General features: G+C 49.8%; 1 protein-coding gene across 1 annotated transcript; it reads left to right on the forward strand.

Annotated features, from left to right (window-relative positions):
* Positions 1 to 21,178: 21,178 nt before the first annotated feature.
* On the forward strand, positions 21,179 to 226,141 carry GALNT17 (polypeptide N-acetylgalactosaminyltransferase 17). Its single transcript, XM_033078255.1, has 11 exons — positions 21,179 to 21,710; positions 76,655 to 76,838; positions 98,814 to 98,980; positions 108,002 to 108,176; positions 109,710 to 109,907; positions 156,441 to 156,558; positions 211,109 to 211,294; positions 214,405 to 214,542; positions 215,587 to 215,682; positions 222,768 to 222,935; positions 223,447 to 226,141. Exons 1-11 carry the CDS (start codon positions 21,473 to 21,475, stop codon positions 223,573 to 223,575), a joined length of 1,797 nt encoding a protein of 598 aa, XP_032934146.1. The 5' UTR covers positions 21,179 to 21,472; the 3' UTR covers positions 223,576 to 226,141.
* The last annotated feature ends 23,867 nt before the right edge of the window (positions 226,142 to 250,008 follow it).

Consider the following 250,008-nt stretch of genomic DNA (forward strand, 5'->3'; position numbering starts at 1 on the left):
TAAGTGCAGAATAAACACAGAAGTGAGCATTTCTTTGGATCAATGACTGAATTGAAATTGGATGAATCATTGATTTTTTTTTTGGTGTGGCAGAGTTGTACTAAATTGCATCAGGGAATGCCATAACTTGGAAATAATGGGTTTGTGTGTGTGCTTATGGAAAATGGGCTGTGTTAATCAGGATGAGAGTAATAAACACTGAAAGCCATACATCCTACCAGGAGAGATGACAACCTGTAAAAAGAAGAGGGGTAATTTGTAGGCCCTGCTACAGACCTGCTTTGGTGTCTGGTGGGACCACTGAGGTCAGGAGAGGTAGAGCAGAGTGCCTTTCAAAGGGGATCAGGTTCTCAAGGATTTGATGCAGATGTTGGCAGTGTCCGTGGGAATAAACCAGTGCAGAGATGCAATAAATAGCCTTTTATAAAGCAAGAGGAACCTTTCTAAAAGCAGTCACTTTATGAAATAGTTGTGTGGTTTGAGATATTGAGGGGCTGCAGCTTTATTTACTTATGTATTTATTTAAACATACAGGAGAAACTTAAAACTATCCTTGTGAGGAGGATGGGACAGTGATTATGGTTAATCTACACTTCAGTGTCTCTCCAGTCATTAACTTCAGCCTCAGGTACACTAACCTTGCAAGGAGAATAAATCAAAAATGCTTAAAAGGTTTAGCTACAACCCCCACCCAGCAACACCCACCTTCAGCACAGTTAAAACATCAAAAGGGAAAGAGGCCTTGATAATAATGAAGTTTGGGAACTCAAGAAATTACAGAGGTCACTTCAGATCCCTTGCCCCCTGAGCAAAACCATTTCAAGGCATTTTACTTTTCTGACCTTCTTTGTACATATTTGAAAGCTGCAGCTTTTTACCTAAAGTGCTCTAAAGAAGATTAAACAGCTCTTTAACATCTGCTGTGTTCAGTGTGTAGGAAGAGCTCTCAGTTGGCTGGCAAGATAGATGGGTTTTTATGTGATTTGGAAAAGGTGTTTAAACATACTTTGATTTATGTTTTTGCATTCTGTTACACTCTGGAAAGGGGTAAAGAAATACCTTGCTTTAATTTGGTGATTTTCATTCAGGAGAAAGAAATGCTTTAAAAACAAAGCACACCCACATCTAGAGGTCAGTTCTGTTGCAGGCGTAAAAAGCAGCATCTGTTTAACAGCAAGTGGTGACTGTGTGTAATGATGTGGTACAGAAATGCAGAGTACAAAGGGAACCTGGGAGAAGATGGAGGATAAAAATACAGACTGAGCTGAAAGAGCAACTAGTATTAAATTAGAGATTTGGCAAATGCGGTGTAAGAAATCTGCCTTTGTTATTTTATGTGATAAAATATCTCTGTGGTTTTATAGAGCCATATCTTGCCTGCTGTGGTTAATCAGAGGACAGAGCTACTCTGAGGATGTCAGGACTTGCAATGCCCACACCTGTCTCCGTGTTGGGGCTGACTGGAATTACTGAACTGGGAAAGGTGTTTGAACTGGAAAGGAGAGCGGGGCATGGACCAGACCTGAGAGAGGCCCCAGAGCTCTGGAGGGGGCTCGGGGGCTGAGGGAAAGGCTCCTGCAGGAGCTGGGGCTGCAGCTGACACACAGGAGTAGCCAGCACACCTCAGGGACAGACACTCATCTCAGTGACACTCACCTCTGCACAAGGGCATGCTTAAGTCACAAATACCCTGTCCTGAGATGCTGACTGCTTCCCAAGAGCTCCCAGCAGAGGCTCCTCTTGGAAAAGATCTCAATAAGACACAGCTGCACCTCAGACCTGGGGGAATTGTGAATACTCAGAGTCTGTGATTGTTAGCAGGATGTTCCTGGAGAAAATGCCACACACAGGGCAGGTAAAAAGGAGTGGGAAAAGTCCAGAACTGCAATTCTCAACCTCTTATTTTCATTTTTCTATGTTGTTGTCATTTTCCCTTAATTTTTTGTTCTTTATTTATTTGGTTTCATATTTGGTTCTTTATAATTTCAATTCTTTACTCAGTAGAAAGCACCTGGCTGCTCATAACATTTGGAGTCCTCCTGGAAGCTCCCTGCAGCTGCCAGGTGATCCTTAGCCTGGATATCTCCCCTTAAACAGAGCTCCCAGCACAGTGCTGACCTTTTGGGATGGCTTTGGCTCAGATCCAGCAGAGGAACGGGGCCAGCAGCAGTTTCCAGCCATAGGTGTTTGTTTTTTTCTCTCCAGGGACTCTCATTCCAAGCACACATCTGAATTCAGGGCTGTACTCTGCTCAGGCTGTGAGCTCCCCAGGGATCATCTCTTAGGACAGAACAGCAGTGTGAAATGGGAATGGTGTTTGCAGTCTGCTCTGGGGCTGCCAGCCGCAGCCAGCAATGCAGTGCTCTGCACTCAGCCATGCCTTGATGTTCCCTTAAATTCCCTCTTGGGCTTTACACCCCAGAAATCCAGGCTTTCTGCTTGGAACAGCTTCACAGTCAGATCTGGAGAAGCTCCTTTGGAGAAGTAACTGTAGATTTTTGAACTTCAGATGAAAAGCCAGGTGCTGAATCCCTTATTTATCAGAACTTGCCTTGACGTTAATAAGAGATGGAGCTGAGCAGAGCATGCAGAGATTCAGCCTCAGGTTTCTGGAATTCTCATTTGCTGTCACCTGATATACATTGCCTTGCATGAGTTAATTATCCTGTATAGAGGATCAATTTTTCTTCATTTTACATTTACATGCTTTGCTCAGAGCTCCTCTGCTGGGATGAAGGAATTTCACCTTGTCAGTTTATTCCAGCAATGAGTCTAAAACTGAAGTTGAGCAGAGCTCATTTGATGTCTGGGCTCTGATAAAAGCATCTTCCAGCTATGGCTCTCTGAGCTTCTGGTGAGGAGCAGAAGGTTCTGTCCAGATGCTTTTGTATCCCACAGAGCCTGGGCTGGGTTTAATGGATGGGATTGTGAGTGAAGGCCTGAACTTGGAACATTCTGGGCTGAATTACTGCGGCCTTTCAGTAGCTGAAGGAGCTTCCAAGAAAGATGGAGAGGGACTTCTACAAGGGTGTGAGGTGCCAGGACAGGAGGAATGGCTTCCACTGCCAGAGGGCAGGGATGGATGGGATATTGGGCAGGAATTGTTCCTGTGAGGGTGGCAGGCCCTGGCACAGGGTGCCCAGAGCAGCTGTGGCTGCCCCTGGATCCCTGGCAGTGCCCAAGGCCAGGCTGGACAGGGCTGGGAGCAGCCTGGGACAGTGGGAGGTGTCTCTGCCTATGGCAGGGGTGGCACTGGATGCGCTTTAAAGTTCTTCCATCCCATACCAGTCTGGGATTCTGTGATTGTGCTTCCCTCACCTCTGTCTAATGAATTTTTGTATCAGGGTTTGATGTGCTTTGTCCCAGGGACAAAAGCTTTTACAGCTCAGCATATTTGCTGAGATCTCCACTACTCTCTTAGTAAAGAGATTAGTTGAGGAAATAAGTTTTGCTCCCTTGGGAACCGTGGTGCATTGCCAGTTTGTAAATACACAGATGCCATCACAAGAAAAAAAATCCAAATATTGTATCAAGCTGTAATGTCTGAAACATTGTTTTATATTCTGAAAGACTCCTGCTTTGATATTGAAGACTTAGATGTCACAAAAGGGAACGGGTATGATTTAATTTTTCACAAGGCTACAGCTAAAAAGAGTGATAAAATTGTAATGGTGCTGCTCTTTTAGGGTATTTGCGGGGAAAACCAAACATCTTCCTGAAGTGAACTTCATGCTGTATTTTCAGGAGTAGGCAAGTCACAGTATAACCATCTTCACAAGAGGGGAAATAGGAAATACCAGCCCTCTGTAGCCTCAGCCTGCCCTCTCTAAGTGCACATCATCTCCTGGTGCTTTAGCTCTCAGCCCCAGTGTCCCAGGTGATTTCAGTTCTTATGTTGAGTTGCAGGAGAGTGAAGCTGCCAGATATTTTATTGTAGCTTTTTATTTGTCATGTGAAATGTTTGGCTCAGAGAAATCGATTCCAGACTTTTGTTTTAACTTGAAGAAGGAAAAAGGCGTGGCACCGGGAGTGCCAGGAATAGGCTCCAGTTCTTTCATACCTGTTTTTTTTTTCATGTTGCACTCTGCAGCTCTCCCCAAAACTCGGTGGGAGGTTGGGCTGTGGGAGCAGGAGATGTCCCCTGGCCCCATGGTCTGGGGCACCTTTTCCCCTCACCTCTGCTTGCCTCACAGAACTGGGTCACTGCTCCGTTGTTTCTGGCACTGCTCTATCAGGTTCCCTGGTTCACCTTGCTTTTCTCTGAACTCCAGGGGAAAAAGATAATTTGCATTAATTAGCAAGAATTTTTGCAAAACCCCGGTGCTGAGAGGTGAAAAAATGAAACTGTGAGCAGCAGTGGTGTGTGAACCTGCCCTTGATTGCAGAGCAGTGATGGATTTCACTGCCCCAGCCAGGGTAACCAGGTCCCTGCTGTCACCCTGCTTTGAGCTCCACTGCCTCTCTCTTCTCCCTGTGCAGAGGCAGCACTGCAAGGATCCTATGCTGCTGGCTGCCAGGCTGCTCCAGGCCATTGCATGCACCCAGTGTGTCCCCACTGCCACAAACTCTGCCAGTGCCACTGCCCCGTGTCCCCAGTGCTGCTGTTTGTCCCCAGCCCCAGGGCCAGCCCTCCTGCCCAGCTGCCCCTCAGTGGCACAGAAAGCCCAAACACACCAGGTCTGTGCCCTGCAGGGACCCTGCTGCTCCCTCCTGCTCCTCCCCACCCAGGGGCACAAGCCCAGAGTGCCCTCACAGCCACAATTTCATACTCTGTCTCAGGATGCTCATCAGTAAATGCAGCCTGGGGAGAGGAGAAAGCAGCTTTCTCTGTCTCACCTTTTCAGAAGCTGTAAATAGTACAATAAACTTAAACTTCCCTGGAAAGCACTTTGTGCTATCTGAGCATTTTTTCACCCTAATTTGTCCTCTCTGTAAAGTATCCTTTTTTTTCTTACAGATTTATTGTTTTTCTTTGCCCAGTGATTCCTGAAGCCTGTAAGTATCACTTTAAAATATATATAATTAGAAACTTGGCAATTAAACAAACAAAAGAAAATCACACAGAAAATACTTTAGAGTTTGGTTATTAAAATACTTACCTTGTCCCTGTGGAGTATCTTCAGTTGAGACAAATAAAATCCCTCAGGTTTGATTCCTTCTAATAACCAAAGGAACCGACAAGAAAGATGGCAAGAGACAATTTACAAAGGTCTGGAGAAAGGACAAGGGGGAATGGCTTCAAACTGGGAGATAATATATTCAGATGGGATATTGGGCAGGAATTGTTCCTGTGAGGGTGGCAGGCCCTGGCACAGGGGGCCCAGAGCAGCTGTGGCTGCCCCTGGACCCCTGGCAGTGCCCAAGGCCAGGTTGGACACTGGGGCTGGAGCAGCCTGGGACAGTGGGAGGTGTCCCTGCCATGGCAGGGGTGGCATTGGATGGGTTTTAAGGTCCCTCCCAACCCAAACCATTCCATGGTTCTCCATCACCTCCCTTCATATTGTTGCCAACACCATTTTCCTTGGGTACAGGCCATTTTTCTCCTGTGGTTGCAGGTCTCTGGTTTGAAGATGTGCTGTGAGCACTGGGATGTGCCAGGATACCCAGGGGAGCAGCTGAGCCTGCTGCATCCTCAGGGCACTGGCACACAAAGCTGCAGCCCCAGAACACGAGCTGTGCCTGGATGAGGAGCATGGGCTGAAATGGTGACCCTCGAGCTGTGTGGGTCCAGGGTTGGGAGGGGCTGAGCCTGCTGCTTGCTTAGCACCACAGTTCTAATTGATTCACCAGGGAATGCTGGTTTAATGCACAGCCAGGACCAGCCTTTGCTATGGTGGTCAGATACATGTTGACAGCTACTTGGAGATCCCTTCCAGGGATATAAATAGGCTTTAGCAGGTAAAGCACTACCTTGGAGTTGTAAATAAAGATGTCAAATGATAGTCCATAACCAAACTGCAGATACTGGGTGGAGGGTGATGGCTTTCACTGTCTTCATGGGTGTCTTATATCTAATACACCATAAAAGTGCTGGATTTTATAGCCATGGTTGTATTGAAGTGAGGGATGTTACATTCCCAGCCTCCAGCATTCCCTCTGAACATTCCCTGTTCCCAGCAACTGCAGAGCCCAAGAAGGTTTTCATTTAAGGTCCATATGAGAAGCATATGGAAAAATATCTCTTTGATCTGTCATTTAATAATGGCACCTTATGAAATACTTTGTTTGTTTGTTTTTCAGGGCTGTTCTTGCCTTCCGTTGAAACTCAACTCTCCTCCCCAGGCAAGCTGATATTGCTGTTTAGTTCTGGGGAAGTGAAAAAAGATCCCATTGCTGTAGTGGGGTGACCCTGGCTGGGCACCCTGTGCCCACCAAGCCCCTCTGTCACTGCCCTGCTCAGCTGGGCAGGGGAGGCAGGACACAGGGAAAGGCTCTGGCTGGGATAAGGGCAGGGAGGGATCCCTCACCAGGTGCTGCCATGGGCAAACACACTCACCTGGGGGAAATCAGTTTCATTTATGACCCATCAAATCAGAGCAGGAAACCGAGAAATAAACCCAAATCTTGAAACACCTTCTCCAAACCCCTCCCTTCTTCCCAGACTCAACTTCACTCCTGATTTGTTCGCCCACCTCCCCAGGGGCTCAGGGGGATGGGAATGGGGCTGGGGTCAGTTCATTGTCCCTGCTGCTCCTTCCTCCAGAGGGCTTGGACTCCTCACACTGCCCCTGCTCCAGCCTGGGTCCCTCCCAGGGGAGAGTTCTCCAGGAACTGCTCCAGTGTGGATCCCTTTATCCATGGGCTCAGTCCTTCAGGAACTGCTCCAGTGTGGATCCCTTTATCCATGGGCTCAGTCCTTCAGGAACTGCCCCAGTGTGGATCCCTTTATCCACTTTATCCATGGGCTCAGTCCTTCAGGAACTGCTCCAGTGTGGATCCCTTTATCCATGGGCTCAGTCCTTCAGGAACTGAGTCAGTGAGGTCCCTCCCATGGGGCCAAGTCCTTGTAGCAAACCTGCTTCAGTGTGGGCTCCACTCTCCATGGATCCACAGGTCCTGCCAGGAAGGGCCCTCCTCCAGCACAGGCTTCCCATGGGATCACAGCTCTCCCAGGCATCTCCTGCTCTGCCCTGGGCTCCTCCAGGTGCTGCAGGGAAAACTCAGCTCCCTGTATCCTCAGATGCCTCTCCAGGGGTTGTACCCTGGCATCTTTGGGGAACCTCAGCTCCCACCCCTGGAGCAGCTCCTGGCCCTTCTTCAGCCCTGCCCTTGGTCTCTGCAGAGTTCATTCTCCCAGACATTCTCATTCCTCTCTTGTCCAGCTGCAGTGGGGCAGTTTTGGTGTTTTTTTCCCCCTCTTATTACCTCAGTTACCCCAGAGGTGCTACCACAGTCCCTGCTGTGCTCAGCCTTGGCCAGCACTGGGTCTGTCCCGGAGCCAGCTGGAATTGGCTCCATCAGACACTGGTGCAGGCTCTCACAGAACCCATCCCTAGAGCCCCTCCATCTCCCAGTCAAACCCCAAACACAACTGAGGGTTAAACTTCAGCCCGGGGAGTAGGCAGCAGCAGAGATCCCTTAGAAGGCTCTTGCTTCTCTGAAAGTGCCCTTGATGATGCAGACTGAAGGTAGATCAGTATGGAAAACATGACCTAGATGTTCTTTCTAAGCAGAATACTTATATATACACACATAAATATATATATGTAATATAATCATCTTGCAAGCACTGGCAGCTCTTTAAAGGAGCAGCAAAATCTCTTTTTCTTCAGAAATACCACATCAACAGCCTCGGCACAGTCCCCAGTGATTAAAGCTACACCTACAAGAAAAGCTGGAAGCTCTGCCAGTAAACCTTCCTCCTGCTAATGCTGCTGAAAGGCCTTTCATTATCCCACCCAAGGCAGAGCTGAAAAACAGATCCTTTCCAGCATCCCTGCATCAAAAAGGAGAGATTCAGGCAGCAGCAGCAGAATCAAATGCACAGAAATATTTTACCCTTTCTGCAGTGATTTGCAGATGCCCCTGAGACCCCAATTCCATGTACATAGACTCTGTGCTTCCCATGAGTGGCCATTTCATTGCTCACTTGGAATTTTTCCAAAAAGCTGTTTTGCATTAGGAGTATGTTTTAATATGAAATCTAGTAGCTGGATAATTGATAAATTATGGCCATGAATAGCTTAAATATAATTAGTTATTATGAGGTAGAGAATTGTCATTTTTGTAAAGAGGACTATCAAGTCATTATTGTAGGATTTGAATAACCATTTATTAAACATTAACATAATTAAAATTAACCCTTTTTGGGTCATTGCACGTATCTGTCAAATTTTATTTTGTTCCCTGGTAGACTTGTAGTCCAAATTAATGTTGAGACCTTGTAGTTGTTGATCACAAATGATCTCCTAAGCCAAGATGGAACTCAATAAACAGCAAGGCAGCTCAAAGGTTTGTACTGGTCATTGATGTGATCCAGCTCAGGGAGCTACTGTAGGGAAATTAAAGATATTAAATTAAATGGGTTTGAGTCAGAGGGAGGTATTGCCCTGGCCATTTGCACATGGGTAACTGGCTCTAATGTGCCTCCAGGTTACCAGTGCACTACTGAGATTCTCCACACTAAAGAAATAAAATGTAAGACATGAATGTGAGAATTAAATTAATTAAATGATGTTTTATTCACTGAATTGCTCCATCTGAGTTGCCCCATCTCAAAACCCAGGTCTTGAGGTCACAGTTCTCCCAGCATTTCCTGGTGGAAATTTTGTCTAAATGAGCATCACTGACTTCCCCAAGGCTGTCTATGGCACTGCCCAGGCTCCCCAGGGAATGGGCACAGCCCCAAGGCTGCCAGAGCTGCCAGGGATGCCCAGGCTGGGATTGTTGGGGTGTCTGGGCAGGGACAGGGTTAGGACTGGGTGATCCCCTTGGGGTCCCTTTTCTCTCAGAATATTGTGATTTCACCTGGGAGCTGTCACTGGGAAGCTTCAGGCCTGAAGTCCTTAATTTCAATTATCTCAAGAGGTGCTCTAGTCAGACTGCACAATACTTTCGATGTGCCCCTGAGTAGCTGCTAATCGTGAGCAGTGAGAGCTCTGTGCTGAGTGCAGTCCTGGGCCTATTGAGGGGCTCCTTGTGATGCCAGCCCTGATTCCTCCTCCATCCACACTGAAACCACCACAGGCAGCTTAGTGGCTAAACTGAGCTCAGGGATTTTTTAATTTTTATTTTTTATTTTTAATGTATGTATATATATATCATTTCAAAGTGACCTATTCAGTTTTTACTTCATGCCGTTTAGGTAGAGGAAGAAAAGAATCCATCGGTGGAATTTTCCTGTGCAAGATGGGAAATGCTCAGTTGGAAAGGAGGCTTCTTCTCCCAGTGGGCTGAGTGTGAGTGCTCAGAGCTGTGCCGTGCTCACCTTGCTCTCCAGAGGCCTTTTCCTGCCTTCATGCACCTTCTCCCTGCCCAACTGCTGCAGCAGACTTGGAGATGGCCAAAATTATGCCAAAGAATCCTTGGTGCTGTCCTTTGTCAGGTCACTGAATACTGAGCAGGTAAAACAGACACCTCTGTGAGCTGTGCTGTGATTTACCCTGGAGGAGTTGTGAACAGCATCTCCAAACCCTGTGACTTTTCAGGGCGATTTCTGGAAGTGGGAGAAGGTTTCCCAGGGAGAGAAAAGCACTTTGGAAATCTGCTGGTGTCCAGCCTCTCAGACCTGGGGGGTTTGTGCCTCATTTCCTATCACCTCTGTGGGTCATAACAACCTTTCTTTTTTTTTTTTTCCTTTCTCCCCAGAACTTGTCTCCTATGCACCTCAAGAACTTCCTGTAGGAAATTTTTAGACTGCTGGTGACAGCCCCATGGAATGAGTCAGCTCTGTGCTGCTTTCAGTCTGATGAATGAAAGGATTCTGGAGGCATAATTTCCTTATTACTGAAGCCTGGGTTTGACGAAATTGTAGAATTCACTGCTTTCTCATAGATATGTGTGTCTAATTGACAAAAAGAAAACACCAAAATCTCATGTGAATCTGAATACCAGAATCATTAAGGTTGGAGAAAAAAACTCCAGGATCATCAAGTTTAACCTGTGACTGACCCAGCCCAGAGCACTGAGTGCCACGTCCATTCATTCCTGGGGCACCTCCACGGATGGGTACTTCAAACCTCCCTGGGCAGCCCCTGCCAATCCCTGAGCACCCTTTCCATGGGGAAATTCCTGCTGATGTCCACCCTGAGCCTCCCCTGGCCCAGCCTGAGGCCGTTCCCTCTCCTCCTGTCCCTGTTCCCTGGGAGCAGAGCCCGACCCCCCCGGCTGTCCCCTCCTGTCAGGGACTTGTGCAGAGCCACAAGGTCCCCCCTGAGCCTCCTTTTCTCCAGGCTGAGCCCCTTTCCCAGCTCCCTCAGCCCCTCCTGGGGCTCCAGACCCTTCCCAGCTCTGTTCCCTTCTCTCAGGCCTGAATTGATGCAAATTAGAGGCACCACTTTGCTGATAAGTTGTTGTGTGCCCCAGCTTTTTCTGAAGCAGGAACACAAGAGCAGCAACTCTCTGGTTAATTATTCTGATACCTCCCTTCCATAAGAGGCTCTGAGATGAGTGTATCTGTTAAGGGAAAAAAATAAAGTCTTTCATCCAGTAGGGTATTTCCCAGAGAAATACCAAAAATACCTTTCTGCTGAGAATTAGTCTTCCTGTAGTAATTTCTCTGTATAAAATGAAAATCCACTGTCCAGGCCTCAATAAATCCACACTGGAATAGCATCACTGCTGGTGCACAATCCTGTGCTGCTGGGATTCTTCAACCATTTCCAGTTCCAGCACACAGTCACAAATCTGAAACTCCTCACCTTAGTCCTGCTCATGTCATCCCTTTCTCTGAGGCTTTGAACAGCTTAAAGATCACCTCTCTCAAAGTACTTGACAAAAGTATCTCTGCTCAGTGAGAAGGTAAGTCCTGCACTCTTCATCTGAAGTGTATTTCTATCTGCCTGATCTTTTCATGTCTTTTTCTTTTTTCCTGGAAAATTCACCTTCATCCTCTATTTTGTTTCATGACCTGCATCCCTCTCATTTGTGGCCCACTCAGCCTGGGAGGCACCTCTGCAGTGCTGTGTCCAGCTCTGGATCCTCAGCACAGCAGGGACAGGGAGCTCCTGGAGCGGGGCCAGCACAGGCTGTGAGGATGAGGAGGGCCTGGAGCATCTCTGTGCCCAGGAAAGGCTGAGGGAGCTGGGGCTGTCCAGCCTGGAGAGGAGCCCCAGCTGAGAGGGACCCTCAGCCCTGGGTGTCCCTGTGTGCAGGGAGGGGCAGAGCAGGGCCCAGGCTCTGCTCCAGGGCCCAGCAGTGGCACCAGAGGAACGGGCAGGGACTGAGCCCAGCAATTGCCCCTGCACAGGAGGCAGAACTTCTGCCCTGGGCAGTGCCCAGCCCTGAACAGGCTGCCCAGGGAGGGGCTGGAGTGTCCCTCAGCAGGGATATTCCAGAGCCACATGGACACATCCTGTGCCCTGTGCTCTGGGATGGCCCTGCCTGAGCAGGGAGGTGGCACCAGTGACCCTCTGTGCTCCCTTCCAGCCTGGATTCTGTGATCCACCAGCAAGACAAAAGACAAGACCAGGTATTATGAAGACCAGGGAAAGGTTTGAAACACATTTAGGTTTGGACTTCCCATGTGGCAATCTCAAACTCTATTTCCCCACTGCATTCCCCAAATATTTTCTCCCTGTCCCACCATCCCTGGTCATCCTGGCCATCCCTGTCCCAAAGCCCTTCAAAACTGACCAGGACATTTAGGATTAATGGCTGAGCTTTAGTGTTTCCATCCACAAAATGGATATTGCTCATCTGAAGGTTATGTTGCTCTGAAGCTCCATAAAGATATGATGCTGTAAGAATTGTAAAGGCTATTGATGGTTTATTATCTTTTATGTAATATTTACTGCCTTTCACTCACTTCTTGCATAACCTAGCAAATGTTGTTGTGCTTCCAGAAAATGTGTGGTAACGTGTGTGGTAACAGTTGTAAATCAATTGATCCACTGTTGTTCTCAAGTATCCTTACTTAGTGTTAGTTTTCATGCACATGTTTTGAAATCTATGTAAAATATGCCTTAAATAGCTGAATAAAATAAATGCCAGGGCTCTTACAGCTTTTTCCACCTGCTTTCAATGCAGAGCTGCCAAACAATTTCAGTGGTTTATAGCCTGTTGCCCAAAATCAAATTCTGTGTTACTTTTGGTTTAAGGGCTAATAGCTTTTTGAAATATATTAGTGTTTTCTGGTGACAGATCCAAGATTAGCTGTTTATCCATTGTTCCAAGAGGTATTCTATAATCCTGTGGCACAGTCAACTTTATGAGAAATTTTACAACCTTTCATGAGTGCATTGTGTTTTAAAATGCTAAAAAAGCAGTTAAGGAGAGAGGAAAACAAAGCACTGCAGTGTGTCCCTCTGATGTTCCACTGGCCTTTGAAGTGCTGGGGAGTGAGGAGGGATGACTGCAGGAATGACTGCAGGAATGACTGCAGGAGGAATCACTTTTCCCAGACAGACTGAGGAGCCAGCCAGCCAAAGTTCTCAAGTGCTGCAGAACTGCTTTACTGGAGGAGTATTTGCCTTAAGACAATGAACAGCCAGAGTGGGGGAGCCCAAGTCACTGCCAGACCTTGAGCATGTCCTTGGGAGCAGCAGCACTGAGAGAATGACATCCATTGGATTCATGTCAGCCAATCCTGAATTTTTCATGTGATGAGATCAAAACCAGAGTGAGCAGCAGATTGAGGAGGGGGATTCTGCCCCTGTGCTCAGGTGAGACCCCAACTCCATAATTCTTTATTCCTCTTTTGCATGGAGAAAAAGGGAAACACCCAAGTGCTGTGATGAGATAGACCAGAGGAGGGAGAATTGGATGGGCTCAGTACAGCTTTTTTCCTTTAAAAGCTACTCTGTGAGACCTTCAACCCTAGATGCAAATTATATCCCTCCAGGAGAAGTATTTCCGAGGCAGGGTCTAGCACATCATTTTCTCTCCCTGCCTCCTTAAAGATGTCATATCCTTCCCCCACAACAAATGCTATTGTTGAAAAGAAAATGGAAAATCTTTCTAGCCATTCTTCTGAAATGAAAGCAGCAATCTTCAAAGCTAAGAACAATCCCTTCAGGGTAGCTGAGTAACTGCTCAGGCTATACAAAACCAGCCAGTTTGTTCTTGTGAGGTATGGATACTCAGCTGCTCAGTCGCGCTGGAGATGTTTGTAGCTGGCAGTGGCTGGAGTTGTCTGTCACTGGAACATGGTGGGCTGGTCACTGAATGGTGCTTGAAGCCTGTTTTTGTATTGGGGAAGAAATCACAGCCTATTTTGGGCACTAGTTTTCATTTGATGGAGGAAGTCACAGGTTTGACTGAGCCTTGGGCTCTGCTTTCCTTTGCAGCTCCACCATCCTGTGCCTGGTGGGAGCGCAGCAGGCTCAGCCTCCCCTGGCTTGTCCTCCCAGCCAAAACTCTGCTTTGTTTTGTCCAAAATCTCCTATCGCAGTTCCACCTCAACATTAAATGAGAGGAAGAGACAGGGTTCTCTGTGAATAACTCCCCAGCTGAGAGTATTGGCAGTAAAAAGGAGACTCCTACCTGAAAAGACATTTTTTGGGGGCTTCCCCAGTGGGATTGGCAGTTCTGGGGACACCACCACATAACCAACCACTCCCCTGTGGAAGGCACTGTTTCAGCACCAGTGCTGAGCTGAGGAGTTCAGGATGTTCAGCCACTCTGAAACTGCAGCCTTCAATTGAGTGTCTGAATATTTGACCCATGAGAAGATGGACAAGACGATCAGAGGGATGGAGGGTTTGAGCTCCTCTTGGAGGAAAGGCTGAAAGAACTGACAGGAAAGGTGAGGAGAGAGGATTTACAAGCCCATGGCACAGGGTGCCCAGAGCAGCTGTGGCTGCCCCTGGATCCCTGGCAGTGCCCAAGGCCAGGTTGGACAGGGCTGGGAGCAGCCTGGGACAGTGGGAGATGTCCCTGCCATGGCAGGGGTGGGATGAGAAGGGCTTTAAGGTCCTCGCCAATCCAAACCATGCTATGACTACTCTGAAAATTCAGTTCTGGGCATTTTGCCTGGAGATACCCAATGAAGCAACAGCAAATCTGAGATCAAATCCAGTTTGGTTTTGTTTTTCCCACTGTACCTTTCATTGAACTCCACAAGGATACACAGCACCTGTGAGGTTTTGCTGAGACAGCACTTGGTGTGTTTTGGGAACTGGGAATACAGTTTGTATACAGATTCCCAAAATAAAACAAAAGGCTGCCTGAGAGGAAAGCTCAGGTGTTTAGCTCAGAGTGTAAACACATATATGTCTGTTTCTTGACCTACTTGATTTTCTAAACATTAAAAACTGCTTTGAATTATTGTTTTTTCTGGGATGCAGACATCTTGAAATTTTTATGAGAAACATCTAAATTCTGTAGCAAGAATTTATTGATGTCAATGATGTTTAATCAGTGTGATGCAGTTCACAATGGCATTTGTCAAGCAGTTGTTGCCATCTGTGGTTCCTCTTTATTGGGAGGTTTACATTCTTTGGGTTAAAGCAGTGTATAATTTGCAGATCGCCAGCCCACCATTCAGAACCACAGCAGGACAAACACTGCCCTGGCATGGCTGGGACACAGTTTAAAAACAGTGCAAGAGATGTCCGAGTACAACAAAAGAAGAATTACATGAAAAGACATAGGCAGGCAAGTATTTGTGCACAGTGGCTTCTAAAAGTCACAGGATTTCTAAAAAAATTTGCTTTCTTTAATACAACATTGTCTGTATTTTGAGATTGATGCAGGGTTCTCATGGATAAGGAATGAAAGAAAGGTGTCAGTTTCCCATTGGCATCTCTGGCTGCACCATGGCCAAGGCTTGGGTTTGTACCTTCAGTGCAATCTCTGTGACTTTAGACTCTCATCCTGCCCAGCATGGTCCTGTTGAAGGGAGCAGGAGCATGGGCAGAACCATGGAGGGTTCAGAAAAGGCTCAAAGCCTTGACCCTAAGCTGAGCACTTGGTCTAAGTCAGGGGATAAGTCATCTCTCTAGAGCATGAGCTGTAGCATCCAGAAAGTCCTTAGAGCCAGGCTCAGCAGCAGCCAAGAAGGGATTCTCCATTTCTGGGCTCTCCTTTGGGGTGGGAGAGGCCAGATCACTATAGGAAGCAAGAGCAGGTTTTTGGGGAGACAGCTGAGCCCTGAGAGGATTCCTCCATGCAAGCAAACTGACTTCTGGTATTGAGTTCTGGGCTTAGTCTTGGTTGCAGTGTCAGAGCTGCACTTCTGACAGTGATGGGAAAGGCAGTCCCCATGTTAATGGGAACAGGGATGGTGCAGTTTGACTTTGGGATCTTTCAGCATTTCCCTGCTCCCTACAGGCATGGCTGTGCTGCAGTGCTGGGGCAGGGCCCAGCAGTTGAGTGTGTCAGCCTGGGGCTGAAGGTCTGGTACCAAACTGACCTCTTGTCCTTGAAGGCTCCTAAAGGCTTGGTCCTGGCCAGGTCCTTCGTGTCATCTCTTGGTTTCCTTGGAATTTAAACCCCAGGGAATGGCTCCCCACTGCCAGAGGGCAGGGATGGGTGGGATATTGGGAAGGAATTGTTCCCTGTGAGGGTACCCATGGCAGGGGTGGCACTGGATGGGCTTTAAGGTCCTTTGCAACCCAAATCATTCTGTGATTCTGTGTTTTTTTCAAAGCTCTTCAGGTATCTTTTTTTAGCTGGTGTAAACATGAAGAAACAATGGTGTTCCCTGGCTCAAGGACTATCAGGTGATGATTAGGTGCTGAAATAACTTAGGCCATTTAAGTATCTTCTGTAATAAAAAAGAAATAAGTGAGAATTTATTTTCTAGTCACACAAGGAGTCAATATTTAAAATGGATGATTTATTAAAATTTCAATGAATTTGCTCCTCTTTCTCTCCTCCCTTCCCCCATTTTTTCAAGAAATAAGCTGAAGATTTTCAAACCAGCTCTAATAAAATGATTTAAGAATTAGGTTCTGGTCATCAAGATGAATATTGATGTTCAAAGCAGCAAAACTGAAGAGTAGTTGACTTTAAGTTATGATTTTGTTTTTTGTGAATAAGGTCCTTAGTTTCTGAAGTCAGTCAAGAGCTGAAGTGATTCTAGAAGCTTTATAAATGCTGATCCTGAAAGATACTTATTGATAACCATAGCACAGATCTTTTTAATATCCTTGAGGGAGCCTTGCAGCAATCTCATATGCTAAAAGCACAATAAGTTGCTTGTTTTTTCACAGCATTTCCCTGAGGTATCAGTGATGAGCTGTCCATGCTCACAGGCTGAACTTAAAAATTCATGAAATATGAATGGAGTTATTGTAATGTGCAACTAAATATGTTCCCAACTTTGAAGATAACACTGAGGAAAGTTACTTTTGTGCATTAGCTGTTCCCATAGTGGAGAAAAACGTTAAGGCTGGGGATAAAGAGTTCACTCCTTGATATTCTTTATGCATCAGAAATGGCTCAGAGAGAGCAGAGTGAGCCATCAACTTCAGAATATTGGCTTCTGAAAATAATAAAACATCTTTCTATGCAAGTTTTACTCCTTTCACCAGCCCAGGCCTCACAGTGATGTTGGTGACCCTTGCAGGGAGCAGATTCCACATGGAGAAAACTCCAGTGGGAAAAACAAAGAATTCAAAAGCAACATGAAGGCTTAAATTCATCTGCCTGATGAATTTAATGGGGCTTTCTTAGAGGTAGTTTGGGTGGCAAAGCAACAAAATTGAGGCTGAATAATCAGGAATTCTTGTGAGCCTGAGAGAAAAAAGGGAAGATGCAACTCCTGACCACCACCGAAGCCTGAAAGCAAAGAAATAACCCAGCTGCACTCACAGCACTCCAGCCAGAACTCTCAGACTTAGCAAAAACACAATTGGCTTTAAATTGAACCTTTTCTGCAGGTTTTTGTTTGGCTGGTTTTTTGTTTTTTTTTTTCCCTTTGCAGATCACTGTTTTCATACAGGGATTTGGTTATGGAAAAGCTCATTTTTGCAATTGAAAGAAATTTAGCTAAAAGACCCAATTTTTTTTTTCCTTTGAGCTGGTTCTACAAGGCTGGAAATGTCACTGGGTGCACCCTGGGATCATCTGGGCAAGGACAGAGCTGGTGCCGAGGGAAGGCACCCTTGCCCTGGAGAACCCCCCACACTGGCAGAAGCTCCAGTGAGTAACAGAAACGATTTTTTCCTCCTGTTTTACATCTCCCAGATTGTGAAGACAGTCTGCCCCAGATCTGTCATGGTATCATGGTACCATCACACACTCCTGAAGTGATCAGGGGGTGATAGCTCCTGCAAATCAAGTTATTTTTGTATTTTTAATTCTTCTTCTAACTGGCGGCTCGTGTTGGCTGTATTTTAAGGAGCAAAGATTTCAGCTGAAGCATTACTATGTCATTAACCAATCATGATTTAGTGGATTTTTTTTCCTCCACAGAAGGAGAGAAGTGATTATTTTGGCTAGCACTTGAAAAGTATGTGTGTGCTGTTCACAGAACTCCACTGGAATGGGCAAAAATAGAATTTTTCTATTAGATGTGCAAATTGATCTCTTCTGCCTGATACTGACACATATCCTTTAGTTCTTCTTCTCTATTTAGTAACAGTGTTTCAAGCTATTTTTTTCATGGTAGGAATGTAATGAAAATTAAAAAAAAAAAAAAAAAAAAAAAAAGATCAAAAATAGAAGAAAAAACCTCCAAACTCTTTAGTGGAGGCTGATCTATGCCTTGGTTGAGCCCTGATTTAGAGTGGAGTCTTGACAAATCTTTTCAAGCAACCATTTTGTATTTGCTGTTGAAATTTAATTCAGTGTTCTGGAGGTGCAAAGCTCAAAGGAAATATGGGTGGGGAAGCTGTCTCAGACCTTGGAATGTCACAAAGCATAACTTACCCTGGTCTCCTACAGCCATTTCTTGTTGGTGTCCATCATCAGGGCAGGGTGACAGGAAAGAGCCCCCAGTCATGCCAGGAGAAGTTAAATTTGATATGAGGAAGGTTGAGGGTGGTCAGGGCCTGGCACAGGCTGCCCCACAGCAGGGTGGAGCCACCACCCCTGGAAGGGTTAAAAAAACACTTGGGGGCAAAGATTAGTGCTGATCAGGGTGGTGGGGCTGGGTTAATGTTTGGACTGGATGACTTCGGAGATCTTTCCCAACCTTGATGATTCTGTGATTCTCTGATTCAGTGGACTCTGGTGTTTGTTTTTGTTATCTGAAGCGTTCTGCTCTCTCGGGTCGCTGTACAGGGAGATGTGTTAATGGGTGTGTAAGTGGCTAATTCTGCAGCTCTGCTGACACAGGTGGCACTTGGCTCCTTGGCAGCCTCAGAGAGCTGATCCTTGTTCAGAACATGCTGAGCCAGGACACACTGAAGGGAATGGGATGCTTGGTGTGAATATTCTGGGGTTTGTTTGGTCTCCTCAGGCCAAAAGTGACTAGAGTACCACTGAACAAAACTGAAATAACTTCTCCCAAATGAAAGAAATGAAGGGGGAGTTGTTGCTGCTGCTGAGAGCAGCATGGCAGAAGGGGCCTGTGGAATATGGGATGCTGCAAACCAGTTCAGAAAGAGGGATCAGCTTTTCCTCAGGCTGGTTCCCTTAGCTATGCAAAGGGAAGCACTGCCCAGCTGCCCCCGAGGCCAGCAGCAGGGCCAGCTGTCCTGAGGCAGGTGCAGCTGGGCTGGAGACAGTCCCAGGAGATGGGATCCTTGTCAGCCAGCACAGCTTCAAAATCTGCTGCTTGCCTCCCCCCAGAAAAGAAGAACAGCAGCAACAGAAACTGGGGACCTTTTGGGAGTTAATCCCTCCAGACAGAGCGGGGGGCTCTTGGCACATATGTATTCTGACTTTTTAGCTCTCGTGTTATTTCCCACGCAGATTTTTTCATTGCATTTTTTGGACATCTTTATTCTCCTCCCAGGACCACACACTCATGGGTGCCAGGTGCCCAGCAGCCATCTGTCACCCTAAGGGGACTTGTGGCTTTCTCTCTCCCTCCTGTTTTTTGGGGACTTAATTCTGCTCCCTTTTTTGAGAAAGTGGGGGCAAAAGTGCTTGTCTTGTCCTTCAGCAAGGAACTGCTTCAAATTCTTGCATTCTTTTTTAAGATACTAAGCTTTTATTCTTTTTATTGGGATCATCTGTAACAGCCATGTGCCAAAAGCCTTTAAATCCATCTTTTTCCAAACTGGTTTATAATTAAAATAGATCTTGCTGCTTCTGTGTAATGCACCAGCCTGACTTCAGTGGGAGCAGTGGTAATGAAGGACAACAGGAATGGGTCTTTATCCTAGACTGCTTCAAATAAGCAGCAGGTACTTTTCTGTTTGCACAAATATTTCTGCTCCTGACAGTTAAGGCCATGTGGTTTCCCTTTTTGGTAAACTACTCTGCCAAGTTGGGGTGGTGTTTGTTTATTTGTTTAATAAAAAGTGCTTTTATTTATAGAGGAGAAAAATCTCAGTTGTCAGCTTTGGAAACAAACCTTCTGTTTCTCTGTGCCAAAACACCCCTATAGAACCCCCAAACCAGCTTCCCCTCAGCGCCTGCCAAAAGCTGGTTTTGTTTTCAGCAATTTGCGAAGTATTTCTAGCTTTGTGTCACACAAATCATTCACATTTTCACCCTCTTATAATGAACCTGAGTGTGGATGATGGACTGACCACAGTATTTCAGGGTATGGGTTATGTGCCTGTCTCTTCTCCAGGTTTGGAGCAGGATCCTGGGTCTGAACATACAAACCATAAAAGACTTCATGTGCAGCTAGGACTGAATTCAAACTCCAAATCCTCCCTGGCAATTTTAGGTTTGTTTCCATGGAATTGACTTTTTCCGTTGGTTTTTTTTTTTTTTTTTTTTTCCCTTTTAATTATGGATTGAAGGTGAGAGAGGTTATTCTTACCTTTTGAAAAGTTGCCTTGTAGGATACAATGACTCAAGGTTGTTTGAATTTGTAATGCATGTCGGTGCCATCTTTCTGAAAAGCAGGGTTAACTGTGGCACAAAGATAAAGCTCGGAACACGGGGGTTACTGAGGTTGTTCAGTAGTGGCTGTGCCCTCATGAGAAGATTCAGCATTCAGGCATTAAAAGCTTGGATGTGAATTGTAGTTTAGGATGTTTATCACTTTACCTCATGAGGTCTGAGGTACAGGCGATCCTTGCTAAGGACACCCGTGACAGCTCGGGAGTCATTTCCTCGCTCCGGCACGGAGGGTGTGGGAGCCTGGGGAAGCGGGATGCTTCCTTTGTCATTCCGTGCGGGGCAGGGAAAGCCTGGGTTCGGAGGGAGAGGACAAAGCTTCCATCCGGGAAAGCGGGGACCACAACCCAGGAGAGACCCACGCACCGGCCCGGGGGCTCAAACTTTCTGTGACACCGAGCAGCCCGAGCGCGTTACAGCGATCGGCGCCATCTCCACCCGCTACATCCCTGCGCTGCCCATCCCCTCACGGCCCCGCACTGCCCATCCCCGCACGGCCCCGCTACAGCCCCGCACTGCCCTTCCCCGCACAGCCCCGCGCTCCCCATCCTCTCATGACCCCGCTACATCCCCGCGCTGCCCATCCCCTCATGGCCACCGCGCTCCCCATCCCCGCACGGCCCCAGCACTCCGCACCCCACGCTCCGCATCCCCGCCCGGCCCGGCGCTCCCCATCCCTCAGGGCCGGTGTGGGCCGTGCCCGGCCGCGCTGCCCGCTCGGCCCCGCCGCAGCCCCCGCGCCGCGCTCGGGCCTCCCGCCGGGCCGTGGCGGCGGCCGGGCCGCTCTCCGCAGGCGCGGGCGCTGCGCGGGGGCTCTGCCGCAGCCGCCGGCCCTGCGCGGGGCGGGGGCTCCGCCGTGGCCGCCGTGCCGGCCCTGCCCGGGCTCCGTGAGGGGCGGGCGCCCCGCGCCCCCGCCCGCCCCCGGCCCCGCTCCGCCCGCGCAGGGGGCGCCGGCCCGGCCCGCGCCGCGCAGCAGCGGCCCCGCTCCCCCCGCGGCCGGCGGAGGCGGGAGGCGGGCGGGGGCCGGGCGTTGATGCCGGCGTTGATGCCGCCGCTGCCGCCGCTGCTGCCGCAGGGCTCCTCGGCCCCGCGGCCGCCCCGCAGCCCCGGCGCGGCCGCCCCGCGCGGGGCATGAAGTTGCGGCGGCGGCAGCGCGGCGGGCGGAGCGGGGCGGGCGGCCCCGACCGCGCCTCCTCTGCGGGGCCGTAGTCCGGGGCGGGCTCGCCGCGCCTGGCTGAACGGTGCCGCTGCTCGCCAGCCCTCCCGCTCCGCTCGCCGTCGCGGTCTGTGGCCAGCGCAGCCGGTCGGGGCGCTCCCCGCGATGTGCGCGCAGCGGCGGGCGGCCGCCGGCCCGCTCCCATAGCCCTGCCGGCAGCGCGGCGGCTGGCGGGGCCCATCGGGAAGTTTGATGGCTTCTTTGAGGAGAGTCAAAGTGCTGCTGGTATTAAACCTGATCGCCGTGGCTGGCTTCGTCCTCTTCCTGGCCAAGTGCAGACCCATCACGACCAAGAGCGGCGACTCCTTCCATGACATCCATCCCAGGGCAGAAGTGGCCAACTTGACAGCCCACGGCATCAGCTCCATCCAGGATGCAGTGCTGAAGAGGCTCTCGCTCCTAGAAGACATAGTCTACAGGCAGCTGAATGGTAGGAACAGTTCTCCTGCTCTTTAATGCCTTCGGGGTAGAGTGGGTGATGGAGAATCGAGCTCGGAGCAGGTGCCCGCCTTGCTTGAAGTTTGCATGACGGACCCCTGCTCTCCCCTCTGTTGTTGTGCAAACGGAGGCTCAATGGACTGAATCGATTTAGCATCTGACTTCCAAGTTCTGTGTGTGTCTAAAGCTCGGGGTACCTTGCACAGGATGGAATGAAATGGTAATAACAGAATGCTGCCTTTCAGATTTATAGCGGCGGTCAGAAAATGAGCGGCACGATTTCTGCATTGAACGAGCCGGGTGTGCAGTGAGTGAACACGGGCTGGAGCAGTACAGGGTGTATTGATCGAGGGAATGGCTTTTACTCCCACAGAGCTGGTTTTGGAAAGGAGTTTTCAAATGGCTCAAGTGTGTTGCATCATTTGAGTGCAGAAGGTCAGAAAGCAAAAGGCACTTTCTCTAAGAAGTTAAGCAAACTATTCAGTATTTCCTATGGCTCCGCACTGACAACTGCTAATTAAAATCTCAAGTAATGCTTCTCTTTATAGCACAGAAAAGGGATTTCTATTAAAATCTCACCAGGTTCAGTAGTTCAGAGATGTAGAAAGGGAGTTTTAAAGATGCTGTGCAGGATAGAGAAACACATTGTACAGATGTAAGAAATCTAGGTGAGGTATCTAATTAAAACACTCACTTTGGAAGCTGATTTTTTTAACGTTGTTCCCCACAGATTCACAACTGGGGGTGTAATTTCAATCAAGGGTCTTGCTTATTGCTCCCAGTCTCCGTAGCTTTAATCCCTGCAAGTTTCTGTGTGTTGGAATGAGCTGAGTTGGTGTCTTTGGCAGTGTCAGTGTGATTCCCTCTCCGAGTTTGGAATATGGAACTCATGCCCCATTCTCTGTTGTGCTGAACCAGGAGCTGGTGTGTGCTGAGTCTCTGTGCTGAGCCTGAGCTCTAGCTGGTGTCACTTTGCAGCCAGGAGGAGAGGCAGGGATGCAGTGTGGCTTTCCCGGAGCACTTGGCTCGGGCAGTGGCTTTGGGGACCGCACTCAGCTGAGGAGGAAAGTGTTACTGATATTCCTACTTTGTACACTTGCACGAGAAACTTGTCCTGCCTGTGCCTAGTACCACGAGATGCTGAAGTGGCACTGGTGAGCGATAAACAGAGGAGAAGTGTAAGAATAATGAGGAATAAGGTAGAAAGTTGAATGTTATTTGCAATCAAACTGTGAAATTGCCTGCTTCTGGATCCTGCAAGGGCAAAAGTTTCCAGGAAGATTTAGACAGTTACTTGGGCAATAACTGCAGCTCAAGATAAGAGCCCTTATTGCAGGATGCTGGGCTAGAATAGGACGAGTGATCATGCAGCAGTCCGCCCTCCCTGCAGACACAGGGTGAGCTGGGGTTATCACTCACCGCCCTTCTGTGGAGGTGAACGTGGGGCTCCCTGCTCTGCCCTGCCCCGGGGGCTGCTCTTGGCGGTGGCTGGGGCTGGTGAGAGGAGCTGCAGGGGCAGGGACAGCTCAGCGCTGTCCCCAGGCTGCTCTGGGCACGGGCAGCGCAGTCTGGAGTCTGCTCAGTGCCGAGCAGCAGTCATGCACCTACACACCAGGGGAGGCAGAGAGGGAATAGAAACGTTGGCATATCACAAGCGTTTTCTCGGGGCAGACAGAAAGCTGAGCACATAAATGTGACATCTTGTCTGGCCTCTGCATCCTGGGGTGATTTATAGCAGCACTGATCAGTCTGGCTGAAAAATAGCTCTGGCACAGCGCTTATGTAACTTTGGGTCAGGTGTGTATTTGGTACGTGTGGTTTTGAGAGAAGCTCAGTGCTCTGAGGGGTGGCTGTGGGCTGTGCTTCAGCAGGGCTGGGGTTTATAGCAACATGTGGGGGCCAGGTGAGCCCCATGCCCACCCACCAGCACTGAAAGGAAACAGCCAGGGGCACTGGGACAGCCCCTGGGACTGAGGATCAGGAGCAGCTGGATTGGCTTTCCTGCCAGGAATTTTCTGTGCCTGGATCAGCATTCATCCTGGGCACTTGAGGAACACCTAAAATCTCCTGCCTCCTGCAAACAGGAGCTCACCATTTCTCTTTGAGTTTTGTGCTGGTAGTTTTGTGCTGGTGCCTCACAAACTCCACCTTAGCTCTGGGCCAAGCTCCCTGCACAACGATCCACTGAGTTTGAGATTTCTCTTTTGGTTCTAAAAGGTTTCATTTGAAATCTGACTGGTGGTTTAGCAGCTACAAAATCATGGAATAAAGTATCCATGGGGTGGTAAGTGGAAAGCCTGCACCTCACAGAACATTGGGAAGTGTTTGACCAAAGAGAGAAGCTGCAACCCAGTCTCAGTGCAGCCAGCTATGGATTTCTGCATTACAGGACTTGGCTGGATTTCAGTGGGAGTTGAAGCCATCTTTAAAAACCTGAATGTCTTCAAAAGCTCCATTCTGTACAGATGAAATGAGCAATCTGATCATACCATTGCTGTGGGTTTGGTTTGTGAGTCATGTAGTGTAAAGCATATTGGAAATAACAGCTCTCAGTGGTACAGCAGCCCTCATGTTTTATATGTGTGTATTTATTTATTTCTGTAAAGGTTGGCCATAAAAAGCTAAACATCACTGCTTTGGCTCTAGGAAAGGAGGGATTTGACACAATCTATCTGTCTGAATGTGTTCTGGAAATAACGCACCAGGCTCCCTCTTACTCCTCTCTGGGCAAGAAGAGCTGTCCCAAAGGTGGCCCAATCTGTGCATTTGCTTTGTCCTTTCTAAAAGTTGATTATTGCTCTTTAACTCATTGCACAGGTTGTGTGGGGTTTGCTCTTTGCTGATCTCTAATTGATGCCTCCCACACACACAGAAGTCCGAGGGTGCCCTTTGGAACGGAGGGCTTTGTATGTGCAGGCGCTGATCTGGGCATTCAGAGGATTTTTAATTTCTGCAGTCTCTCATGGGTGGAATTTTCTGGTCCAGCAGATGTCCAGAGAAAACTAAGGATGTTAACTAAGTGGGTGTTAACTATAACTTGTCTTTTTGATCCAAGCCTGTTTCTTTTATGTGCTGACGTTTATATAAGTACAAATTGTGATCCAGATTATTTCCTACTTTATGGAGATTTGCACAAATGAACTTTGTAAACTTTGTGTTTACTTCCAACTTTATGGAGATTTGCACAAATGAACTTTGTGTTTACTTCCAACTTTATGGAGATTTGCACAAATGAACTTTGTAAACTTTGTGTTTATGAAGAGGGAGTTTCTGTGCTGTGTGACCAGGTGAGGAGCGGAGCGGAGCAGACAGACAAGGGAATCCTCTTCAGGATCTGTGTCCTGCTTCCTGGAAGATACTTAGCAAAGTCTTCCCATTAACCCATCCTATTCCTCTGGGGCTAACATAGGAACCCATTAATGATTATGAGGAATTTGAGAAATTGGGCATTTATAAGACCCAGAGACAGCAAAGGTGGGCCAAGCTTTCAACATCCCAGTGGCTGGAGGGTGAAGGTCATGGCTTGAGGAAAGCTGGTGTCTGTGTGCAGTGTCCAAAGGTACTGTGAGACCCTCTCAGTGGGATGGGTTGGTAAATGGTGCTGCCATTGGAAAATAGGGATTGCAGGAAGGAGAGAATTCTCAATAAACCCTGGGTTTGGGTGTGAGGAGCCATCCCCTGTTTCTGCCCTGTCTGAGCATCTGGAAAAGATGTGAGCAGGTCACCTGTGCTGCTCACTGGGGACCTGAGGAACCTTCCAGACTCTGTGTCCAGCTGAGGTCTGGCTCTTGGAGTGAAGCCTCCAAGCAGCATGAAGGCTGGAAACTCCCTCTCTGGTGCTTTGGATACTGGTGGATAGGGGCAGATTCACAGCAGCAGCAGCTGATTGCAGTAAGTGCTCTGCTGCCTGGAAGCCAATGTCACAGGAATGATGTGGCATCTCCTTGAGCAGTGTGGAAAAACTGTACAGAAAGTCTGAACTTCAAGCTAAATACTGGTAAGACAGAGAACAGAAGGACATTGCTGATTCATCCAGAGCTCTTCTGTTAAATTTTATTTTGTGGTCTCTCAACAGGTTATAGAATCACTCAATGGTTTGGGTTGGAAGGGACCCTAAAGACCACCCAGTTCCAACCCTCTGCCATGGGCAGGGACACCTTCCACTGTCCTAGGGTGGTCCAAGCCCCCTCCAACTTGATGTATAAAATCAGAGAGAACTAAAGCCATTTGCAAATTGTTGTAAAAGAGAGAGCAGTGATGAAGGAGTGCTGAAGTGTAGCTGGCCAGAAAAGGGGTGAACAGAGAGGGCTTCTTCCCCTGTGCTAAAGAAATGTACAGATTCAACTGCTGCTTTTAGCAAATGTTAATGTTGAAAAGGAACTTTACATTCCTTGGGGGTGAAATAAGCCTGCGTTCATTTTTAAAAGCAGCCTGCATCTGTGCTTTTGCACATGGAATAATGTGAACATGCTGAGGTATGGCCAAGTGCACGCTAGCAGCCTCCTGTGTTCTGGCTGTGCTCTCATCTGCTTATCCAATTAGGAAATTAACTTTGGGAGGGTTGCATATGGACATGGAGGCCGACACTGAACCACAGCCCTCAGCACGGTGTTGCTATCCTTGTAAAGTGGCACTTAATTAACTTAAAACATTTTGGAGATACGTGGATTTGCTTCCCATAAGGAGAAGATAATGCTTATCTTCTCTAACACTTATCATCCTCCAAACACATTACAAACTTAGCTAACCACTGAGTATAGAAATTATATATGTAAATAAGGCAGATTAAAAGTGGTTTTATCAGCGTTTGGGAGAATGTAATAGCACTACATCCTCAGACTGGTAACATTAAGGTTTTAATGGGTAGGTAATATATTAACTTAAATGCTCAGAAATTCCCTGATTAAGATAAATAACTAAGTGTAAATAACTGAGAACAGGGAAAAGCTGTTTGTAGGTAGAAGGGCCCAAACTTTAATGATGGTACTGAGCTAAAATAGTTCTTTAAACAAGCAGAGCCTTGGTGGGTGAAATCCTTTGATGTAAGAAATGATGATGTGGAGATAAGAGACGCACAATGGGGATGTGGCAGCTGTGTTAACTGATGGTTGTCACACAGCAGCTGGTATGCTGCTTCCCTGTCTATCCCACTGCCAGGATGTTTCTGAAGTAGAAAAGAACTTTATTATGTAGGACACCCTTTACATATTATATAGCAACTTGATGAAAATTGCCACTTTAACATTTAGGATATACCCAGCAGATTTGGTTGCCATATTCTTTAGTAGGAATCATGAAAATTATGCATTCAGTACCTGCTTTTAGAAGTTCTCGGCCTAGACTTCCTCACAGCAGGAGAGAGGTCTGCACAGGCTCAAGGCACCTGAGAGCTGCTGCCTGTAAATTATTCTTAGCAGGTTCCTGAGAATTGGGTTTGATACTGATCAAGGAATAAATACTTCTTAGAGAAATAATAGAGTTAAAAGGTGAAGCTTAAGATAGACATTCAGAAGCATCTGGAAGCTCAGACATTAATGTGACATTTAGTTTGCAACCCATCTGACAAGGAACTGATAGATAATTTTGGGGTTTGATGTTGTTTGGCATCATGATCCAAATATTCCCTGACACTCCCAATGAATGAGTCAGAAAGCAGTAACACATTTGTCGTGCAGAGACAACTCAGGATTCATGGGATGCAACAGCAGTGACCAGAATACAGTGACAACAGTGCTGTTTTAGTTTTGCATATTAATTCAGGCCTCCCTGAATGGAGAAACAGAACCTTTCCTGGGTGGTAGAATTACAGAGGTATGTTAGATTTACACTGCCTATTTAGTTGTGCAGCTGTGAGAAATATCTCCCCAGGGATATAAAACACCCAGGAAGGTGCTGTAATTCTGTGAATAACAGTCCAGCTTGTGAGCCTCAGTCTGGATCAGGAGTGTCCTATTGTGTCTCCAGGGAGAGACACTTGGAGTTGGATTTATTTGGAAAAACATGGGCATCTAGAGGTGTTTCAGTGCTTGGAGGCTTCCAGCTGCCCCTCCAGAGGGCAGGACTCTGCCCATGGTGTTCTCCCCAAAGCATCCTGGATACCCCAAGCCCTTTGGGATGGCAGCAGGAATTGCTGAGGACAGTCCTGTGCTTGCTGTCATGGAGATCTCCCTTCTTGACCAGGCAGGACAGCTGGATGACATTGGCCTTAGGCATGTGCTGTCCACGTGCTTGGATTTTGGGGGATCTTCTGGTCCATTCCAGGCCACCCTCCCTCCTTATCCTCCTCTGGCAGAGCATGAGTGTTGCTGATCAGAAAATGCAGCCTGTGAGAAACCCACCTGTTAACAGGGTACAACAAAGGGAAATTGAGCCTGCTCAGGTAACCAAGGAGGTTTTACTAATTTTGTGATTCATGCCACTAATCTTTGTCTAAAATGGAACATCTGCTCCAGATGTTGCTGGCAGGCTGCCAGTTCCCAGCTACTCAGACATGCCTGAGCTGTGGGGTGTAGATGAGGGCATTCTGCATGCTGACAGATTACATTTAAAAGGGAGGCTTATTTTTGGTAAGATGTCCTTCCCAAAGTCTGCAAAGGGCTGTTCAAGCTGAATACTCACAGTATTGACCCTCCTGTGAGTCAACAGCAGTGATTCAACTTCAGAAATGTGCCCGAGCAGCACAGAGATTATTTTTCCTAAACAGTTCTGGGACTACAAGCAAGTGTATTTTCCAGTCCCCAGTCCCCACGGTCAGATTTGTTCTAGAAATTGTTGAATGCTTTGCACCTTATAGCTACAAGCCTTGCTATTTCTGCCTATAAATCTAATAGCTATCGACCCACATTCTGACATCCCCTGACGGTTATCTAAAAATAATGCAGGAATGATGCAATGAGACATAAAACTGTGAGGAGAGGGCTGTGCTGAGCTCCGGGTGCAGCTCAGGGCTCTGCTGCTCAAGTCCTTGGGGGAATGCAAAGTTGCCTGGAAAAGGAAGAAAATTCCTGGTGAGTTGGACAAAAATCACAGTTTTCATTTTTCTTTTTAAAATCTGATACTCAGTGCTGGCATTACACTCGGTGTGTAATGAATTCCAGTTCCTGTGATCCTGCCCTCCCAGGGATTCCTCCCTGGGAGTCACTCTGATCCCTGATACCCCAGAGAGTGATACCAAGGGCTGTCTGCCATGTCCCAGCACTTGTTCTGCATTGGAACAGCAAACACCGACAGCATCACCAGGTCTCTACTGTGGGAGTAATCTGAGAACTCTGCTTTAATGGATTTGTTAAAAATAGGGATCTCCCTGGGCTCTGTGGCCCATGCTGGTGTGCAGGAGCACCATTCTTCCTGCTGACAGGGAAAATGAGAGATCTCTGGAGCTCTGGGGCTGTGTCACACACAGTCAATCAGTACATCTTCCCTCACAGCTGCTCTGCCTTGGTGAACATGGGGATTTCATTCTAGAGCAGTAAACCTACCAGTGTGATGTGTCAGCATGGGATGCTCAGGAAGGAAGAAGGGAAGGGGAATCCTTGGTCCCTCTCCCACTTAGTGTCTTACTATGTGCAAGTAGAAATTACAGTCATTTCACGATTATAAGCCGCACCATTTTGACTAAAATTTTGGTCCAAACCCGAAGTGCGGCTATAATCAGGTGCAGCTTATGTATGGACAAAGAATGAAAAGTTGCTGTTTTAGTTTGGAGGACAGGTGTCTACTGAGAAAGGCAGGAGCTTCTCTTTGAAATGGAGAATGTAAACCCCCTCCCTCCAAATTATTATAATTTTGAAATCAAAGGGCTTTCAGGCAAAGATATGGGAATTAGGAATAACAGTTCTTTTCTAGGGAAATTAAAATAGAAATACAGTACTACAAAGAAACAAACTCCAAACCCTGACAAAGTCAGAGTACAACCTGACACCCCGTCAGGCAGGGTGTTGGCAGCAGTCCCATTCCATGGTGGCTGCATCCTCCTGCAGTGACAGATGTGGCTCAGTTGGAGCAGTGCTCCTGTACAAGGTGCAGTTTCCTTCTGGAGGTCCAGTGGTGATGTGGAGAAATCCGGTTTTCCTCTGGAGTCCAGTGGAGAAAGGGGCTCCCTTGTGTCCCAAAACCTCTGTTTTTATCTTGGTAAGAAATGTTGGGCTCTTCCCCCTGGCTGGAGCAAATTCCAATGGGATGCAGTAATTTTATCAGTCCCACAGTGGGACTCAATGGCCATGAGCAGAAAATGACTGGCTGGAGGAAGGATGGGTTGTGAAAAGATAAAGAACACTGCCCTGCCTGGTATCAATGGATGGCCTATTAGCAGAATATCTCCCACAGAGATCAGGATCACTGCCCCCACCCTCAACAGATGGTGATAGAACAGATACCTTTTGTCGCACTCTGTATTGTAATCCAAGACAGTTGCCAACACCCGGATGTGTGGCTTATAATCGTGAAATTACAGAATCACAGACTGGGTTGAGTTGGAAAGGATCTTAAAGCCCATCCAGTGCCACCCCTGCCATGGGCAGGGACACCTTCCACTGTCCCAGGCTGCTCCAAGCCCTGTCCAATCTGGCCTTGGGCACTGCCAGGGATCCAGAGGCAACCACAGCTGCTCTGGGCAAGCTGTGCCACAGTGAAAGAAGAATTCCTTTGGTCTTGTGTTTCTTCCTGCGGTTTGAGGTGTGAGTACCCCCAGCACCTCCCTGGCTCTGGAAGGGGAAGGCTGAGGCTGGGAAGAGCTGAGCTCTGCCATATGCCGCCTCTGAGCATCCTTGATCACTCTTGACAGCTTTCCCCAGCACCCAAAAGGGATACAGGACTTCTTTCTCCCATCTCTCTATGGAACAGCAGAGCCTTTCTGTGTTGGTAGGCCCTGGAAATCCAGATTGCTGTTCCTTGGTGTCTGAGTGCTGACACAGAAAGCAGAAAGCCATTACAAGAGGCAAATCAGCAGTAGATTAGCAGACACCAGCAGAGCCCCAGCCAAATTATTCTGGGTTTTTCCTTGAGCTGCAGAGCCTCGGAGAGCCAAGCAAGGTTTCTTACCTGAAGGTTGTCAGAATTTACTTAACCTTAGTTTTAATCTTCATTAGCTCATGCAGTATTTTGGGTAATGGCCCACCATGGTTGTGCCTGTTCTCAGAGCATAAAGGTAAAGGGAGAAGGTTAATTCTAAAATAACAATTAGAATCTCTTTCTGGGTCTTTGCCTATATTACACTTTAAATGAAAGCATGAGGGCACTCATGTTTGCACCAAATTACTGCTAATTCTTCCAAAGTAGTTGCTTGATCACACTTTACAAACACGAAGCAGAGGAGGAGAATAAAAAAGTGAAAAGCCATTTAATGAATTTTAAAGCTTGCTAATATTTCATTACTGGATTTTAAATTTTTGTTGACCTTTGAGTGTTTTTAGTATTTGTTACCTTCAGAGAGGTGGGGTGGAACACTGAATGCTTTAAATAGCTGGGAACATAAACCCCCTGCTCTGCTGATTTTATTGCAGTATTTCCTCTTTCACTGACAAGACAATAACAGTAATAACCATTATCCTGGTGTAGACCACGTCGTGCCTTGCCCCTTGCTAAGTGTAGCCCAAACACAGTAATGTGGGATTTCAGTTTGCTGGAAGTTGTTGCTCTTGTCATCAGGAGGGACTGGTGTCACCACTGAGGGCAGCAGGATCAGCAGGAAAGGCTTGGGGCTCAGTTTTAACTCTGATGTTTTGTGTGATGCTCCACCAGTGACACAGAATAATATTAGAAAAAATATGTAAGTTAAGGATTTCTGTTTCCTTGTGTAGTACTGAAGGGATGTCTCAAGGACAAGAAGAGATGAGGTTTTTATGTGGGGAATGAGATGAGAACAAAGAAAACCTTCCAGACGAGTTTTGGTTATTTGAAGATACTTGGAACTGGCATCAAAGAGGTGGGAACAGAAAAAGTGAGGCAGGAGAGATGCTGGGCATGCTTCTTCCTCCTTAGGGAATCCCACAGAGTGGATCAGGCTGGAAGGGAGCACAGAGGGTCATTGGTGCCACCTCCCTGCTCAGGCAGGGCCATCCCAGAGCACAGGGCACAGGATGTGTCCATGTGGCTCTGGAATATCCCTGCTGAGGGACACTCCAGCCCCTCCCTGGGCAGCCTGTTCAGGGCTGGGCACTGCCCAGGGCAGAAATTCTGCCTCCTGTGCAGGGGCAGTTCCTGAGTTCCATTCCAAAGGGATGGATCCTGGATGAAGTGATTTCCTCTCCCTTGGGTTGTGACCTTACCCAGTCTGGTTCCTGTCCCTGATATTTGGTGCTATAAACGAGTGAGAAACAGGCTGTTCCCAAACCACTTAATATAAATCATGCAGAATGGGAAGAAGATTGTGAGGGGAGGAGAGAGAATTAATCCTAAAGTTGTATTAATTCCCTGTCACTTTTGGATTTCAAACTCCTCTTGGTTTAAATCCGTATTAATTGCATGATGATTACAGTGAAGGGAAGATATGTTAGGAAATGAAATAATAGAATCATAGAATATCCTGAGCTGGAAGGGGCCCACAAGGATGATCCAGCCCAAGCCTTGGCCCTGCACAGGACACCCCAACAATTAATAAAGCAGTTGTTAAAGGGGCACACAGAGGGACCCTGGGGGAAGCAGAAGTTTCATTTTGGAGGAGCAGCTGCTGCTGGTGGGACGGGGGCTCTTTGGATGAAGTGACAGGGTGGACCCTGTCAGTCTGCTTTTCAGGCTTCTCAGGTGGAGGTCAGGAACAGACCTTCAGTCCCTGGAGAAATAAATGATTGATTTATCCTGTGGGATGAGGGAGCTGCTCTCTCTGGCACGAAGAGGAATGGTTCACATGTGGGGCTGTTTGCTCAGTGCTGTGTTAGGAGGGGACAGTGATTGAGGTGCATCATGCAGGTGATTTATGGAGGTGCAGACACCCCTCAAACCTCCTGTCAGGAGTGTCTGGAGGTAGTTCCTGCCTTTTAGAGTGTCTAACATGGGAGGTGTTGTGGGGTCAGGTCATATTGACTGGAGTTGCCTTTGGATCAAGCACTGAATCAATACTGACTTTCTGGGGGAGTTTAATCCTTGCTCTGACAGCCATGGAAGGGTCTAGGCAGTAAAATGGGATTTTTCACTTTTATCAGTCTTTACCTAGTAAGTTGCTCAACTTCCAAGTACTAATTAATGCTGTGTTCCTTCCATGAATTTTCCTTCCTACTGATGCTGTCTGTTTGATCTGAGAGCAGCTCCAGACCTTGCAAATTAGAGCTGCCTGCCAGGCTGCAGTGGGGACAGAGAATGGGAAGGAGTAAAACTTAAACATCACATCCCCATTGGAGGCCTTCAGCATAATTTATCCTCTTTGTGCAGCTGTTTGGAAAATCCTGGAATTCCCTTGAATGTTCAGCTCTGCATATTTAGAAACACCCAGCTCCAATTCCAGAAATTCCAGTGGAATTTGATTTGGATATCCATGTTCATTCCAAAGCTACAGACCTGGGTGGAGACATCTCTGGTATCATTTTATTCTGAGGCTGCCCAGAACTTTTCCAGCACGAGAAACTGCTTTAATTTGTTTATACTTTTTCCAGTTAGGCTGAGATGGTCAGATACTGTCAATATCGTGTTTATCTTTAATACCATCAAATTGGTCCAAATGTTTGTGGGAAAGATGTGTGAGAAGAATCACAGAATGTCCTGAGCTGAAAGGGATCCTCAAGGACCATCCAGTCCAGCCCCTGGCTCTGCACAGACACTCCAACAATCCCACCCTGGGCATCACTGCAGCAGTGTCCAAAGGCTCCTGGAGCTCTGGCAGCCTCAGGGCCAGGACCATTCCCTGTTCCATGTACCAAGAACAGGCGCCATTGTCCCCATGGGGGGACAAAAGTGGCTATAAAGGGAAAATGAGTGGAGTGGTTGAAATGGCAGCTCAAAAAAATGTGGCTGAGCAGAGAAGGGGGGAGATGGGGAGGCTGAGATGGTGCGGGTGCCTTTGGAATTGAGAGGGAGGGATGGGGCATGGGATGGGACAGGGTGTCCAGGCAAGGAGCAGCAGTCCTAGGGGGATCTCTGGTTTGCTTCAGAAATATCTGAATGTTGTGCAGGTGCTTCTTTTGTTATGAGTCATGGAAAAAGGGCTCTCTACAAAAGTGTCTTTTCAACTCACTATATAAATGAAGTATAACTAAAAGGAGAGGTACTTCTAGAAGCCTTAATGGCAAGTGTAGTCCTTGGAAGTTTGTTCTGGTTTGGTGATTCCAGGGTGAGCCTCGCTCAGGAGATGAGTGGGTGCAGAGCAGGGCAGGTATTATTAGCTGTGCAAAGCAAAACAATACAGTTGCTGTGGAAAAATTACAGGGTTTGTGCTGAAGCAGATATTTAACCTTTGTTTTTACAACTCCAGAAATGAAGCAGTTTGTTTCTTAATGTAGGTTTAATGCTGCAAGTGTGTGCTGACTGGGCTTTCACATGGAATAGAAGAGATGCTGGGCTATTAAAGTCTGGTTTAATGATCCCTTTTCCCATAACTCCTAATATTTGCCATTTACTAATTATGATGTTCCAAAGCAGTTTGCATTTGCAGTAGATGTTTTAAATGCTGCAGCTGTTTTAGTTTGGGGCTAACTGCTGGTGACTTTTTTTTTTAAGAAGTATTGCATATTATTGGGGATTTTTGGAGGCTGGCAGGAAGAGCTCACCTCAGACTGTTCTTTATTAGGAGGTATTTAATATCCAGGCCTCCAGTGGAAACAGAAATAGATGAGGCAGAGAAGCATGCTGAAGAACACAGAAGCTTTCTATGAGCATTGTTTTGTGGTGTAAACTCCTGTGAGTCAGCGAGGGTGTGCCCAGGGGTGGCTGCTGTGGGGCCCTTTGTGATTCAGGATGTATTGCTCTGTTTGTTTGTTTTTTTAAGTACAGTAATTTCACGACTATAAGGCGCACCCTTTTGACTAAAATTTTCCCTGGAACCCGGAAGTGCGCCTTATAGTCCGGTGCGCCTTATCTGATCTACAAAGTTCAAAAAAATTGCCTACCCGGAAGTGCGAGCTGCGAGCCACGGGGGGAGCCGGCAGGGCCATGGCTGCCAGGTGGAGGTGGGGCGGAGCAGGGGCGGGCACGCCCCGGCCCTGTGGAGGCGGAGCCGCCCCTCCAGAGGCACGCCCCAGCCCCGTCCAGGCGGAGCCGTCCCTCCACAGGCACACCCCGGCCCCGTGCAGGTGGGATGGCCCCTCTAGAAGCACCCACCGGCCTCGTGGAGGCAGAGCCGCCCCTCCACAGGCACCCCTCGGCCCCGTGGAGGTGGAGCCGCCCCTCCACAGGCACCCCATGGCCCCGTGGAGGCAGAGCCGCCCCTCCACAGGCACCCACCGGCCCCGTGCAGGCAGCACGGAGGGGCGGCGGCCATAGCCCGGCCCCAGAGAGGCAGCGCGGAGGGGCGGCAGCCATAGCCCGGCCCCGGAGAGGCAGCGCGGAGGGGCGGCGGCCATAGCCCGGCCCCGGAGAGGCAGCGCGGAGGGGCGGCGGCCATAGCCCGGCCCCGGAGAGGCAGCACGGAGGGGTGGCGGCCATGCCCCGGCCCCGCCGGATGCAGGCGGGCCTGGGGCCCCGCGGCACCGCCCCTGCCAGGTACAGGCGGGCCCGGGGGCCAATGACTGCCGGGTTGAGGCGAGGCCTCGGCCAGCAACCGCGCAGAGGGAGCTGGGGGCGGAGCCTCGCTGCAAAAAAAAAGTGCGCCCTATAGTCCGGTGTGCCTTATCTGATCTACAAAGTTGCGAATTTTGCCAACTCCCGGCGGGTGCGCCTTATAGTCTGGTGCGCCTTATAGTTGTGAAATTACTGTACTTGGAATTTTCTGGAAGTTTTATAATAGAGGAGATGTGTCTGTTTGAGAGGTCACAGCCTGGGCAGCAGCTTCACAAGGAGACTGTGGGAATGAAAAGATCAGTGGTTTGTTCATGGCCCATTCTGCTGCTCCAAAGGACCTCAATTATGGCCCCACAGATGTTGTGAGGACACTGACCTTTGTGTGGGGCTTGCAGGGCAAGGTTTGGGTACCAGGGGTGGTTTCTGTGGGAGCTGCTGGAAGCTTTCCCATGTCCAAGGGAGCCAACAGCAGCCGGCTGCACGGCTGCCAGGGACATCCATGGGGAGCAGAGATCCCCCTGCAGCCCCAGGAGGAGCCCAGGGCAGAGGCTCTGAGCCCCTGGGAAGCCCCTGCTGGAGCAGGGTCCTGGCAGGAACTGTGGAGAGAGGAGCACACCTGGAACAGGTTTGTTGGGAGGACTTGAGACCCCATGGGAGGGACCTCACTGGAGCAGTTCCTGAAGGACTGAGCCCATGGATAAAGGGATCCACACTGGAGCAGTTCCTGAAGGACTGAGCCCATGGATAAAGGGATCCACACTGGAGCAGTTCCTGGAGAACTCTCCCCTGGGAGGGACCCAGGCTGGAGCAGGGGCAGTGTGAGGAGTCCAAGCCCTCTGGAGGAAGGAGCAGCAGGGACAATGAACTGACCCCAGCCCCATTCCCATCCCCCTGAGCCTCTGGGGAGGTGGGAGAACAAATCAGGAGTGAAGTTGAGTCTGGGAAAAAGGGAGGGGTTTGGAGAAGGTGTTTCAAGATTTGGGTTTATTTCCCGGTTTCCTGCTCTGATTTGATGGGTCATAAATGAAACTGATTTCCCCCAGGTGAGTGTGTTTGCCTATGGCAGCACCTGGTGAGGGATCCCTCCCTGCCCTTATCCCAGCCAGAGCCTTTCCCTGTGTCCTGCCTCCCCTGCCCAGCTGAGCAGGGCAGTGACAGAGGGGCTTGGTGGGTACAGGGTGCCCAGCCAGGGTCACCCCACCACAGCCTTATTGTGTGAGTGACCTCCCTGCACAGTAGAGCTCAGACTGCCAGAGAAGTGGTAAAAAAAACCCCACTTGCAAAGTGTGAGTTAGGCTGAGGCAGTACTTGCAGGAAAAAGGACATAAACTACTCAGAACTATTGGGCAGAGCATCCTGTTAGCTCAGCTGTCTGTTCCCTTTGTGTGTCATTTTACCTTATATTTTACTTGTGTTGTTTTTTTTCTTAATCCCATTTCTCAATCACCTTCGCCAGAGGCAACTCCAGCTGTGACTTGACAGCTGCTACTGTCTTCTCCAGCATGTGCTGCCAAAATCCCAGTTGATTCTGGAGCTTAAGGCACAGTGCTGTCTATTTTCTGTATTTCTGCCTACTATGAAATCATACATATTAATATTAATCATGGTCTTTCCAAATTCAGAAGCCTCCAGGTCTGTTGCAATTACGGGGTGGTTTTTTTGTTTAGCTTTTGGCAGGTGTGCCCAGGCAGCAACACAGCTCTGGAGCTTTGGGGTTGGGTGGACTCAAGTCTTAAACTAAAACCTTAAACTCTTAAGGAAGCTTGAGTGTGAGTGAAAACTTGGAATTCACTCTCTCCACTTGACATCCTGTGAAATAATTCCTTGACTTGGCAGAAGGGGCTGTGGTGCCAGGGGTGGGATGGGCTGCAGGACCCCGTGCTGAGCATTGGGTGTGATCCTGCACACACCTACTGGGGGTGCCTTAAACTGAGCTCATTTCCTGCTGCTTTTAGCTCCAGGCTCCCTCTCTGCAGTCTAGAGGGCAAAATGCTGCTGCTCTTGGAGGCAGAATCTGACCTCAAGCCCTTCCCCCTCTTCCCAAAAGTATTCAAACAGGAAAGACTTTACCTTTCTTGCCTCCTTCCTTGGCATTTCTCACACCTCCACCCTGAGCCTTGGCTTAAAGCCTTAGGAGTTGAAACTCAAGAAGTTGGGGAGGGGGAAAAAAAGCTGATCCAGGAATCTTCTGCCTGGATCAATGGAGCAAAAGAACAGGCTGAAGTTGCACAATTGGGAGTCAGGAGAAGTTTGCTCATGTGCTGTGTCAGGAGCTTGTACAGGCGATTATCTTCAGAGGTGCATAAGGCAAAAGCTTTTCCAGTCTAAGGAACTTCCTTTTTACTTGAGTTTTAAAATGCTGATTTTTAGTTTATTTTTTAAAACAAAATTGCTGATAGGGGCATTCAAGTAATAACGAAATTTTTGTGGTTCATTTTCTTTGACTCGTTTTTTAGATGTTGCTACATAAAACCTTTCCAGTGTTTGCCTCCTGTGAGCACTGGGATTCCTTTTCCTACCTTTGGTTGTGTTCCCTGCACTCTCACACTCAGTCCTGCCAGGTCCTCAGAGCTTCCCAAAAGGAGCAGGGCAGGAGCAGCCTGGGGTGCCCAGCCTTGGAGCACGGCTCAGCTCTCCAGGTGTCCCTTGTCACCTGTTCAGTGAGCAGGGCTGGAACTGGGAGCAGCAGGAGCCTGTTCTGTGACTGCATGGGCACAGCTCAGGAATTTCCTTTTTCCTTGAATATTGCCTGTTCTGTGGAGCCAGGCTGGGAGAGCTGGGGGTGCTCACCTGGAGAGGAGGGGGCTCCAGGGAGAGCTCAGAGCCCCTGTCAGGGCATAAAGGAGCTCCAGGAGAGCTGGAGAGGGACTGGGGACAAGGATGGAGGGACAGGACACAGGGAATGGCTTCCACTGCCAGAGGGCAGGGATGGATGGGATATTGGGCAGGAATTGTTCCTGTGAGTGTGGCAGCCCCTGGCACAGGGTGCCCAGAGCAGCTGTGGCTGCCCCTGGATCCCTGGCAGTGCCCAAGGCCAGGTTGGACACTGGGACAGTGGGAGGTGTCCCTGCCATGGCAGGGGGTGGAATGGTCCCTTTAAGCTTTAGAGTCCCTTCCAACCCAAACCATTCCAGGATTCTGTGAAACCACTGGTAGGGTTTAAAACCCTGCAGCCAAACCTGGATGATGTTCTGAGGAGTTGGCCCTGCCTGGATCCCAAGGAACTCTGGTTCCATCACTGCAGGTGTAAGCTCTGCTCTTTGCAGGGATTTTAGCAGGATTAGGATCAAGCTTTGCTCCTGAGCTTTATTAATTGCCAGTATGAATTGGAATGCTCTGTGCTAGGCTAACGTAATAAAAGGGTAGGGCCTAATTTTCAGGTTGAAATTGATGTAAGCTGGGCTTGTCTCGTGTGAGTCCCTTGAGCTTTTTCAGTCTCATTCAAGAGATGGTTTTTTTCTTCTTTCTTCCCCTTGCTAGGTCATGAAGAGCCTTTGTATTCCATTTGCATTGTGTTACCTGTCAGGGACATAGGCTTGTAGCTGTCGGCCACATTCAGAACTACCTGGAGGGCGGACACCATCCAGCTGTCCTTTGTTTCTGTGGCTCAAGTTGGTTTTTCTGACAACTACAGACATTTTTGTATTTATAATTGTGACAGGAATAAATCAACTTAGTCTGAAATCACCCTTTGCTCTGACAATGCTCTGCACTTTCCTTACTTTCAGGAGATAAGGAGACGAATAAACCTGCTTTGAAGATGAGCTGATTTCCATAGCAGGCAGAGTGACCTACTTAAAGGGAGAAGGGGAATGAGCAGGGCTGGGAATGGGCTCTTTATTTATTTATATAATCTCCAAGTGTCTGTGTGAGCTCCCCTGGCTGAGCCCTCTCCTGACACTCACCTGGCAGCGCCAGAGAACGCAAAGCTGAGCGAGCACCGTTCGTCCTGCAAGGATCTCCTGTGTCTGTCCAGCCTGGCCTTGGGGCTCTGGGGAGGTGCCATCATCTCCATGAGGCTTTTGGGAATGTTCATCTTGGCTGCACACTGGGGGAAATCTGCCAGGTTGCCTCACTTCAATGAGGGGGAGCAGACTCGCTTTGGGGTCTTGAGTGTCATGTTCAGAGCACAGGAACACCCCTGTGGGGAACTGCCAAAGGGCTCTGGAGATCTGGGGATGCCCCAGGGGGGATGGGGGAGCAGCAGGTGGGTGTTGAGGTGTGTTTGCTCCTGTTTTTGCACACTCCTGGTTTGGCAGCCAGGTGACACATGGAGTGGATACTGCTTTGTGGCCTGTTCTCTTTAAAATGTCTCTCTCAGTGATAACCTGTGTCTGATTGGGGTCAGGTGCCATCCTAGGGGGGACCTAACTCTGCAGAGCAGTGTCTACAAGGCCAGTGCTATCCCTGGTCATTGCCCTTGGGGTGAAGTCACTGTGTCACACAATCATCACAGCGGGGTTTGGGGCCAAAGGGACTGAGAGCCCCTCAGCCCTGGGGTCCCCCTGCCATGGGCAGGGACACCTTCCACTGGGCTGGGTTGGCTGATGTGCATCTGGATCAGTGACCATGGTCACACCAGCCATGGAGATGCATCCTTTGCACCCTAAGAGCTGATGTTCCTGTCCAGTGGGTTTGTGAGCACCCCTCACTCAGGTGCTGAGGGCTGCTGTGCCCTGCCAGTGCTGCTCCCTGGGCTTGTGTCTTAGCTCCACTTGCATCACCTGCAAAATAATTTCTAGATCTAAAGTTGAAGCAGCTCAGGCATTGCAAGAAACTGTGATGATCTGAGTTTTCACAGGCCCAGAATGGATGGATATTAGTGGTTTTGATTTTTAGATTAATTAGATGAACACTCCTGCATTTCCAGGGTGATGTCCTGAGTGTCTGGGCTGTTGTTTGGGGCTGCTGGCTGAGACAGGCTGGTCTGATTATGTTTATGTAGGCAGAGAAGGCACTTACAAGTTTTCTTTGCCTACCCTGCAAAGGGACAAGTATTTAGTAAGAACAACGCGTGTCTGGTTGTCTTTGCCTGAAAATCCCTGCCCTGTGGGTAGCTGGTTTTCACTGGAGCCATATGCTGAGTTAACAAAGCCCATCAGGAATTCGGCAGGATCTGGGAACGAAGTTAAAAATCAAGCACTGATGAACAGGTGAAAAAAGCCTGTTCACAGCCACCTCGGGGCATTAGTGCTCCTGTAACAACTTTGTTCTGTGCAATTACTATTCCCTGTTGCTTTTTAATAACATTTCTGTTTCTCTGAGTCAAAACTCGGCTCCTCTAAACTTCCATCCTTCACTAGGAACAGCAAATCTCTGAAGTCTGGAGGAAATCTGTGGCCTGCTTTAAGTAACATTTAAAAAATAAGTTTATTGACTCGATGCAGAGAGGAAACCTCAACAGGATGAAGAACTTCTTTCCATGGAGGATAGCAGAGCTCTGGAACAGCTGCCCAGGGAGGTTGTGGAGTCTTGGGAGACATTCCAAACCCACCTGGATGTGTCCCTATGTCACCTGCTCTGGGTGGTCTCCAGAGGTCCCTTCCAACCCCAGCTATTCTGGGATTCTGTGAAAATGTGTGAACTTCTGATGAGGTGCAGTGAGGAACTGGATCTTGGTGGGATTTTTTTTCTATTCAGCTTTGCAGAGTTCACCTGTCCTTGAGCTCACCTGCCTTTTTCCCAGGGTAGAGAGTCCCAGTTTATTTCCTCATCTATAAAAACACATTTTTAAAGTCTTTGCTATCCTTCTGCTTTGTGTTGCTACATTTTTTTTCTCTCTCTGTTTGTTTTTAACTGGAACTGCCCAAAGCTGCACGCAGTGGTCTGGGTGGGAAAGGTGCCTGAAATAAGGGGGGGATGTTTGGGCCAGACATTGGCAAAATGGCACCAGTAATTGCTGCACATTCAAAGCTATTCCTGTATCTGTAACTCCTGCTAGTGATGCAGGAATTACTGTTAATTCCTGCTCCTAAAGTGGTCCCGGGCTCAGATGGACAGGACGGTGTCTCACAGAAATGAATCTGAATGGCTCCAGTGCTTCCCAGTCCTCCTTGTCCCACCCTCTTTCCTGTCCAGAAGGAAAGGCTGGAAGATGTTCCAAGTCCTTCTGCTGCTTTACAGGGTCTGTAGAGCCTCAGTGTCTCAAAAAATCAAAGTAAGCTCTGAAACCCAAGCCCAGAATGACACAGACTTGAGCCACTTGTGGAACTCTAGGCCATTAATGTTGTCACCATCAGGATTTCTGGAGTTCTTAGGAGCTGGTGAGACTCTGCACCCCCAAGGATGGGTCTCACCTGTGGTCAGTGGGGTTGCAGAGGGATTTCCCCCCTTTTCTCTGAGTGTGCACCTTGTGCAAGTTTGGAAGCTCTCTCTGGGCAGGATTTTGAAGGTCTGCTTTTGTGCCAGTCTCCATCCTCAGCTCTTTCTCTTGCTCAGTGATCCTTGCAGCTTTTCCAGTCCCACGTGCTTGACTCTGTTGCTGATGCCAGACAGCAGCAAAGCTGGGATTTATTTTTGGGAGCAGTTGTATTTAATGTGTGTGTCGATAGGATGCACTTCAGAGCTGCGTGTCCTGACGCTGGAGAGTGTAAACAACCCAAACAGAAATGGAAAACCTTTTACAGCCTCCTTCTGTGGCATTAAAACAAGTGCTGTCTATGGGAGGAATTTAATGATTCCTTTCAGAAAGATTTATTTTGATATAATATTTTTAAAAGCTCACTTTAATCTGCTCAACTGTTGGAGAGCAAACAAGACAATGCCTTCCCCAGACATTTTGTCATTTGATTGAACAGTAAAACAAGTAAGTTCTATTAAAAATCTAATTTTTGCAGAGCACTTAGAGAATTATATAATTAAGAAATACCAATGAAGTCGTTCAGGCATAGCCCTGGGTGGTCTGTTGGAGGGGTGTAAAGTGCAGGGGAGTGTTTGATGTCCATGACTGGAGTTTCAGGGTGGGATTTAGCACTGGGGACTCTCTGCACTCAGTGCTGGCCCCAGTCCCTCTGCTGTCAGGTGATGGTCAGGGCCAGGTTGTCACCCTGAGCCCCTCTTAGGGCAGCAGAGCCTCTGCACGAGCCAGCCCCAGCCTGAGCTGCAGAGGATTGATGCTCCAGGATGCAGAGATAACCCCTGCTGCTCCCAGGGTGGAGCTTTTGTCTGCTCATCAGTCTGGTGTTAACCTGCCAGGGCTGTCAGAGCCTGCAGGAAGATGGAGTGGGAAGCAGTAATTCCTGCAGGGGTGCTCTGTAGCTCTGTGTATTCTGGAGTGTCCTGGTGGGATGCAATGAGCTTGCACTGGGTGAAAACATCTACAAGAAAATATTGTTACACTGGCAGTGTCTGTCCTGCCCAGAGAAGGGTCCAAAAAGCTGCTCAGGTTCACTGGCAGTGAGGGAAAGGAGAGGGTGGGAAAGGCAGGATATTGTCCAAATATCCAAAGTTTGCCAGTTCCTAAAACAGGATGTTTTCCACTCACCAGAAAGCCCCTTGAGAAGAGGGAGGGAAGAAGTGACTCTGGCCCATGTCAGGATTAACTCTGGGAAAGGCTGTCCTGAAAACAGGGCTTGGATTGGTACAGACTGGGGAATACCTACAAAGAGAATCAAAGCTGAAAGCTGGCTTATCCTGTGTTGTTATAGAGCTCTCTTCAAATAGGTGGTGAATGGGAGCTCAGATTTTAGGCTTGTAGCCTCCTGCCTGGAGCTGAAGGCAGCTTGCTGTGGACGATGGCTTTGGGTGGCTGGGAGCCCTTTTCCAAGTGTTTGTGACCCTCAGCCAGCAGTGCCAGCACAGCAATCTGGGACCAAAGGTACCCAGGTCTCTCTGGGACACTGGAGCTGCTCCATGCCACAGCTGAACTCTGAGGCACTGGTGAGGTCTCTCCTAGGGAGATACATGTGATCTGGATGAAGAATCCCCACATTGGAACCATTGCTAGGGGTCAGCAGATCCTTTGCTCTCAGTTCAGTTTTCTGCTCTGAGATTATAAAACACAAGGATTAAGCCTGGGCTTTGAAACCTGAAGCATTACTGTTATCAGTTGCTCCATGTGGATGGCACTGGACAAATGAAGCTGCTGCTGAATGCCCAGAGTTCCTGTCCTCAGGGCTGGGGAGCTGGCAGGGCTCCAGCCACAGGGAGGGAAATGCACAAACAGTTGAGCAGTGATGATGACAGTGTCCTTTTTGAGACATGCTCGTCTGTGCCATAGGATAAAGACATTCCCGTGGGGGTGGCAGTGCAAACCCAGCCAGTGGAGCTCTTGGATGCAGCTGTGGGAGATGGAACAGATGGGTCCTTGTGTGCAAACCGAGCGTGTTTCGCGCCCGTCTGTTGTGGGAGTGCAGCTCCGAGAGTGCCAGGCCCTGAAAAGCCCTGGAAATCATCTTTTCTTGAGGAAATTAATTAACTAGATGTTTTTCCTAATACGTGTGGGCTGACAATTTGTGCTGTTGCATATGGAGCTTCTGCATCACTGAACTTTTGGATTCCTCCCTCTTGCTCCTGTAAAGCTCCTGCAATTCCCCTGGGCTGGGAGCACTGCTGCCTGCAGCCCCTGCTGCCTGCCAGAGCACTCATCCCTGTCCTTGGGTACACATTAATGAGACTTCCCAACCTTCTGAGGCTGTGGAATAGAGACACAAAATGACGCAGACACCTTATCTTGATGAAGAGAAAGGTTGGATGCAGCCACTTCAAAGGGTCAGAGCCACTGGAATGTCCCTGAGCTCTGCAAGGTGAGGCTGCTGGGCAGGGTGTTTCACCTGGACCTCTGGAAGAAGGGAGGGCAGTTTTAAAGGCTTCCCTGTGGAAGAAACTGGAGTTAGAGAGAACATCTCTCTTAGGGGCAAGAGGAGGAGCAAGTCTGGATTTTGAGAAGAAATCCATGTGTGATGTTTCTGCCCTTTAAATGGTCTGAACTGCACTTGGTGCAGCTGGATGGGACCTTGCTGATGTGACCTGGGACTGGTGCTTCCAGGACATCCCAGAGCCAGCAGGGGGGACTGGCACCAACTGAGTGCAGGGAAAGGAGCAAAGGCAGCTGAGCCTTCCTGAAGTGTAAAAACTGAGAGGTGGAACATGCAGACCTCCAAGAGGAACTGCAGTGAAAGATTTGGGATGCGGCAAAACATTCTCTGGCTTTGGGGGTGAGGTGATAAGGAGCATGTTGATTATGTAGGGTGGAGTTTGATTGGTTTTGATTTTTGGCTGGTTTTGATGCCATGTAGCCTGATGTTCAGCAGTGGTGTTCAGCAGGGGTAGGATTTGACTTCCACATCTTGGAACCTCCTTGTTTAAAAAAATGCAATCTCTTTGTTTAAAAAACCTGGTAATTTATAATGGTAAGCAATGTACCCAGTTCTGTACAGAAGCAAATGGGGAAAGTTGTCAGATCTCCACTTAAGGGGCTGTAAAATCAGGCTTTTTAGATGTTCAAATATCATTAGTACCTGTTGTCCAAGAATGCCTTGGTAATTGCTGAGGTTTTTGTTGTCTACATGTGGCATTTCTGGGATCCTTCTGTACCAAGCCTGTGATAAGCAGCTTCCCTTTGGCAAGAGGTCTCTGCATCCCTCCTACTGCTTTCCCTTTATGGCTTAATTCCCTGGGTTTTGCCACACTTTGATTTTATTTCATGCCCTGCAGCACGAGGTCTCCAAATCGTTTACGTCTGTTAAGCAAACATCTCTTTCTGGGATTGATGTTTTAATTTAATAAACCACTTCCTAATGGGGGTCAGCTGCAGCTGTGAATTTGTAATGAGTTTGTTGGGAGCCCTTTGGAAGGGCAGAGCCTGGAGATGCTGGTTCAGAGCCTCTGCAGGGTGATGTGGCAGAGGGGTTCACACAGTGAGCTCCTTGTGTTGGATCAGCTGGTGCTGCCTGAGCCCCATGTTTGCCCTTCCATGGAATCCCAGGAATGCTACAGGATCAGAGGCTCAGTTGGATCCAGCTGCAGTCCCAGGTGCAGACAGCAAATATGTGTGGAAAGGTGTTGTGCACAAAGTACAAGGAGCTGTTTCTAAGAGCTTAACTAAGGGATGCTCTTTTGTAGCACACATGGGAGATTTTGCCCTCAAATGCTTTGGAATCCCAGAATTGTTCAGGTTGAAAAAAAAGCCTGAAGATGGTCAAGTCCAGCCATGGACACAGAGCACCTCCATGTTCCCTATGTACAGTGTCCTCAAGTGCCACATCGAAGTGGTTTTTTGAGCACTGCCAGGGAAGAAGACTCTGCTATTTCCTTGGGCAGCCCCTTTCAATGCTTTACAGCTCCTTCAGTGAAGGCATTTTTTTCTGGTGTCCACCCTGAGACCCCCCTGGCCCAGCCTGAGGCCGTTCCCTCTCCTCCTGTCCCTGTTCCCTGGGAGCAGAGCCCGACCCCCCCGGCTGTCCCCTCCTGTCAGGGACTTGTGCAGAGCCACAAGGTCCCCCCTGAGCCTCCTTTTCTCCAGGCTGAGCCCCTTTCCCAGCTCCCTCAGCTGCTCCTGGGGCTCCAGCCCCTTCCCAGCTCTGTTCCCTTCCCTGGACACGCTCCAGCCCCTCAGGGTCTGTCTTGTCCTGAGGGGCCCAGGACTGTCCCCAGGATTCAGGGTAAGCCACCAGTGCCAGCACAGGGGACAGGCTCTGCCCTGGTGCTGGCACAGCCTAGGTGCCATTGGCCCTTTTGGCCACCTGGGCACACCTGGGCTGCTGTTCAGCTGCTGTTCAGCACCTCCCACTGGATCCATTTCCAGCCACTCTGCCCGAGCCTGGAGCATTGGATGGGGAATGTTCAGGTCACACAGATGGAGCACCCAGGCAGGGCTGCTGCTGTTCACACAGCCACCAGGGACATTCCAGACCAATTACAGTAATTTCAAGATTATAAGCTGCACCATTTTGACTAAAATTTTGGTCCAAACCCGAAGTGCGGCTTATAATCAGGTGCGGTTTATATATGGACAAAGAATGAAAAGTTGCTGTTTTAGTTTGGAGGACAGGTGTCTGCTGAGAAAGGCAGGAGCTTCTCTTTGAAATGGAAAATGTAAACCCCCTCCCTCCAAATTATTATAATTTTGAAATCAAAAGGCTTTCAGGCAAAGATATGGGAATTAGGAATAACAGTTCTTTACTAGGGAAATTAAAATAGAAATACAGCACTACAAAGAAACAAACTCCAAACCCTGACAGAGTCAGAGTACAACCTGACACCCGTCAGGCAGGGTGTTGGCAGCAGTCCCATTCCATGGTGGCTGCATCCTCCTGCAGTGGCAGATGTGGCTCAGTTGGAGCAGTGCTCCTGTACAAGGTGCAGTTTCCCTGCGGAGCTCCAGTGGGGATGTGGAGAAATCCGGTTTTCCTCTGGAGTCCAGTGGAGAAAGGGGCTCCCTTGTGTCCCAAAACCTCTGTTTTTATTTTAGTAAGAAATGTTGGGCCCTTCCCCCTGGCTGAAGCAACTCCCAATGGGATGCAGTAATTTTATCAGTGCCACAGTGGGACTCAATGGCCATGAGCAGAAAATGACTGGCTGGAGGAAGGATGGGTTGTGAAAAGATAAAGAACAATGCCCTGCCTGGTTTCAATGGATGGCCCATTAGCAGAATATCTGCCTTTGAGATAAGGATCACTGCCCCCACCCTCAACAGATGGTGATAGAATAGATACCTTTGATCACACTCTGTGTGTGGCTTATAATCAGGTGCGGCTTATAAGCGTGAAATTACTTGGCCCATGGAAGCAAGTCCAGGGCAGGAAGTCAGAGATTCCCGAGGGCCCCTCACAGCCTTGGGATAATTCACCTGTTGCTGGACATCAAACATTTTCTCCTCATTTCTGAGGGTCAGAGAAACCTGCAGAGGTGGATTGCTGCTCTGTCTGTGTTTATCCAGCATGTGTGCAAGCCAAGGAGCAGGAGCTGTGTTGTGCTTTGTGTCTGGTGGAGTTAATTGGGGTCTTGTTTGTTTGCTGAAGCAGCACAGAAGGATCCCAGGCTCTCAGGACACAAGGCAGAGAGATTTTGTATAAATTATAGAAGATACATGTATTAGTCAGTGTATTCTTTCATATGTCCTTTCCCATCTTTGCTGATCTCTAATAAATCAGTGTTTTGGAGACCAAACAGAGGCATGAAAAATCTCACATTATTGGGTTTTTAATAAGTTCTCCCTCGAGCCTTTAATTTAATTTTTCACTTTAACATGCTCTGTCCTACTGCCGGTCCGTTCCCTTTGGTAACATTTTAGAGTGTACTTCCTTTGCCAGACTTTTCCAAATGGATTTGGGATGGAACATTAGGCATCTGATTAAAGTTTGTTTTCTTCCCCCCCACATCTTCCAAAGAAAATTCTGTCTTTTTTCAGAAGATGGACACAAATTTCTATTACAAGTCAGTGAACTTCATTTACCACTGCATTGAACTATTTTGCTTTGCTACCTTCCTGCCAGCTCTCACCAGGGCATCTCTAGTGAGACTTGCAGCAGAGGAGCCAGATCATTCCTTTGGCTGTGCTGCCTTCTGGGGTAAAATTCCCTGTAACCTCTGGTTTTATTTGTGATGGCTGTCCTGGACCCCTTTTTGTGTTGAATTTCCCCTGGGGGGCTTTACCTAGTGAGGTTTTACACCTTGCAATGGCCCTGGGACTCACTGCAGTCATTGTTGGGGTGGGTGAGGCATCGAACTGAGCTTGCCCCTTGTCTCTGCTGTTCCCCAGGAGCTCCAGCTCCAGTGGATTCCCAGCACAGGGCTCAGCCAGCCTGGCAGCTGTCCTGGTCACATCCTGCAGTTTTAAGCTTCAGTGTTGTCCTTGACATCTTCCCTCTTCATTCTTGGTGTCATCATCCTGTTCCTTCCTAGTTCTCTTGCTGTCCCTTTCTATTTTTTAAAATTTATTTTTTTAATTTGTCCCTGTTATTACAGTGCCTGTTGGAGTTGTGCTTTAGCTCAATATGGCTGAAACTTCAGCAAAGGGTCAGGAGTTCCCATCCTGCAGAGCTTCACTCTGCCTGCAGGGCTGGCAGGGAGCAGGGAGGGGAGCAATGGGATGGCAGACCAGTCAAAAACAGCTCAGTCCTTACTGGAGAACAATTACACCAAACCTGAGTTTGCAAATGTGTCATAACTCCTTTGATTGGTTTAACTGCTGCTGGTACCCCAGGTTATGGAAAGGGGTTCTGGATTCTCCATGTTACTACCTACTGACCCTCCCCAGACATCTCTCCTTCTCTGGAAACACTGATAGACTCCAGTGAGAATCAGGCTCCACTTAGTGCTGGAGCTGTGCACTGAATAACTTGTTCAGGGCTGAGGGAAAGCTCCTGTTGAAAGCAGGATCCTCTGACTGTGAGGGGTTGGTGCTTTCCTGGGTTGCCTTGTATTTCTCTATTAAGGACATGTGATTATCCTGGAGCTAGAGGCATTGCTGTGCTGAGAAATCTCTGCTCAGGATCTCCAACCTGAGCCATTATCATGAGTAGAATGGATTTCTCCCCTTCTGTGTATTAGGGACATGTTGTGACTTTGTGGAATCACTGCAGGAGTAAATGATGTATGAAATGAGAAATCTCTGCTCCGTGTGTGCAGGCACAGCCGGGGCTCTGAAACTTCAGCTTAGAGGCAGCCAAAAAAATCCCTGAAGTGTCCAACATGAGTCTTCTTGTAAAACATCTTCCACCAGATTTGGTTTAATGTTTTTCCTGGTGCACTCACAAACCTTGAGTGATCATTTCAGGGAGAGATGTCCATGCCCAGTGTGGAGAGCACTCTGTGTGCACATGAGGAGGTGTTTCCCTGGAAGTTTGTAGCCGAGAAGGGATACTCCTCAGCTTGGGAGGAAGTTTTTGTTCCTCTGGAGTCTCTTATTAAAGCCCTTATATAAAATTTCCTTCTGTAGACACCCTGCCTTGCTCCTTCCCCAGCCAGCCGAGCTGGACACCCTGAAGCTGGCAGGTGTTCCATGCAATCAGTGCTCAAGTGAGACTTGGGAAGTTGTGCAGCTTCCTGGCTTTTATTGCCACATGTGGATAAAGCCCAAGGCTGAGGTTCAGTCTGCTCACTGACATTCTGTCCTTCCTTGGGCCCCCCCACCCTCCCTCATTCCCACAGGAGAGCCTTGGGTAGCTGGATCAGCCAAAAGGCACGAACTCCTCACACTGGAAAACATCAGCAACAGTCCTCAGATTCTTACAAGGCAGGTTCAGGGAGCTAAAAATACAGGACTCTGTGTATTTTCTAAAATAACCTCACCTCCTTGCAGGTAATTCAGTTGGAGAACAATTTGGAATTGATAATAAAGGTCATTTTTCTTCCTACCTTTAACAAGGAGGCAGAATGACTGAGAGATAACTCCCTTGGATTCATACCAAGGAGCTGCATCAGTGTTCCTGGGAGAGTGCCTAGAACTCACAAAATACATCATTTATTTAGCCCAGGCTGGATGAGTTATCAGTTCAGCATTAACTGTGCCTCTCCTTGCTGCTCTCACTGGGCCCTTCTTCCCCCCATGGTATTTGAGATGAACCCTTTCCCCTGTTCAGAATTCTTATGTGACAGACTGGTGACATTAACACCTAGAGTGCCTCAGTCTGTATCAGGAGCCCTCTAAACAGCACTTCCTGCATCAGAACTTTAGATATGGATGAGTATGGCTGACCTCCTGCACTCCTGCAGACACCCTGACCTCTGTTTTTGGCCCTGGTTTCTTGTGAGGTGTGGGGAAATAAGATGTTATTCTGTGCCATCAGCTCCTCAAGTGTCACCCTCACTACGTCTCTGCCAGGGACAAATAAATCTAAGGTAGGGAGTGGGGACAGATGGAGAAAAAGTGATTTCAGCATGTTTGGTCACCTGGAAGAGCTCTGTCAGTGACTGCAGAACGTGGCTGCTCCCATGAGACAAAGGCAGCAGGGGTACCTGGAGTCCATGTGGGCAGTTCTACATTTTGAATCACAGTTCTATAGGATCTTTCTGATGAGAAATTTGTTGTACCAAGCATTTGTTTGGGGGCTTCCTGCAGCCTCTGAAAACTGTTTAACTTGGATCTTCCAGGCATCTGACCATGAACCAGGGACTGCTTCAGAGCTTCAAGAGTGGCTCTTATGTCTTAAAAACACTCGAATTGTGTCTGTTCATGCAAGTTCATCTGGAGGGGGTTTGCTGTGTGGGGGCAAGTGCTGCTCTTCAGATTTTTGTGCTGCCATTTCAGCCTTGTCATTTTAGTGGAAGGTGTCCCTGTCCATGGCAGAGTGTGGAATGAGATGATCTTTAAGGTCCTTTCTTACCCATTCTGTGGTTCTGTGATGATTTCTCTGCCTTTGCATGTTAAAAACTTGCTTCTCCTCCAGCTGCGTTTTCTGTGCTTGAATGCCTGTTTTGCTTCTCTTGAGTGAAACCCACTTTAAACCTTAATCAGTTGCCCCTGCAGAGCTTTCACCTGCACATCAGCATCTGCCTCTAGAAGGATGCTGGGGGTTAGCTTTCTTTTGTTTCTTCTTACCTATAGAATTTTTCCCATGAGTTGCTGGAAAATGCTGACTTGCAGGTACTTACAGGCACTTGAGAAAACAAAGGTTTGGCTGGGCTCAGGTGAAAGGAGGGCAGGGGCAGCTGCGAGCTCCCTGCAGCTTCAGGGGCCACACTGGGACCTGCTGCTGCTGCTTGGGGAAAGGAATTCAGCATAACCCAGCCCGGGGCTGCTGCTTCTTTTGTGGGATGAGCCTGTGCTGTGAGAGCAGCACTGACCAGGACCTCACTAAACCCTGCCTCAGTAAAAGGCACGTGCTCGTGTTCCTGGGAATCCTGAGCCACCATCCCTGCTCTGATCCCCCATCCCTGCTCTGAGCCCCTTCCCTGCCCTGAGCCCCATCCCTGTCCTGAGCCCCCATCCCTGCCCTGAGCCCCCATCCCTGTCCTGAGCCCCCATCCCTGTCCTGAGCCCCCATCCCTGCTCTGATCCCCCATCCCTGCCCTGAGCCCCCATCCCTGCCCTGAGCCCCAATTCCTGCCCTGAGCCCCATCCCTGCCATGCTCAGGCCGAGCGTGCTGCCCGTGTCCTGTCGCTCCTCCATCCTTCTCTGGGTCTCTCTGCCCTGGGATTTCTCTGCCCTGGGTCTCTCTGCCCTGGCTCTCTCTGTCCGGGGCTCTCTCTCTGCCCTGGGGTCTCTCTCTGCCCTGGGTCTCTCTGCTCTGGGCTCTCTCTGCCCTGGGGTCTCTCTCTACCCTGGGGTCTCTCTCTGCCCTGGGCTCTCTCTGCTCTGGGGTCTCTCTCTGCCCTGGGGTCTCTCTCTGCCCTGGGGTTTCTCAGCTCTGGGGTCTCTCTGCCCTGGGGTCTCTCTCTGCCCTGGGGTCTCTCTCTGCCCTGAGTTTCTCTGTGCTGCAGCCCCTGCCCTGCCGGGAGCCGCAGTTCAGGCACTGCCCCGAGTTTCTGATCCATCTCCTGCCCCAGCCCGGGATTTCTGCTCATTCCTGCCCTTCCAGCTCGGTGCTCCTGAGTCCTGCAGGGCAGCGGGACTGGCTACCCCAGAGCTGGGTGAGGCAAAGCCTCTCCTCCCTCCTGTCCCATCTGGGCTGGCAAGGGGTCCCTGGGGCTGTTTGTTATCAATTCCATTGTTGTTGTTGTTTGTTTGCCTTGTTACACATACTAGTAAAGAACTGCTATTCCTATCCTCATGTCTTTACCTAATATCCCCTTAGTTCCAAAATTACACTAATTCAGAAAGAAAGTGTTTGCATTCTTTGTTCGAAAGAAAAGATCCTGCCTTCCGTAGCAAACACCTGTCATTCAAACCAAGACTGAAGAGCATCTTCAGGAGCGCTGTGGTTTTCCCCAGGGCAGCAGAATTGTTCATGGAATCATGGAATCATTGAGGTTGGAAAAGCCCAAGATCAAGTTAAACCTGTGTCCCATCCCCACCCTGTCCCCAGCCCAGAGCACTGAGTGCCATGTCCAGCCCTTCCTTGGGCACTTCCAGGGATGGGCACTCCAAACCTCCCTGGGCAGTCCCTGTCAGGGCCTGAGCACCCTTTCCATGGGGAAATTCCTGCTGCTGTCCACCCTGAGCCTCCCCTGGCCCAGCCTGAGGCCGTTCCCTCTCCTCCTGTCCCTGTTCCCTGGGAGCAGAGCCCGACCCCCCCGGCTGTCCCCTCCTGTCAGGGACTTGTGCAGAGCCACAAGGTCCCCCCTGAGCCTCCTTTTCTCCAGGCTGAGCCCCTTTCCCAGCTCCCTCAGCCACTCCTGGGGCTCCAGACCCTTCCCAGCTCTGTTCCCTTCCCTGGACATGCTCCAGCCCTTCAATGTGTTATTTTTGTCATGAGGAGCCCAAAACAGAGCACTGCACTCAAGGTGTTCAGCAGTGCCAGCACAGGGGGATGGTCAGTGCCCTGGTCCAGCGGCCACACTTGGGCTGGCACAGCCCAGGTGCCATTGGCCTTGTCAGCCACCTGGGCACACCTGGGCTCATGTTCAGCCTCTGCCACCAGCACCCCCAGGTCCTTTCCCACTGGGCATTTTCCAGCTCCTCTGCCCCAGCCTGGAGTGTTCTGTGGGGTTGTTGTGACCCCAGTGCAGGACTCAGCTCTTACATGCTTATGTTCATGAAAATTGTTAAGCTGGGTCTTTGGTTGAGACTTTTTGTCACAGTCTAAAGGTTTTAGATGCATGTTTAATAGAAAAATTAATGATCTGCTTTAAAAATCCAACCACAGAACTTAACTGTGGTAATCCAGCAGTGTTCACAGAGAAATGCAATAATGTTGTGGTTGAAACCACCATGTCTGCGAACCTGCAGGGACTGGGAGCCTTTCTGTGTGGGTTTGAACTGAGGAGGGGACGTGGCTCTGCTGAGTTCTGCAGAATGATTCAGTAAACCTCATTTTGTGACACTGGGTAGGAACATCTCCATCAGGGCAGACTGATGGTGCTGGAGGCTTGCAGGCTCTTTAACTAATGCACAGGAGTGTTGTGTGGTCTGTAACTGCCCAGCCCTCCCAAAGAAATGGATGTCTTTCATAAGTGTAGCTCACAGACAGTCCTTTTTTGTGCATGTGCAGGTTTGATTCATCTAATAAACCCAGCCTTGTCTTGGGCTGTAATTGTAAATCCTGGAGATCAATGCATTTCCTTCACCTTTAACAGCTCGTGGATGAATGCAGTGCTGCACAAAGGGGATGGTTAATGAGCGTGGTTCACCAGGGTGTTCCAGGCAGGTGTGGTGGTGAGATGAGCCAGCAATCCCATAGGAGAGGCTCAGTCCTGATTTATATCACTCTCTGCCACTAGCTGAACCTTGGCTGACTCTATATTATATGCCCAGGACATTTGGGGCCTGCTAGGAATTGGTTTTGTCTCTGTTTTCAGGACGGAAATGTGCTGATCACCTGTGTTCCTGGAGCACAGCATCTGAACTGCCTTCCTCCTTGGCTGGCAGGGAGAGGAGGGGGCAGGAGGGGCCAGGAAGCTCCACATCCCACTCTTGGTGCTGGTGTGAGCTGGGACTGACTGGCCCAGGGGCTGCCCAAAGGCTCCTCCTGCTCACACTAACCTGCATGCTGACCTGCCCCAGAGCTCAGCCAGAGCTCAGCTCCCTGTGTGATGGCCTCACATCTTTATCCTGGGAAGGAGGTGAGGGTCTTTCTACCACAGAAGCTGTGGAATAATTGTTTTTATGTTAGATCCCAGCACTTTGGCTCCTGCTGATCACACCAGTGCACTTCTCAATGCCCCAGCCATGGGCATCCGTGCTCTGGTTCCTCGGTACCCTGGGAGCCCTTTCAGCTTTCTGGTGACCCTCTCTGCCTGCACAGGCCTTCAGCCAGGGGAAAGTGCTGGAGAGGCAATCCTAAGTAAGGACAGTGGGGGTGTAAACTCCTCTCTGAATTTCACAGAATCATCCAACCTCAGACTGTTTGGTGTTAGAAGGGACCTTAAAGCTCAGCTTGTTCCAGGCCCTGCCATGGGCAAAGACACTTTCTACTATCCCAGGTGGCTCCAAGCCCTGTCCTGCTTGGCCTTGGACACTTCCAGGGTACTGCATTAACACTTTTTAAAGCTTGGGGAGCAGAAGCTTGTGCTCTTCCAGATGAGGCTGGAGCTGAATTCAATTATTTGGCTCATAATTTAAATTCTGCCTGGGCTGCCTGATGTTCAGGAGTGCTGGACAAGGGATTGTTTATGGCCACACATGGATTGTGCTGCACACCCAGGGGTCATTTGGGACCCTCTGTGCCCAGGGAGTCAATTCATGCTTGACAACTTGGGCCACATAAAGCTTCTTCTGCCCCACAGGGCTGTGGCACCCCTCCTGATTTGTTGTGCCCTTGTCGAGGCTGATGTTCCGCTGTTTACATTAACATAATTACATTAACATAAACAAAATATTTATATTAGGGTCTCTGCAAGGGAAAAATCACTTTCCTTATCCTGTCTTGCATCTGCACGTTGATAATTTTTCATAACACACCTTTTAATCTTCACTGATACTCCTATTTAAAAAAACACAGAGATCTTGCAAGCATGGCTGATAAGTAATAACATAACATGCTGGAGGAAGAACAATGTCAGTCTTTCAGATACACAGAAAACAGGGTTTGGAAATGCTTGGTTTGGACAATGCAAGGAAGAGATTTTCAAGGACAGAACATCAAGAGGAATCAAAGGCTATGTTTCCCAAAGAATCTGTGTGGACTGAAGGTCAGATTTTATGAGAAATCAGTGAGACTTACTGTTTTACAGAAGTTGGCTTAGTTGCATTAGCTTAAATGAAGTTCATCAGTAGAGCTGCTTGGCAGTGTATTGAGATAAAAAGATCCCCAAGTTCCTGCAGAATTACAGTTCTAGCAACATTTGGAAAAATCAAAGCACGTAAAATTCACAGGTGTCTTTGGAAATCTCTGCTCTCACACCATAGCTCAGAGAGCCCAGTTTTAGGGATCCTCTGTGCCTGAGGCTTCCTTCTTCTGCAGAAAGCAAGACCACTTCACTGTACCCATGGGAGTGGTGCTCCCATGGGAGTCATGGAGTCCCAGGCTGGGCCAGGCTGGAAGGGAGCACAGAGGGTCACTGGTGCCACCTCCCTGCTCAGGCAGGGCCATCCCAGAGCACAGGGCACAGGATGTGTCCATGTGGCTCTGGAATATCCCTGCTGAGGGACACTCCAGCCCCTCCCTGGGCAGCCTGTTCAGGGCTGGGCACTGCCCAGGGCAGAAGTTCTGCCTCCTGTGCAGGGGCAATTGCTGGGCTCAGTCCCTGCCCGTTCCTCTGGTGCCACTGCTGGGCCCTGGAGCAGAGCCTGGGCCCTGCTCTGCCCCTCCCTGCACACAGGGACACCCAGGGCTGAGGGTCCCTCTCAGCTGGGGCTCCTCTCCAGGCTGGACAGCCCCAGCTCCCTCAGCCTTTCCTGAGCACAGAGATGCTCCAGGCCCTCCTCATCCTCACAGCCTGTGCTGGCCCTGCTCCAGGAGCTCCCTGTCCCTGCTGTGCTGAGGATCCAGAGCTGGGCACAGCACTCCAGGGCTGGGCACAGGGGCAGGATTTCTCCATGACCTGCTGGGAGTGCTCCTCCTGATGCACTCCAGGAAGCCTTTGCCCTCAGCTCACAGTTCACCATGAACTCCCAGCTCCTTCTCCTCAGAGCTGCTCCAGCAGAGCCCTGCCCCAGCCTGTGCCAGTGCCTGGGGTTGTTCCTCCCCAGGTGCACAACCTGCATTTGAACTTTGTTGAACTTCACACAGTTCTTCTCTGTCCTTCTCTCCCTCCCATCTAAAGGTTATAGTAATTATAATCAGTAATAAAAATAGTATCAGAGCTTTCTCTGCTATTACTCTTTCCTACCTCAGAAGGATCTTTAATAGAGTTGCTCCGAGGCAGAAGCTGGTGTGTCAGGCTTCCCCCAGAGCAGGTTCATGTGTTGAGCTGGCAGATGTGGATTTGAGCAGGGATCTGACAGCTCCCCCGGCAGCAGCGGATAACGCACGGCGCGCTGGATCCGCTGTGACGTTCATCTGAGCTAGGGGAGACAGAGAGTTGATAAGGCCAACTGCACCAGTCACGAGTGGTTTGGCCTCTTTCATGTCTTGAAGATGAATGTCAGGAAGTACCCAAGGCAGCCCATATTCTTTAGATTTTTGCCCTGAATTATTTAAGCATATTCATGTCTGCTTTTGTACCAAATTACAGCTGCGGCCCTGGGACAGATACTGTGGTTTGTACACAGCACTGAAGCAAAAAGGCAATTTTCCAGCAGTAGTCAGTGATGCTGGTGTCTTTTTGTCCTTCTGTTTTACCCATGGTACCTTGTTAAAGGCCACATTTTTTCATTTGCTGCCCTTCCCATTAAAGCAGCACTTGCTGTTCCATTTGACCCTGTTAAAGTTTGAGGTTTTTTTCTTGTTTCTTTGTTTGGTGTTAATCCTGCTCCTAGGGATGTGTTTGAGGTTAAACAAGTGCTTCATGCCTTTTGTACAAGGTATCTGTGTCACCTTGAACACACAGGTAGCTTTTAGGGTCTTTGATTCTTTGTTTGCACTTGAAGTCCAGGGGCAGATGCTGTATTGAATGCCATGGGAATACTCATGTTTTTGAAATGAAACAAAAATAAGTAGCCAAAAGCAGCTGTTGGACCAGTGCTTCTGGTTCTGGTCCTGCAGAGGATCTCTGGACACTTAACTTCAGCATCAGCACAGAAGTCTGGGGCACTTGTGGGATCCACCATGACTGCAGAGTGTGAGCAAAGGTAGTTTCAGTTAATTTAGAGGTGAAAAACAGGGAGAGAGAGTCAGTGGTGACACTTTGGGTCATGATGGAGCCCAGCGTGGCCTTGGCCCTGAAGCTCACATGGAATCTTGGCCTCCTTTTAGACTGCAAACATCAAAGAATTTACCACTGCTCCTGGGTTATATCTCCTTGCCTCTCCCTTTTTCCCATCTCCCTTTTCCCTCCCACTTTTCCCTTTTCCTCTTGTTTTCTATTTTCCTCTGCTTTTCCCTTTCTCACCCTTTGACCAGAGTAGGAGAAAGTGCAGATGCAGTGAAGCCCTTCCACACAAGTGGGCATTTTGTCTTTTGGGGTAAGCACATCCCAGCCCTCCTGTCCATTGCTTGGCTCCCCAATTCCTGAATTATCCAGCTGCCTTCTTCAAAGTGCAGGTTTCAGCCCTGACAGTCCCTGGCTCTTGGGACTATGCCTGTCAGGATTCAGGTTTCCAAGAGTATCATTGCTGTGCCTTCCCTCAGAGTTACAGTCACTTCAAAAACCCATTACAGGCTGGGATATCAAGGGGGCAGTTAAAGCCCTCCATCATCCATCTCTTCAGTACATGAATGGAGTGGATGAGCTATTTCCAGCCTGACACCATGGATCACAGAGCTGCAGGTATTTCCCTGCCAGCACTCAGATCCTGGCCTTGATTTGAGAGGATGCTGAGCACAGGAAGTTTCCCCCAATGCCAGGCAATGCTCTGTGTGCAGGTGCATTTGGTGTGGGCAGGAAGCAGGGCTGGAATGGATCGTGCTCTCCCATGGAAAAACAGTCAGCCCTTAATGAAAGGAAAGGTGGGGGCAGCAGGTACCAATCCAGGGGCCTCTCTTTTAGCCAGGTATTGGGTTCCCTTTGCCTGCACAGGTGTCCCACTGTTCCTTTCATTGGCCTATAGAAGTGGGTAAGACTCAGACCTATTTAAGCACATCTTCAGTGTTAAGTTCAGTAATGAGGGCAAGTCTCTAACGAGGAAAGGCTGAGGGAGCTGGGGCTGTCCAGCCTGGAGAGGAGCCCCAGCTGAGAGGGACCCTCAGCCCTGGGTGTCCCTGTGTGCAGGGAGGGGCAGAGCAGGGCCCAGGCTCTGCTCCAGGGCCCAGCAGTGGCACCAGAGGAACGGGCAGGGACTGAGCCCAGCAATTGCCCCTGCACAGGAGGCAGAACTTCTGCCCTGGGCAGTGCCCAGCCCTGAACAGGCTGCCCAGGGAGGGGCTGGAGTGTCCCTCAGCAGGGATATTCCAGAGCCACATGGACACATCCTGTGCTCTGGGATGGCCCTGCCTGAGCAGGGAGGTGGCACCAGTGACCCTCTGTGCTCCCTTCCAGCGTGGCCCAGCCTGGGATTCTGCTGCTTGGTACAGTGAAGTGGCCCCAGCCAGGCAATGACCAAAACAGGTTGGGCAGGATGGGCACAGCTCATATTAAAGACATTTTGGTGTTTAATGCCAGGTTGGACAGGGCACCTGAGATAGTGGAAGGTGTTGCTGCCATGGCAGGGGCAGGAATGGGATGGGCTTTGAAGTCCCTCCCATCCCAAACCAGTATGGGAAAGGCATCCAGTGCTGTGGGGGTCAGGTGCAGCTGGGATCCCCTTGCAATGGGACACAGGTGGTGTCTGAAACATTTCTTTTTGGGCCCCTCAAGGTCCCAGATGTACCAGGAGGAAAGACTTTCACCAGTTAAATTTGCTGTTTGACAAATTGGTGTTCTGCTCTTTCCAATTGTCTCCTGTGACCCCAGGCAAGAGATCCTCATAGATCACTTCTCTTTTCAATTATAGAACCAGAGAATCTCCTGAGCTGGAAAGGACCCACAAGGATCATCCAAGTCCAGCTCCTGGCCCTGCACAGACACCCCAAGCATCCCACACTGTGCCTGAGAGTGTTGTCCAAACACTTATTGAACTCTAGAGTACTTGTGATTTAAGTAAAATACGATTTAACTTATAGTGAAATTGGTGGAAATTGGACTCTAAATCCTGGCTGCAGGTTCCTGCCTGGAAACTCTCGCTCCATATGTAAATAGTGTGTAATGTGTCTAACCCAGAGCTCTCATTTGGCCCGAGGGTGGGAAGCATTTTTTAATGTGTTTCTTTATGAGAGCTGGAAACATGCAGACATGGTCAGTAAGAGAGAAGCCCTCAGCCCCAGCTGGCTCTGGCTCTGTGTTTTATATGCAGCCAGGCTCTTTGCTGTTTGCACTGAGCTCCAGTCAATGTAACAAACTCATTTGTGTTGCCTCAGTGGGAAGGAAAATCTGTTGCTTCGAGGACTTAAGCATCTGCAGGTTGCTGTGGCACGTGTGAGCATCATGCACAAGCATAAGATGGAGCAGAGATGAGTGAAGAACTCCCAGGATGACAAATGTGCTGCTGGAGAGACGTGGGGGCTGTGCTGGGAGTGTGTGACAGGCTGTGATGTGCTCCAGCAATCTGATGGGCGATGACATGGGAGATAGCTGGGCTGTGTGATGCTGCTGGATGTGCTCCAGCAAACATCCCTGTGGCTGCTTCTTCCCTGAATCCCTGGGCATTCTTCACCTTTCTTATCTTAATCATGTCTTGCTGCCTGTGAAAGGCACTGCTCTAATATTATTGGGCTTTTATTTAGTGCTTGTGATAGCATTGCTCTGGCTGCGTCTGTTGGATGGATGGATTTTTAAAAGGGTGGCACAGATGTATTGAGATGTTAGAAAATGACCAGGACTTCCAGGGGAAAACTTATCCTCTGAAATCACTGATTTCTCCATATTTCTGTAGCATGTGTGACACAGACAAAGGACTTGTAAAGGCCTCTAATTTTGGTGGTGGTGCAGGGGGGAATTCCTGCTCTACGTTTAGCTTAAACAATTGGGGGTTAAAAATAACCTCAGCCCATGGAATGAAGGATCCCAGGCTGTTGGGTGGGATTCAGGGTTATCCATCCAGAGGTATCATCCAGCCCTGATGGAAAGGAAGGGCCCACCAGACTCCTCAGCCATGTACTGAGGTAATACTGAGCTCAGAACTCTGAGAGTTTTAATCCATTTGATTCCAAAGAGCTCTGGGCTCTTCCAGCTCAGCTGGCTGCACCCAAATGTCAGCTTTTGCACCTAACCCTGGGCACAGCATCCTTAGGGATTGATTTCCCTCCTTCCTCTGGGGACAGGACATTGCAGCCATGTGCTGTTACTCCAGTGGGGCTTTGCAGAGCAGATGGCCTGGAAGAGTGGTGTGCTGGAAGGAGGGAAAAACTGGCTTTATGGAGCTGCTGCTGGTGGTTTGGGCCATGAGGTATTTGGTAGCTGCTGCCAACACATGGACTTTGTTTAAATTTCACAGAATAGGGAATCATGTGAATGAAAACATGATGTGCTTATTTTAGGCACAGCAGCAGTGGCCACATTACTCTGAGTAGGGGATCAAACCTGAGAAGAAAAGTCACTGATTTTTTTTTTCCTAGCTATTAATTGTGATTCCCTGAAAACTTTTACCAGTATCACTTTTTTTTTCTGTTATTAATAGCAGGAAATAGTACTTGATAACTAAGTCTAAAATATAGACTTATCCTTAAGATAGGATTAGACCTCATGTAATGATTTTCAGCTGTTTATTATTTCATTTGACTAATGCATAGCCTAACCCAGAATTCAAAACCAAGCTGAAGAAATGCCAGAAATATGCACAGCAGGGTTTTGGTGTTGTTTTTTTTTTTAACATAAAGAACAAGTAACTTTTTGCAGACAATTACAGGCATGCAACATATGGGGAATCATGGGATGAGGGCCACAATGGTCCTGTATTTATTTCAGGGTGCATATGGGAAGTATTTCTGCTGCTCTGTGGACAGACATTCCTGTGCAGCACGAACCGTGGTGCTGAGGGGCTGCCACAGCCCACACACAGCCCCAGTGTTTGGGATCTCACTGCCTCTGGAAGGTAAGAGGTTGATGGAAATGCTGGGGGTTGTAGGCATTAAGGTGAAGAATAGGAGGAAGTTTTATTTTCAGCACAAAGTCCAGTCAGGTCACACGGGGATGTTCCGTGAGCTCTCAGTGATATCAAGAAATGGGCATGTGCTGCCCCTCAGGTGCTCCTGACAGTGGTCTGCTGGTGATTCACAGAATTATCCAGGTTGGAAAAGGCTCCAAGATCAAGTGGAGCTTGGGCTGATCCCCAGCAGCCCCGAGCCCTGAGTGCCTGGTGCAGCAGATGGGATTTGCTCCTGGAGGAGGAGCAGCTCCTCTCCTCAGCCTGGGGGGGGAGGGATGTTCATTTTATAACATGCTGGCAAGTGTTTAAAAATAAGTCAGCAGAACAGCATCCAGCATTGGCTGCAGATCAGAGTTTTGACATTGCAAAAGATAAAAGCAGATTTGGTAAAATTCTGTTCAGTCCCTGCAGTCTCTGCCATGCAATAATCCCAGTCTGAAACACAGGGAGTTTGGGGCTCCTTTGCTTTGCTTTGGAAGGAGCACACAGAGCCCTCAGGCCAAGTTCACTTCCTCCTGAGGGTGATAAAGTTGTGCTGATTAACAGAGTCTTGTCCCAGAGTCTTGCAGTAACCTTAAATATATTCATTTATTGCTGTTGTCATTAGTTATTTGTACCTAGGTGATGTTTAGAAAGCCCAGTCATGTATCAAGATCTCATTGAGTACAAATGCACAATAAAATAACACGGTGCTTCACAGACCTTACAGTTAATGACTTAACTAATTACTCTAATTAATCTGTGCAAAATTGGGGAATTAGCCCTGGGACCTTTCGAAAAATTAGTAAACATACATTGTCCTTTTTTCTGTCAGATATTCTCATCCTGAAGATTTACCTCTGCTCTGGGTTACAGAAGAAAAGCCGTGCTGGGACATCAAAGCACAGCCAAAAATGTCCATTTATCCTTAATTTATGCAGAGTATTTTCCAGTGTCCACTCCCCTCCCAGGCCTTTCCTGGTGCTGGCAGGGTCTCTGCCTGTGCTGACAAATGGGGTGGGAGTTTTTGGGGGTTTGGGGTGTAGTACATGGGCTGTTTCACAAGCCTTGGCTGGAAACAATTGATCTTTGAGGCTGGTCTAGTTGAAATGAGCAGCACATCCCTTCCAAGTATGTATTGAAAATATGACAAATTATTTGGCCTAGAGGATATGATACTGTCCTTCTAAATGTATCCTCCTGAGAACCTGACCTTTAGAAAGGATGTTTTGTTGCTGTTTTTTTTAGCAAGATAATTTCTAGTACCACAAACTCCTGCCAGCCCTAGTTTGTAGCTGAAACCTTGAGCAGCACAAATACATTTATTATTTCTGTGCTGTATTTTTGTGTGTTCTATTTGTCCTGTCCTTCCCCCTACAAAACAGAGGGAAAAACCTGGTTGCAACTGCTTCTTATCTGCCTGGTACCAAAATTAGGGAAGTGATGATGGACACAAGTGGGTAATGGGGGTGATGTGCCACAGAGAAAACTTTTCCTGGGTCAGAAATGAGATTCAGTAAAAGCTCTCCTCCAAAAGCCCTGACCTGCAGTAAACTGGCCAGTTTTAGACCAAAGGGATCTGTCCTAAGGCTCACTGCAGTGAGGGGAAGGACTGCCAGAAGGTCAGACTGCTCCAAAGCCATTTTAGCACCTCGGCTTCGGGAGTTCAGTGCTTGTTTTAATCCCTAAAAGAAAGTGTGGAGGGCAATTGCCAAGGCTGCAATGCCTTCAGGTGCTGCCCCCACCACCCAGGGCCCCCAGCTGTCGGTTCTGAGGCTCAGAACTTACTTTTTTACTCATGCAAATTAATTAAATTGAACTAAACTCATGGCTCACTTTGAAGTTCCTGCAGTGCATAGCAGTGCATCAGGGTCACTGTTCTTCCTGCCTTTCCTCCAGGGAAGCCTCTCACAGATTTAGAAAGTGAAGCTCCAAATTTCAAATTTCATAGTGCTGCAGTCTTTGTGTCAAGCCTGAATTGTGGCTGATGATCAATCAGCACCAGCCCCCAAGCATGTTCAGCTTGGTAGTTTGGATTCTGGGTTTCTGATGGTAATGTTTCCATCAATAATTTGAAAACTGAGGACAAGTGTACCCAGAGAAATAAATCCAGAGCATCCTGGCATTCCACTTAACCATTCATACATAGAATTACAGGGTTTTGGTAGCCAGAGTTGTCTGCTGCTAGGCTGAAGTGAGAAGAGTCTGTTTTGAGGAAAAGGGGGATGAATGTTGCCATTAGTTGCTGTAATAGCCAGAAACACCAATATTCCCTCTCTGAGAGGTAAAAGGCACTCAAGTAGGTCGGTAACACTGGAGGATATTCCTGATGACCTCAAGCACGTAGAGGGGTGAGATGGCTCAGGGAGGAGGGGTGGATTGTGGTACAGAAAGTGTGGGGGAAGGGGAGGGAAGGAAAAGGAAGAAAAAGGAAGGAAAAGGAAGGGCGCTGGCTGGGGCACAGGGCAGGATTTGGGGATGGGGATGGGCTGGAAGCCTGTGGAGATGCAGAAGGGCTGGGAGCACAGCGTTATCATAGCAGGGACTGTGGGAAAGGGGAAGCAGGATGTGAATTTCTGGTGTGATGGAAACTTTACACTGGAAAAGCAGCACTGAAGAGCAAATGAAATCCTGCAGTCACATTCTGCTGTGAAAGTGTGTTCTGCAAACTCAAGATTTAAGTGCAAAAGTTGCCTTTCCTCACTCCCTGCTCAACATTTGTAATTGTCTTCGAATTACAGATCCAAGTTGCTTTCAGGTATTGTCCAAAGATGAGATATCCTTAATCCCTGAACATGGAGAAGTAGATGTGATGCTTGTGGTTTTTCTTTTGACCACCATCTGAAGCAGGAGCTGTTTTGCTCAGAAGTGAACAATTTCCCCAAGGACAATGCAGTCTCTGCAGACTGGGGGGTGTGGAAAGCTTGGCCATGGCAAGAGGGTGGAAAAAAGTGGAAGATCCTGGAAAGATGTCTTTGGAAAAGAGTGAGGGAAAAGAAATGATCCCCTTCAGGCCACGAGTGAGTCAGGGGACAGTGTGACCATGTGCCCAGAGAGGGTGTTCCCAGTTCAGGCCCTCAGCTCCTGTGTCTGTCCCAAGCTCCCAGTGAGGTCAGATTTTCATTCTCTGCCTGGATTTGTTCTCATCCTGGGGATTTTAAGCATGACCCTCCTCTTCTTAGATGATCTTTTCCACAGCAGCTCCAGGGTCTGCCTGAGCAGGGAGGGGTTGGGGCTCAGGGTTTGGCAGCTCCATGTCCAGAGAGCATTTTCCAGAGAGCAAGAGATTCCCTGCTAAACCTGTCCTGCAAAGGCAGGAAGCTGCTAAATGAGGTTGCTGACCCTGGGTTCTGTACAACAACACTTTTTGTTCCCCTCTTAACTTCTTCAATTTGCTGAAGGGTGAGGAGGGCCAGCTTTGGCAGGTGGGTGCTAATTGTGTTCCTCACCAACGTGGAAGAGGGAGGGAAGGATATAACTCACTGAGAGCTGTTGCAAGATACTTCCCAAGTCGTTTGAGCTCATCAGTTTGGGAATTAATTTAAATATGGCCTTAACAATTTGGATTTCTCCCTGCCTGCCTAGGACAAGCAATGGGAAGGCATTTGGAGGGGGTTTTTTAAGACAAAAAGAGCAGTCACTGCCTGTGAGCTGGGGAGCTGCAGGGTTACTCATTAACACAGTTTTTAGGGGGAAATTAATTAGTATTAATGGGAATCTGGGGGGAGTCTTGGGCCTGATCTTGGCTGCCCCAGGACAGGTCAGAGGATGGGCAATGCTGGGGGCAGGAGGGGACTGAGGGCAGCAAGGACTGAAGTGTTCAGGGAATGTGGTGTGGAAGGAGACTGGAACTCAAAGGGAAATCAGATGGAGGCAGGATGGAAGGACAGAAGTGTGTGTTGGAGAGCTGGGGGTGGGAAGGAGGATGGAGATGAAGATTGTGCTGGCCTGGGAAGTTGTCGTGCTGGCTGGCAAACACAGGGCAGCTCCTCCAGACCAGAGCTTTGGCAAAGGCCACATTTTGTGAGTCCTCTTTGCTTTCTGGTCCCCAAGGGAAAACTGCAGTGCAAGTGTGACTGTCCTGACACTGGTGGCACTGCCCAGGATGTGTGGGGATCTCTTCCACAGCACAGGAGGCTGAGGGAGGCCCTTGGGGACACCACACACCTGGGTGTGCATGATCTGCCTCGGGGGCTTCTTCTCATTGAACACCTCACTCTAAAAAAATGGCCCCAGACATTTCTCTGTGGTTAAAAATGGGATCCTGTGAAGTGCTGTACTGGCTGAGACCCTCTGGATATCCCTGGTCCTTCCAGATCAGCCATGGAGCTGGGGCTTGGCTCAAAGCACAGTGATCAGTGCTCAGGTGTCCCCTGTCACTTGGTGTGGTCATTCCAGAGGGAGGAAACCCCCCTGCCATGGCAGGTTCTCTAATTTCCTTTCTCTAATTTCCTAAGAAATCAGACTCTGTCTGCAAACACTAATCCTCAGCTAAGTCACCTTGGGTAAGTTTTTTCCTGTGTTTGACATCTAGATAAGGAGTGAGGTGTGTTTTCTCCTGAGTTCTCTGGGAGCCCCAAGCACAATGGGACTGAGACCCTATTGTACTGTGTACCCTGTTGTACCAAGTGTTCCACAAAAGGATCAAGGACAGTCCTACTCCAGGTAGTTGAAACTCCCAGTCCTATATTTAGCTGCCTCTCAGGAGTGCTTTGAGCATTGATTATGTTTTTAAAGCACTTAGTGCCTATCATCAGAAGCTCTCTATAGAAACACAGAGTTAAAGTCACAGATCTGGGACCTCTTAGGAACTGCTCCCATTGCTGAGCAGTGTAACCATTCACAGATGTGCATGGATGGTGCAGAGTGAGCTCCAGGCTCACTCCTTGAGGCAAAGCAGTTCAGCTCATGCTCTCCTTGAGCACTTGAGTGGTTTCAGCGAGCTGGGGTTGGTAGCAGAGTCCTTGAGAGCACACAAAGCTCCTCCTCCCCCACACAGAGACTGAGTCACACTGGGACAACCCCAGGTTTTTGTCCAAGAGGTGTCTGTTGTGCTCCTGTGCTCATTCCAACAATGCATCCATTACATAAAGCTCCCCAGATCCATGGCTGCTGTGTTTGTCAGGAGAATGCAGATGTGTGCAGGAATAAAGGCATTGCAGTGGAGAATATTTCTCTCTGATGACCAAATTAGCTCCTTTATTCCTGGCTTTGGCTGTGTCACCCCTATGGCCCATTGGCAGAGCACAAACAGATGGAAGGAGTTTGAAGAGCTCAAGCACTCTCTGGGGTGCTCTGTGTGTCTGACAGCACACCCCAAAACCAGCAGGAAACGGGCTTGGGCACTGAGCGAGGACAGTATCTGAGCACAGAAATTAAATGCACCAAGCAAACCTCTGCCAAATGGACTTTCTTGACCTTAAAAAGGAATTAGTGAGTTCACAGCTCAGTAAAATGCAGTTAGTTGGGATCAGGCTTGTACATACTTGCTAAGGATACACTTGTAAACCCAGAGTTTGTCTCTCTGCAGCCATTTTCACATCATAATCACATCCTTTTTGTGGGAAAGCCAGTTCTGGGCAATGTCATCCCTTCTCTAATCTGTCAGTCTTTACAGATTGAGCACATTGGAGGTAGCCCAGCTAGAGATTACTTGGATCAAGGGGCCCCTTTGGAATTTGGAAGGTTCTGAGGTCCCCTGTGCAGTGTGCTGCTTCTCTGGGTACAGTCCCACAGACCCTTTTTGTCCACAGGTGCCCAGCCTGTCCCAGGGACCCAGAACTCTGCTTGGGCCCTGGGCTACAAACACCACCCACGTGTTCCTCCCTTCCCCAGGCCTCAGGAGTGGGAAACAGGGAGGCCTCTGTAAGGTTTTATAGCCTGGCAGGTGTTTTGGTGACCACCTGCAGTTTCTGCCTCCCCCAGGGCTCTGTGAGGAGGTGCCCTGTGCACGGGGCTCACACAGTTGTGTAACCTCCCACAAACCCAAAAACTCAGCCAAAACCTGAGCAGCCACTTTTGTACTGATGATGTCTGCTCTTACACTGGGGTATTTCTTCATTTCTTATCTTGCCAAATGGCAGCGATTTCCCCCTTTCCAACAGGCCAATCTATACAGAGAGGAAATGTTTTCAGAAGGAAAACAGGATCCCGCATTAGAGGAAACCACAAACACTAACAGCTTGCTATAGAGACATGATCTGGAAATAACAGATTCCTTGTGAAAATAAAAATGCTAAATATTATTTATAACCTTTGAATGGGGTTCAAAAACTGTTCGTTTGTGTTTTTGTGAGTTCTGTTTTTTTCCTGCTTCCATACTTGTTCCTGTGGTTCTGCTCCTCTTGCTGGAGTAATCCCATCACACTGCAGGTGCTGCTCCAGTCACAGCTTCTCTGGGACAAGATGGATTTAAGAAATCCTTATTTTCACACCTTTGCTGTGTGGTTTTGGGCTGGCACTGATGTTTGACATCTCTGTGCTCCAGCAATAGCTCTGCCTGGAGGCAAAGTGGTTGTGATGGAGGTGGGAACGGACTGTGTTACCCAAAGAACTGAAATTTTGCACCGCAGGATAAAAACAGCAATGAAAACTCAACAAAAGGTTTGCCTGAGCCTGGAGTGGTGGTGGGAGTGACTACCTGGGATGAGCAGTTTGCAGTTTGGCCTCAGAAATCACTGGCTGAGCACAAATGTGAGGGCTGATGTTTTGCTGCTGAGGATGAAAGAGTTTGGGAATTTCTTAAAATGCCTGTACTACAGACATTTCCAGACTCTTCCATCCTCAGCAGGAAAATGGTTTGCGTTGAAAAGGATATGTGAAGATCATCTTGTTCCAATGGTCACTCAAAGCCTCATCCAGCCTGCCCTTGAAGACTCCCAGTAATGGGATAGATGTGATTTTTCTGAGCAAAGAGCTGCTCCTGCTATGGTCCCTGAGCAGCCTGGCACGTAGGAGTGTGTCCTGCCAGAGCGATGTCCTGGCAGCTCAGAGAGGAGAACAAGATAAGTTCTCTCTTGCTTGAATTGCAGCCTGTCTCCTAAAAATAAAGCTGCAGGTAATTGTTTAATTCATCACCCAAATGGGCCCTTGGCTGAGCAGTGTAAATATGCAAGGTTGTTTTGCCCTTGGCCTTGCTCCCCTGAGCTCCTGTGTCCTGAGCTGTCCCACAGGCACTGAGCCAGGCAGTGTTTGGGAGCAGTGAGGGGCTTCAGCAAAGCCCACCAAGTGCAGGGCTGGCACTGGCTGTGTGGACAATCAGTACCCCATTGGGAGCATGGAGCAGGGACCTTGTCTGTCTTGGGAATGGTGACAGGCCCTAAAATGATCTTTGAAGTTACTGGAAAGTGTCAGAGCTGTAACACCAGGTCCTGCTGTGGGTTATGCTCTATGGCCTTGGTAGTTGTAATGCAGACTGCTGTCATGACACTTCATCAGGCTTTGGCTGTCAGTGTGTTCCCTCCCAGCAGATGCATGGCTGGGCAAAGCTTCCAGTGTGGCTCTTCCCCCAGGCTGCTGTCAAGGTGAGGAGAGGCTCATCCATCCTCCTCTCATGGGGCAGCAGCAGCCACATGGCCAGAGCCCCTCTGCTCTGGAGCTCAGCGGGTGACTCCAGGCTCGTGGCTGGGCTGGAGCAGCCAGCCCTGCTCCCCTGGCAGGGGGACATGGCCCAGCAGGCCTGGAGGGAGCCTGGGAGCATTTCTGAGCATTTTGTCTGCAGAGTGATGGTGGTGGGGATGAAGGTCCTGGAATTAAAGTGAGCCCAGGCTGCTGATGGCAGTGCCTCACCAAGGGGTGTTTCAGCCATGCAGATGTGGTTGTGGTGCCTTGGATGAAACTGCTGTGCTGTGCTGTGCTGTGCTGTGCTGTGCTGTGCTGTGCTGTGCTGTGCTGGGGGACATGCTCTGCTCTGCTGGGCATCTTCTCTCCCTGCCTGAATCTCCTCACTGGTACCTGGCTGTGCTGGGGAGGCCCTGGCTCAGAGCAGCTGTAGCTGCCCCTGGATCCCTGGCAGTGCCCAGGGCTTGGAGTACCCTGGGACAGTGGAAGTTGTCCCTGCCCATGGCAGGGGTGGGGATGAGATGAATTTTAATGTACCTTCCAAACTAAACCAGTCTGGAATTCTATGCTGGGTGCTCTTCACAGTCCCCTCCCCTCTCTGAGGGTCTCCTGTGCTTTCTCACTGCTGCCTGGCTGTGCTGGTGCTTTGTGGAGGTCTGTGCCACTGGAACAGAGCAGCTCATGCAAACACTTTGCTGTGTGTTGTGCCTGAATCCCAGGAATATTGGATCCTTGAAAGCAGCCCTTAGGCAGAGCTTACTAAATCCAGTTCTCTGGAGTTCTCTGAAGTTCTCTGACATCCTGAACACAGGTGTGCTGTAACTGGAGTCAGCTCTCTCTCTAAATGATCTTAGTGATGGTTCTTACCCTGATTTTCCTTTTTGTTACACACTGTGATCTACTCCTTTTTACCTCTTTTTCTTCCCTTTTCTCCAGTATTTCCAGAATGTGACAGTCCTCGATGTTAGTCAGAGGTGTAAATCTGTATTTGTGTCATAACATGCAGGTGAGATTTCTGCAACAAACTCTTTTCTTTACCTTTGCTGCAAATCCCCTTCATCCTTTCCTGCTCCTGGATGTCAGGCTGTTATCCAGGATTCCCAGGCAGCTGCTGGTGCTGTGAATGAGAACAAACGTGAAGGGCAGTGTGTAACTGGTGATTTTGGGACAAACCTGTAACAGCTGTAAGGGATTGGCTTTTTGAGTGGAATTTTCCCTCTGAGAGGAGCAGTCCAGCAGCAGAAGAGCTCCTGGGGTGGGGATGGCTGTACCTACAGGGAAAGGCATTGCTCTCATTGTTAAATTGCCAGGAGTGCTTCACATGTGTCCAGGTTTTCCCTGGGATCTGAATCACCTTCAGTTCTTGTCTTTTGTGTCTGAACAAGGTCTCTGTGCCTGAGACTCCCCTGACAGCAGTGCCTGTTTTCCCTGCTGAGCTGCAAAGAGCTTTTTTATCCCATGGATTTCTGCTCTGCACCAGCTCTGCTGCCAAGTTCTGCCTTTCTCAACAAGTTATTTTATCAATGTGAGCAGAGTGGTAAGTGCCACTATTTTTGGACTTGTAGGGAGGACAGAGCGATGTCCAGGTTCTTTCACCAGTCCCAGGTGTTAGAAACAAATAAATCGTTCCTCAGAACGAAACAGCCTTGGCCTGGGGAAGGATTTCTGTTGTTTTGTGCCAGGGGCAAACTTGGATTGGGGAATTATCATCTGGAAGCAGAACTTGGTAGTGTAATGGGCTAAATAGGCTTTGACATTGTCTTGATGACTGTGTGCTGATCCTGCCTCTGTGTGCTGATCCTGTGGGTGCTGATCCTGCCTCTGGCTCTGAAAGTCATTTCCCTGTTTCCATTTCTATATTGATAAGAAAACTTCATTTTTGAATCCCTGTGTGTATGGATATGTAAATGTAGATTTGTGTTTAAACATTTCAAATGAGACTTCAGACCTGTGCAGTGACTGTGCTCCCTTCTCCATCCTTTCTTTCCAAGGAGTGCAAGCTGGAAAGAAAACTGGACATTGTCTGACTGTTCCCATGATGGGAGCAACAGTAAGCACAGCTGGGCTTAAAACATTCTTCTACAGGTCATCATCTAATCTAAGCTTAAATCAGAGAATCCCAGAGTGGTTGTGTCAGAAGAGACCTTAAAGCTCATCTCATTCCCCCTGCCATGGCCAGGGACACCTTCCACCAGACCAGGGTGCTCCAAGGCCCATCCAGCCTGGGATTAAAAACATTATTTTATTAAATAGATTTAAAAATGAGCTGTGCCCATCCTGGTTTTGATTCTTGCCTGTCTGGGCTGAAAGAAAATATGTTCAATTCCCTTACCCCTACCTGCCACAATTGTTTAAGTGAAATCTTAATGCTCTATTGGACAAATTCATTTCAGCCAGAATTATTCACATAATTTTTCATAGGCAGGAGCTTTTTCAGAGATGCAATATGTTGGAGTACAGGTGAAATATGCTCTATTTTCAGTTTGTATCTGCTAAAATCTCTGCTTGCCAAGCCTGGGCCCATTCATCTGCTGCTTTGTCTGAGTTCCCATTTGTCATTCAGTGTGAAGGCAGAGGGTGGGAGTTTTTGTGACCCCCCAGTTCTGAAAGTCACCATGCTCATGGTAATCTCTGCAGTAAACCAACACTTCATTTGCATGGTGAAGGACAGCAGGCACTCTGTGCATTCCTGCACTGGGGGAGATGTCCTGATATGCTAAAATCCAGCTCCTGGAAAAGGACTGTCCAATGGAGGGGAAGCCCTGACCCTTTAGCTGCAGCATCTGATTTGGGGGATAAACTTTTGATAAATGGTCAGCCCTGGGAGAAATAAATTTAGCATGTACAATGAATAGAATTGTATAGAGTTCAGGGGAACACTGTTTTTTCACTGGGCTCTAATATTTAAGCTCATTTTTAAACTTTAAATATTTTGTTTCTCCCAGGAGAAAGCAAACTCATATTCTGATCCATTTACAGCTACTTTTAGTTCCCCTGCAGGAGTATGAGAATGCTTTGGGGGGGCAGTGACAGCAAAGGGAGCTGACAGGGCCAGTTGTGTTTGGATCCCTGCACAGTTCCCACAGCACTGTGGCAGCACAGGGCTCCCCCTCACACAAGGGTAACCTACAGCCAGAGGAATGGGGGTTATTTACCCTGATAATAACAGGCCTGAGCAAGTCTGGCTAAAACTGTGTAAAAACTGCTGCAAGGAGAGAAAATCCCATGCCCCAGGTTCCACCAGGGCTGTAGAGGAAAACTGGTGCGTGTTCTTCTGCCAATGCCCCTTATTGTTAATGAACCTCCCTTTAACAGTCTGTGTTGGCAGTGATCAGCAGGACAGCACTAAAAACTTCAGCAGTTCCCATCATTTCCAGCATTCCTGGGACATGCTGCCCTGTGTAGCAGTTGTGGTTTCTCACACAACGCCCTGAGAGCCTCTGTGCTGTGTCCCCTCCCTGACTCCCCTGCAGGTCACACACTCCCACTTTGGGCCATTCACATCCTCAGTTTGGCTTTCTCTCTGTTCAGAGATTCCTTGTTGGCCTTCAGCTCTCTGACTTAGGCCATGAGAGCTCCCTGTGAGAGCTCTTGGGGCTGAAAAATCCACTGTTCTTCACTGAGTAAGAGCTGTGCTTTGCAGAGACATCTCCTTTAATTTCACTTTATGGTTCCCATGTTTTCCAGCACCATTTCAGTGTTACTTATTCCTTCTGGAGAAAAGGGGTTCAAGTTCCTCTTCCCTGTTGGAAAGTGGCTTCCACCCTGAGCTCTGTGTGTTCTGTACCTCATGCTGCAGGAGATACAGATATGGAAAAATGCAGCTAAAAAATTTGCTTTTCCAGAAATTTTTCTTGTATTAGAATCCCAGAATGGTTTAGGTTGGAAGGGACTTTGAATATCATCTTATCCCACCCCTGCCGTGGCAGGGACACCTTCCACTGTCCCAGGCTGCTCCAAGCCCTGTCCAGCCTGGCCTTGGGCTCTGCCAGGGATCCAGGGGCAGCCACAGCTGCTCTGGGCACCCTGTGACAGGGCCTGCCACACTCACAGGAACAATTCCTGCCCAATATCCCATCCATCCCTGCCCTCTGGCAGTGGAAGCCATTCCCTGTGTCCTGTTCCTCCATCCCTTGTCCCCAGTCCCTCTCCAGCCCCCTGTAACCCCTCAGGCATTGCCAGGTTGATGTTTTTCCTCCTCACCCCCAGTGTTAAGCTCAGCACCCCTTTCTCAGAAATGTTTTTTTCATTTCAGGGCTCTTCCTTCTTCCCCCGCCCCCCATCACAAATCTCCTCAGCTGAGTGTTGTATGGGAGGGTTAATTTTTTTCCTTCATCCAAGCTGACATGGAGCAATAAGCTTTCCCCCCCTCCAGCTCCCAATGAGACTTTGGAAATGAAGGCTGCGAGTCACATTTGATTGTATTTTACTGAAGGTTTTCTCTGGCCTAGAAAACTCCTGCCTCCTCCTGAAATACACTCAGCTTAAGAAGAGACTAATATATTTACTCTAACTGTGCTCTGTCTAGGAATAATTTTGCTGTAGAGATTAAATTTTTATATCATCTTGAAGAAAACCAACTCCTGCCAGTCCCCAGGGATCCCCTGTCTGGCTGCTCCAGCAGGAGAGGCTCAGATCTTGGCAGCTCCAAGTGGTGTCTTGCTTTTTCTTTTCCCTTCTGTTTCTGCAGTACAATAGCAATATATTCCATTTGTTCCAAAGTTCAGAATTTTTAGGGGGTTCTGAAAAAAATTCCTGTTTTAGCCTTGGGTGAGTGTGGCTTTGGGATGAGTGAAGCCTGTGGCTGCTCAGAGCTCTGCTCTGCACCTCATCTCCATGCAGCCCATTCCCATCTCCTGAGCTTGCAGAATTCCCTAGGGGCTGAATTCACTCCAAAGATGAAGATTTTTTGTGGGGATTATTGCTGTTTATCACTACAGGTAGGCTGGAGCAGGCACCAGGAGAGACTTTCTGGCAGAAGTTCAGCACTTCTGCTTTGTGCCTGCCTGGAATGATAAAGGGTTTGCTCTGTGACTTGGGAACAGTCCTGACTGCTTTCAGCCCTCTTCTTTGAGGAAACAAGCTGGTGACACCATGCTCTTGCCCTTTTTTGCTCATGCTCTGTGTGTCACTTCTGGCCCTTGCAGGCCAATTCCAAGCAGGTTCCATGGAACCCCAGAATATCCTGAGCAGCCACATGGGCTGGGCTCAGGGTAATTCCTGAAGCCACAGCAAAGGTACCTCAAGTTCACAGAAAGATGCCCAAAAATGTGGTGAATAATTGCCAATGAATGGATTCACTGGATGAGGATGTGCTGTCACCATTTGTTTTCAGTTCTGCTGCTCCTGAGACACCTTTTCAGCCAGCTGGAAACAAATTCCTTCCTCTTCTCTTTGGACATGAATTATCTTCCTTGCCAAAAGTTCTTGACTCTTGCTTTGAGTGCCATGCACCAAAGTGACATTGCTGAACCCTCCTGACTGCCTGGGCTGGAGAGGAAATGTTGAACCAGCCCAGAGACAGACAGGGGATCCTGCCTGGCACATCCCATCTGGGAATGTTCATCTCCATGACTCCCTGCTCCTGCTGCTCTCCTGCAAGGCAGGATGGTGGGCTCATGGTGGTGCCCTGCCCAACACAAATGGAGCCATTGGATTGATTTCTTTGGTTAAATTATGTTGGTTTATCAGCATTTACCAACTCAAAATAGTAGAAAGAAAGAATATGCAGAAATAAACTGAGTGAGCAGAGAGAAATGTGTGCTGGGATCTGTCCCCAGGCTGCAGTGGCCTCAGTGGTTGGGATGTTTTGAGTACTCAGGGAGATTCCTCACCTTGAATTCCAGGTCCTTCACTGAGGTGCTGTGCTTGGGAGCACAATTCCCTTACCTGAGCCAGGGATAAGAACCTCTGGAAGCTAGCTGGGGTCTTGTGGGGGATGGATTGACCTTGGAGGGGTCATCCTTCCCTGCTGGCTTCAAGTGTGGAGCTCCAGGACGGGCACTGCCTTGGTGGCTGAGTTAATTATCTGTTACTAGCTGTTGTGATTTTTAAAACTTGCTTCTACCAGAGCCAGGTGCTGGGATTTCCATGGCTCCCACATCCCACTGAGTGTCCTCTCTCCATGGAGCCCCTCAGAAAGTCCCCACTTCCCTCTGTACATGTGTATGGCTTCAAAGCACAAAAAGCAAAAGCACTGGGGCAGGGAGAAATGTGTTCAAATGAATCAAGAAAAGCAAAATTAAACTTTAAAAGCAAACTGGGAGATGCTGAGGGTTTTAGAGTGGAACAACTTGGGGCTGGGAATTTCAGAGAGTGACCTGCTGAGCTTCTGCAGGCCACAGAGTGCCACCTTTGCCAGGCTTCCTGGGTGACCCACCCTGGCTCCTGCTCAGCCTGGAGCTGGGAAAGGCAGCCTGGATGTGTGATCCCAGCCTGGGCTCCTGGCAGCTCATCTGTTATTGTCCTCAGATAAAATCTCCTCAAGCTGGTGTGGTCAGAGGGGCTCTGATGGAGCAGGGAAGGATGTTGCAAGCTTCCTTGTCAGAAGGAATAACAACAACAACAGTAATAGTAATAATAATAATGATAATAATAATAATAATAATGATAATAATAATAATAATAATAATAATCCTTCAAACTGTGCTTCCAACTGGTATTTACATTCCCAGTTTGTTTTTTCCTGTCTCTCAATGCTACTTTTTGAGGAAAAATATATTTAAATCTGTGGAGAGGCAGGAATGTTTTGTCCAGGACAGTGGAAGTCAGTAGGTTGGGAGCTGGGCCCACCTCAAGGTTATTATCCCTTCAGAAGCTTCAGAGGTGACAAAATCTGTCCTGTTCTCAATCAGGGCTCTGCCACTGAAGCAGTGGAAATATACCTTGGTGTCTTGCATTATAAAAAACCAAACAGACAAAAAAGCAAACCAAAATCCATCATTATTATTTTTATGTTTCTGACCAAAAGAGAGTGAATTCTGCTAATGAAAAATATTCAAATTCCAGGTGCTCTGTCTAATAAATAATAACATGAGCATGGACTTGGCTTCCCACAGCCACCACCAAATCATCCATGGAGCTCTTTATATGCAGCTCATTTTGAATTTTGCCTATTTCCTTCAGCTATGCAGATATAAATAAATAATTCCCCTTGATAAGGGTCTGGGAACGTTTTACTTTAAAAGATAAGAAAGCTTTGAGGGGAAATTGTTTTTAAATCCTTACCATTTGTATGCTGTTCAGTGTTCACACTGAGCAAAAATTCATTCAGCTGGCACTTAACCAGCCCTGTTTTATTCCTGCTCTGTGTTCAACCTATCATTCTCCTGGGGACATCTAACCTTCCATGTAATTACCTCTCTGAGAGTGGGAAGGAGGCCTGAATAACCTCCCCACCAACTAAATAAATGCACAGATGCTGGGACAGGATATCAGCTGCACACCAGGGGCAGGGCTAGCAGGAGCAGTGTCCCTGAGCCGTGAGGAATTGCAAGGCTTGAGCCATTTCTATTCCAGCATTGGGCCAAAGAAGGAGCATATGAAATGTTTGCAGAAAACCAACCCAAACCGGCCAGGAACCCAAACCAGCCAGGATTGTTGGAGTGGTTTTTTGGGTTTTTTTCTTTAGGAGTTGGAAATAACAGCAATGGGTTTTACCAGGGTTGGGTTTTACTAATGATGGGTTTTAACAGAGATGGGTTTTGCCAGGGCTGGGTTTTACCAGATATTGGTTTTACCAGGGATGGATTTACCAGGGCTGAGTTTTACCAATGATGGGTTTACCAGGGATAGGTTTTACCAGGGATGGATTTTGCCAGGGATGGCCTTTACCAGAGATGGGTTTTACCAGTGATGGGTTTTACCAATGATGGGGTTTACCAATGATGGGGTTTACCAATGATGGGTTTTTGCAGTGATGAGTTTTACCAATGATGGGTTTTACCAGTGATGGGTTTTAGCAGTGATGGGTTTTTGCAGTGATGGATTTTACCAATGATGGGGTTTATCAATGATGGGTTTACCAACAATGTTTTTGTTTTCCCCCCAGGTCTGTCCAAGTCCCTTGGTCTCATTGAGGGCTATGGTGGCCGTGGCAAGGGTGGCCTCCCAGCCACCCTGTCCCCTGAGGAGGAGGAGAAAGCCAAGGGACCCCATGAGAAGTATGGCTACAACTCCTACCTCAGTGAGAAGATTTCCCTGGATCGTTCCATCCCGGATTATCGCCCAACCAAGTACGTGCCAGGGAATGTTTGTGTTCAGTGTCACCCAGAGCCAGGAGTGCTTGTGGCTTTCCCAGTTGGGTTTGGTGCTGTTGGCTCCTCCCTCATTGTTCACAGGGCCCTGCTGAGTGATGAGAAATTGGAGTGGTTGGGCTGGAATGAGCTCATGGAATCACAGGATCATCCAGGCTGGAAAAGCCCTCGGAGGTTATCGAGTCCAACCATTCCCCAGCCCTGCCAAGGCCACCACTGACCTGTGTCCCCATGTGCCACATCCCCAGAGCTGTTAAACCTCCACAGGGATGGGGACACACTGCCCTGGGCAGCTGTGCCAGGGTCTGACCACCCTTCCATGAAGAAATAATTCCTAATATGCAACCTGAACCTCCCATGACACAACTTGAAGCTGTTTCTGCTTGTCCTGTCAGTTGGTACCTGAGAGGAGAAACTGATGCACCTGGCCCCACCCTTGTTCCAGGAGAGAGTGAGAGTTCATGAAGATGATTTATCAGGGGAAAGAAGTGAATTTCTTCCCAGTCTGTCTCTGTTTTCCTAGAGCAGTCCATGATTTTGGGTGGAAGTGATGCCATCAGAAGCTCAGCTCTGCTTTCACTGAGCTTCCGAGCTTTTGGTGTTTAATACCCTGTAAAAGTGTGCAGAGATTCTTCCTCCCTCCCTCCTTGTCAGCTCCTTCACATCCCTGCAGGACCTCCAGGACCCTTGGGCTCCCCTCAGGCTCCTCCCAGCACAGGGATCCTCCAGGGATACTCTGGGATCTCCCACTGGAGATCTAGGTCTTTAAAGTGAGTTTCTACATATACAATATCCTTCCTCTCCTTTTTTTGATTGAGCTTTTAAGGTGCTGATGATGTTTACCTGCCAAGCAGCACAGGAGAACAGCCTTTAAAAGAGGTGACACCTCATTTTGTTCAGAGGATGAGGAAAGACACGCTGCAGGTTTATCTTTGTGAAGGTTAATTTTAGATATGGCTGCCAGAGTGTTCCTCAAAATAGGGAAGTGTCAGTATGTCCAGACCTGGAGTGAAATCCCTGATAAAAAAATGAGCTGAGAGAGGTTTCAGTTGTGAAGGATTCGTGTCCAATGCCTGTGTCATTGAGGCAGTGACAAAGTTGTTGCCTGGCATCTGCAGTGCATTGAAAACTGTGCAGCCAGGGATGCAGATCCGTGTGTCAGGTGCTCCAGATTGTCCACGCTGTGGAGCAGGGACAGCTCTTGTCCCTTCACCCCTCCAGGCACTGCCTGAATTCCAAGCAGCCCCAGGGCTGACAACCACTGACAACAGGAATCCCTGGCTGAGTTTCCAAAGGAATGGAGGCCCAGCTTGCATTTTGCTGCTGCAGCTCTCAGCCATGCTGAATTGCAGGTACAAATTCAGAGGCACCTTTGCCTCTGTGATATGCAAATCCCAGCACAATGCAGGATCCTTGGAGCGAGACCTTCTCCAGCATTTACCTGAGGCTGAGCTGCTGATTTCCATTTCTCATCCACAGCTCTGGCTTCCAGCAGAGCCAGCATTACTTGGTGAGAATTAATTTGAGAAGTAATGTTTCTTTTCAGATTTTGGGGGAAGAAAAGGATTAATTCTGACATTTTCAGGCTTGCGTTGTATTTTTCCTCAGTTCCATTATCCATCATTCCGTGAGAGAGTGGGGGAGAGGACAGGGCACAGCACTGCATTAAAAATGCTTCACTTTGGAGCTGGGCTGAGACTTGGCAGAGAATCTGTGGGTACTGAGTGCCTTTTATCTATTGCAGAACCTCAGAAGTGTGTTTTGTTTATTGGTTTTCTTTTTGTTTTTGAGATCAATTGTCTTGATATTGTAAGAGAACAGTTGATCTGATGTGTAATAGGCTGGAGTTTGCTGGAGAATTTGCAAAGTTTCACCTCTTCCTACCTCTGACTTCAAGTTTCCCTTGCTATTTAGTGCATAAAGTTTTATGGCTGATTTTATGAAGGGTTGAACACAAACCATTTAAGTCAAGTATCCTGGTTTCTGATTAAAATAGATTCAAGTCAAGGGAAATTAGCCTAAATGGCTTTGAAATTGCAGCATTAGTGGGGAAAAAAGTGTTGAAAACCCTCCAGCTGATAAGCATTACAAAGCATGTAGTAGTTTTAAATATAATAGTGAAGCCTGTGTGGTTCAGCTAAAGGCTGCAGAGTGTCTGGAATGCCAATGGACTGGCACTGGTCCTGGCACAGGCTGGCACTCCCCAGCCTTTCCTCTCAGTTTGCCCTGTTTTTAAGGGAAGATTTATGGTCAAGTGTCACTGCCCAGAGTGCTGAGCAATGCTGCATCAGAGCTTGGAGGCTTTTTCCTGCTCCTTTTTTGTGCCTGTGACCAAAGGGAAGTGGAGCAAGGAGAGTTTAGGGGAACTTTGACACATTTTGTGTGCATTTTTGTGTCTCCACGCTCCCTGAACCTCATCACTGAGGGTTCAGGGACACAGATATCCCTGCTCTGAGGGATTCAGGTGCTGTTGGTGAGGGGAAGCCAGCCCAGCTCACAGCTCAGGGCCTCTCAGAGGCAGAGAAGGGAGAGAGTTTCCCTGGGAGGATGGTCCCAGAGGTGCGAGGATGTTGTTCAGGAGAAGGTGAGCTCTTTCCCAGCATCAGGATCTGTGGCAGAATAGCTTGTTTGCCCTGATTTGGGGAATTGTGGTGTCATTTTCTGGTAGTTTGGATTATCATCTTTGCTTTAGTTGAGTGATTTCTTTCTCCTTTCTCCTTTCCTCTTTTCTCCCTTCCCTTCCCTTCCCTTCCCTTCCCTTCCCTTCCCTTCCCTTCCCTTCCCTTCCCTTCCCTTCCCTTCCCTTCCCTTCCCTTCCCTTCCCTTCCCTTCCCTTCCCTTCCCTTCCCTTCCCTTCCCTTCCCTTCCCTTCCCTTCCCTTCCCTTCCCTTCCCTTCCCTTCCCTTCCCTTCCCTTCCCTTCCCTTCCCTTCCCTTCCCTTCCCTTCCCTTCCCTTCCCTCTTTCCCCTCCCCACTTCCTTGTTTACCATTTTCTCTTTTTTTCTTCCCCTCCCCTCATCCTCTTTCCCCTTCCCCTTTCCTGTTCCCTTTTCCCCTTTCCTCTTTTCTCTTTCCCCATTCGGCTTTCCCCTTTCCCATTTCCCCTTTCCCATTCTCCTTTCCCATTCCTCTTTCCTCTCTCCTTTTTCCCCCATTCCCCATTTCCCCATTCCCCATTTCCCCATTTCCCCATTCCCCATTTCCCCATTTCCCCATTTCCCATTCCCCATTTCCCCATCCCTGCTGGGGCTGCTCACCTGGGAGCTGGGAGGTGGAAACTCTCCCCTGTTGTTCCCCACTGGGGCCTGGGGGTTTTCCTGGGCTGATTCCCATAGTGGTGCCAGTGGTGTGGGGTGAGCTGTGTGGGGCTGTCCCTGTCACACCTCAGTGCTGGTCCTGACCCTGATCCTCTGCTGAGCAGGAAAGGTTGTGCTGGGTGTGCACGAGATTTTCCAGTGAATCAGTAACAGGTTCCAGTTGGGATGGCTGGGAAAGCTTTTCCTTGGGCTAAATAAGGCAGGACTGGTGTTTTGGGGTGAGTTATTCCAGAACTTCCTGCCAAACAGTGCCATAATGAGAAGGGCACTGGGAACACATTTCTATCATGCTTGATTGGGTTTTTTGGCTTTAAGATGAGATTCCTGCATGTTCTGGAAAACAATCTCTGCTTCCAGATTGGAAGTACCCAAGGTGCTGCCTGCTGCCTGCAGGACTTCTACACAAATCTCCACAAAAATGAGTTGGAGAGATTTTCTTCAATTTTCTGCAAAAGCCTCTGAAGGACAAGGCTGCAGTGAGAGTTTTATTGTTTATCCATTCTCAGCACTGCCTTCCTGGCAAGGATGGGGCTTTGGGGGATGTGGTGTTCTCTATATCAAAAGTGATGCATATTTACATGGGATCCCAAGGCCTGCAGGCATTACCTGCTTGGATACAACATTTTATGCACCTCTGTTTTATTCTGTGATACAGGATTTAATGGGAACCTCTCCTATGTGTAGCCAGAAAATAAAATTGCTTTGTTAGATCAGCCTGCCTGTCCATCTTATCCAGTATCTAATCTCTGATAGTGGAATTACCAGATGCTTCAGGTTGAAGAAATCATATTAAGGGAAACTATGAAATAATCTGTCCATCTGGTATGTTCTGCCTCCCCCATTCTCTCCTTTCATTTCTATCCAATATAAATGTGGAGTTCTCATTATCTCTTTAAAAGTCTGTTCCTTTCTGGAATCCTGCTAAGCTCTGATTCAGTGGTATTTTATGGCATTATAGGATTAAGGGGTAGATTTAAGAGAAATAATACCCACAATTGTTAGGACTATTGGATCACTGGGTGCAGATGACACATTCCTGCTGCTGCAAATCTCTCGACAGCTGTTCTCAGAAGGGGAGCCTCGAGCTATTAAAGTGAAGAGCAAGGATGGTGTAAGAGATAAGCACCTCCCACCGTTTGATTTTTCACGTGTTTTGAGGGCTTCCCAGCCTGCAGACACAACCCCCTCTCCTGCCTTGGGGTCCTGCACATGGGTCAGGAACTGCATGGAAAGGGACTTTGTAGTGATAGGGTGAGGGGGAATGGCTTAAAAATGCCAGAGGGTGGGGATAGATGGGATATTGAGAAGTAATTCCTGCCTGTGAGGGTGGAGAGATACAGGAACAGGTGACCCAGGGAGGCTGCCCCATCTCTGGGGGCATCCCAGGCCAGGCTGGACAGGGCTTGGAGCAGCCTGGGACAGTGGAAGGTGACCCTGCCCATGGCAGGGGTGGGGCTGGATGAGCTTTAAGGTCTCTTCCAACCCAAACCATTTTGGGATCCTCTTGACAGAAAAGGTTTGGAGGTGTTGGAAGCCTGATGTGCTGCTGTGTTCTCACAGCACCTGTCTGTGTTTGCCATGGGACCCCGTGGAGAGGTGCCCTGGGCAGAGCCTCCCCATCAGCTGCAGCTGAGGGAGCAGTGTCACATCCCTGCTCAGTGTCAGTGTCCCCATGGTGTGTTTGGGGTGAGTCAGAGCCATCACACTGCCTGAATCACCCAGTTATTTCTGGACTGCTGCCATGGGAGCCTGGCAGCAATTGGGCTTTTCAGCACCATCTGCCTTTAGCTGCTTTATTACCAGGGACCTCATGAACAGCAAGCTGAGAGCCTTTCTTTGGGAGGCAGTGCAGGAGATGGAGACTTTTGGCTTCTGGGTAGACTTGGGGTTGTTGTTAACTTAAACTTAAAGAAACTAAATCAAGTTCTAATTAATTTTTCTTTCAAGTGGTTTGTGTGTGGCCTCTCTCAGTGTGTACCTGCTGGGTGCTAGAGCACCCTGTGGGGTGGAGGGGGGCCCTGTTCCCCTTGGGGTCTCTCCCCATCCCTGCAGAGTCTCCTGACCTCTGCCATGGGGTTGCCTTGGGGCCTCAGCCTCCCTCAGACTTATGGAATGTTGCAGGGCCTGAGAATTCAATTTTGGCTTCTTAATCCCAACAGAATGCATATTTGACAAGTGATGAATGTGGATGTGACTGAGACACATCAGGACTGCTCAGGTGGATGCACCAGGAGGCTGTAATTGAGTCTCCTGCCATGAAACCAGTCCTGCCTTCCCATCTCTTGTGCTGGATCCCAGATGTTCCTGCAGAGCCCACTCTGGCCATGGTTTGTGCCAGGGATCTCAGCCTGTGCCCTCTGCTTGGCTCTGATGGGAAAGTTCCATGTGCCACCATACTTATTTTCCTGTGAAAATACAGAAATCTCTTCCACTCTGGGAGTAATTGAACTCCCTGGCCTTGCAGGTGCCTTTGTCTCAGATGTCTCTGGTACCAAGGCACTGAAATGAGATCTTTTCTCAACACCTGCCACAGCTTGGGCAGGAGATGCCCCTGTCACTGCTCCATACATTTCATCTCATTTCCTCCCCAAAACTGGGGTTGCACAACCTCCTTTAATGAAACAAAATGCTTTTTGCCTTTCCCTCTGCCCACAGGACCATGTTAGCTGTGGTAGAAGTGCAAATATTACTGCAGCCAGTGGGAGAGCTCAGTGATGGCTTCCTCAAGGATCTGGGACCCTCCTGAGCACACATTTGTGGTGATGTGCCAGTCACTCATGTCCTGCCCTGGGCTGCACAGCCAGGCTTGATGAAGTGAGTCTGAGGAGAAGGACAATGTTTAAGAAGGCAAAACAAACTGCTTGAATTATGAGAGTGGTATTTGCTGGGAAATAGAGTTTCATGCCTGTTTATTTGTTGTGATTGCTGCTTATTGCAAACAAAGGAGGTCAGAAGAGCTCCTTCTCTCTTGCATGCACAATGTGCTACTACAATCCATTATTTTACCTTCTGCAAAGAGTGCTTTGATGGGTTTCAGTCCTACATCCAAATAAAAGCCAGGAAAAGAGAGGAAAGATGTAGGGCTTTTTCTTCATCAAATAACTATAGGGAAAACTAGATAGGAATCAAGACAGTGGAAGAACAAAAAAGTATTTCTTTTTCAGATGTAAAATTCCCTTTGTGAATTGCATTAGGGAGTGTATTAAAAGATCCTTACAGCCCTAGGAAAAAGGCAGGACTGGTTGTGCACCTTCTCTCCTAATAGATGGTTGTGGGTTTGATCCAACATTGTATGAAAAACACTCCTGCCCTTGGCTTTTTATAGCTTCAGCCATAAAAAAAGGCAAAGTAATATTTTCCAGTACTTGGAAAGGTGCCACCTGAAAATTTTCTGGGAGAGCAAGTAGAGAAATCAAGCAGTGGTTATCAGTGTCACAGCTCTGGCAGGCAGGAGCTGTGTCTCAAAACAGGGCTCTCCAAAGCCAGAGCAGATTTGGGATGGATTGTTGGATATTTTCTGTCCATGTGTTCTGTCCTGCCCAATCTCTATGTGGCTCCAGGCAGTTTTATTCTGCTAGGTTGTACAAAGTCATGGAAACTTCATGAGCTGGAAGGGACTGAGGGAGAATCTGAGGATCACAGGGTTGGAAAATCCCTCCAAGCCCATCCAGTCCAAGCTGTGCCTGATCCCCACCTTGTCCCCAGCCCAGAGCACTGAGTGCCATGTCCAGCCCTTCCTTGGGGACCTCCAGGGATGGGCACTCCAAACCTCCCTGGGCAGCCCCTTCCAATCCTTGACAATGCTTTCCATGGGGAAATTCCTGCTGATGTCCACCCTGAGCCTCCCCTGGCCCAGCCTGAGGCCGTTCCCTCTCCTCCTGTCCCTGTTCCCTGGGAGCAGAGCCCGACCCCCCTGGCTGTCCCCTCCTGTCAGGGACTTGTGCAGAGCCACAAGGTCCCCCCTGAGCCTCCTTTTCTCCAGGCTGAGCCCCTTTCCCAGCTCCCTCAGCCCCTCCCGGGGCTCCAGACCCTTCCCAGCTCCATTCCCTTCCCTGGACACGCTCCAGCCCCTCAGGGTCTGTATTGAAGTGAGGAGCAAAATCACCCATCCCAGCCCCTGTCCCTGCACAGACACCCCAACAATCCCACCCTGGGCATCCCTGGCAGCTCCTGGAGCTCTGGCAGCCTCGGGGCTGTGCCCATTCCCTGGGGAGCCTGGGCAGTGCCAGCACCTCTGGGGGAAGAATCCTTCCCTAAAATCCAACCTGACCCTGCCCTGGCTCAGCCCCAGCTGTCCCTGTCCCTGTCAGAGCAGAGATCAGAGCTGCAGCCCAGTGAGGTCCTGGTGGTGTCACTTGAGGCTGAGCCCAGCTGTCCCCTCCCTGCTCTCAAGGTCACAGGGGTAGAAGATGATTCCAAACCCAGCTCCAGACATCTCAGGTTTTTATTTCTCCAGCATCCTCAGGGCCCTGAGCTCTGGGGAGCTGCTGCTGCTGTGTGTGTGTGTGTGCAGGGGCTGCTGGTTCCCTTTGCCCCTCCTGCCCTCCAGGGATGGGGCTGCAACTTCTGCTGCCTTTGGGATGATTTGCAGGGAGGAAAAAGCCTCTTTGCTGCTCCATTGCTTTCCCAGCACTAACACAAACCAGCAGGCTGTTGAATAAATACCAGTATTGATCTTTATTCCTCAGTGTGTTTGGACGTGCTGCTCCTGACTTCCAGCAATGCTTTTTCTTGAAAACTGGGCAAGTAAAGACTCTAAAGGCACAGCTTGTCCAGCTGTGCTTTACATTTGTTGGTTATTATTTAAGCCTGCCCCTGTGACATGCAGGAGCAACCTTGGACACACAGGGAGCTGGGGCTGGCTCCAGGGGCTGAGAAGTCCCCCTAGAACTGGAGCTGTAGAGTCCCTGTGGAAAAGTTTAGGGGTTTGTACTGTTTCTGTCGTGGGTTTAGATAGGGACACAGGACAGCTTTTTCTTTCTTTTCCTTTTGAAGCAGAGGTCACTGGAGCACGCTTTGGCAGCTTGTGTGGGGTCAAGAGTGTGTCAGAAGTCTTTGGTGCTTGAAGTCCCAATATCTTCTTTAACCCCAGCTGGGAAGAAAGTGCTTTGGGGAAAGCAAGTGGAGTTTGCTTAGTGGCTGTTAGAGAGTCTCTTATTTCCATTGTGCTGCTCAGTGTCACCTGCAAACACTGTGAACCATGGATTTATAGCACAGCACCTCGGGGTTCTTTATGTCATACATTCCACTAATTGTCAATTTTCCCTTCCTGGCTGCAAAGTTATTACCTGTTCTTGTAAGCTGGGAACATGGTGCTTCAGGGAAGACTTTTGTGGCAGGAGTGTGCTATGAAACAGTTCCTAATGTAAACAGAAGTATTAAATGATCACTTTGGCAGAGGATGGGATTAGTGTAATTTAACTACTTGCTTTTGTGCTCCTCTGAACTCCTCTGCTGAAAAATACCTGTGTTATCATAAATGCTTCTGACTAAACTGTGCTTATGCGAATAAATGAACCAATTTAAGCTTTGGATACACTTCTCTCCAGTTGGCTTCCAAGGAAATCAGGGCTTGTGTGTTTGTGCCACCAACCTGCTGCCCTGGACTGCCCTGAGCTTTTCTGTTCCAAACCAGCACAAGCCCAGCCAGACCAGGCAGAGGGGGAGTCAAGCTCTGCTGCTCTGACAGCCTTGGTCCTGCAGCCATTTGTGCAGTTTTCCAACAGGAAAATCCAAGAGCAAGGAGGTTTCAATGACTTACTGTGTGTGTGTGTGAAAGAGCTGGGCATGGGCAGAGCTGGGTAAGTGGATGTGACACTGGGAATTGCTCTGACTTTTATCTCCCTTAGATCTGTCTGAGCCTAATAACTTTATTACAAGAGCCTCTCACCAGAGTAAATCCCATTCTCTACATTTTGTTTTTACAACTTTGCAGATGATTTCTTCTTAGGACTCGCCAAGTAATGTGCCTTTAGAAATATCTGTATGTCCCTAAATTGTAATGCCTATTTTTGAGAGCCAAATTCTAAAATAGAGCTGAACATTTCTAAAGAAGAATTACTGGGAATAAAGTAGGTGCTTTAAAATCGAGTTTCCTGGGGAAATGTGAGGAAGTTTCAGGGCTTTGTGGTCAGAAATAGTTTCAAAACCTGGATCTGTATACAGTGCACTGTACCAGACAGCATTAGGTGTATTAAGATGCTTGGGTCACAAAAAACGTACATCATAGGATAGACACAATAGATTTAATGTTGGCAGTCCCTTTTGCAAACAGACATGTGCACTGAATCAGCAAAATCCAAACTAGAATAAGCAATTAATGAATGGAGCATGATGAGGAAGTGGCAGGATGAATAGCAGGCTGAGCATTTGCTTTCTTTTAAGCCTGTTCATAATCTTTACAAAGGACAAATGGAGATCAATTCATTTCCTGGTGAAGCTTTATTTCAGACGACAGCATGAATGAAGCTTGTTTGGTACCAGTGGGTTTCATTTGTGGAGTTGTTTGTCACCAGGAGGGCAAACCCAGAAGGTTTTTCCTCTGCCATTGAGATTTTCAGGCAGGAAGCAGCACAGATCTGTAGGGAAGAGCTGGGAAGCAGTGCCTGTGGATTAAAGTATCCAGGGAGCTTGAACCTGCCTGTGCTGGCACAGCAGAGCCTTGCAGTGGGATTTACAACATTTTGTCCTTCAGCCACGGTGCTTTGCAGCCCAGCCATGGGGAAATCATTCAATCTCATCAGTGCTCCATGGATGGGTCAGGATTTACCTCCCAGGCCTTCAGCTGCTAAGTTCCTGTGGGTTTTCTGTGGGCCACAGGGAACTTGAGAAGCTGCAGGCAGCAAAGCCAAGCCTTGAGCGTGTCTGGATGGGTTTGGCTGTGCAGGTGGGGGCAGATTTGGTGATAGGGCTGGTGAAAAGCAGGTAAAAGTCCAGTGGCCTTGGTAAGGTGAGGATGAGAGAGAAGAGCCCACATTTCCCCACTTTTCAGGTGTGCATCCAAACCTGTGGTGTGTGGAGGTGATGAGGATATCCTGGGAAGTTGTAGAGTTAAGCTCATCAGAAATTGCATTTAAGCCTTTCAGATTCATTGTGTATCTCTGCACGTATCTTGATATGAGTTTGCTGTGTTTTGTCAAGTGTGTTATGGAATCATTTAGGTTGGAGAAGCTCTCCAAGACCACTGAGCCCAGCCAAGGCCACCACCATGTCCCCAAGTGCCACATCCATGGCCAGTGCTCCTCCAGACACAGGCAGCCAGGCAGTGTGTGCTCACTGCCACCTCTGGCTCCCCTGGGGGCTGGGCTGGTGGCAGGGTGACAGAGGAGCTGTGTCACTGTCTCAGGCTTTAGGTGCTCCTGTCAGCATCTCTGGTGTGGCAGCAAACAAATCCCAAATCCTGGGCTCTGGGATGGAGCAGCACTGAAGTGCCTGTGGGGGGGAGCTGTGGCTGCTCTCCTTTGGATCTCTGCAGTGAAGGCAGGCACAACAAAAGGATGTGAAACTCCCCTTGTGGGACATCTCCAGCCTGTCACTAAAAATTGATTGTGTTTTGGTTTGGGGTTTTATGAGAGGACAGGGAGAAGTTGGAGTATTTTTATTTGTGGATTTTTTTCTTAACCTTGTGGTAGTTCAGCTTTTGTTTGACTGGCTGAGTTGGGTTGGATCCCTCCCTACCTCTGTGAGGTATTTCATGGTGTTGCAGTTCTGCACTGGGTTAAACTGGATGCTTTTGTGTGTGCTGATCACCTTTGTCTCCCAGTTCTGTCTGTTGTGTTTTTTGCTTTGGCAGAGGTGGAAAATGTCACCTGTGACAGTAGAAAATCCACATAGGAGCAAATCTCTCCCCAGAATAGCAGAGCTGGTGTGGAGCTTCCTCTGTGGAATCAAGGGAAACTTTTGGCACTTTGCAGTGAATGCTTGTGTGTGGTCTTTGTTTTGTTCACTCTCCATCCTGAATGTCCCCTACATGAAGGGGCACCAGTATTTATGGGCACTTAATTGCAGTCATTTAACTGGTACCTGGAATATGAGGGGAAGAGCAGATCTAAATCTGCCCCATCTGCTGGTTTTGACTCTTTTGATAATGCTCAGGACTCGTTTTTATTCTTTTCCACCACAGCAGTACAAGTGTCTCACCAGTGTGCCCTGGTGAGCAGCCTGTGCTGGGGTGGGCTGTGGTAGTGCCAGCTCTGGCATTTGGGGATGGCAGAGCTCTCCCTGGTGCCAGCTCTGGGATTTGGGGATGGCAGATCTCTCCCTGGTGCCAGCTCTGGCATTTGGGGATGGCAGATCTCTCCCTGGTGCCAGCTCTGGCATTTGGGGATGTCAGAGCTCTCCCTGGTGCCAGCTCTGGGATTTGGGGATGGCAGAGCTCTCCCTGGTGCCAGCTCTGGGATTTGGGGATGGCAGAGCTCTCCTGGTGCCAGCTCTGGGATTTGGGGATGGCAGAGCTCTCCCTGGTGCCAGGTTCAGGATTTGGGGATGGCAGATCTCTCCCTGGTGCCAGCTCTGGCATTTGGGGATGTCAGAGCTCTCCCTGTGTGACATTTGCTGGGATGGCAGAGCTCTCCCTGTGTGACATTCCCCATGCAGGGCTCAGTGACACCCCTCTGCTGAGGCTGATCCAATTGTGGCAGAGGTTAAACAAACTTATCCAGTGATTTCTGTACGTAACAGGAAAGGTTTAAAAACCTCTTCATCTTCCAGTTCATAAAGCCGTCAGCAGCGTGCCTCTGTGATCACAAAGAAGAAGAGCTGTCTCTAAAAGTCCATTGTGCTTTTGAAGTCCATCATTTTTATGCCAGCTCTTCCAGCAGTGGCATCATTCCACCTTGTTCCAGGCAGCACAAGTGGTGGCCACTTTTCTTCTTCATTGCCCCAAGTCTGTCCTGGGGATGTCAGAATCCTGGGTTCCCGTGAGATCTATTCAAGTAAAACACTCCTACCTCAGGCTCTGTACCAAGGATTTCATTTTCAATTTGAGAGGAAAGGTTTCCAGCAGTGCCAGTTTTATCCCAACCTGCCTGAGCAGAGCTGTGACATTTGCTGGTGGAACTGTCACCCTGGAATCCCTGGCTGGGACACGAAGTGCTCCCTTCCCTCACTGATGTTTGTCTGAACATTCAGCCTGGGGCTGCCTCTGATCAGGGGAGGAAAGAGGTATTTTCACCTTCTCAAAAAACTGCTTCAGTGTGTTTTACCTGACAGAAATGTACCTGGGATGGAGGGCAGGAATAAATTGTCCTTTGGCAGTGGCAGTGTCACTTCATTAACCTTGAAGGGAGCTCTGCCTTAGATGAGCTGTCTGTGAATTACCTTGTCCAGGACTGTGCCTACATGAGCAGCTACAGAGCAGCAGCTGCCTCTATCAGAACATGCACTGTTAATTTACAACTTATTGTTAATTTACAATTTACTGTTAATTTACACTACTGGTAATTTACAATTTTACCTCACTGCCTTTGTTCTGTGAGTGCTCACCCCTTGCCAGTGGGCAGGATCTGGTGTTGCCCTGTGGAGCAGTCAGGGTTCCCTGCCTGCCCTTCCCTGGTGGAAACACAGGGGCTGCTCAGCATGTGGTGATGGAGTCAGAGCTGACCTTGTCTCACAGCTTGGGATCCTCATGGCAGGGGAGGTCAGGGCGCTGCTGCCTCTGTTGTTATCATGTAAAATGCTGCAGACAGCCTTTTCAAAGCCTGCTTCTTCAGTCCATGCCTGTTTGGACATCATTTTGAGTTCAGCTGTGTTTGCAGGGCACTGTTTTAAAACAAACAGAGAAAAAAATACTCTTAAATTTTCTCCCTGCCCAGTCTTCCCTGCCTGGGAGGAGAGGAAGGCCACCAGGCAGGCAGCAGGACCTGCAGGCTTTGCTCCTGAGTCCTGCTGACCCCTCCTGACCCTTTGGGGCTGACCACTTCATCCCTGAGCATCAGAACTTCAGCAACCTGTGTTGTTGAAATCCCTGATGCCTTGGTTAAGGGGACAGCAGCCTCCTTCTCCTGAGGACTTGTCAAACTGGGGGCCTCCAGCTGTGCTGAGGATGGCCAGATGTGGCCATGAGGAGACCTTGGAGCTTGCAGGGCAGAGGCTGTGGCCAGCCCTGCCTTGTCCTGCTGGGACTGGTGAGAAGCCAGGGGCTCTGTGCAAGACCTGGGTACAGTGGGTGTCATTCCTGGTGCTGTCCTGGCAAGTCCCAGGTGCCAGGGACACACTGGCTGGCTGTGGGCTCCTGCACCACTCCATGGGAGGAGTCCTGATCTCTGTCTCTGCAATGGGGTAAAATTGCTGGTACTTCCTATTTGAGTAGTGCTCTCAGTTTTGAGAACCTCAGCACTGAGGGATGCAGTGGTGACTTTCCTTTGCAAGCTGATGTTTTCCTGAAGCAGCAATCTCTGGGATAGGAATTTGGGGGAGAATTCCACTTCCTGTGCACTAATTCTGACCAAGCTCTCTCTCACACACCCTTGGCTTTAACATGGCAATTCCATAGCTCATTGTAGAAAAGGCATTTAAGTGTGAGTGGAACTCTCTCTGCTCCTGAGCCATGTTTTACAGGAACAGCTCCACAGCCCTGTGGAAGATGTGCCCACATAGCTGAACACTTCTGTGATGTTCATGGTGTTTTTAAGGACAGGAAGTAACAAGTCATTTATTCTGCTGATCAAAAGAATATTTGCCTGTTTAAATATTCAAACCCTTGAGCCTGCTACAAGACTGAAATGTCAGGAAGGGATAAGCTCCTGATAAGCACGTTAGCTGGATTTATTTAGTGTGATGGCCAAAAGAAAAATCATTAATAAGTCAGGATTCAGACTGGGGAGCTCCTGGGTGCTCAGAATTAAAAATAAAGGTGTGTGGGGGGGGGAGGTGGTGCAGGTGGGAGGGAGAGAGACTCTGACATGGAAGAGAGGAGGAAATCTTGGGGAACACGTCATCAGGATCTGCTTTTATAAGAGGTGTGCTGTCCATAAGTAGAGCCACCACATTCTTTGTCTGCCCTGTGTTCACCCACAGGCACACAGGATCTGGATGGGCTGAGATGATCTTTAAGGTCCCTTCCAGCCAAACCCTACTCAATGATTCTGTGATCTGGGTCCATTTTGTGCCAGCTGTCACAGATTTTTGTCTGGCTCTTCCTGTGTGCTGAGTGTCTGTGATGGCTGATCCCACACAGTTGGGGAGAGCTGCAGTAAGACCCCATTGGGAGCTGTAGGAATAAATCCAGAGGGTGAGGGAGCAGCACAGAGCCCTAAAGCCATGGGTGTTCTGCAGACCCAGGGTGTTCAGCCCTCTCCATGCTGCTGGTGGCATTTCAGAAGGACAGGTAGAGATGTCCCCTTCATGCTCTGGGGGACTTTTGTGCCCTGAGGGACATCCCTGGGAAGATGAGGGATGTGCAGCCTCAGAGCTGATGGTGCTGTGGTTATGAAATAGGCACTCAGGTCATCCATGAGTCAGTGTGAGCACACCCTGCTCCTCACACGTCCCTGGGAGGCAGCACAGAGCAGGTCCCACTCCTGCACCAGCCATGAGTGTGTTCCCTAAGAGCACAGCACAGCCCTGTGTGCTCCAAAGTCATCTTTCAGGGTGCTGCCATCCCCACCTGTGCCAGGCATCTGTCAGGCCAAGGGACTGTGTGTTCCAGGCTGCACAGAGCAGGCTGCTGTTCTCCTGCTGTTATTTTATTGACCTTTTCTCCTGGGTGTATTTTCCAGACCTGACATCCATCCAAAGCAGAGCAGGGCCTGCCCATCCTGAGTGCTCCTGTTCCAGCCTGTGTGGAACATGGGCACTGCACAGGGTGTCCTTTTTGTCCTGGGCTGGAGGGATGGACAGTTGTCGTGGCTTGGACCTGACAGGAGGGGACAGCCAGGGAGGGTCAGGCTCTGCTCCCAGGTAACAGGGGCAGGAGGAGAGGGAACAGCCTCAGGCTGGGCCAGGGGAGATTTAGATCAGATATTGGGGCTAATTTCTCACTGAAAGGGTGGTCAGGCATTGGAAGGGCAGTGGGGGAGTCCCCACTGTGGATGTGGTGAATGGGGTGGTGCTGGGGCTCAGTCGTCTTAGAGAGCTTTTCCACCCTCAGTGATTCCTTGATTTATGCCCAAGGAAGGACAGAAGCCCAGGACCCCTGTGTGTGACCTCTTCCCTCAGGGATGTTTGAGCCCTTCCCTGTATCAGAGAGTTCTGTGTTCCACTGGCATTTCTCCACTTTCCTTTGGCCTCCCTTGCCTTTGCAGAGCTCGAGTGGAGCTGGCAGTGTCCTCTGCAGCAGGGACTGCGCTGCTGGGGCTCAGCTGGGCCCTGCTCTGGCCTGGCTGCTTGCTTGGCCATGGCCACATCTCCACACACAACCTCTGCTGGAGCTCCAGCTGTGCACCAGCCTGGAGGAAAACAGCTCAGGGACAAAGGTTGTGTGTCTGTGGTGGTTCCATAAAATGCAAAAATACATCCTCAGCCAGAGGGTGGGACTGCTGCACCCAGTGTTTAAGGCACAGTGAGGGTGAGGTTGGATTTTTCCCCAACACTGTTATTAGAACTGTGATTATAAACCACCATCAGTGCTCTGAGACCGAGCAGCAGCCACTTTTCCTTCAGTGGGGTTCTTCTAATACCTCTTAACTCCTTCACCTCTTTACTCCTCCCAGTTTGTGTCTCTCTGGATCTTGACAAGCTCTGCCTGTGCCCCCTGTTGGAGAGATGGCTCCAGAGGGCTCCAGGCTGGATTGATTAGAAGAGCATCATTAGGAAAATCAAATTACTGCTGGATAATTTCAGATGGCCTGTTGCAGCCTGGGTTTTGTCTGAATCCAAGCAGTTCCTTTAAAACTCTGGACATATTTGAAATCTAGGGAACTCTAACCAGAGCAGGCTTTCAGAGGAATGGAGTGCTGCTTCCTCCCTGGGAATGGAGACAGCTACACTTAATGGCATTTCATCCCCATGTAAAACTTTGGTGAGCATTTTATGTTGGGGGGAAGGGCCATGCAAGAGGCGCAAATTAAGGAAATGTGGCAGTCTAGAAATATTGAGATTTGTGCCAAGTAGATGTGGGAGCTGTCAGGAGTGGATGACACATCATGGAAGGTGGAAGATAATTCCTGTGACCAAAGGTGAATATAATCTTTGATGCAGCCTCTGGGATTAGGGATTCCAGATCTCTCAGGATTAGCAGGATTTCTGCTCAGTGACCTGGGGGCAAAGCAAGCTGCAGCCCGAGTGCCCAGCTCCTCCCTGAGCTCTGAGCTGTTCAGGGATCACAGATTTGTAAAATGTCCTGGGTTTGAAGGGACCCCCAGGGATCACCCAGGCCAGCCCCTGTCCCTGCCCAGACACCCCAACAATCCCACCCTGGGCATCCCTGGCAGCTCCTGGAGCTCTGGCAGCCTCGGGGCTGTGCCCATTCCCTGGGGAGCCTGGGCAGTGCCAGCACCTCTGGGGGAAGAGCCTTTCCTGATCTCCAGCTGAAAGCTCTCCTGAAATAATTGAATGTATTGTTGGCCCTTTCACTAAATTGTTTTTTTCTGAAAGGTGCTGCTGGGGGAAGGTCCCACCCCCAGCACAAACATCCCCTGGCAGCTCTGTGCAAACCTGGCCTGATCTGAAATCCAAGGAGTGAAGGGGCCCTGAAGCCAAGGAGTGCCTCTGTTGTCTTGGAACAGTCCACACTCCAGGCTCTCCATAAAGCACGTTTATTGGTGTTGATCAACGGGTTATATTGGGAAGGGAAGGTGTAGAAACCGTTGGGGTTTGGCTGATGCCAGGCAGGGCAATTCCAGGTACTTGATGGAAATGGTTTTGTGCCCCAGAGAACGGGTGAGAGGTGTTAATTGAGTGATAGAGTGGATCTTGTTAAATCACTGGGCAGGAAGAGGTGGTTTGTAAATATTAGCTGCCACTTTGTGACCTCTCTCCTGGGCTCCAGGACTGTTTGCTGTGCTTACAGGTGATTTTTCTGCTGAGGGATCATGAGGCAGTAAATGCTGGGATATCCCTTTTCTGTTACTGAGACAGACAATAAACATCCTAATCTCACTCGCTGCTCTGAAGAGTGGATTTACAGCTGTGTGCTGAGCAGAAAACAAACGATCAGAGGATTCAAAGCAGGCTCTGCAGCAGGCAAACACTCATTGGAGCAGAGCTGGGCTTTTATGCTTTTTGTCTTTTGAATTTGGCTGACTTGATTAATCCAGCTTGATGTGTGCCATGCTGTTCAGCAGAAACTCAGCCCTGCTTCCTCTTCCCCCAGCTCCCCTTCTCAGCCTTCCTTTGTTTTGGGATGGTTTCTTACATAAACCAGGAACTGCAAAGATTCAGGTGAAAAGATCTTCTCTGTAAATACATTTGTTTTGTGGGTTTCCTTTGCAGGTTCTCATGTTTGCAGACTTGGGCTTTATGTAGAATAAAGATCTGGGAGTCAATAAAGGTGGTGAAGGTCACAGTGGAGGGGTTGTGTCACCTCTGCACCCATCCAGATCCTGTGTCCCTGGAGCAGGGGCTGGGGAGGATGTTGGGAGTTGTTTCATGCAGGGATTGGTGTCACTTGTCAGCTCCTCAGTCTGTTCTAAAGTGAGAGATGTCCTGGAATTTCCTGGGTTTGAAGGGATCCCCAGGGATCACCCAGTGCAGCTCCTGTCCCTGCCCAGACACCCCAACAATCCCACCCTGGGCATCCCTGGCAGCTCCTGGAGCTCTGGCAGCCTCGGGGCTGTGCCCATTCCCTGGGGAGCCTGGGCAGTGCCAGCACCTCTGGGGGAAGAACCTTTCCTGATCTCCACCTAAACTTCTTCCTTCACACCTGAGCCTTGGACCAAGGACAGAGGAAACCCCTTTTTTTCCCCTTGTTGAAGGCCAAGAACATTTCTCAATGAGACCTCAGCAAGGTCCTTAAATTAAACCCAGTGCTGAACATGGGGAGTTTTCCCCCAGCCTCCTCAGGACTTGGAGAGTTTTGTGAGCATGATTTAATGGAACATATTCAAGCATGATTTAATGGGACATAAAATGCTTCTTTGATATACCATTGATCTAAAGGAGAGACAAAACTGTAAGGTGGCTCTTTCTTTCCACTACTGATTCATGATTTTTTGATATAAATCCTACAAGCAGGTGCCAGCCTAGGTTTAATTGGAGAGAGCAGGATTTAGTGGGGCAAAATGGAATTGTGTAACCTGCACTAATTTGTTTTCAGATGTTGGCAGGTGCTCTGTGCTGGGCCAGGGAGGTGTTTCCCACCCAGCAAGGCAGGGATGGGGAGAGACCACCTGCAGCCTCCCACAGTTTTCTCCAGTCAGGCCCTGTTGCAAAGTGGCCCAGAGCCCTGCAGATGTGCATGTGGCTCCATGGGCAGGGAGAGCTTTGGGAGACAGCCTTTTGGTATTGATGGGATGATGAAAGAGTGCTAAATTAAACAGCAAATGGTAGGTTTTAGCTGTGTAGCTCATCACTGACACTGCAATGTATTGTGGTGGTCTAAATACAAGCCTTTCTTTTAATTTAAATGTAGAAGTTTTGAAGTGTAGGGTGAGTTCCCCTGAACATTCCATGTCCTAGAACAAGACTTGCTTTGGGCTGGCCAGGTACAACATAAGCTGGGTGTTAGAAATAAAACCTGAGATTCACAGAATGCCAAGTGGTTTGGGTTGAAGGGACCTTAAAGCCCATCTTGTCCCAGGGAGGGACACCTCCCACTGTCCCAGGCTGCTCCGGCCCCAGTGTCCAACCTGGCCTTGGGCACTGCCAGGGACCCAGGGGCAGCCACAGCTGCTCTGGGCACCCTGTGCCAGGCCCTCCCACCCTCACAGGGAACTATTTCTTGCCAATATTACTGTCTTTGAGCTTAAAAACCATTTCCTCTTATCCTATCAGTGCTTTTCCTTGCAAAAATTTCCTCTCCAGCCTTCCCATTGACCCCTCTTTAGCACCAGAAGGGGCTCTAAGGTCTCACTGAATTTTGGAGTATTTTGGTCTGGGATCTAATTGCAAAGGCCTTGGCTGGCACACAACCAAAGCTGAGGGGGATAACTGTGGGCAGAGGGTGCCAGGAGTCTCAGGTGAAGTTTGGAGCATTGCCTGGGGCTCTCCCTGAGCCCCTGGAGCTCTCCCTGAGCCCCTGGAGCTCCTGCTGGGGCCTGGGCTCAATGCTGGATTCTCTGTGCTGCACCTCAGGGTTATGAAGAAAATTCTGAAGGCAGCTGGGATTTCCCATCTTGTGCCTACCCACCACTGCAGAAAAGACAGCCTCTCAGGTAGCCAAGGTGTTGTTCCTGGGGGTGCAGGAGGGTGCAGGTGAGGAGGGAGGCTCAGGGTGTGGGGGCTGCAGGGATGGGCTGCTGAGCTGCACTGAGTCCTCCCTGCAGGGTCTGAGTGTTCCCAGAGCAAAGCAGTGACACCTGTGCCTCTGCCTGCACGTGGGCTGAAGGATAAAGCATCCACATCAGCCCTTTGTCTATGAAAAATATTTAAAAGAAAAAACCCAAACCACCCAGCAACAAGCTCCAAGCCCCCCCACTGCCCTCCCCATTCCTGCTGTTTTCTGCAGCTTCTCCCTGGCCTTTCCAGTGATGTTTGAGCTCAAGTGCTGCTCTCCCCTTTCCCCCACCCTTGCCCCAGGACAACCCAGCTGTTCCAGGTGTTTTCCTGCACACTTGCAGGGATATTTGCTGGTTTGTCCACTGGAAAAAGCCTCGTGGAGCTGCAGGCTGTGGCAGAGCATTGCTCACCCCACAGCTTTTGGCACCAGCACTGAAGGGACCCTGTAGGAGGAGCACAACAAACCTGGTGTTAATTTGGTTTAAAATTGCTGCTTTCCCAGCCCTGTGGTGGAAGCCAAAGCCACCAGAGCAGGGTGTTTGTGCAAAGCCTCTCCTGCCTCTGCAGAGCTGGAGCTTGGTGCCCCAGCAGTGTGGGCTGGCCTTTCCACTCCTCCCTCCCAGGCTCACCTCCTCTCCCTGGATCTTTGTCTGCCTTCCTCGGAGACTGGGGAGGGAGAACCCTGGTGCAGGGAGAATGCCAATGAGCAGGAGATGAACCTCAAAGAGCTGGGTTTGGATTTGCCTCCAAAGCTCTTTGATCACAAGCTGAGCTCTTTATCCCCTGCAGCATTCCTGGGGAAAGGCTGCCCAGAGGTGAACAATGATTAAAAGGAAACTCTCCTGCTCCTGTGACAACCTTGACTTCATTGGAGCAGGTATCAACTGCTCTATCTACCAGAAGCTGTTTTTAATGTCTGAGTCAGTTTAGCTTGGCTTTCTTGGCAGGATTTTGGGGTCACTTGTAACTTTACCCCATCATGATCATTCTTTCATTCATTTTAGAGAAAGATTTTCCCTTTGGAAGATCCTTTTCAATGTTTGGTTCCCTTCTGTTGAGCTCGTGGCTTGCTGTAGGGTAGACAATAATTAAATCAAGAAACACAACCATGTTTTCACTCAGCAAACTTGTTTAACTAAAGAAGATTCATAAAGAAAACTGTTTCTGTGGAAATCTTTGTCTCCAAGTCTCATCTGGAGTCTGAAGAATGCCTGCTGTTGCCTAAGAAACACCCAGGACAATGAAATGCAGAGGCATTGCTGGGGAGTTGAGGAGCTGCTGGGATGTCACTGCCTTTTGTCTTTCTTTGCTTATCTGGGCAGGGTTTGGTCTGTGCACACTCATTGTAATTCTGGGAACTCCTGTTCTGTGGCTAATCTGTCATGGAAGTGGGGAGGGGGCAGGGAGGCTCCTTCCATCCTTACTCCACGCGGGTCTGTTGTTGGGGAAGCTGGAGAGTTGAATTAAACTGTTGGAGGTGGTTTAAGATCTCTTGTTTGCTTTCCACAGTTGCTCTGAATAGAGGAGGTGTCTAGTTGAGATGAAACGTGGCAGGGAAACAACATCTGTGTCCCTGTGCTCCCTGGAGAGCTGGGGTCACCTGGAACACCCCTTCCCCTGGAGTGCCCCAGCCTGCTCCATGGCTGTCCCTCTCTCCAGCTCTGGGGTGTCCATGGAACATGGATCTGCTGCTTGCCAGGGATAGTGCTGGTGGGAACCTGGGAGCTCCTGCTTCTGTCCTGCTCTGAAGTCTGTGTGAGCAGAGATCCAGCCCCAAGCCCTGCCCAAGTTAAGGGATGATTCCTGAAACCAGGGAGGTGGTCACAATGGTTTGGGTTTAACCATCCTGACTGTGGAGTGCAAAGACAGGAATTGCTCAGAATTTGCTCTCTGCTGAGAGAGCAAAAACATTTATTGAGACTATTTAACCAGGGCTCATTTTATGTTCATTCCTTTCCAAAGCAAATGGGAAGAAAATTCCCAAGTGTTGTTTAAGAACAAGGCTCACTTCTGAGCACCTGTAAATCTTGGACAGTGGGACTGGGGAGTTTCCCTTGAACTGCTAGAGGCATTTGCTGTGTTCTGTGGGCCACTCTTGCTTATCTGCCCACACACAGGTGAGGTGAGCTCTGGATGTGCTCTCTGAGCCTGGGGAGGCTCTGCTTTGCTGTTTTCTCTTCCAGCAGCAGTGATTCAAGGATGGATTTGCAGGCAGTGCACAGCTGGGAGGTGCCAGCCCTGTGGATTTTCCATGTGCCTGACTGGACATGCTGCCCTGTGAGCTCTGCTGACCCCATGTCTCTCTCTGCCCTTCATCTTGCAGATGCAAAGAGCTGAAATATGGGAAGGACCTGCCCCAGATCTCCATCATCTTCATCTTTGTGAACGAGGCGCTGTCGGTGATCCTGCGCTCGGTGCACAGCGCTGTGAACCACACCCCTGCACACCTGCTCAAGGAGATCATCCTGGTGGATGACAACAGTGATGAGGGTGAGCAGCACTGGCAGCCCCCAGCTCACCAGGAGGGGCTGCATTTCTGGGAATCTGCTGGAGGCTTCTTGGGGCAGGGGCACATGGGGTAAGGGGGTGGGCGTGCTGCTGGCACAAAGTTCTCTGCGGCTTCTCTGCTGAGGAACAGGGTCAAACCACAGTTAAATCTGAGAGAGTTGTTTGAAAATGTAGCTGAGAGCTGGAAGGTGAAGGAAACCAGAGAGCCATCTGTCCTTTCCCTTCAGTACCATCCAAGAGCTCTGGTTTCAGGATATCCTTGTTTCTGATAATAACACTTCAGTTGTTGCAGAGATGCACATCTAAATATTTGCCAGGACAAGAGCCTGGAGCCCAGAGGGATTTCTGCTGTGGCACCTCCCAGGGGTGTTAACTGAGATATTTCCCTGTAGTAAAATACCATCCCAGGCTTTATAGATGGCTGGTGCTCTGCAGAGCCCCTTGTTTCCTGAGTTCTGGTTTTGGAACAGGAAAAAGGAAGAGGAGGAAATAATCCCAGCCTACCTGTCCAGGTCAGGCCCTGCCACAGCCTGGAGGGGATGTTTGGTTTGTCACATTACACACAAGGGTCCTTTGGTTCCACCTGCTCTCAGTCACTGTTGTCATTCCTCCCCTTCTGACTTTTGATAACACAGAACTGCAGGAAGCATTTTCAGACTCAACTTCTTCCTAGGTCTTTTTTTCTCCCAATATCCACTAGGACAAGGTAATCAGGGCAGTTAAAATCTTCATGAAGGACAACAGAGAGTTAAGTGACTTTGTTTACTGCCTTCTTTGGTTGTGCTGCATTTTCATCCTTTCAATGTTATTGAAAAAAAATAATCAAGGAGTGCCGTGGATGCTGTGATTGGAGGGAAGAGCAGGGTGCAGGATGTGGAGAGCTCATTTCCAGAGGGAGCTGAGAGGTTGCTGTCTATCTGTGAGGAGAGGAGCTGGTGCACAGCGAGCTGTTCAGGCTGTAAAAATAGGCACTCAAAAACCACAGTAATGAGCACCACAGAAAGCTGATGAGTTCTAATTACCAGTAAAAGAATCAGGAGGGCAGCTCCTCAGCTGGTGGGAATCACAGCAGCTCCAGGGCAGAAGTTTGGATGGTGTCCACGGTGAAGCTGTGGGAATTCAGAGCTGGAACCACTTGGCTGGTGAAGGGGAAGTGCAGGTGAGGTGATGCTGGGGAATCTCACAGTGCCCAGCACTTGGAGGGCTTGAAATACCAGAATGAGAGGCTCCTTCTCCAAATTTTATTCTATTAATGGGGCAAAGACAAGAACTCTTTCAAAGAAAAGCCACTGGTGATAATCATTGAGCTTCTCCCCTCGTTGCTGTGCATAAAGGATGTACTTCTGAACAGCCTCTTCCTCATTCAGTGAGAGGCTGTTGGGGAGCCAAGTGCTCTGGAGACACTGGAAAGGCACAGGACAGCAAAACAAATCCTTCCAAAAGCATCTGCCTCTTGCACAGGCCAGGGCAGCACCTGGCAGTGAGGATTAGGATGGAATCCCTGTACCCCCTGTGGGGTTGCAGGGCACCACTGGGGTTTGTCACTGCTGGGGCTGGGGGATGGCAGGGCAGGCAAAGGGGTGCCCAAAGCTTGGACTGTGTTCAAGCACTTCCAGCTCTGGGGTTTCACAGAATCCCAGAAAGGTTTGGGTTGGAAGGGACCTTGAAACCCATCCAGTGCCACCCCTGCCATGGGCAGGGACACCTCCCACTGTCCCAGGCTGCCCCAAGCCTGTCCAGCCTGGCCTGGGACACTGCCAGGGTTGTGTTGGAGTGTTGTACAGCACCAGGGAGGGATGAGCCCAACTGATGGACAAGTTCAAACTCCTAGGCACAAGACAGGAAAATCCCAGTCTCCTGGCACACTAGGCTGCATCCCACCCCAGGGGTGCTTTGGTTGTATTCAGGGGTGTCCAGGGTCCCTCATGATGGACTGTGCTGAGGGTTGAACATCCCTGAGGAGCTCTGTCCTCAGAAACATTGGGATGGAGGTACACAAGGAGAGTGGGATGGGGACTGAGGTGCCATCAGCTGGGAAGGTGAGTTAATAATGCCAGTGTTCTGCTGCTGAAGCTTTGCAGGCCTCATAACAAATGAGATTTTTAAGGAGAGATTTGAAGGAAGATAATGAGATAACTTGGCAGATGTTTATGAAGAGCTCCTCCCAAGCGTGTAATAATCTACTTTTCTCATGTAAAAGAAATGATACAAGCCAGAACATATCTCTGGGACCATGTGCTCCCTCTCAGCATCCTCGAGGAGCTGCAGTGACAGCCAGGAATTATTAATGGCAATAACATTGTCACAGAGTTCCCACTAATGGTAAGCAATAATCTTGAGCAGCAATAGCAACATTGCAGAGTTGATGCTTTGGATATTACAAACAAAGTCATCATAATAAATAGATTTGGCTTCTACAGGAAAATAATTACAGGAAAATAGTTCCTCATGAGCTCTCAGATTTAGAGATGAATCCTGGAGGATCGAGCAGAAGATGGGGCTGTGTGGGTGTGACTTTGGAGGCTGTGATTGAACAAGAAGGAATTTCTTCAGCCTCTGTGGGAGCAGCTGTGTGGGAGAGAGGGACAATTTCTGTGGGGATATGGCTGTAGCCCAGGAAAAGCCTTTGGGGCTCAGCTGTGTCACCTGACAGAAGGCTGACTCCAGGGAGCAGTGCTTGAGCCCAGAGCTGTGCTGTCCCCTGGCTTACCAGGAGCAGCTTTGGGGAAGGTGCTGAAGGCTCAGGACAGTCCCTGGCTGGGGTTTGTGTGGGTTTTGTCAGGGGGAAGAGGAACCACAGCAAATCTGGGTAACTGAAGAACAAAGCACCAAATATTAACAGAGATTTTCAATTCAAGTTTTAAGATTAGCCCCAGGGGTAGATACAAGAGCCACCTGCCCTGCCCAGCTGGCTCTGTGCCCTCCAGGTAGAGCTGTGACACAGCCAGCAGCAGAGCTGGTGCTGGTGTGAGGTTTGAGGTTTTCAGGCAGGAACAAAGAGCTGCTGAAGCCTCATTAGACACTCCCTACTCTCAGCTTTGTTCTACAACAGCAAGGCACAAGACAAAAGTGTGCCGTGAGAGATTAAAGTTAATGAACACCGGCATTCTGATGCTTTATGTCTGAGCTGTAAATAGATAAAAGATGCCAATGTATTGTAACAAAAAAAAAATCCCTCCTTGAAGGAGAAAGCTTGGGGAGTTGTAGTTTGAACCCCCTCTCCCTTGAGCTGCACATTACACTTCATAAAGACTCTTTTGGAGGCTGCTTTTGTTTGTGCTTGTTGCAGGGCTGTAATTCCAAATGCAGTGTGCAGGTTGTGTTTGGGAGTGATAACGAGGTTCCCAGGCTGCTGGAGGATGCAGCCACGTGCCCCTGAGACGCTGTGTTATCTCAGCTGCACACTTTGTCTGAGCCTGTTGCTTAATCATCACCTGCTTTTTTTTTTTTTTTTTTTTTTTTTTTTTTTTTTTTTTTAGTTGTTGTTGTGTGTTTTAGCGTTTTTAATCTGGGATAACATCTCTTTGAAAAGCAAACCTCTCGGAATAAAGGAAACCGTTTGGATAAAAGGCTGCATAAAGGAGCTGGCTGCACCAAGGGAGACATGCTCAGGGTTGTAATTGGCCTCGGCGTTGCGAATTCGTGGGACTCGAGGGATGCCCTGCTTGTTTTGCTCATTCCAGCAGCAGCAGCGCCCGTGCCTCGCTCTCCCGGGAGCTGTCTGGGTGTTTGTGCTCAGCGGGGAATTGCAAGGAGCTGAGTCACATCCCAGCCTTTCCCAGAGCTGGATATTGCAGCCTGAGGATGGATGGGTGTTTCACTGGAGCTGGGCTGTCCCACTGGTGCTCAGCTCCGAGGCTCTGCGCAGAAGAGCAGCACAGGGTGAGCTCGGGGTGTCTGTGCAGGACAGGAGTTGGGAGCCAGGATCCTTGTGGGTCCCTTCTGAGAGGAATGAGGGATTTGTCTTTACAAACAAGCTGTGGGTCTGCTGGTAGATAAAACCAGCACTGAGAGATAAAAGAAACAGTGGGAAGGATTCCACTGATTGATGAGTGGAAAAAGATATTTGCCTTTACAAGCAAACTGTAGGTTTGCTGATAAATGAAATTGGGTATTGAAAGATGAAAGAAGCAATGGGGGAAACCAAGAATTAAAAATTAAAAGGGAGAGTTATACACTAGAGGGGAATCTCAGGTGTTCTCGGAAGTCTGTACCTCTCAAGTACCTCAGCAAGTGGGGAAAGAGAGAGGGAAATGTGATTGGGAAATCAGGATAAAAAGGGAGGTTGTATCCTCCAAAAATCTGAGAGATCCCAGGGGAATGCCCCATGGCCTCTTTATTCGAATAAAATAAAAGGATTCCTCTGTCTCCTTTATGGACATAAACCTCTGGTATTTGTGGATTAATTTTCCTGACACTTGCAACTCAGGGTGTTCTGTGATTCTCTTTTGCTGAACCGAATGACCAGAGGCTTGAGCTGCATGCCCTGACTGGGACCAGCTCTCTGTGAGAACTGATTCATCCCCCTACTCCCCATGTCACAGTTTCCTCTTGTCCAGCTGCAGGTAAAAAGCTTCAGAGACTCCCCTGGCTCTGAATCTCCCTGAAAAATGTTCAGATTTATTTATTGCCTGTTGAAGGAGCTGTTTTAATGGTTTCTTGCAGAAACTCAGGCCTGATGGCTTTGGAGTTTCAGGCAGGTGAGGATGTGGGACAGGGGTGGCTGGGGTCTTCCATGGCACTGGAGCACTGCCAGCCCTGACCCCTCCAGTGTTTCTCATAACACCTTGGCCTCTGTGGGCTTTTCCCACCCAGCTGAGCCTGGCACACACAGGGATGTTTTCCTTAGGGGTGTGGAGGAGGTGTGGTCCTCTCCCAAGGACCACTGGCCAGTGCTGCTCTTGGTAATTCCTTGAGCTTCTCTGGTGCTGCTGGTCTTTTTTCCTTTCTCTGTGGGGCTACAGCCAGTTCCTACCTTTAGTTCTGGGGGCTACCACAGGATGTGGAGAGGTTTGGGCAGGATTTGGGGTGGGGATGGAGCAGTGGATGTTTCTGTGCTTGCACTTGGGCTGATGTCTGTGCAGGTGGTTCCATTTCCCTGGCAGTCCCATTTCCTAGCTCGTGTAGGTGACAAAATAATTTGTAATAAATAACATAAGTCATTGCAGCTGGGGTTTTTAATGGAGCAACAGGTCCATTGCATTCAAGTTCCTTGGACTTGCCCTTCAGGAAAGATCAATAGGGACAGATGGAGAACAAAAGGCAGCATTGAAATCGAACCTTTTGGCATTTTCAGGAGCATTTATCTCTGCAAATCTCGCCAGGAAGCAGCTCATGAAACAGGAGAGATTAAACCCTCCCAGAGTGCATCCTGAATGAACAGGGGTGCTGGGGGTGTGCTCTGAGGGAGGCTCCAGCTGGCTCGAGTGTGTGTGGGAGAAGATCCATGGGGTGCAGGAGAGAAAGGAGTCTCCAGGCTCCAGGCAGTGTTGGATTGCAGTGAATTTCTGGTTGTGCAGTGGTGGATCCACCACTGGAGTCCTCAGGGGTGCAGGCCTGAAGGAATGCTCCTCTGGGTGGGGAGGATGTGGGGAGCTGGGGCCCCTGCTCTGCTCCCATCCTGGCTCCTGACCTCCTGTACATCTGGAGTCCCAGTTTCTGAGCACCAGGCTGGCTATCCTGGCTCAGGATCTCGTGGGTGTTCTCACTGCCAGCCCTGTGCCAGGCAGAGCTGGGAATGGCAGTGAGTTCCCTGAGCTGGAGATGATTTGTCCTGCTGTAGTGTGTGTGGAACAGATCCAAGGGCCAGGCTGCCCCTCTGTGTGACAGCTGCTCTGTGCTGCTGTCCCTCAGTGTGAGTCACAAATCCCTGCCATTCTATTCCAGGCCTCCCAACCTTGCAGGTGGAGCTGGGACCTTCTGTGAAGGTGCCTCAGCTGGGGAGGAAACATTTCCTGGGCTGGCAGGACAGGTGAACAGCTTCAAGGTCAGCAGCAGCTCTGCAGTCCTGAGGCTGGAGCTGGCTGCTCAACAGTGCAGGGCACTCAACGACTGCTGACTGAGGGAAACGTGGGTAAAATCAGGGATAACTTCACCTGAGTGCACTGGGATGAGATTTGTGAGTCAGTGATGGTTTCCAGAGGTTTGAGCAGATCTGGTCCCACAGGATCAGCATCCCCAGGAGCAGAGGAGCTGTGCCAGTGCAGCTGTGCAGACACTGGGGTTCCCACTGATGCTTTTCCACACAGCCACATCAGCCCTGCTCATTGACAAGGGGGGAACCTGGGCAGGGTTCTCAGGATTCTTGAATAGGAGTTTTTTAGAGCATTTAGTTGTCCAAGGCCAGGTTGGACAGGGCTTGGAGCACCCTGGATTATGGAGGGTGTCCCTGCTCATGGCAAGGGGTGGAATGAGATGAGCTTTATCCCAAACCATTCTGGGGTTCCTGGAAACTGGCCTTTCACTTTTGTTACCCAACACTGGATTTTCCACTCATGTGCTTCTGGATGCTCTGGGAAATGAAATACAAAGCCCACCCCTTCTGAGTGCCAGGAATGTGTCTCACGGTATCACAGCAGTGCTGTGCTCTGTGCTCTCTTCTCCCAGAGCTGCAGGACAGCTCAGAAGGGTAAGGCTGGCCCAGCTCCGTGCCATCCTCTCCATTAGGGCTGCTCAGGCATGGAAGGAATGTCAGTTGTCCCCAAAAATCGTGTGCTGTGGGCTGAGCCAGAATGGAGCAGGGGTGGGGAGCAAACCTGGAAATCTGTGTGAGGCTGTGCAGGAATCCTTTAGTGCAGAGAGGGCCTGGAACTGCATTTCCCACTGCTGGTCAGTGCTTGTGTCTCTGGAGTGTTGCTGCAGTGGGCAGCAGCCCCTTGGGGACACCTGTGTCCCCTGCTGTGGGCAGGACAGGGCCCTGCTCTGCAGTGACCATGGCCAGAGTGGTGCCAGCCCTGGCACCTTCCACACCCCCTGGTGCCATTCCACAGGTGCTGCTCTGGCCCCGTGCTCCCAGAGGGTCACTGTGCCCCTGTGGCACCCAGGGCTCAGGACAGGAGTGGCTGTGGCTGCCTGGGGACATTCTGAGGAGCTGCTGTCACACAGCAGGGTGGGCACAGAGCTATCTCAGGGCTGGCCCTGTGCCGCTGTCAGCTGGGACATTTCAGCTCCTCTGTTTCACTGGAGCTTTGCTCTGCTTTGAGTTGCTCAGACAATTCCCCAGGGGAGTTCTCACGTTTTCCTTCTGCTGAGATTCCATCTCCAATGTGAAAGTTGTTTTAATCACTCTGTGGTGCAGTGGTCTGCTGCATGAATGACTTACCTGCTGCCAAAGCCACGTGAGATGCCAAGTGCTGTGCTTATGGGGCTTCATCTGTCAAAAAAATTGGTGTCTTTGTCTCCTTAAAACCATTTGGGAGAGTTGTTGTCTCCATAAAATCCTGGTTTTGCTCTGAGTGGCTCAGCATGAAATGGAAGTTGCTGAGTTATGGATGTGTGTGATGCAGATGCTTTGAATTGAGGAAGGGGCTCATTTGCTTTATTCTTTTTATTCCCACTTCAGCATAAAAGAGAAAGGAGAACTTTGGGGAAATGGAGATGTGAGGGGAAGCATCCCAGAAAGGCAGTGTGGAGAAAGCACATTTGCTGTGCCTGGGAGGAGGCGTGGCAGGGAAGGGAACAGATAATCCTTTTCCTTTGAAGATTTCAAAGCAGATGAGACTTGCTGTTTACTCCTTTGCTCTCCATTGTGTGTTTCCTTCATGTGGGACCCCATGTGTGCTCGTGTGTCTCGAGGATTTGATCATATGGATGATTAATGGTGACCTTTTTTTCCCCTCTTTATTTTCTGTCCTGGAGAGAGAAAGAGTGCAGTAAAGGGTAGTAGACTACAATTTGAGGTCATGGATCATATCTTAATTTTCTGCTGTCTGAAGCCTCATAGGGATGAAAGATACTCTGAGGAACTGCTTTCATGGTGTTGAGAGTTCGTATTGGTGCCCAGTGGCTTTGCTGAGCTTTTAGAGCTCCTCTCTCCAGCAGACCTTTGTGCATTGACCTGGTGCAACAGGCACTGAAAGGACCAAGGTTTCTCTGGCAGAGAACTGGCACTTTTCCAAAGGACTGGAAGAACACACTCATGTTTATCCTTTGTTGTAACCTTCCATCTGCTCCTACCTTCAAAGCCCTCTGTGTCTTTTATGCTGAAATCTTGTACTCTGGAGGATTTCTGTGCTGGTGGTGGCTGAGGGCTGCAGGTCCCTGAAGGTCTCAGGCACTGCACACACAGGCCTGGGCAGCAGAGGGAAATGAGCTGCAGTGAACACAAGATACGTGATGGGAGGATCTTCTGAACAAAGCCAGAATCCCTTTCATCCCCTCATAAAAGCAAGGGGAATTTCAACTTTTCTGGTGGCAAAACAAACAGCATGTGCCAAGGCTGTAGTGGTGAGGCTGAATGAAGAGGGTAGTGAAGCTCAGACATGGTTTTGATGTAGATTGAGTCACTTTGGGTGGGTTTTGCAGCATTTCTAGCAGTGCATTCACTCTCACCTCCATCAGGAGTTCAGAGTGCTGTTTGCTGTTCATGAGTGATATCTGTCTTTGTGCTTCAGTTCCATTTCCTTTAGTGCAGAGGAGTGTAAGCTCCCCTCCCTGCCCATGGCCTCTGAGGTGGCCTGTGGGCTCCTCACTGGCCCAGCAGCAGCGTCCTGGGCCACCCTGAACCTCTCTGTGTGGGGTGTGCTCAGTCCATGGCCGGACCCAGGTGATTGTGTCCCTGGGGTGTCCCTGCCCTGCTGCTTGTCATGGAGGGTCCCCCCTGGGTGCAGGGCTGTTGGCCCCAATGATCCTGCTCCAGTCCCTGCCCAGGGTGGGTTTGTGTCGGGGGCAGCTGTGTCTCTGTCCCACGGCTGTGTCCCTGTCCCACGGCTCTGTCCCTGTCCCACGGCTCTGTCCCTGTCCCACGGCTGTGTCCCTGTCCCACGGCTGTGTCCTTGTCCCCAGAGGAGCTGAAGGCACCGCTGGAGGAGTATGTGAACAAGCGCTACCCGGGGCTGGTGAAGGTGGTGAGGAACCAGAAGAGGGAAGGGCTGATCCGGGCCCGCATCGAGGGCTGGAAAGCTGCCACGGGCCAGGTCACCGGATTCTTTGATGCCCACGTGGAGTTCACTGCTGGCTGGTAGGTGCAGGGGCTTGGTCAGAGGGGCATTGACCAGGGGAATGTGTCCCTACAGAATGACACACAAATCCTCTGTCCTGTTAATCCTTCTCCAGGATTCCTTCTGCATTGAATGGCGTGATGGGGACAGACAAGGAAAACTTTTCCTTGCCCTTGTTCCTTGTAATCCTTCTCTGTTCCTTCCCTGTTTATATTTTTCAGGATGATTTCTCATTCCCTTAGCCTTAAGTAATTCCTGCAAGTTTAAAAAAAGCCCAGGCAGCAAGGGAATGAAGGAGAAAGTGTTTCCCACTTCTGTGCCCTTTGCTGGATCCCAGAGGGGAAGATGTTTTGCATTCATTTGTTTGCTGCTGGGAATAAGAGCAGAGGTGCAGAAGCAGCTAAAGGTGTTTAATGAGGATTTTTTTTTTCAGAGAAATTCAAAACATTTGAGCTCAAGTGGCTTAAATTTGAATCTATGTCATGACAGGAGCCTGAAAGGGATTTTTGTGTTCCTTTAATCAAGTGTAAAAAGTAAATGGTCCATGTTTAGAAAAGTGGAGGTGGAGGAAGCTAAACTTGTGTTGAATTTGAACACAGTAACAACCACCAAAAAAGCCCAATTTGCAGCTGTTAAAGGCAGAGTTCTTCACAGCTATTGAATCCTTTTCAATGACAGCTGAATTTTTAATGCAGCTGAAGGGGATATTTTAGGAGCTATTTGTAATGTTGGGGTCTGTATTCCCAGCTGAACATTCCCCTCTCTGGTCACTAAATCCTCACACCTGATTCACTGAGGTGCTCCCGTTGACTGAGCTCTAGAAGCTTTTTTTTAGGGATGGAGAGGAGACATTTCTACAGTGTGGGCTTGACTCTCCCTCTTTCCCACCTGCTGCTGTTACTGGGGGCACTGGCAGTACCAGTTCCCCCAAATCCCCCCTGGTGTGGGCAGACTGACCCTGGGGCACTCGGTGGCTCTAGAGCTGCAGAGGTGAGGCTGAGTACACTCCATGCTCTGAACATGTCCCACTGATTAGTTTTTTACCTACAGAGTCATCAAACTGCATCCCAAGGGAAAAAAAGACCTTTCAAACAGTCCTGATTTCAAGAATGTATCCTGTGTCAGGATCTGGGGGAAGTCTGGGCTAGTCCAAGAATGGTTTGAACCAAGCATGCCCTTCCTGGCCTTGCTTTACAGAAGGGAAGGTTTCCAGTCAGACCTTCCAGCCTGTGGAGCAGGTTTTAGCCAACACAAGAAGGACATAGACGTGCTGGAGTGGGTCCAGAGGAGGAACACGAAGGGTTGGGGCAGCTGTGCTGTGAGGACAGGCTGAGAGAGTTGGAGTTGTTCAGCTGGAGAGGAGAAGGCTCTGAGTGGATTCCAGTACCAAAGGGAGCCCCCGAGAAAGCTGAAGGGGGACTTCAGACAAGGGATGGAGGGACGGGACACAAGGAATGGCTTCCACTGCCGGGGGCAGGGATGGATGGGACACCGGGGAGCAATGGGATGGGAGCTGCAGTGAAGTGACCCTGCCTGGCTGTGCTTTCCCCCAGGGCGGAGCCGGTGCTCTCCCGGATCCAGGAGAACAGGAAGAGGGTGATCCTGCCCTCCATCGACAACATCAAGCAGGACAACTTCGAGGTGCAGCGCTACGAGAACTCGGCCCACGGCTACAGCTGGGAGCTGTGGTGCATGTACATCAGCCCCCCCAAGGACTGGTGGGACGCTGGGGACCCCTCCCTGCCCATCAGGTATGGCCAGGCTGGGACACAGTGACAGGGCTGGGACACAGTGACTGGGGCTGGGGACACAGTGACAGGGCTGGGACACACAGTGACAGGGGCTGGGGACACAGTGACAGGGCTGGGGACACACAGTGACAGGGGCTGGGGACACAGTGACAGGGCTGGGACACAGTGACCATGGCTGGGACACACAGTGACAGGGGCTGGGACACAGTGACAGGGCTGGGACACACAGTGACAGGGGCTGGGACACAGTGACAGGGCTGGGGACACACAGTGACAGGGGCTGGGACACAGTGACAGGGCTGGGGACACACAGTGACTGGGGCTGGGGACACACAGTGGCCAGGGCTGGGACACAGTGACCGTGGCTGAGGACACAGTGACCGTGGCTGGGGACACAGTGACTGTGGCTGGGGACACACAGTGACCAGGGCTGGGACACAGTGACCGTGGCTGGGGACACAGTGACTGTGGCTGGGGACACACAGTGACCAGGGCTGGGACACAGTGACCGTGGCTGGGGACACAGTGACTGTGGCTGGGGACACACAGTGACAAGCACCAGGGCGGGGACTCATCCAGCTGCTGAGGGAACCTGTGGGGCAGCTGGAGAGGGACCCACAGCACCCTGCAGTGACAGGGGAGAGGGGAATGGCTTCAGACAGAGCAGGGCTGGGTGGGATATTGGGCAGGAATCGTTCCCTGTGAGGGTGGCAGGCCCTGGCACAGCTGTGGCTGCCCCTGGATCCCTGGCACTGCCCAAGGCCAGGTTGGACACTGGGGCTGGAGCAGCCTGGGACAGTGGGAGGTGTCCCTGCCCATGGCAGGGGTGGCACTGGATGGGCTTTAAGGTCCCTTCCAACTCAAGCCATTCCATAGTTCTATGAAAATGCAGGAAGATGAAGTGACAAAGCCACCTTGGAGAGGTAGGGACAATGTCATAACCCTCACCAGCTCTGGAACATGAGCCAGGGAGGTTTGGGAGGGTGCAGGGATTTGGAAAAGGGTGTTGGACAGGAGCTGTGCAGATTTGTCCAGGCTTGTGTTGAAATGCAGGTGGCAAAGTGGCTTTGCCTCAATTCCAGTGTTCAGTTTGTGCAAACCATGAGGAATGAGGATATTATTCCCATGTGATGGATTGAGTGTGGCTCCATGAAACACAACACTGTGTTTTCCTGAATGAAAAGTCCCTCTCCTCCCAGGGCAAGCTTTGGAAAATGTGTCTCAGGCTGTTGTAACACTCCAGCTGAAGGGCTGACAACTCTGAAATGTGCTCCAGCCCTGCCAGGCTTCAGGGGTGGGATGAGCCCAAAACAAGAGCAGGAGGGGAAGGAGGGGCTGGCTGTGGGTGAGAGCTGGGGCTGCTCTGTGTGCCCAGCTCAGAGGTTTTCCCTTCACAGCCCACAAATATCACCAGTGCTGCTCTGGTCAGGAGTGGTGTCTGGCCAGGTGGGTCAGATCCACCTGGATCCTGGTGCTTTGTCTGGAGAAGCCTTGTCCTCAGGCACAGAAGAGCTGCATGTGTGCACATCCCTGCCTGCTGGGAATCCTGAACCCACACAGCTCTGCTTTGCTCACTGACATAATCCCTGCAAGCTGAAATTAGGTCTATTCCCATTCACACAGAGACTTCTTGTTATTCCTTTGGCTCCCTTGTCCCAGGCAGCACATTCAGCCCTCAGTGGAGGAATTAGTTTAGTTTGGAGTCAGTTTATTCTGGACAGGAGTCAGGGCTTTGACAAATAAACAGTTATTTTAACCAAATTCAGGCTGCTGGACTTGTTAAAGGAGGCTGGGCCATGCAGAAGGCAAAGCTGAGGAATCCAGAAGCCCTTACAGGTGGGGTGTGAGCAGTGTGGTGCTGGCAGCTCCTGCTGGAGCCTCTGGAGGGTGATAAAAGTGGATCAACACTGCTGGGATAAACCTTTCTCAGTCAGTAAATATAAAAGTCAAGAAAGAACAAACTGTTATTAAACTAAAGTGGTGCAGTTGGGAGGTACAGGAAAGCTTTGGCACAGGTTGTGTCCCCTGTGATTGTGACACCACTCTGGGAGTTTGCTGGGCTTCAAAACCTGTCACTTGAGGTGACTGAGGAAACTGAACCCCCCAATATGACATTTAAAGATTTGGCAACACCTTCTGCTCTGCTGTGCTCACAGAATGAGGTTTGAGTTTGTGCCAGTGCCCTTAGGGAGTGGTTAAGGACAAGTTGGGCAGAGCCACAGGAGGAGAGCCAGCTTTGGTTTGGGGAAGGTGTTTGATGGCAGGGGAGGGGAGGTTTGGATGGTTTTTGGGAGGTGTTTGATGTGAGGGGAGATGAGAAGGCAGAGAGTGGTGAGCTGAGGAGTTTCTGAGCTGAGAAAACTGTGGGGAGCTGGAGGGTTGGGTGGTCATGAAGAGATGGAGTGGGGAGGTCAGGACTTACACCTGGGGGATCTTGGTTCTTTGGGATGTCTTTCCCAAGGCTCCCCAGTATGAACCAGTTTAGGGGTTCCCAGTGAGGCAGGAGTAAATGGCTCAGAGGGAATGGGCACTTCCACACAGCTCCACATCTCAGCATTTCTTTTCCTTGCTTTGGTGCTGAGAACCAGAGGCTGCCTGGGGTGGATGTGCTGCTGATCTGCAGCTGTAGAAGTGAAGTGTTGGCTCCTGCTGGCCAGCAGGTCCTGTTAGTTTGTTCTGTCTTAAAAAAAATGTAGGGATGGTGCTGAAATCTGGGCAGGACATTGAGCATCACACTGAATTTCAGCTGATTGCAGTTACTGGCAGGAGGAGCTGGGAGAGGTTTTTATCTGGGCTTCCTACAACCTTTGTGCACCCCTTACATCCCTTCTGGAGACAGCCCTGGAGCAGGGGATGCCCCATTATCCCCATGGCATCCACAGCCAGGGAATCCCAGGGATCTGCCTGCTGAGCTCTGAGCACTGCTGAGTGGAAGGAACATGAAAAAGAGATCAGAGCAGGGTTCTGGAAACACCTGGCTTTTGTTAAAGGCATCTGAAATGTGGATTCTGCTGCTGAGGCCCTGGGGGTTTGAGGGAGCCAGGGGGGAAGGAGACAGCCCTGAGACCCAGGAACCTCCCAGCCATGTTCAATATTAAACTACTGAAATAACAGTGTTAGCAGCACTGGGGGAGGATTAGGAGGAAGATAAATGGGCAGTGTCCCCAACAGGAAGCTAATGACACGTGCTGTCCCACTGTGTACCCACACACAGACCAGAAATAATGACTGCAGTTATTTCTTTGTCACATAATGCTCTGAAAATCCTGCACTTTGTAGCAATGTTTGCATGGAAGGGATAGCAGTGCAGTGCTCCATGTAATTATGCATGGGATTAGAGGAAATTTGGAAATTATAGCATACAGAGGTACATTAGTTTTTAAGTGATATTTTAGGATAAAAAGGTGGGAGTGAAGTAAAGCAGTTTATTCCCTATTTTTGGGTTTATTCTTGGTGCATGAGGACTGTGGTAGCCCCAGGAGGAATTCCCTGCCCACCAGAGCTGTTCCAGCCCTGTGAGCCCACAAGTGACCAAATACATTCAGTGGGGACTGGAGACAGAATATGGGAATGTTTTGGGGCAATATTCTCTCATGGCTAATTCCCAGATATGATTATCCAAGCAGAGAGCTGATGGCCTCTCTGAGATTAAATTCATTTGAAATATGGCCCAGTCTCAAACTGGCTCCAGGCTCCTGCTTTATCCAGTTATATCCTACAGGAAATAGCCTCCCTTAATCCCTGGAGCAATGCTGCTGTAATACCTGGGGTCTGCAATACATCTGCTGTTGTATTTTTGTCACCTTAATATTGAAAATGCTGATGCACCAAAGATCCCCCCAATCTCAGCACTAGCTGGGCCTGGTTTCACAGCCAGGCTTTCCATGCCTACCTCTGTGCAGGAGATAAAATTGTGATTGCAGGGTAATGGATCATGTCTGAATTAGCTCTCCCAGAAGAGGCAGACAGAAAATGACATATAAAATGGTCATCACAGAGGTCTTGATCCCCACCAGAGTGAGCTCCTGCAGAGCTGGTGGGATTTCCTGGTGCTGAGGTGTGTTAGGAGGGGATCTGTGCTGCAGTCCATGCCTGGATGGGCTTTGCTGTGCAGACATAGCCAGGATTTATCCAGTTATTAATGAGAGGAATTGATCAGAGTTTGCTGTGAGTCCATGAAAAATGGAAGAAAGCTGATGCTTTCAGAGTCCTGTGGGAAATCCAAGTGAGGTCTTTGGAGATGCAGTGAAACAGCAGATTGATGCTGTCTTGGGGTATCCCACAGTGGGATCCAGGTTTTTAGAATCTTCAGGGATGTTTCATCTCCCAAGGACAGAACAGGAGCTGTTTTGAGGTTCATTGAGGGCTGAGGCTGCTGTGAACCCCAGAGCCAGCAGCTCCTCCTGCCTGGTTTGGGTGTGTCACCTCAGCTTTGGTTAAAAAGCTGCTGAAATCTGGGAGATTGATGGTTCCATGTGCTGATGGTGCTTCAGGGACAGCCCCAGGATCTGTGTGAGGTGCTGATGGCTCCAGGGGTGTGGTCCAGGAATGCAATGAAATGTTCTCCTGCCCCTGGGTCTCATCCAGGAGCCTGTGAGTGAATACTGAGCAGCCCTAGGGCTGAGGGACACTCACCTGAGCATGGACATGGGGCTGGACACACTTTTCTGCTGGCAGGAGTTGTGAACCTGGAGCTTTGGTGCCTGGCTCCTGCTGTCACTGAAATCACAGAGCACTGAGGGTGGAAGAGCTCTCCCAGACCCTCAAGTCCAGCCCCTGACCAGGTGCCCCCATGCCCAGCAAACCACTTTGTGACATGCCACATCTGCTCCTTTTTTTTGAACAGTTCAGGGGTGGTGACTGCACCACCACCTTGGATAGATTGGATTATTTATAATATCATGAATTTCCTGACTTTCTCGTTGCATTTTCCACACGTGGCTGTGCAGAGCAGTGGAGGCAGAGGCTGAGGGAGTCCCTTAGTGAGCAACCCCCAGAAGGTGCTGGGCTGGAGAAGCCTCAGGTGGCTCCAGAGATGACAAGAAGCCTCTTTCCAAGCCTGCCAAGCAGCTGGGAGCCAGCTTTTAGGTTAAACTGGACTTTGGACAGGGCTACACTGCAAGATGTTTTATGTGGCACTTCATCTCTACTGGTGCTGGAAGACAAAAGCTCATTTAATTGGAATTAAGATCATTGTGAGGAGGAAACGAGGTTTGAGAGTTATGGATTGTGAAAGAATAGAAGGGTTGATAGATTTGGGTTTTTTATAAAGATGAAAATAATGTTAATTAACCCACCCAATTACCTGCTCAACCTCACAAATGTTAATGACTCTGCTCTTGCAGTGTACCTAGGAAAGAGCAAACTTCATCCCAGGTGGGGCAATGATGCAGGGGTCAAGAGGGGAGAAACAGAGGGGTCTTAGGTTATTGAATGTGGCCCAGGAGTGAAGGTTCTGCTGCTTAACAAGATATTTGTGTTTAATTCAAGTGTTCCTCAGTCACAGAGCTCAGGTGGTGCTGAGCTGTCCCTCTCTGGTGCTGGGCTTTCATTTGGGGTAGGACATTAGGGATTTGTGGTGGGATCAATTTTATATTTATTTATTCATTCCAGAGACCACTAAGTATTGATTCTTCTGTGGGGCTTCTTGCAGCCATTATCCCATGATGGTATCTAAAAGCCCAAAGACTCAATGCTTTCCTTATTTTAATTAAATAAATGTAGTTTCTTTCTTCTTTTAGTCCAACCTCTAAGACTTCATTCAGTCCACTGTAACAGCCTGAAACTTCTGTGCACAGAGGTTTGCATAAACTCTGAAATAGCCAGAGGAATAGAGCTCTTGGGAATAACCTCTCCTGCCATAAAATAATGGAAGAGGATCTCCAGGCCTGGGACAAGGCATTCCTGTAGCACATCCCCACCCTTGCAGGTTAGCAAGGTGTGCATCACACCCTCAATAACAGATTTAGAGAGGTTTGCTTAAACTCTTATAAATAATTCCACCTCAGGGATGGTGCAAACTGTTGGACACAAGTGTGAGGAAAAGGCAGAATTTTCAGGATATTTCCCGGGTTTCTGTTGGTTTGTTTTAAAAAAAAATCTTGAGGTATTTGTAAAAAATGCTGAGTATTTTAAAATGGGTTCTTTCTGGCTTTAACATCTCCAAACTGCAGGAAGCTTCCTGATTCTGTGTGAAGGTGGTTTAAAAATATTCTCACTCTTCTGGCATTTGGAAGTTGAGGGGAAGATTTCTATAGGAGCCAAATGTGGGGTGGTGAAATGAGAATTTGTTTTTGGAAGCCTCACCTGGAACGTGTGAGAAGATGCTGGTGTCAGGTGTTTGCTTAAAGGGATGGGATGGGATGGGATGGGATGGGATGGGATGGGATGGGATGGGATGGGAGGAAATGTCCCAACAGCTGCAGAAGGCTCATGGAGCTTTTCAATAGCTACATATAAAACTTAAAGAGATAAAATTTAAATGAAACAGGAAGATAAAATGCTGGCACTGGTGATCCTCTCCAGGCTCTGGAGCTGCTCTTCTTGAGCAGGTCCAGGAGACCAAAGCTCTGTGTTGGACACCCAGACACTTTTATCTCTCTTAAAGTCTGGTTCTCCTCCATCCCTGCACTGGCTGCAGTTCCATGGCAGGACTCAGCTTCATTTCCAGCAAAATCCCTGGAGCCCCAAAGTCCTTTGGGACAGATCTTGATCTGGCATGGGAACAACATGGATTTGTCCACGGCCAGGCTGGGCAGGGCCTGGAGCACCCTGGGATTGTACAAGATGCTCCTGTCCATGGCAGGGGTGCAATAGGATGGGCTTTAAGGTCCCTCCCAGTTCAAATCCTTCTGGGATTTTGTGGCTCTTCCCCAGGCTGGGTTTGGTTGGTGCTTCTGGAAAGAGCTGCTGCAAACATCTTGTTCTGCAAACGCTTCACCAAATCTGACCCACCCATCCCTAGCTCCTGGAGACTTGTGCTTCCAGGGATGTGAAGCTGAAAGCTAAGGTTTGATCCCTCCTGGCTGGCATGGATAATGAAGGTTTCTGAAAACGTACAAACAAATAACAGAAGATTGCAGAATCACAGGATGTTTTGGATTGGAAGGGACAAACTCTCAAACAGCCAGAGGAATAGAGCTCTTGGGAATAACCTCTCCTGCCATAAAATAATGGAAGAGGATCTCCAGGCCTGGGACAAGGCGTTCCTGTAGCACATCCCCACCCTTCCTGATCCCTCCTGGCTGGCATGGATAATGAAGGTTTCTGAAAACTTAAAAACAACACAAGAATTGCAGAATATTTTGGGTTGGAAGGGACCTTAAAGCTCATCTCATTCCACCCCCTGCCATGGACAGCTTCCACTATCCCAGGCTGCTCCAAGCTGTGTCCAACCTGGCCTTGTAGAGAAAAAATTGAGGGATTTTTTTTGTTTAATTAGTGTCAGTCTTGTTTGAACTCAGAGTGTTAGAGAGGGAAGATTTAGGTCAGAATCATGACCTCAGTAACTTTGTCATACAGCTCTAGATTAAATTAAAACCATCAAGTGCTTTATCAGCTTCTAAAGTACTCCAGCAAGAACCTTTTCACTGTTCTCAGTCTGGGTTTTCCTTTTAGTGCTGAGAGTTTTTTGGGGATGATTTGAGGCCACATAGTAAAAATTTTAATTGACTTTCTCGATTTTTATGTTAACGGTTCTGGGAGGAGTGATCCTCAACTGGCTGCACAAAGTGACTTTCACTCCCTGGTGTGCTAATTTGAAGCTCTTAAACTTCCCAGGGATTCCCTGTGGTGTGAGAAAGCTGCCATGGACATGTTGGAGCTCAGGTTGCTGCTGTTGGGCCTCTTTATGAGGAATTCTTCATCTGCTGGTTTTTAATGTCACCTAATTTAGTGCCAAGTGTAAAAGAAGGCTGTGTAATAATTTGTGATGGTGTCAAGTTTTACAAGATGAGCAGATTGATGTCACTGCCTGGAGAGCCTCTGCTGAGGGTGCACCTGAGGTTTGTGCACCTGGAGCTCGCTGGCAGCAGCCCATGGATGAGCAAGCTCTCCATGGATGGCAGTGCTGGTTCTCCTTTCAGGTCTCTGTATTCTTGCAAGGCTCTCCTTGGGACTGGCTGCACCCAGGGCAGAAGATACAAACCTTGCTGAAACCTGGCAAGGTCCCCACCAAGCCCCAGGGTTTGGGAGAGGGCCCAAAGCTGTGGGATTCTTCTGTGAATTAGGGAAAAGCTTTTGGAGTGGAGGATCTGTGTTTGTGCAGCTTCCCAGTGTTGGGCAGAGTTGTCACCAGAGTCACCAGGGTGTTGTCACAGGGACACAGCAGAGGGACCTGCAGGGGCTCTGCCTGGCTGCTTTGGCCAAGTGACCTTGAAAAAGCAGAGTTGGAGCCCTCTTTGGTGGGACATTTGGGGCTGGGATTGGGGTTCAGTGTTAAATATCTGCCCCAGGGAAGGCTGTGCTTTTCCTGGAATGGGGGAGATCCATCCTTGGGTGCTGAGCCTTCAGCCCTGCCCAGCCTTGGGTGGTGGCACTTGTCACCAAAACATTTCCCTGCTTTGCCTCAGAAGGGGCTGTCTGGAGTCAGCAAAATAATCTGGGGGTTGCTTGGCTGTTCCAGTGATTCCTGGATGAAAATAAATAGAGGCAGTCTTTCTTTGCTTTGTGATGATGGTGCAAATGTCATTACCATTCTGGGAACCATGGGACACTTTTTAAAGGTTTTGTGGGTGGGATTGTCCCACTCTGCTCTGCAGCAGGGGCACTTTGGGGCAGTGTAAGACAGATCCAGAGTTACTGCAGAGCATCCAAAGGAGGGGCAGGGAGATGTGAAGGGTTGGGGTGGGGTTGTTGGGTGTCTGTGCAGGGCCAGGAGTTGGATCAGTGATCCTGTGGGTCCCTTCCAGCTCAGCATATTCAGTGATTCTACAAAACCGTCATTCTTGGCCAAATCAAAAGTGTTATTGCTTAAAGTTAAAATCCTCCTTCAAGCACCAATCAAGCCCAGCTTCTCTCTGAAGGGCTTTGAAAACTGGGCTGGGACACTGAGCCTCTGGCTCATCCCTTCAGAACAGAGTTACAGGCATGGGAGCAAATTTTCCTTCTGAAGGGAGCTGTAGTTTATTGGTAGAAAATGTTCATGTAATCCATTTTTATGAAGAAAACCACGCTGGCCATACTGGAAGTGTTTGCTTTTGTATTTGTAGAGCTTTGCATAAGAGAATTATTTTGATTAAAAAGAAAAAAAAATTATGCTCCTGGTTGAAAAAAATAAAAAATACTCGCACTGACAGAACTTTAATCTGAGGCCAAGTCACAAAAACAGCCTTTATTGATGTCAGAGTTGCTTTAGAAATGGAAAGAGTAAACAGGATTTGGCCTTTAATTTGTGAAGGGTTTTGATTTTTCAGAGGCATTAAAGAGACAGAAAAGATGAGTATTGAATTATTTAACAATTGCTACGAAAATTAAGGTTCAGAGAGCCTGTTTTCACTGCAATAATCTTATTAATGAAAACAAAACAATCTGGGGCAGCAGCAATATTCAGAGCTCATACCCTGCTGCCTGAATTGTTTCCGAGTGGTCCATGAAGTGATTTTGGAAGCCAAAGCCAAGCTGAGCCTTTTCTGTGGTCTGTTCACACTTCCCTGGAGAAAGCTGCTGTTGATGGATTATCCAAACATATTTTCCCTCTAAATCCAAAGCAGAGGGGAAAAATATGCGAGGAGGAATTGGGAGAATTTGGCTCTTTGAATTTTTTTTTCATTGGCAGATGGCTTTTAAGTGATTTATTGGCCAAAACCAATCAATTTTCATTAGAAAGCAAGTATTTAATGACTTTGGAGGTGGGGACTGAAAACAAAGAAGTGCTAATCGAGCCCATGGTGCTGGGTGACACAGCAGAGCAGCTCTTCATCAAACAGACTTTAAAGAGTGTTTGAGAGCCAGTGCTGAGGGCGATGATTTCCTTTTATGTGCACTTTAATTCACTGTCCTTTGCAGTCAGTGGTGCATAAATAGGCCTAGATTGAATTAAAGGAAAAATGGATCCTTGCTCTCATCCTCACGGGCTGCAGCAATCAGTGCTGGATGCCCTGGGAGCTCCCAGCTGGTTTGCCTTGGAGCACAGGGGTTTTACAAACTCCCTTTCCCTCCCTGCCAGAGCCCAGAGCTGCTGCTTTGTCCTGGAGAGTCTGACCTGAACCCTGAGGTTCCACCTTGGAATGCTGTCCTGGTGCTCATGGAGTGTGAGCCCAGGGCTGTGAGCAAACCCAGCCAGCCACAGCCACCTCTCCTCATCCCAGCTTTCCAGCATGGCTTTGGAAATCTGCAGATGGGGAATTTGGGGGAGGCAAGGTCCTGATGGTCCCTGAGACCCCACCTGCAGAGCTGCCCCAGCCCTGGCCCAGCACAGGCAGCACCTGGAGCTGCTGGAGGAGCCCAGAGGAGGCTCCAGGATGATCAGAGGGATGGAGCAGCTCTGCTGGAGGAAAGGCTGGGAGAGCTGGCAGTGTTCAGCTGGAGAGGAGAAGCTTTGGGATGACCTCAGTGTGACCTTCCAGGACCTGAGGGAACTCTGGGAGAGCTGGAGAGAGACAAGGACATGGAGTGACAGGACAAGGTGGCATTAAACTGAGCATGGCTTTAGATGGGATATTGGGCAGGAATTGTTCCCTGTGAGGGTGGCAGGCCCTGGCACAGGGTGCCCAGAGCAGCTGTGGCTGCCCCTGGATCCCTGGAATTGTCCTGGCCAGGTTGGATGGGGCTTGGAGCCACCTGGGCTAGTGACAGGGTCTGAAATGAGATGATATTTCAGGTTCCTACCAACCCAAACCATTCTGTGGTTCTATGACACCTGTGGGTGTACCTACCCTTTTCCCTCCTCACCTCTGGGGATGAACCACTCCAAAGTTGGGATTTGCTGCTTTCTGCACCCACACTGGCCCTTGGGGCAGTTCCTGCTGGGCTCCTGCAAAGCTCAGCTTGAGCATGCTGGACTGCCCTGCTGCCAGGGGATTTTTGGCATCAATATGGAAGTGAGGTCACTCAGGAACATGTTTTAGTTATTGTTTTTTGAGGCTCCAGATCCTGTCAGTGCCTGGCAATGATGTACCTGGGGCTGGCTCTGGGCTGCCTAGCCACAGAAACCCATTTGTAGGAGTTTACAGGGGAGCAGCAGCAGGGCCTGGTGAGGTGCTGGATCATCCCTGCTCCCACCCTCCCCACATGGACCCCTCAGCTTTGCCTCAGGGGACTTAACCCTACCTGGAGGGACCATGAGCTGGGGGGTGTCTCAGAGCTCATTAGGATTTCTGGGCTCTCCAAATGAGAAACCCTCTGTGCTGGCAGTCCTGAGAGAACCTGGGCAGAGTGAATTCTGTTCCAGGGAGGCTGGAGCAGCTCTGGCTGAGGCTGTGCTGTGACAGCTGAGGCAGCTCCATGCCCTGTGCAGGTCCTGTGGTGCTTAATGAACACTGTGCTCACATCCCTGGTGCCTTGTACTGCTCTGCTGCTCACAACACGAGCAGATCCTTGCTAATGAGCACTCGGCTTGGGCTGTTCTGGGCTGGGTCTGACTCAGGGCTGGATTTGCTCCCATTAATGCCTGGGGACATGGGCTGCCACAGGGAACAGGGAAAGTGGGTGTGTGTGAGGGGGCTGGTCTGCTCTGGGCTCATGTGCCTGGGGGAGAGCAGCCCTGCAGCCCATCCCCTCCCTTCTTTAGGCCTGCTTTAAACTTGCAGGTGTTTGGGCATTAGTACTGGTTGGGCAGGGCATTACCGCAGCACAGCCCACAGCTCCCTGCTGGACACCAGCCTGGTGTGTCCTTCCCCCTCCTTTCTGCATCTCTGTGCTTTCCCTTCAGGAAAAAGTACTTTGGGAGGGGAAAAGAAAAAGACATGAAATATTCAGGTGAACATCTGTCAGCGTTTTTGCGTGCTGCCACAAGACCTCAGAGTTCTGTAGCTGCAACAAACAGGTCTGAATGGAAGACCTGGGCTTAGGAGGAAGGTTTGGTGATTGGGAAAAGGTGGCACAGGATGGGCCCTGCATCCAGAGTGGCCTCCAGAGATTCCTCAGTGCCTGCAGGGAGGGAGGCTCAGGTTTGCTCTGTCAGTCCTTCCCAAAGTCACTGCTGGGACTGCTTGGAACGAGCTCTTCCCTCTGCTGAGCAGGGATTGATGCCTGCAGAGCCACTGGTCCCTGCTCTGTTCTGGCAGTTCAAGAACATCAATCCCAGCCAGATGTGCACCCCTGATTGCCTTCCTGGGCTCCCTGGTTAATGCTGCTGCTCCTTCAGGCCCTGGGAGGAAAGAGCAGCTGACAGCTTTCCCAGATTCTCCACAAATGGGATTTAATGGCCATGTGATCCCTTGGGTCTGGTTTCTTTTTTAGGGGAAAGTTCTGTTTTTTCCTACTGCAATGACAGAACTTTTTCTTTAGGTGTGGGAAGTCAGCTAAGGCAGGGTGCCAAGGAATTGTGAATTCCTCATGGTACAAACTCCATGCAGGCAGAACGAAAAAGTTGGAGAACTGCAGGCTCCAGGGAAGGTGCCACATCAGATTTTGAAACTGTGGCAGTCCTGAGTGGGACTGCAGTTGTACCATTAAATGTGTCAAGAACATTTGCTGCCAAAACAGAGGCAGAAGCAAAGGCTGGCACTGAGAAAGAGTTTGGGGATGCAGCTTGATGTATTTTGCTCCAAGTCTGGAGGAATTGAGAAGTTCTCTGTTGGGCTGTGTGTGCTGGAAGGGACAATAAGGCAGATTGGAGTAGTTGGTGCAGGAAAACGGGAGTGTTAAAAACTGCTCTTCCCTGCATGTGTTGGCATTTCCCAGAGGGATCAAATTGTTGGTTCTTCCACAGTCCCAGGGTGCTCCAAGCCCTGTCCAGCCTGGCCTTGGACATGTCCAGGGATCCAGGGGCAGCCACAGCTTCTCTGTGCCAGGGCCTCACCTTACTCACAGGGGAGGATTTATTCCCCATCTTTAACCTAAATTTCTCCTCTGGCAGTTTGTACCCATTCCCCTTGTCCTGTCCCTCCAGTTCTGATGCAAGGTCCCTCTCTGGCTTCCTCCCAGTCCTGGGAGGTGCTGGGAGGTCTCCAACAACCTCCTCTTCCCCAGGCTGCCCAGCCCCAGCTTTCCTAGCCTGTGTCCATGGGGAGATGCTCCAGTCCTCCCACCAACCCCTCAGCAGCTCCCCTGTGTGTCCCTCTCCTCCCAGGGAACTGGGCTGTCTCAGTGCACTTCCTGCTCTTTCTTGGGAAAGGAAAGGGATGGGAACATTTCTGGGAGCTGTATCAGCCCTGTCTTCAGGCTTATCTCTCTGCTTCAGTTGACAGCTGTGTGGGTATCATCTCCAAAGCAGAAAATAAACAAACTCCAGGAGCTCTGGGTTCTGTATTTTCTCTCTGTCCGTAGGCAGCTGCACTTGTATGTGGGCAATCATGGCTTTGTCACTTTTCTAAGAGGGAACAAAATGAAAAATCTGGGGTTTTTTTAGATGACAAAGTCTGCTGAATATTTTTTCTCCTTCCTCAGAGTGATTTTCAGGATCTAGGTCTGTCTAATCCACAAGATATTTTCTTTGTGTTGCAAAGCTTTCTGTCCAATGGTCAACAAATGTCTAGTGTCTACTAGAACATTCCTGCTGGAAGAAAACGTGTTTGGAAGGAGAGAGAAGCACATAAGATGCAGTGTTAAGGATGGGGAGCTGAGCTCTGGCTGAAGATGCTCTAAAAATAAAGTGGGAAGGAAGGAGGGGAGAACTTGCTGTTCCTTTTGGAACAGGAGTGAGGAGAGGGGGGAGGCAGATGGCTGCTTTGCTGGATTGTTCCATCTAATTTGGGATGGAGCCTTGCAGTTATTTCCAGGAAAAATCACTTAGGAATTCATGGGAACGGGGATACTACAGGATTAGCAGTTTCTGTGGGCTGTGGCACCAGGCTGGTGTCCCTCCACACCTTCCATGCAAAGGGACTCTCAGTGCTGTCCAGGATTTCCAGGGACACAAACCAAGGAGCTGAGCAGCCCCAGCAGTGCTCAGGGCTCACAACAGAACCACGTGTTCCATTTGAGCAGGGAAGACAATGTAGTCTGAGTGCTTCTTTCCAGGGAGCAGTGCTTCCCTTGGCCAAGCTGGCCATAAATCAGCCCAAATTCCTGTGTGCCTGCAGAAGTGGTTTCGTTTCAGCTGTGAGGGAGAATTTGCTTCTCCTGTGGTCGTTTCTTTTGCAGCTTTTGTGAAATAGGCTTTAATATAGAAATAAATCATCAGAGCATTACTAAATTAAAAATAAGCATAGAAGCAGACAGAGCTGCCAAGCTAAGGTTAAACTTGGAGCAGGAGATCAGATTATGGTTTCATCAGTCTTTCCTCCCACTCTTTGCTTAATTTGGTACTTAAACAAACCTAATAAGCATTGCAGAGCTCTGCACACCCAGCTGCTTTGGAGAGCAGTCTCCTGGTCCTCATGTTCTTATTTTGGGTCACACACATCACTGCACTGATGTGCTGGAGCTGTACTTGTGGATGCCACAATTTATTGGGATGCAGAAGGATTACACTTGCTTGGAGCAGAGATTAGCATCAAGTTACCTACCCTCCTTGTGAGGAGAAGGAGCATTTCCAGCCCACTGCAGGTCTTGGGTTGACTTTGTTTACTCTCAGACCTGACTCCAGCTCACTTTTGAAGAGTCTTGGAGCAAGAGCATCATCAGGAGGAAAAGTGACCATCACTGCCAGGCAGCTGGCAACTTCCAGGGACAGACTGGCAAAGGGATGGAGGGGCTGGTGATGCCAGGGATTTACAGAAATGTGCCCAGAGCAGGGGAGGGTGGGGAGGGGCTGGCAGAGGTAGCTGTGGCTGCCCCTGGATCCCTGGCAGTGCCCAAGGCCAGGTTGGATGGGGTAGGAGCAGCCTGGGATAGTGGAAGGTGTGCCTGCCATGGCAGGAGTGAATTAATTTAATGGCCCTCCCAACCCAAACCATGCTGGGATTCTGTGTTTCATTCCCAGTCTGAGAGACCTGAGCTGGTGTTAGGAGCAGCCTTGAATTACACAAACACTTTGTCCCTTTCAAAGCCTCATTTTTAATTCCTCTTCCCCTCCATTCCCAGCACTTCAAGGAATGGGCTGATATTTTCATCCTGATTTTCCTCTTTATTTTACTGGAAGTTCAGCATGCCAAAATCCTTGGAGAGCAAAAAGGAATCTGTAAATGGTGCTGGATGTGATCCACGTGATCCATCCAGGACTTTGCTGAGTCCTGGCCACTGTTTGCAAATGTTCTGTACAGGTCTTTTTGCTCTTTGTTTTCTGTAATCTCCATCAGTTGTGTGATGCCATTGCTAAACAAATGAGATGATAATTAGCATGGCAACATCAGAGGAAGTTGATTTTCTGTCTGTAATAGGGATGATGATAATTAAACATGCATGACCTCATTGGGTTAAATAGGAATCAATTAAAGCTTGTTGGGAATTCTTTTCTCATGTGAAATTTTTTAGAGAAAGCAAGAACAAATAACAAGCCCCAATGAAAGGAAATTGGGCTGATTTGCACCCTAAATATTAAAAAATAAAAAGTTGGAAGATTTTTCAGGAATGGAAAATTTGATGGTACCTCCACTGCTCTGCTCCAGCTGTGTGTAAATGCCCATTTTGATGAAGTTTTTCATTTGGAAAAACAAAGTTTAGAGCTTTCCAGCTGTTTCTAACACTGCTTAGAAAAACTCAGATCAAACTTGTGGAAATGCTTCCTCAGTTTGTGTCCAGAGAGGCTCTGTGGCCAGCAGGGCACATAAATTAGTTTTTTAACATGTCCTAATGTCCTGTGCATGAGTGAACATTGCACTGGAGCAGCTCCTTTTAGAGGGAAATGATTTATTATTGGAGAGGGTTAAAGTTGGAAGCCCAAGTCTGGGGCCCCAGAAAGGAGCTGCTGTTGCCCTCACCCTCAGCCAGAGTGGTGGGACCTGAGAGGCCCCTCTGGAGTGCAAGTGGGAAAGTATTGGGTTAAATTCCTTCTTTTTGCCATTTCTTTCCAAAATGAGGTTTCAGTAGTGCCTCAGCAGGGCCAAGCTTGCCCAGGGCCTCCAGGTTTGGGTTTTGGGAGAGACGTGAAACTTCTCAACCTGCAGGTTCGGGTCAGAGCAGAGAAGAATGGGAAACCAAAGCTTTGGTAGTCCCAGGCCCATTTTGGGATTTGCATTTTGGGATTTGCTTCCAGGCCTTTGGTTGGAGCTCTTCTAATCTGTGGGGTTCATCAAAGGTGGGAAGGGGTTGGAAGCAAGATGCACTCCCAGTCCCTGTGGGGAGGGTGCACAGGGATGCTCTGGATTCTGCTGCTGCCTCCCATCCCTGGTGTCCTGGACAGATCCTGCACAGGACATTCCACATGTTTGCTCTGGGTGCTGCTGTCCTTTGGAAAGGGACACTGAGGGAATGGCCCAGGCTGGGCCAGGGCAGGCTCAGGTTGGACATCATCATCATTTCCAGGAATTTCTCCATGGGAAGGGTGGTCAGGCACTGGAACTCCCCAGGGGGATTTGGAGTGCCCATCTCTGGAGGTGTCCAAGGACTGGATGTGGCACTCAGTGCTCTGGGCTGGGGACTCCATGGTCTTGGACAGCTTTTCCAGCCTTAATGATTGTGTGACCTTCTCATCTTTCCCCCTTCCCTAGCACAAAACCCAATAAATCTTACATCCAGTCAGAGTGGAAAAAATGCTGAAACCCTTCTTTTTTCTTCTCTTTGGAAAAGTTTTGTTTCTTCACCATCCATTGGTGTCACATAGGGTGTGGTGACACTTCTGTGTGGTGGGAGGTGGTGGCTTAAATTCCAAGTGTGGCCTCTGTTTCTTCCTGGGATTTGGCACTTTTTACACCTGTAATGAGGCCATTTCTGATTCAGGTTCTCAGATTGCCCCATGTCTGATAACTGACATAACACAAGCTCGTGTCTGTGCAGGTGACACTCAAACCATGGCATGAGAGGTGAGCCCACAAAATATGTGACAAAATACTGCCGTGGCTTTGCATTGAATATATCCATTTAAACTTCCATGTTTTCCACATGGACTTTTTCATCTGCCACGAGCACCTTTGTGAATGTGGAGAAATGTTCCTGAGTAGAGATGCAAGATGCATCTCTGATAGCTTAAACTAGCAAATCCTGCCTTTATTTAGTTTTCATCTCACCCTGGCTTTGCCTCATTTAGGTTCTGTTTCTGCAAGATGGGGCAGTCAGAACTGAGAGTGATGGGTTCATTTTCTCTATCCTCATAGGCTTCACTAAAAATGCAGGGATTTCTATCCACAAACATCAGCTAAAAGGAGTGCCCTGGAGCTGCAGGTGTCCCCCCAGCTGAGTTCAGATGAAGGCAGCACAAAGGCTCAGTCCCTGATGTGAACATTCTGCTGCCTTTCCACATGCCAGGGGAACGCTTTCCTCCATTTGCCCTCGGAGCTGCACAGAAGGCAGCTCCTGCCAGTGGCTTTCCAGGAGGGAAGAATGCTGCCAGTTCTCCTTCAGGCACTTTCTATCCACTGGTTTTTAATCACACTCCATGGAGTCATTCACAGAATGCCCTGGGTTGGGATCCAGCCCCATGGATGCAGTGGGGCTGTGTTTGTGTTCCCCTACAGGGATGTGGGTCCTCTCCATAGCACCATAAAAGTCACTGGACAGAATATCCTGAGCTGGAAAGACTCACAAGGATCATCAAAGTCCAGCTGAACTGGACAGCCCCAAGAATCCCAGCCCCTGCCTGAGAGCCCTGTCCACACTGTGCTGTTTTCTGAGCTCATGCTCTGTTTCCTGGGGAAAGGGGGCTAATGAGGAGGACTCAAGAGGGTATTTCACTGCCTCTCTGTTCCTCATCAGGTGCTGCTCTTAGGGATGGATCCCAGTGGAAGAAGGATTTCTCCTGGAGAAGCTCCTCCCTCAGGCCCTGAGGGTTCAGTACCTGCTGCCATCCCCCAGATGTGGGCAGGGCCCCTCTGCCTGCTCAAGGAGCCAAGTGGGGTTCCTGGGGGTTCAGCACAGCTCAGAATCCATGGGTTCTTTAGACTGACAGCAGGGAAAACCATCCTTTGGTTCTGTTCATGCGTTTGCTGTTGCCATCATGTGGGACCTCTTTGGTGGCCTCTGGGGTGGAAAGGACCAGAGCTGAGTCAACAGGAGATTTTTCTGTGCCAGTAGTTAGGAGAGGTGGGGAATCACTGGAAAAGAGCACAGAGGGTCACTGGTGCCACCTCCCTGCTCAGGCAGGGCCATCCCAGAGCACAGGGCACAGGATGTGTCCATGTGGCTCTGGAATATCCCTGCTGAGGGACACTCCAGCCCCTCCCTGGGCAGCCTGTTCAGGGCTGGGCACTGCCCAGGGCAGAAGTTCTGCCTCCTGTGCAGGGGCAATTGCTGGGCTCAGTTCCTCTGGTGCCACTGCTGGGCATTTTTTAACTCCTGAGCTGCCCTGGCCTCGCTGCAGGAGTTGTGCCCCACAAGGTGTGCTTACAATCCCATGGTGTTTTCCAGGGCAGGGGAACTTAAACTTGTCCATTTGAAGTGGGATTTATACAACACAATGAAGTTCACGAGGGCTGAGAGCTGTGCTGGGTGGAGGATCAGAAGATGAGCTGTAATGGGAGGACCTGGTGCTGTTCATGAGGACAAATTTGGGAGAAGAATTCTCTCTTCTGCCTCTTAATTGCCCTATCAAGGCTGGGACCAAACAGGCAGAATGCAAGTGAGTGCTGCTGCCCAAGATGCTGCTCTAATTAGAGAACCTCATGCAGACTTACAGTGTAGTATCAATTCAGGTTAAATTGGGAAACTGAGCAGAAAATTGCTGTCTGGTGTTTGGAGTGGTTTCAGCATCTTAACATTATCTGATATTGTATCATTATGTACTGATGCAAAATGCCAACAAGTAATGGCAGAGCCCTGCAAGTAATGACACTGGGATGGGAGAGCAGGAAATAGTGAGAGAAATTTAATTTCTTATGCAGTTTCATGAAATAAAGTCAACTCAGGTACACACTTGTTCAGATTAAATATAATGATGTGTGCCTGCAGCCCGAGTCTGCTGGGAACGCACATCCAGAGCTGGGCATGGAGAGGGGAGAGTTGCCATGGAAATACAGCCAATGTCACACTTGCAGCCTTGCAAATGGCTCATGTGTCGTGGCTCATTTTCCAGAAGAAGCAGGGAAAAGTGGGAATTAAGGGAAAACATCTTTAAATATTTGCAGCAAGGCAGGGCCGGGACTGTGCGGGGACAGATGTTGGGAGTGCTGAGTGTTTGTGGGGAGAACAGAGCCCAGAGCACAGCTGGGCAGGGCTCTGCAGCTTTCCTGGGCTGCCTGAGCCCTTCTCCTTCCTCCTGCTGGGGCAGCACAACTGGAACACCCCTGGGCTGGCTGGGCTTCCCCTGCCTCCCCCCAGGGGAATGCACAGGGAACAGCTTTCCCTCACTTTGCTCCATCAAAGCCTTTGACAGCCCAGTTCCTGCTGTGGCCCGTTCCCTCCTGAGCTGCCTGAGCTGTGCCAGATGATCCAGAGTTATTGCTTGGTCTGTCCTGTAATTGAGAATTTGGTTGCTGGCTCTTGTGGGGACTAACACAGTTCTTGCTTTAAAATTGGATGAAGTGCTCAAGGGTATTTTTCTTATTTGTTTTGATTTTGGGGGGAATAATGGTTTTGCCATGCAAAAATAAATGACTAGTGTTAGACAAACAGCTTGGGTTGTTAGAGCCTCTCTCCAAGTAATGATGGTGTAATACAGGCCTCGGAAATAAGAAGCAAACAATAAATAAATGATTAACCTGTCTTTAGAATACTGAAATCTCTATGTATTTTAAGGCTGTAGTGGGTAAATAGGAGCAAATGAGTGTTTGAACAGGCAATAGAGGAATGACAGAAGGATCAGGGAACCAGAATCCAGGAGAATTCCCAGCTCAGGACCTGCCCAGCTCCTGCAGGGTTCAGTTCTCTCTGTTTCTGGTGTTTCCCTCTGGCAGGGTGGAACAGCCCAGGGTTCAGGTGTGTTGGAGGTGAGTTTGAAGGTGTGAACTGGGAATTCTTTAAAGAGAAGAGGCCTTTCTGTATGGGGAGGAATGAAGGAGCTGGTCAGTTCTTCCCTGGTGCTGGAGGCACTGGTGCTGCTGTGCACAGAGGGGTGCTGAGGGAGGAACTGGGCTGTTAGATTGGAATGGGACTGAGCTCTCAGCTGCACCAGGCCTCCACTGGCATTTCACAGACAAACTGCACTGGGGCTGAGCTCTGCACAGCCAGAGGGTCCCTGGCACCCCTGGACAGCCCAGGGTGCTCCTGCTGCCGAAGGGCAGGGAGGCAGAGGGTGGCACAGAGGGGAAAATGCACATCCTCCATCTTCCTCCATCTTCCCTTTCCCCCCTATCCTCCACTCCAAGCAACTTGTCACCTTCAGCACCCTGAGGTGAAAAGTGGCTCAAACTGAGATGTAAATCTCAGGTCCCTTCACTGTGGCAGCGAAGCTCTGGGTTCTGTCAGCTGAGGAACGCTGCCAGATCCCACCTGGCTGTGAGCCGGGCAGGTGTCCCAGAGCTGCAGCTCCAAGGAGAGTTTATTCTCTAAAGCAAGGTGATGCTCCTTAAAATGAAGTGTCATTTCTCTCTTCTTGCTGATATATTTCCTTGAACAGCAAAGAAAGGATGCAGAAGAAAATTGAGTGGAGTTCCTGCCGAATTCAAACACACTGTAGTGATAAATATGGTTCTGAATAAACCTCCCTGTAGTCACAAATCAATTAATCTTTTTTTCCCTCTGTGCTCCATCCTAAGGATTTACTTTCTCATTGAGCTTTCCTAGCTCGTGCAGTACCTAATTCTTCACCTGGATAAATAACTGGTGGCATTTTTATTCCACAGCAAACCGGCATTCTCTTTCTTGCTGTGTACAAGCAAAGGGGATTTTATTTATTTGTTTCTTTATTTCCCTCAGACCAAACTCTGTGTGTTGGGGCCTGGAATAAAGCAGAGTTCAGGGCTTGATGAGGAGCAGCTCTGCCATGGTTCAAGGAGTGTTTGGACAAGGCTCTAAGGGATGTACAGGGGGACATTGTTGGGGTGTCTGTGCAGGGCCAGGAGTTGTTGTGGATGATCCTTGTGGGGTTTTCCAGCCCTGGATAGTCTGATTCCATCAGCAGCCTCAGAAGAGAAGAGTCTTCTCCATCAGTTTACTGGAGCCCTTTGGTTTGCCAGACCCCCTTGGCTGAGGGTGCAGTGTGGATTTTTAGGGAAGGGCTGTCCCACAGTTTGGCTGGGATGGAGGGCAGAGCTCTTTCCTGCTCCTGTCCTGCTCAGAGCCAGCCTAAAGGCCTGCAGGGAGCAGAGCTCAGGGCTGGGGTGAGCAGGGACAGGGCAGAACCTTTCCACCTCGTGTGGTAGGAGCTCTTTCTACAGCCTTCTGCTTTTCTGGGGGATGAGTTAAAAATAGAGATTAGAGAAGACCAAGCACATGATTGAGTGTGAACCTCCCATGTGCTTGTGCTCAGTGGCACCTGGAGCTGCAGCACATCCTCAGCCTGGGCTGCTCTGCAGGGACAGAGACTCTGGAGAGAGCCCAGAGGGGGTGGCTGAGTGTCAGATCCAGAGTTCTGGGCTGGGGCTGGAGCAGGGCAGAGCTGAAGTGGGAATTCATCAGGAACTGAACTGGAGTGGGAGAATTGCTGGGTGTAAAAAGAGCAATGGGAAGGGGCTGGAGCCCCAGGAGGGGCTGAGGGAGCTGGGAAAGGGGTTCAGCCTGGAGAAAAGGAGGCTCAGTGGGGACCTGAGGAGGGGACAGCTGGGGGGGTCGGGCTCTGCTCCCAGGGAACAGGGACAGGAGGAGAGGGAACGGCCTCAGGCTGGGCCAGGGGAGGCTCAGGGTGGATATTGAGGAAAATTCCTTCACTGAAGGGATGGTCAGTGCCTGGCACAGGTGCCCAGGACAGTGGTGGAGTCCCCATTCCTGGAGGGGCTTAACAGCCCTGTGCATGTGGCACTTGGGGACATGGGTTAGTGGTGGCCTTGGCTGTGCTGACAGAACAGTTGGACTCCATAACCTTTTACAACCCAAAGAACCCCATGATTTTATCCTGACCTTGCCTGCCAGCACTACCTAGCACCGGAAACCCTCCTGAGTTTCAGCAGTGTCTCTGTTAAACTCTTTCAGCTCCCCTTCTCCATGCCTGTGTGTTGAGATCTGTAACAGCTCTGCCTCTGCTCCCTGCAAACACAGGGGAGAGATTATAAGAAATATTCCATGTTCTCATGCTTCTGGGTAAACTTAAAGAACTCATTTCAAAGATCTGCTGGATGAGCAGCTCATTGAGAGATGCAAACATTACTGACTGGCCTTTCAGGGCTTCTGCAGAATGAACTCTTCAGCTCTTTTCTGTTGTCTTTAATATGTGAGAGGTGGGTAATCAACATCCTCATCCCACAGCCTAAAAATGGAGTGGCCATTGGGTTCTTCCTCACCCAAGTGGTGAAGGTGAGGGATGCTACACAGAAGGGGCAGCAAAGGACAATCTTTGGGAGTGCTCTGAGACTCTGGACAATGATAATGGATGGCAGAGAATTTATATCTTGAATTATGAACCCCCTGCATGTTGCCACTGGAGTTTGCCTCACAGAAATGTTTCTAAGAAGGCAGGGCACAGGAGCAGGAAGCTGGAAGTCAGCTTGCAGAGGCCCCATGAGCTTTCCTTTCATCCCTTGTAGATGTGAAATATTGACTCAAGTTCTGAAATCCTGAGAAACAGATATTTAAAATCTCTGTGGAGCTCTCCTGCTCTGAAAGGTTGTCTCTCATTAGCATCCCATCAAGGATGCTCCCTGAAAAGAGGAATCTTCCCTGTATATCAGTACAGAGGGCCATTAAATGCCCTGCTTGGTTTGTGTCCTGTGCTTTCTGGAGGAGAGGTTTTTCGGCTTTTTTTTTGTTTGTTTGGTTGGTTGGTTGGTTTTTTGTGGAGTTTTTGTTTTGTTTTGTTTTTTGTGGGTTTTTTTGCTTTTTTTTGGGTTTGTTTTTTTTTTTTTGCCTGGTTCTGTGTGGGAGAGAAAAAAGGCAAAGGACTATTAATTGCTTGCAAATGCTCTTTCAAAAGTCATGGAAAGGGTGAACTCCTGGAAGGGGCCTTTGTGGAAGGTTTGGGGTTTCCCAGAGCAGGCTCTGGGCTTTAACCAGCAGCTGAGAAAAGTCTTTTGCTGCCTGTGGATGTGGCAGGGAATAAGGTGGGACTGGGATGAGGCAGAAGGATGCCAGGGGGTGGCTGGGTGCCTCCTCTGTCTTGGAGAAGTGTCCTGCTATCAGGAAATCCCCTACCAGCACTGGGAGGCACCTGGCTCAGATAAATTCATAGCAGTGAGGAACTGTCTGAAGATGACAAAGTTTTCCAGCTGCAAACATCATTTAGAGCCAGCAGCAAAGGGAAGCCAGGAGCAGATAGTTCATAAAGCACTGTGGCAGCTCTAGAAGTTACCAGTTTAATTTACTGGTGCCAATGGCAGGCTTTTGTTATCAGCTTGGCCAAGGGAGACTCCTTTTGGTCCACAGGATGCATCTCCTCATCCTCCTTTTTTTTTTGCTTTTTTTGCCCTGGGAGGAAGGAGGGTGTTCAGCATGAACACATTCCCTCCTTGACCCATTGATACCATGGGGGATGTTTTGTGTCTCTGTATCACAGGAGATTTCTCACCAATGTCCCAAAAGATTGAGCAGCCATGAGGAATCCACACAGGAGCACTCCATGGTGCAGAAGAGTGGGAATAGCTGGAGAAAGGTGTTCCCAGGTGGAGTGAGGTGTCAGAGGCCACCCAAGACCATCCATCACGCTGGGAGGGGAGGGCTGCAGCCAAGCACGATCCCCAGCCTCTCTCAGCACATTTCTTTGCTGTCTCTGCCTCCTTTAGGCTCAGCTCATGTGAGGGCTGGGCTGAGCTCTGTGTCTGGTGCAGTGAGGAACAGAACACAAATGATCCCACTGGGAAAAGCCTGTTGTGTTGCCTGACATCCCCTGGAAAACCTGCCAGGGGTGGAGGTGTCACTCACAAACCTTCCTGGCACACCCAGAGCAGCACCTTTAGTGTCCTAAAACCTGAAGCACCCCGGGGAGTGATGCAGGAGGGCCCAGGAGCCCTCACCCTGCAGGGAGGGTGCCCTGGTGGCAGTGCAGGACCCTGCTGGCTCTGGCAGGACTCTGATGTTTAATCCATGAGCTGGCTGGCTTTGTGACAGCGCTGTCACTGCAGAGCCAGGTCCCTGGGGCTGAGTGTCACCAAGGCAGCTGCAGGGAGCCCTCAGGGGCTTAGCTCAGCTCTGGCTCCTGCTGAAGAGAAGCTGCAAATGTGCCAGGTGGGACAGAGCTCTGAAGGGACCTGCGGCTGCTCCTGCAGGGCCTCTAGGGATGGTGGATGGTGGATGTTGCTGTTCCCCACCTTTTGCCCCTGAGGCACCAAGGGAGTCCAGGTGTGGAGACATTTCAAGTTGTGGAAAAGTATAAAGAGTTTGTACCGATTTCATCCAAATCAGGGGCTGATGGGACAAGCCCCAAGGACAGGCTGGCTTTGGAAAGGGGGAGAACAGCAACAGTGTCTCCCTAAAAAATCTGTCTTTGGGAAGGCTCTGGAATAACTGTATTCACCACCAGCAGGGCTGTGCTGCTGTGTGCCCAGAACAGCTCCAAAATCCTGGCACAACCATGGCTGCCTGCTGGGCAAACACAACTCTGAGATTTAAGAGCAGCTTTGGGAGATGTTGGGAGGATGGAGGGGACGTATGTGGGATTGCTGCATGGCCCCGAGGCCGGGGAGGCCCGGGTGGAGCAGGAGGAGGAGCAGGGCTGGGCATGGCTGGGCTGGGCTGGGCTGGGCTGGGCTGGGCTGGGCTGGGCAGGGCTGGGCTGGGCAGGGCTGGGCTGGGCTGGGCTGGGCTGTGCAGGGCTGGGCTGGGCAGGGCTGGGCTGGGCTGGGCTGGGCTGGGCAGGGCTGGGCTGGGCAGGGCTGGGCTGGGCTGGGCAGGGCTGGGCAGGGCAGGGCTGGGCTGGGCAGGGATGGGCTGGGCTGGGCCCGGCCCCAGAGCGCTGCGGGCGGAGCCGTCAGGGAGTGCCAGGGCAGAGCTGCGGCCTGCACTGCTCGAGGGAGTTTCGGCTCTTCTTGGGGATTATTTAGGGGTGAATTTGGGTTCATTTTAAGGTGAATTTTGAGGTGAATTTTGGTCGGTTTCGAGGATAATTTTGGGAAAATTTTGAGGTGAATTTGGTGAATTTTGGGTGAATTTTGGCTGTTTTGGGAGTTAATTTTGGAAGTTAATTTTGAGGTGAATTGGTGAATTTGGTGAATTCTGAGCTTAATTTTGAGTGAATTTTGGCTGTTTGGGGGGTTAATTTTGGGATAATTTTGTGTGGTGAATTTGGGTGAACTTTGAGGTGAATTTTGGGTGACATTTGGCCATTTTTGAGGCTAACTATGGGATCATTTTGAGGTGAATTTTGGCTGTTTTGGGGGATAATTTTGAGGTGAATTGGTGAATTGGGGTGAATTTTGAGGTGAATTTTGGGATACCCACAACAGCGGGTGACTAGCTAAGGGAATTTGAAGTGTAAAACCTCATTAATTTTGAGCTTCCCCTGCAGTATTTGGGAAGCAAATTTGGTATGGATTTCAGAGGCATTTTCCTCAGAGCAGGCAGAGAAAGGAGGGATCTGCCCCACACTGATGAGGTTCAGCATTATGGGTGTCCAGGTCACCTGTGGAGATTGGATTTTGGTTCTGAGGACCTCTAAGCACTGCTGAGTGATTTGCTGCAGTGAAGAGTTGAGGTTTTGGGATGCAATTACTCTTCCTCAAGAGCCAAAATTTCACAAACTCCTGTAAGTGTCACTCACTGTCAATGGAAACATTTTCAGGAAATTAACTTCTCGATGGACAACTGCCCCCAGACTTCCAGCAGGATCCCTTGGGTTTCTTAGTGAGATCACTGTGTTCTCATCCAACATCACCCTGCTCAATATTCAGCCTCTGAAAGGACAGAGGGGGACAGCAGTGAGGCAGTGGGGTTGCAAATGCAAGCTGACAAGGATAAGGAGAGCTGGACTCTCCCATAGCTGAGCTGGAGTTCTGCTGGACATGAGGTGCTGAGCATTCTCATCACCCACAAGATCACCCTCATCTCCACATCTCTGGGATCTGTCTCACAAAACTTGCTGTTGCTCAGCACCTTGCAGGATTTGTCCTTTTGTGCAGGAAAAAGGACCAGACAAATACTGGCATATTTATCTGCTGAGCTTTCAGCAGGAAAATGGATGAGTTTGGAATTCCTCACCATATGTTCCCTTCAGGCATCAGGCTCTGCACTCTCTGCCTTGCTGCTGGGGACTGGAGTGATGGAACAGGGGAGGATCTCAGACCTGGCTGCCACAGCCTTCCTCCTTTGCTCAGCAGCTTTGGAACACCAATATTTAATGCAGTATCTTCCCTTCCTTCTGCTGCAACTCCCCCAGGATGTTTCCACCCTCTCGTGCACTCAGCATGTTCTACTCCCCCTCACATATGGCACACAGAATTTTCCCTATTTTAAAACCCTAACTCAGGGTTATTTGGTGCTCAGGGAAGGTCAGGGAATATTTGATGCTCCAAAAAACATGGCAGTGAAATTAGAAACATGAAAATATGAAGGCCACTGGAAGGGAAGGAGATTCCACCCAGGAAATAACAAAGGGATGTGTCTGTAGCATGTCCTGCTGTGATGGTGAGCAGGGGCTGGATGAAGCTCTTTGAGGAGCTGAATATTAAATCAGGGTAACTTTGAACATCTGGCTTTGGGAGAGGGAGGGCAGAGCCTGGCTGTGTCCATGCAGATGTGGGGCTATTGGCAGCTCTGTGTCCCTGAGGCCATGGCCTCCCTTGTTCCCACAGCCTCCTCTCCTCCTGCATCTTGGGCCAGCTGCTGACCCCTCTGCCCTGGGCTGGGCCTTCCCTCCCATCCCAGTCCCTCTGGAGGGTGACTGCTGCTCCTGGAGAAACCAGCTTGGTGTTATCCAGGCTGGGGTGGGCAGCCAGAGGGGTCTGTGGGGTGTTCAGGGACTGAGAGAGTGCAGGGGGGAGGCATCCACACTGCCTCCCTGCAGGGAGTGTGTCCAGCTCTGGCCCGGGGATGAGCCCAGCTCTGGCCTGGGGATGAGCCCAGCTCTGAACTGGGGATGAGCCCAGCTCTGAACTGGGGATGAGCCCAGCTCTGAACTGGGGATGAGCCCAGCCCTGGCCCAAGGATGAGCCCAGCTATGTCCTGGGGATGAGCCCAGCTCTGGCCTCCACAGTGCCCTGGCCCTGCCCTGCTCTGCTGGGCCTGCCCTGCTCTGCCAGCCCTGCCAGCTCATCCTCCCTGCACAGCTTTCTCAGCAAGGGCAAAGGGAAGCTCTTCAGGGTTCATATCAATCTCAGATGAGCACTGCCCTGCACCAGACAGCTCCAAAGGACATCAGATCTGAGATCTGCTCACTCCTATCATTGTCATCTCTGCTTCTGATGCTCCTCACTGCAGCCAGTGCAGCCCCATCTGGGCTCAGTGAGTGCCCTGTGTGTCCCCAGGGCTGTGCCAAGCAGGAGATATGTGGGTACACACAGCAGAGTGCTCTGTGCATTCCTTGGGAAGGCTGATGGAATTTTCAGGGTAAATGTCTGAAGTGAGCAGCTGGATAATGTTTTGTGTGTGTGCTGGGGCAGGAATCTGCTTTGCCTCAGTGTGATCCTGTGCTGACAAGGGAACAAGGAACTCTTTTCTGAAGATGCAGTGAATTTATTGGTTGGATCCAGCCTTCCTGGAATGGGGCTTGAGGTGCAGATAAATTATTTTTAAAATTTTGCCTCTTTACTCTTGAGGTCTTGAATTTGTATCACTTTAAAACAGCAGAGGAGAGCTGTTGCTGCTGTGCTGCTGCACAGGGAGTGGTGTCAGAGGAAAGCAGAGCTGAGGTGTGATGGGGATGGCATTAATGTCATTTCTGGAGCTGAATTTCACAGAATGATTGAATGGTTTGGGTGGAAGGCACCTTAAAGCTCATCTTGTTCCACGGGCAGGGACACTTTCCAGTATCCCAGGCTGTTCCAGCCTGGCCTTGGGCACTGCCAGGGATGCATGGGTAGGCACAGCTTCTCTGGGCACCCTGTGCCAGGGCCTCCCTGCCTCACAGGGAACAATTCCTTCCCAGTATCCAAATTTCCTTGTGCTGATCACCATTTCCTGGGTTTGTTCAGTTCAGTCCCACGTGGAGCAGCACAGGGCTCTCATGAGGACAGGGAATATCAGAAGGCACAATCTGGCTGCTGGCTTTTCCTGAAATGTATTTCAGGCAGAACAAAGGCAAGGTCCTTTCCAAGAAAACAGTACTGGAAAATACACTGGATCTGTCTCTCAGCTGTGATGTTGAATTTTTTGATTGTCAAGCATCCAGGGCACTGCACGAAACATTTAATATGAAATAAATCAGGAAATTAGTTACCTAAACTATGAAGTTTTATAAGAATAACCTGTGTTCTGTGGCAGTTGTTCCCCAGCTCCCCTTTTATTTCCTGCTATTTTCTCTTCTTTTCTTGGTTGCTTGGGAATACAGAACTGAGACAGTGGAATATGCTGGCAGTTCTCATGTTCCATAAAGGATTCCAAAGATTTTAAATCCCTTTCCTGAGTCTGGGAGATACAGTGCAGATGTGGAGCAGTGAACTAAGGGAGTGCACTCAGCTTCTGCAGGGGGGTTGCTCACAAGAGCCATTCTCACTGTCTCAAACCTGTATAAATTTTATTAATATAGGTATTAGAAATTGTATTGCCTTTTTTATCCTCTTTGGTTGATAGAAACAGCTCTGACACCACCAGTTTAATTTTTCTGAAGTACTGCACTAAAGTGCTTTCCATGTTTGTACAAATGAAAATAACCTTCTTTTAAAAATTAAATTGAAGCTGTCTGGTTGTTTTTTGAAGCTGATCCCTCTGTGTTGATCACACCCATAATGAATTATTCTCTGCACTGGTGTTAGAAATGACCCAGCCTCAAAGGCAGTGCCCTCTAACCCTACTTTCTTCTTAATTTGTGCCGAGCCATTAACGTGAGAGAGCTCCAGGCAGGTGCCTGTGCTGGGGGTGACCTTGGGGACAGCACTCCCTGCTTTGGGCAAGTGCACTTTAGTTTCCCTGGATTGCTGTGGGCAGGAGAGCTGCTGCTGGTAGCTCCTGCAATGGCAATTTTGAAGCCTGCTTCACTTTCTAAGCCAGCTGTTCAGTTCTCAGTGATTTTTATCAGGGATTTTTTATTATTTGGTGGGAAGGGCATGTCCATGTCTTTGTGAAGCTGAAGGAAAATCAGGCATTGATGCCACCTGAAACAAAAATGACAGTTTGGGGATTTTTTGGGGTGGTTAATCTAATCAAAGTTTCCAAAACAGTTAAGAAGTTAAGAGAAAATTGTTAAGAAGGCTGCAGGAGAAATGGGCAAGGGGTTTTGGTGGTCTTGCAGTGGGTAAAATAAAACCAAACTGGTTGATGAAGAGCTGAGAAGGGGTTTGTGATGTCTCTGGATCCTGACTCACAGAGTCACCAGAGATTATGGCACAAGCACAGCCCTGTGTGTCCCTGTCCCCATCTCTGTGCTGGGACTCTCAGTGGAGTGACAGAGAGGCTTGTAGTGGTTTTTTCTCCCACAGCATCACCCTCTTTAACCATTGGCCATTTCTTAGAGCACTCTTTTTAAATGTTTCACTTGTCCAAATGAGAGGCTGATAACCCTGTGGAAGATCCCAAAGCAGCTGGTGCTGAATGCTGGGGCTGTGCAGCCTGGGGAAGGGGAGGTTGTGTGGAGACCTCCCAGCACCTGCCAGCGTCTGGGGGGGACACAGGGAGGGCAGAGAGGCACCCTGCATCAGGACCTGGAGGGACAGGACAGGGGGAATGCGGTCACACTGACAGAGGGGAGTTTAGGTCAGATACCTAAATTCAAATTTAGGGAAGGAATTGTTCCCTGTGAGGGAGGGGAGGCCCTGGCAGAGAAGCTGTGGCTGCCCCTGGGTCCCTGGAGAGCCTGGCTGGACCAAAACCCTTCTCCCAGCTCAACCTGATTCCAAAACCCTTTGTCCTCTTGCACTCAGGTTTTCCGTTGATTGCAGAGGGATGGGTCAGGTTTAGGCTGACTCTTGTGAGCTCTGCTGAGGGCAGAGCTGCCTGGCCTGTTTGCCTTCACACATCTCTGAGTTCCAGCTCCTGCACACCTTGCAGCCAGCACAGAAAGTCACCCTGTCCCTTCCCCTGGGAGCAGAGCTTCCAACCCAGCAGTGGGACGAGCCTTCAGGCCTGGCTGTGTTTCAGTCTGTGAAGAAATCCAGGAGTGCTGCAGCTTGGGAAAGCTTGTGTCAGAGAGGTCAGAAATTGTTCCATCAACCCATGGCTGCTCCACAGGCTGGGAATCAGCAACCATCACTCCAAGGTGTCCTGCTGGACCCAGGAGGAGGGGCAGGGTGGAAGGGCCAAGTGCTGCCCACGCTGGAAAACAGTGACATCATAAAAACAAACAAGGTTTTAAGATCAACTCTGCAAGAATAATTGGGATGTTAAATTCATGCAGTTCTCACTACAGAGCTACACAAATGTTTTCCCATTAAGGGATTACTCACTCTTGCAGGTTTTTCCAGAGCAGTAGGATGAAAATTTGCTCCTCTGAAGTCCAAATCTGGTGGATTTGGGGGCAGACAGGGAGTGTTGGGTCACTGCCTCTCTTCCTGCATCATGGAATCCATCCTGGGAGAGGATGTGTTGTTTTTCCAGTCAAAATGATCCAAATCAAATGCAAAGGATAGGCTGGAACAAATGGGAGCAGGAAAACAGTCTCATTATAACATGCAGGGCACAGAGCCTGTGATGGGAAGAGGAAGCACACAAGGCTGTTAGCCAGGACACCAGCCTCTTTCTCTTCAGTTTAGTTTCAGCTTCCCTTAAAATTCCTGCTGTTTATCCATTTTGCCCACACGGGAGCCAGAAGCTTTCCTGCTCGTTTCTGTCAAATTAAATTAATGGGGAGAAAAAACAACCACACAGATGCTCCAAATCCCAGGCTGGAACTGCAGAGTTTTGGCTCTTGCATCTGATTCTCAGTGTGGTTCAAAAGCAACTCTGGAGGCACTTGGGGCACTCAGAAAAGGCAAAATAGCATCAATTTTTGTGTTTAAAGGGAGAGCTGAATTTTTCAGCCAGCTCTGAAAGGTGAGCTCTGGGATCTGGGGGTGTGTGCATGTGTGATGGGCTGATTTCCTGTGGGAAATCAGTGCACAGGGGTTTTCCAATGCCTGCATTGGTCAGATGAGCTTTTCTGATAAAATAATTGCATACAAAAAGAACTGGGAGTGTGAGGGAGGTGCCTTCCCCACCTGCAGCTCCCAGCAAAGCGCCTGGGAGGGGCAGGGATGGAAACCCAGCAGGTGGCCCAGAGCCCTGTGTGTGTGCTTTGGAGATGTGACTTTTTCGGGGCAGTTTGATGCTTCTGACATCACTCAAAGTAATTTCCTTCTTTGCAGACAGCACAGGGCCTGGAGCAGCTCCAGATCCAGTGGCCCCAGTCACAAATGCCCTGGGCTGAGCTAGTGCAGCCCCCCAAGGGCAGAACCTGTGGAGGCAGATCCCAGTTTTGTGCAGGGAATGAGGAAAGCAGAGGGTGCAGCAGGCAGAGCAGGGCACCAACCAACTGCTTTTACCCTCTGCTCATTGCACTGCCAAGGATCATGAGCTGAGAGGAGATGAAATGAATTTGTGGCTTTAACCACGTCTAAGAACCCAGACTGTCCATCTGTAAATGGCTTTGATTTGGCTTTTTATGGGCAGCTCAGACCTTCTCCTGCCACCTCTCCAATGCCCTTCCCTTCCCTTCCCTTCCCTTCCCTTCCCTTCCCTTCCCTTCCCTTCCCTTCCCTTCCCTTCCCTTCCCTTCCCTTCCCTTCCCTTCCCTTCCCTTCCCTTCCCTTCCCTTCCCTTCCCTTCCCTTCCCTTCCCTTCCCTTCCCTTCCCTTCCCTTCCCCAAATGAAGGGCTGGAATCTCCTGGTTAGGGTGCATCAGTGGTGCCCTGAGCATGAATTTCCTTTGTCTCCTAGAAGCTGTAGGAGGTTGGGAGGAGTTCCCAAGGCTCCAGGTAGAAGGCAGCAGTTTTGTTTGTCAGTATTAATTAGAATGAGCTGGTTTGGCCTCAGTGGAACTGATCTGGAGCAGGAGAAGGATGGAATGTATAAAATCAGGGATTTGAAGCTGTGAGAGTTCAGTGCCAAGGATGTGTTTAGGGTTTTGCTGAGTTGAAGAGAAGGTCAGGAATAAGCACTGATCCTGTTGCAAACCCCTATTTTGGGATTCTTTCACATCTTCTAATTGCAAACATTGCATTAGGTGCTGTTTGCAGGATTAGGACCAAAATTGGCCAAACTGATTCTAAATGCTGAGGGACAGAGAGCACTGGGATCCCAGCACTGGATGAGTTTTGAGGTTCTTCCACCCCAAACCAGTCTGTGACTCTGTAGTGGTTCAGGGTTATTTATGAGAACAAAGTTTTGGTTTGGTTTTTCCCCAGTCTGGGAGATTTTGCCCCAGGACAGGCTATTTCAGTGCCTTTGCTGCCCTTTAGTGCTGCCCATCTGCAGACAGAGAGCAACAATTTCTGGGAATGTGAATCTGGGCAGTGTTTTGTAGGACAGAACTCTTGGATTTTTTAAATCTCCCAGGCAAGAATCTCTAAAATGCATCACAAGCCCTCAGTTTGGAGTTTAATGGTTCTCTCAATTCCCAGTGAATTCCTCAGTGAGAGCCTGCCAGCCACAATTTGGTGTCACCTGTGAAAATGTCAGTGTGTCACCTCAGAGCAGTGGGACTGGGATGAGCAGGTTGTGCAGCTCAGCAGCAGCACTCAAGTGCTCAGATGTGTTTCAGGTGGGGATTAGGAACCTTTCCATGGCAGCCCTTGTCCCATGGAGGTTATGTACACGTTTATCCCACAGCTCAGGGAAGGATTGGAGCTGTCTTCAATCCCCTCATTAACATTTCCACCTCCTGCCCCTGCATCTGGTGCCCAGATGTTGCAGCTTCTCCTCAGCTCTTCCCTGCTCTGCCTCAGGCTGTTCAATCAGCACCTTTTTTCTGATTAAAATTCCTGATTAAAGCTGAAGTGGAGTGAAAGTGCTCCTGGCTCTTTTGGCATGTGGTGCTTTGTAGGGAAAGGGCACGGAGGGCAGAGTTGCTCCTCCCTGGAGTAAAACCAGCAGCAGGTCTGGGCACAGGAGTGGATTTTTTGTCTTTGCTTCCCACTGCTGATTTTCCACAAGCAGGAAACCTCTGCAAAGACACAGCATAAATGCAGTTCAGGTTTGTCCAAGAATCAGAGGGCAGTTGGACTGGAATTCCTGGAGCATGTCCTGAGGGAATGAGCTCATGGCAGCTCCCGGTTCACCAGCCTTCAGATGTGCAGGGCTCTGCACATGATCTCCTGGCAAAGGTTCCCTGCTAAGCCAACGTCTTTTTAGGGCTTCAGGCACTGAAATCCCCCTCCCTCCAGTCTGATGCTGCTCAGCTTTCAGGCAAAACACAAGGAAGGTTCAGCCCCTTGGCCACAGAGCTCCTGGAGTGTGAGACAGATCCCTCCTGAGCCAAATGGGACTGGTGGAGCCCTTGGGATTCCCTGTGCCAGGGTGTCACCCTGCCCTAGGAGTTGGGAGCAGCTCCCTCTGCTCTCAGCTTCATATTTATCCATCAGGGTACAAACTCACCCTGCAGAGCTGGGAGGACTGGCTGGGTGACAGGCAGGTCCCTCCTGTGCCTATGCCAGCCCTGGGACTGGGGAACCAGAATTCCCTTGTCCCCCTCCCTCTCAGTCCTGGAGTTTTGTTGCCAATGGGTTGTGACTTGCAGGAAAGCTGTGCAGGGGTGACGCTGCAGGGGGGACAGGGCCCTGTTCCCTGCATTTCTTTTGCTCCCTGAATGCTGACATCAAAGAAGCTCCCCTTGTGCAGTGTAGGATTAAATCCTGGCTCTCCAGGTCCAGTTCTCCCCTGGGCTGATGCCACTGGGACACAGGGCTGAGCCCTTTCATCCCAACTTGTCACCTCATTGCCAGGTGACAGAGGGCAGGAGCTGCCTGGGGATGGCCCCAGCTGCTCAGCCTGTGAGCCAAACACATTTTTTAAAGTTTTTCCTTAGACATTTCATAGAGGAAGGTGAACTCTTGCCATCCAGGAGCTTCTGAGGGTTTTGTTTATGACTTTGGGTGGGTCTTGAATCCAAGTCTCCACTGGGAGAGGAGGCTCCAGAGGGCTGGAACTCCTCTGTTCTGGAGCCAGGCTGGGAGAGCTGGATTCAGGATAGAGATGAGAAGGTTTTGGAGAGACCTCAGAGCCCCTTCCAGTGTCTAAAGGGGCTCCAGGAGAGCTGGAGAGGGACTGGGGACAAGGATGGAGGGACAGGACACAACACAGGGAGTGGCTTCCCACTGCCAGAGGGCAGGGCTGGATGGGATATTGGGCAGGAATTGTTCCCTGGGAGGGTGGCAGGCCCTGGCACAGGGTGCCCAGAGCAGCTGTGGCTGCCCCTGGATCCCTGGCAGTGCCCAAGGCCAGGTTGGACACTGGGGCTGGAGCAGCCTGGAACAGTGGGAGGTGTCCCTGCTTGAAGGGGGTCATCTCAAAGTCCCTTTAAAACCAAACTATTCTGGGATTCTGTGATTTAAGAAAAATCAATGCGTTTTGCATTTGGTGATTTAAAACCCCCACAAATAACAAGCCAAAGCACCAGCACCCTCCCCACTCAAAAAAAGAATGTAGAAACCACAAGCAGCTGTCCCAGAGGAGGCTCATGGCTCAGCAGAAGTCAGTCAAGGCTGGTGCTCAGGGTTTGAAGTCAGGAGCTGATCTCCAGCACTTTCCTGGTTGCCCTATGCTCAGCATTGCTCCACTCTGCCTTTTGCCTTTTCCTAGAGCTCTTGCATCACTTTGTGCTTCCCAGTTTGTACAGCCGTGGGAGGAAACTCAGATATCCATGGGTGTCCTGGTGTGATCAGTGTCCCTGGGATGGGATTTCAGCTTTGGGAGCTGTTAGCTCTGAGTTGCCTGACCCTTAAACAAGCAGTTGGAATAAATCTCTCTGCAAACATCAGCCTCTGTGCTTTGTGGTTGGGTGAATCTGCACTAATCCAGGTGGAGGTGAGTCCAAACCATCCTCTCCACCCCTGAGTTCCCTTACCTGGCAATCATCTTTACCAAGCTTGCATTTACATTTCACTGCAGTTTCTCCCATTTTCATTTTTCTTTTCCATCAGCTTTTCTCAGTGTTTTAAACAAAACAAGCCCCAGTGCTGAGCAATGAGAGTGACATTTGCTGATAAAGGCTGGAGGCACAGGATGGATCTGCTGTGTTTCCCAGGAATTGTGCTGCTGTGCCAGGGATGCATGAAGGGGGAGATAAAGCTGGGAGCTCCCTCCCCACCAACAGCTGCTGTCAAGGAGGTGTCACAATAAATGCATTGCTCAGCTCCTCCGGGTGCTGTTTCGCTGCTCCCTCATTTCCCAGGGAGGGGAGCTGCTCCAGCTGTCAGTAACCATTCCTCATACCCCATGATGGGGATGGAAATCACTCACCTAAACTCTGTCTGCAGGAATTTCCCTGGAATTCCCAAGGACTTGAGGCTCCTGGATCTTTCCCAGTCATTGCAGGGATCTGTCAGAGAGCACCAGCAGCGCCTGGAATGTAGAGCTGAGCAGGGATTGGGGATCAGGAGCTGCTGCTGAGGGTTTGAAGGGAGCTGGGACCAGTGGTGAGTTGTGGTTTTACTGGAGGTTTGAATGTGACTGTGCAAAGTCACCCCAAAGTCACCCTGTGGTGGCAGGGGGCTCTGGGGCTGCTCCCCCAGCTCAGCCTGACCTCAGCATGGCCTCAGCCTTTCCCTGCTCTGCTGTCCCTGCTGTTTCTTAGGTGCTGACAGGGACTTGTGCTCTGTTCTACCTGTCAAGGGAATTACTTCTCAACTCAGCCTTGTGGCAGGCCACAGTTCCCTTTGTGTGTTTGTCCCCAGATGCACAGCTCGGGTTTGCTGCATCTTTGTTCCAGGCAATGATTTGCTCACAGAGATTTCTCTCCTCATTTCTGCAGTTTGGCTTGAGTGTTCAGAGATTAAAATGGTGTTTCAGCATTAAACAGAGCGGTTGTGTTCTGCAGAGATGCTCACCTGAGCCCATCTTCACCTTCAAAAGTCAATTTACTGTAATTTCTTTCATCTGATGTCACTTGGAGCAAGTGTAGGAGTATTTTGGTGGAAGTCAGGTCAGAAATCACTGCCCAAGTCCCAGTTTGGGTAGCAAGCTCAGGCTCAGGGTGTTAATCCTGATCCTTCAGCCCCAGCTCGGTGCTTTAACCAGGTTGTTGTTGTGCCTGAGACAAAGAGAACTTTGTTTACCTGTGAAATTTGCTCATTGCGATTTTTCTGCTCAGTGGAAAGGAAGAACACGACTCAAAATCAGCTGCTTGGCTGCCCTTGAGAAACAATATATTCATGTTCAAAACAGCAAAGTAAATAACACATCCCTGTTAAGTACCTGAGAGCTGCACATACTACATCCCAGAGTAATTATCATTTAATTAGCACTCTGGCAGCAGTGGAAGGAGATGGAGTTCCAGTGCAGTTCTTGCTGAAGGGTCGTGTTCCTGGTGAGGAGTTCCTGGAAGGGCCCTTCAGGGAGTGTGAGCAGCAGCAGGAGCCAAACCCCCCAGAGCAGCAGAGACCCAAAACATGCAGGGCTCCCTTTGCTTTGGTCACAAGGAATGAGGTGCTCTCCCCTGAAAGGCAGTGGGAGTGGATTTAGGATTAGATTTGGGATTAGATGAGCACATGCAGTCTTGGCCACCCAAACTCTGGTCACCATCTGAGGGGTTTCTGAGGAGAAATGTTTGGCCCCTTTTTTCTTTGCCTTTTCCTGCACTTTATTTTGTTGTCAGTAAGGCTGTGCCAAGTGTTAAAGGAATCAGTGTTACTCCTCTTTGAATATTTTTATATTCAACACAAATATCTATTTCCTATTCATCCCACCTGATCTTTAGGGTTTGGGGTGGAGGGGTTGAAATGAGATGGTCTGCAAGGTTCCATCCCAAACCATCCTCTGAAATAAAAGGCCACAAAATCTTTCCCTTCACAGATATGAAATATCAGCATCCCTGTACTCTCACTGGGGTTTTGAAGTGGTGCAAACTCAAATCCTTAAATCTGGGATTTATAATCAGACTTTATTGTCCTCTGGAGGAGCTGAGGACTGGTTTGAAGGTCTGTGAGTGTTAAATCCCAGGTTCTGGTGAGGCCTCTCCTGCTCTGCTCCCAGCTCCCAATGAGCTGGATTTCAGTGGCTGCCAATTACACAAATGAGCTTTTAAACTCCTGGGCAACGTTGAAGCCACTGGCTGACTTTGCCCTGGGGAGTTGTGCATCCCTGCTGTGGAATAAATAGGTCTGATTTGCATAGGCAAACACTGCCAGTTTAATGGAGATTCCCGAGGGATTGAAGCCCTCAAGGAGCTCTGAGGAGGTGCTTGGGGCTGGGCTGAGGTGACTGATGGTCCCTGCTGGGGTTAATAAAGGGGTGTGCTCTCCTTCCCTGCCCCATTCCAGAGCAGCAGCTTTCCTCAGCATGGATCCACAGGTGGGGACTCTTGGATTTCCTCACCTCCCAGCTCAAATTCAAATTTCAAATGGCTTGCTTTTGTCAGAACCGTATCTCCTGTTGGTGCTGGATGAGACAGCAGCAAACATCCCTGTCCCTGCTGGAGCCCTGGCTCAGCTCCTGGGCTCCTTACAGAATGTGCTGGAGCGTTTCTGTGCAGGGAAAATGGAACAGCAATTTCCAAATCTGCTCTGAGGGCCACACCTTTAGGAGACCAACCACAGGGGGAAAATAAAAGCAGGTTAAATAGATCCTGAACCTTCCTGACTCCTCACCCCTGCTGGTCTGGGCTCCCTTTGTGTCCTGCCTTGATTTGCAGTGTCTTTCCAGGCAGGGAAAGTGTTTTTCTTTCATCTTATATGCACTTTTCAGTGGCTTCCAGCATGAGCCAGTGCACAAATGAAAATCTTGCTCTGCTTTATCTCAGCCCCAAGCCTGAGACTCTGTGTATCCTCTCCTGTGGGAGTGCCCCTCATAAATCACAGTGAGTGATGATAATTATTCCCCAATTCTGCCTTTGTGGATAAATGGGGCTGTTAAGGACAATCCCCCAGCAAACAGATGTTTGCAGATGTGCTGCAGGGGCTGTGGGAAGGAACCTCAGCCCCCTGAGCTCTGGGGAGGCACCTGGACACATCCCTGTGTGCCAGAGGGGCAAGAGGTGTGAAGGATGGGGCATCCCCAAGTGTCCCAGGAGCAGCTCTGCAAGCACCAGGAGCTGAGCTCACATGAGGAGCCCTCTTCCAAGTCCATACCAAAGGAGAATCCTGCCATGGCAACTATTCCCTCTATTTCTCAACAGCACCAAGTCCCATTTGAAGGTAATTACCAAATTAACTTTGGCCAGGGTTCATTCTCTGGGGTTTGTACTCTGGGACTCAGAGTGCAGCCCCCACACACTGCCCCTGCTGTGCCACAGAGCCCAGGAGCACCAGGGCCATTGGAGATGTCACCTGGAGTTATTTCCAGGGATGGAGAACAGCCCCAGACACTTTCTGCATGTTCTCATGGCCCTGAGCAAAGCTCATCCCAGCTGGAAGGGTTTTCCAGGTTGGTGCCTTTTGTGAGGTCCCAGCAGGGGCTGTGGGAGCTGGGTGGGAGCATGAGGGCTCCTGCTGTGGGAATGGGATCAGCCCTGATCCTTGGGCTGCAGTTCTGCATCAGGTGACAAAGCACAGAGAGCTGAGGACAAGTGCTCCCTGCACAAGAGCATTTTGGCAGCCTAGAGCAGCACATCCATCTGGGGACTGCTGTACAAAGTGCCTGGGGCATGAAGGACGTGTCCAAGCATCCAGGGATCTTCAGTGCTGGGACATCCTTGGGGTTTGAGAACACAGCAGGAAGGAAAAGGCTTTTAGGCAGTGGCTGAGGCAGAAGTTTCATCCTGGAGGGGGAGTTTTGTTGTTGAGCTTGGACAAGGAAATTGAAATAATCAGTGGCTCCCAGGCTGTGTGGGCACAGGGTGGGCACTGGTTTCTGATGCTGCTCTGGTGGGGTTTGGCAGCAAGGCTGGGAAGCAGCAAACCTTTCTCAGAAGGTTTTTAACCACAGTGCTTTTTTCAGCAGAGACTGAGGGGTCTGGCACCTGTAGAAATATCAGCAGTGAATTCAGCAGCCCCAGTGGGGAAAGCATGGAACTGATTTATAAATGTTTTTTCTCAAGAGCATCCGGGTGTTAAACTCACCTGACAGAGGAGGAAACAGAGCTACAAAGGAGTTAAATGGTTTGCCTGAAGTCCCAGAGCAGGCAGAGAACAGTGACAAAGTCAAATGTGTGTTCAGCAAGGTCACAGGCATGGGTAGATGTAAGAGGTATTTTTAAAAATCCAGTTTTCACAGCCTCCTTGCCATTAAAGTTTAAGTGGTATTAATCTCCAATAAATTCAGCAAAGCCATTCAATCCAGCATCTCTTTTATGTGGTATCTCTTATTTTTAATTTGTTTCACAGGTTCTGTGGTACTTAGCAACAGCAGGGAAATAAACCCATTGGAAACAGACAATTAACCAAGGGCACTGGGGCAGGAAAACCAGAATTGTTCAAGGAACAGCTCCTGGAGATGCTGCCCTGGGGATGAGCTTAAGGAAGGGATGCTGCTGGGGACTAAAATGCCATTCCTTCACAGACATATGGTTACATTCCTGGGAAAGACATCCAGCTTTCCCTGCTCCCCTGGCAGTGAAGGGGAGCTGGGAGCCTGGCTCTTCCCAGCTCTGCACAGAGGGGTCCCACAGGGATGTGTGATTCCCCTTTGGACATGTACTTCGTGTGTCACACTGGATTTTGGGCTTTTGCCATCAGGCTTCTGCCTGGTGTTATAAATGAGAAACAAAAGTCTCAATTTTTAGCAAAATTTAGATTGCTTCATTTTCTATAGACAGAGCAAAGCAGAGCTGGGGAGGTGTGAGTGTCCCTGCCTACTCCATGCTCCACCAAATCTCACTTTGCAGCATCTTCTCATAGTGTGGTCCCTCGTGGTAATCAATAATTTTTGTTTTCTTGCTGTCATAATTTTGCCAGGCAAGCAGTGGTAGCTGAAATAAATATCCATGAGAAAGTCTCTAGGAGTCAGTCTCATAGATAAGCATCTAGTCTTGGTAGATAAAACTGGCAGAAATGGGGAAGTTCTGGTCTTTGTAGCTAGGCAGTCATTGATAAAGCAAAGGCAGGAAGTCTGATTTTGTAAAATCTATCGGACTATTGGAAAGTCTGATTTTACAAACTGGTAGTGGATACAAATTATTTAGAAACATAATATTCATAACAGGGGGATTTAAAACAGAATAATTTAATCACATTTTCCTCTATCAAGTTCACTTCAGACCTTAGCATTCTGGTTTATACAAACCTCAATACTTTTATGATTAACACGAATCTTTTATCAATTATCACACTGGGCAGTGCCAGCAGCCACCTCCCCCTGCTGCCCTGGCCCTGGCCTTCCCCTTCCTGCAGAAATCCCGAGGCTGGGGTCACTTCCAAAGCAAATCCTGCTCCATGGAATGGAGCCTGCCTGCCTGGGCTCTTTGGGGTCAGGAGGAGCTGGGATAGGGCTGAGGATGGGGTGAGATGGAGGTGCCACGTGTTTGAGGTTGGGAGGAGATGGGATGGAGTAAGGAAGGGATGGAATGGAGACACCACATGTTTTTGGGGTTAGGTAGAGCTGGGATGGGGTAAGGAAGGAGTGAGATGGAGGTGCCACGTGTTTGGGGTTGGGAGGAGCTGGGATAGGGCTGAGGAAGGGGTGGGGGAGAAGAAGGTTGTGGTATGGGGAGAAGGCTGAGAGGACAGGAGGTTCTGCCTCACCCTTTCCTCTCTGTTACCCCCTGGGTGTGGCCCAGCCCTCCCTGAGCACAGGCAGTGGGATGAAGCTGAGGAAGACAACAGGCAGGTGGGGCAGGGCCAGCTCTGGCTCTGGGTCTCTGGTTGGCTCTGCCTGACCCCATTTCCCTGCACAGGGATTTCTCTGGTGTCACTGCAATCCCATTTCAGGGACCAGGCTCACTGCAGCTCCAGGCTCTCCCTGACCTCTCCCAGCCCAGCTGCCCCTCCATGTCCCCCAGGGCTAGGTCAGGCTCTGCAGGGCAGCTCCCAAGGGAGTGGATGGTCCAGACGCCAGACCTGCTGCTTTCCAGTGACTTTGTAATTCCTTCAGTTCCCCTCCTCCTCCATTTCTCTGAGGGAGCAGAGGTTTCCTTTGCTCAGGGGGTGGCTGCAGGTGCCCTTAGAGCAGGGATGTCACCTGGGGGTGCCCTGGGGACACTGAGCAGGGATGTTGCCCCTCAGCCATCCCAGAGCCCTCCTGCTGAGCTCACACTGAGCCCAGGGTGATGCTGCATGGGCTGGAGCTGGGAGAACTCAGAACTGGAAGCTCCATCCTGGCATCCCTGATTGCCAGGGAATTCCACAGCTGCCAATGGAGCAGAGGGTTTGGATGGATTCTGTGTCACAGGGATGGAGCAGGCTCTGACTGTGCCTTTTTGGTGATCAGAGGGGTCATCCTTAATTCCCCATCCTTATATTAAATTTCCACACAAACATTCCCTTGTCTGAACCTGTGTTACTCATCCCAGACTTCTATATTTATTTATTCCCTGAGCATAGAGGGGACAGCACTAAGTTGTTTCTTTTGCAGGCAGGTCCTTAATCTTGCCTCTGGCCAGGAGAAAATCCAGTGTTTTATCACAGAGTGTGACATGAAAATAAAGGTGATGTTCTTCCCTTCCCTGCTGTCATCAGGGAAATCATTCATAGGCCACTAATTAAAGCCGTAGGCCTTAATTTGATAATTTACCTGACATTTTCTGCATATTATGAGTTGCTTGAATTTCAGCCCTGGAGCTCAGAGGCTGCCAGAGTTTCCTGCTGAGATGCTGGATCCCACCAGTGAGCCCCAGCTGGTGCAGAGAGTGCACCTCCAGGAGTGGGAAATCCCAAAGTGGAAAATGGAATGGTTCCCATGAGCCCCCACCTGGAGCCCTGCACAGTTCTGGGGTCCCCAGCATGGGGAGGACATGGAGCTGCTGGGCAAGGCCAGGGGAGGCCAGGAATGATAAAGGCACTGGAGCTCCTCCCCTATGGAGACAGGCTGAGGAATTTGGGATTGTTCAGCCTGGGGATGAGGAGGTTGTGTGCAGAGCTCACAGCACTCCCAGGGTCTGAAGGGGCCATGGGGAAGCCAGAGAGGGACTTTGCACCAGGAACTGGAGGGACAGGACAGGGGGAATGGGGTCAAACTGCCACAGGCAGGGTAGGTGGGATGTGGGGAAGGATTTGTTCCCTGTGAGGTTAACCTGGCACAGGTTATTCCGTGGATTCCCCATCCCTGGCGGTGCCCAAGGCCAGGCTGGATGGGGCTTGGAGCAATCTGGGATAGTGGAAGTTGTCCCTGCTGGGTGGAACTGGATGAGTTTTGAGGTTTTTCCAACCTAAGCCATTCCATGATTCCATGATTGTAACGTGTGAATTCAGTGTGTTGAATTAGGAATGGCCAGGTGGGAGATGGACAAAGAACTTCCTTCTGGGCAGGTACAGGGTTGTCCCAAATGCTCCAGGTGTGGGGCAGTGCCTTGTGGTGTGGAAGGTAAGCAACTCCATGATCCAAGTTTATTAGAACCAGCAGCAATTTAACAGGAATTGGACACCCTGGAAGTTCTTCCAGTCTGTTCCCAGCCTCTTGCAGTTGATTAGTCGACCCACTAATTATTTTTTTAATATCTTTTTTCTACATATTTTATAACCTGCTCTTTAGTGTAAAATTGGAAGCCAAATCCAATTGTGGGGAAAAATTAATTTCCTTGAATTGAAGGAGCAATCTCCTAGAGACTTTTTAATCATTAGATGATAACTGTGAGCTAAAGAAAGGAAGACCATTAAAGTAACTTAATAGAGCAGGATAAACGTTTTTCCCTGTATCTCCTTCATCTTTATTTAGAGATCCATGAGGAGGATATTTCATAAAAGCTGCTCTTCTTGACCTTTCTTCACTTGTTGTATAGAAGAACCAACCAAAAGAATGGCAAGGAAGTAACGCTGTGGAGTTCTGGATACAAACCCAATAATTCTGCTCAACATCTCTGCCCTTCCTTCCTGCCAAATTCTGCTTTCCCTTTCTCATTAAAGGGAGAATAGCTATCGGGACAAATAAAAATGCATTTGGCTGAGCTGGTTGATTTTTAAAAACAAGCTGTGTTAATGCTTTTAATTAAGGGGCAGAGGAACAAGAGGCTTTATCAGCTCTTTGTCTGCAGGCCATTATTTCGTTGGGGATGAGCAATCCATTATTGTCAGCAGCCACCTTTTTGAGGGATTTACTCCCAAATCAAATGGTGTTTTTATTTAAATGGTTGAGTGCTGCTTGATTCCTCATTTATTTAATGTGGAGGTATTGTTACAGAGGAGAATGAAGCACTTAATTTGGATTGCTTGAGGGACCAGGAGCGGTGCCTCGGGAGCTTCCCGGTGTCCTGGGCTGGAACAGGACTGCAGCACAAGGGGAAAACTTGAAGGTGAAGTTGCTAAATCCCAGTTAAGCTGTTTCCAAGACAATTTTGGGAAGGATTGATGGCTCTGTGCTTTATAAAGGGAAGTCATGTTGTGAAGTCTCAGGAAGGAATTCCTGGCTGTGAGGGTGGCAGGCCCTGGCACAGGGTGCCCAGAGCAGCTGTGGCTGTCCCTGGATCCCTGGCAGTGCCCAAGGTCAGGGTGGACAGGGCTGGGAGCAGCCTGGGACATTGGAAGGTGTCCCTGCCATGGCAGGGGTGGCACTGGATGGGCTTTGAGGTCCTTCCCAACCCAATGCATTCCATTATTTATAAATAACAGTGAAGAAGCTCTCAGTTCCTGTTCATGGCTCCTGAGCTGTTTGCAGTCCAGAAAAACTCGTTTTCCTGGTTGAGAGTTCCCACTGATCCCTATTATTGGGTTCAAAATGTAGTTTCCTTTGTCTGAAACTTTCTCCTGGATTCCTTTTCTGGCTTTTACCTCTTTTCTGAGTGCCTCTAACAGTTTTTGACAGGAAAAGTCAGAGGTTTTCACACCTATTCCCAGTGGAGGAAATGAACTGGATTGTTCATACTCTGGATAAAACCAGAGCAATTTTCCCTTTTCTTAAATTCCAGGAGGTAATCTAGGATAATGGTACTATTAGATTTGGCATCTGTAAGGTGGTTATCATTTCAGAAGGAATTGTTTCTGTTAATGGCAGTTAACTTGCTACAAATAAAGCAAGAGAATTGAAATCTTAAGTACCAGAGTGGCAGCAAACCATGAAACATTATCCTGCTCCATGGAAGGAAGGCTGAGCCATCTGTCAGGGAAGAAATCTATTGGAAAAACCCTCTGATGGATTCCAGTTGGAACTAATTTAACATGGCAGCAGCATCCAGCTCTTCTGCTTTCTACTGGAAATGTTAAGATGTCTATAAATAATAATATTAAAGTGAGAAGAAGCTTTCATCCAATGAACTCACAGTTTTCATCAGGATGAGTTTGGTGGCTGTTGGTGGAGCTGAGCTGTGAAATCCTTGGAATTACTGAGCTGCCCTGGGACCCAGGAGCTCCTCTGGCACACTTGGACACTGTGTGAGATGTGGCTGGAGAGCTGGAGCCTGGGCCTTGCAGTGAGCCAGGTCTAGGGGAATCCAGGGCTGTTCTCCCTCTCTGCAGCCAAACCTGCTCAGTCCAGCTTGGACGTGCTCTGTGCATGGACAGGGCTGGAATGGGCTTTGAGCCAGGCTTTGGGGGCTGCTCTTACAACACAGGATCCTGCTGCCCCATTCCTTCCTCAAAAGCACCTTCCCTCTGGAGAGCAGGCATTCCCAGGGAGTGTGGGATTTCCATGGGCTCACAAAGGTGATGGCCATCCCATCCCATCCCATCCCATCCCATCCCATCCCATCCCATCCCATCCCATCCCATCCCATCCCATCCCATCCCATCCCATCCCATCCCATCCCATCCCATCCCATCCCATCCCATTCCCCTATTCAGATCTCAGAGCTCAGGGTGGGCAGGGGAGTCCCGGAGCTCCCAAAAAGTCAGGAAAATGGAAAATTCACTGGCATCTCCCTGCTGGACTGAGTGGATCCCTGGGTTTTTTCTTTACAGCATGGATTCAAAGAGCAGCAGCCAAATGGGAGAATGCTTTTTCTATTTCTGTTTCAGCACAGGGAATATCCCAGGGGCAAACTCTGCACACACCATGGCAGCAGCAGCTGAGAGTGTCCCCGAGCAGCACGAGCAGAACCACTCAGGATTGTTCAGTGCTGGGCCCTGGGCAAAGTGCAATTTTATGGAGAGGGTCAGAAGGGCTAAGCACTCAGAAAATCCCCTGAAATGTGATCTCAGAGTGTGAATCAGAGCTGCATCCTCATCTCAGGGCAGCTGGAGCAGCTGCAGAGCTGGTCCAGGGGTTTGCAAGTAATGAGGGTCATTAGTAAACACAACCATCTATAATGTCCTTAAAATTGCACAGTTATGACAAATTAACCCCTGGCACTGTGGTTTTCCTCCCTCCTTGTGCTATTCCCCTGATGCTCCCAGTTTTCTGGGTTATTTCCCTGCCCAGCCCCTGTTCTGGCTGCTCCTGCAGTGAGCTGAGAGCTCTGAGTGGGAGGGCATGAGTGCAGGATGGATGTGACAACCTGATCCCTAACCCAGAGCCCTGCTGATACTGGGGGAACTGGGAAATGACCCCCAGATGCTTCTGCAAACAACTTGTAAAGGATTTGCTTCCACAAATTTGCAGTGAGCTTGTTGTTGGTGGCAGTGGCTCCTTTGTGATTCAAACTGGAAACACTCTTTTCTGGAATTCCCTAAAATTACCCACCCTAAAGTCTACACTGGTGCAGACATGCTGGAGCCAAGAGAAGGGAAAGGCCATTATTGTATTTCCTTTGTTTATGGGCAGAGGTTGTGCCCTTGTCCACAGACATCCTGAGGTGTTTCCAACAAAGCACGGCCTGAGAGCTCCTCCTTAATTTCACTCCAGGAAAACCTTTCTCCAGTCTGTACAGACTGAAATGAGCTTGGGTTTTTGGACAATTTATTGCAGTGGTAAAAAAATGTGAAATCTTTGGGGTAACCAGGGTGGGAGGCAGCTGAACACAGCAGCTGTGCAGCAATGAGCCTGTAGCAAAGCAGAGATGGAGCAGTGCCCCTAAATGTGATTGCTGTGGGTTTCTGGTGTCCCTAAATGTGATTGCTGTGGGTTTCTGGTGTCCCTAAGTGTGATTGCTGTGGATTTCTGGTGTCCCTAAGTGTGACTGCTGTGATCTCTCCTGTGCAGGACCCCTGCCATGATCGGCTGCTCCTTCGTGGTCAACAGGAAATTCTTTGGGGAGATTGGGCTGCTGGACCCCGGCATGGACGTGTATGGAGGGGAGAACATCGAGCTGGGCATCAAGGTTTGTGCCACCTGGGCAATAAAATGTCACCTCACAGTGTTCTCAGGAAGCCAGAGCTTTCACTGAGTTGGCCTGGATTACTGGAATCCTTCAGGGGAGCTGGGAGGTGATGGCATTCACAGCATTTTAATTTCACTTTAAGGAAAAAAAATGACTTGGTTTTAGGGATGAGTTTAATTTTTTCCCTTGGATTCCAATCTGTGTGATCTGATGCAAAAAGCTGCTGAAATGAAATGACATTTCCAGCTTGAACCTGGCTGTGTTGTCAGAGTGCTGCTGGAAGTTACAGGGATCTTAAATACCAGGAAAAACACAGTGGGTGAACAGTGTTTGGGGGTGCTGGGACTCCTGTGAGTGTCTCAGGAAAACACAATGCCTGCAAATATTTCCCAGGCTTTTAGCATCTGCAAATAAAATGTGTTCACAAGCACAAAACCTGCTTTGAACAGTATAACTCTACAAGCCAGATTGCAGAGCTGCCTCAGTGCCTCCCCCCTGACAACATCCCTTGATTACTGTGTACAATATAAGATCTGGCTTAGTGATTCAAGTGTTTACACACACTGAAGTGATTCATAAGTGATGAATTCCATGTTCAGGGTAACCTGGGATGGCAGAGTCTGTGGAGATTCTGCTTGGGAGTACGACACTTGTGCATTAACGAGCTGATAGGGGGAGGCTGGAGACTTCTGACTGGAAAATTGCATTGATTGTGCTGTTGTAGAAATGAAAAATCATTGTTCAGCTCAGAGATTTAACAGAGGATATTTGCTTTGCTGGCAAGGCACAGGAAATTTAGGAAATCTATTGTTGTTGGCTATGGGGAGCAATAATCTCACTTAAACAAGGGAGTGGAAATTAAAGGCTTTCAATGTGCCACAGAGCTCCTCTCCTTGTCAAGTAATTACTGCTCATCCTGCAGTGGGGCTGAGAGATCCTTCTCCAAACCCAGCTGCTCTCCTGGTTTGTTTGGGTTTGGGATTTTGGGTCTCATTGTGGACCTGCTCTTCTCACAATTATTCTGCTCATTTGCCTGATTTGGGGGAATGTCATTGAAGACTGGCTTAATTGGAAAAATCAGAGGGGATGTCTCTGAGAAAGTGGTGAGCTCTTCTTTTTCATGTGCTGAGTTTTTTAGAAAGGCCAATAAACACCCTTTTGGAAAAAAAACCCAAACAACAAACCAACAACAAACCCTTATCTTCCCTAAGTGACTTTCCCAAGCTGGAGTTTCTAAGCCATACATTTTCTCACTCATGCTGTGTATTCTGGTCAAGCTTTTTAAGTTACTGGTGGTTTTGAGAGCCAAAATACTCAGAAATCTGCCTTGTAAGACTGCACAGAAAGCAGAATTTTAAAGGTTCTTGAGCTCCAACACCAGTTTTGTGGGCGTTTTGCTCTTTTGCCTGAGACGGGGCTGTTTGGAGTCCCAAAAGTAACTTGGGGGTTCCTCAGTGCTTTCAGTGATTCCTGGATGAAAATAAATTAATAAATTGTTTCTTTTTGATGATGGTGCAAATTCCATCATTGTTTTGAGAATCCTGGGACACTTTTAAATGTTTTATGGATGTGATTGTCCCTCTCTGCTCTGCACTGGTACAGCCTCACCTCAAATTCTGGCAGCAGTTTTGGCACCAAAATATCTAAAAAATCTAAAGCCAGAACTGCCCAAAGAACAAAAATGAAATAATAATCAATAAATCCACTGAGGCTACAGTAAGAACATGGAAAACTTGCAGTGTTTCAGGCTAGCACAAGCTAACCCTGTTATGGGAAATTCAGTCAAGGAATCTGAATAACAAATTGAAATAAAGAATTGAGAAGGTTGGGCTGGACTAACCTGTAAAGGCCAAAGCTGTGTTCAAAAGTCCTGTTTTATTACTGTGCTTCAGGGTGGGGAGTCCCCATCCCTGAGGGGTTTAACAGTGGGGATGTGGCACCTGGGGACATGCTGCTGGTGGCACTGGTGGCCTTGGCAGTGCTAGGGGCATGGCTGAACTCAAAGGTCTCAGAGAAACTTTCCAATCTAAAGAATTTCATGATTCTCTAAGTGGGGAAATATCTGGGCCTTATGTTTCTTTCAGCTGCTGAGTTCAGGGAGCAGAATGAGAACAGTCCTGCAGGAGCTTCTTACAACCCCCTAAAAGCCCCTAAAAGTCCAGCCCTGTCAGTGCCAGTCTCAGGGTGGCTCTGGGCTCCTGTGTGTGCACTCTGGGATTCCTCAATTCCATGGCTCAAGGCTCCCATCCTGGGCAGGCTCTGTGTGCTCTGTCCCCTTCTCCTGGCCCAGATCAACTCCTGCTCTCAGAACAAGCTTTGGGCCAATCTCTTAACCCTTTCCTGTTCTGGAGGAGTTTCTGCTCTGATTTCATCAATCTGGTTTAATTTCATCAATTCTTCTGGCTTGAAAGTGCTGCTGCTGCAGGTCCTAGCAGCTCCAAGTGGGAATTTTGGCACAGAGACTTTGTTCCCCATCCCTGCCCCTCCTGCTGGAAAGTTTTCATTTCTTTTGGAGCTGTTTGTGGCCCTGGGTTTCAGGGAGTGTGACTAAGTAGGGAGGCTGCCTGTGCTCTGTGCCTGGCTTATGCTCTGCAGGGAGGCTTAATGGCTTTTCATGGTTAGTCACAGACATTCCCTAAAGATGCTCCATAAAATTGTGTGTATCTGTTGGAATAAAGATGCCAAAGTCTGTGCCATTGCTGCTGCCACGGTTTCAAAGTCTGGGATGGGCTGCAAGGTTGTTTTCAGGGTATTTTGTGCTTTTGTCATGCATTGCTAATTAAAGTTATTGGAGTTGTCTTTTCGAGATTAATTTAATCAATAGGGATATTATTACTACTTTGATGGTATCATTTGTACAAATTGTCACTTGAAGAAAGCAATTAACTGAGAATGCTTATTAGCTGGTCCATCCCACACCTTATTTGTGCAGTAGGAATTGATTATTGGATTCATTAAGTCAAGCACAATTCAGGGATCCCTTTGAGGTTTAACCACTGACTCAAGCTGCTTTTACTGCTGATGGTAACTTGAAGTCTGAAAAGTATTTCCAGAAGAAAAGCATGGCATCTCTTCTTAATATCCTAGATGTTTTTCCCCCAGATTTGTCCTCTAAATCCATCAAGGCACATCACTGCTGCTGCCAAGCCAGAGGATTTATGTGCATGGAGCACATGGATTGGCATTCCCATGGCATGGGAATCATGGAATGGAATGGTTGGGTTGGGAGGGATGTTAAAAACCATCTCATCCTACCCCTGCTATGGCAGGTACACCTCCCACTGTCCCAGGCTGCTCCCAGCCCTGTCCAGCCTGGCCTTGGGCACTGCCAGGGATCCAGGGGCAGCCACAGCTGCTCTGGGCACCCTGTGCCAGGGCCTGCCACCCTCACAGAACAATTCCTGCCCAATATCCCATCTGTCCCTGCCCTGTGGCAGTGGGAAACCACTCCCTGTGTCCTGTCCCTCCATCCCTTGTCCAAAGCCACTCTCCATCTTTCCTGCCGCTCCTGCAGGTCCTGAGGTCACCCCAAAGCTTCTCTTCTCCAGGCTGAACAATCCCAATTTTCCCAGCCTTTTGTGTGGAGCTTTGAAAATAAAAGGGTACAACCAGGCCATATTGTTGTTAGAGGGGATTTTAGCAATCAGAGCCTCCTTCTGCAGCTGTTCAGGACAAAAGGGACCCCCCCTGCCCTGGCATTGATCCTCCTGGGGTGCCCTGGCTCTGTCCCCTCAATTTCAGAGACCCTCAGAAGAGATTCAGTGACATTTCAGTGGCACACATCTCCAGCCATGGAGGAACCTGTTTTGTTGTTAAAAGTGTGATTATTCCCATGCTGAAATATTGAGAGGGTCAGGCAAAAGAACGAAAACTGTCCAAAAGGTGTGTTTAAGTTCCACACAGGAGCCTGACTGCATCCAGAGAATCAAATTCTTCTCTTACTGCGTGCATTATTATGTTGTATCTTTCTGTTAAGAATCAAACAGTGAGGGTGTTCAGAGCAGGCAGCTCTTTGAGCATCTGTGGGGCCTGAGGTGAGGGCTGGGCAGCCTGGATCCCACAGGAGCAGAGGGAGGATGGCAGAGCTGCCAGATGGGACAATAATGCTTTGATTTCTTTTTTTGTCTTCTGTTTTTATAAAAGTAAATACACTGCAAGCACAGACTGGCCTGTCCAGCCTCACTGGGAACAGACTCCATGCAGCTTTACATGGAATTGTCATGGAGAGTGGTGGGTGGGAGTGCAGTGGGGGACACACAGATTCCATTGTAGGATGGAGGTCTGGCTGGGTTTGTGCTTGCATGGAACTTACATCTAAAAAATAATTAGTGCCTGTCACCAAAATGGAAAAAACATCCCTGCTTAGGGTGGAGTTTGTGTTTATAATGTCACATTTTGCCTCAGCCATGTGTCTGTGGAAATGGGGTTTGCTGGGATTTTGATCACCCTGCAATGTCTCTGTCTCCCTCTCAGTGCTTCTGATCAATGAATTCCAGCCTGGGAGCAGGCAGGGGGAGCTGACAACGGCCTGCACCCCAAATCTCTCCTTCAGCACCCAGTCCACCAGTGCCTGCTGTGAGTGCCAGTGCTCCCAGGGACTGCCACCTCTCCTGCACAGCCAGGGATGCAGGATATGGAGCACATGGCATCCAGGAGCTGGGGGTGATGCATTGTTTGGGCACCAGGAGGCTGGAAAGTCTGTCATTTTTTCCTGATAAATTCATTAGGCTTTCAGGGTTCACATGACTCAGGGATGAATCCAGGTCCCTGTGGGCTTTTTCCCCACCTTGCTTTGAGGAAATTGAATTAGCCATGGAATGAGTTGTGCTGCAGGGAAAGGCTTTTCTGGGAAGTGTGGGAGCAAATCAGCTCAGATGGCTGAGGGATGGCCCTGGAGGAGCACAGAGCTTCCTGCAGGTGCCTCCCAGGTCTGTTTGAGGCTGGCTGCAGGAGGTGTGTGCACACCTGGCTGCAGGGAGGGAGGAAATGTGCCCTGGGTGAGCTGAAGGCTTTGGGGTAGAAATCCCAGGGACTTCATTCTCTGGGAACTGTGTACTGTTCAAACAGCCACTCTGACATCCCTGAGGAGCTGAGATCTTCCCAAAATCAGTCAGATGGAGATGAAGCAGAGACAGTGGAGGGGATGCCCAAGTGGGGCTGTTGGCAGGGGGGAATCACAGAATCCCAGAATGGTTTGGGTTGGAAAGGACCTTAAGGATCATCTGATCCCATCCCTGCCATGGGCAGGAACACCTTCCAGTATCCCAGGGTGCTCCAAACCCCATCCAGCCTGGCCTTGGACACTTCCAGGCACTCAGGGGCAGCCACAGCTGCTCTGGGAATTCCATTTCAAACCCTCCCCACCCTCCCAGGAACAATTTCTGCCCAGTATCCCATCCAGCCCTGCCCTCTGGCAGTGGAAGCCATTCCCTGTGTCCTGTCCCTCCATCCCTTGTCCCCAGTCCCTCTGCAGCTCTCCTGGAGCCCCTTTATGCCCTGCAAGAGGCTCTGAGCTCTCCCTGGAGCCTTCCCCAGGTGAGCATCCCCAGCTCTCCCAGCCTGTCTCCAGAGGTGTCCCAGACCTGGCAGCAGCTCTGGGGTCTCCTCAGGATGTGCTCCAAGTCCTTCCTGTGCTGGGAGCCCAGAGCTGCACTCCCTCCAGCAGGGAATGAAACTGTGCTCACCTGTCAGGGAAGGAAATATTGCAGTTAAAGCAAGATGTGGAAAAGCAACAGGGAAACCATAAAAACCTGAAGAAATTTTATTTATCAGCCATGGGAGTTGCATTTGGCACTGATGTGTGGGATGGGGCTGTGTGGGGATGGATCAGCTCTCCCTCCTCATCTCCAGGCACAAGGAGCATGGGGCAGCTATGGCAGACCTGCTGATGCCTTGCAGGGCCTTGGAGACTCCTGTAGCTCAGCAAACATAAAAAAAAAATCAAAAGAGTTTGAAACAATCAAACAAAAACCCCACAACCCAAACTTGCCAGAGATATAAACTTAGGACCAGTATTTTAATAAGTATTGTATCTGTCAGACACCAAAACCCAGTTAGAAATTGGGACTTAAGGATGTTTCCAAATAAAAATCAAGTTAATTTGGAGGGAAATAAGTGTAGGGTAGGACTGACCTTGGAAAAGCTTTTAGAAATACTGATATACCAGGAATACACAACCTCATATGTTTATTTGTACCTGCACCCCTAGTAGAAGAGATTTTGCTCTTCAGAGTGATTGTGGCATGGTTGGAAGAAATATTTCCCCTCCTGAACAATATCCAATCACTGCCTGCATTTATTTGAAGAGCAGGAATGGGCACAAGTGTGAGTTCAGCTCTGAGGTTTGGCATTTGAGCTGTCAGCTCAGGATTTACTGTGGGTGCTTGAGCTGAAGCTCTGCTCATCTTTTTTAAACTGGTAAAATGCTTTTCATCCCAACTTTCTCCAGAGATGGAGCCATGTCTGGATTGTTTCTGAGCAGGAGGTGCTGGGCTTGTGGCTGTCCCTCCTTGGGAAGGGACAGGAGGCTCGTGGCTCACTTCCCTCCTGAGAGCAAAGGATTTGTCATCCCTGTTATCTGCTGGCAGATGGGGCAGGGAGAGCAGGGAGAAAACACTGATATTTTCACCCCAGCTGATTCTCCTGTTGTCCCTGACAAGTTGATTTTTATGCTGGGAAGTCTCTGATCATCTGTGCTGGGAAATGTGATGGCTCTGCTGGTGCAATAACCATGTGAGAGTCACTGGTGAGTGAAGAAATCCATTTCAGGGCTCAGCCATGCCTTGATGGCACTTGAAACTCTGGCAGGTGTCAGCTTTTTAGTGATTTCATGGGATTGGTGCCTCTGGCAGGCAGTGGCTGGGATTTGTCAGGGGCTGGTTTAACACTGGGCTGTGTGTCCAGGGGCCTGGATGGTGAAATCCAGATGTGGAGAGCAGGAACAGCATCCCTGGGGCTGCTGGGCTGTGGGGAGCAAGGACAAGGGGCTGGGCAGGTTCATGGATTTGGCAGTTTGCTTTCTTTGTGCCCTTCACCAGTGGCTTTCAGAAACCCTGAGGGAGCTCCTGCCATGCTCAGCTTTGGTCTGACTCTGCTCCTCCTCAACAGGACTCACCCATTGTTGCAGCAGAGCCCTTGTTAGGAGTAGAAATGAGCCAAGACACAAATTCTCATTCAACATGAAAAGGATCCTGGTTTATTCTTTTCCATCCCACACTGTTTTTCTTGGGCATGGCTCCCATCCTTTAACTTCTCCTGGGCTTCCAGCTCTCCCTCCTCTGTGGGGAAAGGTGGCAAAGGAGGCACCTGAGTCTTTCCCCGTTTCACTGAGTGCCTGAACACCTCCAGGGATGGGGATTCCAAACCTCCCTGGGCATTTCCAGGGCCTGACAGCCCTTCCCATGAAGAAATTCCTCCTGATGTGCAGGCTGAGCCCCCTGGTGCAGCTTGTTCCCTGGGAGCAGAGGCTCTGTGGCAGGGCTGACTGGGATGCTCAGGACTCCCCTCATCTGCACCCCGAGGATCCCCCAGTGCTGCCCCATCCAGGACTCATCCCCAGCCATTCCCTGCTGGTGTGGGGAGGATTCAGGGACATCCCTGCAGCAGGAGCTGGTGTGGGGGGTGCCAGCAGGGAAATAAATAAACTCCATCTTGCCAGCATCCTGCAAGGCACACTTTATCTATCCCCTTCTTTATTGGCCCCCTGGGTCCTGGGCCAGCCCTTCCTGTCCCCACTGCCTGGGCCATGGCCACATTGCCAGCCCTGAGATCTCATTACTGTGGGGATGATGCATGAGCTGGAGCAGCCCTGGCTCCCCCAGTGCCTGGAGGCTGCAATTTGGTCAGGAATTGCTGAGCTGCAAAGTTAGGCCCTCTGGGAGCTGTTTTATAGCAGCTCTCCCTGGAGGACAACTGTCCTCCAAAATATTCCTGGGTGCCTGAACAGGCACTGAAATCTGCCCTCACTCTTCCCTGTGCAAGGTGAGCATCAGCACATTTGCTCTGTGCTCTCTGCAGTGTCTGGGATATAAATTATGCCATAAACCAGAAAAAGCAGGCTTGTCTCTCCCTAAAATCCAACTCCCAGCAAAACTGAACTTTGTCTTCTGACAATAAAACGCTCTTGGGAAATGCCAAGGAAAATGTGACACCAAGAAATGAGGCTCATAATGAAGTGAGGTGAGGAATGAGGAGTTTTTTCATCCCATTATATTCCTAAAGCCTTTGGAAAGCTCCCTGCTTGTCATGACTGCAAAGTGAGGGTTTTTTTTTGCATTTTTGTCTCTCCTTTCTTATAAGAAGACTCACTGTGATGCACCTGCTGGGGCTGTGGGACACACAGTCCCTTCCCTCAGCCAGAGCCACAGAGTTGATTTTATCCCTCTCCTGGTGACTCAGGAGCAGCCCTGTCTCACTCAGTGTTAGCTTTTTCCAGGGATCAGACTCTCTCTTCATTGACTACAGATTTCCTCTAAGCTCAAGGATTATTCCTGGTAAGATGTAATCAATGCTGTTGCACTCCTGTGATTTCCAACTCAAAACCTCAGAGTTAAAAATTCCCAAGCAGCTTTAAGTGTGTTTGGGGTCTCTGTCAGGCTTTGCTGTTGTCCTCTCTCAAGGACTTTGAGGTCAAACCTGTTCCTTTTTACAGACAACCCCCTGTTCTCCATGAGCCCTGGCTGCAGTCAAGGCTCTCAGAGCTGTTTGAGCTGAATTTCTTTCTCATGTGAACTCCTGGCCAGGGAATGCAGCTGGAAGGCAGCTGACAGCCTGATGGGATGGCAGGAACAGACTGACAGCATTTCCCTGCCCACATCTATCCCAGCCTTGCAGAGTCAGCAGGAAATTGTAGTGCCAATAACAGAGTTTGTGAGTGGACACTGTCCCAGCCCTGGAGGAGGCAGCTGCAGTCCCAGGTTCAGGGAGAGCTTTCTGCCCTACCCCCTGCCCTTCCACCATCCCGTGTGGCTGCAGGACCCATCATCTCCTCCTGGATCCCCCTTGGACACCCAAATCCCTTGGAAATGATGCCTTGGGTTTTAGCTTTTATGTTTTTCAGAATCTCTGCTGCTTAGTGTGTAACTCTGAAACTTCATATTAGGTGTTAGTAAGTTCTCTTTACAGGGGAGTTAGACAAAACAATCCCTTTCTAGCTACAAAATCAAGGACAACCAGTACCCAAAAACCAGAAACAACAGCGAGGAGAGGGGGCAAGCCAGGGGGCTGAGACTCAAAACCTGGGACTGTGGTTGGATAATTGACCCCAAGATGTAAATGAACCAAAATTTATGGAAGTGTAATGACTCGTGACCGGGATCCACCTTGGATTTGATTTGGGTGTAGCCTTGGCTGGGCTCTTGCACTGGCCAAAGTGTATCCTTTCAATAAATACAGTAATTTCACGATTATAAGCTGCACCATTTTGACTAAAATTTTGGTCTGAACCCGGAAGTGTGGCTTATAATCAGGTGTGGCTTATATATGGACAAAGAACGAAAAGTTGCTGTTTTAGTTTGGAGGACAGGTGTCTGCTGAGAAAGGCAGGAGCTTCTCTTTGAAATGGAGAATTAAACCCCCTCCCTCCAAATTATTATAATTTTGAAATCAAGGGGCTCTCAGGCAAAGATATGGGAATTAGGAATAACAGTTCTTTACTAGAGAAATTAAAATAGAAATACAGCACTACAAAGAAACAAACTCCAAACACTGACACAGTCAGAGTACAACCTGACACCCGTCAGGCAGGGTGTTGGCGGCAGTCCCATTCCATGGTGGCTGCATCCTCTTGCAGTGACAGATGTGGCTCAGTTGGAGCAGTGCTCCTGTACAAGGTGCAGTTTCCCTCCGGAGCTCCAGTGGTGATGTGGAGAAATCCGGTTTTCCTCTGGAGTCCAGTGGAGAAAGGGGCTCCCTTAGTGTCCCAAAACCTCTGTTTTTATCTTGGTAAGAAATGTTGGGCTCTTCCCCCTGGCTGGAGCAACTCCCAATGGGATGCAGTAATTTTATCAGTCCCACAGTGGGACTCAATGGCCATGAGCAGAAAATGACTGGCTGGAGGAAGGATGGGCTGTGAAAAGATAAAGAACAATGCCCTGCCTGGTTTCAATGGATGGCCCATTAGCAGAATATCTCCCATGGAGATAAGGATCAGTGCCCCTACCCTCAACAGATGGTGATAGAACAGATACCTTTTATCACACTCTGGATTGTAACCCAAGACAGTTGCCGACACCCGGATGTGCAGCTTATAATCATGAAATTACTGTACCTATTTTATCCCTTTTGCCCTGTCTAGTGTCTGTTCCAGGTCAGTCTTTCCAGGCATCATACCCCAATCCTTGTTTTTGGGATCACCTGAGAGCCCTGTGTGTGGTGTCAGCCCAGTGGATGGATGGTGCCATTCCCAGCCCCCAAATCCCAGGGTTTGTGTCCAGTCCCTGCTCCTGCTCTTTGCCTGTGCTGTGCTGGCTGTACTCCCACTGTCACCAGTTCCACGTGTGGAGTACAGAGCAGGGATGGCAGCTCAGGATCCTGCTGGCTCCAGGGCTCTGGGAAAGGCTCTGAGAGATCCCTGTGGGATTGTGCCATGTGCAGCCCGTGGCTCACTCTGACCCTGACAAATCCTTGAGCTCACTGTGCCTGCTGTGCCATGTGCAGGAGGGTTTTGTGTGCCTGGAGCTCAGCTGGGGTAGGAATTGCAGCACCTCCTGGGTGTAGGAGAGGTGTTGGCATCCCTGGGCTCTGCCAGGATCCCTGGCAGTGCTCAGGAGCAGCAGCTTGTTTGTTCCTCTCAGATTCACTGGCTCCCTTCTCCCACTGCTTTCCCAGTGGCAGACCTGAGGGACTGCTCCAGTGCAACAAGGAGGAGAAAATTCCCCGCCAAATTCACTGGGAGCTCATAATTTCTCTCCACCAGCCCTCCTGGAAAATGTCCTCTTTCCTTCCATGAGCAGGAGGAGCCTGGCACTGAGCATGTGTCCCTCGATGTGCCACCACTGAGCCTTGCCCTGAGCATGCCTGAGATAACAGTGGGAAACAACAGGGCAGGATTTAGGTTTCCCTGTGCATTTATCTCTGTCTGGAATGTCCTTGTGATCCTCACAGGAAGGGGCTCTGTGGGGCTCCTTCTGAGCCATTCCCAGTCAGAGCTCCCTGGGAAGGGAATTCCCTCCCAGCAGTGAACCTTGCCTTCTCTGAGGTGATTTGTTATTCACAGCCACACTGTTGGCTCAGAGATGATCTGATGGCTCTGATGCACCTCTGCCTAAGGCCTGAGATGTGTTCAACCTCTTTTATCCCTCTCCTGATTCCAGGGTTTCCTCAGGGGTCCCTTGGCAGGGAGGATGCTGCTGCTCAACCTCCTCAGCAGCCTCCTCCTGCTGGAGCTCACCTCCAGCCCTGTCCTGCCTCAGAGTCCATAAGGATTCAGTGGGTGACTCAGCCTTCCTTGGCTCTGGCTAAAAACTCTGCCACTAAGGCCCTGGATGCCATGGAACTGGAGGAGTTATTGGGGTTTTCCTGCTCTAGGACTGGAGCAGCATTTCCTGCCTCTCCCTGAGCTGCTTGGAAGCTGCTGGTGCAGGAAGCAGATCAGAAAATGAAATTAAATTCCACCTCTGACTTCCCAGGCTGGGATCCAGCAGAGCACTTAACTTCCAGCCACCTGCACAGCCCTTTTCATTTTGGTGGCACTATTTCATTTCACCTGGCTAAGTGCAGTTCTGGATCGAGGCCTCTGGAGCTGAACCTGAGCCATAAGGGTTAATATTTCCAGAATTTTTCCCTGGGAGAAGGTGTTGTTCCTCATCCCTGCCCCTCTAAACAGTGCTTCCATTTGATGAGCTAATTAACTCATCTGGCTTTAAAATACAAGTGCATCCTTCTTGGCTTTTGTCATGTGTCATCGCCTCCTCGGAGTTATTATGTCTTATTTACACAGAAAATACAGAAGGGGGGAAGTGAACCTGTTCAGTGCTTGAATTTATACCCAAAGCCTCAGTACCAAACCCATTATTTCATATTCTTCTACAGACACAAAATATGTGTTAATTAACCAAAGTGCTGCTAGTGGGCATATGCAAATGAAGTGGAATCAATCAGGCCAGGTTCACCTTATAGTTTTAAGTTTTTCCTTTATTAAGAAATACAGCTTTGTGCTGACTGCAGTTCCTTAATATCAGATCTGTGCCTTGAAGCTCAGCCTGCAAAGAGCCTCAGAATCTCCCAGCACTGCAGAACCCACTGGAAATGATGCAGCTGATAATGAAGAATTCCTGTGTAATCCCAGGGAGGACAGAACTGTCTGGATGTGCCTCAGCCACAGAGAAACCCAGTTTATTTTTCTCAGAGGTGTTTCATTCTGTCAAAGCAGCAGAGTTAAACCAAGACAGACAATTAGGCACAAGTTCACATTTGGACTAAATATTGAATTTAAGATGGGAAATGGGAGTTCTGAGTCTGCAGCTCTGCTTTTCCAGGGCACAGGGTGCCAGCAGCACCCCCAGGATCTGCCCTGCAGGTGTGACAAGTGCTCAGAAGGGATCCTTGGGGTGTCCCTTCCCTGCTCCCTGGTGCCACTGCCAGAGGCCCTGGGGATGCTCCTGGCAGCTCAGCTTGGAAATCCCTCAGGTCTGTTCCCAGCATGTGCACATCCCTGTCCTGCATATCTCCCAGGCCAGGGCAGGGGGTTCCTGTCTGCAGGAGGAGCTTTGGCAATGAGCAGCCTCAGGGCTGACCTGCATCCAGCATCTCCTTTATCTGATTGTACCTTTGGCATCATTCAAGCATTGATTGAGCTAAGGGCACAGCAGTGGCTTTAGAATTGCTTGGTAGGATGCTTTGTGTTTCCTTCCCAAAGGAAATGTTGGATATTAACTGATGAGCCAGGACTGGGGGAAGGGGCTGGAGCCTTTAATGTTTAAGAAAAGCTGGCAAAGACATTGTGGATGATGAAGAAACTTCCTGCTCTCTGCTCTTTTCCATCCTGATATTGATCCCCCCACCAAAGGGAGACAGTTGTTGATTTTCTCAGGTGGCACAGGAAGGGTCCTAGTATGAACCCCGGCTGCTCTGGGTCCGTCCTGTCCCTGCCCCTTTTGTTCCTGGAGCTCCGGACAGAGTGAATTGATCCAAATCCCAAGGCTGAACCGTCCCTCTGTGATTTTCTGTGCTGTCAGGACACATTTTCCTCTTTCCAGTCCCCTCCAATCTGTGTGAGCTCCAGCAGAGTGAGCCCAAACCCACACCTGGGGCTCAGCTGTCACCCCCCATTAGGTTAGGTTTGGTCAACTCTGAAGCTGTAGAGCTGCAAACAAACACAAAGTTTGCATCTGGAAGTTCAGTTCTTCTCCTCTCCTTCCTGGGATTTTGGGTTTAAATCCATCTAAATGTACAGAATTACATCTGGTTTCTATTTAGCATTTTGGCTTTGGTGGTTTTGAAGCTCTGTGGGTTTGCAACAAGCTCATGTTCCTTGTTGGATTATTCCAGGGTCAGGAACCTGGCTTTTGGCTGTGAACATTAAAACCCAGCATTCTTGTGGCTTTGGTTTGTGCTCAGCCAGTTCCAGATGCTGTAACCTCTCACCAGCCTGGTGAACTCAGATTTTGGCAGGAAGTGTTTTCTCCTTATCTGTGCTTGTTCCAGAGGATGCTCAGAGGTGGGGAGTCCCAGGAGATGCCACAGGCTGTGGCCCATGGGTTCCTGCTTTAATGGCCAGCACAAATGTCTTCATTCCATACTTGAAAAAAGCAGAGCTGGAAAAAAATGCAGTTTTTTGGGGTTCCCAGCAGCTCCTGCCCTGAACTGCCCTGACACAGCCCCTGTGCCAGCCTGGCTCCCTCAACCACAGCCAATCCCATCTGAGCAGGGGATCACTCTCCCCTGGTTTGCTGTGCTGAAGGCTCTCCCAGGCTCTCCTGAGCCAATCTTACCTGGGCTGCACCTCCTGCCCAGGGCTTTGTGCTGCCTGCACCTGCAGCTCCACCTGCTTCTAAGGCCATGGAGCAAAAGATACCAAATTCAGCTTCCAAAGGGTTCAGAGAGGAGACCCAGGTCCCTGTGGCTCGGGTTTGTGGATGGCAGGAACAGCAGGAGCAGCAGGAGCAGCAGGAGCAGCAGGAGCAGCAGACAGACCCTTTCCAGCAGGGCACCTCACTGGTAATTTTTGCTGACAGCCCAAAATCAGCCAAGTGAACCACTTTAAAACCCTTCAGAACTGTTCCATCATTCGCTGCCTTGGTCAGGCACACAGAAGTGTGTCTTGCCATCTCTTTTGTCTCATTTTTACAAGAGTTCTGTTGTCAATTTAGATTAAATTACAGGAGCAAACAGTTGTTCAGGGATTAACATTGGGAGGATCCAAGGAGAGTGTTCAGGAGCAGGGTGGTTACCTCAGGTGGAGCTGTCAGCAGGTGGGTGTTTGTCCTGCTGCATGAGCTCAGATGCAGCAGTTGAAGCTGCACACAGTGTGGGTGGGTGCACAGCCACCAAGGGGGTGTCTGGTGTCCCCAGGTGAGGTAAGGACTGGGGACGCATCTGGGTTCAGTGATTTTGGAGTGCCCAGAGCAGGTCCTGCTGCTCTGCTGGGTGCTTGGTTAGAGGGGCTGGTGCCAGGGGATGTGTCCTGGGGGAGGTGAGGATCCTGCTGGGAACCCCCTGGTAGGAGGTGTTGGATTTGTGTCATCCCTGATTCCAAAACCCTCTGGTGGAAATTTGCACCCCAGGCCAGGGATCTTGACCCTATGTCCTACTTCAAAGTGCCTCTTCCTTCTAAAATCTCTGTTACATTTAAATTTAAAAACATTTACAGCAGCTGTATTTTCATTTTTTGGGAGGAACACGTAGACACTGAAACTTCCTCCCCCATTCCATACCTTTATGTCCAATAAAATTGAGAAGTATCTTCCCAAAAATGAGCAGCCAGGGGAGTGTGAGCCTGGGCTGCCTGGTTTCATGTGCTCCAGGGCTAGCACTCGCTGTGTTTAATGGATTTGCTTGGCTTTCTGGGACACATTTAAAGGGGAAAATGTGTTTATTGGCATCAAATTTAGAAGACCTGTAACATTTAAGAGGGAGATATGTTTGAAAATGTGATATGAAATAGGGAATTGTCAGTTTTGCTGTCTTTGCAGAACTTCTGGCAGTTTTACTGACCAGGTTTCAGTGGTGCAGATAGAATCTGAGCCCTAAAAAACTGAATGCATAATAAAATACCTATGGCATGCCATAATTTCTGGTTATGTTACTATAACTGGGTGTATATCTAAAGGCAATCATCGCTGTAGAGGAGGGAGGAAAACACAGAGAGTACTTTAAATTTCATTAGACATTGAAACATCTGAAGGAGGAATTCTAATGGTTATATATAATAAACCTCTTTTTTTATCTTCCCATAAAATTGTATCTCTTTTCCCTTTTCCCCTCAGGTTGAGCTGCCTTGCAGTGTGCAGGGTTCTGAAATAAATCGATGATTAACTAAACAACAGGAATTCATAAACTTCCTTATTTTATAGCAACATTTAAGGTAGTGCACAGTGCATGCTCCCCAAGCTGATCTACACCCTCAGGTCCATTATCTGAGCTGTGGATAAATGAGGAGTTCTCTCTGCTGGAGGTTATGCTCAGGTAGTTCCCACCCTGCTGCTGTAAATCCTGGGGTTTATGGAAGGAGAAGAGCAATATTCTTTATGGGTGCAAGGAAACGTGACCCAGGGCTGGAGATCTCAGGGGATGATGTTGCTCCTGCTGAGCTTTTCTCAGCACACCTTCAGGAAATGCAAGTAAGATTTCTTCTCCTGGGTTCCCATATTTCCTTTCCAGTTAAGAGCAGGGGGTAGGGCCAGCTGCTTTCGTTACTGGAAAGCATCACAGGGAGGGAGAAAGGGAAGCTGTGTTCTAAAGGAGCAGCTCAATTGTCAGGGAAAGCATTTAGCTCCTGGCAAGTCATATAAATAGAGCAGAGTATCTGATCCTGGCAGCTGAAAGGCATGAAAAGCCATTGCACAAATGCTCTTGGTGATCACCTGGAAGGGCTGTGGCTCTCAGAGCTGAGCAGTTTCTCTGTTATAGTTGCTCCAGAGATGGAAGTTTTGTGATGGTTGAGGCACGTTTGATACAAGCCCCACAGATTTCCCTGCCCGTGTCCCTCCTGTGCCTTATGAAACTGTACTCTGCACGGAGGTGTCACCGTGTCACTCCTGCCAACAGCACCTCTGAGTCAGGGACAGCAGAACCTGGGAATTCATCAGCAAAGCAGTGAGGATAAATTGCTCTGGCTGTGCACACCCTGCCTGCTCTGGGACTGCAGGCTCAGGAGCGATTCCGAGTTGGAAGAGGGTCAGAGGAGGGCACAGAAGGGCTCCTTCAGCGGGGAGCGCTCAGCAGAGAGAGTCTGGAGCCTGGAGGGAGGAGGAGGAGGATGTGGGTGACAGGGAAAGCAGAGGCTTTTCCTGGGCCCTGCACTGGAAGCACAGAGGGGTTTGGAAACACTGAAGATGCTGCTTTACTCTGAGTGTGGATACTTGGCTGCTGCTGAAAGTTCATTTGTTCAACAAGTTCCTGGGTTAATGACAGGATGAAAAGCCCACTCAAGGCTATCAAATTTAGAGAAGGTTTTCTCTGCCTCTGAATGTCAGCCCTATCTCTGCCCAAGGCTGGAGTGAGCTCTGGGATGGCAGAATTCTGTGTTCCTCCTCTTCACCAGCCACCAGCTGCTGGCTACATCCAGCTCCACTTCCCTCTCAAAAACCCAGGCTTGGATCTGGCTGAAGGAAAGAACTGGATTTTGTCTCAGCTCTGTCTCTTCCACCCCATTTCACCCTTGTTCTGCTGAGCACACAGCAGTGTGCTGGCTGTGCAATGCTCTTACTGAAGGGTCTCCCCCAAATCTCATGGGAAAATCCTGGACAATTCCTGTGCTTTATAGGGAGAAGAAAGTTGGACACAGAGTAATTAATCCTGCTGAAGTGTCTCTCCTGCTCTGGGAGTTTGGATCAAGGCCTGAGGGTGATCCAGCACTGGGGATGGCTGAGGAGAGATGGATCTCAGTCCCTGGAGGGATGGATCTCAGTCCTTGGAGGGATGGATTTCAGTCCTTGGAGGGTTGGATCTCAGTCCTTGTTTCCCTCTGCCTGGGTGGCCTCACTTCACAGCACTGGTGTGTTACAAGACAGCTCCTGCAAGGCCAGAGAGCTCAGAAGATGCACACAAGTTTACAGCGAGTGATTTCAAGTTGTTTGTGCTCCCTGCTGCCAGCTAAATCCTCAGATGGAGGGAAGTGCTTGGCAGTGGGAAGGATTTCTTCTGACAGAGCAAATCAGCTCAAAATCTCCTTGCAGGAGAGGTTAAGCACAGCAGCCCCAGATCTGTCAAAACTGCACTCATTTCATCATCAAGGCAGACTGTGTTCTCTCTTCTGCAGTGAGGAGTGTGGGATTTGTTAACCCTTTAGCCCCTTCCTTTCCAAGTCTCTGCCCTTTAATCACCCATTAATCAGATTAGTGGGCCTCACTTCCACCTCCTGGCTGCCATCCTTGCCAGCCCAGCTGAACCAGCTAAAAGGCAGGATTGACAGATGCTACAGATTTTTCTATTTGATTTTTTTTCCTGCTGTTGCTCCTCATCGACCCTTCCTTTGTGGCTCTCTTGCAGAGATGCTGGGAGATGGGATCTGTTTCCCTTTGTGGGTGCTGTGTTTGCAGCCAGGCTGATGTATCTGCACTTCCATTGAGTCACTTCAGGGAGGTTTAGCTGGGCCTGAAAGCCTGGGCTGGGCTGAGAGCTGAGGCTGCAGGAACCCAGAGGCAGCAGGGATGTGCTCTCCAGCACATGGATGGGCTGGGGACATGCAGCTGACAGAGCAGAGCTCAAATCTCTGTCCTGAGCAGGGCCAGCAGTTGGACTGGGTGCTCCTTGTGGGGCTCTTCCAGCTCAGAGTACTCTGTAATTCTCTAAAATGCTTTTCTGGCACTGCTGTTATTGCCAGGATTTGTTCTTTCACATGAACAGCAGGTTAGAAAGGAGAATCAATGCAACAGCAGAGCTCAGATAAAAAAAGTGACTGCAGGACACATTTATACTGCCAAGAAAAGCAGCTTTGACTTCCCACCTCAGAAAAGATGTTTCTCTTCTAAGAGTGATTGAAATGCTGCTTTTAAAAAGGAGAAAGAAAAAGCATTGAGGATGCTTGAGGCACTGTGGAGCAGCTGCTGTGTCCCTGTCCTGGGGTCGGGGTCAGCACAGACACAACTGCACAACCTGAGCAGGGACACACAAAACCTCTGGAGCAGCAGAGATGCCACCAGAGCTGGAGCCAGCAGTGGGGGACAGCTCCTGCCCTGCAGCCAGACCTGGCCATGGATGCCCTGCTCTGCAGCACCCCTGAACACAGGCAGAGCCACACCTCACACCCAGCACACCCCTGGCTTGTCATTTCAGAGCCTGGCTTTCTAAAGCCTGGGCTGTAACTGATTGCTGTGCAGAACCAGGAGCTGGATTGATCCTTGGGGTTCCTTCCACCTCAGGACATTGTGGTGCTGTTCAGGGAATGGGCTTTGGCTCCCACCAAGGCACAGAGCTCTTGGAGATTGTTCAGGGCCAGCCAAGTCTCCTTCCCAGACTGTCATCCACTGTCTGCTTTCCCTGCTCTATCTCAGTTCGTTTGCAAGGCACTGAGTTCTCAGTTCCTTTGCAAGCAGATGTTCTCCTGAGCATGTACAAATACCAAACACATCTTCCCCATGTTTCACCTTGTGCTTCCTGCTCATTGCATGGGAGCTGTTGCTTCAGTCCTGGAGCTGTCCTGGCAGTTACATGATCATATCTTAAAGCAGATGTTACTGTTTCCCCATGAACATGTGCAGGGCAGCAGGTAACAGCAAAGTTACCAGAAAATGCCCATTTTTCTGCTCCCCTGCTTTTTGAAGTGATCCATAGTGAACTCCCTTGGAGGCAGAAACTAGCAACTCCTTGGTGTTTGCTAAGGGGAAATCTTAAAACATGAAATAGAGTCAAATCACCTGGATTTATGAGTTTTGCAAGCACAAAGGCAGTCTTTAGTCTGGCATTTTCCTGTTTCTCTTAGTTACCATCAGAGGAGGTAGAAATTTTCCCTTTGAACATGGTGTGGCAGTGCTTGTGGTAAATGGAGCTCTGGGATCTTTATTGAGATTTTAAAATATATATTATTATTGTTATTTTTGTTATTATTGTCACATGCTCAGAGTAGAATGTTCCTGAATTTAAGGAAACACAGAACCCAAGTTTATTTCTGTTTGATGACGAAATAAGTGGTGATGAAGTGATGATGAGCACAGCTTATCCCTAAGCATGGGAATGCAAAGCCTTGGGCTGTGCCAGAAATCCTGGGAGCATCCAGGCATGTCAATAGGCAATACTTCCAGGTCATCCAGTGCCAGCCTCTTGGTTTTGCTCTGCTATTCCCCTCCAGGTGATTCAACAGGCAGCAGAATGAGGGGCAGGCATGTGGCTGTCCTGTGTGACCCAGTGGGCTCATCCTTGTGGGAGTTCTCCTGGCAACCTGCTCATTATGGTGTCCATGTTCCAGTAAATGGAATTGTGTGAATGATCCTTGCTCTGCTCCCAAGGACTTTGGGAGATGTGGGACTCTGCCCCCTCACAATACAGCAAATGCTGCCTTGGCTGAGGGGGTTCAGTGGAGGATTTGGAGATGTTTTCCCTGAGTGTGCACTCAGTTTGTGTAATGTGCTTTGGAGTGCTGCTGTGGCTGGTGTGGGAGGGAAGGCAGCAGTCCCAGTGGAGCTGGACCTTCCTCGTGGTTGTGGGATTGCTGCTGGTGACAGCAATCACACTGGGCACTGCTGTCACTCACAGCAGATCCCTTCCAAACCTGTCATCTGAGTACAGGCAGGGATTGAGCTCAGGCTTGGCACCTGCTGAGGTCTCCTGGTGGTTTAGGAGGTTTTCCTAAGGTCTGTCCTTCCAGGTTTGTATTTCCCATGATCTGGGCCTGCTTTCCATTCTCACTGTGTCTTTGGAGCTCCTGGTGCTTTGGGGGTGGCCAGAAAACTGTGAGGCTCTTCAGGCTGCTGGCCTGAGTTTGTGCAGGAACTTAATACATGGCCTGCTGTCCCCAGGGCTGCAGCTGGGTGAAGGTGGCTGTCCCTGCAGTATAGCACCCCATCCCCATGCTGGGGCTCCCCTGCCCTCCTTCTCTCCCTGCTCAGAGCAGGGAGAGCACAGCTTGGGCAGGTGCTCTGAGAGGGGAAAGGCCAGAGAGCTGCAGGTGAGAGGGTTGTTCAGGGGAGAGCCACATGTGTCAGTGACAGGAGATTTCATTGCCAGAGCTCTGAACCAGCCAGGCTGGACCTCCAGGCAGGGTTTGCCCAGTCTGTTGGAGGTGTGGGGTGGGTTATGTAGGTGTAGAAGAAATTACAGGTGTCCTCACCCCTGATAAGTCCCAGTTGTACTAATTACCAAAGAATAGCCTTGCCCTTAATGGGTCACAGCTGTGACTAATAAAGATCAGTGTGATCAAAGGGCTGGGGTCCTGGTTAAGGAACCTTGGAGACAGAGGAGCCCTGAGGGAGAAGGAATGCTTCAAAAGGCTTGGGGGACTGACCAAAGGGGAGAAAGATTTGCTGCTGTGAGATTAGTCTGGGTCTGCAGTCAGAGTCTGCAAAGGGAATCTGCTGTGTGATTCTGCTGCAGTCAAAGGCTGTGATTAGCAGGAGTCAGGATGGCTGATCTATGAGAAGAATAAACTGGGACACTTTTCTTGTTGCTAAACAAGAGTCAGTGTCTTGGCTCATTTCTACCCCTAACTAGAGCTCTGCTGCAGCAGGTTAAACCAGTGCCACAGTGCCAAATCCCCCCTGGCTGAACATGGTTTGCACCAGCTCATCATTTCTATCACCAGATAAAATATGCTGCAATAATGAATATTGTCTCTTCATTTAAAAGTGATGTGAAAAAATCATCTCCCTCCCTGGCACTGCTCCAACCTGGAGAAGTCTGAAGGAGAAGAGAGCCTTGGGATTTTTGTACATCTCTCTGATAACCCAAGTGCCAGGAGAGCATCACCAAACTCCCTCAGATGAGGAGGAGCCTCAGTGACCTTTGTGACCTGGGAATGGCTGGGACTGGGGGGTCTGGCAAACACTGCATGTTATAAAATTATTCCAAGAGGGAAGTACAGCAATCCTGGCACTGGGAAATGGGGAGGACAGGGCTTTCTTTCAGGAAAAGGACAAGGTGGCTCCTGGTGTTTTCCTGTTTGCATTATCTCCAGGAGGAAGATTTCTAATTGAGGAGCTGCATATGCTGTGTGTTCACCCCCAGCTCTGATTTAGGGCTGCTGCTGGAATGCATATTCATGACAGGTTTTGCATAGAGCAAAGCAAATTATTGTTGTGGAAATGCATAGGGCAAGAATCCTTTCAGTTTGTTACCTCCTGAAGTGTCTCTGGTGATTGGAATGAGAAGCCAGATGGTGGCTTTGGGTCTGCATCAGTCTGGGAGGAAAGGGCGGCATTCCTTAGGGAGAAGTGCCTTGGAAAGGGATGTGAAGCATTCACAAGTACTAAGGGATGCTGTCATTCACTCTTGGGTTTATCCCCAGATCCCTCCTGGCTTCTGTGACATCCTTACATTATTACCAGAGCATTCTGGAATGGCTGGGGTTTGAGGGATCTTCAAGCTCATCTCAGGGACACCTTCCACTGTCCAGGCTGCTCCAAGCCCTGTCCAGCCTGGCCTTGGGCACTGCCAGGGATCCAGGGGCAGCCACAGCTGACCTGGGCACCCTGTGCCAGGGCCTGCCACACTCACAGGAAAGGACTTTTTCCTGATAACCAATTGAAATCTATGCTCTCTAGCAGATCCATTGTTTGAGCTGGCTAAACTGCTCCACATGAGCTGCTGGCCCAGCCTGGGAGTGACCATGTCACTGAGGAGGAGTTACTGGGGTGTGGGTACCTTCCCCTGGCTGCCCACAAATACCAACCCCTTGTCCTTCCCCAGACCTGCCAGGGTCAGTCAAATGCCAGAGCCCCAGGAGAGCTGGTGCTGCTTTCAACATGCTGCAGAGATGAGATCTCCTGTTCAATTAATACACTTAATTATAACTCCAAATAAAAAAAAAGAGCTCCAGGTGATGGGTTATGTCCATGCTGAGTGTGTCCTGAATGAAGGCACGTTGGGACTGCTCCTCTCCTGGAGAGAAAATTCCTTTGAAAAAGCCTGTGCCTGGTTCTGTCTGTGCAAATCCAACCTCCTTCCCTTTTCCACTTGAATCATAAAATGTTTCTGTTTGTTTTATACAAGCGTTCACTTGGCTTTGATGAGGAACACGATGTTATTTACTGTGCTTTAGCCTTGTACTTTAATCTGTGTTTTAGCAGCAGAACAAATTAACTGCTTTCTCCATCTCCAGGCAGAGCTCTCTGGTCCACAGCCAGCTGAGCCTCCCAACAAAGGATGCTTTTAGTGCCTGCATCTTCCTGAGCTCCCATCTTTAGTGGATTATTTTATTATTCTGCCTCTGATTGGAGATCAAAAGTGGCTGTGTTTAAAGCTCTGTATTTACACTAAAGCAGTCTAAGCCCCCCTGAGCTGCAGCAGCCTGGCTCTGCTCCACAGAGAGCACCCAGAGTTATTCCCAGTCCTGGGCTTTGCCAGAGTCTCAGGGATCTGACACACGTGGAGTGGGGTGACAAAGGCTGCTCAGGGATTATTCATCCTGGGAATTAACAGATGGGGAAATTGGGAAACTAGAGAAACCTCCTGACAGGGGGTTGTCTTTTGTAGGGTGGCAGCAGGACCAGGGCAGGGATTGTTCCCTGTGCTGGGCACTGTGTGGTCACCTGGGGTCAGTCCTGGGTCCCTCAGGACAAGACAGACCCTGAGGGGCTGGAGCGTGTCCAGGGAAGGGAACAGAGCTGGGAAGGGGCTGGAGCCCCAGGAGGGGCTGAGGGAGCTGGGAAAGGGGCTCAGCCTGGAGGCTCAGGGGGGACCTTGTGGCTCTGCACAAGTCCCTGACAGGAGGGGACAGCCGGGGGGGTCGGGCTCTGCTCCCAGGGAACAGGGACAGGAGGAGAGGGAACAGCCTCAGGCTGGGCCAGGGGAGGCTCAGGGTGGATTTTGGGGAGTCCCCATCCCTGGAGGGGTTTAACAGCCCTGTGGATGTGACACTTGGGGGCATGGTACAGTGGTGGCATTGGCAGTGCTGGGAATGGTTGGACTTGATGGTCTCTGAGGGCTTTTCCAGATCCTCTTCCCCAGACAAAGCTCCATAAATCTGGTGCTGCAGAGTCTAGAAAATCAGGGAAAGCCTCATCACTGCTGACCAAATCCTTTGTGTTATCCCAGCAGTTTGGGGTGGAAGTGGTGGACAACTTCAGGCTGTTGCAACTTTGGATGAACTTTTCTGACCAGATCCTCCTAGAAAGAATTCTAGGTCCTAGTATTCCAGAATTCCAGTATTCCTTGAATTCCAGGTCCTAGTAAACAGCCACTTTTTTCTGGCCAACATTATCACAAAAAATATTATTTCCATGCTGAGAAGCTGCTTAATCAAACTTTGCTCAGCCCTGATTGCTGCCTTCACAGTAAAAAACTAAAGCCTCACATAAAATACCTGTTTTTTCTCAGTCCTCAGTTACAAATCACTGGATTTCATATGTTTTCCCACTTGTCTTGTTCAAATATAGATTGTGCCATGCATAGAACTGCAGAATTATTTAAGGTTCAAAAAAAAGGGGACTCTAAATTTCTTAGTTTTTCCAGGTATTTGTCTTTGGGCTGAATTCAGGGAGAAACCACTGGCAGCAGAAGTCACATTCCCTGTCCAAAAGAATCATTTGGACCTTACTGCAGCTTTCCAGAAATCAGAATAAACATACTGCAAATTCTTATCCCCATTTTAGTTCTCATCCTGCATCTCAATTGTGACACGTGCCAGACAGAAAATTCCTGAAATAAAACCAGATGCTGCAGGAATTATGTGAAACAGTGTTACCAAGGAGAGAGGACACTTGGAATATTATTTTCCTGACTATGAAATGGAAACCACGTTTAGAAAATGAAGGGGATTTCCTGTTTAAGAAGAAGAAGGGCACAGGGAGGCAGAGCTCTTGTGGTGCAGGTTCTGTGTGTTGCCCTGAATTGGCTGCAAAATTCCTTGGGGAAAAAAAATCCTGGAACTTTCTCCCAGTGGGAATGTTTTCACTGGTTTCACACAGCTAATGGAAAACCGTGCTGCTGATAAATTACTTGCCTCAAAAGAAAATATAGGAGAGGGTTTTAGGAGCTCTTGTTTGAATGCCTTGCCATTCCAATGATTCCACAGCTCAGGATGCAGGGAATTCTTGGTGCTCCTTCCCTGCTTCCCACCACCAGAGCAGAAGGGTCTGGATCCACCTGCCCTTCCCTCCCAAAGAGCTCCCAGCAGCTCCAAGTCTGATGAAATTTCCCTTTTCCATATAACAGTCTCCAAAACCCTCATGGATATGGAATCTGGCTCCAGCTGGATGAAGAGTTGCCATAATGGACTGAAGGTGTCACCCAGCTCTGTGCTCTCATTTTTTCTGCAAAAGCCACAAATGCAAAGCTGGCAGAGCCCTTCCCACACTTTTCCTTCAGCTTCAGAGGCTTTGGGTTCTCAGTCAGCCACCCTGGCCAAGTCCCACTGTCCCCAAATTCCACACAAACCCAGGACCTGGGAAAATGCTTTCCTGTGAAAATAGCCCTGCAGAAATGGCTTTCCTGGAGTTTTCTGTTTACATCCAAGTCTCAGCCTGGCACTGTGCTAATAGCTATGAGCAGAATTAATTAAAATATAATGCATGGCCTGGGAAATGAAACTCAATTTCACCTCGGCTCTGGAGCCGAGTTATTCCAACATGAACGTGGCAGTAAGTGCTGGGAATGCAGGTGAATATCCTGCAAATTAAAGGGGGAATGAAGTGTTTTCTAATTTTATCTGGAAAAACACATGAAGGATGGCAGGGGGGCAGCTGGTGCAGGATTAATCACTTCCCAACCCCTGTGGCTGGGCTTTGGGGACACTTGAATGGCTGCCTGCTTGATCAGGGAAAAGAAAAGGAATTTTGGGCAGCCTGCCCAGCACACACAAAAGGTGCCATTAACTGCCTGCTACTGCCCAGTTTTTCCAAGTTAGTTTTCCTTAAAGACTTTTATTGAAGCAATTATTTTCTATTTTTCCTCATGTAAAAGAATCCACGGGAAGAGCTGAAATGTTTGTGCCGTGCAATTGCTGCTCATGATCTTTATGGAGTTTAAACCAGTACAGAAAATTACTGACTTGTGACTCTGAGCTGGCTATGAGAATTTATTCCTTCCCAAGCAGCAGCCAAGGAGAAATCTTCTGGCTCTTTCTATTCCAATTTTTTCCATAATTTTGTTGTTATGGATCTGAACTCCTGTTGACTCCCAGACTTGTTTTTGCCAGGAGAACAGGCACATCCTGTTGGACCACTGAGCTTGTGGAGAATTGTGAGGAACAAAGGAAAGACCTGGCCTAAATTGGGGGTCTTGGATAGCTGGAAGCTGCTGCAGAGGGGGAGACACAGCCAGCTCTGGTTTTGTGGTGTAAATCCCTGGATTTGACATGGAATAAAAATCTTCCAGCTCCCCACAGCCCTGGTGAGGTACAAACCCTCAGCAAGGCCAGGGGTGGCTGTGGTCACTGGGGCTCATGGGGACCCTTCAGGAGGGCCTGGAGATGTGGGGGGACCCCCCAGCCTGACCTTCTGTACCCCCCTGAGCTCCCATCATTCAGTGCTGACTCTGGGGAGCAGCTGAGGGAGCTGGGAAAGGGGCTCAGCCTGGAGAAGAGGAGGCTCAGGGGGGACCTTGTGGCTCTGCACAAGTCCCTGACAGGAGGGGACAGCCGGGGGGGTCGGGCTCTGCTCCCAGGGAACAGGGACAGGAGGAGAGGGAACGGCCTCAGGCTGGGCCAGGGGAGGCTCAGGGTGGATCCTCAGCAGGAATTTCCCCATGGGAAGCATTGTCAAGGTTTGGAAGGGGCTGCCCAGGGAGGTTTGGAGTGCCCATCCCTGGAGGTGCCCAAGGTGTTCCAGTGCTCTGGGCTGGGGACAAGGTGGGGATCAGACACAGCTTGGGCTAAATGGGCTGGAAGGGATTTTCCAGCCCCAGTGATCCTGGGATTCTGGGATCATCTCTGAAGAGGCAGGAGGGTGCTGGAGTGCTGGAGGTGTGACCAAGGGAGGGGTTTAGATGTCCCAGCTCAGGTTTTGGTGAATCAAGTCCCAGCTGTCCAATGTCCCTAAAGTCACATATGGCTGTGAGCTCTCCCTGCAGGGCTGGGGTTGGGTTTGCTGCTTCAGTAGTTTGTGATCACAGACTCCCAAAATTGTTTGGATTGCAGGGACCTTAAAACCCATCTGACTCCATTTCTGCCATGGGTAGGGACCCCTTCCACTCCCCAGCTGCTCCATGCCCTGTCCAGCCTGGCTTTCGACACTCCAGGGATTCCATCCCTGGTGGGATTGGTGACTGTGCCTGAATTTGCTCTTCCCATGACCCATGAGTCCATGAGTGCTGCTCCAGCTCTGGCTGTGCTGCTGCTCCTCTGCTTTCCTGGCTTGGCTTTGTTCAGAAGATGCCTCATTCACCCTCTTTTTCTTCCCTCCCTCCTGCACAGCAGATCAGAGCAGGGCTGAGCCCACATTCTCACATTCTGTTCCTTAGAAAGAGTAAAGGAAAACTGGGTCAGGGCTTTGGCCTCACACTGCCCTTGTCTCCCTCCAGCCAACACGTCCTAAGGGTTTGTGGTGTTGGATGAAATCACATCTGTATCCAATATCCTTTATCAGCTCTGTTTTCAGGATGACAGGGAGGGGATGTGTTGTCCCATATGTGTGCAGCATGTTTTTCTAAATGTGGCTCTTCTACAAGCTCTGAGGACTTGCCCAGGCTTTTGTCATCTTCAACATTCAGCTTTGCTTTCTAAGGGTGCCCTCAACATCTTATGGTGTCTTTTTTGCCCAAGAAAACTCCTGGGATGGCTGTCCAAAAAGGAAAGCTGTTGGCTGGGTGATATCCCAGCTGTTTCATCACATCACTGTGACTGGTGCAGCTCTTCCAAGGAAAACCTGCCCTGCCCAGTGGCCAAGTGACAAGGCTGAGTTAGTCTTTGTTGTGCTGGGGCATGGAAGGAGCCTGGAGGAATCCCTGTGGAGCATGGCAGGAGACAGGAGGCTGTGCAAATCCATACACCCCATATCATAAATATGGGATAGCTGAGATGTGGGGCTGCCAAGAAGCTGGAAGTGACCCTGCCCCAGTGCAGAGGCAAAGCTGCTGTCTGAGCTGGGATTTTCTGGGAACAGCCATTTCAAGATCTCTATTTCCAGGCAGTTTCATAAATTTGAATGAAATTACATGTGGCAGTGGATTTTATGTGTTGAAAGCTGGAGCTTGGAACATTGTGGATGCACCAGAGTTTAGTTCCAAACTGAATTGTGTTTGTTGTCTGCAGCGGGGGAGGGATTGGGATTCTGTCCCTGTGCTCAGGTGAGACCCCACCTGCAGAGCTGCCCCAGCCCTGGCCCAGCACAGGCAGCACCTGGAGCTGCTGGAGGAGCCCAGAGGAGGCTCCAGGATGAGCAGAGGGATGGAGCAGCTCTGCTGGAGGAAAGGCTGGGAAAGCTGGCAGTGTTCAGCTGGAGAAGGATGTGGGAGTGTCCCAGGCCAGGCTGGACAGGGCTGGAGCAGCCTGGGACAGTGGGAGGTGTCCTTGCCCATGGCAGGGGTGGCACTGGATGGGCTTTAAGGTCCCTTCCAGCCCAGACCACTCTGGGATGCTGTGAATTTCAACAATTTAAAGTGGGAATTTGTCAGTGGTAGCAGAAACTGTGGATTCTTGGAACCCAACCCAGGGGAGGAGTTTACTTCTAGGCTCTCCAGGGCACTCAGTATCAGCAAGACTGAGAAAAGGGAGAAGGGGCTCAACACACTTTAACACACTTTAATTTGGTGCTTGGAGGCACCAAATAAAATCAGTTTTGTGATCTGAGTGAAATGTTTAACTCAACATCTCACAGTATAAATGTGATTATAATGAAAATTTCACGTTCCAAATGTGATTATGATCAACATTTCACATTATAAAAAAGCCACTGCAATAAAAGGACATTGTGATGGACAGCCTTGGCTCTGCTGATAGCTCATAAGTGAAGCAGCATGATCAATAAATAAGCTCTATCTCTGCTTTACTTTTTCTCTGAATATCACAATTGATGAATTTTAAGTGCAGGCAGCTCAAATAGGAGGGGACAGGATAGGGTTTGTCCCAGCAGTGAGGCACCACAGTGCTCCCACTGAAATCAGGAATGTGTTTCCCAAGTCTGTATTGAAGTCAGAATGACTGGAGGACAGCATGACAAGCAGGACAGCAAAGAGGATTTAAATGGCTGAAGAGCAGGGGTTTAAATTCAAGGGAAAAAATTCCAGGAGTCCCCTGTCACAATGAAGGGATTTGTCCTCAAGGTTGTTGAGATAATCCCGTTTTTCCTCAGGGCCTCTGTAACCTCCCATCACTCTGCTTCCCACAGCCTTTCTGTTCCTCTCTCCTGTCACTTTGAAGCTTCCCCTGGTTTGAAAAGCAGCTCCAGCATTTCCTACCCTTGGTTCCCTCCCAGTGCCTCCGACAGGGGAGATTGACAGTGGCCTTTATCTGAAAGCAGAGTATGAATTTTAGTCAATAGAGAATGAGGGCTGCTCTCAGATTTCATTTTGTTTTCTCAGCCTGGTTAATTGTGGCAGGAATTGCTGTGCCTGTCTGGGCACAGTGCTAGGAGAAGCTGCCTTTCAGTGCCTTAATTGAATTGCTGCGTGCAGGGGACCATTGGGATGCTGGCGAGCAGAGCCTGATGGTATCACACAGGAGGGGTTGGGCAGCCCTGCACCAGCAGGATCATACATCAGTGCTTATACATTGGGTATAAATATCATCACAGATATTATTATATGTATTAACTCCCTTGTAAAAGTCAGGGCTGCTTTGTTTTTGGGAGAGAGAAATCGTGGCAGCATTAACAACTGATTTAAATACCATGAATTTCTTTGAGGATGAAGATTCCATAGACCAAGCCTTACACCAGCTGAAAATGTTGAAATTTGGGAGCCTGAAACCAGAAAAGCTGAAGCAGCATAATGTATTGTTTCCCTGGTTCCCTCCTGTTCACAGCTGTGATAAATTCAGAGGATGAATTGAACCCCAGCCTTTTCTCCTGCCTGATGAGATTCGGGTTTAACATCCCGGCCAGGTCCAGGCTTGCATTCATTCCAGGGATTTCATGAATTTCACCATCTTTGCTGCAAAGCAGGGCTCAAAGCTGCAAAATTACTTTTCTGCAAAGTGAATCTTGTCAGTATGAGCTTCCTGATTGGGAAAAAAGATCCATTTCCACGTCCCTTCTGAGCCTTTTGTAGGGAATTTGCCCATCTGGCCATGATTCTGTGCAGTCTCCTGGGTGTGAGCAGGCACAGAGTCTTCAGCAGCACAGACTGGGGCTATAAATAAGCAAAGAGCAAGATTTTCTCCTTTTTTTCCCCCCTGAATTCCTCCCATCCTTACTTATTCTCTGCAGCAGATGTAATATTTCACCTATTTCCTGGGCACTGGAAAGGTCAGTCCTTTGCACAAACCAGCACTGGAGTTGTGGCCTGGCTGTTCCAGGTTCCTTCTGGAATTCTGAACAACTATTTTATACTTGATTTCCCATCTTTAAAATGGGAATAAGGAGCCTTTTTTGGTGCCTTTATGTGCAGCAGAGAATATATTTGGCCACAATGCTCTGCAAATCCAGCTCCCAGTGAATTGCCACTAATTCCAAGAATAAAAATCAATGTTACCCTGGATGGATGGTCATGGAATCTCAGAATATCCTGATTTGTGAGTTTAAGAGATAAAGGAACAGCTTATCATTCATAAGGACCTTGGGTGTGTTTTTATGGGTCTGAGCCTTGAGCTTTGTTGAAAATGAGGGTTATTTGAAGGACTCAGTAGCCAGTGCTGCACCAAAAGCCATCACAGCACCTGTTTGCATTTACTGGTAAATATTCATGCTGTTATCAAACTGATATTAAAGGAAATCACAGAATCATTAAGGTTGGAAAATACCTCCAATGTTTAAGTCCAACCTGAACCACTGAACCACATCACAAAGTACTACACTTTTGAACAAGAAAAGTTTTAAATATGACAAAATAGGCTTGAGTTGCTGTTCAAGTAGCTGGGAAGCCTCAGCGGGCAAGAAACAAGGTTAGAAAAAGTCAATCTCTCGAAGATCAAGCCCTGGAGATTTGGCTGGTGTGATTGTGCAGGGGGCTGGTGTGGCTGGAGCCTGTGCTGAGCCAGGCACAGCACGGGCTGCTTTGTGGGCTGCCTGGTAATTATGCACTGACTCATCCCAGCTAATTAAGCAGCTCAGTTCGTACAAGAGGCATCAGGGGATTGGCTACAGGGCCTTTGTTTGGAGAGCACAATGCAGTGTTTGGGTTGGGGCAGCCAAGCGTTGTGATCCCACTGTGATCCTGGTGTGAACCCAGGGTGATCCTGGTGTGATCCTGGTGTGATCCCTTCATGATCCCACTGTGATTCTGTTGTGATCCCTTTGTGATCCCATTGTGATCTTGTTGTGAACCCATTGTGATCCCACTGTGATCCTGGTGTGATCCCACAGTGAGCCTGATGTGATCCCTTCATGATCCCATTGTGATCCTGATGTGAACCCAGTGTGATCCCACTGTGATCCCACTGTGATCCTGGTGTGAACCCACTGTGATCCTGTTGTGATGCTGTTGTGATCCCTTCATGATCCCATAGTGATCCTCTTGTGATCCTGATCTGATCCCACAGTGATCCCATAGTGATCCCTTCATGATCCTGCTGTGATTCCACTGTGATCCTGGTGTGATCCCAGTGTGATCCCATTTTGATCCTGTTGTAATTCCATTGTGATCCTGGCGTGATCCCAGTGTGATCCCATTGTGATCCTGTTGTGACCCCATTGTGATCCTGGTGTGATCCTGTTGTGATCCCATTTTGATCCCATTTTGATCCCATTGTGACCCCGTTGTGCTCTCGGAGCCGGAGCAGATCCAGGAATGTGCTGGAGCCAGCAGAGTGGGAATGGGTACCCAGCACCACCATCCTGAGAAAATACCATTTTTCACTGAAGCAGAGAGGAAATGCTTCTCTTCAGGGTGACACAGCCCCTTCTGGCCTGAGTTCCTGATGTCCATCATCCACCTTTCCATCCCTACTGGGAGGTGTCCCTGCCCATGGCACTGGATGAGCTGTGGGGTCCCTTCCATCCCAAAGCACTCAAAGATTCTCTGATTCCATGAATCTGCTGCCAGCCTAGTGGGAACAACTCCTCTCTTACACAGCTTTAGTAATCCTGAAATTTTGTCACTAAGTTGGGCTCAGCTTGCTGGCTTCAGGTGGATCTTGAGGGGGATAAGATGTCACAATGCCCTGTTTTTTTCATATAAAAGCTGTCAAAGGGATGGAATTGGTCAGAAGTGGTCTCAATCTGACTCAGAGTCATCTGAAAGGCAGAAGAAGCTCCTGGAGGGTGTGGAATTGCCAGCAGTTCACAAGAGCTGGACTGGTTTATCAAACACCTTTCTGATTGCTTTGGTCTGTTCATCTGGGGCTGTTTGGGGTGCAGTGGCAGGGAAGGAGAGCCCCATGTGGGGGCAGCCAGGAGGAGGGGAAAGCTGGAAGCAGAAAGGAGAGATCAGAGCAGAGACTGACACTGGCAAAGGAAAACACAGCAACCGGTGCAAACACAAGAGGCTCTTGGTGATCACTAAATCTAATTAAAGCAGACTTTTTTTGGCTCCATGGGTTACCAGCAAAGATTTTAAGGCAGTCCTGGCCCCTGAAGAGAGCCCCCAGCCCTGCTGGAGTGTTTGCTGCTCTCCTGGCTGTCTCTGGGAGCAGCAGTGATGTGTCTGCTGTGGTGTCTCTCACATGGGTCCGTGGGCGTCTTCTGTAAATCACAGCTTGTTTACTTACCTTTCACAGAAACTCAGGATGAAGTGTGCCCACAAAATGAATTAAAAACTTAGCAAGCAGGAAGGTAAAATTGTCCTTTCCAGGGAAGACATTGGGGATGACTGACAGCTCTCAGTGTGTACCTGCGCTGCATCTGGAAAATATTTTGACAGTTCAAGCTGAAAGCAGACTTTGGAGTTTGGATTGTTTTTTTGAAAGAACCATGGTGTGGAACACAGCTTTGATGCCTTAATGGAATCTAGAGAGCTCAATAATATGTTTCAGGTTTGGATAAAAGAGAGGTAAAATTGCTTCCAGCACTTTTTTGCTCAAGAAAAACAAAGCCCAAATCATCTCTCTGTGATGTCTCATCTGTAGTAGTTTAGCAGTGTGATATCTAAGTGCAGCTTTGTTAGAGCTTGCTGGGACTTCTCAGCTCAGGAAGGAGTTCCAAAAGGACTGGGACATGCTCTGAGTTACTTTATATTGACCTTTCTTTGAAATAAAGAACACAAACTGAAGCAAGGTCCAGGTGGATGGGTCGATTTTCCAGGATCATCTTCCTGTGGCTCACTGGGACATGCAGGAAGTCAGGGAGAGGTGTCAGGAGTCTGTGTGGGGGAAGAAAGAGCTCTGACATATAAAAAAAAAGCATTCCAAATGTGAAAGCAGAGTCAGATCCCTCAGGGAGAATCCAGACACCATCCAGGTGTGTGAAGGTGGGATTGGGAAAGCCAAAGCCTACCTGGACTTGGATCTGGTGGAAGACCTGGAGGGCAACAACAAAACCTCCTGTGGGTCAGTCTGAGCTGGAGGAAGAGCAGGGAGAGCATGGGGTGCTGCTGGCTGGGGCTGGACAGCTGGAGAAGGGCCAGGGCCCCAACACTCCTTCCTCTGGCCAGGCTGCTCCTGGGGAACCCCAGGCCAAATGAGCATTTACATGGAGCTGGATTTACCCTCCAAACCCCCCTCTGCTGTAGCTGCTAATTCCATATTCCCACAGCACTCCCAGGAACTCAGGCTGTGCATGGCACCTTCATAATCCAGGAGTTCCTCTGTTCCCTCTCATCTCCCCTCCTGTGCTGCTTCTCTCCAATAGCTCTGTAGATTTTGGCCCATTTTTTTAGCCTGCCAAGCATTTCCCCCATCTCTTTATCTGCTTTTTACCTGTACATCCTAATCCTTCTTGTGGAGACAGCCTCATCTGCAGGGACTGTGCTGAAGATAAGGAGCAGCAGTTCTGGGGGAGTTTAAGTTATTTGAAGATTAGGTGAGGATGGAAGCAGCCAGCTCCAGTTTATCTGCTGTTGCTCCTTGTTAATTGTCACTGGAGAGAAAAGGGGTTTTATGTTTCCAGTGATGGAGAGCTGATAACTTTTTAAATTTTACAATCTCACTTGTTCCACTCTCATGACTCACATTGGAAAGGAAAAAATATTCATCTAAAAGATCATGAGATAGCAGCTGAACAGCTGCTTTCTTTGGGCCAGGCTGCTCCCCCTCATTTCCAGGACAGGATGAAGCCAAAGACACGAATGGTCCTGCCAGCCTGAGCAGGGGTGGGGGGCAGACACCCCTTGAGTTGGCTCTTGCTGGCTCTCCCTCTGCTGTGGATGGAGCTGTGTCAGCAGCACCCCAGAATCCCAGAATGGTTTGGATTGGAAGGGATCTTAAAATCCACCTTGTTTGGGCAGGGACACCTCCCACTGTCCCAGCTGCTCCCAGGCCTGTCCAGCCTGGCCTTGGGCACTGCCAGGGATCCAGGGGCAGCCACAGCTGCTCTGGGCACCCTGTGCCACCCTCCCAACCCTCACAGGAACAATTCCTTCCCAGTATCTGATCCACTCCACTCCATGAGTGCTGTACTCATGCATGGACTTTTTTGCTCTCCTTTTCCCTCAGCTTTGGAAGTGCACATGCTGCACCCAAGTCTTTTCTCCTCCTTTTTGGCTGCTGGTAAAAATTCTTGTTGGAAGGAGCTGAGGAATTTCTTCCTCCTCTTATAGCCCTTTGCACTTAGTTATTTTTATGAAGGAGGAATAATGATTTGCAGATGGCAGAGCAGAGCCCTGTAAGAATGTGCCTTTCCTTGCAATGTGTCTTTTTACCGTGGGTTGAAGCTAACAGAATTAAGAGTCAGAGTGAGATCACATGAGGCTGATCAGAGACTGCCAGATTTGATCTGCCCAGCTCTGGATTTTTGATTCCTCCTTCATTTTGATGTTCTTGTCATGGAGAGTCTCAGCAAGTGCCCAGTGGTCCCTGGACCTGCCCTTCTCAGGGGTGTCAGAGGGTGCTGCTGCCTGAGGAAGCCCCACCAGTCATGTGAATCATGGATTCACAGCACAACCTCTGAGATTTGGGACTCATTATTCTGGTTCTTAAATCCTCTCAGCGTCCCAGTTCTCACCAGTCCTTGCACTCCTCGAGTGAGTCACCGTTTGAGTTTTCAAAGATGTTTTCTTCCTTCTTTCCCTAAAGGTTTCCTGCTGTTTTACAGATTTGATTTGATGTTATGGTGTAGATGAGCTCAGAAAGCTGTAATTGTTTGGGCAGCAGTGGCTGTGACAGTGTCTTGTCCCTGTGACTGTCCCTATGATTGTCCCTGTGACTGTCCCTGTGATTGTCACTGTGACTGTCCCTGTGACTGTCATTGTGATTATCCCTGTGACTGTCCCTGTGATCGTCTCTGTGACTGTCCTTGTGACAGTGTCTGGCCAGTCTGGGGTTGTTCCTGCAGCCCCCAGCAGGGGTAGGACAGCCCTGGGCCTGCACTGACAGCTCAGTTCCCCGTGGCATCTGTTGAAACAGAGTTGGTAGAAATTAGCTGTTTAGTCCTAATTAACCTAATTAGTGCAGGAGGGAGCTGGGTGCTCCACTGGGCCCAGCTCCAGCTGTGCCCATCCCTCTGCTCCACAGCAGGGACAGCACCAGGGACCAGGGGCCATCCCTGAGCACAGCCAAGGCAAACCACACGAGCCTGGCTTAAAACCTGTTCCAACAAATCCCTGCTTTGGAGGAGTTTGACTCTCCTGCTCCCACCTGCCTCCTAGCACAGGTCTCACATCCTCACTCACTCTCTGCATGTGTCCAGACAGCCAAGACAAAAGCTTTTCATTTTGCTATTTCTTTTTAGGTTGATCTGTTTATTCTACTTAATAAGAACTTAACTACAGCTTAAGCTTCTTGCTGGTGTCTGAATATTTTAGCCCTTATTCAGTGTCTAGTGAGGTTTGTAGGAATTCTGTGTTGATATTGATAGGCATTGCCTTAGGCCTGAAAAATGCTGTTTCCACCAGGCACTCCCAGGAGTGTCTCCAGCCATCCAGGAGTGGGGGACCAAACCTAAGTCCTTCCTAAACAATCCCATGTGTGGATGAGCTCTGTGGTGTTCATCTCACCTCTCTGGAAATCTCTGTCTGGCCCCACAGCTGGGCTGTCTGTGGGGGTGGGAGGGATACAAGTGGAGAGACAGGTTTGGGTTGGAAGGATCTCAGAGCCCACCCAGTGCCACCCCTGCCATGGCAGGGACACCTCCCACTGTCCCAGGCTGCTCCAAACCCTGTCCAGCCTGGCCTGGGACACTGCCAAGGATCCAGGGGCAGCCACAGCTCTCTGGGCACCCTCACAGGGAACAATTCCTTCCCAATATCGCATCCATCTGTGCCCTCTGGCTGTTAAAGTTTCTCTCCAAAGCAGGAAGGGAAAATGAGAAAAATAATGGTTTTCAGCTTACTTTTCCTCTTTTGGGGTGTGAAAACTCTGAGGCTTGGTTTTCATTTAGAAAATGCGGAAAAGGGAAACACTACCAGTGTGAAAATGAAATACAACAATGAGGTTTGGGCAAAGCAAAACACTTCTGAGAAAAACAGCAACTACAGTTCCATTGTCCTGAATAATTGTTGCTGCCTTTTGGAGGGAGTTGAACACCCCTTAATTGTGGATTGCAGATGGTGTGGGCTGTGACCTCTGACAATGCAGAAATTAATGCCTGCCTTTGAATCCCACATTTGTTTAACAGCTGCTATTAGTTCATTTTAAGGGATTTCACAGGCCTGGGACTAAGCCCAAGTCCCTGTGCCACCATCACACGATGCCATTGGCAGCACCAAGGATTGCTGTGCTTTGCACAGCACGTGTGGGACCCAGCAAAGTCTGGTTTTAAGGCAGGTGGAGTGGAATCCTGGCTCTGTCCTGCATGTGTGGAGCTGGGGAGAAGTTAAATCAGCTGGTGTGAGGCTGACTGCCACCATGGGGGTTCATTGCTGGTGTGGCTGTGCTCTCAGTAAATCACTGCGCTGGCAGACTGGACAAGCTCCAGGAGAGCAGTGCCTGTGCCTCTGTTCTGCTCTGGTGCCTTAGCTGCGACTGGAGAGGATGAAAAGGAATTTCCAGATTGTACTTTCATGGAAATTGAGTGTCTGGTGCCTGGTGGGTTGGCTGGGCTGAGCCTTGTCCATGGGATTGCAGCTGGGACCTCTGTGCCAGCCCCACTGTCTCTCTCCAGGCTGGGCTTGGACTCCTGGCCAGCACAAAGCGCAGGGCAAGGCTGGGGCTTAGGCAGAAGATCAGCCCCAAATACCCTCATGGAATCCTGCATTCCTTTGGGTTGGAAGGGATCTCAAAGCCCATCCAGTGCCACCCCTGCCATGGCAGGGACACCTCCCCCTGCCCCAGGCTGCTCCAGCCCCAGTGTCCAACCTGGCCTTGGGCACTGCCAGGGATCCAGGGGCAGCCACAGCTGCTCTGGGCACCCTGTGCCAGGCCTGCCACCCTCACAGGGAAGGATTTCTCCCAGTATCCCACCTAACCCTGCCCTCTGGCAGTTCAAAACACAAGGAGAAGTTTTTCCTGCTGTTTTTTTTCTAGAGCACAGGGTGTGTGGGTCCCTGGGAAGCTGAGTCACATCTCTGTGCTGGAGACATCTGTCTCAGCAGTAATTAGAGGAGATGAAACCCATCAGTGACAAGCTCTGTCCCAGCAGTTGGAGCTCACATTCTCATTTCATGCTGCAGAAGGATGAGTAATTCTAAATAGCTCTGAAAATGTTTAAAAGCACCCAAACCATGACAGACAGCACTGAGCAAATGAGAACAAGGTGAGTTATTAAATGCCTACTGAGCACACACAAAGCCCCATTATCTCTGAACACTGATACAGGAGCTCTGTGTGTTGTACCTGTGCTCTGCTCCCCTGGGCTGGGGCAGCTCTGGGGACACCACACCTGAGCCTTTCTTTTCCAGCAGCTCTGTGGGCTCTGAGCTGGGCTGGATCAGAAATTCAGCTGCTCTGTCCTGGTGCTTTCAGCAAGAAACCCTCCAGTGAAAATGCAGGGGAGCCATTGGGTGGTGGAAGGAGTCTGTACCCTCAGACAGAAGGCTTGGAACACCCCAGAATTCCAGGGAGGAGCAGGAGAGCCCCATCCTCTCCCTGTGTGAGCTGTGAGGAAGATGTGAGTTCCAGGTGGGATTTATCCCTGCTCCAGCAGGATGTGGATACCTGTGCTTGGCAGAGCTGCTTTGCAGGGCAGGTCAATGAACAGCTTCCAGTTGAACCAGTGAAAAGCTGAGAGGGGTTTGCAGCTCTGGAGCCTTGGAGGAGCAGCTCCTTTTGCACTTGAATGCAGCTTTTTAATGAAACAAAAAGTTTTGCCAGGGGTCTGTGCCAGGAGTACCAGCCCTGGTGGGGCTGCTGATGGCACTGGCACTGCAGGGTCCAGGGGCTGGGATCGTGCCCAGGGCCTTTGGAGTGCATGGAAATGTTTCCATTTGCCTTCAGGGACTTGGCTCACACTTTCCAAGTGTAATTTGAAGTGGAGCCAGAACGTGGCCCAGGTCTCATTTGAAAGGGAATTTGGTTGAAGGCTTTTCATTGCTTTAAGTCCTGCAGTGACTTTAAGGCTGCCTTGTGACTCACAGGGAAAATAAAATCAAATAAATAAAATAGCTTTAACATGCTGGCATGACTTGCAAAATGTGAGCAGTGTTAGAGAAGTTCTTTTCCTGTGTGACTTTGCAGGAGCAATAGGATGCACCAAAATCATCCCCCAGGCTGCAGCAATGAGCACTTTCTCCAGCAGAAAAATTTAGGCATAAATCTGGGAGCAATCAAAGTGGGATTTTCTGATTTTCTGCTTTGTTTCCCTCTCTTCTGGTTTTGTGTGTTCACAGGAAATTTCTATATTTGTTATTTTACACATGTGCCAAGTCCAGGGATGCTGATGAATTGGAGACTAATAACAATTAGTGTTGAAATCTAAACAAATGAGCAAGGAATTAGTCATAATTCTGGTGTGACCTGAGGACCCAGCACTGCTCATTGTCCCTTTTCTTCTCCCTTGCTCACTTCCTACATTCTGCTTTCCAACACTCATCATTTCTATTTGGGTTTGCAAATGCATTTCAGAAAAAAACCCTGAAAAGTTTCCAAAACTGAAGTTCAGAAATATAGAGTTGATGAGGATGTTTGGTTGCACTAAATGTGAAATTTTGTTCCATTTCACTTTTATTATCAATTATTGAGAGTTTTGAACTTCATGCAAACTCAGAAATGCAAACTCTCCATTCTGATGAGCTCTAAATGAGGCTCCATCCATTCTACTGAAATGTTCCATTTCGTTTTTGGCAGAATTTCACTGGAATCACCACATTCCAGATTTTCAAAGATAAAGTTTTTAGATGCTTTTGACTCATCTCTGTTTTTCAGACAGACTGAAATCACAGCAAGTCCCTGGCAGGGAAAAGTGTGGGACTAGACCAGGGATGTTCATTGTTGTAACCCAATACCCTACTGTTTTGGGAATGGTATGTCCCTTTAACCCTGTAACCCCTGCAAGACCAATGGACTGACCCCTGCGATGGGATTGGCCTGAAGCCAAGGCTGACCCCTCCCCTTTCCTGACCCTTAAAAACCTGTGCCCGGGGTTGGAACTTCCTCTTTATCCTCATCTCCCGCTGTGACCACGTGGAAGCCTAAGAATAAAACAGAATATCAACCCTGGGATAAAGAGCCTCTAATATCTCGTCTGTTCTACATGAAACAGCATCCCAGGCCAGCTCTGCAGGGTATCTGAGGTACAGGGCCAGGCCCCCAGAGTGCTGTTTCAGTTCATGTCCTTTGTTTTCAGGGTGCAGTGGGGTCTCACAGATCAAGTCTGGATCCTGCGATCTCCTGAGTGGGAAGGGACCCCAGGGATGATGGATCCAGCCCAGACAGCCCAACAATCCCACCCTGGGCATCCCTGGCAGCTCCTGGAGCTCTGGCAGCCTCGGGGCTGTGCCCATTCCCTGGGGAGCCTGGGCAGTGCCAGCACCTCTGGGGGAAGAACCTTTCCCTAAAATCCAACCCAAACCTGCCCTGACCCAGCCCAGCCCATCCCTGGGTCTGAGCACACATGGCTGTAAATCTGTGTCCTGTGCCACCCTCTGGGTTTTGGAGCCTCTGTTGTTTGACAGGAATCAAATAGAAGGAGCTGCTCCAGCAGGGAAGTTATTAACGCTGGGTGCCCTTGAATGGCAAGGCTCAGATTTGGAGGAAAAAGCTGGAATAAGACATTTTCCATTTTATGATTTTTTCTGTGGAGAAAGTGTTTTTAATCTCAATTTAATGAAAGTCACCTCCAGACGTGTGAGTGACTGGGAGTGCTTGGGAGAGACAGGAGCAAAGCTTGAGGGGGGCTCAGGGCAAGATGAAATTCTGCCTGAGGTGAGGCAAAATTTGGAAGGGGATGGGTGACCACCATCCTCCTGTTTGGCAGGACCTGATGCTTCATTTTTCATTTCATTATTCACTGGAGAATTCCAAGCCATTTATGTAGGAAGGGATGTCCAATACACAAGATATACAAGATGTAGAGATGACAAACATGGCAGAATGAATTAAACTGGGGACAGGGACATCAGGAGTTCCCACCTTTTCCAGCCTCTCAGACCAAAATAACAGGGCACAGTTTGGCCCTGTTATTCTCCTTTTCCCAGTGCCTTTTCCCACAGCCTTTCTCCTGGGGCAGAGGTGGAATAGTTGGAATAGGCTGGGGGTGTGCAGAGCACCCCAGGGCAGGAGGCCCTTCTGGACCTTGATCTTGTCAAAAGCCCATCAGAGAGCCCCAGCCAGCCTTGCCCATCCCCAAGGTGACTTGCAAAATATTAGTCCAGGCAGGAATGTCCCCACCACTGGCCTTGAAAAAATCTCTGAACAGGTTTGCACCAGGAACTCAGTGAGGTAGGTGGGTGACATCACAAAGAGCTTCAGAGTCGCTGCTTTCTGAGGACATCAGACCTGCTGGCAAAGCCATTGTGTCCCCACAGGGTGGGACAATCAATCCAGGCTGCTGGCCCTGGAAGGCTGTCCCAGGTCCCCTTGCTGGAGATGCCAGGAGTCCTGGAGGAGCAGCGGTGCCCTGCTAGGTTTGTGTCCTGCTCCAGAACCCAGCACTTGTTGCCTCTGGGTGTTGGTGTCACCAAGGTCCTGCAGATGGGCTGGGGACTCCTTGGGTGAGTTCAGTGGGGAGGCAGAGCCTGCTCAGATAGCCCAGGAGCCCCTGGGGGCTGTGCCAGGGCTGGGGTGCCAGGAGTGGGGTACCAGGGGTGCTGTGCCAGGAGTGGGGCACCAGGGATGCTATGCCAGGGGTGCTGTGCCAGGGGTTCTGTACAGCTCCATGCACACCCTGTGGGCTCCTGTTTGTCCGTTTTCCCCATTTGTTATTCTTCTGGAATCTCTCTCTGTCCCTCCTCTTCCCAGGCAGTTCTCACCTCTCAGCTGCTCTCCAGGAGCTGCTGAGGCACAGAGAGCTGCTCAGGTGGGAGAATCCCAGAATTTCAGACGGGTTTGGGTTGAGAGGGACCTGAAAAACACCTGGTTCCACCCCTGCCATGGGCAGGGACACTTCCACTGTCCCAGGGTGCTCCACACCCCATCCAGCCTGCCTTGGATTCCCTGGCTGAGGAATCCATGGTAAGAAATCATGTTTTTCCCTGGACTCTGTTCTCTGGCTCTGATTGAAGGAAGGGAGAGAATTCTCCTCCTCAGCAGCCTGACTTCCTTCCCTGGCTGCCCCTGAGCCCTCCCTGGAGCGAAGGGAAGGGAAGGGAAGGGCTGGAGGACATGACTTTCCCCAGGACACGGAGTGCATGGCAGGATGTGGCACAAGCTCTCAGAATGATCTTCCTGGAAATGTCTGATTAGATAATAATAATTTTCCTCTTCTTGCTGGAAGGGGTTGAGGCCCTTTTCCAGGGAATGGCAATGGATTCCTTCTCTTAGAATCAAATCTCTGAGCGTGTGAGCTCTGTGGATGTACACAGAGAAATCAGTGGAAACATTCATTGTTTTTATCAACAGGCTCCCTTGGGAAAAAGAATTCCACAGGAGCTCTTTTATGGCCCTTTAATAGCAGTTTGGGTAAAATCTGACTGCATGGTGGGGCTGGATCACTTCCACTGCTCTTATCCCTAATTGGGAGATCAAGGACAAGAGGAAGCAGGGAGCAGATAAGGGCTGGGCTGCTGTTATTAAAATGTAATTTTGAAATTACCCAGTGCTGGGTGAGATTTAGTGCTGCTAACTGGGCTGGCAGGGCCTTTCCAGGGAGTAAGGACACTGTTATTCTGCAGAGGGGGGTTTATTTATTATTTATATTTATTAATTAATTTATTGATATTTGTTTATTATTATTTGTTGGGGGATATATTAATTAGTAATTTTTAAAAATTGTGTTATGGAAATAGAAACAAATGGATGTTGGATGACCTTAAATAATGACTATGAAGCTGTGGACTTTGAATTAAAATTCTTAAAATTTATTTGATATTTAGGGAGACTTTCAGACAGAACAGAATGAGAGAATGCCCAGTATCCAAGGACTAAATAGAATCCTGTCAGATAAATGCAGGAAAGTTTTCCTGTCTGCTTTCCCCACAGTCTCTGTTCTGTAGGTTTCACACAAAATAAGTAATCTCAGCTCCTAAACTTTGTAAATAAATCAATGAGCTGAGGCCATGACCCCTGCAGAGGTGGTTTGGTTTGCTTTGATCCAAAGCCTCGGCATGCAGCTCGTGCAGAAATGGCTGTTTGCACCAATATCCAGCACAGTTTAATTCACTCCAGGGATCTGACTGCTCAGGAAAACAGGGCTTTTATTGCCTGTCAGGATTCCTTAAGGTTCATCCCTCCACACTTGGCAGAGTGCCTGTGCTGCTCAGCTCTCCCAATTCAGCTCCTCTGGTAGAACTTGATTGGAAGTCTTTGATCAGTAAAAGTAGAGGTTGAGCTTTAAAAGCCTCCAGCTTGTCACCAACCTTTGTTCTTCAAGACCCCAGGCACAGTTCAGGTCCTTGTGTGCTGTGTGACCAAAAGAAATTTGTCTCCTGATCCATCTCAGCATCACACAGTGGGTGGATGATGCCATCTCCTCCATGCTCTAAGGAACATGGAAAACATCCCAGACCAGGTTTTCACTCGGTACCTGTGGGCACTGACTGTCCAGGAGTTACTTTACAGTGTTTGGGAAGAGGGAAATTAAAGAGTTCTTACATGGTGCACAGTAATCCCCTGAAGGGATTCTCAGCTGGGATAATTCACAGGACGTGGAGGTGGAGATTAGAACATCTGGAAAGCACTGCAATAGGCACTGAAGTTTAAAATGTCCCTAAAAGAGAAATTGCTGCTATTCCAGTACCTTGAGCAGGGCCCAGCTGGGCTGAGGCTGGGGTGCAGCAGGGGCCATCCCTGTGCTGTGCCTGCTCTGTGCTCCTGCCTGCCTCAGCCAGGGGCTCTAAAAGGAGGGGACAGAGTTAAACAGCACAGAAAGGACCTGTCAGGCTGCTCTGGGGGGAACCAAGACAGGATTTCACACCTTCCCTCCCAGAGCCAGCAGTGTCCTCACTGGGACTCCCCCCATCCGTGTCAGGCAGCTCTTTACAGGAATTTTGGGATAATTCAGGCTGGAAGGGAGGTCTGGGGTCCCCTTCCAGCTCAAAGCTGGCCAAGCCCCAGCACCTGGGATCCACTGCTGGGATCAGCTCAGCCAGCCCTTCCCTGCCATAGGTGGGGACATGTGAGTGGGACTGGGGCCAGCTGGAGGTGACACAGGTGACAGAGGTGGCTGTGGCTATGCAGGGGGTAGCAGAAGTGACAGAGGTGACAGAGGTGGCTGTGGCTCTCTATGGGGATGGCAGAGGTGGCTGTGGCTCTGTATGGGGATGGCAGAGGTGACAGAGGTGGCTGTGGCTGTGCAGGGAGGTGGCAGAGGTGACAGAGGTGGCTGTGGCTGTGCAGGGAGGTGGCTCTGCTGTCACCTCTGATCTACTCATGGAGCTGGGACCAATGTTGCTCTTGTCCCCAGGGGTTTTGTCCTCCCAAACTGCAGTTTCGAGTGTGTTCTGCCTGCCTTGGCTGGGTTTGCTCAGGGGGGCCATGAGGCTGCTCTGCCAGAGGACCTGGGGTGTTCTCTTGGAGGTCTGTGATTCTTTAATTGTGATAAATAATGCAAACGTGTAAATTCACCATAGATCAAGAAGAGGATGAATTGACCAAGATCCATTTGTATTTTCATGCCACCAACACAGAGTCCATGTGGGATGTAAGAGCTGCATGTGCTGGGGATCCACCTCAGCCCTCCCCAGATCCTTTCTGGGGTCAGCACAAAGCTCTTGCTGCTCTGCTGAGACAAGAGAGGCTGAAATGGTGGGAAAGACACTGGGAGTTGTGCTGCTGGAATTAACATCCAAATGAGGCTTAGAACCAGATGAGATTGAGTGTTAATACCATTAGTAATAGAAACGGTTTTGATCAGTTCTGTGCAGAACGGGAGGAAAAAAATAATTTTGAATCAGATCCATTCTTGCTTCCAGCCTTTCCAAATCTGTCTCTTGGCTGTCCCCTGGCTGTGTTGGTGCAAAGGTTCCATTTCTGGCTGCTATGAGAAGTTCAGGGGCTCAGGAATCAGTGGCCACTCACCTAAAGTTTGTCTCCAGCAAGGAAATGCTGTGAGTTTTGTTAAACCAGCATCTCACAGTGAACACAGGCCCTGGCCATTCTGGAGATGAAAGTCCAGATGGCCACCAAGGTCTAGGAGTGCTCCTAGGACAGATCAGCTGTCATCACCCTGACTGCTGCCCTCAAATTCCCCACCAGAACTGCAGCTCAGAGGCTGCTCTGTCCTGCTGGGACATGTTTCAGGAGCTGGCCACACTTGAAGGAGCTGCTGGTGCCACCAGGATGGGAGGAGCAGCAGCTGGGAGGTCATCAACCCAAGACAGCCTCTGCTCAGGGCTTTTCCTGGGATTTACTGGAATTTACTGGAATTTACACCCTATTTTGGGAGCTCTGTGACAGGCCCTTATCAGGGAGTTTGCTGATGGGACATTCAGAGCCACAGAGATTGCTCAGACTTTAAACTTCCATACTCTAAACTTTTCTGCTTGCCAAGTGTTCATTATTTCCAAGGACATGATGGCTCCACTGGAGAGGGGATTTTAACTCTGCCAGGGAAAACAAGCAGATGGTGGAGAGAGTGGCAAAACTGTGGCAGAGCTCCTGGTCTCCAACCATCTGGTTTGGAGTTTGGCTGGACATTTCCATGCTGCAGCTGGGCAGTGGCAGGAACAGCGCTGGCACGATCTGTCCTGCAGGAATGGGCACATCCTGGTACCTCTCTCAAGGGTCCCAAATCCTGCTGGCCCTGCCTGGGCATCACTGCAGGGACAGGTGGTGGCACTGCAGTGTCCCTGGGGCTTGGCAAGACACAAAAGCAGGTTTGGTGCTGGCTCCCTCTGACTGTCCTGAACATCAGTTCTGGGCTTCCCCTCCTGTCTGACCCGCGATCAGCTGAAGTGCAGCAATGGGATTCACAATGTCCAACTCCAGGGTTCCCAGCACAGGTAGCACCTGGAGCTGCTGGAGGAGCCCAGAGGAGGCTCCAGGATGAGCAGAGGGATGGAGCAGCTCTGCTGGAGGAAAGGCTGGGAGAGCTGGGAGTGTTCAGCTGGAGAGGAGAAGCTCTGGGGTGAGCTCAGTGTGGCCTTGCAGGGCCTGAAGGAGCTCCAGGAATGATGGAGAGGGACTGGGGACAAGGACCTGGAGTGCCAGGACACAGGGAATGGTTTCCCACTGCCACAGGACAGGGACAGATGGGATATTGGGCAGGAATTGTTCCTGTGAGGGTGGCAGGCCCTGGCACAGGGTGCCCAGAGCAGCTGTGGCTGCCCCTGGATCCCTGGCAGTGCCCAAGGCCAGGCTGGACATTGGGGCTGGAGCAGCCTGGGACAGTGGGAGGTGTCCCTGCCATGGCAGGGAGTGGCACAAGCTTAGGAAACATCATGAATGTGGCTTTGAGCACAGACAAGGAGTAAAATTCCTCATGTGTGTCCCTGTGTGTCCCTGCTCACATCACTCAGTCCCCACACCCAGCCCCTGCCTCTGTCCCTCCCTCTGCATTTTCCTGCTCTAGACTCAGGAGCTGCTCTTTTGACAAATTTCTTGAGCAGTTTTCCAGTGGGATGGGCAGTCACAGCCAGTCAGACCCATGCAGGAACATCCATGGAGGAGCTTGGCTCCCTCCCAGCACCTCCCCATGTGGAGTGGTGGGAATATCTGCAGTTACAGATCACAGAGCAGTGGGGATGTGCTGGACTCACAAAGGCTGGCAGCAGCTCCATGGAGCTGGGTGCTGTCAGCTCAGGAGCTGCTCCAACCCTCACCTGCCTCTCTCTATTATTGCATCAATAATTCTGTTTCAGAACCACCTCTCATGGTTCCAATGCTCGCTGGCACCTTCCCCCTCCTCCTGCCACTCCCCACATGGAATCCTGTTAGGCTGAAGAACGGGCTGTGGATCATTTCCTCAAAGGCTTTTTGTGCATGAAAAATAGATCAAAATCCTGGGGAGCTATTTATGCTGGTTTATTTTTACAGCTCTGACAGAAATGGTAATAGGAAAATGAGATCAAGATGCTTTTGGTACATTATTGGCAATAAAATAATAAAAAAGAGCAACCTCCAAGCAGATCAGGGTCAGATCCTGCAGGTAATTTCTGTGCTAGGAGTGCACAAAGCCCAGCATGTTCAGCTCCTTGTGCAGGGCCTCCAGGTATTGTGGTTGCTGTTTTTGAGGCACTTGTCTTTTATGAGTCTATAATAATCTTTGCATTATGCTATTACAACATAATCAGGTCCTTGTCATGCTGCCAAGGCTGAGCAGATAACATCAGAGCACTGAGGAATTTCAGCTCTAAACTCATTAGGAAGACCCAGATTTGTTCCATGATAGTTGCAGCCTCTCTGGAGCTCTGTGCTCAGCAGGGATTGCTCTCAGCGAGATGGGGGCTCAGGAGGCAGAGCTGGGCTCCAGCTCCAGCACAGCCTGGGAGTTCAGCTGGGAGAGGTCTCTCCAAGATAGCATTTAAAAATATTCTGCTCCTCTTTTTTTAAAAAAAAAATTAACTTCTGGGAGCACCAAAATGACAAAGCTGCAGTGGCTGTGGGTGCTGTGGTTTCATGTTGCAGAAATTCAGGAATCACTCCTGATGCACTGGGAAGTGAAATGCAGTTTTCCAGCAGTTTTCCCAAGCCAAGGGGATGTGGACATTCATCATTCCAGAGGATCCTCCCCATGCTGTGCTTTGGGATCAGAATCTTTGAAATGCAACTTCCCACTAAGCTTCTGATGGACCTTACTGGCTGGAAAGGTCAGACCAATCCCTTTTGCAGCCAGCAGTGATGCACTGTTTAGAGCAGGTTGGGTTGCATTTGTGGAGAAGCACAGCACAAATTTTTCCTTGGAAAGGCCTCCAGTCTGAGCAAACTCCACTGCAGTGTGTGGGAATGCTTCTGCTGGAGAATCCTTGCTCTGCATGGACAGGAATCTTGCTTTATTCTCACCTCTCAGTATGTCAGATGTTAAACTGTTTATGTTGCTTAAGGAGGGAAGTGGTTATTACCCATTTTTGCTGCAGGTTAGGGGGTGTGGAGTGCCTCTCATTCCACTCTCCTTTGGCATTTTTAGTTGCCGTTACAAAAGCAATTAATTTAGGAAAGGTTGGACATTAGGACACTGTACATTTTGGACATTTCTGTTATTGGTCTGGCACAAGATAGACAGGAGCCTGTCCAAAAGTTTTATCCATGAGGATAAAACAGGAGAAAAGGAGAGCCAAAGAATAAAAAGAATTAAGAGGTTCTAACCTGTCCTCCAACTTCCATTCTCTGCTGGAAAGGATGTGGGCTGGGATGGGCAGGTCCACTGGAAAATCCCATTTTAGGGAGATGGTCCAAGGATACTGGGGCTGATCTGGCTGCTTCTGATCCTCCCACAAAGGTTTTCTGGGGCCTCAGGACAGAGGGAGGAAGTCTACAGGTGCAGCAGTGAAATTCCTTTTCCTGTTCACACTGCAGGATGTGGAGTCTCCTTCACCTCTCCCTCAGGTCTCCAGGATAATTCCCCAGTTCAGGGTGGAGCTGTGCAGGGATTTTCAGCAGGATGCTCAGGGGGGTCCATCCAGGGCTGCTGCCTCTGCCAGGGACGTGCCAGAGGGTTTGGTCCTTGTGCTTGGAAATGCTTTTGCATGCCCTGGCTCTGGATGTGGGGCTGGGTGTGATCTTGCTGAGCCTCAGAGGTGGCACAATCACTGCTTTGATCAATCCCCCAGGCCTGATGTGATCTCTGAAAATCCAGATTTTCCTCTTCCTGGAGTGCTCATCCACCTGCAGAGATCAAGAGTTCCAGAGTTCCCAAAGGCAGCTGATTTCCCTCCCTTTGTTCTCCTCTGTGAGTGGTTTCTCAGCTCCCCTTCTGTGATTCCACTGCTGAAGTTCTGCCAGGATGGTGACAGGAGACAGTGGCACTCCAGAGCCTGCAGGAGCACTCTGGGGAGGATTTAGGGTCCAACACCCATCTCTGTATAAATATATCCATGCAAAATGTCAAATACCAGCCAGGCTGCTGGGTGTGAGGGTTATGGAATGGGATTGTCACCCATAAAGGGCCAGCAGCTGATGATGGAGAGGTGTTTCTGTCCCAAAACTGGGGCTGGACAGGCTGGCTGGGATAGGAGGGTCTCACTGCTGCATTCCACAAGCCTTGTGCCAGGCAAACAGAGGGAGCACAGAGGTGTGAGGGAGCAGCTTCTCCATCCCATTCCTGGCAGCAGGAGCTTGGCTTGGGGACCCTGGTGTCCTGTGGGGAGTGGGATGGGGCAGGTGGGAGCAGGAAGCATGGCAATGCTGGGAATGTGGCTATGCATGTTGTTTGTTCTGACAAAAGCAGTGATATGGAGGGATCAAGTCTCTCAGAACTTTACAGGACAAATTTTTCTTTCTTTGCCTTTCCTGCTGTTTCTCAGTTTGATTATTTAGCTCTTTGTTCTGGTTCATTCTGAATTATTTCAGCTGCCCTGGTAATTGTGTTTTCCCCTTAACTTTGGAAGTTACTTTTCAAAGGAGAGAGGGGAGCAAAGATGAGGCAAAACTGTTAAATGGGAAATCTATGGCTAATTAAGGCAGGGGGCTGCTAATCACCTTAGAAATGAAGTTACCAGCTGAAAAGCCTGGAGTGGATGGAATGAAAGTTGGGGAAGGGTTTTCCCCCATTTCCTTCTGTCACAATGCATTGAGAGATTCAGAGTTTCCCTGGCAGACACGTCCTGACACCATTAGATGTTGTCTCTTTGCATTAAGTGCAGAGCTAGAGCTTGTCCAGGATAGATTTCAGTCTGAATAGGTAAAATTTGCTCAGAACAGATAAAGGCAGGGTTTCATGGGAGCTGTCAGTGCTCACCATGGATGTCTCACCATGCTCCAGCCAGGACCCAGGGTGGGCACTGTCCCCTCTGTTCTCTGGGCACCCTGTGGCACTGTGCCCACCCTCACAGCCAGGAATTCCTTCCCCAGATCCCATCCATCCCTGCCCTCTGTCATTTTTAAGCCATTCCCCGTGTCCAGTCCCTCCATCCTTGTCCCCTGTCCCTCTCCAGCTCTACTGGAGCCCTTCAGGGACTGGGAGGAGCTTTAAGGTCTCTCCAGAGTCTTCTCCTCTCCAGGTGAGCACCCCCAGCCCTGCTAGGGCACTGGGAAAACAATTTCCCTTTGCAGGTGAGGCCTGGGGTGTGCTGGCACAGGAGCTGCTGCTGGGAGCTGCCCGTGCCCAGGGAGCCACCTGGGGCTCCTCTGCTGCCCCACAGCATCACTGCTGAGCCCTGGCCCAGCCTGGGCTGACCCTGGGCAGCCTCTGAGGTGCCACCAGTGTCACAAACACTCTCACACACCCACAGCACTTTGGCTGTGCTTCCAAAGGTGGTTGGGACCCAGAGCTGGCTCATCCATCACTACAGCACAGCCTGTCACAGGGAGACCTCGTGATAACCAAAGTTTGCCTCCCACAGGGAAGCAGAATTTGGAGAAGGCCTCTGAGTGCAACCATTGCCCATCACTGCCAAGGCCACCACTAAGCCTGTCCCCAAGTGCCACCTCCACTTGGTTTTTGAACGTTTTCAAGGACACTGACTTCAGAGATGGTGAATGCACCACTACCCTGGGCAGCCTGTTCCAATAACTGACAACCCTTTCAGGGAAGAATTTTTCCCAGTGTCCACCCTAAGCCTCCTCTGGCACAAGCTGAATCCCTTCCTTCTTGTCCTGTCCCTTGTCAGCTGGGAGAAGAGACCTGTCCCCACCTCTCTGGAAACTCCTTTCAGGTAGAAAATAAGAAGGTGTCTTGGTTTGAAAGACAGGTGTCTGCTGAGAAAGGCAGGAGCCTCTCTTTGAAATGGAAAATGTAAACCCCCTCCCTCCAAATTACTATAATTTTGAAATTAAGGGGCTCTCAGGCAAAGATATGGGAATAGGAATAGCAGTTCTTTACTAGGAAAATTAAAATGGAAATACAGTACTACAAAGAACAAACCCAAACACTGACAGAATCACAATCCAACCTGACACCCATCAGGCAGGGTGTTGGCAGCAGTCCCATTCCATGGTGGCTGCATCCTCCTGCAGTGACAGATGTGGTTCAATTAGAGCAGGTGCAGTTTTCCTCTGAAGGTCCAGTGGTGATATAGAAGGGTCTGGTTTTCCTCTGGGATCCAGTGGAAAAGGCTGCTCTGATGTTCTTGTTGGTAGGAAATGTTTGGCTCCTCCCCCTGGCTGGAGCATCTCCCAATGGGATGATGGAATTTTATCAGCCATGCACTGGGACTCAATGGCCATTAACAGGAGATATCTCCTGGAGGGAGGATGGGCTGTGGAAAAGATAAAGAACACTGCCCCAGCTGGTTTAACAGCTGGTGATAGAATACACACTGCTGGTCACATCCTGTGTTGTAACCTAAGACAGAAGGTCTCCCTGAGCCTCCTTCTCTCATGTGCCAAAGTTCCTGCAAAGCAGGTTTAGCAGTGCAGTGTCAGCTGTGCTTGGACATTTCCCTCCCCAAGACAAGTTATTGCTTTGCCATGCTCCATCCTTAGGACACTCACATTTTCCTTGAAAATAATTACAAGTGTATTCCCCAGCAGCTTTCTGCAAAACACATCAAAGATATCCGGGTGATGGATTTGTTTTCTATTTGCTTTTCTGGGATTCCTTCACTAGAGTTTGGTGTTAACTGGTTATTTATAAACCCCAGCATTTCCCATGGGTTTGATTCCTCCTGTATGTGGATTGATGGAGATGTTATTGACTCACCCTCATTTTCTGAGGGGAGTGGGTCTATTTTTAGTTCTGTATCACTTCATGGGTAAATGAGTGGCAATTTAATTGTTGTGTGGGAATGGGAATATCAGAAGACAGGGAAAACTGGAGACATGCTCATCATATTTAACCCACTGAGTTACAGTACCCTGAGCCTCTGAGCATGGCTGTGTGTGAGAGGGACAATTTCCACGGGATGGAGGGACAGGACACAGGGAATGGCTCCCCACTGCCAGAGGGAAGGGTTAGGTGGGATATTGGGCAGGAATTGTTCCTGTGAGGGTGGCAGGCCCTGGCACAGGGTGCCCAGAGCAGCTGTGGCTGCCCCTGGATCCCTGGCAGTGCCCAGGGTCAGGTTGGACACTGGGGCTGGAGCAGCCTGGGACAGTGGGAGGTGTCCCTGCCATGGCAGGGGTGGCACTGGATGGTGTTTAAGGTCCCTTCCAACCCAAACCATTTTGAGATTCTGTCATTCCAAAAAAAATCCAATAGGATTCCTTAGCAGGAAGGTGCCCTGTGTGCCCTGGGCTTTGCTGGGATCAGTGGCTGCTCAGTTGGGACACAAAAGGTCCCCAAGGACCCTGCTGCCCTCCAGGCTGGGTGCCATGGGGTGAAGTCAGGGCTGGGACATCAGGGCAGGTGCCTGCCCTCGTGCTGGGAGGGTTGGGATCCGCTGGGCTCCCCTGGCTGTGTCCTGTGGGCACCAGGAGGAGGAGAAGGAATTCTGTGTCCTTGAGCCATGCCAGGGCTGAGGCCTCAATCGGAGCCTGTGGGGCTGGCACAGCTCCACAGCTGGGGGGATTCACTGGGGTTGCAGTTCCCTGTGCACCTCTTCACCTGCATTTTGGGTGCAGGAGGGGCAGAAATTCCTTGTAGGGCCATGTGGAAACATGCAACTCCTTCCTGGGACAGAGTTTCCGGTGGGACTTGGCCACTCCTGGGTCATGGCTCTCTTTGCTCCTGTTGTTCCAGAAGAAATCTTTATAAATACCTTATGAAAACAGGAGTTTTAAAAAATTATAATGACACTTCAGGCTCTGTTTAAGAGGTAGATGTATGGAGTTTCCTTGGGTAATTCCTGAATTAAGTTTGTATTGATCTCTCTGCACCAGGCTGTGGATGTGCACCCAGGCAGTGCCCAGCTCTCTGCCTCAGCCAGGTCATTCCAGTGTGGGGATTTCCAGGTGGTTTGTACAGACATTCCCAAAATTTAAGGAAGCTGCCATTAATTATTTAACTGAAGCACAGAAGGGTAACAGTGCAGTGGTGTGACTCAGGGCAGGCTGCTGGAAAATCATGTTTTAGTAATTTCAAAATCAGGACAAAACCTAACAAATCCCCCCAAAAAAACAGATGTTGGGGATCACTCTGGACTGGAAGATTTACTCATTGTGCTCTCTGAGCCCAGCCTTGGGAGCACCTAAGAGCAGATCTCATTCCTCTATTTCACCAAGATACTGAGAAATTAAAGAATTGAGCAGGCAAGAAACACATATCGTACCTTAGGAATATTCCTGTAAAAACATATTTGTTTTTCTTTGGGGGTGTCTAGTTCAGCTCTGATTTGCTTTGCCTGTTGCAAACCTTGAGGGGACCTTGTTGGCTTGGATGGGGTGGGAACGGACAGGCAGAGACAGACAGGGACAGGCAGAGACAGACAGGGACGGGCAGGGACAGGCAGGGACAGACAGGGACGAGCAGGGACAGGCAGAGACAGACAGGGACAGACAGGGACAGGCAGGGATGGGCAGGGACAGGCAGGGATGGGCAGGGACAGGCACAGACAGGCAGGGACGGGCAGAGACAGGCAGGGACAGGCAGGGATGGGCAGGGACAGGCAGAGACGGGCAGGGATGGGCAGGGACAGACAGGGACAGGCAGGGACAGGCACAGACAGGCAGGGATGGGCAGGGATGGGCAGGGACAGGCAGGGACAGGCACAGACAGGCAGGGATGGGCAGGGACAGGCAGAGACAGGCACAGACAGACAGGGACAGGCAGAGACAGGCAGGGATGGGCAGGGACAGGCAGGGACAGACAGGGACAGGCATAGACAGGCAGGGATGGGCAGGGATGGGCAGGGACAGGCAGGGACAGACAGGGACAGGCATAGACAGGCAGGGATGGGCAGGGACAGGCAGAGACAGGCAGGGACAGGCAGGAACAGGCAGGTCCCTCTCTGGGAAACCAGCTCTGAATCCCCTCTGGGAGCAGGAAATTGTCTTTGAAGTGTTCTGGAAGGTCAGATGACAGAGCAGGAGTACAGTGGGATTTTTCTGCTCAGGGTTTGTGATGGGGGCTCCTGTTGTGCAGCAATCCAGGTGGGAGCAGTGTGAGGAGTCCTGAGGGAAGGTGTCCTGAGGGATGGTGACCTGAGGGATGGTGAAGGTGACCTGAGGGAAGGTGTCCTGTCCCTCTCTGCTGTCCCTGGGCATGTGCCCCACACTGGAGGGCCCAAAGCCAGCCCTGGGAGGTGACACCAGGCACTGCTTCAGGCTGGGCACTCCTGGTGCTGCTGGAACAGGGAATCGAGCAGGGTCCATGAAAATCAGAGCCCACAGGTGGGAGGAAAGGTGGTGAGGCTGAAACGCTGGGATAACAATAACTGTGCAAAGTGGGAATGCAGAGCAGCCTGCTTAAGGCCTGCTTGGAATGGGGGCTTGGAAGGATTGCCCAGGGCCTGGAGCCCTGTCTGGAAGGTAAATAACTTCTTGCTGATGACAAACAGGCAGGGAAAAAGCCAGGTATGGCAAGTCTTCCTGCAAATCCCCTGTGTGTGAGATCAAAAGAGGATCTTACAAGATTTTATTAACTTGTAAACTGTGATTTAAGGGAATTTGAAGCAGCACATGAAAGAACAATAATGAACAAATGTTTTCAAGTGGGAGAAATCTGTCCCTGCCATATGTTTCACTGACTCATCCCTTCTGCAAGAGGGGAACTTGGAATTGTTTGAATTATTCCAGTCACTAATGCTTTTTATTTGGGAGGAAATGCAGCACTGGCTCCTTCACCACGTGAGGAAGAGACCTGATCCCTCTAAAGCTTTGGGCACAGATTAATCCAAGAGGGGTTTGGGTTGCAAGGAACATAAAGATCCTGCAGCTCCAACCCCACAAATGCTCCCTGTGTGTCTCAGTGTTGGGCAGAGGCCACACCTGGCCATGACGACAGGAAGGTCTCACAGATATGAGTGTATAACAGAAAGATCTTTGGATGTATAATCTGAAGAAGGAATAGAAATGATAGCAAGTTTTGATATAGAAAAATAAGAATTGCTGAGCCAGTCTTACTGGAGAGCTAAGAAGCCAAAGGGTAAAGTGAGTTGGAAGGGGCTTTTATGACTCTGAGCAAAGAATAAACCCACCTCAAACAAAAGATGTTTTTTATCAAGCAAAAAGATGTCACAGGCAAACAAAAATGCCATGTTGCAAGTAGAAAGAAAAATCTCAACTTTTCCACTGCAAGGAAACTGAAAAACAACTTGTAGCTTAAACTGTAACATACTAGCTTTTTGTGACTGGAAAATAGTGACATGAATATGGTAATGTTAGTAGTTATGATAGGCTAGAGGTAATAATAAAAGTATTGATTGGTTGTCATGTACTGAGATGCTCTGCAATGAAAAGTGTATAATGCATTGTAACCAGAACTAGAGGTGGCTTCAGAGGAGCCTACAGGTGATGCTGGAAAAGCTGTGGGCAGGGCTCCTGTCACCCTCAGCCGTGAATTGCTGTGTCACTTGGACACAATAAACAGCATTTTAAACAGCCTGGAGCCCTGCATCCCTACTCTGGGCTCCTACCCCTCTGCCCGTGCTGAGGAGCTGTGCTGTGTTGCAGGTGTGGCTGTGTGGGGGCAGCATGGAGGTGCTGCCCTGCTCCAGGGTGGCGCACATCGAGCGCAAGAAGAAGCCCTACAACAACAACATCGGCTTCTACACCAAGCGCAACGCGCTGCGCGTGGCCGAGGTCTGGATGGACGACTACAAGTGGCACGTCTACATCGCCTGGAACCTGCCCCTGGAGGTACAGCCTCACCTGCTGCTTACAACCTGAATTACGGAGCAGTAGTGTCCCTAAGCACAACCTTAACCCCGGGTCTCAGCCCCAGCAGAGCTCCCTGGGCTTTGAGGGAGAGGCTCCGAGAGCTGCAGGCTTTGGAGGGATTGCTGCTCTTCCCACAGCCTCTACAGTGTGGTTCTGAGTTCAGCCTGGACTGGGCTGTTTATGTCCCCCCGAGTGTTTACCCAGCGTGAGGGATGTCCTGGCACTGCTCTGCAGGTGGATCTGCCTGCAGGCCCGTTTGCTGGAGGTTGTTGATGTCAGTCAGCATCGTTAGTGCCTCAGGTTTATTCCTGTGCCACACCCAGCCCAGCTCGGGTTCCCAGCTCATGGACACTGGTCCCTCCCTGAGCTCCCCAGGGGTTGGGGCTGTTTGTTTTCCCAGTGCTGGAAAGTTTAAAGGTAAAGCATTGGAGGTTGGTGGCTCACAGAAGGGAATTCCCTTCCTCTTAAACCTTCTCCTTAAAGAGCTTTGGTGGTTCCTTTGATCCCTGCCCAGAAATGGTCAGGTTTTCTTGGATCTGAAGCATTAATTTTGGTGTAAATCCTGCCACATGACAGCTTGGTGAATTTTTGGAAAACAAAGAGGTGCTACCAGCAGGTCCAGGTGAGCATGTGCAGGGACACATCCTCCACAGCCATCACTCCCTGCACTTCTGGGAAAGCTCCACAGGCTCCAGGAGGAATTTCTGCAGGTCCAAGGCTGCTGCTGGGCTCTGCCCTCCCTGCAGGTTGTGTCTGATGTTGGAAGCCAAGAGCATCTCCTGGTTCCTGGCTCCAGACACTGCCTGGAGCAGCCCTGGCAGGATCCACGCCCCATTCCTGCCTCTGGCACTGCCAGGGGAGAGCAGGGAAGTGGCCATGGGGAGACACTGATGCTCCTGGCTCATGTGTGGGATGGGCAGCTGAAGGAGCACTGAGGGCTGCCCAGTTTCACTGTGAGGTCAGACTGGTGCCACAGGTGTCCAGCCCCTCTGGGTGCAGTTATTTCCAGCCACCCCTCAATGCTAAAAATGAACACAAAATATTCCTGCTTGGCCAAGGCTCAAAGAGCTGCTGAGTCCTGGTGCTGCTAAGGGAGCATCCCCAGCTGATGTCTTCCCCAGGCCTCTGGAAAAACAGGAAAACACAAAAATCTGAGCTGCTGCTGCAGCTTTCTGAGGAAAGGTTACATCTGGAGAGAGCTGCTGGCATTTGGAGCCACAGCAGTCACAGCTTTGTGCTGACTTAGGGAACAGCCTGGGAAGGGCCAGGAGCTGGAGGTTTGTGGTCCTGGGAGTGGGGGGGTGCAGGGCCAGGTGGTACAAAAATACCAGGAAATAAAGGAATAGAGATGGAAAGAAAAGCTGCTTTCCCAGGGCAGGAGGGCTCTGGCTGTGACAGGCACCACTCCAGGGGCTGGGAGAGGGGGAGCTGCCTCCAGGACTCAGGGAGTTTGGGGATCTTAAAAAGAGACTTCAAGATCCAAATGCTCATGGGCAGGGATCAGAAGTCCTGATCCTTGGGCTGATTCCTTTTTAGAGGTGAGGCACCATCCTCCTGCTCAGGAACAGCTTGGAGCCTTGCAGGAAGGATTAAAATCCATTCTGTCAAGTTTGGAAAAGGCAGCATCACATAGATTAGCACTGGGGGTGGAAACAGGCCTGGGGGACCCAAAATCAACTTCAGATTTTTATGTAGGTCTTCCCAATAGGTCTGGGTTCCCCAAAATCCATTTGAGTTTTTTATACAGATCTTTTCCCAATCAAGTCCAGATTTAATTCGAGGGAAGCCTTGTTGGAAGGGGCAGGTTTTGTGGATATGCACTGGATTATTTTGTGATGCCAAGGCAGAGCCCTGCCCTCCCATCCCAGGTGCTGCCTGACTGCTCTGAGCCCCACCTCACCCACTCAGACCTCAGCCTGTCCTGCCTGTCTCCACTGAACCATCTTTATTGTTACCTCTCAGCTACCGGGGCACACTGAAACTGGTGTCTCTTCTCAAGCAGAGTGAATAATTCATTAGGAGATCATTACAAGCGTTGTAATGGAAAATTGCTTTCCCAGTTGTGTGTAATGATTGCTGGGAAAGACAAGAGCAGGAGCTCAAGCAGGGTGGGAGCCCAGGCACAGGCAGGAGCAAGGGGCTGCTGTGTGCCTGCCTTTGGCTCCCCTGCAGCTTTAGCCCCCCAGGTTCCGTGGGGGAGTGAAGGGGGGCAGCTCTGCAGCGCTGCTCCCAGCTCCTGCAGGGTCATTGCTCAGGGCCAGCTTTGTCTGCAGGAGCAGTGGGGTTCTGCCCTGTCTCCAGGGAGACCATTCCACCCTGGAATTGCCCAAATTGCCAAGGGGTTTTGCCGAGGTTCATCCTCAACTTTTCTTCTTATGCAGTTTTTATCCTTTATTCTCAGCTGTCTGCCTGTGCTGTACTTGAATCTTAAACTTTTCTCTTGTTCCTTTGGTTTTTTTCTCATTTGTTTTTAAAATAAAAATTCACCTTTTGTTATTTTACACCTTTTACTCCTCCCTTCCTCTGGATTGTGTCTCAGTGGGGTCAGGGAAGAGTTTGGTGCTCAGTGTCCAGCCAGGGTTTGCATTTCCATCTTTTAAATCCTGATATCCACTTGCTGCTAAACTCTCCTGGAAGTCCTGTGACTCAGATCCCAAAGAGGAAGAGAAATCTTTTAAAAATACCTTGTTAAAAAATACAGATCAGTCTTTGGCAGATGGATCCAAGCCCAGGGGAATTAGGAGAAGACTCCCCACTGTTTCACTTCCAAACTTTCCTCCAAACTTTTTCTTCTCCCTTTGGCTCCTCTTTTGTAAATTATCCCTGAGGACCAAAGCCTGCCCAGCATCAGCCCATGAAGGGCCCCTCAAAACCCAGCAGAGAAGTTGGTGTCCCCCTCTTGCCATGGAACCCACATCTTCCTTCTGATGATTTCAGCCCTGGACACACATCCCAGAATTCCTGGAATTACTCAACCACAGGCAGTTCCCAGGCAGTTTGGAAAGGATCTCAAAGCTCAGTGAAATACTTATATTTTACCATTTTTTGGAAGTGTGACCATTCAGTGATGTCCTGCTGTTGTTTTTCAGAATCCAGGGATTGACATTGGGGATGTTTCCGAGAGGAAAGCCTTGAGGAAGAGCCTGAAGTGTAAAAATTTCCAGTGGTACCTGGACCATGTTTATCCAGAAATGAGGAGATACAACAACACCATTGCTTATGGAGAGGTAATTTAATTCTTTAACTCAGCCTGCTAATATTTACAGTCCCTGATGAGAAACAGCCTCAAAGGAGAGGAGTCTGAATCAAAACTGACTTTTCTGTGTAATTATCTAAATTTGGATAATCTGCTCCCAGTTTCTTCTAAAAACCAGTTTGGGGATTTGTTGCTGATCTTGAAGACTGTAAAAAGTAAAAGATGTTAATACATCATTTAGTGAATTGACTGAAGTTATCCATATTTCCCATTGACTCCATGGATTAAGCAGCTGTGTTTGTATTTTTAATACACAGCCATCTTCTAAAACTCTGTGACTTAAACTCAGCCTAATTCCTGACAAGGTCTCAGGAGGATTCAGTGCCTTGTCACAACAGCTTAAGGACAAGATAAAATAAGGGGACTTAATTCAATCTCTGCTGGCTTTGAAACCATTCTGGGAATATAGAAAGAGTCATTTATGGGAACTAATAACAAATACTCTGCTGCAATGGAACTGATGGAGTAGTGACACTTGGAGAAGGCTCCTTGAAGCCTGGGCACCCCAGATGGGTTATTCATTTTAGGAAAGATTTGTTATTAAAGTTACTTAAGGCCTTCAAGCTAAAACCTCCCAAAAATTCTATTTTCATAGAAAATGAAATTTCAGAATGGTTTGGGTTGGGAAAAAAGCCCAGCTGGAACAAGGATGTGATGATTCCGAGGTGATCCTTGTTTGAGGGCTCTGCCCCTTTTTGTGCCATAATTCTGGCCTTTTTCTACCTTAACTCTACCCATTTTTGTGTCATAATTCTGCCCCCTTTTGTGCCATAACCCTGTCATTTTTGTGCCTTTACTCTGCCATTTTTCTGCCATAACTTTGCTATTTTTGTGCCATAACTGCCCCTTTTGTGCCATAATTCTGCCCCCTTTTGTACCATAATTCTGCCCCTTTTTGTGCCATAACCCTGCCTTCTTTGTGCCTTTACTCTGCCAGTTGTGTGCCATAACTCTGCTATTTTTGTGCCATAACTCTGCCCTTTAGTCCCTTAACTCTGCCCATTTCTCCCTCCAGCTGCGGAACAACAAGGCCAAGGACGTGTGTCTGGACCAGGGCCCGCAGGAGAACCACACAGCAATTCTGTACCCGTGCCATGGCTGGGGCCCACAGGTGAGCTGGCACTGCACAGCCAGGTGCCACCCCAGGGGACACCTGGGGCTGTGCAGTGTGGCTGTGCCTTCACTCTCCCGTGTTAAAAACACCTCTGCTGCCACTGGGATTTTCCCCAGCTGCTCCTCCCCTGGATTCCCATAATCCTGCCAGAACTGCAAGGAAAAGCCTTGAAAGAAATTGGAAATTTTTGTAAATTCAAAATGTGGAAAAGTTGAAATTTTTGCAATTTGAAACAAAAAATGAAATTTGTAATTTAAAATAAAATTTTCCAGACAAAGCTAAATAACAACAAACATGGACACAATCTGAGTATTTCCTTCCCCAGACCAGGTTGGAGCACCTGGGATAGGTTGGAGTAAAATGATCTTTAAGGTCCCCTCCAGCCCAACCCATTGTGGGATTACTTCTCTTCCACCCAGCAGAATAAACCCAGACTAATGGAGTAAAGAAAACAATTAGTGCTGTGGTAATGAGCCATTTCAGCTTGGCTGGAATTTGTTTTCCAGTACTCATTTTGCCTCTCCAAAAGTTTTGGAACATCTGGGGCCCAGCAGGCTCAAGGAGGTTCATTTTCAACTAAAAAAAATGTAGAGTTCAAGGAATGGGAAAGCATAAAAATCGTGTTCTCACTCCACAGTCACCCTGGTCTGAGTGATCCCAGAGTTCATCTGAGCCTGAGCTGGGAACTTGAGGAGCTGGGAACCAGCTGTGGGGTGGAGAAAATCCCACTTTGGGTTACCCTTGCCTTAAACAAAGATCAGTCCCTGGGGCTGATGGAGTCCCTGCTAAACAGAACCTGCCCTTGCTCAAATGCCCCATTTTTCTCTTAAATGGCACCAACTGCCTTTTGCACTCTGTGGCTGGAGATGTGAGCCTCTAAGTGCATTATTGTGTGAGAAACTGGATTGGGCTGACATTGGCTGCTGACCCTGGGCTTTAGGATGAATGGCTGAGAACAGGTTATTTATTTTGCCCTCAGTGTTATTTGGATTGAACTTAACGATGTTTTCTTTCCCTACCTGAAGTTCTGAAGTCAGATTTTGCTGGCTGCCTGGAGCTTGCCCATTTCCTCTTTCCTGGTCTTCCCTCTCCACATTGTCCCTTCCCTTTTCAGCTGAGAGCCAGTTTTTGGCAGTTCCCTTTGTTTCATGATACATCCAATTAGTGAAACTCCTGGAAAATGCTGGTTTTAAGCAGCTATCAGCGAGTGCAGAAGCTTTGAAATGGCCTTTGTGGCACCATGAAGGAAATTGGACTTTTCCTACAACTGTTTAATTAATGGGCTGCAGGTTGTAATTTATGGCTGGATTGGAATTAGAAGTAATGGAAACTCTGGTTTGTATATATATATATTTAATTTTTGTTTCTAAGTGTATGAAACCCCACAAGGAGTTGTTGAGCTCCTTTTGAGTCACTCACATCCCAGAGCACATGTGGTATCCTAAAATCCCCCTTCTCTCCTTGATCCTGGGGCCCAGCCCAGACATTTTGACATCCCAGACATTCCTTGTTTCAGAACAAAGAAATGACTTCACTGGCAGCCTTGGCAGGAATGAGGGAGGGAAGGTGTGGGCTCCTCCTGGCACTGTCACATCCTGAGGACAGCAGGGCCCTGGTCCTGCTTCCTGCCACACCAGGGCTGCTGGGATATTCTTGGGAGCCCTCCCTCTTCCCAAATCCAGTCCCACCCCATCCCTGTGCCTGTGGATCCCAGCTCAGCTGAGAGAGAGGCAGTGTTGGATCTGCCAGGAGGGATTTGTGCCATTCAGGGCTGGCCACTTTGTGTCCTGTCCCCAGTTTCTGCTCTCTCCTGTGACTGCCCGTGGAGTTAAGCTCAGCCTGGATGCAGTTCAGGGTGGTGACTCTTAAAGCAGATGAGATCTTGCCTTTACTCACTCATCCCTCACTGAGTAAAACTTTGGGGATTTTCCTCTCATTTTCCCTTCAGCCTTTCTGTTCTCCCTGCTTCCATTCACTTCCAGGTCAAATCATTATGAGATTCCATCATCATCCTTTTATCCTGTAATTATATTGAGGCTGCTGATGGATTTTTTTCCTGCTTGATGGCTTCATTTTTGAGGCAATCCCTCATGGAAGCACCTTGCTGTAATGATGTATTACACTAATAATGCAGCAATAGCTCATTGCAGTGACACAGCTATGGTGATATATTAAGGTGATAGAAAGCACTATAATGCTATAAAACTTAAGATAATGTTCACCCAGCAGAGCATTTCATTTAATTATAGGATAAAATATGTTTTGCCCATTTAAGCAGCAGAAGTTGAGGACAAAGCCATCAATACTGAGCTCATGAGGGACACAGTAGGAGCAGGGGTGACGAAACAGCACCCTTTAATCAGATTAAATTGTGGTAAAAGGCAAATCCTGAACATTTTACTGATGGCTGCTAATTGATGGTCTGCTCAGAGCAGAAGGGAAGCTAAACAACCCGAAATTATTTTCCAATAGAGTCAATGAAGGTCATCAAGGCTTTTATTTCCCAGGTGCTGGGATGTCTAATTAACTTTCTGCCATTCCTGAGATGCTGCCAGCCAGAAATCACAGTCACAGGAGATGGTTGGAGGGGCAGCTTTGCCAGGGGGGATCCGCTCCAGCCCAGGAGCAGCTGAGGGAGCTGGGAAAGGGGCTCAGCCTGGAGAAAAGGAGGCTCAGGGGGGACCTTGTGGCTCTGCACAAGTCCCTGACAGGAGGGGACAGCCGGGGGGGTCGGGCTCTGCTCCCAGGGAACAGGGACAGGAGGAGAGGGAACGGCCTCAGGCTGGGCCAGGGGAGGCTCAGGGTGGACATCAGCAGCAATTTCCCCATGGGAAGGGTGGTCAGGCCTTGGAAGTGGAGTCCCCATCCCTGGAGGTGCCCAGGGAAGGGCTGGACATGGCACTCAGTGCTCTGGGCTGGGGACAAGGTGGGGATCAGGCACAGCTTGGACTCCATGGCCTTGGAAGGATTTTCTAGCCTCAGTGATCCTGAGATTCCTCCCAGGGACAGCTGAAGGTGGGAACATGGCCAGGTGCAGTTTCCTGGATGAGGTTTTATGGGAGGATGTTCCAGGTGGTGTCAGTCAGTGCCCCTGGCTGGGCATGTGGCTTTGGGCCACCCAAACTGATGATGGGGTTAAAAACCTCATCAGTTTGAACCACTTTCAAATGCTTGGCTTGGGAATAGTTTTAAACTCTTTTCCTTTGGTCCTTTGTCTTGGTCCTTCCCTTGTTTCTTGTCCTGTCCCAGGCTGGGTTGGGGCCCCTGGCTCACTCTGGAGAGGAGCAAAATAACAAAAGAGGAATTAAGGCTTGGAATTAATCACTCTTGTGAGGAGAGGCTGGGAGAGACAAGGAAAGGCTCCAGGGAGCCCTTCCAGTGCATAAAGGGGCTCCAGGAGAGCTGCAGAGGGACTGGGGAAAAGGATGGAGGGACAGAACACAGGGAATGGCTTCCACTGCCAGAGGGCAGGGATGGATGGGATATTGGGCAGGAATTGTCCCTGTGAGGGTGGCAGGCCCTGGCACAGGGTGCCCAGAGCAGCTGTGGCTGCCCCTGGATCCCTGGCAGTGCCCAAGGCCAGGCTGGACAGGGCTTGGAGCAGCCTGGGACAGTGGGAGGGGGTGGAAAGAGATGATCCTTAAAGCTCCTTTTCCTCCCAAACCATCCTGTGATCCTCTACAGACATCCCAACAGCAGAAAATCCCATTAATGTTGTAGGAGCATGGTGGGACTTGCACTCATGAGTTAGGTGGGATTTTTGAGGGGATAATCCCACTCAGGTTTGGCTTGGGGGCTGCAGCTGCTGCTGCTGAGGCTGTGCTGTGTCTGCTGAGCAGTCCAGCCCTGTCTGGGGCTGCCTTTCCCCTCTGTTTCCAGCACAGATCTCACCCCTGCCAGATGCATTTCCTGCCTCGTGTTTCACATCCCTGTTGGTTTTCCAGCTCGTCCCCACAGCCCTGCCCTGCTCCCTTTCCAGGCAAGGATTGCATTTGTGCTCTAGTTACTTTTCCCAGCACATTAGGCAATAACATGTCAGAGCAGGGATCTGGTGCCCCTTGGGCACTGGGCCAGCTGGCTGGGGACAGGCTGCCAAAAGCCATCTGAAAGGGGAGAGTCTGGCACGCTCCTTCCCAAGAGGAACAGGGGATGGCAGGGCACTGGCACTGCCCATTTGGAACATCTGGGTCATTTCTGCCTCTGTGACAGCCAGGGTTTGTCTGTCTCTGTTTTGTCTTTGCTTTATACAACTTTTCCTTCCTGCAAGACAAGAAGTGTCATCAGGGAATTATGGAATGGTCTGGATTGGAGGGACCTTAGAGCCCATCCAGTGGCACCTCTGCCATGGCAGGGACACCTCCCACTGTCCCAGGCTGCTCCTAGCCCTGTCCAGCCTGACCTTGGGCACTGCCAGGGATCCAGGGGCAGCCACAGCTGCTCTGGGCACCCTGTGCCAGGGCCTGCCACCCTCACAGGAACAATTCCTGCCCAATATCTCATTTAAACCTGCTTTCCATCAGTTTGACCCCATTCCTCCTGTCCTGTCACTCCAGTTCCTGATGCAGGGTCCCTCTCTGGTTTCCCTGGAACCCCCAGACCCAGGGAGGTGCTCTGAGGTCTCCACACAACCTCCTCTTCTCCAGGTGAACAATCCCAGCTTTCCCAACCTGGCTCCATAGATTCCAATCCCCAACCTTCAAGGTCCTCCTCTGGCTTTGCTCCAACACTTCCATGTCCTTTCTCTGCTGGGGCACCAAAATGCTCTGAATTTGGTGCTCAGGTGCCAGTTCAGATGAGCTGCATGGTTGAAACCCCTCTGCCAGGCTGAGAGCATGGTGGGGCTCAAGGCTTGGCCCATCAACACATCCAGAGGAGGCCACAGGATGGGGAAGGGTCTTGAGGAGAAGCCGTGTGAGGAGAGGCTGAGGGCACTTGGAATGTTCAGCTGGAGGAGCCTGCTAACTCATCCAGGTTACATTGTCCCCATGATGGGCAGAGGAGGGGCAGACACTGATCTCTGCTCTGTGTGACAGGGACAGCACCCAGGGAACAGCTGGAGCTGTGCCAGGGCAGAGTCAGGCTGGAGATCAGGAAAGGTTCTTCCCCCAGAGGTGCTGGCACTGCCCAGGGAATGGGCACAGCCCCGAGGCTGCCAGAGCTCCAGGAGCTGCCAGGGATGCCCAGGGTGGGATTGTTGGGGTGTCTGGACTGGGCCAGGGGTTGCACTGGGTGATCTTTGGGGGTCCTTTCCAGTCAGGACATTCTGTGATTCTGTGATTTTGTGTTTCTGTCTTGCAAAGGGCTTTGGGGACAGAAGGGCACATCCTGCCCAGGGAGGATGAGATGGGGCAGCTTTGCCCCCAGAGCAGCTGTGGCTGCCCCTGGATCCCTGGCAGTGCCCAAGGCCAGGTTGGACACTGGGGCTGGAGCAGCCTGGGACAGTGGGAGGTGTCCCTGCCATGGCAGGGTGGGATGGGCTTTAAGGTCCCTTCCAGACCATTCCATGAGGGGAACACTTGGCCAATGAACATCAGGGAATTGTGAGGAGCTCAGGGCCTGCTGTGATAAACAACACTTTCACTGCAGCTGTTCCAGGGAGCAGAGCCAGGCCCCACCCCAAGGGAGCCAGGTACCCTGACTGCCCTGGGGTTATGAGCTGCACTCCAACTCTGTTACATTGTTTTAACTTGATTTCCAGTGTGTAATTATTACAGCCCAGATAACCCAAACACCCAGTGGGATTTACTGCCTCTTTCCTGGCATCTGGGTCACAGATATGCTCAGTTAATTAATGTGCTGAATCCTCCTTATTTGTCTGCTGGATAATGGCCTGATTCATAATTTAAATAAGCAGCTGTGGAGATCTTTCCCTTGAACTATAAAAGGCAGGACACTGGCATTCCTTACTCCTCACTCCAGAATTTAAATGTACTTAGGGAAAGATTTTGGTGACATTCCTTGAAATGGAGGAGTCCTTTGTATGCCAGTGTCCCCAAGGGCAACACCCCTGCCGTCTGCTCCCATCCTGCATCCCCTGGGAGCCCCTGGGAGCTCTGGGCAGCTGGATCCCATGGGAATGGCTGGGGGTAGCTGCAATCCTGAGCCTTTCCTGAGGGCTGAGTGTTGGGGCACATCCAGGCTCCCATCCCATTCTGGCCCTGCTGCTGCCTGGTTGGAGCCCTGAGGCTGTGCCAGGCACCCAGAGGCACCAGCCCAGCCAAGGCTGGCTCACCCAGGAGCTGGCCAGGAGCTGGGCCAGCAGGACCAGACAGACCAGCTGGTTCCAGCTGGAATCCAGGGAACATCCATTGTCCCATCCCACAGCATTCCAGGAGGCTGCAGGAGTCTGCTCCAGGAAAGGTTTAAGGCTTGGAATTCTTCCTACCCTCTCCTGCCTGCAATGGTTTGAAAGCAAAACCAGTGGGAAACTCCAAGTCAGAAGTACAATTTAATAGGAAAAAAAATACATGCAATAGTACAAAAGAAAAGGAATGACAGAATCAGAATACAACCTGACACTCTGCCAGTTAGAGTGGTGATAGCAGTCCAGATGAAGTGCTCTTGTTAAAGTAGGGTCCCATAGAAAGGTCTGGCAGTTCTTGTCCTCTGGAATCCAGTGGGTAAGGGCTGCTTTGGTGTTCCAAATCTCAGATTTTATCTAGGTAAGAAATGTTTGGCTCCTCCCCCTGGCTGGAGCATCTCCCAATGGGATGTTGTAATTTTATCAGTCATGCACTGGGACTCAATGGCCAGTGACAGGAGATATCTCCTGGAGGAAGGATGGGTTGTGGAAAAGAAAGAGATGACTGTCCCACCTGGTTTTAACAGCTGGTGATAGAATACACACTGCTGGTCACATCCTGTATTGCAACCCAAGACACTGTGTCTTAGTTCCTCACCTGCATCTGAAAAGAAACCAAACCCAAACAGGGATAAAAGGCTGGAGAAATTTGGGATTTTTCCCTTCCAGCTCTGCTTTCCCTGTGCATCCCCAGAGAATTTCTCCAGGGGCTCTGTGTTGTCCTTTCCTCTGTCACTCTGTGCTGATGTTCTGAGGTGTCCCTGCTGTCCCCTGTCCCCAGCTGGCCAGGTACACCAAGGAGGGGTTCCTGCACCTGGGGGCCCTGGGCACCACCACGCTGCTGCCCGACACGCGCTGCCTGGTGGACACGGGCAAGAGCCGCTTCCCGCAGCTGCTGGACTGTGACAAGGTCAAGAGCAGCCTCCACAAGCGCTGGAACTTCATCCAGGTGTGTCTGGGGCTGCCCCTGGGGGCTCCTCTGCTTCCCAAACCCTGGGTGGGACACAGCCCACGGGATGGGGAGAGGATGCCATGGGACAGCAAACTCCAGGTCCTGGGCACAGGGGGGAGGTTAAGAGGGATCAGGGCAGCTTTTCAGGACAATTTCCAATCAAAGTTTTCCTCTATGGTAGCAGAAAGGTGGATCTGGTTATGTCTGTTCTGCCAGTGACTTCCTTTGTTTCTTGTGGATGAAGAGTGACATTCATTCACACACTTTTGTCCCAAAGCAGATTGTAAATAACACAGCTTTTACAGAGGCGTCCCACTTCCCAGCAGCTGGGGGATTTAAAGGTTACAGGTGTCCTTTGGGTGCTGGCAGGGACAATGGATGCTCATTCTATTTATTTGGGGAATTATTTTATTGTTTGAATTGCATTCCCACCCTCCTGGTCCTGGTTTGCTTCACAGGCAATTAATATCTTCATTTTTCCATCTTTCCCCCTCTCCTCTGACTGCAGAACGGAGCCATCCTGAACAAGGGCACGGGGCGGTGCCTGGAGGTGGAGAACAGGGGCATGGCTGGCATTGACCTGATCCTTCGCAGCTGCACAGGGCAGAGGTGGACAATTAAAAACTTCATCAAATAGAGGCTGAAAGAGACAGGGGAGTGTGACTTGAGCCACAGCTGATGAGGACTGATCCACCTGGACTCCTTTGGAAAGGATGGAATATCAACCAGAGCTTTATTCGTGTTCCTACGAGAGAACCTGGGGGAAATGGGCATTTGTGGCTTTATTTTACCATTTGTGAGTCTCCCCCAGCTGATCCCAGCTGTGTGGAGCTGGCTCAGAACTGCTGTTCCCTCTGGCCAGCCCTCCAAGAGGTGCCACATTCCCTGCTGGAGTGGCTGTCACGAGCTGGGGCAGTCTGGGAGCATTTACTTACAGGGAATTTCTGTTTTCCCACACATCTCCAAGCTCTCCCAAGGGGCTGGGGAGGTTTGCACCACAACCCTGGACAGACCTGCCTGGCAAGTGTGGAAACTGAGGAGCTTGGGAGAGGAAAAGGTTTTCCAAGCCCCAAAGGAGCCGAGTTTGAAGGATGTGATGTTTTGCTGGCTCCTTGTTCCCTTTTCCCTTTCGTGCCCCTGCATCCAGCAGCCCCTTCCCTGAGTTTTGGAGAAGCAAAACATGCCCAGCAGCTCCCAGTGCACCTTTCCAACCCTTAATCACAGAAGTTGCCCAAAAAAATGCAGTGGAATAAACCCCCTGACCTCCCCTTGCCCCGCTCTCCATCACCCAATGCTGCTGGCGAAAGCAGCACCTCCCTTTGGGGAGCCCAAAGGGGCTCCCCTTGGAATGACCTGGGGTGTCTGCCTGCCCTTCTGGGTGACAGCAGGAATGTTCTCTGAGGCTTGAGCACCCCTGTCTTAGTCAGGCCTGGCCAAGGTCCCCCCAAGTCACTGCAGCTCTTCCTGACCTGTGGAAGAGACAGGGAGGGAGGCCAAGGCACCAACAAATAACAGCTTGGCCCTGAAGTCACTTCAGGCTTGTTATTCTGGTGGAGGGATCTCATCTGAGATTATTACCTGATTATTACCTGATTATTACCTGATTTATTTTTGGCTCACAGTAATCCTGGCTACCAAATCTTGGCTATCAAATCCACCTGGGAAACCTCTGCTTGGGGTCCTGACATGTGGCTACCTGGAAAAGGGAAATACAATCCTGCAGAATTGTTGCTGCACGTGGATGGACACAGGCTCTGCTCAGCAGGGAGGAGAAACCAGCCCATCTCCTGTCCTTCTCCCAGAATAATCCTCTTTGTGGCTGCCCTCTGGCTAGGGTACACTAAAATAGATTAATATATGAGATGTATGTGTAAATATGTTTCCCAAGCTGGGATGTGCACAGAGTCCTTTGCTGCAGAGCACTCATGCCTGTCTTCCATTTGCATCAGGATGAAGCTCCCTGGATGTTGAACGAGCTGAATTTCCAATGCCATGCAGCAGGTTTATAACTGATGTTTTAGTAATTTATTGAACAGAAGCAGATCTATTTCATTGTTCCTTCTACAGCAACGAGCATCACCTAGAACTGATTATTCATTTAGGCTTTACAAGACTCCCTCAATCACTGGGGCTGTCTCTGATTTTTCCCCTGCCTTCCTTAATGAAGTAAAACCTCTTAGTTGTCCTGACTTGCAGAGTAGAGAGTCAATGTAGAATTTTGCTCTCTTTTTCGCTGTTGCATCATCTCTTGTGTAATAAATTTGAGCACTTCCAAACCCAATATGACCACAAGTCTGTGGGTGCATGAGCCAGCTCCCCTTGCCTTTGCTGCTGCCTTCTAAGAGAAACAATTTCCTGGTGGCTTCAGGAAACCCTGAGGGCTTTGAGACCCCACAGCTCTTGTCCAACTGGTGAAACGCCAGTAAAACCCTTAAACTGAGCAAATACTGGAGAGGTGAGCCTGTGTGGGTCAGGATGAGCAGCCACACAGCCCCTGGATGTTGCCTGTGCTGTAATTCAGCCCAGCTCGAGCCCTGCCAGTGCCCAGGGTGGCAGCAGATGGCTTTTGTCACATGTCACAGTGGTGGGGCGAGATGCAGGGCTGGATGTGAAGTGTGGCTGCTCCCTGGCTCCATCCTGGCTGTGCTGAGCCCCTGGGCTCCGTCCCAGTCCCTGGCTCTGTCCCGGCCCCTGCCTGTCCCTGGTCCCTCTGGGATGGCCGCGTGTCCCCGGTGCCACTGCAGTCCCCATGCCAGGTGGCACAGGGCAGCCGGGGCATGAGGATCCTGCTGCTGCTGACTCTGGGATCCTTTGGAAGGTTCAGGCTCAGAGCTGCCTTTCCTTCGTGCTCCAGAAGGAAAAGCAGCCCCTGACCGAGCACAAGGAAGGTGGAGATGAACCCTGAGCTCAGGACCTTCAGCTGGGGCAGAGCCCCCAGAAGGGGTTGGCCCCTTCTCCCCGCTCCACCAGCTGCAGCGTCCAAACGACTGGAAACAGGAGCAAAATCAGGCTGAAGAGTGGGAATTTCCTCTGCTGTTCTGTCCTGACACCGTTTGTGACTGCAGAGTGACCCCGGGGCTGCACCCCCACCCCGGAGAAATCTGAGATCTGGGTCTCGTTGTTGCATCTCGCTTATCTCTAATCATCTGTTAATTGCTTTAAGAAGTGATCTCCAAGTTAGTCTTATTAAATATCTGATTTGAGCCTTGCCTCTTGAGTGATTTTCAAAAGATTCTCTGCAGCTGAGATACAGAGGCAGTCATTCCTCTCTGTTACTCATTTAATAGAAAAGTGCTGCTGTTTTAATGAAACTTCCATTTTTAAAAGAAATGGAAAATGAAGGCGAGATCAAAAGATATGGTGGGCACAGATGTACTCCCATTCCATCCATCCCTGCTGCTGCCATTCACCAGGATGACAGCTACAGGCTGGAAAGAGATGTCATGTGGTCAGTGAAGGCCTCATCTGCATTCCTGAGCCCAGGCTGGTGTCCCTAAATGTTCCTGAGTGTCCCCTGGAGCTCGGGGCACTCCTTGAACCCATTCCTTGCATCCATGTTCTCCTGAACACCAGGCTGGTGATTTTCCTGGGTGGGAGGGAAGGGTCTCTGTGGGGGCACTGTGACCAAAGGGAGCAGCAGCTCCTCCCTGAGCTGGGGCACAGGTGAGTGTCACCCAGGTGAGTGTCACCCAGGTGAGTGTCACCTGGGCAGGGGGCACATCCAGCCCTGCTGGGCTTTGGTGCCGCAGGGCTCTCGCAGGATGGCACAGGAGGCAAACCTGAGCCCTTGCGGGGAGCATTTTACACCCTCAGGGCTTTCCCAGGGGCAAGATCCATGCTGGGAAACTGCTCAATCTGCTTCAGAGCAGATGGAACCATGGAATCCCAGAACAGCTTGGGTTGGAGAAACCTTAAGTCCATCCAGTGCCACCCCCTGCCATGGCAGGGACACCTCCCACTGTCCCAGGCTGCTCCAAGCCCCAGTGTCCAGACCTGACCCTGGGCACTGCCAGGGATCCAGGGGCAGCCACAGCTGCTCTGGGCACCCTGTGCCAGGGCCTGCCACCCTCACAGGAACAATTCCTGCCCAATATCCCATCTGTTCCCTGCCCTGTGGCAGTGGGAAACCACTCCCTGTGTCCTTGTCCAAAGTCTCTCTCCATCATTCCTTCAGGCCCTGCAAGGTCACACTGAGCTCACCCAAAGCTTCTCCTCTCCAGCTGAACACTCCCAGCTCTCCCAGCCTTTCCTCCAGCAGAGCTGCTCCATCCCTCTGCTCATCCTGGAGCCTCCTCTGGGCTCCTCCAGCAGCTCCAGGTGCTGCCTGTGGCTGGGCCAGGGCTGGGGCAGCTCTGCAGGTGGGGTCTCAACCTGAGCACAGGGACAGAATCCCAATCCCTCCCCCAGGGCTGGGCCATGTCCAGTGTCACCCCCAGGGCCCTCTCCCAGGGCTGGATTGATCCTGGAGGCCACCCAACTTGAACTTAGCCTTGTTAAACCTCCTGAGATTCCCAAGGGCCACTTTGGGATCTGTCCAGGTCCTTCTGGCTGGCCCTGTCCTCCAGGGGTGTCACTGTACCCTTAGCTTGGTGTCACCTGCTGAGGGTGCCCCTGATCCCTTTGTGTATCATTGATGAAGGTATTTAAACACCACTGGCCCCAAAACTGACCCTGAGGACACCCCTGATGTCCAGCAGGACTCAGAGCCATTGACCACAGCCCTCTGGAGGCCCCAGGACTCTTCCTCTGCAGGAGCTTTGTGCTGCCAGGGCAGAGAGCAGAACTTCCAGAAGGTTCTCTCTAAGCCCTCAGATGATGCTGAACTCTCATTTCAAAGCTGAGAGTTGAACCCATGGAGTCCCAATGGCAAAGCTCTGCTTGGGCATGGAGCAGTTTTGGGCACAGCTAATGGCCATGGAGCTGAGGACTCCTGCCTGCAACGAGGCACTGGGAACTCTGCAGCTCCTCTTCACATTTGGGAAGCCATCCTTGCTTGGCTTGAGACTGGGAAAAGCATCTGTGGCCATTAGGAGTCTCAGCTGGATTTCCAAGGACACTGGGATGAAGGATTGCAGCCTCTCCCCTGGCTCTTCTAAACTGAAATGATCCTTTAAACATCAGAAAGACTTTGAGCCACTTTAGGGACAGAAAAATCCCTTCCAGCTTAGAAATGGGGGGAGGAGGGGGCTGGAGCTCATTTTACTACAAAGCCAAGATCCTGTGGGGTGGCTGATCCTGAGTGTTGGGGCCAGGTGGTTCCTGGAAATCATTGTTCTTATAAATAAAATTTTAAAAATCCCAAATTAATGATGGCTTTAAGTCTCCCTGGAATCAGGGGGAGCTCCTCAGCTCTCTCAGGAGTTCAGGAAAGTTGGCACTGCTGGGTTGGGAATGTCAGCTGTGCCTTTTGACAGCAACACAACCAAACCAAATAAAAACCAGCAGAAATGAGGAGCTTCAGAGCCCAGCAACCTCTAGCCACCCAGGAAATCCTGCCAGGAGCAGGTGTGGTCCTGTCACACCCCAGAGGATGAGTGTGCCAACACTGCCCATCTCAGCTGCTCCTCATCCCAGGAAGTTCTCAGGTGGGGATTTATGGCAGGGAGAAGGGCCAGTGCCCATTTCCTGCTGGTTTGGGTGACTCCTGCAAACCCCAGCTGGGAATTTGGCTCAGGTGCTTTGGGTCCCACTTGGAGCTGAGCTTGGCTTGTGCTCAGAGCAGTGAGAAAGGAACGACCTGGGGAGTGTGCTCCAGGGGCTCCTGCAGTGCCAAATATTCCTTTTGAAGCCCATTCAGGGCTCACTATCTGGAGCAGCCACCCTGATCCTCTGTGCCAAGAGCTGCTCCTCCAACAGAAGGCAAAGAAACAGGGAGAGAGATGGGATTAACTCTGGGATAATTCCTTTCCACAAGAGGAATTCTATTTTAGTCCCCTCTGGTGGCTTGGAGGCATGAGGAGTAAGGGCTCTCCAAATGTCTTTCCTGGCTGTTATATCCCAGATTTATTGTTATGGGCAAGAACCCAGGCAGGAATTAATTTCTGATTGTGCTCTTGGAAATCCAAGCTTAGGGGAAATGATCCAGAGGCGCACAAGGGGCGGGGCTGAGCTGCACCCAGCACCAAACCAGTGGCAGCAGACGGAATTCTGAGAGTGGAAAAGCCACCACAGGGATCCTTCCAGCCTCCTGAGTGCCCACCTGGAGGAGCTGGGTTTCCTGCAGGTTCCCCACCGTGGAAAAAGAGCCTGAAAGCCTCATCCTTGGAGATCCTTGCAAGATGCAGCCAGGGATCCTTGGCAGTGCAGGAGCTTCCTGAGATGCTGTGCTGGGAGAGCTGTGGTGGGCACGGCCTTGGCTGGCTCTGGAGAGCACCCAGCTGCTCCCAGCCAGCCTCCATAGCATGGCAGGGGGAGAAAATCACGTGGAAAAGCTCCTGGAGTGGGAGAGGGCACTCACCAGGCACCATCATGGGCAGGATACTGCTTTGGGGAACAATAATTTGATTAATTACAATTACAAATGGGGTCTCTACCCCCTCTGCATCTCCAGGGGCTGAGAGGCCCAGCTGCTCCATGGAATCTTGGGGGAAGCTCCTGCCCTGCCCTTATCTCTGTTGGGCTGGTTCCCACCCATGTCTCTCCCTCCTGTCTCCCACAGCAGCTGCACTGCGATTTTTACCCTTTCTGGGAGGTGGCAGCAGCTCCAGCGCTGGCCTTGGCCCTGGCACGGCTGCTTTGGAGCCAGCTGGACCCAAACTCACACTGGGACCCCACAGGACAGCACAGCTCAGGCTGGGGGGGAGGGATCATTATGGGAAGGGGGGATCACTATGGGATGAGGGATCACTAAGGGAAGGGGGATCATTATGGGATGAGGGCTCCCTGTGCCGTTTCTCGCAGCAGATCACAGCACCTGAGCCCTTCAGGGTCCCTTGGGGCAGAGCTGTCTCCTGTGCAGCAGGAGAGGGGAGGGCACAGCTCCAGCCGGGGCTCTGCTGTCCCTGCTCCATGTGCACCTCCTGTGCCCTGCCCACCCCGGGGCTGTGCTGGGAGCGCAGAGGCAGTGCCGGAGCCGAGATGCCCTGGGCTCAGCCCCGTGCTCAGCTTTGCCCCTTGCCCAGTGTCAGCTCCCAGGGACCTTCACTCCTGCCATGTTTCCACTTTGGTGCTATTTTTGTTCCACTTTCCCTTTGTATTCAGTGCTGTCTTGTCTCAGTTTTGTGTCTTGGGCTGCCTCACATCTCCTCTTTGTTCTCTGTAGGAATTTGCTCCCTCCCTGTCCCCTCTTGCTCCTTTATTCTCTATGTGTTTTTCCTTTGTTTGCTCCTTTTCCTTTGTTATTCCTTTTGATTGCTTATTTCCACTTTGAATTTTTTCACTCTCTCTCATTCTTTCCTGTTTAATCTCCCTTCTTCTTTTCCTCTTGCTTTGTTTTTCCTTATTTTTGTTCTCTCTCCTGCTGATGGTTTTGGTCTTTTTGTTTGGATTCTTCCTGCTTTCCTCCCCAAGTTCTTATTTTGGGTGGGAAACCAGCCTGCATTTCTTTCCTTAAATTTTAATCCAAGTGTCTAAAATCCAAATCCCCATTTTCTGGTGTTTTTTTTTCCTTTTTATTGCTAAGAAGGAGACATCAGCACAACTTGTGACAGCAACTGGTGCCTATCCTGCTCCAGTGCCTTGGCACAGGCTGGAAGGTGGGGATGCCATGGCCAAAGCCATGGATTCTCCAGATTCCAAGACTTCCCTGCCATGGGTAGGTGCCATCAGTGGGTGGATTCTGGTTGCAAGCATCAGAAATCCCTGTGCTTGGGACAGGTCTCTGAGGTGGTGGGATGAGCCTGTGAGGATCTGGATCACCCATGGAGATCCAGGGGGGAAAGGGATGAGATGGCACAAAGTGGATCTCAGGAACCTGGGTTTGCTTCAGGTTGGGATTGTATCTTTTTCTAATAGGAAAAAAACCAATCACATAAAAAAACTCAACCAAAATCCTCTACTGGTCTCTATGCTGCCCTTGTTGAGCTGAATGAGAGCAGAAGAAATTCCTTCCCAGGTGCCCTGGGGTGGTGGGATTTCCAGGGGAAAAACCAGGATATGTGGGGCAGGAAAAGGGTAATCAAGAAAGGCAAGTGAAGGAATCAGGGCCAGATTTGGTGAAATGAGCTCTGGGCTCATCCCTGGGCTGCTTCCTCTGGGATGGGTCAGGCTTTGGCCAGAGGAAGGTGCCTGACCCTGCTCAGGAACTGGCAAGGGTCAGCCCTGCCACGGCCACCAGCAACAACTGGGGCTGAGTTGGGAGGTGCTGGGCAGCTGCTCTGTCCCCTGGGTGGCCAAACACAGCCCCTTCCTGGGGGATTTTTGTCCCATCTGGTGCTGAACTGCTTCCTCAGGCACCCCTGTCCTCCCTGGCAGAAATGGGGTTTGTGTGTCTGTCCTGGGGTGACTTTATGATGCTTGTATCCCCAATTCTCTGTTCTGTCGGTGTTGAATATTGATTTCTGCAGCTTTAAGACTGGTTCCAGGAGCGAGAGAAGAGGTGCAGTGTTTGTCATCAGAGACTGCCCTTGCTCCCCTGCATCCTTCACACAGACTGTGCTGTCTGCAGTGGAAGCAGGAGAGAGCTCTCCTTTGCTCTTGCTTAGTTTTTGGCTACCTGAGGCAGAGAGGTTCCCTGGACTGTGGTTTCTTTCTTTTTTCATGGAACTATTTGAACCTGCTCTGGACTGAAAACCCAGAGGAGCACCAGGAGCTCACACCTGTGGCTCACCTGGGCTGGGACATTTCCCAGGCTGGAGGGACTGAGAACAGCCTGAGTGAGCTGGGCTGCAACCCACGGAAGGGACATTCTGAATTTGTCATCACTTCAGAGCAGTGAGAGGTTTTGCTGTTTAGTACTGTTCCTTTTTGTGCTGGGGAGTGCTTCGTCTGTTAAAGGAAATATTTTCCCTACCAGTTGGGGGAGAGACTGCTTGTTCCTAGAAGGACCCCATTCAGAGGTTTCCTCCCAAATTTGCCCTAAACCAGGACAATGTCCAGGCTGAATTTTCCTGCTGAAATGGCAAACCTGAGCCTTTCTTCCTTCCCCAGCCCTGACCGGGAGGCTGGATGGATTTTTCCCGTCTGTTCTTACTTCCTGTGTTGTGTTTCTTCTGATCCAGAACAGATCAAGCCACAGTTCTGTGTTTCCCAGTCCCAAACCAGCAGAACCCTCCCAGAATCCCAGAGTGGTTTGGGTGGAAGCAGCCTTAGAGCCATCCTGCCATGGCAGGGACACCTCCCGCTGTCCCAATGTCCAACCTGGCCTTGGGCACTGCCAGGGACCCAGGGGCAGCCACGGCTGCTCTGGGAAATCCATCCCAGCCCCTCACTACCCTCATGGGAAGAATTTCACTCCAATATGGGAAATCCATCCCAGCCCCTCACCACCCTCACAGGGAGGAATTTCACTCCAATATGGGAAATCCATCCCAGCCCCTCACCACCCTCACAGGGAGGAATTTCACTCCAATATGTGGGAAATAAATCCACGACCCCTGGAGCCAGGAACCCTCCACGTTTGGAGGCTTTGCCCATCCCCAATCCCCTGGGAAGAGGCAGCAGGGCCCCTCCAGTACCGAGTGTGTGACCCAGGGGCCTGACGAGAGCTCGGCCCCGCCATAAATCATCCACGCCGTTAATTATCGGCAGTGCACGGAGCGAGGTCGCGCTCTCCATTCACTTCCCTGCTCGGATAATTTCCTTGACCTCCCGTGTTTAAGTGGAGCAGCTCCTGCCGAGCCGCTTTGTTGCAGTTGATAGGGAGATAATTATAATGCCATCAGTGTTAAAGTGTTTCAGCGGCGCAGGCCTCTCCTCGGCCTGTGATGGATCCCTCACAGCTCCGAGGGATCGCACGTCCCTCAGCGCTGACAGAGGAGCGCTGACAGCAGCAGCACAGGCAAAACACGATTTTCCTGAGATTCACATTCCAAACACAGAGCTGGGGCTGGATGTGGAGCTGGCTGCTCCCCGGTCCTGCCAGGCACTGGGAATGCAGCCGGGAATCTTCTCCCGTCCCTCACTGATCCCATCAGCACCATTTCCTTTCCATGGGGTGCCACAGTGACAGGCAGAGAAGGGGGAGTCACTTCTGAGCACGGCAGGAATTACAGAACAGCTGGAGTTGCAGGATGAGGAGGGGAAAATGCTGCTTAAAATGTTCCTTAGTATTGGATGGCCTATGGAATGAGGGGCCCATAGTGCTCCAAACGTCCCCGGGAAGAGGCAGGAGGTAAAACCTCCTTATTAGGCCCCTAAACCTTAAAACCTTGTGATCAACCATCTGCTTTTCATGTTTTAAGGGATTTCCCCCACCCCACAAGTTTGTATGGGAAATTATGGAAAGGAATCCACTCCCCTGTTTCTCTGTGATTTTGCTGTTGAGCTGCACTGGGACACATCCAGTCACAAATGCTGCTCCTGTCCTTTGAGGGGACCCAGCCATGCCCAGGGCTTTGGAACCAAAACTCCTCCTGCTCCCATCCTGTGCAAGAGGGATGAAGTTTTCCTGGAACCACAGAATATCCTGGAAGGGAACCCCAGGGATCACCCAGCCAAGCCCCTGTCCTTGCCCAGACACCCCAACAATCCCAGCCTGGGCATCCCTGGCAGCTCCTGGAGCTCTGGCAGCCTTGGGGCTGTGTCCATTCCCTGGGGATCCTGTTCCTTGGATAAATGGCATCTTAACCGGTGTAACTGCATCCTAGAATGTCTCACTCAATGCCTGCACTCGTGTGAGACTCTGAACAGCACGGAAAAGGTGTGATTGTTTTCCAGAGGGTTTTATTTTCGTGGTTGTGATGTGGTGGGAGCACCCATGGTTCTGTTTGGTTTGGTTTAATTATTGTTATTTGTGTGTAAACACACCAAGAGCTTGTTGGAACCGCTGGGCTGGAAAAGTGCCTGGGAGGCTCCTGCTCTTCTCTGCAGTGTTTAAAATGGTTCATGACTGTTATTTCCCAGCTTCCCTGCCTGCCTCAGCTCTGGGTGTTTATCAGGACAGACCCTGTGTGCCCCCAGCTGGGCGGGCGCTCCTGGGCTGGGAGTGATGGAGCTGCAGCACCTGAGTGGGGGGACAGGGGCTGGGAAGGGTTTTTGGAATGCTCCTGGAGCAGGGCACAGCTGCCCCTGCTCCAAGGAGTGTTCACCTCTGCCCCTTCCCATCCTGGAGCCCCTGGACAGTCAGGGAGGAGAGTGGGTGCTTTATTCCCTGTTGGAATTCCCTATTCCCTTGAGCCACAGGGATGTCTAAATACCTACTGTGCTTCATATTCCCATGACACTGCTGTCACCACAAAGCCACTCCCTGTCCCCTCTGCAGTGAGGCTCCTAAGTGTCCCCATCCCTGCCCATTGTCCTGTGTGCCCCAGAGCTGTTTCCCCTCCCAGGTGGCGCCGGGCAGGTGCTGGTGCCCCTTGGCCAGGGACTCTGGTGCCAGCCAAGGGGGCCTTTCCCCCGTGTCCAGGACACTGCTCAGAGCACTCCCATCTCCCTTGCAGGGAAACACTGAAAATAAATCAAGAAGAAAATAAATCAGTGCCCAATGCCCAGTGCCCTGGGAGAGTTCAGGATAGCAGTGAAATCGGGAAAGCTGAGTGTGGTGGGTTTGGTACTCAGGGTGGCACTGGCAGAGATGGGTTTGGTACTCAGGGTGGCACTGGCAGAGATGGGTTTGGTGCCAGGGTGGCACAGGCACTGATGGGTTTGGTACCCAGGGTGGCACTGGCAGTGATGGGTTTGGTGCCAGGGTGGCACTGGCAGTGATGGGTTTGGTACCCAGGGTGGCACTGGCAGTGATGGGTTTGGTACTCAGGGTGGCACTGGCAGTGATGGGTTTGGTGCCAGGGTGGCACTGGACCCACATCCCTGTCTGTGGGTGACGCTCTCCAGAGCAGGCTCTGAGGCCCGTGGGACTCACAGGAGGGTGACTCTGTGGGCTGGGATTTGGGATTTATGGGTGGGGGCACCAGGAGCTGCCCAGGCTGGGCTGTGCTGGCCAGGGATGAGGTACAGGGAAGGGAAAGGGAACGGAAAAGGGAGAAGAAAGCAAAGCTGCTCCCCCAGTGCCACCTTGTGCCTGAAAACCAAACAGCCTGGCAGGTCTGCAGGACTGTCACAGAGGGGTGGCAAAGCCCAGGAAATCCCTCTGGGGCTGGCAAATCCCAAACAGGGCTAAAATTGGCTTTGGATGAGGCTCTGAGAGGTTCCCCCAGAGCACCCTCCTGAGAACGTGGCTTTGGATGAAGCTTTACCTGGGCGGGCCGAGCCCAGCCCTCACTAAAGGTTTAGAAATGCTTTCTATTCACACAGCTGGAGAGGGGCACAGAGGTGGAGGCTGTGCCCAGGCACCCTCAGGGTGCAGCTCCTGCAACCTATACCTGTTCCTGCTGCATTGGGAACAATTCCTTCCAATATCTAATTTAAATCTCTCCTTTCTTAGTTTAAATTTGTTCCCCTCTGTCCTGTCAGTATCTGCCCATGTAAAAAGTGATTTCCCTGTTTTTTATGAACCCCCTTTATGCCCTAGAAGGGGCTCTGAGGTCTCTCTGGAGCCTTTTCTTCCCAGGTGAGCACCCCCAGCTCTCCCAGCCTGGCTCCAGAGCAGACTTGGAACATCCTTGTGGTTTCCTCAGGACTTGCTCCAACAGTTCCATGTCTACCCAAGTCTGGAATAACCAGGAAGGAGGAAAGCCTGACCTCTTGAGAACTCAGTGGTGGGCCACCAGGGACAGGGGGAGGGCCAAGAGCCAGGCTGGAAGTGTCTGGAGAAGACAGGAATCTGGGGCAGCCAGACATGACCCAGTGCTGTGCAAGCAGCAAAAGCATCAGCACTGGGAATTCCTGAGTCTTGAGAGGCTTGGACTTGGCCAACCTGGAAATCCAGTGAACTTCCAGAGCTCCACCAGAACTAGTTGGCAACCCTTTGTTAGAGGCATCTCTGCACACCACGAGTGACAGGGAGGGCTTCAAAAAGGGGGAAAGGCAACCCAGAAGGAGGAACGAGAAAGAAGGAATTATAAATCTGTCCTTTGGAAAGAGCACCTGGAGCAAAAGGCCTGGAATTCCCAAACCAGACACCTCTGGAGCACCCAGAGGAATGATCCTACAGTTCAGGGACAGACACCAGGAAAAGCTGGATTTCCTCTGCAGCTCCTGCCAGATCCCTGCTCACAGTGTGGGGGACAGGCTGAAGGATGGGGTGTGTTGAGCAGGGCTCTGCCTTCTCCCAAGGAAAGCCCAGATTCCCAGGAGCAGGGTGGTCTCAAAGCCTCTGGGAGAGGCACTGCAGGCAGTCCATAGTGTGGTAATTATGTTAATTATCCAACCCTTGGGAATGAGAGAGGGTGTGATAGGAGTGGGGCTGGGGTGGGATGGGGTTGGAGCATCACTTTGAAAGCTTTGAATGGCAGGGAGGGGTCTTGGAGCTGCTTAAAGGACTTGCAGGGCTGCTGCAGAGGGGTTTTGCCTTCAGCAGCACCTCCCAGTGCTGGGACCCTCTTGGGGTCAGGGTGGACAATTCCAGGGGTGTGGGAAATGGAATCCCCAACCTGAGCTGCCCTGGGCTCCTGGAGATGTTGAGCAGGAGCATCCATTAAAAAAAAATTAAAATTAAATCACATTGGATTTTTTTCATAGTAAGAAAGTCCTTGTAGATCACAGAACCACAGAACAACCAGAACGGTTGGGGTGGGCCTGGCTGCCCACCCAGGTACTGCTGGAGTTACCCCTGGAGTGAAAATGGGTATCACAGCAGGCCCTGAGCCCCTCACAATTCATTGGCCAGGTGTTCCCCACAGGAGGGGGCAGGAGCAGCTCAAACCTTGATCACAGAATCATGGAATGGTCTGGAAGGGACCTTAAAGCCCATCCCACCCTGCCATGGCAGGGACACCTCCCACTGTCCCAGGCTGCTCCAGCCCCAGTGTCCAACCTGGCCTTGGGCACTGCCAGGGATCCAGGGGCAGCCACAGCTGCTCTGGGGGCAAAGCTGCCCCATCTCATCCTCCCTGGGCAGGATGTGCCCTTCTGTCCCCACAGCCCTTTGCAAGACAGAAACACAAAATCACAGAATCACAGAATGTCCTGACTGGAAGGGACACCCAAGGATCACCCAGCCCAGCTCCTGTCCCTGCCCTGCACAGACACCCCAACAATCCCACCCTGGGCATCCCTGGCAGCTCCTGGAGCTCTGGCAGCCTCGGGGCTGTGCCCATTCCCTGGGGAGCCTGGGCAGTGCCAGCACCTCTGGGGGAAGAGCCTTTCCATGGGCAGCCCCTTCCAGAGCCTGCCCACACTTCCAGGAAGAAATTCCTCCTGCTGTCCAGCCTGCCCTCCTGGTGCCTGTGGGAAGCACCTGCCTTGTCTGAGGTCTCAGGGCTGATCTCACCCACAACACTCCAGCCTGGGAGCTGCAGGAGGAGTGGTGGAACAGCCCCCACTCATTGACAGCTCAGGTCTTCCTCACTGGAATTTTCCCTACTGAAAAAAGCCTCAAATTTAAACATCCAGCTGAGCCAGGTTTATGGGACTGGAGGGTTGAAACACCAACAAGCAGCACAAAGAATTCCAGCTGTGCACTATCACAGGCTCTGCTCCTCCAGGGAGGCTCCTGCAAGGAAATGCTGTCAGAATCCAAATCCCAGGGGTTTCATGGTGACTTCCAAGGATGGCACAGCTGGCCTGGCACCCCTGCAGCTGCCAGGGTTGTGCATTTGTAAAACCAGGAGTCATCCTCTGGATCTCCTGGAACCTGCAGGGAGCTCACCTGGCACAGGTGGGTGTTTGCAACTCTCCAGGGGCAGCTGCTGCTGTCTGGGAAATCTCCCCTGGTTCCTGACCCCCGCAGTTTCTTTAGAGCTGTTCATCCAGCTGGGACCTCTCCTGCCCTTCCCAAATAAATGTGGTTTTACTTCCCACCACGAGAGGTCCCCAGGAACCGAAGGAAAAAAACATCCAGTTGGAAAACGCATGCAGGGGCAAGGCTGGAAGCGCCGATCTTGGGGCTGGGAGGAAAGGTCTCGTCCTCTCATAGATGAGACTCCCAACACATCCCTGGGCTGGGTTTGGACCCCTGGGGAGAGATTCCCCAACTTTCCCAGCAGGTGTGGGAAAGCTCAGGTGCTCCCAGAACTGTCTGGGAACTCTTAAAGAGAAGAGCCAAAGGAGGGGAAAATCAAATTCTGCAGGAACGGGATGCACCAAGGGAGCTGTGGTGAGGTTGGGGTGTCTCCAGTGGCTGGGATCAAATGTCAAAATGTCAGCTTTTTCATCTTTCCCAGCCAAGGGAGGGGGTCACCCTGTGCCCATAACCCCCTTAGGAATATAAAACCATTCCTGTTAACTTGGGATCCTGGGATGGTTTGGGTTGGAGTGACCTTAAATCCCATCCCACATCACTCCTGCCATGGCAGGGACACTCCCACTGTCCCAGGCTGCTCCAGCCCTGTCCAGCCTGGCCTTGGGCACTGCCACGGATCCAGGGGCAGCCACAGCTGCTCTGGGCACCCTGTGCCAGGGCCTGCCACCCTCACAGGAACAATTCCTGCCCAGTATCCCATCCATCCCTGCCCTCTGGCAGTGGAAGACATTCCCTGTCCCAAATCTCTCTCCGTGCCTTGTCCCCCGTCCCTCTCCAGCTCTCCTGGAGCCCCTTTAGGCCCTGGAAGGGGCTCTGAGGTCTCTCCAAAACCTTCTCATCTCTATCCTGAACACCCCCAGCTCTCCCAGCCTGGCTCCAGAGGGCTCCAGCTCCTGGAGCATATTCATGGCCTTCTCTGGATTCATTCCAACAGACCCATGTCTTTCCTCTGCTGGGACAGTTGTTGCTTTCTTTGCCCCACAAACTGAAGACCACTGAAGAAATTTTTCCTCACATCCAGCCCCAACCTGCCCTGGTGCAAAGGCATTTGAGAAAATCCCTCTGTGCCAAGGGCTGTGGATGGGTCACCTTGTCCTTCCCCTGGCATCTCCACATTCCCCTGGCTCCCAAAGATATTGGCTAGTGAGTCTGAAGCAGAAACACAGGATTTGTGCAGATCTTTGTGTCTGGGAACTCTTTAGAGAGAGTTTGTAGCAGTGGAAGTCATTCCAGACCTTTCTAATCAATACTTCAGCAGTGGGAAGAATTGCTTTCAAAGGCCCTGAGGGACAGAGTTTAGTCCATGTAAACACTGCTATTGTCCTAACCTGATCCTCATTAATCCACCTGGGCACCTCAGAGCTCGGGCTGCTGTGGTTTGTGCTGCAGCAGTGCCATTTTAACCTCACCACAGCATTGTCAGGTGGCCAGGAGTGCACTGCAATATTTCCCTTCCCTCTCCCCCTTCTCTGGGCTTAACCTTGGCTCTGTGGGTCCCTGGTGCCCAGGATATGGGAATCTCTGCCCTCTTTGCTTCTCAACATCTGTCACAGCAAGAGCAGACAGAGCTGGGTGCTCCAGCTGGGAATTCAGAGCTGGGAATTCAACCCAGGTCTCCTGGGCTGGAGAAGGTGCTGGCCATCCCTGGCACGGTGATTCCATGGACATGGAGGCCATCATTAGCAGGAAAACGCTGCCTCAGCTCCTGAGGGGCAGGAGGCCCTTGAGTGAGGGGTTTTCCCTTTCAGACCCCACAGATCTCTGCCAATCCCTGCTGGATTCTGTGGAAGCAGTGCTCAGCCACCAAAGGTCCTGGGTGCAGGGAGGGGTGACAGCCTGAGGACAGCAAGGGGACAGAGACTGAGCTGGATTTTAATGGTGATTGTTAAAGAGCCAGACAGATCTGTGGATGGATACTGAAGGAAAACACACACTGACTCCAGGGAGGCCTTGAAAGGGGCTCCAGGAGAGCTGGAGAGGATCTGGGGACAAGGGATGGAGGGACAGGACACAGGGAATGGAGTCAAATTTACAGAGTGTGGGTTAGATGGGATGTCCAGGCTGGACACTGGGGTTGGAGCAGCCTGGGACAGTGGGAGGTGTCAGGGTGGGATGGGACATCCTTATAGTCCCTTCCATCCCAAACCATTCCTCAGCTCCATGACAGCCCCTTCTGAGGGACTCTGGCAGGGGATGAGGCCCTGCTGGGGCACAGACTTTTCCATGGACAAAGCCTGTCCAGCTCCATGGCATTTCTTCTGGCCCAGGCTCCTGCAGGGCTGAGGCAGCTCTTCCATGGAGAGCAGCACTGCATGACCCAAAAAAGCTGAGATTATCCTGCATCCTGCATTGCCAGCCTGTGATGGTCCCAGGGGCTCAGAAAGAATCCCAGGAATTGGCTATTTGGGGGACAATGTGGGAATAAAGGGCACAAAAGAGAATTTTTTTGCCCAGAGGTGCCATCTCTTTGTGCTGCAATCAGAAAGAGCACAGCTACAGCAGGAACAGTGTGCTCTGGGATGTCCCAGAGCCTCTGGGTGCCGCCATCCTTTTTTCAGTGATCCTGCTCTCTTCAGACATCCCAGGGCTTTTTTTCTCTGCACCTTGGCCATTTTCCAAAGCAGCAAAGGATGCAGGCAGTAATCATTTCTGAGAGAGCAGCTCCAAGGGCTGTGATAAAAGCTGGGAGCTCTGCACTGTTGTTGGTGTGATATCAGCCCACACAAAGGGCTGTTCTCCCTGCCCAGCCTGCAATTGGAATCACTCAGCCATTGCATGTAAAGCCCTGCCTCTGACAGACCTGCCCAGAACGGCTCCCACTTTGCACACAGATTACTGTCAGGAGTGCAGTGGGAGTGCAGTGAACCTGCTCTGGAATCAGCCATGACTGAGCTCCACACAGGGGGTATCTCCTCTTACCACTAGATGTCATAAACTGGTTTTTTCCTCATTTCCAGAACCCGCTTTCTGTGCTTTCAGCTGCTCCATCACTTGATGAAGGCATCACGTTGATAATCCCTGAATAAACTCCTGTTTTTTGGATTTTGGGCATTTTTTTCCCTCTAAGTCATGCCTAGCTTCACTCTTTTTTTACCACCTCGCACACACGTGCCAGCACATTCTTGCTGCCATGCTGCAAATGCCACACTGTGGCACGTCTGCTGCAAGCTCAGAGCTCTTTTGGGCTTCGATTTGCATTTTTAACTTTCATCTGCTCCAGCATCTTCCCTGAAAGTGGTGGTGACATTCCTGTTCTGTTGCTGAGCAGAAAAAAAAACTGTGAGGTTTAGCTTTTCTCAGTTAAGTCCAGCTCAGAGCTCGTTGTGTGTCCTCTCTGTGCTGAGCCTGGGAAGGTAAAACCAAGCTCTGCCCAACCCTCCAGAAGAGGCTGCATTTGTCCAGAGGTGATGACTCCTATCAGGGGCACTGGGAAGTGGCCAAACAAACCCTTCTGCTCTGGGGCCAGGCTGGGAGAGCTGGGAGTGCTCACCTGGATGTTCTACATGCATCACATTGTTGGCTTTTCACAACTATTGAGATAAATGCTATATGTATAATGTTAAAATAGATTCTCTGTATGAATATAGGTTTTATTCTAATAGCAAAAGTTAGACAGAAGTTTTTTAGAGATAGTCTGCTGAAACTACCCACCTAGTTGTGATAACAGCCCATGAATGTGTGATGGGGCCCTGCAGCTGACACAATTATCAACACTCACCGGCTGCAAAAGGCCGGGACCACCACCCAAATTAAAAGGTGATAAAAAGAAAATTAAAACCACAAGCCAAGAAACAGCATGCTCTAAAAAAGCAGACCCAAGGAGTGGCCATGCTAAACAGTTCTCAGAAAAAGTTTGACTATGCATGAAGGACTATGAATATGCAACAGGTTGATGTATTGTAAAACTTATTTAAAGGGATTTTCTCTTGGCTGCCCCTGGGTCCCTGGCAGTGCCCAAGGCCAGGCTGGACAGGGCTGGGAGCAGCCTGGGACAGTGGGAGGTGTCCCTGCCATGGCAGGGGTGGGATGGGATTTAAGGTCCCTGCAATCCAAAGCACTCTATCATTCTCTGAGTGTCCCAGCTTTTTCAGAGCTGAAGGAGCTGTGCTGACCAAGTGGGCCAAACCATCAATACCCACACTTCACCCTGGTTTAACTTGAGGACAGGCACTGTAAAACCCCTGCTGTGAGCTGTGCAGCCCTGTCAGGCCTAACAGATAGACAAGACTCCACCTAGGTGGTGCCAGAACCCTGGATTGTCTGGGAAATCTCCAGATCCCATGGAAAAGCACATATTTGTATGTCAGGTGAGCTTTGCTTTGGGAGGGGTTGGCCCTGCACACCTGGGAGAGATCAGACATTCCTGAAGGCCCAATTACAGATCTAAGACAAATGCCGAGCTAAAAATAAAAGGGCTAGAAAACCTCCTCCTGCTGTTTCATCTGTGGTGCTTCCTCACAAGTGTTCTATTTCCCTAAGGAAAAAGAACTGGGGAATACAACAGGAGGAAAAGAAAAGGCAAATGAAGTGTGCTGCTTCCTCAGGGCAAACAGGCTGCAAGGATCTGAAATGTAACCTTTGTTCTTCCAGAATATCCATCTTGCATCCCAGAGCACTGGGAAGCTTTAGTTATGTCTGACACCTGAACAGGTTTCTCTTCACCCAACACAGAGTCAGGGAGGCTGGGGATGTGGCCTTTCCAGATGTTGCTGCAGGTGGGAGAGCACAGCAAGTGCTGGATCACACCAACATTGCCTCATGAAACCAAGGAATCAGTAAGGCTGGAAAAGACCTCAGACTCCCTTAAGCCCAGCTGTGAACCCAGCACTGCCAAAGCCACCTCTGATCCATGTCCCCAAGGTGTTCTGGCCTCAGTGTGGCAGAGGCAGATGGGAACCAGCTGTGGGCTGAGGGCTCTGCCTCCTGCAGCAGCTCCAGGGCTGGGCTGTCCCTCAGCTCTCCCCCATTCCTGGGGCTGCTTTGGGGCAGGCTCTGGGCACAGCCTGGACCCACATGGGGGATCTTAGTTTTGGACTGGTAACAAAGATGAAAATGTCATGTTAGGGATTAAATGGATGGAGATGAAGGAATTGAGGAGCTGAAGGTTGCTCCGGATATTGCTCCGATGTTTCTGTGGATGGATGTGGAAAGGAGGGAAGGAAATGTCTCCACTAAACCCCAGAGGGACCTTCAGGAGATGTGGGGCAGGGCTGTTGGTTTCACCTGGCTCCAAGTCCATTAACAACCTCATTCTGGGAGCCTGAAGGAGGCAGGACTAGTTCTCATGGATGGGATGGATTTCTTGGAGTTCATTTTCAAAGATAAACACAATTATCAGAACTGTTCATTACCCATGAATTATCCCCATGGAGTGTGGTTCCCCAGAATGGAAGATCTGCTCTGTCAGAAGTTTCAGAAATATCAAAATAAACCAAAATAAGCCCACAAACTCAGAACAACAAGGGAAGCAAACCTGCCGTAATTAGGTCCCAAAGGATGCTTATTCCCAGCTCGATGGAGAAATTAAGTCAATACAATGGAATGGTTAAATATTGACTGAGCTGTAATATTTAATCAAGAAGATTCATACTGCTCCTCTTTCAAAGAGCTTGAGCTGCTTGTTTTATTGGCTTTTTAATCAATGCTTTAATTATATTGGTGCTCTAATTTCATAATAAGCTTACATTAATTAAGGCAGCTCGTCTGTATGCAGAGAGTAATAGGAAAACCAAACCAAATAAGAGAAATGTGATGTTCTCCTGCTCCAGAAGAGACTGTGCTGTTTACACTCATTTACTCTTGCAAAGGGAAATGATACTGGGAATTTGTGGGACTCGGAGTGACCAGCAATTCTTTATTTATGCTTAGGTCAGCTCTGCCTCTCATTCAGTGAAAGACTTTTGGAAATAAGAACTGGGCTCAGCATGGTTTGTACCAGGTTGTGCATCAGATTTCTGGGGAAAAAAGGTGTTTGGGTGTAGTAGAAGATAAATGGGGATCCTCCCCAACATGGGGCCTCGGAATCTTCTGGTGGATGTCAGCTCTGCCAGAGGGATGGGGGTGAGCACAGAGGAGTGAGCTGTTTGTTAAACAGGGATGTTTCTCCTGGTGCTTGTGACACTCACAGGTTCACACAGGCTGGGAAGAATCATTAAGTTTTCCAAGCATTTTTTCCTTCAGAAGGGGAGGAGTTCATGGGTGCAGTTTGGATGCTCCACCGGAGCTTGTTATCCTGGTCCAGGGGAGTGCAGGGCACTGCCTGGATGAACAGCTCATTAAAGTGCTCATTAGCACTGCCAGTGTCTCACTGCCACTGACAAAACCAGGGACTGCTCCAGGGTAACCATGGTTAGGATCAAAACCTGGAAAGAAAGACATTTAGTGCTGTGGTTGGAATAAATCAGGGGCTGTCTCAATTCTGTGCCTCTGCCTCAGTGGCTGGGGACACCACAGGGCCCGTGGTGGCCTGTGAGGTGCTCGTGGCTGGACACTTCTCCTGCAGCCTAGTCCTGCTGCCAACACCAATGGAAAGCAATTCCTCATCTGTTTTTCCAGAGGCAGCAGGCAGGCAGAGTCCTCCTGCTGAGGAGTGGCTCGGGAAGGCAGCAGAAAGCTCCTGGTTTGGATTAGGACAGAGTGGGAGCAGCCAGCCCTGCTCCTGAGCCTACCTCAGCATGCCAGGGAAGGAGCGATTCCCTGGGACACAGAGAGCAGCACTGTCTCAGCCAGAGGCATTAAACCTTGTGGTGAGATCATGTCTTGGACCAGGCCATGTTTGGAATGCTAGAAGGATGCTGTTATCCCAGGATTTCTTTGCCATGCAACCAGATCTTTGCAAAGCTGGAGCCTTTCAATACAAGGATTTTCATTAATTGAGGTCACTGTGCCTGGAAGGGCTCCTCTGTCCCCAGGGTCACAGTGACTTTATTAATGCATTATTTCACACTTAGACATGAGGCAGACAGAAGGGGATTTGTGTAGCCAGTGAGATAAGGTGTCCCAAAAGCATTAAAAAATGTCTGTGACTGTATAAATAAGTTAGTGGGAACTGGAAAGGGATGTGTTGAATTGGCAGCTTTTAGGAGCTGCCCTCAGCTGATGTTGCCACATCTGGTGATTGTCATCTTCTATCAGCGTGAGGAGGCTGTGAGCTGTAAAGGGAAACTGTTTGCCTTGTGAGGATGCTTCACTGATTTTTATTAACACTGGGTTTTAGCTTTACCTGCTGCTGGAAGCTCAGCTCAGCCAGGGGCGTTCTCAACAATTCCATCACAAATCTTCCCAGTCAAACCCAGTGAAAGGGGTAAGAGTACAAACAGCTCTGCCAGGGTGTGAAGGATGTCTCTATCAGTTATTGTGAGGGCATCAGGATGTCAGTGTCTCCTAAGCTAAGATTAAAAATAACTAAATGTTAATACTCCTTTGGAAGGGTGGCAGTGGTGGAATTGCAGCAATAACAAATACAGTTATTTCTGTTTGTAAGGGATTTCTGCTACACCCTGATGTGGGGCTCCTGCCCCAGCACTCAGCATGGGCTGCAGGGACAGCAGGACCTGCTGGGGGCCTTCAGAGCTGGGACATGTGCCCAGGATGGCACAGGGGCCACAGCACGGCCAGCTCCACCAAGCAAAACCCACCCACCCCACCCTTCTGCCTGGACTGGGCCCTCAGGGGCTCCCTTGAACCCTGGCCAAAAATGAACTGAGGAGCAGCACCCATGGACAATGTCCTTGTGGGGATCCCCTATTGGGAACTGCCTTCAGAAACCATGTCCAGATCTCTGTCCTTGTGGGGATCTTCTGCATTTCCTCCCTCCTGCTGCCCTCAGCACTCCCTGCTCCAGCCCCAGGTCCCTGCTGGAGCTCTCCCTGCTGCCATCCAGACAAACCCTGCTCTGGATGGGCCAGAGGAGCAGGATGGGGCCTGGGGAAGGGCCCAGCCCTGCCAGAGCTGCAGGACAAGGAGGAATTTGGCTCCCCAGGACATGCAGGGCACAGGACTTGGCATGTGTGACAGCTCTGGGGAGGGACAAGGCAGTGGCACAGAGCAGTGGGGGAGCCTTGGATAAACAAACAGCAATCAGAGCCCAGCAGAGCATCAGCCCCGGGGAAAAACATCCCCAACTCTGGGGAAAAATGTCCCCAACTCTGGGGCAGTGGAGCAGCTGGGAGCCCAACTCAGACACCTCCAGAGCTAGTGGTTACTCAACAGCAGCACTGCATGGAAACTACAGACAAAACTATAGACAAAACTACAGACAAAGCTGTCCACAGAATCATAGACAAAACTGCAGAGAAAACTATAGACAAAACTGTCCGCAGAGCTAGCCACAGAACTATAGACAAAATACCAACAGAACTATCCACAGAACTATAGAGAAAACTGTCCACAGAACTATCCCAGAACCATCCCAGAACAATCCACAGAACCATCCACAGAACTACCCCAGAACTATCCCAGAACCATCCCAGAACCATCCCAGAACCATCCACAGAACCACCCCCACAGTCCAGCTCCCAGAGGTGGCAGTGTCTGGGGGAAATGGGATTCTCTGTTCCAGGCTCCTGACACAGTTTGGCCCTGGCCTGGCACCACGACATCCACTCACCCTCCCCTGCTACAGCTGGACAGAGGAGAGAAAATTTACTGAATGGTTCATGAGTGGAGATAAGGACCAGGAGAAAAAAACTCCAAGGGCAAAACAGGCTCTGCTTGGAGATACAAAGTGAATTTATTACTGGCAAAATCAGAGCAGGATAATGAGAAACCTTTAAAAACACCTTTTTTCCCCAATCCCTCCCTTCCTCCCCAACCAGTGCACTGAAAGGTCTCTGGGAACACTGGAAGGTGTAAGGGCACAGGGCCATGTGCAGGAGGGAGGTTCAAAGCAGCCCTGCATCATGTTCCAGCAGCTTGGTAGCCACAAATGGATACCCCAGCCACAGAGGGAGTGTGCTCCTGGCTCCAAAGTGGAGAAGCAGCTCTGGGTACTCCCTCATCCCTCCCAGCCAGCACCCACAGAACCAGGAGATGGCTCCTCAGATGGCAGAGGGAAGGGCAGCCCAAGCCCAGGGCATGGAACCAGCTCTGGTTCTTTCTGTGTGAGCACAGGAGGACACCAGGGGGTGGGACGGTGAACCCACCTCTAAGCTGAAGCTGTGTGAGTGACCTGAGAGGGAACAGAGTTGTTATGGGCCAGGACACATCACTGGCTGCTGTGGGAGAGGACCTTGACTCCAAAGAGCCATTTCCCAGCGGTGATGGGCACGTGGGGGTGGTGGTTTCCCAGTGCTCAACTCCCAGTGACAACAGAGCAATGTCCCTGAGTGCCCAGAGTGTCCAGATGTGCCAAACTCCAGTGACAACAGAGCAATGTCCCTTAGTGCCCAGTGTGTTCAGGTGTGCCAAACTCCCAGTGACAACAGAGCATGTCTAGGGGTGCAGTGCCAAGGCTCTGGGCAGGGGCTGGGATGAGCAGGATCTTCACTGATTCCCTGGAGAAGACTCAGAGTCTCCTGTGTGGACACATGGACACACACCTGAGATGCCTCTTGCTCAGTCCTGCCCAGCCAGAGCTCCACAGCCCCTCTGCAATGCCTGGCATGGCCTGTGAACACAGGGAAGCAGAGGGAAAATCATCTCTGCAGCCATCACAGTGTCCACTGTGCCACTGGAGCTCCTGCCAGAGGCTGCTGGGCAGGGACTCCCCTGCCCCTCCTCAGTCCCACACAGGCCCTGGTTTTACCCCTGCTATGGGTCAGGTGGATGCCATCAGCTCCCACCAGATCCAGCAGCTCAGGGGTAGATCCCAGGCACTGGAAGCCCAGACCTCCAGCACAGCCAGACATTCACCTGCTGAGTTCCCTTGCCCCTTCCCAAGCCCTGCCCCTTTGTCTGGAGGTCACAGGAGAGCAGGATGTGTGCTCCCTCCTTTCAGCACCTGTCCCTTTGGGGGGTTTGGGTTTGCCCTGTCACAGCACCAGCAGCCCCTGTGTCACACAGGGTGAGTGGACAGTGACCTCTGGGCTCAGCAAGCCTCACATCCTCCCCCTGCCATCCCTCATGTGAGCTTCTGCTTCTGGATGGCAACCAGGAGCTCTTAGGAGAGAATCCCCAAGGGGCTTTTTGGGGCCCTGGCTGTGACAGGGGAGGTGCCTCAGCTTTGCCTTTGCTTTGCTGCTGCTCTTCTCAGAGTTGCCCTCTGAACTGCAGCTTGGTTTTCCTCCTTATAGGGGACAAGAATTTTAAACTACTTGCAAGCTTAATCTCTCCAGGAGGGAGTGAACTCTGTGATCGCTTTTCACGTGAACAGGACAGGAGTTAATTGATTTTAAAAATCCTCTCTGAAATGGAGTATAAGAAATAATAAATATTCCAAGCAGAACGTTGTCGATCTTCAGGATTAAAGCATGGGTTATGCACTTTCAAATAGATTTCATTTTGGCAGCTCTGCATTGACAGGTCCTAAGCTGCAGCCTGTTCCTTGTACTTGGAGATTTCTCTCACCATAAGAAGCAATCCCCATTTCAGTATTTTTCAGGCTTTTAGGTTCTCTCTGGTTCAAAGTGAGAGAAGACACTAAAATTGGCACCAGCACAGTGGGAGCTCACACAATGTGGTAGGAAGCAACATCCCCTCTCCCTCAGATCCCAGGGCTTTGGTCACTGGGTTCTTCACGCATCTTCCTGGATCCGTCTGTGCACAGCCCATCCAGGCTCCTGCTTGTGCTCAAAAAGCTCCCTTGGAAATGGTGAGAAAAATGCTGTATCCTGTGTCTGTGACAGTGCTGTATCCTGGCATCCTGGTAATGAAGTACCTGGGGGGTGTGATTGCCATTCCTGACCACTGAATTCAGGAAACCAGTTGTCCCTCCCCAGAGCAAGGCTTGGTTTCAGCCCAAGGTCACCAGACCCATCCTGAGCAAGGCAGAAGAAACCCACAGGTTTTCCAGACACCTCCCACGTGCAGGATGCTCCAAGCTGCTCCTACCCCTCCTGCACCAGGGAAGTCCCTGCTGCTCCCTGGGCACAGACGGTGGCAGGGACATGGTGCCAGCCCAGGGGCTCTGGATGATAATTCAGATTTAGAAATGAGGCTCTGTCCCCTCATACAGGGGGAGAAGATGAAGAAATCTCTTCTTCATGAGAGCTGGGGTGCTTGGAGAATTCATCACTTTTGGTGTGTCTGATAACTTCATGGATACTGCCTGTGGAAGCCTCAGGGCATTGCCAGGAACGCGAGGAAGCATTTCTGTACCAAAAGGATGCTCAGACACTGGGACATCTCAGAGATGTGGTTGAGGCCAGTCAATGTTTGGAAATTGCCCTTGAAAACCTGATTTTACTTCTGGTCAGCCCTGAAGTGGTCAGAGCTGGACTGATCATGATCATTGCAGGTAATTTCAGCTGAAATAAACAGAACTGTTCTGTTCTGTTCTGTTCTGTTCTGTCCTGTTCTGTTCTGTCTGTCCTGTTCTGTTCTGTCCTGTTCTGTCCTGTTCTGTTCTGTCCTGTTCTGTTTCCTGTTCTGTTCTGTTCTGTTCTGTTCTGCCTGTTCTGTCTGTCCTGTCCTGTTCTGTTCTGTTCTGTTCTGTCTGTCCTGTTCTGTCTGTTCTGTTCTGTCGTGTTCTGTTCTGTTCTGTCCTGTTCTGTTCTGTCCTGTTCTGTCTGTTCTGTTCTGTCTGTTCTGTTCTGTTCTGTCCTGTTCTGTCCTGTTCTGTTCTGTCTGTTCTGTCCTGTTCTGTTCTGTCCTGTTCTGTCCTGTTCTGTTTGTCTGTTCTGTTCTGTCCTGTTTGTTCTGTCCTGTTCTGTCCTGTTCTGTTCTGTTGTGTTCTGTTCTGTTCGTTCTGTTCTGTTCTGTTCTGTCCTGTTTCTGTCCTGTTCTGTTCTGTTCTGTTCTGTCCTGTTCTGTCTCTTCTGTTCTGTTCTGTTCCGTTCTGTCCCGTTCCATCCCAAGCTGCAGAAGTATTTGGGGAAGACGAGCAGCAGGAACTGCAATGTGGAAAACAGGGAAACATGAGCAACCTGAGGCTGATGAATTCCTTGTTCATTCTCTATCTGAAACCACCTCTCTGGAAGTTTAATTTCAACAATCTGCAGAAGCCAAAGCTGCTGGTGCTGGCCTGGAAGCTCCAGAGCTCCATGTGTGGGCCACAGGGAGGCCAGGGATGAGCTT

This window comes from Catharus ustulatus, chromosome 22, assembly GCF_009819885.2.
Source record: "Catharus ustulatus isolate bCatUst1 chromosome 22, bCatUst1.pri.v2, whole genome shotgun sequence".
Lineage (NCBI taxonomy): Eukaryota > Metazoa > Chordata > Aves > Passeriformes > Turdidae > Catharus > Catharus ustulatus.

Coding starts and splice junctions, on each gene's coding strand:
- GALNT17 (XM_033078255.1), top strand. CDS start 21,473: ATGGCTTCTTTGAGGAGAGTCAAAGTGCTGCTGGTATTAAACCTGATC. Junction 108,177..109,709: donor GTGGAGTTCACTGCTGGCTG/GTAGGTGCAGGG, acceptor GCTTTCCCCCAG/GGCGGAGCCGGTGCTCTCCC. Junction 156,559..211,108: donor ACATCGAGCTGGGCATCAAG/GTTTGTGCCACC, acceptor GCTGTGTTGCAG/GTGTGGCTGTGTGGGGGCAG.